Source organism: Lontra canadensis, unplaced genomic scaffold (genome assembly GCF_010015895.1).
Source record: "Lontra canadensis isolate GAN:19392208 unplaced genomic scaffold, GSC_riverotter_1.0 scaffold189, whole genome shotgun sequence".
Lineage (NCBI taxonomy): Eukaryota > Metazoa > Chordata > Mammalia > Carnivora > Mustelidae > Lontra > Lontra canadensis.
In genome coordinates, this window is record NW_022631183.1 from 1,287,227 (window position 1) to 1,539,880 (window position 252,654).

The following is a 252,654-nucleotide window of genomic DNA, read 5'->3' on the forward strand; positions in this document are numbered from 1 at the left end:
AGTGGAAACAAAGTGACCAGTTAGGAGACAATGAAAGTGGTATGAGAGAGATGATGGTGGTGTGGGTGAGGACCATAGCAACGAAGGTAGAAGTTAATGGACTTGGATAGAGATTACTGAACTTGATGAAGGAATAGCTTGGGATGGGGGGGTGGGGGGAGGGGGCAATGAAAGAAAGAAAGGAACCAAAGGTCATTCTTTTTTTTTTTTTTTTAAAGATTTTATTTATTTGACAGACAGAAATCACAAGTAGGCACAGAGGCAGGCAGAGAGAGGAGGAAGCAGGCTCCCCACTGAGCAGAGAGCCCAACATGGGGCTCGATCCCAGGACCCTGGGATCATGACCCGAGCCGAAGGCAGAGGCTTTAACCCACTGAGCCACCCGGGCGCCCCCAAAGATCATTCTTAATCTCCAAATAAGTACGCTGAGTGAAGAAGCCAGACGGAAAAAAAAAAAAAAAAAAAAAAGAGTAACATACTATCTAATTTCATGTATATGGAATTCCAGAAAATGTTAACAAATCCGAAATGGCGGAAAGAAGATCGGTAGTTGCAGAGAGGAGGGGGACTGGAGAGGATTTAGAAGAACAGGATTACAAGAAGAAAAAGGAGGAGGAGAAGGGGAAGAAGGAGAAGAGGAAAAGGGGACGCCTGGGTGGCTCAGTGGGTTAAGCCGCTGCCTTCGGCTCAGGTCATGATCTCAGGGTCCTGGGATTGAGTCCCGCATCGGGCTCTCTGCTCAGCGGGGACCCTGCTTCCCCTTCTCTCTGCCTGCCTCTCTGCCTACTTGTGATCTCTCTCTCTGTCAAATAAAGAAATAAAATCTTAAAAAAAAAAAAAAAGAAGAAGAAGAAGAGGGGAAGGAAGAAAAAGGAGGAGGGAAAGGAGAAGGAAGAGGAGGAAGGTGGTGATGGATATATTTATTTAACATATTCAGTTTACTGCATATCAATCATATCTCAAGAAAGATGTTTTGTTTTGTTTTGTTTTAAAGATTAATTTACTTATTTTAGAGAGAGCTAGACAGAGAGCCCTAGTGAGGGCAGGGCAGAAGGAGACACAGAATCCCAAGCAGGCTCCATGCTGGGCGCGGAGCCCTGATGCCAAGCTTGATCTCATGACCCTGAGGTCATGACCCGAGCGGAAATCACCAGTCGTATGCTTAACCAACTGAGCCACGCAGGCACCCCAAGGCTGTTTTAAAAGGAAAATAAAGCCCTCGAGCTTTTTAGCCTGAGCAACTAGTTGAATGGTAATATCTTTTACTGAGAAGAGAAAATTAATTCTTATGATATAGCCTACATACATTTTCAAAGCATCTGTGTAGGAATAATAAGAAGAATCCTTCCCCCTTGTGAAGAGACTATATTAGAGTATAGGTTTAGGTGTCACAACAGAGATCCAAATTGACTGAAACAAGATAGAAGCTTATTTATCTCTGTCAAAATTGTCCAAACAGATGTAGTATAGGGTAAGTATGTGAATTCCACAAAGCCAGAGTTCCCAGGCTCCTTCTATCTTATCCATATGATCCAAGATGACTCATCACCACCATATCCATGCATAACTAGAGGGAAGGGAAAAGGAAGGAGGAGGCTCTTTCATTCTCTTTAAAGCCATGTCCTAGAAGTGGTGGGTTTGGTTCTGTTCATATCATGTTGACCCAAACAGAACTATATGGCCATTCCTGGCTGTAGGAGAGTCTGGGAACCATAGTTATTATTATGGGCAGCTAGGTGTCTAGTTAAACACCAGGGATTCTATTATTATGAAAAGAAATCAGAAGACAAATATGGGAGGTGGAAATTAGCAGTTTCTGACATTAGAGTTTTTCAGCTTACAAAGCCATACCCTCTTCATCACTTCATTTGATCTCTGCAACTTTGTTTTTTGTTTTGTTTTGTTTTAAAGATCTCATGACACAGAGAGAGAGATCACCAAGTAGGCAGAGCAGCCCGCAGAGAGAGAGAAGAAGGCTCCCTGCTGAGCCAGAGAGCCCAAGGTGGGGCTCGATCCCAGGACCCTGAGATCATGACCTGAGCTGAAGGCAGAGGCTTAACCCACTGAGCCATGCAGCTGAAGACAAAGACTTAACCCACTGAGCCACCCAGGCGCCCCTGATTTCTGCAACTTTGTAAGATAGATAGAGGACCAAGGGTTCATTCAGTTGGAGAAGCACTTTAGCAGTTTCAAAACATTTACTAGCTGTAAGATCGAAGGAAAATTACTTAACTTCTCAGGGTTTCCATCTCTTTAACAATAAAACAGAAATAATAGTACTTATGAGTTATCATGTGAATTACATGAGATAATGAACACAAGTTTTCTGGTATAAAGTTGCTGTTATTAGGTGTCGAGTATTGTAAAACTACAGACAAATAAAGGGTGGTTCATAGTACAGTGGGGTTCACAGATAAACAGATAGTCATAAGAGAACATGAAAATTGTGCTGTAGAGGAAGTGACCCCAAGAGCTGGAAAACACAGAAGAGGGTCTCCTAACCCAGGAGTCTTGCAGGTTGGAGCCTTGGTTGGTTGCCAAGTTGCAGAACAGAGAAGGGCATAAGCCAACTAGGTGAAGGGGATTAAGTGGTACAAACTTGGGCACCTGGGTGGCTAAGTCATTAGGCAGCTGCCTTTGGCTCAGGTCATGATCCCAGAGTCCTGGGATCCAGGCCCATGTTGGGCTCCCTGCTCAGCGAGAAGCCTGCCTCTCCCTCTCCTGCTCCCCCTGCTTGTGTTCCCTCTCTCTCTGTCAAATAAATAAATAAAATCTTTTTAAAAAAGGGGGGGGGTGCAAACTTCCAGTTATAAAAGAAATAATTCACAGAGATGAAAAGTGCAACATCAAATATATCTATATATATCTATATATAGATATATATGCAGGAGTTGCTGGCAAAGAAGGGAGAAAGGATATTGCTGATACTGCTGATATCTCTAGAAGTTTAGAAAAAGACACCAAGGTAAGAGGCTGGCGTCTTCAGGAAAATAATAGTTGTTTGGTGTGGTTGAACTATAGTAGCTTGTTAACCATAAAGAAAGGCCAGAGAGATTAATGAAGGCCAAATGGCAGAGGGCCTTCCAAGTCAAGCTCAAGAGCTTAGGATCTATACTTTAGTCGTTGAGTTCAAAGGAGTGTTATAAGCATGGGAATGACTGGTCACATTTATGCTCCAGAAAATTACCATGGCTACTTCATGTGGAATGATTCCAAGAAGGGACAAGATGAAAAACTAGATCAGAACTGAAGCAGCCATTCACTTCTGGTCAAGGGGCCACAGCTAAGGTAGCAGAAGAAGAGGAGAGTCCCAAAGTTCATCTGCTCTTCAAAATTTCTGTCTTGTCTTGAGCAACTTCTCTCTCAACTCTGTCTTATTGCAGTTGCTTTGGTATCAAATTACAAGAGAAACATCTTCTTTGATAACATTTCTACATAAGGGTGACCAACCATCATGGTTGGCCCAAGACTGTACCAGTTTTAACACTAAAAGTCGTGTTTTCTGGGAAACCCCTCAATCCTGGGCAAGCCAGGGTAGCTGGTAGCTCAACCTTTAGAGATTTATGGAGAGGCAGTGTGGTATAACGGTTAAAAGCAAATTTGGGAAATAGATTGTCTGGATTCAATTCCTTTGTTAGTGGTGGTGGTGGTGAGAACCAATTTGTTTGAATTTGGTCTGCATTTATAAAAACTAAATCCAGAACCTTTGAGGCTCTATGATTTTCCCTTCACTTTTGCTATTGAAACCTAAATTTTTAGAACCTGAGATGCATGTTTTAATCTCAATTCACTCTTCACATATAATTGATACTATGATGTAATTTTACTGTAAATATCAATAGAGAAGTTGCAATGCCAATGGACATGGAGATTGAGCTAGATATCTCAGGGTAATATGTTACTAGAATACATACATATGTCACATTACATACATATGTACAATACATACATTAATGCACGATTTGTTTTGCAAATAAGCCTGGTTCAATTCTTATTTTAATTTTTTTTAAGATTTTTTTTAATTTATCTTTTTTTTTTTTTAAGATTTTATTTCTTTATTTGACAGAGAGAGAGATCACAAGTAGGCAGAGAGGCAGGCAGAGAGAGAGGGGGAAACAGGCTCCCTGCCGAGCAGAGAGCCCGATGCGGGACTCGATCCCAGGACCCTGAGATCATGACCTGAGCAGAGGCTTAACCCACTGAGCCACCCAGGCACCCCTGGATTCAATTCTTAGCTCTATCTGGCATCAAGTACAAGACCTTGAGCAAGTTAATTCACTTCTCTGGAGCCCAGTTTTCCTACAGGAAAAATGGGAGGATACAGTGTAGTAACCACATAATAGGGTCAGTATGAGGATTACATAAACTAATATACCCTGAGTATTTAGAATGGTCCCTAGAGCATTCCATTTGTTATGAGCATTTTAAAATTGTAGCTTTAGGGTATAAGCTATAGGTTATAAACCTACCACCTTCTGGCATATTTCACTTGTCCCACGCATACCTTTGCTCTTGTGATCCTTTCTCGGATGTCTCCAAACCCTTCACTTCAACCTCTCAGTCATCCAACCTACGGGTGGTTAGAAAAGTAGTTCTGTGACCCTGGAGATTTTTTGACCTGTGGGTAATCTCTGAGACTATTAAATTGAATGAAAAAGAGTTGAAGGCTTTTAAGACTCTCTCTTTTAGGTGGGCTACTTCCTGATATCCTCAAGAATGGGTAAATTTGGCCTGTTACCTTTGAAAATGAATTCTGCACAACAGGTCTGCCTAGGAGTAGGATGGGACCAAGTGGCAGGCATTTGTAAGCCTTGTATGGTGAGGGCCTCAGGGACAGGGATGGGAAGTGAGCCTTCCCAAGGGACACATTTGCCAAGAAACTCTAGCTCGTCTAGCTGACAAAGTAAGATTTGGAGCTGGGACTTTTCTAGGAGAAGAAGGGGAACCTTAACTGAGCCGACCAAATGAAGTAGTCATTGGAACCTGCAAGGAGAGGAAGTGACTCGTTGTTGTCGTAAGCAGGAACCAGTGGTGGCTTTTCCCAGGCACCTTGCCACAACTGATTCAATCTGTTTACAAGTCCAAAGAAAGTGAACATTTTCAATTAACTCAATGATTTAAACCTGTGTAAGAGATGTGGCTGGGCAACAGAGCATAACAAAATCTGGGGTGTTTATCCCATAGCTCACCAGAGAAAGTGAAGGTGTGGAGCCTGCCAGAAGGGAAAGCCAAGATCAAGAGACTCTGCCCAAGAATAGAAAAGGAGCAAAAATCAAGGAAATCAAATTTAGTGGAGAATCCATGCTCCATCACCCTGGCTCGCCCCAAGCGGAAAAAGTTCATGGTCCTTTAGAACAGGAAGAGGAACACAATGGGGTTGGGTTGAAATCTGGACAAAACTCTGCATGCATTTTATAAATAGGCACCAAAAAGTACCAGGACAGAGGAATGTTTTTCCACCCTCACAGCTGTACCTGAGATGAGGTGACTAACAGTTTATCCCGAGCACCCACATTTACAAGCTCCAAAAGTTTTAAGTAGGCTCCACACTCAGCCTGGAGCCCAAAGCAGGGCTTGAACTCACAACCCCAAGATCAAGACCTGAGCTGAGATCAAGGGTTAGTCACTTAACTAACTGAGCCACCCAGGAGCCTCTCCAAAAGTTTTTGGGTTTTTTTTTTTCTTTTTTAAAGATTTTATTTATTTGCTAGAGAGAGAGAGCACAAGCATGGGGAGTAGCAGACAAAGGGAGAAGCAGGCTCCCCGCTGAGCAAAGAGCTCAAGTGGGACTCCATCCCAGGACTCTGGATCATGACCTGCGCCAAAGGCAGCTACTTAACCAACTGAGCCACCCAGATGTCCCAACCGTTGTTTTGTTTTGTTTTGTTTTTAAGATGTATTCTTTATTTCAGAGAAAGAGGGAGAGCACGTATGCAAGTGGCGGGGGGCGGGGTGGGGGCAGAGGGAGAGGGAGAGAATCTCAAGCAGACTCCCCACTGAGCATGGAGCCTGACTGGGGCCTTGATCTGATAACCCCGAGGTCACGACATGAGGCGGAATCAAGAGACAGATGCTCAACCAATGAGCCACCTAGTTGCCTCTCCTCCAGAAGTTTTTTGGTTCTTTTTTTTTTTTTAAAGATTTATTTACTTACTTATTTATTTGACAGAGAGAACGTGCGTGGACAAGCAGGGGGAGCGAGAGAAGGAGAAGCAGGCTCCCCGCTGAGTAGGGAGCTCCTTACAGGGCTTCCACCCCAGGACCCTGAGATCATGACCCAAGCCAAAGGCAGACACTTAACTGCCTGAGCCACCTCAGTGCACCCCTCCTCTAAAAGTTTTTAAATAAATACTTATTTTTGTTGTGAGAAGCTAAAATTTTTAATATTTTTCTTTTGTAAATCAGAGGGACATAAGTGAGTATAGCACCTGGTAAGCCAGAAACTTAGTTGAAATAGGAAGCCCCACACCCTCCACCTTGTTACTAATTCTCATCAACATCCACAAGCCGCTCCAGGCTCACCTTCAGGTTAGCTTCCTCAGTAGAGTCAACGCCTTTTTCCTTCATGGCTCCAGAAAGAGTCCCAGGATTGGATTTTCCCGACCAGCTTGGGTAATTATCCATCTTTGAAACAATCATAATAGCCCAAGATATGGAATGCTCTGACTGACCAGGTGCAGGTCATCTATCCATTCCTAGAAGGTTAGGGGTATCACCTTCACCCAAAAAGCACCTGGACTGAAGGTGAGGGGAAAGTATCTTCTTCACAAAAGAGGAAAGTATAACTGCCAGGGGAAAAAGTAGTGGATGTCCCAAGAGAAAAATGAAAACAGACAAACAAAACACAGATGTCCACTATTTTAATCCTCTCTCCTAATGAATAGGTCAATTCCATTTCAATGGGTACATAAGCTTCATGATTGTGAACCGCTACTGTTCCCCAGGTGATGATGGTCAGGGACCTCAAGGAAACAGTCCTGCTTTGCAGTGGAGGCCTTGGATCCACTTGACCTGGAGAGTACCCTCCCAGACTGAATCTAAGACTTAATGTTGCTCAGAGATGGGTAACCCTCTCAGGTTCCTCTCCCCCTTTGGAAGCTTTATACTATCACTCAATAAGCTTTGCTACCCACCCCCCCCCCCCCCAAAAAAATGTTGCTCAGAGACAATCATGACCTACGCGGAAGGCAGCTACTTTAATGAAACTATCTCTCTGTTTCATTAAAGGCAATTTGTAGCCATGGATAGGGATGTGGAAGTTACCACTTCCTTTTGTCCTCTCAGCTAAGGTCAAATGCCTCAGCCTGGGTTTGAGAAGATGGGAAAGTGTGGTTGGCTGTGGGTGAGTAGGCTCTGTGACTTCACAGGTCTTTGTCTTTCTAACCACAGGGATTAGTAGAATACCTAAGAGGTCACTAGCAAAAGAATTTACCCTGGAATACTGGAATCTGAAGGCAGAAGGCCATATAGAAATAGGAAGCAAACTCTCCACGGGACCCTATTAATACATGCATTTGTCACATATCTCCATTGTGCTCTGCCATCTGAAGTGGCTCCTGTGTACAATTTCCTGAAAAGAATCCTAGGCTCAAAGAGCTGGAAGGGATCTTTGAATTCTTCCAGTCTACCACCTCACTTTACAGTTGAGGGAAATGAGGCTCACAAAGGAGAATTCACTTGGCAAAGACACAACAAATTGGTGTCCAAGCTCAGATTAGAGCCCAGGAGACCTAGAGTCCCTTCCAGAGTTCCTTCCACTCTACCCTGTGGCCTTTCTTAGGTGGGTTCCAGCAAGACTATTGAGTTTCAAATAGAAGGCTCCATTTGTCTTGACAATCTCGACCTTCTTTTTGTAGTCATTTACCCTCAAACAGTCTTAAACATTCAGATCTTGAAGAAGGCCCCAATCCCGGAGCACAGAGAAATGAGATGGAAAAATCTCCAGGGCGCTGCACTGGAGAAGCAGGATGAACCTGGTGTCCTTTCAGATGCGGACTAGGCACTGGGAATTTGGGGTACTTCATAAATACACTGAGGTGTCTAGACCATCCTTAAGTGTTGTGCCTGTGAGGTGTTTTTTTCTGGATCAGGATGAGGATAATATCCTCAGCATCTCAAAGGGGCTAATCACCCTCAAAAGGTTAAGAACCACCACACTAAAGTGACTTTTCCTTATGTGGTTTTTCCTCAGAATCACCAAGGAATCTTTAAAAGCACTAATACCTGGGCCTCTCCTCCTGGAGTGGCGGCCTCAACAGATCTGTCCTGCAGTGCAAAAAATCTGCATCTTTCAGAAGCTCACAGGCTTAGCAGCTGTAGCTCTAGAAGAAAATACTAATGGAAAGGCTTTCCCGGAATTCAAAAGAAAAAATTGCCTCAGGGTTTATCACTTTGAAGCCATTCTGATGTAAATACCTTGGGTGTTTATGACAGAGAAAAATGAGAATTCCTGGAAAGAAGGGAGAATTGAAACTCAAGAAGCCATAGAGACAATGGAATTCAGAGAAAGGCCAAAGTTCTGTGGTAACACATTGTGACCACCTCTTGCACCCAGGGAAATCAGCTCTTAGCTCATATTTTGTCTCCCTGACTGCCCTCCAGGGACTGTCAGATATGCGAATCCCCAGGGCTCAGGGCAGTTGAGCATTAGTGCAAATCCACCATTTCTTGGCATTTTTACAGTTCCTGAACAAAATACTGTGCATATTTTGTTCATTTATGTATGAAAGAAATATTTAAATGCTTACAGAGTGATGGGTTCTGTTCTAGCAATGAACGAACCAGACACCCTCTCAGGCCTCAGAATCTTCAGTCTGGCATGGGTGTGGGACTTATTTCATAGACTGAGAACTGCTAGGGTCAAAAAGAAATCTTTCCCCACTTTTTTTTTTTTTTTTAGCAGCTCCATCACACGAGTTTCTCTTCTATTTCTAGAACATACCATACATTTTCTTCCTTCTAGAACTTCTATGTGCCTGTTCTCCAGAACATTCTTATCTGCACTCTGCCTAGTCCTCTGCAATGAAACCTGCAGGCATCAGCTTCAATGGTCTTTTCATGAACACACCTTCCACTCCTTCATTTAAAGTGGTTCCCCTTGCTATCCTCTCTCAGAGCAACTTACACTTTTCCTTCATGGCATTTATCACAGTTTCTAGTAGTGTACTTATTCACATGATTATTTTTAAACTTCACTTAAATAAATAGGAGCACCTGGGCAGTGCCATTGGCCAAGCATCGACTCTTGGTTTCAGCTCAGGTCCTGGTATCAGGGTCATGAGATTGAGCCCCACGTCAGGCTCCACGCTCTGCCAAGAGTCTTCTTGAGATTCTCTCTCCCTCTGTCCATCCCACTCATGCTCTCGGTCTCTCTCCAAAATAAATAAATCTTTAAAAAGAAAAAGTAATTCATACAATAACTACATATTAAATGAAAACATAGGGACACCTGGGTGACTCAGTCATTAAGCATCTGCCTTCGGCTCAGGTTATGATCCCAGGGTCCTGGGATCGAGCCCAGCATCCAGCTCCCTGCTCACCAGGAAGCCTACTTCTCCATCTCCCACTCCCCCTGCTTGTGTTCCTGCTCTCGTCTCTCTCTGTCAAATAGATAAATAAAATTTTTTAAAATAAATAAATGAAAACATAAATCATATATCAGGAAAAGAAACTTAGCTTCCTAAGTTTCTCGGCCCCCAGCTCTCGATTCTTTTTCGTGTAGGTAATTGCTCTTACCTCACATTCTCTATTTTCTGGAGTCTTGTGGGTCCATATCATTACTTACTAACTGGCTAACTCTTGTACCAGGCTGAGGGTAGGTACTGTATCTATTTGTTCATTGCCTTTTCCCTAGTACCTGGCACATAATCAGCACCTTAGGTGTTGGTAGAATGAAGGTAAGGATGTTCAAAGAACAGAGAGAAGGATTCCATATCAAAAAATCCCGCTCATATACATCGTTTATGCCTCCGCTCTGTGCTGAGCACACAGTCAACTCTACGGATGCTGCTGTGCTCCCCTAACTTCTGGTTCATACCTCTGTGAGAGCAAATTCTTACGTGGTGCTGAAACTATAGTTCTCTTGTGGGCTTGTTTCTCCTGGTAGCCTGTCAGCTACTAGAGTCAGAGAGCACATTCAAGCTGTGCCAAGTGACGCAGAAGTTAACGAACACCTTCTAGACTGGTTATCTAATCTGACTCACTGGACTACTGGCTCCTTTGCAATTCTGTTCTCAAACGTCCGCATTGCAGTCTGTCAGAGCGATTAGGTATTGTTATTTTTCTGAGGAAAACTAGTGTCTTCTTCAGAATCTCTAGAGAAATGCACTTCTCTTGGGCTTTATTGCAGATTCTCATTTCTTTAAGGACTCAGTTTCCTCATCTGTAAAAAGGGGATAATCGTGCCAAACCTCTAGGATTGTTGGGAAGCTTAAATGAGGTCTTATGTGAAAATATCAAGCACATCAAGACAGTTGTTCATTTCCCCCACTCACTGCCCACCAAGAAGAGTCCCTGTGCCTATTTTCCTAAAAAGGAGAAGTCTCTGCAGGCAAAGAGGGTCTGGCAGACCGGGATTTTAATTCCAACCTGTCCAAATATTATTGAGACAATGAGATGAGAATCACTAATAAAGTAAAAAAAAAAAAACAAAAACAAAAACAAGAAAAAAAACCTGCTCCCTTTGAGCATTGACTTGAAGTATAACGGTTACAGGTCAAGGAAGCTGCTGAGTCATGTGTCCTCAAAGAATACAGAGACTCAGGAGGTCCCTCAAAGCCCTGTGCAGTCTGGTTCTGAAGGGCCCCTTCTATCTCATCTGGAAGGTAAGACTCCCTCCTTCCCCTCCAGGCTCCAACCGCAGTGAGCCTCCTTTTTTCCTCCCTGAACACTGTTGATGCCAGGCCTTTGCATATGGTCTTCCATCTGTCTGTCCCTCCTTTATTCGATATTCCAAACTTTCTACATTTCTTCCCCAGGAAGACTTCTCTTTGCCTCCTGAACCCAATTAGGTCACTGTGCCATAGGCCACCCTATAGAACCCTGTTCTTCCCCTTTTGTAGCACTCATTGTAGATATGAATTTCCAGAAGGCCTTCATTCAACTAGGTATTTAAGCAACAGTTATATCCAGACTTCCTACTATGTGCTAGGCATTATTTGGGCAACCGGGGATGTAGCAATAGACAAGAAAAAGAAGCCACAGACCCTGTTCATAATGATACTATTCTAGTGAGAGAGACAGACAATAAGCAAACTGACACATTAACATAGGGATTTCTGCCTCACTGTCGCGTTTCCAGAACCGGACATTGTACCCAACACACTCTAGATACTCCATAAAGATTTGTTGAGGTGAAGGAAAAGAGATGAGGGAGAATGGCAGCTAGCCTCTGGAAAGAGTCAGAGTGGCCAGCATCAGAGCCAACATCACTAACAACCCCCGCCCCCCGCAAGGATAATTTCACCCTGAAGATCTGTCCAACTTACAGGGAGGACCAAAATAGGTTGGAGCCTACCCTCCTCTGTTGGTCTCCAAGAACATGAGTCTAGGAAGCGGAAGCAGTGGCTTATCTTCATTTCTGTCTACCCTGTGCCTGTGTAGGCATGTAAAAATGGGAATCAGTGAATGGCGAAAAGCCCCAAACCTGCCAAGTGATCTATCCACTCCTGTGCATTCTTGTGCCAGAGACTAGCTAGCTGATTGCTAAACTCATTTCCTCTTTCTCACGGACACCTAGCTAGATTACATCTGCCCACTCTTCTTGGGAGTTCGGTATGACCACATGGTGAGCTTTTGCCAGTGGAGTGTGGTTGGAAGTAATAGAATCTCCCAGGTATCATCATGCATGCTCTTCTTCCATCACAATGACCTTGGAAACTGTGTATTACAGATGACAGAGACACAAGATGGAAGGATCAGGGTCCCTGAACTTCCACTTAGAAAAGCATCTGCCATGTATTAGGGCCACTCATTCTGGACTTAACCTGAGTGAGAAATAAGCTACTGTGATAGGCCCCCAGGGATAGGAGTTTGCTTGTTAGATAGCTGGCACTCTCATAACTGTACAGTTCCTCCCTCTCTGGGCCAGTGACACCTCTCCAGCCCAGAGTCCATCCCTGGGCTCAAGATTTGGCTCTACGACTGGGAACCGAACATCTCTACTGACAAGGTAGGTCACTACTTTAGACTTAATGTGACCAAACCTGGGCTTGCTATCTTCACCCCCAACCAGCTCCTCCTTGTTCAGAGAGGCCAATCTCAGTTGATGGCACCATTTTCTACTCAGGCATATAAGCCTAAATCTCAGTCGTCTTTAACTCCCCATTCCCTTCCTCTCATCTTCTACTACCTCTTGAATTCATGTACTTCCCTTCTTATCCATTGCTACTACCATCAGACACTACAACCTGGATACTGTCACAGCCACCAACCAGCTGGTCTCCCTACGCTACTGTAGCTACCTCTCTGGTCCACGCTCGACACTGCAGCCTGAGTCATCTACCCAAAAGTAGATCTGATCGTGCCACCTCCTACCTGCGCTCTTGGGAAACCCCTGCACTGGTTCCCTGCCACTCGGAGAAACCAGTCCGAACTCCCTGGCACTGTTTTGAAGGTTCCTGTATAATGGCGCCTGGTCTCCCTCTGCAGCCTCTTCATCTCTTCTACAGACCCCAACCCAGTCTACACTCTGTCTACACTCTCGTCACACCAAACTCATTTCAGTTCCTCATTTGCATCGTCCTCCCTCTCAGTCCTGTTACCTCGGCCTAGAATACTCTTTTTTTAAAAATAAAGATTTTATTTATTTATTTATTTATTTATTTATTTGACAGAGAGAAAGCACAAGCGGGGGAGGAGCAGAGGGAGAGGGAGAAGCAGACTTCCCACTGAACAGGGAGCCTGACAAGGGTCTCAGTCCCTGGACTCCGGGGTCATGACCTGAGCCGAGGGCAGATGCTTAACCGAAGGAGCCACCCAGGCGCCCCAAGAATACTGTTAACAACCTCCCCTCTTCTCTTAGACCCTAGTTGGTCTTCCTGCCTCCCCTTGAATTTTACTTCCTCAAGGAAGTGGCCCCCTTGACCATCAGAGCAGGCTCACTCACCTGGCACCTCTTCCTGCCCATCATAACTGTCTTGACACCTGATTATTATGATCTGCTTAATTGTCAACCTTCCCTGCTAGAGTGCAAGCCCCTGGAGGGCGGGGCCTGGGTTCTGCTCACTCTTGTGTGTTTAGTTTCTAGAACAAAGTAGGAATCACCATATGTCTGTTAGATGAACGCATGTGAGAGCAGTGAACTTGTTCAACTGTTGCCAACTGGAACTTGCAACACAGACCCTCTCAACAGCCTCTTAGGAATATCAGTGCTCTTTGATGATAGCAAACAGTTAATTCTCAGAGTTCTCTGCAGTCTGAGTCAGAATGATTAGCCTGCCTTATTAATGAGGAAACAGAGCCCCAGGGGAGCAGGTGATCTGCCCCAGGGAGGCAGCGAGGTGAGGTAGTCACAGGGCTCTGGCTATGACCACACTACTTCTACCTCCCCCTCCTACTTTTCTCCTTTCTGAGCACCGGAAATGTAATGTTATGACACATTGGGGGATTTCTTTCTTCCAATGCATTTTTCTGATGTGACTCCAGCCGGGGGGGTTGGGGGAGCACAGGCCAAGGGAGGAGGGAGGCGGGAGTGGGGAGGTTATTGCCGCATTCCTCAGCGGCCTCCTCCGTTTGCATAGCTCTGAGAAAGAAGAAAGAAGTTAGCAAGCTTTGGCAGAAGCACTGGGCATTCAGTTCCCGTTCTGGCAGCTGCTGTGGCCGAGCCCGAACACACGCTCTGCCAGGGCCAGGGAGGCCAGCATTCTCTGCCGGCTCCAGCTGCCAAGATGAGGTGGAAGAGGTCAAGGCCTTGGCTGAACATGGGGGATCACAGAAAGAGTCCCCTTCTTTCTGCCCAGCTTGGCAGCCAATTGGCCATGGGCCAGTAAGTGTGTGCATATGGAGTGGGGGGAGCAGTGGAGGTTGGAGAGCTGGTGTGGGCATCAGATAGATAACCCGGGGGCTATCTCATCCCCTCACCCACCCTGGACATACTGGAGGGGCAGCCCCTCTGCAGATGTCCCCACCCAGCTGTTGGGGCCACTGCCACCACATTCCAGAGCAGACCAAGCGCCACAGAGTGTGGCTTGAGAAAGAACGTGAGGCCCCACTCACCATGGAAACTAGGCTTCCTTGAAAAGGTCACATATTTGATGTGGCTGTCATCAGGGTACCTTAAACGCAGCACTGTTCCTGTTTTCCCAACACCCGCCAGCAAAGAAGCTCTGAGACAATGGGGGTGGCAGCTGACCTGTTTGCTGGCTTTAGACAGGTCCCTGTCACAGTTTCCCCTTCTCTGCAAAGCCCAGGGCTGTACTGCTTACCCAGCCTGACTCCAACCTGAACCCACGGGGACAATCCTGCAGGCTGAGCCATGAGTCTGGCAAGGACCCAGATGGGCCAAAAATCTGGAAGAGGAGGTGCCCACAAGACCCACGAGTATAAAAACTAGCAGAGGGCTAGAAGTCAGAGGTTGTTAATATCTATCATGGACTGAGTACTTACTCTACACCAGGCACTGTGACAAATGCTTTATAATACAAAAACCCTCAGAAAAGTGAAGCTTTGCAAGGTTAAATAATTTGCTCAAGATAATTATATGACCGGAAAACGGTGTGGTTAGGATTTGAATTCAGTTTTGTCTGACCCAGAGTCTAAACTTTTGTCAAAATTTGTTATTTAAATTCAATTAATTAGCATATAGTGGATTATCAGTTTCAGATGGAGAGTTCGGTGATTCCTCATTTGCTTGTAACATCCAGTGCTCATCACATCACGTGCCCTCCTTAATGCCCATCACCCTGTTACCCCATCTCCCACCAGCCACCCCTCCAGCAAACCTCAGTTTGTTTCCTATGATTACGAGTCTTGGGGCACCTGGGTGGCTCAGTCAGTTAAACGTCTGCCTTTGGCTCCGGTCATGATCCCAAAGTCCTGGGATGGAAACCCCTGTTGGGCTCCCTGCTCAGCAGGGAGTCTGCTTCTCCCCCTGCATGTGTTCTCTCTCTCTGTGTCAAATAAATAAACAAAATCTTAAAAAAAAAAAAAAAAAAAAGCCTCTTATGTTTTGTATCCCCGGAGTCTAAACTCTTAACCTTTACTCTACCTTCACTCTCTCATTTCTTCATGCATTCATTCATTCATTCCACTGTCTATTCACTCACGCATGCCTCAAACATTTAGTGAGAGCCGCTGATGTACTGGGTGCAGGCACACAGAGCTGCATAAAGACACGCTCTGCGGCTCCAGCAGCTCACAGTGGGTGAAACAGGTGAGCGCACAGTGACAACACATGGGGTGATGAAAGCTGTGGGAGAGGAACCCCGAAGCTGCTTTGGGAAGAGGACTGATTTTCCTTGCATTGTCCAAGGCCCAGTGTGGAAGTGCAGAGGAGGAGTGACTAACACACCGGGACTGAGTGTGGGTGGCAGACTTTCTCCAGAAGTTGCCCAAACACACACCTGGAAGAGGATGTTTGTACCTGCAGGGTTGAACTTGGGTCAGACTTCTCCGGCCTGGAGTCTCAGGGTCCAGAGTTCCAGCCACTGGGAGGAAGCACTTCCTCCCCAGTGAACCTGGTCAGTCCCTCCTTTCCAAGAAGGGCCAATCCACCTGCTCAGTATCACTGAAGAAATAGAAGTCAGGCCTTCCTAGAGAGCCTTGGCTTGAGGTCCTGGTTTACATGCCAGCCTTAGCCCAGACACTAGGAGCATAAAAGAGAACCAACTGGTAGCTTCTTCTTTCTGAGATGGTCCCACTGAAGCTGGCCTTCTGAAAGCTAGGGTCAGCAGAAACAAAACTAGTCCCTCATTAAAAGGAAGCCAATCCAGTGACTTCTAGGTTAGGCAAGAAAATAAGGGTTGGGGAAAAGGGTGACTTAATTCCTCCCGTCTGTCTGGTTCCTACACCCACATCATATGTCTTTGGGGAAGCCTCCCACACAGGCTATGATCCATTAACTACAGCAATCCGGCCCTGAAAGGAGCCCTTTTCCTTAGATGCCCTGTTGGTTAGTAATGGCCAAGATGCCAGGCGGGAAGAATGGAGGGAGGGAGGGAGGGCGGGATGTTCTCTGAAGAGCATGAGGGCAGCTGACTTCCTTCACAGCTGTGTGGGTGGCAGTGAGCTAAGAGGTCCCTGATCTCTTCTCCATCAATCAAGGGGCGATCAAGCAAAAAAAAAGTGCAATTTTAAAAGTTCAAAAAGAGAATCCAAACCACAGCAACCTCCAAATTATATTAATTTGGTGGTGGCCTTACGCTCCGGAAACCAATCACGGACAGGGCAATTCTAACTTCTTCTTCCTACTCTTGGATGAGGTTAGCCTTTTCTTCTTTCTCCAGGGTTGGTCTCCATGAAGCTCCATGACCTGCTTATTCCCTATTGCTCTGTTCCCTGGAGGCCTGGCCTGGTCTGGGCATCCTTATCACAGCAAGGAGGAAAATATAGAGCCTTTTCCTCTCTTCTGTTTTTGGAGAATGGTGTCCAAGGTAGAAGTTCATGGTCAGTGAGGAGTCTGGGCCCTCCTGGGAGGGGTCAGAAACAAAACTGATTTAGCTGGGTGAAGTCCTGTGCCACACTCTCTACTCCTCTGAGCCTCAGGGCCCTTGATCATGAAACTGGGAACAAGAGTATGATCTGGGGCACTATGTAAGTAAGTTTCTAAAATAGGAGTATGTTTTAGAGCTTGAAACATCATATAAATGTCAGGTGTCCTCATTTGTTTCTGTCTTTAGGTCCTTATTTACAGTTTTGCCTCTTCTTTTTTCCCCCTCCTTGCATCCCCCTTCCTCTCTCTCATTGCCCTCTCTGTAGTGCCCTCCTTTACCCCATATGGACTTAGTATGTCCACAGAAGAATGTTTACTTCTATGGTCCCCATGAACTCCTCCCCCATTCCTTCCCATCTGGGTGGCTAGAACCATCGTTTACCCAGTTTCTCAGGTTAAAATACAAGAAGTCATCTTTGATTTCCATAATTCCCACATTCCACCTATCAGTGTGTCTAATGGGTGATTCCCTCCAAACATAGCCTGAATCTGACTATTGCTCACCACCTCTCCTACCACTGTATTCCTGGCCACCAGCATGTCTTCCCTGGATGACTGCCAAGGCCTCCTAACTGGTCTTGCTTCTTCCACTTTTGCCCCCTAAAACCCCTTTCTGTGCATAGCAGAGTCATATTTGCAAAACAGGAATCAAATCCTATCAGTGTCCTACTCAAAACACTCCACTGGCTTCCAAATTGCTCACCATGGTCTACAAGGCCCTACATGATCTGGTCCTTGCCTCCCTCTTCAACCTTCAATGACTATGCTGTGTCGCTCAAGGGATCCTTTTCTTTCCTTCATACAAACAACGCTTTTTTTTTTGTCTCAGGGCCTTCGTATGCCTGATCTCATCTTGTCTCGGTTCAAGTGTTACCTCTGCAGAGGGACCTTCCTTGAGCTACCTATATAAATCAATTCTTCCCCCAATAACTCTTCAGCACATCACTCTTTGTGTGCATGTGTGTGTGTTTATATTACTTATTTCTGAAGTTACCCTATTTCTTTATTTATACATCTATTGTTGGTCCATGTGTCGGTCTCGCCACTGTTCTCCAGTGACAAGAATAGTATGTGGCACATTATAAGTGCTCACTCGGTTTTATGGATGAATGAATGAAAGCCCTTGCTCCAAAGTACTTCTCTTTCTTTTCTTCCCCCACCCTCGCTCCATCAAAATGCCCTCTCCTTCAGAGCGTGGATTTCATCTGGAAGGTGATTGGGAGGCTTCCACAAATATTTGCTGAATGAATGAAGCTAAAATGAATTACACTAACAAAGAATCCCAGCCTCTCGATGCTCAGTTATTCCCAGAAGTATTAGCATTCTCAAACAGGAAGCTTGAATTTCAGGCATTGTTGACAAAGGGAAGAATTTCAGGCCAGCCAAGTTGAAGTGATATATTTGGACAGAGTTGCTGTTCCCGGGCTTCTTAAACCCACAAATATTTGTTAAGACCCTTTAAATCTCCTTTGAAACCACAGTTGACATTAAAATGTAAAACACTGATTGAGAAGCAAGTGTCTAGGGGAAAAAAATGTGGACTAGAATTCGGAAGGCTGGGTTTCAACGCCCAGTGTGCCTCCAATTATTTCCTTGGACAGGTTGCTAAAGATCATCAACATTTACTGAGTGTCTAGCATGTGCCCTGAGCTAGGCACTTTCTTCACAGATATCATTTTTGCAACTCATCGAGGTGGATATATTTAGTATCTCTTTTAAGAGCTGGGAGACAGGTTCAAAGAGGTCAGGTATCAGGCATGAGAGCACCCCCTAATAAACAGAGGCACCTGGACCCAGACCCAAGACCGAGTCCGCCTGCTCTCCTGTTCCTTCCCCTGTCCCCTCATAAGATATCTCACATCTTCTCCCATGAATTTGTAAACAGGGGGCAGGGGAGGAAACTCTTAGGCTCTAAGATCCCTTTCACACGAGCTTCTCACCTTAGTGTTATTTCTGGATGAATACGGGAAGAAGAGAACACAAATCTGGGCCAAAGAACTCATCTGGAAGGTAACTTAGCTGTTAGAGCGAAGGCTTGGATAGTTGAACGCAACCAAGGTGATGCCTGCAGAGTGTGTGGCCCAGGAGACAGGCTTAGGGAGCACTCCATGACTGTCCAATATTTATTTGAGTATTAGCCTAATAATGATTGTGATGAACATTATAAAAGAAAGTATGGCAAAGGTGGCAAAAGGGAAAGCCCATTGGTGAAGGGGTAGGGGCTTCTCGGCATGGGAAGGCCAGATTACTGCTAGCCAGTCTTGACAAGTGGCTGCAAGTTCAGAGGCTCCCAGAGCCACCATATCAGCCAAGGAGATGCCTGGTGTGGGGGTGGGGGAAAGGGGAAAGATGCTCCCCAGCAGCAGCAGTGGCAGGAGAGAGCCCATGAAAGGCAGGAAACCCAGAGGCCGCAGGAAATACTAGTTGGAGAAACAAAGCGTGTTTGAAAAGCTGAGCCTGGTGTAAGACAGGAGCAGGAGAGGGAGCCCCATGAACAGTTCGAAGTGACATCTGTCCTATTTTCTCTGATTACCAAAGTAATATACTGGTACTTTACAGAGCTTTATATAATGTAGATAACAAAAGAATCCCCGATCCGAGTTTCGAAAATCTTTTTGTTGCAGTTTAATCATGACCCGAGCCGAAGGCAGTTGCTTAACCGAGTGAGCCACCCAGGCACCCAACAGAGGCCCTTCTTTAAACCCAACCACACTCCCATGGCAGCACTGGATCACATACATGTCCACTTGCTGGCCTCTGACCAGATTCTAGTCATTTCTTATGTTCATTCATCCATGTGACAAACATCGAATCCCCACAATCTGGGATTGGAGTAATGTACACGCCCTTACCTTCATGAAGCAGGAGGAGACAGACAGTCAACAAAGAGGAATATGTTAGTGATGATAAGGGCTATGGTGGGAAAGAAAGCAATGGAAGGAGAGTAAGAAGAATGGGGTGGGCGAGGAATGTGCTATTGTCTAATAGGTTGGTTAGGAAAAGGCTGCAAGGCAGACAAGAGCTGGGTTACGTTTTACATGATGGCTCTGGCTGTTCTGTTAGAAATGGGCTGCACGGGAGCAAGGTGGAAGACAGCAGACCCAGCCAGAGATGACTGTGAGCGGGACCAGGGTGATGGTAGGAGCAGTGATCAGCTGTGGCTGCATTCAGTATATATTCTAAAGGTAGGTGTGATAAGGTCTATAGACAGATTGGTTGTGGAACATGAGAGGGAAGTCAAAGGGCCCTGTTTCCACCAGGGACAATGCTTCACTGCATAGAGAGCACAGGACCAGGCCCTGGGTCCAGGGTCTATTGACCAAATGGGTGGACGTCTTTCCTGATTACAGCTGGCCAAAATTCCTATGCGAAAGGTTTCTTTTCAGTTGTCTCAGAGGTGGTATAAGATAAATCCTAAGACAAATAATTGCAGTCAGACTGCCCATCCCAGCTCTGTCACTTACCAGCTGTGTATCTTCAGGAAAGTTATATAACCTCTCTGAGCGTCAGCTTTCTCTTCTGGAAAAATGGGACAATGATAGTACCTCCATCACACTGTTGCCTGGGATACCATGAGAGCATACGTAAAAAGGCCTGGCATAGAGCCCAATATCCACTCAGGGTTTAGGAACTACCTCTGTTAAACCAGTTCCCAGATAAAACAAGCAGACAGAAGTCTATGGAGTAAGGGTTATCTTTATTTGAATTGCAAAATAAAAATATGAACCAGGTTTGGAAATACAGGTTGTAACAGTTCAGAAATGGCACCAGAAACTTCCAGAAGGGACCACGACAACATACCTTTTTAGTTTTCGGTGAGGTGGGTGGGTTTACACAAAAGCCCTCCTCACCTCCAAACTCTGTAGTAATTGGTAGGTCATCAGTCAACAAGAACAGTCGGCTCCAATGTTTCCTGCTCCTCCTCAGCCTTTTTTTGTTGCTAAAATCTTCTCTAGATTATCCTCTGCTGCACTGACCCCCACATGGAGTAGCACCAGAAGAATGGCAGGAGTAAGAGAAATGTCTCGACACAGAGGAGAGGGAGTTCCCACTCTGTGGGCCTGGGGCCGTCGGGGTTAAGGAGTCAGGAGAGCTGCGGGCATGGAAGTCCAATCTCTTATGAGATTTGGCAGGGACAGGACACAGGCAAACACCAATATCTGTTGGTATGCTTGGACGTCAGCACCTTGGGCTTTCAAAACACAAACGGTAGACAATATTGCCTAGGCAAGACCGCAGTCCAACTCATAGAGAGGATCTGACAAGGTTAACTCCTTTATCTTGACTCTACTGACCTCCCGCTGTGGTACTGCGATTGTGGAAGATCTTCGGAAACGTGGACAGAGAGCATATTACCCCAGATGGGTCACGGACCCACCTTGGAGTTGTGGCAGAGGGGTGCGACGCTGAGCCAAGTGGTGGGGTATACAAGGTCGAGGGCCAGGAAATCGCCAAAGTAACAGACTAGGCACTTGAAATATTATTGTTAGATTGTTAAAAACTAAATAAATTAACATACATAGAATAAAATAAATATATAATTTAAGAGGCATTTTACAAACAAACGAACAAAAAATAGTTGTTACTTTTCCATCTGGGTAGAAGTCCCAAAATTCAGAGTTCTCGGGCTTGTTGTATTTCACAGTTAGCTCATCAAATCCTGTGCTAGAGGCTCCAAATGGCCGATCCCTTGGTGGCCGCATGAGTTCATGGCTTGTCAATCTTTGTTACTTTCTTCCCATCCACAAAGTTTTCTTTCATCCTCTCCTTCTTCTTTTTTATCAGTCAATGATCCTGGAGCATATGGAATTTAACTGGCATCTGAATCCAGAAGGTAATTGTTTAAATGAACTTATGGGGATACGTGAAGTTTGGAGGAGGGGAATCAGAAGGGCACGAAGGCCTCTCGCTTTTGCTTTCTTCTGACCAAGATCCCATTTTGACATATTCCATTTGGCACTTGAAGGCTCTGGTATTTCGGCAAAGCAATTATGGGAGGCCCAATCTAGACAGCAACCGGGAACGAAGGAGTCTTCCTGACTAGCTGTGACGTACTTTCCCTCTGCAGAGTCTACGATCAGCTGTGCCTTCTCAGAGGTAGCAGTCGTCCCGCAGATTCCTAAAGCACAAAAGGAAGGCATGTAAAGCTGGATCCAGTCTTAAGAGGTCTTAAGAGTCTCTCAAATCCAGTCTTATAAAGTAGGGAGCTCATCTGGGAATGGGCAGAAGAGGGGACAAGGATGGGAGAAGCTGTGGTCTCAGGCATCTCTCTCGGGTATTTCTCTAGCAATTGTCACCCCAAGTGGAGATGACCCACTGGAAACCTTTTTGAAAACCATTCTGCAATGGGACTCTGACTCCATAGTAGCCTGCCCCCCAACCCCTAGGTCAAGAGAAGAATTCAGAATGTCTTGAAGGAAAGATGGTGATGGTGCCATTGGGCAAACAATGGCCCATTACCTTGAGCACAGGTCTCTCTCAGTGGGAAGTAGTCATGCCCAACTTCACTTTCTCTTCACTTTCCACATCATAACCTCCTCTCCTATGGTACCTGGAGGAGACAAGTTTTGTGAGCAAGCTCTGCATGATATGACAGGGTGCAGGTCCCAGGGAAGGTCCTTCTAAAGGACACTGCCATGGTAGTTCCCTCCATTACTTGGAAAAGCCAAGATGGTCTAGCAGGGGGTGCCTGGGTGGCTCAGTGGGTTAAGCCTCTGCCTTCGGCTCAGGTCATGATCTCAGCGTCCTGGGATGGAGCCCCACATCAGGCTCTCTGCTCGGCGGGGAGCCTGTTCCCCTTCCCTCTCTGCCTCCCTCTCTGCCTGCCTCTCTGCCTACTTGTGATCTCTCTCCTCTGTCAAATAAATAAAAATAAAATCTTAAAAAAAAAAAAAAAAGATGGTCTGGCAGCCCAACAGACCTCTGGTCAAAGGCCCAAGTGCCCCAAGGAATGCCTGTCTCTAACAGCAGGCTATAATTTGCTGAGAACTTTGACCTCATTTACATGATCCTCATACTATCCTTATGAGGTAGGTAGACAGATTCAATCACTATGAGATTATAGCCCTCAGAGAGACAAGTAATTTGGTCCAGGTCTTACAACAGATGAATTACACAGCTTGGAAATGGGCAGAGTGTTTGGTAGGTCTCCCCCAGTCTAGAACATAACCTGGACTGGAAGTATGGCCTGAGGTTGAGATGCCTCAGAATTGAAAGGCTATATCACCAGCCATGCTGTGTCTATCAGAGCACACACTAATACCATCAAAACACAGAGCAAAGGGAAAGAACTGTTGTGAAGAGGTAGAGCCATGGGTGGGTCACTAGGCCTGCTATGAAAAGCAGGACCTACCACGACCTGGCAATCTTTGCCCTGGACTCACGGCAGGCCAGAGAAGCTAGGTTCCTAGAGAACCTGTACTCAGGAATGTCAGTCAGAGTCCTAGCCTGGAATTTGGGAGGTTGGAGGGCTCATGTGATGATCACAGACAGAAGACCCAGAGGGTGGAGGAATGGGAGTGATTTGCAGAAAGAGCTTGCAGGGGGCCCCAATACTCACCTAAACATGAGAAGCCCCACGATGACAAGCAGACAAACGGACGACAGCACCACAGCCACCACAGCCAGGATGGTTGTATGGTCATAAGTATATAAGCGATTTTCCACTGGGAGGCTCAGCCCATGGCACCTCTCTCCGTGGTAACCGGGGTGGCAGCTGATTCAAGACAGAACAAAGTGGAGATGAGGTTAGTGGTTTGGCCTCTCTCTACAGGCAATGGGCCTCCTGCCTGGGGCCATTGATAGCTCTCACAGCCTCACAGCCTATCAGTCCCTGACCTTGATCCCCACCCTTCCTCTATCCTTCTAGCAGGAGTCTAGGAAAAGGCCAAAACCCCTCTGAAGGTTCTGTGGCTTTCCTCCCCATCCTTCGCTCCCCCTGTCCATTCCCTCTGCTTCTCTGACTCAAGATTCCTGCTTCAGGCAGGGAAAAAGTGAGGGAGGACTTGAAGGTCCAAGCTACATATATTCCATGTGTGGATTATTTATTACATGTGTATTGGGACATGCTGTTTAAGCCCCTCAGAAGACTTAGGTCTGTGAGCCGGCAGGTTGAGCTGAGGGGACTGAGTATTACTTCCTCTAGTGAGGCCCCTTAACTCTGACCCAGAAATAAACCCAGCCTTCTCCACCACGGCTTCCAGCCCTCAGTTCCTCTCAGCCACGGCCCATCCTATTAATAGGTCCTGTTCCTTTGCCAGGAGTCATTTTTCTCAAGTTCCCTTCATTTAACTCCCAGCTCCCTCTGGGTGCAGGGCCCACTTCGAAAGCTTCACATCAACTTTTGGCCTCTGAACCTTGGGCTATCTGGCCTCCTCCATCATAGGACAAAGCAAACAAAACAAAGGTAACTTCTTCTTGCCCAGCTATCTTGCCAGAGCATGCAAAATGTCATGGAAAACAACCCTCTGGCTTTTCACACCAAGAAATCAATCAGACAGCAAATGCCTCTTGTAACATAAAGCATTTCCTCGAAGCTCTGAGGAAGACTTGGAAGCACTTTCGGTTGAACAAAACATTCATGTCCCTTCCTGCATCCGAGTGCCCAAGAGGCCCTTTGATATAGGTGGCGGCCCCCCATGTTACAGAAGGGCAGAGCTATCCTCCCCATGGTCACTCAGCGGAGCAGAAGTGTGGTCTCGGTTTGTCTGACTCTGAGCTCAGTGTGCTCCCCAATCCCACCCACAACCGCACTGGCACCATCTGCCCGGAGCCTCCAGGCCACTGGCTTGCTAATGGAAGCACCGAGAACCCTATTCTGAGCTGTGCCTCCACTGGGAAGCAGGTCGTGCCATGTGCTACCTCAGAGCAAGGAATCCCTTCTTGGCAAGAGGCACCCCGGAAGTGGACCTTTCCGGACCTGGCAGCAGCAGGGGGACCAGGCCACCCCTGACGAGTGCCAAGCAACTCTCCCTGCCTCAGCTCCTGCTGGGTGCTTTGGGGAACCATCCCCCTGAAGGACAAATGGGGGTCAGTCCCACAGACACACAGCAGGGCAGATGGCTCCATGCCTCGACTCTTCGTGAATCTGTTCCCTTGGCCAAGATGGGCAAAACAACCACCCCCATCCTGACAGGATACGGAGGACGCTCTCAGGAGTCCCCCTGGAAAATCACTTATGCATAACAGTTTACAGTTCATAAGGCCCTATCCCTATCTGCTAGCTCAACTGAGACTCATAACATCGGGTAGGCAGGTACAGCCCCATTTTACAGATTGAAAGATTAAGATTAAGCATCAGAAGATGTGATTTACCAAAAGTAGCACAACTAAGAAGCAACAAGACTAAGACTAGAAACCAGTCCTAGCAGATTCCAAATTCATGATTCTTTCCATTCTGAACAGCGCAGATTACCCCAAGGAAACGTATCTGATGAGGTGAGAGTTTCCTGGGGCTGTCTGACCCTGGTCTTTGACTTATTATTATTAACTTGAATAATAAATAGCAAGCATTAAAAGCTTACTGTGAGCCAAGCACTCTGTGTTAATTGGTTTACAAGAATCATTTCATTTCATTTAATCTTAAAAACATCTCTGTGAAGTAGGAGTTAGTCTCCCCATTTTAAAGATAGAGAGACTGAGGTTTAAATTCTTAGCTAATTTGCCCAAGGTTACGCAGCTAGTGAGAGGTAGAGCCAAGACTCAACCCAGCAATCTAAATGACTCTTTCAGAGACTATGCCTTCCTGGGTTAGGGGTGGGGGGAAGGGAAGTTGAAGCTGAGGCTGATTTTCACTTCCAGCCACCCCACAGGTAGTTACTCAGATGATAGAAATAAAGCTGGTCTCAGAGTCCCACAATTCCGTTACATAATCCGTCCACCCCCCCCCGACCCTGAGTCAAAAGGATAATAATGTAAACATCCTAATATTACCCACCTCCCCCTCCCTTTGCAGATGACTCCTGACTTCCCCAGGGAAGGAGGGGGGTGAGTACGTTCTAAGCATCCCGGGTGGGGACAAGATCATGTGTCTTGCTCAGAGCCAGCAACCCACCAAACTGGAACGTGTCCCTCCTACAGATGTTTGCTACCTATTTCAGAACTTGTATTACAATGGGAGTTAAGAACCCTCTAGGGTCCAGAGACTCTTCCAAGCAGGGTTTCTCTGCCCCTACTTCATGCCTTGCTGCTATTTCTAGCCAGGTGATCTTGAGCAAGTTACTTTTACCTTTTCAAGCTTTGGTTGACTTGTGTAAAACACATTATTAATAAAGACCTGTTTCACCAGAATATTGTGAAGATCAAATGAGATGTTACACTTAACAGCCCTTAACAAAAGGCCAAGTCCCACATATGTGTGAGTTAATATAAAATAGGACTCCAGAGGGTACTCTCCTGAGGAACAGGGCCCCGAAGTCTGATGGAGAGAGAAGGGGGCTCACCATTCCTTCTCAGCATCTGGCCAGGGAGGCCAAGGGAAGGCCCCAGGCCTGTCACTCTTCCAGCTGAGTTCTCCTCAGCCTGACTGCCTCTAAGTTTCCTCCGGCCACAGGAAACTTTGCAGCCGGTTTCTGGGTCAGCAGCCAGTCAGGAGCCCCAGGAAACGGCTCTCTGAGGGCAAATTTGGCTGGTGACACAAAAGGGTTTTCCTGTAAATGGTGGCTGCGGAGGACTGGTTTAGGAAGCCAGCTAGCCTCGAGCTGCTTCTCAGGGCAGCGCGGGCACACCCTGGCTGGCGGTTCCAGGGTCTAGAGGGAGGGAGGAGTAACAAAGGGCCCCAAATGTAGGCGCCCGGCTAGCACACTTCCCCACACCAGGAGCTCTGTGTCTTCTTGTTGCACTCTGCCCTGAGTGCCAAAGGCCAGAGGCAGGAGGTAGCCAAAGCTTAGACACAATCCAGCCCCTAGAAAATCTGCCTAGGAAGCAGAGACCAAGTCTTCAAATCAGATTGCTCTGCTCTTAGGCTGGTAAAAGCCTTAAGAGACCTCGAACATAACAGCTGTCCTCTATGAAATCCTATTCAAACTCTGTAAGGACAGATAAGGAAAAGGGACACAAGCCAACAACACCCAGTACAGCCTGGGGGCATGAAAGGTATGCTGGACTGGAAGTCAGGCACCTGAGTCCTTGTCCTGTTTCCATCCATTTATTTAGCTGTTGATCTCAGGCAAATCACTTCCTACTTCCTGGCTCTGGTTTCCTCACCTTTCAACTAGAGATAGCAAGTCCTGCCAACTCCCCACCTAGGGCTTTTGAGAATCCTAGGACATGACTGTAATTCCTCATTCCCTAGAATAGCTGGTACCAGGTAGATACTGAACATGTACCTGCTGGGCTCAGCTCATAATAAAAGTTAATTGGGAAGTTATGGGGTAAAGGAGAGAGAAGGCATTATCACCGTTAGGACCACCTTGGCCCTGGACAACCTTATCTACTGGCTTTAGCTGGTGGGTCAAGCCCAGCTGTCCAGGATAGCAGCCTTACAAAGGTTCTCAGCCGAGCAGTCCAAGTCCATCCACCAAAGCCCTGGGTCAGTTTGGACCAGACAGAATCCTGGCCTCAATCCACCTTGACTACCCTCAGAGTCACCGCCTCCATCCTGTGCTAATGATGGCGTTTCACAAATTGAAGACAAACATTTCCTACCCTATCCCAAGACCTTGGGAAGAATACTACTATGGGGACTGTCTATGTTACTCCAAAGCAACTCCCTCTAATACCAAGGTCCTGACAAGGATGTTATAGGGGAGGACACACAAGTGATCATGGACATGGTAGAAAGTGACAGGTCTGTCTGCCAATTGCCAAATACAGGGCAGCTTTGCTATCTGAGATCAGATAGGACAAGGAGGGAGCTTTAAAAAGACAAGGGATTGGTACTAATCCCAGTAGAAGAGATGCCAGGCTGCCAACCTTCTTGATGGGTTGAGAGGTGGTACACAGCTAATAGCCTCCTGGCCCTGTCCAGAGCCCAGGTCTCAGAGCCTGTCTCCCTACAGAGGAAGAGAGTGGACATTTGTAGTCGAATGTGGGTGTTGGCCCCAGGCACAGCAGCAACACGATGCCTGCCAGAGAGAATGGCAGTACTGTCATCTCCAAAGGGGTGCCAAGGCAGCCGTTTGCTGGGCTTGGCCTTAACAGAGTAGCTGAGAAACCCAGTGTCCCTCCGCCCAGGGAAAGGGTGGTGCTGCCTGACCAGGGGCTGATGCCTACTGGGTTGGGTTCCATTTCCTGTTAATTTTGCACAGAGGACATGTTCTCCCAATCCCATGGCCAAAAGGCCAATAACCTCTATGTCCCCCGACATCCTGGCCCTTGTGGGGATGAGGAAGAAGAAACAAAGGGGCTTCTCCCTGTTCCCGCGATGACTGCTTTCTGTATAGTCCAGCCATGCCTTCAAATCAACCCACGCATGCTCTCATATGAGTGCACATATGTCCGAGCACACACACATCTGTACGGCGTGAGTCCACATGCACCTCAGGGCTTGGGAAAGGAGGCCGCGGGAGCTCCCCTCCGCCTGGGAAGCCTACTCAGCCGTGTGTTCCACTGGCTTCTCCCATCTGAACTAGGGCCTGAGGTAGGACTGAAGGACCTGCCTTCAGGTATCAGCTCTCCTAGCCACACCCTTGCCTGAACAAGCAGGAAATGTCCCCAAGGATGAAAGAGCGTCATAAACCTACACCACAGGAAATTACATTCCATGCGGGGGAGAGCCCCTTCCGCTGACTAAAAATATTTCCCCTCCTCCCAACTTCCGCCTGAAGATTGAGAAGAAACTGGGTAGAATTATGAATTCAAGGAACAGTAACAACGAGGAACAGCCACGTGACTGACAAAAAGTGTGCTGAGCACAGTCAGCCAGGGAAGGGACACTCACATGCAGGATGGAGCCCGGAGCTCCTTCACATATTTGCATTCACCATGGATGCAGAAGTCCTTGTATTTCCGAAGACAAGGGTCTCTCTTCCTCCCTAACCCCTTGCCTTTCTTCTTTTTTTTCCCACGCTCCTCCTTGCTGGGTGTGGCCAGAGCCTGTGGCTTCGAGGAGAAAGCAGCTGCAGGAGAAAAGGACTCTGTTAAGTCTTTGACTCTTCCTAGGGGAAAGACCCAGAACAGCACCCTGTCTGGAAGGAATACGCACGCTCTGATGCCACCCGAAGTCAGAAGACTGGGGAAGGCCCCCTAGCTCAGTGCCTCCCAGGGGGCTAAAGGAAGACTAGGCAGAACCACCAGAAAGCAATGGAGGAAACAGAGGCTACAGGGGTCCCAGGGAAGGCATTTCTCAGGCTCAGTTTAAGAACTTCATTCGAACAATGCTAGCTTCTGTTAAGTAACTGCCGCTGACTGGGCAGTTCCAGCAAGCTCTCCCCCACCCCACTGTCCATCCCCATTGACTCCCCCACGCCCACTTGGTGCTATTTTGGCCTTAAATCAACCTCATTTCCTGATGTTGCACTCAGTGACCCACTTGCAGGAAGACAGTGTCAGAGATAAAAATTGCTTCTGGAGAAGGTACTTGGAGGGTTTTTGGGGGGCTGGGGGGCTCCTAAAATAACAACAGTGTCCATGTCCAGACAGCCCCCTCTGAGGCACCCATTAGCACCAGGTTACCATAAGCCCAGGCCAGAGCCAGGCTTAGGGACTGCAAGCAGGCTATCCCTGGTCAGAGCCTTGCTTTTTCGACTTCAAGCAGAATATTTACCTGGCTCTGTGTCCTTTGTAGCTCACTACTTCTCTCAAAGGTCTATTACATTTACTCCTAAATGTCCTGTTTATAGCTCTCTAGGATGGATGAGTATAGTGTGTACATGGGGGCAAAAGATGGAAAGTAAGGAACTCCAGAAGGAACTGGAACAATGATGACTCCCCCCATTCTTTCCACACTTCAAAGGGGGGTAAAACAGCCTCACACAGACATCCAGCCGGGACAGACCGTGGGCTACGCCCATCAGCCCATCAGGGGTCTGACGCCAGTCCTCTCTCCCCTGCTCCCAGAAGAAAAAAATGTGCCTGCTGCCCATAACTGTAGCCACGTGTCTGGTGTAAGCACGAACATCATACATAAGACTGGAGACCCAGGGTCCTCAAGCGGGAAGTAACTTGAAAGAATATCATGGTTTTCCATTTTCAGATGAAAAACTTGAGGTCCCAAAAGGCAGTAATTTGGTAAAGGTCATGCAGGGTTGAGATCAGAAATGTGGTCTCCAAACTGTGGAAAGAACCAAGATGCCCTTCAACGGACGAATGGATAAGGAAGATGTGGTCCATATACATTATGCAGTATTATGCCTCCATCAGAAAAGATGAATACCCAACTTTTGTAGCAACATGGACGGGACTGGAAGAGATTATGCTGAATGAAATAAGTCAAGCAGAGAGAGTCAATTATCATATGGTTTCACTTATTTGTGGAGCATAACAAATAGCATGGAGGACAAGGGGAGTTAGAGAGGAGAAGGGAGTTGGGGGAAATTGGAAGGGGAGGTGAACCATGAAAGACTATGGACTCTGAAAAACAATCTGAGGGTTTTGAAGGGGCAGGGAGTGGGAGGTTGGAGGAACCAGGTGGTGGGTATTGGAGAGGGCACGATTGCATGGAGCACTGGGTGTGGTGCAAAAACAAGGAATACTGTTACGCTGAAAAAAAATTAAAAAAAAAAAAGTCAAAAAAAAAAAAAAAAAGAAATGTGGTCTGTGGATTCCATATCCAGTGCTCTTTCCCAATATAACCAAACTGCTCACACACCCCTGTCCCTTCCCCTGGATAAGTCTAGAGCAACCGGGATGTTGAACCAGGAATGAGATAATAAATGGGCTCTGAAGTCAGCAGACCTGTGCTCCAACTTCAGCTGTGTGATTTTGGGCAAGTGGCTTAATCTCTCTGAACCTTGGGGTTCTCAGTAAGTAGTGGCTAGCACAAGTTTAATCTTAGAGGATTGCTATAGGATTAAGCAACCCACAAGAGCACAGTGATTGCCTAGAGCACAGTAGGTACTTAATAATTGGTAATAGTTATTAATTTTAGATGATAGGATCCCCAGACCTGAAAAAAAAAAGAGCTTTCACCAAGCAAAGCCAAGAGAAGGGAAAAAAGGCAGGTGCCAGTAGTGCCCCAGTCCCGTTCCCTCTGGTGTAGACCCAAGTCCCTTCAGAGCTCAGACGGTGAGGCAGATGCTCAGAAAGACCAGAGCTATGGTAAAACTGTGGCAGGAGGGGCAAGCCAACAAGAGAGGAAGAGAGTGACAGGGTGACAGCGACACTCCTGCCAGGGACAGGGAGCAGTGAGTCAGGTTCTGCAGAGGTATGAGGAGCAGCCGTGTGGGTGGAGGGTGAGTCACAGCCCAGCTCTGCCCAGCCTAAGAGGAGAGGGCTTGGAGAATCCAGGTTGTTCCGGCCAGGGGTGACCCAAGGAGGCTACAGGGAGAGGACAAGGGGTGGCAGCTCAGGCTCGGCTTGGGAGCAGACCTTTGATTCATACGAAGCAGAGATAGCACCTAAGAGAAGCTCTGGATAAGGCAGGGCTGGAACAGGTGGGTATCTTTCCAACCAAATTAGTCATTCTGGAGCTCCAGGGCTCAGTCCCTGCTCCACCCTTAAGAATCACTGCAGGTGGCTGGAGGCAGGCAAGTGGGCAATGCTGGAGGCTCTGGGCTCAACCACAGGCACATCTGCTATGGTCCTGCTATGGTCATGACGTCAGCACCTGCACACGAGGGTTGTTTCTGATGAGTCTGGGGAGACCTACAGCTCAAATCTCTCCATCTGTCTCTGTCTCCCTCTCTTTCTGTCCCCCTAGAATATTTTTGGTCAGACAAGGACCTACACCACCCCTGCCCCCCAACACACACATGGTAGGTCTGAGATCTCTGCTCAGAGCCCCAGAACCTAGAGAGATTTAGAGAGTGAGACATAAAGGGAGAGGGAGAGAGAAGTGGAAAGAGAGAGAATTAGATGGAGAGGAAGGGACAGAGGAAGTGTCTTTCTCTAAACTGGGAGAGTAGGAGCCTGGAGATGGGATGCCAAGGCTTGGAGGATCCCACCTGGCCCTTCATCCCTTCTCTCAGGGACTCAGGGTGCTCCGAAGTCTCTAGGCTTTGGGTAGGATGTGTAGATACCCTGCATTTCATTATATCTCCCTAGGGACACTGTGCCCACTGCTCATAGGCTCCCAAGGAGGTGCTGGCCTCACCCCCCTTACCTGGGGGACCAAGAGTTCTTCATTGCCCTCTGTTTCTCCAATCTGGAGACAGGTGGAGAACACTGCACACCCCTACTATGTTCCTAGGCTCTCCACATCTGTCATTTTATACATAATAGTCATTTGATGGAGGAATTAAGACTTGCACCCATTTTTATGTAGAAACTCTACCGAAAGCATCCCAACCATTCCTCCTTGTTCCTTACTCCAGCTTAGCCCAGAGGACTGTACAAGACCCCAGACCCCTTACCTTCTCCCTAAGCTCTAAATTACCCAGAATGGCAGCAACTCGACATGTGAGACTCAACAGCAAGAAATACAGCGGGACCCACATTTCAAGAACCCCGAGTAAGCTGGTCAGGCTCAGCAGCTTTTCCTTGAAGTCCTCCATGAATATCCCCAAACCATAAGCACGCCCAAACAGCGAGAAGCCTCGATCTACGTATTCTTCAATTGCCCAGCGCGGGCTCGAGGATGGGCAGCCCTCACACCCACCTCTTAAAAGGTCCAGGTCTGTCTCTTCTAAGTTCAGGACTTCCCTGCCCCGGCCGCCTTCCGGGGCCAGTAGCTGGTCTGTAGATTCGGTGGGAGAGTCCAGGTTGCCGGTTCCAGCTGCCAGCCCTCTCCGAAGCCGCTCCAGGCTCTCGCCAGTCACCAACGCCGAGAGCACTGCGGGCGAGGGGCGAGGCCGCATCAGAACCCCCTCTCCAGACCCCCGGTCGCCACGCACCAATGCTGGCGCCCGCCTGCCAGGGAGCACGGGCCCCACCAAGTGGCCCGCGCTGGGGTCGCTGCAGCGACCTTCCCCGGTGCCCCCCAGCACAGTGTCCCCCAACCCCCGCCCCTCCCCGACCTCCGGGGGCGTCGGCAGCTCTCTCACCTGAAGCCAGAAAGAGCTTCAGCACCACCGACGGCAGCAGCTTCATGGTCCTAGACCCGGCGGAGGCGGCGAGGCAGCAATCACTTCGGAGGCGGCGGCCACGGGGCGCTGGCACGGGAGCCGGGGCGGGCGGAGCGCAGGAGATTCGGCCGGTTTCGGTGTGCCGGCGGCCTCTGGGTGCAAGCCTAGCAGGGACCTGCGTGGAGCTGGCGGCCGCTGGGCGTCTGTCTGCTCGCTCTGTCCGTCCGCCCGCCCAAGCCCCTGGTGTCTCAGTCAGGCGAGCCACCGGCCGCCCGCAGGTCCCTCAGTCGACTGAAGGCTCCCGGGAGCGCGGCTGGGAATAAGGCTCCGGGAGGCGCCGAAGCTCCGCCCCGCCCCCCTCCCCCCTCCCGCGCTGGGCCGCTCGCCCGGCTCCCGGCGCCGGCAGCGCAGCCCCCGCAGCCCCCAACTCCGCGGGCGCGGCGGGGGGGAAGGGGGCGGGAGTAGGAGGCGGCGCTCACATATTTTGGGACCAGGCCAGGGCCGCCGCTGCCTGACTGTGGGAAGGACTGCTGACCGGCAGGTGGCGGGGACCAGTTCCTACCTTTCCCCAAACGCTTGTCGCGCTGCAGCCTTGTGACTGTCGAGCTGAGCTCTGTCCTTGGACACCCCTCGTTCCTTCCCCCTGTTCCAGGCCTGGTTCCCTCCAGCCATCCCTGCTCCACACCAGGGTTCTGCACCCATGTCACCTTCTGAAGGGTAACACTCGCGTCTTTGCCTAGCAACACAGCAGATAGTAAAAAATTAATTCATGTATCATTTAAAAATTGGACACATGAATGCCAGCAGGTCTCCCGAGCCCAAAGTAACGGGAGTTGCAGTTGCAGGCACTTGGTATCAATCCAGCGAAAGCAAAGGAAGTTAGTATTCTAGCTGCTGGAGTGGCTTCCCTCCACATTTCTCCCAAGGAACACAGTCTCAAAACCATTAAGATTTTTGAACTATGGATTATAATTCCCAGGCTTCTGGGATCAGAGAGACAATGGTTGTGCAACACGCTTCATAGTATTCCGTCTTGGAACACCCTTCTTCCCCAACATCAAAACTGAGACCCTCTCCCATAGGAACCAGCTGGCTAGCCTAGGTTGCTATGTTCAACAAGTGCCAGGAGACTAATGTGTTGCTCCTCCAACCTATGTATTTTTCCAGGGGTCTTCTGCTGTCAATGTTCTGACCCAAAGAAATGACTCTCCCAGTAGATATTTCAGCTCCCAGAGACATGCTGGGGAAGGAGTTGTGTGACACAGGGCTGGGTTGGCATTCAGAGCCCTCAAATTGTGCCAAATAGAGCTGCTTGCCTGATTCAGCCCATGTGTAGAGATAAAAACAGGCCTCCTATTTATACCCAGGCTATCCCCCACTGTCTCTCTCCATCCCCACTTTTGCAGGGGTCTGCCCTCTTGACCTGTTCCTACCAACCCTTCCCAGGCCTAGGTTTCCATAGTACACTGGAATTCCTACATACCTAAGTTGGAATCCAGACCTGGCTGCTTCCTGAACAAACTTGAACAAGATATTTAATTTCATTGAGCCTCAGTTTCCAAATCTCTCAAATGGAAATAACAACAATAATAAGGCCTACTTTGTAGAGAGCTTTTGGAAGATTGAACGAGGAAACTCCTATAAGAAAACAGTTAGTACAATTCCAGGCGTATTATAAGCTCTCAATAAAAGTGACCTATTATCTTATTATCACTAAGCATCCTACCTTGACTGTTCTGTTCCCTTAGAGCCTTTTCATCTCTCCCTTCCCGCCAGGTCTGAGGCTATATGTTGTCGGTTGGACTGGTTTTAGGTGGAAGCTCACCTGTCACCTATTTGGCCAAGTGCCACTGTGGGATTATTCTTTTGGGTGATCACTAGTACCTTAGTGGATGGTCACCACCCAGGCCACACCTTTGTTCTCCCTCAGCAACCGCCTGACCACCTTCTTCCCCCAAACAAAACCACTCTGGGATCAGGGCTCTCCTTGGGGGAGGGTGGAGGGAAACACTTCCTGACACACAGCCAAGTCACCCCTTGCCCCTACCTGCCTCCAGGGTCACACCCTGCTTTCCTGTCCCAGCCTGCCTCTCCCTTTGCACGCTCCGTCTTTCCGCCTTCTCACCTCCACATCAGCCTTAGCCGCCCCATTCATGGGGCAACTCCAAGCTTTCACCACACCTAGGAGCCTCACCCCACCTCGGTTTGTGTGTCAGCTAGGTTTTACGGGAAGGGCCTGGAAAAAGAAGACAAAGACCTGGAATGCCTTTGGGACAGTCATTTCCCCTCTCAGAACCCAGGGTGTCCTCTGATCAAAGAAAATAAATCAAAATTCAGGCTGGGTTCATTCCATTAGCTTATTTATTCCACAAACATGCAATGAATGCTTTCAGGCACAAGGGACACAGCAGTAAACAAGGCAACCAAGAATGTGCTTTCATGATGCTTCCATTCTACAGAAAGGGAAACAGGCAACATATTAAGTAAATTTAAAAAATGAGAAACAGCTATAGTGCAAGTTCAAATGCAATGATACACTATAGGGGGAATGTGTCCCAGTGCTTGGGATGACACTTTAGGTGCAAACTCGTCTCTGAGCAGGTGATGTGTAAGCCGAGGCCTGAATAAAAAGAAGGAAACAGACTTGTGCTCATCCATTGCTAAAGCATTCCAAGCCACATACATAGCGCACCAACTGAAGTGGGAACAAACTTGGAGGATTCAGGGAACAGCAAGAAGGCCAGAAAGCAAGGAGGGTTATAAGATAACCTTGAAGCAAAGGCTAGGGACAGAGAACAGAGGACATTACAGGCTCAAGTAGGTGCTGGAATTTATTTCCTATCACTGTGGGCATCAAATGAGATGGTGATGGGAAAACACAATTATGCAGGATCTTTTTCATGTATCCTAGCGCCCCCCCCCCCACACACACATACGCACCGGCTCTCTGGCTGTCAAGTGCCCGGTATACTCCTAAAGAAGCAGAGTCTAAATGGGCCACTCCAATTTCCCCAACTGTCTATGGACCATAAGCAAACTGAGGCTTGAAGACTCACTGGCCCTGGGCCACCTGTGAGTCACAGAGGGCAAATCCAGAGCAGAAACCCTGGCATCCTGTTCTCCAGCCCTGTCCTGGGTTCCCTAGCCTCTGGAAAGACAGTTTTCATGGGACACTGAGTGTCATTGACTCACTGCCAGGCCATAGGGACCTTGATCTGGGGAGAGAAGCCAGTGGGGAGGAGGTGGGGGAAAGGGGTACTGGTCAGGAGAAGAAAAGGGAGAAAGGGACTTGGAGAGGGAACCCACCGGAATCCCTTCCCTAATGTGGCCAAGATGTCTATGCCAGCAGATTGGTTCGCCCAAAACTGACTCTGCATCAGCTTACCTGAGAATTTATTAAAGATAAAAAGATCCAAGCCCCACCCAGTCCTCCTAATTCAAAACCTCCTGGGGTAGAGCCCAAGCCTTTATACTTTTGTTGGTAATTCTGACATCAACCCGGTTCAGAAGCACTGGTCTACGTAATTAGCTAGAATAACTTATCCAGCATCTGAACAAAAAGTGTGACTCTCTGGGGTAGAGGGGTTTAGGTAATGTCGCTTGTCCTGTGCGCAACACTTCACACACATTATCTTGTACGATCTTTACAATTGCCCTAAGACTAGCTATTCTTCCCCGTTGTAAGGTCTTGCTAAAAACAGGTATGTAGCAGTCCAGGTCACCCAGCTAGTGAGAATCTAAGCCTCGATTTGAATTCCTTCCTTCTTCCTGGGCTTCTGTTCTTGAGCTCAACACTGCCGTTAACAAATGGATGAGACAATGGCTGCCTTCTCCCTCCTTCTACAGTCAGTAACACTGTCAGCTTTGCTGAGGCTCAGGGCTCCATCTGTCCTGCGGAAGGCAATGATAAGAATCAGCCTCGAGGCCGGAGGACTAGGTAAGACAGCAGAGCAGCTAGTGAAATGGGTATACCTTTGTGAGCCAGACAGCCAAGGGTTCAAATTTTGAATATGCTATTTGACTTATTTATTTATTTGTTTGTTTTTGCTTTCTAGCTTAGGACCCATTATTCAACTTCTTTGACATACAGTTTGCTAATCTGCGAGACGGGAATAATAATAGTAGTTTTTACTATAGGGGTTTGTGATGGTTAAATCAGATCATGTGTGTAAAGCAGAATATGATGCCTGGCACATGGTAGGTGCTTCCTTGGTGACAGCTGCTACTAAGAACGAATGCTTCAAAAAAAAAAAAAAAGAAAGAAAAGAAAAAAAAGAAAAAAATGCATGCACGCACACACACACACACACACACGCACACACACACAATCCCCAAATGCTGCTTCCTTCTCTCCTTCCTTCTTCTCTCTCTTTTTTTCTTTCTCTCTTTCTCTCTCCCTCCTTCCCTTCCTTTAAGTGGGAAATTTTATAATGTGACAGCCATCCTCATCTCTCTGCTGAGAGATCATCATGCTTACGATGAGATGGTAGATCTCCAAGGCCTCCTGGAATTTTGAAAACCTTTACCCAAGACAGCAACCCTGGCTCAGAGTTCAGAGAGTAGCAGGTGTCCCCTGGGAGAGGGGATTCCGCCTCTTTCTCCTTCCAGTGTACCAAGAGAAGGAGACCCAAATCTCTGCTGGCTGGGGAAAGGGCACCTCCCTTGAGGGTACTTCTCTCTTAGGGTATGATGAGCCCAGAGTTACCGAAACTTGAAAGCTGAGAGTTACGGAGTCATGGTTCCTTGCCCTAAACTGCTTTCATCCCCACTCTCTATCCCAACTTGAGCCCAGCAATCAAGCAATTTTGGGGTTGCAGCTGGATTTGTACTCAGATCTGCCCTTTGGAACCCCCTTGTACCGCCTATGCTGCCTGGGCTTTCCTGGAGGTCGTGCCAGGTAACATTTCATACGCACCCAGGGATGAGCAGGACCGCCTGTCTGATTGCCCGGGTTTGGGACTCATTTGAATAGGATGAAGACTGGGGTGTGGAGGGGAGTTAGGGGAATCAGGAGTCCCTGTCATTCCCAGATATTGAGGAGGGAATATTTATAATGTGCTTGGCTCAGACCTGGATTCCTAGCCATCCTCCTCCATTTCTGGGCCCATTTCTGTGACTTTGAGGGATTAGCAGGGCTTTACCGCTCTGGCCATCCGCTCGCACAGATGGCTGTCTGTCATCAGGAAGGGGGCGAGTGATTCCTCATTCAGCCACCACACAACCCATCTCCCTCTTTAAGCCTCGGATTCCTCACATGTAAAATAAGAGGCTGAAGCACTATTCTGTGTTCAGGCACTGGCCAGTAAATATCCCTCCCAAACTGTTTGCAGGCCTGCTGTTGTTCAAAGTCCAGCAGAGACAATACCATGACAACCAGCAGTGCCTGATCTATGAGGCATGATAACCTTTCTCTCCGTGCCTCTTCGTCTCTCAGTGTGGAGAATAACAATCTACTTAAGGGGTTCTTGTGGCTAAGGAGATGGCACCTGTGAAAGCTCTTGGCAAAATGGAGAGTCCTACATAAATAGGTCAGTACTATTGTTACTAACTTCTCTAGGGCTCAACCTTGGAATGAGGTCACATCAAATCCTGTACCAGGAATGTGTAAGTTCGGGTTCTCTTAGAAATGCAATCACAAAGCTGCAATTTAAAAATTTAACCTTATCCATCTGCTTTTTTTTAATAACAGAGCATTGATCCAGGACAATGATTCACAAAGTAAGAGATGCTGCCCCCTAGGGGTCATTATGGGAATCTGTGGGGAGTTTTTGGTTGTCCAAAAACTAGGGAGTCTTCAGGCATTTGGAGGAAAAGATGTCAGGCTCACACATTTAAAAATTGCTCCCCCAATTGTCCCATATTCCACATACTTTTGAGTGTCTTTCCAGACATTCATATGGGTGATAAGCTTGATTATAATCACTTGAGCCTAGAATCATCTCTAATTACCATAAAAATATAGAAAGAGTTTTTTTAACACTGACTTTCCCAAGAATTAAATTAGCATGAACTGTTCATTTTGGTGGTATCTGAGTTCTTAAACAACACACTTGTGTCAGTTCTTAAACAACACACTTGTTGAGTTCTTAAACAACACACTTGTAGGTGTCACATTCAAAGTAAGTCTGTGTAGGTGCAAGCAATGGGCTTCTTCATTGAGATTTCTAGAGTCATTCTTGAGCAAGCATTTGCATATTCAAATAATGTTATTTTATTTAAGACAAAAATTTTTTAATTTAAGTAATCTTTGCAACCAGTGTGGCATCTGAATTCATGATGCCAAGATCAAGAGTCACGTGCCCTACCAACTGAGAAAGCCAGGTGCCCCTATTTTTTTTTTTAAGATTCATTTGTTTAAGAGAGAGAGAGTTAGAGGGAGAGAGAGAGCAGGGGAGGGGCAGAGAGAAAGAGAGAATCTGAAGCAGGCTCCATGCCCAGAGCAGAGCCATGTCCACACAGAGCTTGATCTCATGACCCTGAGAACTTGACCTGAGCCAAAACTAAGAACCTGATGCCTAATTGACTGCATGACTCAGGCACCCCAAGGTGCCTCTATTTTATTTTTAATCACTTTCTCTTTTCTATTAATTAGGGCATTGACTTTCTTTAAAGAGTAAATGTGCAATTATGGTGATTATTTTACAATATATACAAATATTAAATCATTATGCTGTATACCTGAAACTAGTATTATAATGTTATATGTTAATTATACCTCAATTTAAAAAAGTGAAATTAGGAGTGCCTGGCTAGCTCAGTTGGTAGACCATGCGACTCTTGATCTGAGGGTCATGTGTTCAAGTCCCACATTGGGTGTGAAGCCTGCTTAAAAAAAAAAAGAAGGCAAGAATAAAGTATATAGAATTGTATCTCTATAATTACTTTATTTTTTTAAATTCACATTTTTGAAAGTTTATTTATTTAAGTAATCTCTGCATCCAACTGGGGCTTGAACTCATGACCCTGTGATTAGGAGTCTCATGCTCTTCTGACTGAGCCAGTGAGGTACTCCTCTCTATAATTATTTTAAAATGCTTTCGAAACCTATGTATGGGGGAAAGAAACTGGAAAAAAATACATCAAAATATTAACATGGATGGATTCCTACAAAAGAGAAGAAAGTAAATGTACAGATAGGCTATTCTCTGTGAACTTTATTTCAGGATAGTAAAGGAATATTAACATATTTGCTATAAAAAGGAAATATTTATTCTGACATGGCTGAGGACCACTAACACCAGAAAAATTCACATGAGAACCCTTTCTGTATCCTTCATAAAAGTGCTATTCTAGATACTATTATATATAAGGTCCCTGGCCAGTGCCTGAATAAGGTATAACAAATTCCTCTTATAGTTAATTCAGTGTTAGAAAGTTTGGTTCTTATAACTATCTAGTACAGCTACCTCCTTTTATTAGATAATGACAAAATGTCAAATTCATAGGTTCTCTTTTTGCCTCCACTGTCAGTAAGATCACAATTAAGTATTGATGCTTGGAGCACCTGGGTGGCTCAGTCGGTTAAGCATCTGCCTTCAGCTCAGGTCATGATCTCCTGGGATCGAGCCCTACATCAGGCTCCCTGCTCTGCGGAGAGCCTGCTCCTCCCTCTCCCTCTGCTGCTCTTCCTGCCTGTACTCACTCACTCTCTCTGTCAAATAAATAAAAATCTTTAAAAAAATAAAAGTTCTGATGCTCAGTTGCAATGATTATCCCTAGTCCAGAATTTTGAGGAAAATTGTTTCTTTCTTCTCCACTTTGGTTTCATTACGAGTGCTCATTTTTTAAATATTTACTTGTATCCATGTCTTTTATTGTCTTTACATCTCTTCTGGAAGTAAACGGAGCATACATAATTAATGTGAAACTCAGAAATCACATCCCTGTAGCTGCCTTGCCAACATTTCCTGAATGTGGAAGGCTCAGTGGCAGGGGCATGGAAAGCCTGAGGCGGAGAAGTTTGTGCCATGTGCTGGTGGTTTTGTGCTGCAGACTCAGGTTCTCTGATACCTCTTCCTTCTCCTCTTCAAATGCCCTGACCCCTGTACTCCAGAAGGAGTGTGGGCGTTGTGAGGAGTAGAAGCGGGCTCCAACACTCAGGGCCCACTCCAAATGTTTCCTGAATCTTGGTGGTCTGGGGTCAAGGTGAATGTCAGGGAAGGGTATTCCAGCTCCAGGGTCAGAGAAGCCCAGGCCCCGAAAGTGGAGAGACCCTCCCTCCACATGCATTCCACTAGCATCTTGTTTGAACCCCTCAGAGCAGAGGCATTGAAGCTCAGGTTCAGGGATGCAAAGGACCCCTTTCTGAACCCTGGGTCCACTAGCCACTAGCTATGACTTTGGCCAAGGTACCAAGGTACCTCTGAGGCTCAGTTTCCTCATTCAGAAATGGGGTTGATACCTACCTCCAAGGGCTGTCATGAAGACTCATGGAGATGACCACGAGGTGCTAGGGCAGTGCTTGGAACCTAGCAAGCACTCAGAAGCCAACAGGTGCTGCTCGTCCCCCGGGATCCATGTTCATCTTGCGTCAGTCTGCCGTCCACAGCTGGGAGCAAGTGTGTCTGTTAAATTGCAGCTCCTTGCTCATAAGCTCAGCAGCTGTGGCAAACTGCTTCACCTTTCTGAATCTCAGTGGTTTTTTGTTTTGTTTTGTTTTAAAGATTTTATTTATTTATTTGACAGAAAGGGAGAGAGATCACAAGTAGGCAGAGAGGAAGGTGGGGGGCGGGGAACAGGCTTCCTGCTGAGCAGAGCCCGATGCAGGGCTCCATCCTAGGACCCTGAGATCCTGAACTGAGCTGAAGGCAGAGGCTTACCCCACTGAGCCACGGAGGCGCCCCCCGAGTCTCAGTGTTTTTATAATAAAGTGGGAATAATGAAATGTGCTTCATATTTGTGGTGTGAGTAAAATGATTACTAGTGAGTAAAATGATTAATTTATTTTATGAAAAGGAGTTATGCAATTATATTTTGTTATTTTTACTCTTATGGGCATTTTCTATTTTTTTCTACAACGACTATGAATTTAAAAAAACAAATATGAATGATTTATGTATTTCAAGCCACTTTTAAAGCCATGATTTTTCTTTTTTTATTAAAAAAAATTTTTTTTAAGATTTTATTTATTCATTTGACAGAGATCACAAGTAGGCAGAGAGATGGCAGAGAGAGAGGAGGAGAGAAAGGAGGAGCAGGCTCCCTGCTGAGCAGAGAGCCTGATGCGGGGCTCGATCCCAGCACCCTGGATCATGACCTGAGCCGAAGGCAGAGGCTTTAACCCACTGAGCCACCCAGGCGCCCCATAAAGCCATGATTTTTCTTAAAAAATACTGGGGCACCTGGGTGGCTGAATCGGTTAAGGGTTGGACTCTTGGTTTTGGCTTAGGTCATAATCTTAGAGTCTTTGGATCCAGCCCTGTGTTGGGCTCCCTGCTGAGTACGGGCTCTGTTTGAGATTCTCTCTCTCTCTCTCCTTCTCCTCCTCTTCTCTCTCTCTGTCTCAAATGAATAAATACACAAAAGTCTTTTTAAAAAATTAAAACATACTTAAATTTATTGAAAGCTCATTACATTTTAGGCATTGCTCCGAGCACTCTATATACATTATCTCATTTCATTCTCATAACAGTCCTCTGAGGAAGATAGCATTTTCACCCCCAGTTTATTGATGAGAAAAACCAATGCTTAAGGAAGTTGAGCAACTTGCCCAGCTTGGATGTGATACACTGTTGTAAAACTGTACACACATGGGCACATACGTAGGCAAATGAGCGCATGCAGAAATAAAGGAAATCTGAATCAGGGCTGTAGCCTAGCTAACAGTATTGTGCCTCTGTCTTTTTCCTGGTTTTGACATTGTGCTATCTTTATGTAACATGTTACCATTGGGGGAAGGTGGATGAAAGGTGCTAGCTGAAGATCTCTTTGTATCTTTTTTGCAACTTCATTTCTTCTTCTATAATTAGACTCTCATAAATGGTCAAAAAATTAAAGAGTTTTTTAAGAAGTAAAAGTTTTGTTTTTAAAGGCTTATTTATTTGAGGTGGGGGAGGGGCAGAAGGAGAGGGAGAGGGTTTTTTTTTTTTTTTTTAAGATTTTATTTCTGTATTTGAGAGAGAGCATGAGTGAGAGAAGAGTGAGTGGCAGTAGGAGGTGGGAAGGGCAGAGGGAGAAGGAGAAGCAGGTTTCCTGCATGTGGGGTTTGAGCCCAGGACCCTGGTAACATGACCTGAGCCCAAGGCAGATGTTTAACATTCTGAGCCACCCAGGTACCCCAACAAAGAGAGAGTCTTAAACAGAGTGCACACTAAGCTCAGAGCCTGACGTGGGGCTCTATCTCGTGACCCCAACATCTCCACCTGAGCCAGTCTCTTAACCAACTGCACCAGCCAGGAACCCCAAGAAGTAAAAGGTTTTTTCTTTTTTTAAGTTGTTGCAAGAATTATGTGAGATAATGTGCCCAGGACAGGGCTGGATATAATTGACATATCAATATATATTTTCTTTCTTTCCTACCCTACGAGTGACTGTTTTCCATTGTCTAGTAATAATAGCCTCCATATTATGTATACTATGTGGTAGGCTTAATTTACATCCATTGTTTCATTTAATAAAGCCTCTGGTGGGTACTTTTATTATTCTCCTTTTGCAGATAAGAAAACTCAGGTTCCGCAAAAACTAATCTCTTCTCCACTTGCTGGGAAGTGACCAAGCCTGGATTTATACCAAGGTAGTCTGTTCATGACGCCACTCCCTTCTACTCCGGGTTGAGCTCAGAGTATTGCGTGAAAGTATGCTTTGAACCTTGGAAATCATCTACCCCAACTGTTTTAATTTATACAAAGAAAACAGGCCCAGAAAGGGGGAAGGACTTTAGTAAGAACGCCTAATAAATCTGTGACTGAGCCAGGATGAGAACCCAGTTTTTAGATTCCTGGGTCAGAGTATTTTCCAGGGCCAACACCCAAGGCTACTCGCCCATTTGGCCTACCTTCACTGAGCCCTGCCTGGGAGATAGCTGGTGCCCACAGACAAAGCTGCAAGTTCTCACTCACATCCCTCACCAACCTGCACAGCTCACGGCACTTAGGACCCAAGAGGCAGCAGTGGACCCTGGGGACAGGGGAGGCATGGTGGCCCTCTACTGCAGGCATTCTTGGGGGGCCAAGTAGTTGGGACCACAGAGAAGGCAAGGTAAGACCCTCTGAACTTTGGCAGTGGGGGTGGGAAGGGAGGCTCTATGTGTGAGGGGGTTACTCATGCCAAGTGCCTGTTCCTGTCTCCCTCAGGCTTTCTTGAGTCACTTGCCCTGAGGTTGGGGCACATTCTTGAAGTGGGTGATCACAGGGATTCCAGGCCCTCCTAGGTCCTAGGCCAGTTTCTATTCCTCCTGGAGCTGAAACCAACTCCCCCCGCCCCCACCTGAGACTCAGCACCTCCTCTCCAAGTGGCAAAATAGTGACTCACTACTTTCATTTCTATCCTGGGACCTCCTTGGACTAGGGCAAATCGCTCGGCTCCAAGTCCACACCTGGGGTTGGAGGGGAGAATCAGCCCAAGTCCCATTTCCCAGGAGGGAGGGGGTCCCATGTATCCAGTGAAGGGTTTGACCCACACTCAAAGAGCATGATTATCCCTCTCTCTCCATCCTTGTTGCGCCCGCCCCCCATTCCATCCCACTGGGCCAATCCAGGGAAAGTTGGAGGATTAAAGACACCACCCCCTCAGCCCTGCTCTCTCGTCATCTCTGCGCCCTGGTGGGTCCACTGGGGAAAAGGGCTGATGAGTGGACCAAGCGATCCTGTCCGCGGGGAGCAGCGCCCTCGTGTGACCTCCAGGAGAAGCGCATTTATTTTCCAGCCCCTCCCTTTCTATGAGCTCATTTAGCAAATATTTATAGAGTGCCACTAGGTGCGCTAGGGGCAGTTGTTGAAGAAGATAGGTAAAATACCTGCTCACTGAAACAGTACATTCGTGTGTGTGTGTGTGTGTGTGTGTGTGTGTGTGTGTGTGTGTGTGTGTGGTGGGGCAGGCAATAAACGGCAAATAAATGAGGCAGATTGTAGTAGTGATAACTGCTGGGACGAAAATAAAACCGAGAACAGTGTTGGAGACACAGGGCTGGGTGGAAAAAACAAGGTCTCCTTGAGTAGGTAATGTCAAAGATGACACTTAAGTTACTGGGACCCAGTCATGTGACGATCTGGGGCAAAAGCTTTCCTTGCAGAGAGAAGAGCTACAGCGAAGACCCCCAGGCAGCTACATGCTTTGCATGACAAAGACCAATGCAGCAGGAAAGGAGTGGGCAAGGGACAGTTGTAGGAGATGTGGACATAGGGATAGGGCCAGACTGTAGATCTTACACGTTATGACAGAGTTTGACTTTTCTTCTAGGAGTAATGGGAATGTCTTGGATGAGTTCTGAGAAGAGGAATGTAGCTTGATTACCTTTTAAAAGGATCTCTATGGCTGCTATGCGGATTAAGAACTTTGGGCAAGGAAGGAAGAGTGGAAGCAGGGAGATGATTCCAAGAGATTAGAAAGCTATTGAAATAATTCAGGTGAGACAGGATGGAGGCTTGGAACAGAGTGGAAGTGTGGGAGGCGGGGGACATGTGGTTGGATGCTGGGTTTACTTTGAAGGTAGAGCCAACAGGACTTGCTAATAGACCACATTCTCCTTTGTTCTTTGGGCTCCAGGAACTCCTTCATACACACACCCTTGCTGGCGCCTCTGTCCTTACTCCCAGGCTGAGTTAGAAGGGCAGACCCCAGGGACACTGCTAAATTGGAAAGTTTCCAGGTGTGGTCAGACAAAGGAATTTAAGCCTCAGGCACTGTGTTCTCCTTGCAATGCCACCTTAGCCCATTTAATGGGCTGGGACTCTGCCTGGTGTCTCCCTTATAGTAGCCTGGCTTCTCTAAGAGAAGCCAGTTACTTATAACTGTTACTTCTGTAACAGACCTAGTTACTTATTAGGTCTCTGTTTATCCAAATGGGTGCCTTTAGGGTGTATTGGTGACACTCAAAACAGTCCTGAGGGTTGGTGTTTGTATTTGATACAGAGTAGGGGGCTGGATAATCTGAGGGTCCCTGTCCTCAGACCTGGGCCAGTGACTTACTCCTGTTAATTTACACAAAACACAGTGCAGTCCAACCTGATCCCATAGAAAACACACACAACATTTTGGCCCCAGGCTGGGTATTTCAGAAGAGCTTGGGAAAGATCAGGTTAGCCTTACAAATGCTCACAGGCAGCCAGGGCTGGGGAGAGCAAGTGGGAAAGGGAATGATCCGGTTGGGTCTGGAGTCAGCAGGCCTTGCTCTGTTTGCGTTGTGCTGCTCGTGTGTGTGTGTGTGTGTGTGTGTGTGTGTGTGTGTGTGTGTGTGTGCATTATAAATGCAGCCAGCTGGAGGGCCTCTGGATTCAAAACCTAGAACTGCACTGCTACGTAAGAGTCTGTGCAGGCCTCTCCAAGATGAAGCTATCAGGCCAGGAGGAGTTTGAGGTCTCCAGTGCTTGTGAAAATGTGCCCACAGGAGAGCTGGACAATGGCACTGGCTCTGGCCCCAGCCCCAACAACCCCTCAGACACAGACAGAGGGGAGCTGGGGGTACCCAAGGACCCTCTGCTCTTCATTCAGCTGAATGAGCTTCTGGGCTGGCCCCAGGCCCTGGAGTGGAGAGAGACGGGCAGGTGAGTCGGACCCAGGGCAGTTTTATGGGTTCTTTCCCTTTCCCCAGCTGGGGACTCCTCCATGACCCGTAGCTCCTCCTGTGTGAGGAGGTGCTCTAACCCCCAATCAGGAGTTCCTCTCTGTGAGTTCAGGCCCTCACCCTCCATGATGCTTGGCTTTCAATGCAGTGTACTTGTGAGTTCCCCAAGACCCCAGGTGAGGGGTGAATACCCAGGAGGAGACATATTTTGCACCACTGGGCCCAGGACTCCCCCATGGCCCTACCTTCCCTGCCTCTCCTGTGTGCTCCCTCCTGCACCTGGGAGAGATGACCCCGATAACAGTCCACTCCTCTCCACTGCAGGTGGGTGCTGTTTGAGGAGAAGCTGGAGGTGGGTGCGGGCCGGTGGAGTGTTCCTCACGTGCCCACACTGGCACTGCCCAGCCTTCGGAAGCTCCGCAGCCTACTGGCCGAGGGCCTTGTGCTGCTGGACTGTCCAGCTCAGAGCTTCCTGGAGCTCGTGGGTACGTGGGGAGCCTTTGCAGGGAGGGCCTGGGCAACTATGCCATTTCGCCAGGACTACCCCTGCAAATCTTACAACTTTCCAGAGCTCACCCCACCCCACCCTAGGGATTAGCCTTCTCTGTCACTGTGGGGGGTAGAGGGTGGGGACGGAAGAATAGAGTAGAGGAGCAAGTTCCCCGAATGGAAAGGGACCTGGGCAGAGGGGAAAGGGGAAGAGTTTTGGGGCAGGGAGCTGTCAGGAAAGGGTTGGAGCTCCTCCTCTGTTCTTCAGAACAGGTGACCAGAGTGGACTCGCTGAGCCCAGAGCTGAGAGGGCAGCTGCAGGCCTTGCTGCTGCAGAGACCCCAGCACCTCATCCAGCCCACAGGCACCAGGCCCTGCCAGGGTGAGAGGCCTGTCTTTGGGCCCAGCAGCAAAAGCCCTAATCCCCCTGCCCCCTTCCTGGACCAAGACCAGCCTAGCCTTGGCTTATACCTCAACTCGGGTCTCATGGGTGAGAAGAAGTGGAGGTAATGGTAAGGGGAGGGAGAATGGAGGGGCCAGAGTTCTGGGAAGGAATGTTGTTGGTAGGCATTGTGCCAGGAGTTTTATGTGTAGTATCTCATTTAATCTTCACAGCCATCATGTGAGGTAGTACCGTAATTAGCCCCATTTTAGTGATAAGAAAGCTGAGGCTCAGAGAAGGGAAGCTCCAGTTTTCATCGTTTGTCAGAGGTAAAGCTTGTCAGGAAGCCCAGCTGCCTCCACCTCCAAAGCCCGTGCTCTTAGTCACTGCCTAATCCTGTTTTGAAGGGTCTGCCCATCCAAGAGAGGCTTCTCACAGTGAGGAAGCCCCACTGAAGGAACAGGTTTGTGGCCCTTCCTTGGGCAGGGCTGGGAGAGGGGTCAGGGATGAACAGAAGTTCACCCTCCACTTGCCTCATTATCAATCAATATTTTGCCAACACCCACCTCCCCAAATGAGCTCTTGTCCTTCGTGTCTCCTTGAACCCCCAACCAGCATCAGAACCCCCTGAGACGGAAGCTGCCTCCAGGGGCTGAGGCTGGGGCTGTGCTGGTAGGGGAGTTGGGCTTCCTGGTGCAGCCCCTGGGGGCCTTTGTGCGACTGCAGGATCCGGTGGTGCTGGGACCCCTCACTGAGGTTCCCCTCCCCAGCAGGTAAGGCTGATGAGAGTGGAAGGTTCTGGAGACCAGAAAAGCGATCTTTACTGGGGAGGGGATTGGGAGGTCTCTGGTCCAGTTCTTTTGGGGGTGAGTGCAAGATGGTGCTCGGGGGTCTGTGGAGGGGGTAGTGGTCAGGGCTGCAAAGTAGGTGTGCACATGAGTGTACATATGGGGGCTGGTATCAAGGGCAGAGATCAGGGCTGCCATATGGGATAGCTGCCTCTGATATTTCTGGGGCCCGGTTCCTTCTTCAGATTTTTCTGCCTCTTCCTTGGTCCTTCTACACTGGGAAAGGGCTACCATGAGATGGGCCGAGCAATGGCCGTCCTCCTCAGTGACCCGGTGAGCTGGGCAGGTGTGTGTGTGTATGTGTGTGTGCACGTGCCCACACAGACTTGTGTCAGTGAGTGTGCACGTGTGAACTCTAGATGTGTGACAGAATACAGCAGTGAGGCAGAGTATGGCCTTGTGTCCATAAGAATGAGGACTGAAGTTTCCTTTGCTACCGCTGGTGTCCCCTTATCTAGCACAGTGCTGGCACACAGTAGGCAGCCAACAGGTACTGACACTGGCATGCATGTGTCAATGAATGAATGCTTGAGACGTGTCCGCCTATCTGACTTGGGTCTAGCTTAGAGACTGTGAAAATGCACGTAAGGGTCCAGATCTCCATTTAGGGCCCCTCTGTGCCCCTATCCCTAGCAATTCCAGTGGTCAGTTCGTCGGGCCAGCAACCTTCACGACCTTCTGGCAGCCTTGGATGCCTTCTTAGAGGAGGTGACAGTGCTCCCTCCAGGTCGGTGGGACCCGACAGCCCGGATTGCCCCACCTAAATGTCTGCCTTCCCAGCACAAAAGGTATGGGGGTGGGGGGACTTCCCACTGTGGAGGAGGGTAGGGGATTCCAGGAAAGGGGTAGAAAGTCATCTTTGGATTCCAAGCCTGCTGGCAGAGACACGAGCAGCCACCAGGGGGCAGGGTGCCCAGTCATGCCGGGTTGGAGATCCTCAGGCAACCTGAGTTCCCATTCTTTCCAGGATCCTCTCACAACTGAGGGAGGTCCAGGGCCCCTCTGCCCGGCATGGGGCCCTGGCTGAGGACAGGTATGACCACGGGCTACAGCTGCGCAGCCCAGAGTTACAGCGGACAGGCAGGTGAGGTGAGCTGGGGTGAAAGCAAGGGTAAGCGTCCTGGGAGGGGTCAGGGGTCACAGGGGCCTAGAGGCATATGCTCACTGTGGAGGGGCTCACCCAATCCCAGGAAAAGTAGCAGGGATGGGGCATGGGATGGGGCCACCCGGGTCACTGACAAACCATGGGTGGGAGGCTGTTTGGGGGCCTTATCCAGGATGTGCGCCGGAAGGCCTCATGGTACCCCAGCGACTTCTTGGACGCGCTACATCCCCAGTGCTTCTCGGCCGTGCTCTACATTTACTTGGCCACTGTCACTAATGCCATCACTTTTGGGGGACTGCTGGGGGAAGCCACCAGTGGTGCTCAGGTGAGTGGGGAGGCGTGAGGGGGCAGGCATAAGTTGTGATATTCTGCCGGCCATGCCCTTTAACCCTCCCTGGGACGATGGGTGGGCTTCCCTGGAAACTTGGGTTGCTGTGCTGAGGACTCCAGTGTTCTGGGCAGACAGGGCTCCCTGCTGGCTTCTAGGGGGTGCTGGAAAGTTTCCTGGGCACTGCAGTGGCTGGAGCTGCCTTTTGCCTGATGGCTGGCCAGCCCCTCACCATCCTCAGCAGCACGGGGCCAGTGCTGGTCTTCGAGCGCCTGCTCTTCTCCTTCAGTAGGTAGGAGAATACCCCAACTGTCACCAGACCCCCACAAGCCACACTCTCAGCCTGGTCCTGGCTGGGTCAGTAGGGGAGGGTGGAAACTGTCTGGCTCCAGGGGCACTTAACCTGGGTTAAGTGGAGAGCAGAGCAGCTCTGCCAATTCCTGTCTGTGTTACCCCTCCCGCCCCCACCAGAGATTACAACCTGGACTACCTACCTTTCCGCCTGTGGGTGGGCATCTGGGTGGCCACATTTTGCCTGGCACTGGTGGCCACAGAGGCCAGCGTGCTGGTACGCTACTTTACCCGCTTCACCGAAGAAGGCTTCTGTGCCCTCATCAGCCTCATCTTCATCTACGATGCTGTGGGCAAAATGCTGAGCTTGACCAGTGCCTATCCCATCCAGAGCCCTGGGTATCCTGCCTATGGCTGCTTTTGCCAGTACGCAGACGTGGGAGGTGGGTGAGGGAAACAGGGAGTTTGGCAAGATGGGGAAGGATGCAGGAGGGGGAGGGGTTGTCCTCTTGCTGTCCCTTCTTGTTAAGTTCAGCTGACTCCTAAATACTTACCCAAAAACCAGCAGCACTTTTCCCCACTCTGGTTTTGAATCAATTGAGAAGTAACAGAGCAGGCCCAATATTGTTTTTTCTTTCTGACAATGCCAATTGAAGAACATGCTTACATCTATGGAGGAATGGGCTTCCCAACAATGAAACCAATATTAGATAGGTTTACGCACTCAGTCATGGCTGCACTGGACAGGGACTGTCTTGCCCCAAAGGAGCAGAGCTAAATGCATGCACAGTGCAGGCAGCTTATTCCCAAGAGTGAGGAGAGGAGGGAACAGAGAGAGACATGCCCGGCTTCTTCTCTCAAACTCACAAGTCAAACAAATTGCTGCTCTTTCCCCAGTCTGAGTGACCAACTCAGGGGGAGAGTGGCCCAGCATATTACTCTGGCACAAATACCTCCATGTGGAAGGAAACAGCAGGGATGGAGACAAGATGTCCTCTCAAGTGTGCCAGACTCTGCTGGGCATGAACAAAACCAGTTCTTGTCCTGGTAGAAACCCATAGATGGTGGACTCATCCATTAAGCAAACATTTGCTAGGCGTCTTCTATGGCCAGTCCTGTGCTGGGTACCAGGGATACAGATAGGTGAGGAATTTGAAAGGACCAGGCAATGTTCTGAGGAGCACAGACTTGGTAGCGATTGGAGTCAGCAGACAGATGAGTCAGAACTAAGAACTTTCTGGTTCATTTGGCCCATGAGATTAGACTTCTGAGGGGTTGGAGAAGGTTCTCAGGGGAGGGGCATATACCCAAATTGTTCTCTGCTTCCCAGGAAATGAGTCTCAGTGGATGAGGACAGAGCCAAAAGACAGAGATGACATCTCAAGTCTGGTGAGGGCCTGTTCCGGGGATGGGGGGGTGCCCAGGAGAGAAAGGCTGGGAGCCAAAAAAGTCAGTGGTTCCTGGCTTTACCCACCCCACAGGCTAGGCAAACCTCAAAGGTCATAGAGGCCCAGACCTGTGCTTTGGCTGGAGACCTCTTATCCTGGGCCCCTGCTGTCTGAGTGAGTGTCTATTTTTATCCCATTACCTATAACCTCATCCCTGACAACACCCTCCATACAGGACCTAGGCTTGGTCAATGCCTCCTTGCTGCCCCCACCTGAGTGTGCCCGGCGGGGAGGCCACCCTCGTGGCCCCAGCTGTCATGCAGTCCCAGACATCGCCTTCTTCTCCCTCCTCCTCTTTCTTACCTCCTTCCTCTTGGCCATGGCCCTCAAGCATGTAAAGACAAGCCGCTTCTTCCCCTCTGTGGTGAGTGTTACCTCTCTTTTTGTGGGTCTTGTATGTGCATGGGAAAGGGTGAAGAAGGAAGGGGGTGGCGGGCCTGAATCTGACTGAGTATTCACTGTGTGGCCAGGTGCGCAAAGTGCTCGGTGACTTCTCCTCAGTCCTGGCCATGCTGCTGGGCTGTGGCCTTGATTCCTTCCTGGGTCTGGCCACACCAAAGCTCACGGTGCCCAGTGAGTTCAAGGTGAGAGCTGGGAGTATAAGACAGAGGGGAGAGCAAGGCCAGCAGACAGGACCTTGGAGGAGGAAATGCATAGATCCCATGCTTCTCTTCCTCTGAGCTTCCATTTCCTTGCTTATAAAATAGAAAGGGTAATGATAATGACCTCACAGAGTTGCTGTGAGGATTAATGAGGCACTGCTGCTGACACAGTGGGACAGAATACATGGCAGCTATTATTATAAATTAAGGGTTAAGAGGGTGGGTTCTCCTCAGCCAGTCCTGGGTTTGAGATCCTGTTCTGCCACTTCCTAGCTGTACAACCTTAGGCAAATTAACTCACATCTCTCATCAATGAGCCTCAATTTATGCATCTATAAAATGGAAATAATAAATAACAATGGCTCCTACTCTATAAGTTGTCTTGAGCTTCACAGAAGATGAATGTAAAGCATTTTACCACAGTGCAGGGACGGGCACATACCAAGACCTTAATAAATGTTACTTATTGTTGTCATAGGTTGGCCCTACCCACTCCACTACTCCCCACTCTCTTCTTTGCCCCCCCCACCCCAACTCCTAGCTGCTGGCTCTGATCTGGTAAAGCTGGAGCTCCCTATCAAGGGCACAGGACAATGCATAGGACAAGGCTTAGCACTGACTTAGCACTTAGACTTTGCCTGTGCATTTGGAGACCTCCTCTCCAGGTTCCCCCAGGATAGGAGAACAGGGGGACTCCACCTGGGGTAGCCTCAGGGGCTCAGAATCTGAGCTGGCAACTGGGGTCCCCTCCCCCACAGAGACGCTTATAATCAGAGCAGACGCAGACACACCCAGCCCTGCCCCTGCCCCAGATCAAGGCAGGTCTGAGCCTGAGTCGCTCCACCCTGGTTGGGGGGCGGGGATAGTTCCTAGGGAGGAGGGTGCTGTACATCAAGTAGTGTGGGCAGGTCTCACCCTCCATCTCCTCCTCTTGCAGGGCAGGAGGGACCCTGAGAACCCAAGTGCAGAGCCCCTGGCTCCAGCCCAACACTTAGGGTGGTCCCGCTCCTGCTGCCCTCTTTTAAGACACTGGGAGGCTTTGAACCAGCTGTGCATACACATACTGCTCCTACCTACCATCTTGGTCTTAGAATGGGGGCTAATGGAAGAATGCCAATGCTGGGGTGTAGAGATGAGGTACTCTTGGGAGACCCTCTCTAACTTGTCTGTGGAACACCCTCTCCCAGCCCACACTCCCCGGGCGTGGCTGGCTGGTATCACCTTTTGGAACCAACCCCTGGTGGCTGAGTGTGGCAGCAGCCTTACCCGCCCTGCTGCTGTCTATCCTCATCTTCATGGACCAGCAAATCACAGCGGTCATCCTTAACCGTGCTGAATATAAGCTGCGGGTAAGGCCTGCCGGGTGATACCCTAGGCCCCTAGCCCAAGGGACAGAAACTCCAGGATGGGGTCCAGGACCTCCCTCTCCCACTCCAGAGGGCAGAGAGCCCAGGTCTGGTTTAGTTTCTCCCTCAATGCTCTACCACTACGTGCAGAAGGGCGCTGGCTTCCACCTGGATCTCTTCTGTGTGGCTGTGCTGATGGTGCTCACGTCAGCGCTGGGACTCCCCTGGTATGTGTCGGCCACGGTCATCTCCCTGGCCCACATGGACAGTCTTCGGAGAGAAAGCAGAGCCTGTGGCCTGGGGGAGCCCCGCAGCTTCCTGGGTATCAGGTGAGGCCAGTATTCAGGAGGCGAGAGTGAGAGGTGGTCAGTAAGGTGGTAACGGTGGGAAATGAAGCAGTTATCCGGACAGCTTAAATTCGAAGCTGGTGACTCCAGAGGGCTCTCACTGCTCGTGAACACTGCAGTGGGGTGAATAGAGGGGTTCTGGGCTGAGACAGGTGTGTCAGATCTTCCCCCATTCTCCTTTGGCCATGGGATAGGAAGGGCCCTTGAGAGGATCCTCGGGGCTGTGAAGGCAGAGGCAGCCAGGGCTGGGTGAGGCCCGCTAATTTCCCCTCCCCTCAGCATTGGAGTACCTCATTAATGTTAAAGAGTTACCATCACAAAAACAATTTGTAACTACTGGAAACACAATGTGTGGAAAGTATGCAAAAATAACTTTGAAACCAGGAAAGAAAAGTTTTTATGGCCTGTAAAAACTGCTAACTTCCAATCAAAATCAAAATAAAAAACCTATGAGCTTGAGTGGATGGAGAGGCCTGGGACACCCGAACTGAAGTGCCCTGCTTGTTCCTCTCCACCAGTTTTGCACACCGTGCCTAGGTGACTGCCCGGGTGGGGGTGGGGGTGGGGTCCCTCCACTTCCCTCCTGCCAGTGCCTCTAGTAGTGTCTGGTCCATGTCTCCGGGCCTGGCACCTTGGGGGCTCCCCCAGACCCCAGCTAACCCTTCCCTCTCCACACAGGGAGCAGAGGCTGACAGGCCTGGTGGTGTTCATCCTCACAGGAACTTCAATCTTCCTGGCACCTGTACTCAAGGTACCTTTGTTAGGCTGGTGTTGAGGGTTGGGGGGGCGGTGCAGGCAGGGCAGCACTAATAATAAATAAAGCAAGAACCGACACTGGCTAAATACTTACGGGGCACCAGGCACTGCGTTGTTTTCTCCACAGTGGGCCTCATCTGGTCCTCACATGGATCCTGAGAGGCATCCGTACTTCACAAATGAGGAAGCTGAAGGTTGAAGAGGTTAAGTAGCTTACAAAAGATCACCAAGGGAGCTAGTTTCTCAGGTCCATCCAAGAACTCAACTTCTTACCCAGGGGCTTTCTACCCAGTGGAGCAGGGTGTGGGCATGCCTCCATCCTCTGTGGCCCAAGTGGGATGGTACCCTGGCTCCAGCCTCCCAACTGACCTTAAACGGAGAGTGTGATCACAACCCAGAAAAACCTTGAGGCAAAACCCCTTCCCTTCTCTCCTACCAGGTATTTGTAGAATACCTGCCATGTGCAAGGCTCTGCTAGACACTTGGGAGAAGGGGGCAGTGCACAGGAAGGGGCAGGAGTATTGAAAAAAGATAATGGAGCCAAGCCCCTATTAGCAACATACACACGTGAACGAAAATTAAGTAACATGTAATCACAGAACTGTTCAACAAGCCAAGGCAGCAAAGCAATCGAGGGCATGGAGAATGGCATACAAGAGTCATTAGTGAGGAGAGGTTTGGGGAGGGAAAGGTCATGGAGCTGGGTGAGAGCGGAGTAGTTGAAAGAGCCAGATGGACCAGATCAACTGCTTACTACCTAGGTGACTCTCATTCAGCAGATATTTACTGAGCATAAACCATATGCCAGGCACTGTTCCAAAGACTGGGGATAACAGTAGTGATCAAAACAGACCATCCACTGCTTGCAGTCTGGTGAGAAGAGACCCATGAAAAAAAAATTAATAAAATAGGATGATTTCTGATAGTGACTACTCCTAAAGAAAAATATAAGAGGGTAAGGTGATTAAGAGTGCAAGGGGTCTACTTTAGATTGAAAGGTCACACCCTCCTGGGGTGTCAAGAGATGAGTAGTGAGCAGCCTGAGTAGCGAGAAGAAAGTCAAGGAAGGGCATTTTAGGTGGAGGGAAATAGCAAAGCAAAGCAAAGGGTTTGCAAGGGGGAGAAACAAACTTGGGCATGAAGAGGGAAGGAAAGGAAGCCATAGAGCAGGAACAGAGAGAGCAGAGAAAAACATGATAGATAAGATCGGAGAAGTAGGCCAGATAGTAGAAAAGTTCGCTTAGACTCTCTGAAATCCAATTCCCCCTTTTGTAAAATGGAGACAGTTACAGAATTTAGCTCCTCTGACTGTCTTGAAGATTCAGTATCAGGCATGCAAAGTCAGAAAAGAACAGAAAGAGCTGGATAGGCTTAGATGTGGATGTTGGAGGCTGGGGTTGGAGCCTAAGTCGGGGTGGGGGGCATCTGGGCAGCTAGCAGAAGTGAAATCCTTTGCCAGCTCTCTGCTTCTTCCTACCAGTTCATCCCAATGCCTGTGCTCTATGGCATCTTCTTGTACATGGGGGTGGCAGCAATTAGCAGCATTCAGGTGAGCCCATTACATGTACCATGCAATCCCACTCTTCCTCTTGTTTCCTGCTGCTACCTCCTGCCTATACTTGCCAAGTCCTCTCCTATCCTCTTTTCTGGACTCTTCTGGGCATAGGACTCTGCTGCCCTGCTCTGAATGGGGAGGGTGCCAAGGGAGTCTTCTGGCTTCCCCCTCATGCTAGGCTTGGATAGCTAATAGTGACACCCCCCAGGCTGAGTATCCGGCTTTCCTCTTCCTCTTGTTCCCCTAGTTCACAAAGAGGATACAGCTATTACTGATGCCAGCAAAACAACAGCCAGACCTCCTGCTCTTGCGGCATGTACCTCTGAGCAGGGTCCACCTCTTCACAGCCATCCAGCTTGCCTGCCTGGGTCTGCTTTGGATAATCAAGTCTACCCCTGCAGCCATCATCTTCCCCCTCATGGTGACTTGGGGCTGGGTTGGGTAGTGTCCCAGGGATCCGGGGAGACTCTGAGTCTGCGAGGGTGGCCAAAGCCTCCACAGGAGGAAGATTCTCCCCTTCTCACTTGCCCTGGCTCTGCCTGGTTGGGAATCTTAGGACAGAGAAAGATAGTTGAGAGATACCCACAGATAGGCTAACCCTGGGACACCATTTCCAACCTCTTTGGGTTCAACCACTGACAGAGACATGAAGTAAAAAAAAAAAAACAAAAACCATCACAAACTGAGTCCCTGGGAGGGGCAATACTGGCACTTCTGTTACTCAGTGAAGAGATGACACTGGTGGTTTCTGGTCTTATCCTTACTCCCCTAGGAAGAACCCTGGGCTTCCTAGTAGGGCCAATCTGATTACCATATCCCAGTTCTGTGGCTTCTGGAAAGGTTTTTTTTTTTTTTTTAATTTTAAAAAGATTTTATTTATTTGACAGCGGGGGAGGGGAATACAAGCAGGGGGAGTGGGAGAGGGAGAAGCAGACTCCTCGCTGAGCAGGGATCCCAAGGTGGGGCTTGATCCTAGGACCCTGGGATCATAACCCAAGCCGAAGGCAAACACCTAACAACTGAGCCACCCAGGCACCCCTTCTGGGAAGTTTCTAAACTCTCAGGGCCTCAGTTTCTTTCTCTATACAATGGGAACAATTATATCTCATAGGAATGTGTCAGCATTAAGTGAAGCAATACACAATGCATAGGAGATAGGAAGTGCTCAATGCATGCTACTGCTGCTCATGTTTCACTGCTTTCACTGACAGCCCTGGGCCTTGTTTCTAACCCTGCAGTTGCTGGGCCTGGTGGGTGTCCGAAAAGCACTGGAGAGGGTCTTCTCACCGCAGGAACTCCTTTGGCTGGATGAACTGATGCCAGAGAAGGAAAGGAGCATCCCTGAGAAGGGGCTGGAGCCAGAATATTCACTCAGTGGTGACAGTGAAGATGTGAGCCTCAGATGGGCCCTCTCAGGAGAAGTGGGCAGGGGTGGGGAGAGCCCTTTTGTCCAGGAGTCATTCCTAAAATCTAATCTTTCTATTAAGCCTGAAGATCTGATCAACACAGTCATTCCCCTTAGGTCCTCACTGACACAGGTACACTGAAAGAGTCAGGGAAATCTTTCTTTAGAGGGAAGGGGCCCTGGTTTATGAGTCCGTGGGGGTGGAAAGATCTGGGGACAGCTCTGGTGGTCTTTTCCAACCATGATCTTTGTCTCAGTGTGGGTATATATCCTTTCACTTTCTGGGTCCCTTTCTCTCTGCTCTGTCTATTCCCAACTCATCTTGGGATCTTTCTTTTGCAGTCAGAGCTGATGTATCAGCCGAGGGCTCCAGAAATTAATATTTCTGTGAATTAGCTGGAGTAGGAGTTTGGCAATAGAGACTCCAGGAACCTGAGCATGAGGTAAGGATATGAAGGAAGTGCCCCTGGGGTTGAGTATGGGAACGTGGGGGTCAGACCTTGGAAACCTCCAGCGTACTGGAGGTTTCTCTTCATGTTGCAGTTCCTCTTAAACTCCAAAGTAAGGGAGGGAAGAATGAAATATGGGAGGGTACCTGGGCTTGGCTACCTGTGGCACTGAAGTCTGGCCAGTAGAGGGAGCTCAAGCTCACGCCAAATTGGATGGAGAGCTGCAGGGCTGGGGAGGAAGGGGTATAATGACCAAAGTAGGGTAGGGAGTGGGGAGGAAACCAAGTAAGGGTACAGCTCCCTGCTGCTTTCCTTTGCCCTGGAGGCCACTCCCTTAGCCTTCTGAGAACCACATTCCAGACAAGTGGAGGGATTCTTTGCCATTCCTTCCATTTTTTTCCCATCCATTTATCAAAACTGTTTATGAGTACTATGCTTAAGGAGTATCTAGATACCAGAGATATAGCCGTGAGTATGATAATCATGGTCCCTGACCTCATCAGTTTAAAATCTACCAGGAAAGACCAACAGGGAGTTGCTGGAGTGGGATGGTGTTGGCTAAGGCAAGCACCAGCTGTGGGAGCAGAGAGGCCTCTAAACCCTTCTTGGAGGTGGTGAGGGTGGGGTGGTCGGAGCTGGAGAAGAGGAAATGGTCCATAACTTGAAATTTGAAGAAAAATGAAGAATGGCCAGAATAAGGTGGAGAGAAATGTTCTAGGCAGAGGGTGCAGCATGTGCAAAAGCCTGCTGTTTTTTTCTCCTTGATAAGCTGAATTCTCTTCTGGGCCACAGAAACCCTTCCATCCATGCCTTTCCAAGTTCAAGGGCCCAAGAAGCCCCATCACTTGCAACGGAAAATTCTAGAGGGCAATTCAGCAGCTATCCCAGAACAAGATCTGCTGGACTTTCCATATCCCCTATAGCTCCTTTGCACTATTCTTTGATCTGCTGTGCCCCTGAGTACTTACTCTGACCCCACTGTCTTCTCTCAGTTCACAGGTGTTACTCGGAAGTCTGGATGTTGTTGGCTTTTGGCTTAACTGCCAGATATTCAGTTGACTGGAACCAGTGGGGCAGGACTGGAGGGCAGCTGGCCAAGATTTCCATTACCCTCCTGAGCAGGGCGTAGAGAGTGGCAGGGATGGGGCACCTGGGTGGCTCAGTAGGTTAAGCAGCTGCCTTTGGCTCAGGTCATGATCCCAGGGTCCTGGGATTGAGCCCCAAATTGGGCTTTCTGCTTAGTGGGGAGTCTGCTTCTCCCTCTCCCTTTGCCTGCCGCTCTGCCTACTTGCACGCGCGCACTCTCTCTCTCTCTCTGTCAAATAAATAAAATCTTTAAAAAAAGGAGAGAGAATGGCAGGGAAAACTCAGGTTTGCTGGTAACCCTGGGGGACTGACCACACCCTATTCATCCTCTACCCCATTAAAGGGACCTGGAAACCCTTCCCAATTTGAACTTTCTGTCCTCACAAATTCTTTTACAGAATCGGGGGTCTCTGGTGAACTCTTTTCGGTTTGCAAAAGGGGGAAAAAATCTTTCCCAGAAAAATTATTCCTCTATTTAAAAGTTTTTTATACAGGGTGCCTGGGTGGCTCAGTTGGTTAAGCAACTGACTTACGCTCAGGTCATGATCCTGAAGTCTCAGGATCAAGTCCCACGTTGGGCTCCCAGCTCTGCGGGGAGTCTGCTTCTTCCTCTGACTTCCCCTCTCATGCTCTCGCTCTCTCTCATTCTTTCTCAAATAAATAAAATCTTAAAAAAAAAGTTTTTTATACATATGAAAACAATCCTTTTTTTTTTTAATTTTAAAAGTAAATGATGGGGCACCTGGGTGGCTTGGTGGGTTAAGCCTCTGCCTTTGGCTCAGGTCATGGTCCCAGGGTCTTGGGATCAAGCCCTGCTTCGGGCTCTCTGCTCAGTGGGGAGCCTACTCCCTCCCCACCACCGCCTGCCTCTCTGCCTACTTGTGGTCTCTGTCTGTCAAATAAATAAATAAAATCTTAAAAAAAAATGAGATTAGTGCAAAATATTAAAACACTACAGAAATAAATAATTTTGAAATGAAAACCATACCAGTGATGATCAGTGTCCAAATTTCAGTGTATATTGTTCAAATTTATTTCAAGGGACATGTTAATATTTTCATTAAAATGAGATTATACATTGAGTTCTACAACATGCTTTTCACTTGATATGCATTGAATATTTTCCCCATGCCAATACATATCTACATTTCTTTCTGTAATCTGCATAGAGTGAACAACCTAATAATCTAAAAAGGTACCGTATGTACAAAAGAGTATATAAAATGTCTTCTGGAGTTACAAGAATTTCTTGAAAGCATACACCTTGGAGTGAAATTAAAGAGTCACTTAAAAGAGAACACTTGTGTATGTCAGTTCATCTATGAATTCTAAAGTTAAAAATTATATTTAATCTAGCATTTTCGTTGTTTTAGTTAGGAAGGTTGTTCAGGAATTTTAACCTATATGATGCCAGAAGTGGAAATTCTTTTTTATTTTATAACAGTTTCTTTTTAGGTAACCTCTACACACAACGTGGGGCTCAAACTCATGACCCTGAGATCAAGTGCTATTTGCTCCACCAATTGAGCCAACCAGGTGCCCCAGAAGTGGAAATTCTGACAGGTCTTTTTAATGTTTTAAAGAAGGATCCTAGGGGTGCCTGGGTGGCTCAGTTGGTTAAGCCTCTGACCCTTGATTTTGGCCCAGGTCATGATCTCAGGGTTGTGAGAGCCTGGAGTCAGTCTCCATGCTCAGCGGGGAGTCTGCTGGAGATTCTTTCTCTCCGTCTGCCCCTCCCCTACCCCTGTTCTCTCTCATAAATAAATAAATCTTTAAAGAAGGCTCTGAAAATTATAGTCTAAGTATCTATTGATTGAGAGAAATATATGCTAGAAGTATAATTTAAACTTAGATAATTATATATTTTACCCATTTCAGCAGCATCTACATATTGTTGAAAACATCTTCATTTACTCTTATTTAAACATTGAACAAATACTTAGTGACTATCACAATGTCCTGTCAGATAAAGTTTCTAACTTCATGGATTTTATCCTAAAGGACAGAAACAACAAAGAAAAGTAAGATTATCTGAGATAATGACAAGTACCCTGAAGAAAATTAAACAGGGTAATGCGACAGGGACTGGGAGAAGATTACTTGAGGTGGATGTTTGGGGGAGGCCTCTCTGAGTAGGTGACTTTTGAGCTGGGACCTGAGTGACAAGAAGTCAATTAAATTATCATCTGTGGGCAGCCAAGACATGATAAACATACACATGAATCTAAGTGCTTTACAGTCCCCACATTGGGAACCACTGTCATAAGGGAAAGACTGAGGTCAGCTCTGGCTTCAAACTTAGTCCTTAGCTTGTTCAGTCCAGGCCATATGAGCCTGAAACATGCCTTTCCTGGTTCTAACTCATAGGCTTCAGTTTTCTGTCAGTAAAATGGGGCCAAGAGTCCAGATTTTAGGGTGCTGTAAGGGTTAATTGATGCCTATAACACTCTTTAAGATGTCTAGATGAAAAACCTAGGGCTGTATAGAGGGTTATTAGAGCCTCCCAAGCCTCAGGGAAAATCTCTCCCTATCAGTAATGTAGGTCTTCTCTTCTCCAGTCTGTAGATGTGGGAAAATGCTTTTCAAACTTTTGTGGGTATTAGAATCAAAGATTGTCATAATGTGGGATGCCTGGGTTGCTCGGTTGGTTGGGCTGCTGCCTTCGGCTCGGGTCATGATCCCAGAATCCTGGGATGGAGTCCCACATTGGGCTCCTTGCTCAGAGGGGAGCCTGCTTCTCTCTTTGCCTCTTCCTGCCACTCTGCCTGCTTGTGCTCTCTCTCTCTTTGACAAATAAATAAATAAATAAATAAAACCTTAAAAAGAAAAAGATTGTCATAATGTGAATTCTCGGATTCTTGGCCTGAGGTTCTCATTTTCTCTGAGGTTCTGGGTTCTTATCTCCTTAGTTCTGTATTCTTCTGTCTCTGTGTCCAGTGCCTCATGCTTCCCAAGATTTTTATCTTTGCAGATGGACCTAAGATGCACTTGTGCATATATACTATGGTCAGAGACAACTTCGGTCATTTTTCCTAAGAGCAACCCAGAGTAAAGGCTGGGGAAGCCAGGAATGCATCTGTATCGGTTTCTCAAATGTAGACAGACATTAGGAAGAGGATTTAGGGGAAAACTTTGAAAAAAAGAAGGGAGGAATTGCTGACTGGAAGAAAATGAGAGAAGAAGGTGAGTACAAGGAAAATAATCCTGGTGTGAGGGTCAGTTCACTGTTTCTCACCACTTTTCCTAGTGCTGAATCCCACTATAGGGGCTGTCCAGGGCTTGACTGATCAATTTGTTAAATTCATTCAATAGATAAATACAACTTAAATGTCTATTACATGCCAGGCAGTGTATATTATATTCCTATGTGTAGGAATTCAATGTGAAATAAGACAAGACCTCTGCTTTCCTGAAGTTTCCACTCTGGCAGGGGGAAACAGAAAATAAATAAATAAATAAATAAATACAATGATATAAATATGACTATTTCAGACAGTGATAAGTGCAATTATACAGCATAATGCAATAAAGACGGAGGTTTTCGTGGGTGACTACCTTAGACTGGGGTTAATAAGGGCCTCTCTGTTGAAGATAACATTTGAGCAGAAACCTGAATGACAAGAATAACTCATCCTTGGGAATAGAGCAGAAGGAGTGGAAGGAAAGCATTTTTGGCCAAGGGAATATCAGTGCAAAGGCCCTCAGGCAGGAAGGACTTCAGAATGTTTGAGAAGGCCCATAGAGCTAGAGTGGAAGAGTGAGGGAAAGAAAACTGCAAGGTGCAGTTGGAAAAGATGAGGATCAATATGGTAGGCTACATAATGAACACCTTGGAAGAGGCAGTGTGGATGAGGCCTTGTCTCCTGGGGTAACAACAGTAGAGGCCAACCTATAATAGCCAAAACAATCCTGAAAATGAAGAACCAAGTCGTAAGACTCACAGTCTCTGATTTCAAAACTTACTTCCAAGCTATTATAATCGAGACAGTGTGGTACTTGCACTCAGAAATACATACAGGATTGACAATCTAGGAACACACACTCACACTTAGGGTCAATAGATTTTTGATGAGAATGCCAAGACAATTCAATGGTGAAGAATAGTCTTTTCAACAAATGATTCTGGGAAAACTGGATATCTTCATGCAAAAGAATGAAGTTGGACTCCTACCTCATATCACATACAAAAATTAACTCAAAATCCATCAAAAACCTAAATGTAAGAGCCAGACCATCTCTTCTTGGAAGAAAATAGGTGTTAATCCTCATGACCCTGGGTTTGGCAATAGTTTCTTTTCTTTTTTTTTAAGATTTTATTTATTTATTTAACAGACAGAGATCACAAGTAGGCAGAGAGGCAGGCAGAGAGTGGGGAGGCAGGCTCCCTGCTGAGGAGAGAGCCTGATGCGGGGCTGGATCTCAGGAACCTGGGATCATGACCTGAGCCGAAAGCAGAGGCTTTACCCACTGAGCCACCCAGGCGCCCCAGCAATAGTTTCTTATATATGATACCACACAAGGAACAAAATAAAAAAATAAATTAGACCTCATCAAAAATTTAAGACTTCTATCCTTCAAATGGCACTATCTACAAAGAGAAAAGACAACCCGCAAAATGGGAGAAAATACATGTAATCATACATCTGATAAGGGGCTTGTATCTAGAATATATTAATAACCATTATAACTCAAAAATAAGAACGCATGCGTGGGTAGCTCATTTGGTTAAGTGTTCAACTCTTGATTTCAGCAGGGGTTATGATTTCAGGGTCATGATTTCAGGGTCATGAGATCAAGTCCTGCATGGAGCCCAGTGCCAAACCCTGTGTGGAGCTCTGCACTCAATGTGGAGTTTGTCTCTCCCTCTCCCTTTGCACTTCCCCACTTGCTTGCACTCTCTCTCTCTAAATAAATAGATCTTAAAGAAAAAAAAAATTTAAAAAGACAGAGGGCCTGGGTGGGGAGCAGAAGGAGAAGGACAAGCAGACTCTGCACTGGCATGGAACCTAACATGGGACTCTATCTCATGATCCTAAGATCACAACCCCAGCCAAAACCAAAAGTTGGCTACTCAACCAACTCAGCCACCTAGGTACCCCCAAATAACTCAGTTTAAAAATAGACAAGAGAAGAGGTGTCCGGCTGGCTCAGGTGGTGGAGCATAGGATTCTTGATCTCAGGGTCGTGAGTTTGAGCCCCTGTTAGGTACAGAGCTAACTGAAAAAAAAAAAAAAAGTGGGGGAATCCAAAAAGACCTTTGTCTAAAGAATATATATCAATGAGAGGCACCTGGCTGGCTTAGTTGGAGGAGCCAGTGACTCTTGATCTTGTGGTCATGAGTTTGAGTCCCATGTTGGATGTAGGGATTACTTAAAAATAAATAAATAAACTTAAAAAAATAAAGAAGATACAGTAAATGGACAAGAAGCACACTAAAAGATACTCAACATCGTTAGCCATCAAGAAAACACAAACCAAAACCACAATGAGATACCGTTCACACTCATTAGCATGGCTATAAATAATAAGTATTGGTAAGGATGCAGAGAAATTGGAACCCTCACACATTACTAGGGGAATGCAAAATGATGCAGCAATCGCGAAAACAGTTTGTGTTCTTCAAAAAGTTAAATACAGACTCATCATATGATCCAGCAATCCCACTCATAGGTATATGCCCCCAAAGAATTTAAAGCAGGGACACAAACAGATGCCTTACACCAATGTTCATGGCAGCATTATTCACAATAGTCAAAAGGTGAAAATAATTCAGATGACTCAACAACCCTAAGTTCTGAATAAACAAGATGTGTTATATACCCAGACAGTGGAATATTATTCAGCAATAAAATGTAATGAAACATGATACATGCTATGACATTGATGAACTTTGAAAACATCATTCTAAGTGAAAGAAGCTAGTCACAAAGGACCACATATTGTATGATTCCATTTTATGAACTATCCAGAATGGACAAATCTATAAAGACAGAAATTAGACTTTTGGTTGCCAAAGGGGGAGGAGGGGTATTGAGAGATAACGGCTAAGGAGTATAGGATTTCTTTTTAGGGCTGATAAAATATTCCAAAATAGATACGATGGTTGTACAACTCTGCGAATATAATAAACACCATTGAATTGTACGCTTTGGGTACATTGTGTGGTCTGTGAATCATATTTCAATAAATCTATTAAAAAAAATAAAAACATTGGTAGGGGCCAGAGCCTGGTATCTAATTAGCAGGGTCACAACATGGAGGTCAAAAACCTCTAGGGCCCCCAAGACCAAAGGAATTATCCCTGCTAGGCAAGAACTGAGGGAATTCTCCAATACCGACTCCAGGAACCTAACAGCTAAGTGAACCCAAGGGAAGAACCACAGTCTTGGGAGGTTTCTCCAGGTTGTTTTCAGAGACCTGTGTTTGTTAATCTCCTGTGAATATATCCATGTCCAAAGGGGATAACGTATAGTGATGCAAACTAGAGCTGTGTTCCCTTTCCAGATCCTCTGCTCTTTTCTTTTCTTCTTCTTCTTTTTTTAAATTTATTTGACAGAGAGAGAGAGCTAGAGTGAGCGCACAATCAGGGGGAGCGGGGGAGGGAGAAGCAGGCTCCCCACTGAGCAGGGAGTCTGATCCCAGGAACCTGGGACCATGACCTGAGCCAAAGGCAGATGTCCAACCAACTGAGGCACCCAGTGCCCCTCCTCTGCTCTTCTCAATGAGAATACATTTATGTCACAGTCCTTAGCTCCAGCCTGACTTATTTTTTGTTTATTAATAACCACAGGATCACAGAGCTGGAAGATCATCTCATCTTAAAGATGCAGAAACTGAGGGTCCAGAGAAGGAGAGTCACCTGCTGGATCACATAGCCAGTAAAGGGCATAGTGGGGACTCAAATCATGGTATGATGCCTTACCCTTAAGTTCCCCCTCCTAGTGATTAAATCTCTAATAACTCAATAGTAGTCTAAAGAAGGACAGGGCTCAGGCCAAGGGGAGGGGATGGATGGTAGGAGGGAAAGGGAAAGATGGAAGTGCATGTGGAGGTGGAATGCAACATACGTGGCAAAGTAGTAGTTGTTACTATGTTGGTTTACATTTTTTTCTCTTTAAGTTTGATTTCTTTCATGTTGGTCTATTCTAATTAACCATTTGAGACTGTGGCCTAGAAGAATTATTGGTTCTTAAAAGTCATTGAAGACTTTAGGCCATTTTAGGAAATGGGCCAGAATGGGAGGAAAGAAATACAAGTATCACTGCTCTAGGAGTCATCTCTGGCTCCTCCCAGTTCCTGATATTGAGCCCAAGTGGACCAGCTGAGGCCCCTTATAGCTTGCCCTTACCACTTAATTTCAGGGTTTCTAAATAAACTCCTTAGTGGCTTCCAAGTTCCCACCCTGCCCTTTCTAGTCTCTCTCTTTACCCTGTGCAACTGCCAAGTCTTGTCTGGAAACTTAGAGAGGGAGAAAGAAGCAAAGGAGTGCCTCTTCCTTTTCATAGATTGACAACAGAGATGCCTAGAGCATAACTCAGAGCTCTTGCTCCCCAGCTTTAACTGCTGGGTTAAAGATGAGAGTTGGCTCAGTGAGGAAAGACTGAAAACCCAGCAGAGTCTTCGTAAGTCATCTCCACCCTTCTGCCTCCCCTGCAACTGCTATATAGCATTGCAGCAGTTTGGAGACTTTCTGGTCTCAGAACCCCTGTATGCGCTTAAAAATTATTAAAGACCCAAAGAGCTCTTGTTTATATACATGGGTTTTATCTATTGGTATTTAGTGTATCAGAAAATAAAACTGAGGAATTTATAAAAATCGGTTTGGTTCATAAATGTGAACACAAGTAACATATTTTTCAGAAAAAAATATTTTTCTAAGCAAAAATAGTAAGAGTGAATTTTTAATGTCTGTCTTAATAAAGGACAAATTCTCCTATCTGCTTCAACATTCAGTCAATTGCAATATAGTATTTTCATTGAAGAATATGAAGAAAATCTGGACTCGTGGATATGTAGTGGGAAAAGGAGGGATATTTTAACTTTTTTCCCCCCAGATAATTGTGGTTATTATCTTTTTAAAAAAAGATGTATTTATTTATTTTAGAGAGAGAGAGAGATTGCAGGGGGAGGGCACAGAGAGAATTTCAAGCAGACTCCCTGCTGAGCACAGAGCGTGGAGCACAGTGCAGGGTTCGATCTCATGACCTGAGTTGAAATCACAAGTCGGACACTTAACTGACTGAGTCACCCAGGTGCCCCTCATTATTATCTTTAATAACACACCAAAATTCAAGAACTGTTAGTTTTCTAAAGGTTGAAACTGTAACTATAAATTTTTCATATTCTGTTACATTAAATTCCACTGGTCCATCTTTCCATGTTCTTTTATTTATGCATGGTTTTATAACATCATGCATTGGTCATCTGGGAAATACAGTTCATTGAGTTCTGCAGCTCATGCAAATACTGACACATTTTATTACAGAATGTCAAAAATACATTTGGCAATATCATTACCTATCTCATCACAAAGTCTTTAAGCTTGGGGCTGCCTGGGTGGCTCAGTGGGTTAAGCCTCTGCCTTCAGCTCAGGTCATGATCTCAGGGTCCTGGGATCGAGTCCCACATCAGGCTCTCTGCTAGGCAGGGAGCCTGCTTCTTCCCCTCTCTCTCTCTCTACTTGTGATCTCTCTCTGTCAAATAAATAAAATCTTAAAAAAAAAAAAAAGTCTTTAAGCTTGGGGAACTAATCACCAATGATAGTGGATGCAATTTTCCAGAAATCCTCATTTTTGCCCCAAAGTTTAAATTTTATATTTGGACACAAATACTATCAGCTGTTTTCCTTCAAGTGGCAGAGTCCAGAAAATGTCTGCCAAATACACACGTCTGAATTACCAAATTTTATGTCAGTCATACCTTCAAGTAAAAATGATGTTCCATGAAAAAAATGGTTAGTTCAATTTACAACAAAAATAGTTGCATGAATGTTTTTCCTTGAGACGACTAATGTTCATACTTCCCATTTCCTCATATAGAATATAAAAATATATGTACTCAAAGGTTGAGATTTGATGAATAAATTTAATCTTTACTGTTTCATTAGAGCAGTTTTGTTTTGTTTTGTTTTTAACTTTTTAAACTTTTTATTTATTTATTTTTGAGAGAGAGCACAAGCAGCACGAGGAGCAGAGGGAGGAGCAGACTCCCCACTGAGCAGGGAGCTGGATGTGGGACTTGATCCCAAGACCCTGGGATCATGTCCTAAGCTGACAGCAGACACTGAACTGACTGAGCCACCCAGGAGCCTATTATCAGGACATTTTTAAAAAAGATCTTACTTATTTATTTCAGGGAGAGAGAGAGAGCAGGATTGGGGGAAGGAGCAAAGGGAAGAGGGACAAGCAGACTCCGTGCTGAGCATGGATTCCTATGTGGGGCTTGATCCCATGACCCTGAGATCATGACCCCAGAAACCAAGAGTCTGACACTCAACTGACTGAGCCACTCAGGCGCCCCCATTAAGGACATTTTTTAAAAAATTAAATAATTATTTATTTTTATTATTTATTTATTTATTTATTTATTTATTTTAGAAAGAGAGAAGAGAAAGAGAGCACATAGGAGCCAAGGGAGGGCAAGAGGGAGAGAGAGAGAACACAGTCCCCTCTGAGACCTGAGTCCTAAGCCAGCTGGATCCCATGACTCTGAGATCATGACCTAAGCCAAAATCAAGAGTTGGAAGCTCAACCAACTGAGCAACCCAGGTGCCCTTTAAGTGAAACTTTTCTATTATTTCTCTTTTGAGACCTTAGCACTTAAATTTTGCAGACCTGGGTGAGAAATCCATCGCCCACTTTTCACATATACAACTGGGTTTTTTTTTGTTTTTTTGTTCTTTAAGCAGGCTCCATGACCAGTGTGGATCCCAATGAGGGGCTTGAACTAAAGATTCTGAGAACAAGATCTGAGTGGAGATCAAGATTCAGATGCTTAATTGACTGAGCCCCCTAGCTGCCCCTATAGGTCCCATTTTTGCAACAGCATTTGCTCACTTTGTGTCTCTTTGTCATATTTGGTAACTCTTGCAATATTTCAAACTTTTTCATTATTATATTTGTTATGGTGATCAGTGATTTTTGATATTGCTATTGTAATTGTTTTGGGGTGCCATGCATGAACTGTGCCCACAAGGGCAAACTTAGTAAATGTTGTGTGTGTTCTGACTGCTTCACCCACCATGTGTTCCCCCACCTCTCTCCCTCTCCTCGAGCCTCCCTAATCCCTGAGACACAACAATATTGACATTAGACTGATTAATAACCCTACAGAGGCCTCTCAGTGTTCAAATAAAAGGAAAAACGGCATGTCTCACTTTAAGTCAAAAGCTAGAAATGATTAAACTTAGTGAGGAAGGCATGTTAAAAATCAAGATAGGCAAAGTAAACTGAAAACCTTCTGTAAAGGATTCACCATTCTAGATGTCATTAAGAATGTTCAGGATTTAAACTACCAACATTAACAGGAGTTTGGAAAAAGTTGATTCTAACCCTCATGGATGACTTTGAGAGGCTCCAGACTTCAGTGGAAGAAGTAACTATAGATGTGATGGCAATAGCAAGAGGAATAGAATTAGAAGTGGAGCCTGAAGGTGTGACTAAATTGCCATTATTTCATGGTAAAACTTGAACAGATGAAAACTTGCTTCTTCTGGATGAGCAAAGAAAGCGCTTCTTAAGATGGAATCTACTCTTGGGGTGCCTGGGTGGCTCAGTTGGTTAAGCGTCTGCCTTTGGCTCAGGTCATGATCCCTGAGTCCAGCTCCCTGCTCAGCAGGGAGTCTGCTTCTCCTTCTGCCCTTCACCCTGCTCGTGCTCTCTCTCTCAGACAAATAAATAAAATCTTAAAAAAACTAAAAAAGATGGAAACTACTCCCAGTGAAGATGTTGTGAAGATTGTTGCAACGACAATGAAGGATTAAGATTATTATATAAACTTAGTTGATAAAGCAGCAGCAGTGTTTGAAAGGATTGACTTTTTTTTTTTTTAAAGATATCATTTTTAAGTAATCTCTCCACCCAACATGGGGCTTGAAATCACAAGTTTCATGCTCTACTGAGCCAGCCAGGCACCCCAGGATTAACTCCCAATTTTGGAAGGCAGCTATGCTCACCACTATACCACCAACGCGTAACTCCCAATTTTGAAAGAAGCTCTACTGTAGGTAAAATGTTGTCAAACAGTATTACATGCTACAGAAAAATCATTCATGAAAAGAAGAGTCCTTTAATGAGGCAAACTTCACTGTTGTCTTATTTTAAGAAATGGCCACTCCAATCTTCAGCAACCACCACCCTGATCAGTCTGAAGACATCAATATTGAGGCAAGACCCTCCACCAGCAAAAAGATGATGACTTGCTAAAAGCTCAGATGATAGTTTGCATTTTACAGTTGTAACACTACTTATTTAACCACTTAATGATGGACAAGCAAGGTTTCAGTGAACACCTTCATACACATATTTTTTTTTAATTTTTTTAAAAGATTTTATTTATTTATTTGACAGGCAGAGATCACAAGTAGGCAGAGAGGCAGGCAGAGAGAGGAAGGGAAGCAGGCTCCCCGCTGTGCAGAGATCCCGATGTGGGGCTCGATCCCAGGACCCTGGGATCATGACCTGAGCCGAAGGCAGCAGCTTAACCCACTGAGCCACCCAGGCGCTCCCATACACATATTTTTGAATTCATGTGTGGAGCCATGACACGAGAGGAGCTCTGTGCCAATTGCCCCAGAACTAGAACTGGATTTTGCTAGATAAAAGGATGAATACATTTTATTTTATTTTTTAAAGATTTTATTTGTTTATTTGACACAGAGAGAGAGAGAGAGAGAGAGATCACAAGCAGGCAGAGAGGCAGGCAGAGAGAGAGAGGGGGAAGCAGGCTCACTGCCGAGCAGAGAGCCCGAAGCGGGGCTCGATCCCAGGACCCTGAGATCATGACCCGAGCCGAAGGCAGAGGCTTAACCCACTGAGCCACCCAGGCGCCCCGGATGAATACAATTTAAAATGTGAAGGTAACTCCAAAACTGATTTCCTTAAAGATTTGATCAATTTACACTCTTGCTAATGGCATATAAAAGTACAACAAAGAACCTGTGAGAATAATTGTGGGGAATGAGATGATCAGGCTCTGAATGGTGGTCTCACCAGTGCTTTTGAGGGTTTTAAAATATTTGAGTCCTTCAGTTACTCTTGAGGAATTCTAATATTTATATGAAGTCTCTAGTACACAGAAGAGTATTGCTGCTTTCTTTGGACACTCTCTTATGGCTCAATCTTGGTTAAAAACTCTGCCAGTTTATGGACAGAGGCACTGGGACAGACTAGGGCTTTAACCAAACCCTAGAGGCCACTGACAGGCTTGCACATTTCTGAGGCTTTTGTCCTTCATAACTCTTGAAATGGTGAAGCAATCCTCTTCAAGTGATAAACATTTTTCATCTACGAGATTTATGCTGGAGAAGTCCAACCCTGGCTGTTTTTTTCTTCCTCATCACCAGTCGTACTAATGCCAGGGTTCAAGAGGTCCCTCTAGGTAAAAAGTTTCGGAGTAGATTCTGGACCACAGTTTTTCTTATAGCTTCTGTGAGCTTATACCAGACTCATGTTTCAACTAGACTGTCTATAGGTGTCCTCTCAGAGCCACAGCAAACACCATGTCACTTCCCTGGGGAAGAACATCTGGGAGGTGGCACTGTTCACCTGCCCTGCAGGTGAACGCCATGCTGCGTCTCTTGGTTTATAGGCCTGCCTTGATGAGCAAGGGGTGTGGTAAACAAAGTTGAGTTCAAACACTCCACAAGAGTCTCTAAGAACAGTCCTCAGAGTGACTCAGTACTCACTTGTAAGCCAAAATTGCTCTTTGAATTGGAATCCTGGGCTTGTTCTCCTCTCACTTTGGTAAGCAATGATGTACTTCTGATTCTTACAGGAAGCATCAGAGGGTGAAGAATGGAAACATCACCCTAAAGATTTTTGCAGGAGGTATTGACCCTAATGCGCAGTCCTCCAGTTTCTTCTTTATTAAAGGGGTAGTAATGAGACCTAGAGGACTACTTAAGGGTCCTTCTGATTCAAAAGTACTCATTCACTATGAGCCAGACCACCTGGAAGATAAGCTGCGTCTTGCTGTGAGGTTTTCTATTAACTATTCTCTCATCAGGAAAGTGCTCAGCAAATGAGATTCTAAACTTTCACCAGTCCTGGGCCCTTCTAGTGTCTGTGGCAGAAAGCCCCAGCTATCAAGGAGAGCTCTAGAGAAGGTAGGTGTGGCTGTCCAAGTTGCAGTGTAGAGGAGGACATAAGGAAACAGGAGGTTTGGAGTATTCAGGTTTCCCACATCTATAGGAGAGGTAGTGGCTTCATTGTGATGCACACAGTAAAGTTCTGGGTTTCTTCAGAGGATCTATTGATTGCAGGCTCTTAGAACCCTGTTCTTGTCAATGAGCTTATACAACTGTGGATGTAGGTATCTGGGCTGACGGCCTATACACTTGCTGATACTTATTCATTAGTGTGATTCTTGGGCTTCCCTTTTAATTACTACTGAACAGTGAAGGACAGCATATTTTCAGTATGCATCTTTCTGGGGAGGCAATACCTAAAATGTATTCACCAAGGACTCACTTGGGGGAAAAATAGCTTAATCTTCATTGGTAATCACATGACCTTTCTGCAGAGAGATGTTTTCTTTTACGAAAACCAAAGCTACAATTTGACATCTTTTAAAAATTTGTTTCCAGGGGTGCCTGGGTCGTTCAGTCAGTTGAGCATCTGCCTTCAAGTCGGGTTGTGATCCTAGGATCCTGGGAGCATTGGGCTCCCTCCTCAGCAGAGAGTCTGTTTCTCCATCCCCCTCTGCCTCTCCCCACTGCTTGTGTTCTCTCTTTCTCTCAAAAATAAATAAAGTCTTCAAAAACAGTTGTTTCCAGTTACAATAAAGATACTTATCTGTGTTTCTGCTGAGTATGTTTCTCTTGGGAGTTACCATATAATGGTGCACATATCTAAGTTCTTCCCATTGCAGGAGCACCTGGTTGGCTCAGTTGTTAATTTTCTGCTTTTGGCTCAGGTCATGATCCCAGGGTCCTGGGACTGAGCCCCGCATCAGGCTCCCTGCTCTCCGGGGAGCCTGTTTCTCCCTCTCCCACTTCCCCTGCTTGTTCCCTCTCTCTTTTTTTTTAAAGATTTTATTTATTTATTTGACAGAGAGAGATTGCAAGTAGGCAGAGAGGCAGGCAGAGAGAGAGAAGAGGAAGCAGGCTCCCCACTGAGCAGAGATCCTGACACGGGGCTCAATCCCAGGATCCTGAGATCATGACCTGAGCGGCAGGCAGAGGCTTAACTCACTGAGCCACCCAGGCGCCCCTTGTTCCCTCTCTTGATGTTTCTCTCTCTGTATAAATAAAATCTTAAAAAAAAAGTTCTTCCCATTGCAGTCTGAAACCAAACAGATAAGGTGAACCCATTATCATCTTCTTTACCTGAAAAAGAAATTGTTCCTGCTTTATTTTCCCAACCCTGACAATAAGTATCCCATTTGATCAATCCTCTGATTTTTCACCTATAGTGATTTTTCTCTCACAACCTTTATTATATTTTTTTCAGATCACCAGAGTAATAGATTGCTTATACAAAAACTGGAAACATAAAAAAATAAATAGATAGATAAATAAGTAAACCCACTATCCCACCATCCATACATAATCTATATCTGTCTGATGTTTCTTATTTTTTTTTTTTTTAAAAGTTAACTGACTGAGCCACCCAGGTAACCCTCAAAGGAATAAGCATTTTAAAAAATAAACTTTCACAGGCGCCTGGGTGGCTCAGTGGGTTAAGCCTCTGCCTTCGGCTCAGGTCATGATCTCAGGGTCCTGGGATCGAGTCCCGCATCGGGCGCTCTGCTCAGCAGAGAGCCTGCTTCCCCCTTTCTCTCTGCCTGCCTCTCTGCCTACTTGTGACTTCTCTCTCTGTGTGTCTAATAAATAAATAAAATCTTAAAAAAAAAAATAAACTTTCACAAGAAAGTAGGATCTTAAAAGTTCCCAGCACAAGAAGACAAATTTGTAACTATGTGAGGTAATGTATGTTAATTAAACTTATTGTGGCAATCACTTTGCAATAGCAAGTTAAACTTAAGGTTGTATACTTTAAATTAATACAGTGTTATAGATAAATTATATATCAACAAAACTGAAAAAAATCAAAATAAAACAATTTAAATTTTAGAAGAGTTTTAGATTTAAACTTTTTTTTGGGGGGGTGGTGGAGGGAGAGAGAATCTTAAGCAGGCTCCCTGTTCAGCACAGAGCCCAACGCAAGGCTCAATATCACCACCCTGAGATCATGACCTGAGCAGAAATCAAGAGTTGGATGCTTAACCAACTGAGCCACCCAGGTGCCCCATAGAATTGTTTTACATTTAAAGAAAAGATGGGAAGTTAGTACAGTTTCCACATAGCCCGTATCCAATTTCCTCTATTACTAATATCTTATATTAGCATGGCACATGTGTCACAATTAATAAAATAACATTGACATATTATTAGCTAACTGACACATAATTACTGAGATCCACACTTTATTCAAATTTACTTCAAGTTTACCTCATGTCCTTTTTCTGTTCCAGTATTCCATCCAGGATAACACATTATATTTTGTCATCATATAATGTCTCTTTGGGCTCCTCTTGACTATGACAGTTTCTCAGACTTTTCCTGCAGGTAATATCAAGGGTATACACTATTAATATGAGTTATCGTTGTTGATGTTAATCCTGATAACCTGGCTGAGGCAGTGTTTGTCGGGTTTCTCCAGTATCAAGTTACTCTATCCCCTCCCTTTTCCATATTTTACTCTTTGGAAGGATATCATTATGCACAGCCCAAACTTAAGGAGAGGGGACTTCACCTCCTTAAGGGCAGAGTTTCTACATAATTTGAAATTCTTCTGCTTGGAAGACTTACCTATTTTCCCCATTTATTTGTTTATTCAAACATTTATTTATGCCCATATGGATTCAAGGGTACTTGTTTTATATTTTGGGCTATATTTCAAGACTATTTATTTGTTCAGATTATTGCAGCTATGGCTGTTGGGGGCTCTTTTAGTTAGCTTCTATTATTTCTCTCAGATGTCCTCATTAGTGTGTCTGTGTGCCTGTATGCATGTATGCATGCACGCATGCATGCATGTGTACTATTTTCTTACTTTATGGCACTATAAGATGCTCCGGGTTCATCTTGTATATTCCCCACCCTAATTCTAGACTCAGCCATTTCTCCAAGGAGCCATGGTTCCTCTTATTGGAGAATGTTATTAAAAACCAAGATGTGGGTTCAAGGTAAGCAAGTCACTACAGGAATGTCATTTCTAGATAGTATCATAAAGCATTTTACCAGTCTGAAAAGTCCCTGTGCTTCCTCCATTCAACCGTTGGCAGCCGTTGATCTGTTTACCATCTCCACAATTTTGCCTTTTCCAGAATGTCACATATAAATAAGATCACATGGTACGCAGCCTTTCAGACTGGCTTCCTTTACTTAGCAATACATTTAAAATTAATCTACGTCTTTGCATGGCTTGGTAGCTCATTCTTTTTTATTACCGAATAGTATTCCATCATGCAGTGAGAACATGTTTGCTTATTTATTTACTTTTCTTTTTTTAAAAAAAGATTTTATTTATTTATTTGACACACACAGAAAGAAATCACAAGTAGGCAGAGAGGCAGGCAGAGAGAGAGGGGGAAGCGGGCTCTCTGCTCAGCAGAGATGCGGGACTCGATCCCAGGACCCTTTGATCCATGACCTGAGCTGAAGGCAGAGGCTTAACCCGCTGAGCCAAACAGGCACCCCATTTATTTACTTTTCAAAGGAGACCTTGATTGTTTCCATGTTTCAGTGATTATGAATAAAGCTGCTATGAACAATCACATGCAGAATTTTATGTGGATATCTTTTTCACTCCGTGGGTAAATACCTAGGAGTACAACTGTGGGTTGTATGGTAAGACAATGTTTAGCTTTGTAAGAAACTTTCAAACTCTCTTCCAAAGTGGCTGTACCATACTAGCAGTGAGTGTTCCTGTTGGTTTGCATCCTCACCAGCAATGGGTATTATCAGTTATTTGGATTTTAGGCATTCTAGTAGATGGAAATGAAAACTTAAAGAAAGGAATTTTTAGTCAACTCTGTGCCCAAGGTGGGGTGCAAACTCACAACCCTGAGATCAAGAATCATATGCTCTACAGAGTGAGCCCACCAGACTCCTGTAAAGAAAGGATCTTGATACATTATGCCACATTGCTCCTCAGAAATTTTGTATCAGTTTTTCTTTTTTTTTTTTTAAGATTTTATTTATTTGATAGAGACACAGCGAGAGAGGGAATACAAGCAGGGGGAGTGGGAGAGGGAGAAGCAGGCCTCCTGCCAAGCAGGGAGCCCATTGTGGGGCTCGATCCCTGACCTGAGCTGAAGGCAGACACTTAATGACTGAGCCACCCAGGCGCCCCTGTATCAGTTTTTCTGAAGTAACTTTTGTTCTTATACTCCTTGTTTCCTACATCTAATCAGATATGAAGTCATACAGATTCTTTATAATTGCTGACAGTAAATTTTACTCCATTTGATAGTCATTCATCTGATCTGGCTTCATTACCTCATACCTGGACTAAGAGCAACAGCAAGACTGCTTATTTTCCAGACTCCAGTATTTCCTTGTTCTAACAAAACTCATGCAATACAGCCAAAACAAAACAACTGTAATTATCCCTTAACAATTTTTATCTTGATAATTTTGCTTTTCAAGAACTATGGTGGGTGGCCTATTGAACCACATTTCAAGCCCCCAGTCCAGTATTTAACATTTCTTTAAACTAAATTTCGCTTGAATTCACGTTTTGATTTCTCTGTATTGACCAAGTTAGTCTTTTTACCATCCTGATATACAATTTGAAGACTTTCAACTTTTTATCAACATTCCTATCATTTCTTTCCATTTGTAATGCTTTACCTCTTCTGTTTCCCTCAGTCATTATCCTAGCTCAAAATGGTCATAATCAACTTTTCCCTAAATAAACTTACTCCATTTTAACTTCTCTTTTATATTCTCTTTACTCAGTGCTGTAAAATATTTTGTCATACAGTCTTGAATTTGTCTGTTTTCTATTATTCCCTGTGCATTTTATCCAACTAATCATCAACCTATAAGTATATATATCAGTATAGTTGAAAGGAAGTACATTAACTCTTCTGTTTCTTTTGTTTTCCCCCAAAGCAGTTGGCACACTGACATGCACATAGCAGGAATTGAGTAAATGTTGGCTGAATGAACATGTGAGAAAATTGCAAAACTTATTTGAAATCAATTTATTTAATTTAAATATTTAATTTTTATTACACAAAATATATGTTAACTATGGAAAAAACTAAAAAAGAAAAGCCTAGAAAATACAAATATTCAAAAAAGAAAAGCAACTTTATAAATCTCTGGATAATTCCATTATCCAGAGATAATCAGTATTTTTTAAGTGTTTTTTTAAAGATTTTATTTATTTATTTGACAGAGAGAGAGATTACAAGTAGGCAGAGAGGCAGAGCAGAGAGAGAGGGGAAGCAGGTTCCCTGCTGAGCAGAAAGCCCTATGCGGGGCTTGATCCCAGGACCCTGAGATCATGACCTGAGCTGAAGGCAGAGGCTTAACCCACTGAGTCACCCAGGCGCCCTTAACTGTTTTTTGTTGTTTTTTTTTTTAAGATTTTTTATTTTAGAGAGAGAGAGTGCACACACTGGTGGGAAGTGGAGCAGAGGGAGATGGAGAGAGAGAATACTTAAGCAGGCTCCCTGTTGAGCATGGAGCCTGACATGGGGCTTAAGCCTAGGACTCTAAGATCATGACCTGACCTGAAACCAAGAGTCAGCTGCTTAACTGAATGAGCCACCCAGGCACCCCTTTTTACTGTTTTTTTTTTTAAGATTTTTTTTTTAAGATTTTATTTATTTATTTGACAGAGAGATCACAAGTAGACAGAGAGGCAGGCGGAGAGAGAGAGGAGGGAGCAGGCTCCCTGCTGAGAAGAGAGCCTGACGCGGGACTCGATTCCAGGACCCTGAGATCATGACCCGAGCCGAAGGCAGCGGCTGAACCCACTGAGCCACCCAGGTGCCCAGATTTTTATTTTTTAAAGTAATCTCTGCATCCAACGTGGGGCTCAAACTCAGAACCCTAAGATCAAGAGTGGCATGCTCTATCAACTGAGCCAGTCAGGCACCCCCCTCCTCCCCGAGATGATTACTATTAATGTCAGTTTTACATTACTTTTTCTTTTTTTTTTCTTTTTAAGATTCTATTTATTTATTTGATAGAGGGAGAGAGCAAGTAGGAGGAGTGACAGGCAGAGGGAGAAGCAGGCTCCCCACTGAGCAGGGAGCCTGATTTAGGGCTCGATCCCAGGACCCTGGGATCATGACCTGAACCAAAGGCAGAGGCTTTACCCACTGAGCCACCCAGGTGCCCCCAATAAATAAAGTCTTAAAAAAAAAAAAGAAATTCTGATAGAGCCCCAAGGAAGTCTCTCTTTTGCTGAGAACCTAAGTGATTCTACCACAAGAGATATTTATATACTCATTAGTTTTAGAAGTTTGGGAAAAAAAAAACCCAAAAAGCTATTTCTGGCATCAAAGGTGTATAATCAAATGGAGTAACATCACTTACTGACCCCACTCTTCTTCTTCTTCTTCTTTTTTTTTTTTTTTGGTGGGGGAGGGGCAGAGGGAGGGAGGGAGGGAGAGAATCTTAAGCAGGCTCCATGCCCAGCACACACTGGATACAGGGCTTGATCTCACAATCCTTAGATCATGACTTAAGATCATGACCCAAGACAAAATCAAGGGTCGGATGCTTAAACGACTGCATCATCTAGGCATCCTGATTGGGCTCATTTTTGTTGGGCAGGCAGTAAGGATAGAACTTTTGGAAGGGAAGCAGATGTCTGTATATATATACATCCCCTTTTTAGGAAGGGTAAGCTCAATAGCAGAAGAAACTCTAGGAAACTTTCTGAATAATTTTCTTAGGTTGTGTGGTGTGGTAATCTAGCTGCAGCCATAACTCCATATTTTTAAAAATATGCCCACTTCCTAGATGTTGCTAGACATCTTACAGTTGGATTCAACTATAGCTCAAATAAATAGTAGCTTTCAGCTTATGATTTCTCAGTTAAATTAATATGTTCCCAGCACTTCCTTGAGGACAGACAGTAGATCAGAAAGCTACCCATTTGTAACAATGTTTGTTAAGGGCAGGGTAAGGAAATAATCTAAATATTCAACACTAAAGACGATAAATCACGTAAACAGAATACTATGAAGTAGTAAACAAGAATGACAGACCTCTTTACATGCTAACATGAAATATGCCTAGAATAAATCAGGTGAAAAAAGCAAGATATAGAAGTGTGTATAGTAGACGCTGCCATTGTGTTTAAAGAGAAAAAACAAATTGACACATATGAAATTGCTTATATATTTAAAAATCTCTAGAGGTCTATTTTCTTTTCTTTTTTTGGAGAGACAGAACATGTGTGCATGTGTGCACAGGAGTGGGAGGCAGGGGCTAAGGAAGAGGGGTGTGGGTGGGTAGGGGGAGAGGGAGAGAGGGAGAGAGAGAATCTTAAGTAGGCTCTATGCCCAGCACAGATCCTGATGTGGGGCTCCATTTTACAACCCTGAGATTATGACCTGAACCAAAATCCAGACTTGGATGCTTAACCAATGGAGCCATCCAGGTGCCCTTCTAGAAGAGTATTTTAAAACCTAATAAGACAGTTGGGCAACTCTTTCTGCTCACAGGTCCTGTCCCCATGCTTTCATAAAACCACCCTAAGTAAGTAAGTAAGTAAGTAAGTAAATAAATAAATAAGACCTAAAAGATGATTTGCTTATGAGAGGGTATCTGAGTGTATAATGGACAAAATAAAATGACTCTTTTTATTATGTTTTTAAAATTCTTTTTGAAATTTGAACCACGTTGATGGTATCAACTATTCAGATTTCTTAATGTGAAATTACATGGTCTAAGAAATTAACAATACAGTTGGAAAAACCAGAAAACGTTTTAAATTAAGTGTTTCCAGTTGTTAAAAAAGAGAAAGATATTAAATTTGGTGGCAGTCAGGGATAACTCCACCTAGAGTGTTAATTAGCAGGTCTATAAGAAAGATATAATGATTGGATTATTATATCAGTTTATGTGATTGATGAAGTTCCTCTTCCTCTGATGGTACCAAGAGATCAATGTGGTATAGTGGAAAAGGCATGGATTTTGAGATCAGGCAGAAGTAAATTCAAATCCTAGCCTTTCCATACATTGCTCTTATAAGCTTGGGGAAGTTACTTAACCTTTTTGGAGTTTCAACTTCCTCATCAGAAAATGGGTGAAATCTTGGTAAGTTTATTATAAAGGTTAAATGACATAATATCCAAGTGCAACATATTTTTTGGTTTGCTTCCTTCCTTAAATAGACAGGCTGAACTGAGATGCACTGACATGCAGAAATTAAATAAATGTCTTGAGAAAATGTAAATTGCGCATGAAAGAACTACAGTTAGTCAAAGTAGCTTAAGTCCCTGTATCTACAATTTCATTTGTCAATCTCACATTTCTTGCAAAAAAAATGAAGATTTTTATTATCCTTAGAAGTTTTAAAAATCCTTGGGATATACAGTTTCTCCTTTTGCCTTTTCCTTCTATGTCTGAAAGATGGTCAAAAGGAAAAGTGCTTTGAAATACACTATAGCTACTCCTTAATCAATACTCCCACTAGTTTTTTGGAAGAAAACATTTTATTCTAATACTCATTTCTAACATATATATGTATTTCCTAAAAGAGGGATTTTGCTCTCTACTGCTTATTTAGCATTTGAAAAATCAGTGTACGTGTACTTTTTTTAGTTAGCAGATACCATCTTAAGATATGATATATCAAAACCAACATTACCCAATAAATCACATAAATTTATTGATATTTTACATTGAATACTTTGAGTGTGATTTGATATATTCACCAAATGTATTACTTGATATAGTGATTGACTGAATGATTTTTCTGTTTTCACTTCTGTAATACCACATGATGTGGTGTATATAGAAATACTAAAATCATGTTTAATACAGTCTCAACAATAGCAGCCACCAATATCTAGAATACTGGGAGTTACTAAATCCTAAAATGATTACTCAATTGTTGTCAAACTCCTGGCAACAAGTGTCTCAGGTAAAGATCCAGGTGAAACAAAGATTATTGCTCAATCATATTTTCCTGGCTATACTCAGGGTTGATTGCTAGGTACTACGTAAAGAGTATATAGCTCTCTCTCAAATATATTGGGTAAAATGCATATTCCCAGATTTCCTTTCTCTCTGTTCCTGAGATTCATTACATTTGTTCAAAGAATTTAATGAGTTTGTTCAGGGAGTTGCATCAGAAATTTATTTTTGTATTAATGGTAGGACTGACAAGCAGTTCCTTTGTAATGCTGCACCAGTCAATACCTGTTTTTGCCTAGGGATGTATCCATACCAATTCTGGATAATCCAGCTTTGAAGTGGGTTGGGCAGAGCTGGGTTTCTTTCGTTGGTGCTATTAGTTTGGCTTGTGAACTCGTCACACATGTCTTCAAAATTTAAACAGCACTGAGGATATAGGCTAAATAAGTTCTGTAGATTCTAACTAAAGACAGTACACAGGACATTTGTATCAAAATAGTTCTGTAGAAAAGGTACAAGAATTTTTTCCATTTCCTACAACTTATTATCTAGAAAGAGCATTCACCTAACATATTCTGCTTATAGAAAAGACTCCTTTTTTTGGTATGTGAAATGCCAGAATTAGAAATTACCACGCCAAAGAAATGTTAACAATCTTCAAAATGTTCTTTAAGCTTGACAGAATCAAATTTTAAAAAATTTATATATATATATTTCATATTTTCTTATTTTAGAGTGGGGGAGGGGCAGAGAAAGTAGGAGAGAGAGAATCTCAAGCAGACTCTAGGCTGAGCTGGAGCCTGACCCCGGCTGGATCTCACCACCAATGAGACAGATTCATGATGTAAACCGAAATCACCGCTTGGTGGTCTAACCGACTGAGCCACCCAGGTGCCCCCAAATTGTTATAGTCTTTACAGAATTTTCAGATTACAGCTCAAGGTAGGTGAAATATTAAAAATTGCACAATCAAGATATACAAAGACTTTTGCTAGAGTTGCAAGAGGAGAAGTGCCAAATCTTTTGCTTTTAACCAACCTAAGTCATATGCACATTCTCTGGGTCAAAGGACATTTGCAATACAAACTTCACCAAACGCCTTTCTGGTGACTTTTTTTTTTTTTTTTTTACAGAGAGAGAGAGAGAGAGAGAGAGAGAGCACGAGTAGCGCTTTAACCCCCTGAGACACCCAGGTGCCCCTCTGGTGATCTTTGATCATAGGATTTGTCGAAGCATGAGTATTTTAAAGCCCCTCTTTATTGACAAAAGAGATAGAGGGATAAAGATAGGGATAATAGAAGCAGAGACAGATCCTTGGAAGGGGGAAGACACCTCCGCACGCCGGACCCCCCGCCCCCAACTCCCGCCACCCGCCTTAGCTAGCTTGTTTTGCATCACCGAAATAAGACAAGAATTAGTTTGGTTGCCCCCGGATCCAGGGGCAGGTGGAAGACTCCTGAAGGAAGAGTAACTAATAAAAATGGGTCTTTAAGTTTGGCACTTTGCTCACCGCCTTATGCTAACGTATTCAAAACAACAACGCAATGAGGGACGTGCTGCTATTGGTCCCATTTTACAGATGAACGAACTGAAAGTCACAGAGATTCAGCACAGAACGCCCGTAGGTCACACAGCAAGTAAGTGGAGGGACCAGAATTCGTAACAGCTCCAGAGCCCGCACTCTAAACACGCCCTGCGGTCTGATTTCCTCGAGCTGTTCGCTACCTTCCCACCTTCCCCGGTGGGACAGTTCCCAGTACTGAGGCAAGGCGCTGTCCAGCCCTCAGGCCCGCCGCCTTCCACGAGCAAGAGAACGCGGCCCCGCGGGGCCATCCCGGCGGCAGGTTGTAGAACTGCCTCACCCAGCCACGTCCCGGCACGCGGGCGGGCGGAATCGCCTCGGGGCGGCCACATCCCAAGCAGTGCCCCCTTGGTCTCCTCAGCTTCGCGCGCCGGGCTCCCCTCTGAAAGGCTGGAGGCGCCAAGCAAGAACAGCCCTGCCTCCTCGCCTGTCCCAGCCCCCTACACCCGCCCAAAGAGCCAAAGGCATAGGTTACACAATCTCACCTGTCCCAGAGGTGGCGACCGCTCCAGTGACTGACGCTCCGCTCCTCCAACCAGGGGCTGTCAGGAAGGTGGAGACGCGCTGAGACGGATTGCTTCTCTCCTCCAATCCCCATGCAGCAACTCTCCGGCCGCAGTCTCCGCGTCCGGCGGGGAGCGACAGGTGGGAGCTTCGTAATCTCCGCGCCTCTTGCATCCTTGACAGATAAGCCCCACCAAACTCCGGGTGAATTCTGCTCCAAATCTTACCAATTCTTGAGGGTCGTCACCTCTGCGGTCATTTTAATCAGAAGTGGAAATTCCCCAGCCCTTTCCCGTCACCTCAGATGGGGGCGGGATGAATGGTACTATTGTGGGCCAATTGTAGCACGCGACGTCCTGTGGCAAAGTGATCGACACTTTGTGGCGCCAATGAAGCTTCCTATTGTCAGGGGTCACTATGACTGACCACAAGGCGAACTAATCCACTTTAAGGTCGTGACGAGGTAGTGAGAGAGGTTGACCAATAGACGTAGAAAAGGACCGGAAGTCGGCGCGTGGGGACTAGGAGGCGGGTGTTCGCAACCGCCTAGGGCTGCGCGGGTCAACGCAGCTTGGAGGCCGCGAGCCAGCAAGCGGCGCGTGACGAAGAGCCTGAGCGACGGGTCACCTTGGCCAATGATCTGCAGCCGCTGGGGAGCTGCAGCCAGTGGCGAGTGTGGGGGGCGGGAGGCAGCAGGTTAGGCAGTGAGAAGTTAGTGGCGCTGCTGGGACGGGGGAAGGAGAAGCTTCTTCCTCCTGCTGTTCCTCTCGTTCCCGGGATCGGCGGCGGCGGTGGCTGCGAGTGACTCGGCAGCGTCTCCGGCTCCGCGTGCGAACCATGCTGACCGATGGCGGAGGCGGCGGCACCTCCTTTGAGGAGGACCTGGACTCGGTGGCTCCGCGATCCGCCCCAGCCGGGGCCTCGGAGCCGCCTCCGCCGGGAGGGGTCGGACTGGGGATTCGCACCGTGAGACTCTTTGGGGAGGCCGGGCCCGCGCCGGGCGTCGGTGGCGGCGGCAGCAGTGCGGCCGGAGGAGATGCGGCGCTGGATTTCAAGTTGGCGGCTGCGGTGCTGAGGACCGGGGGTGGAGGTGGTGCCTCTGGCAGCGACGAGGACGAGGTGTCCGAGGTACGCTTCCAGGACCCCCGCCTTCCATACAGTGTGAGGCATGATTTCTCTTTGGGCCGGCACAGGGCCCGGGCCATCCTCTGGCTCCCCGGGCGGAGCCGTTCTCTGACAGCGATCGGCTCCATGGCGGCAGTGGCAGCGGTGCGGGCCTAGTGCGCCCTCAGCTTACTCTTCAGCCGGCTGCTCGAGCCGGACCGGTTCGCGTCACCATCCGTAGACCCACAATGGGGAGTCCTTTGGTCTCTAAGCTTCGCGCGGGAACAAGGACTCCTCTGGCTACCTCCCGCCCACCCCGCTTTGGAGATGGGGGGCGGGGTCTTGCCAGAGTCCCTGCCCTTGGTACTGAGAGAGCGAGCGAGACAGGAGAGGGAGAGAGAAACTGAGACAGAGACAGAGCTTGCTCGCTGAAAGGGCATTTCCACTATATGTCTGTCCCCAGAGTTGAGTTGTCTGTCATTTATTTGCCCTGTGCCTTACCTACGTATGAAAGAAGTGTTCTTAATCTCCTTTTTTAGTTTGAAGCATGTTAGTATGAAGAAGCTCTCTGCTTTTACCCTGAGAAGGCACGTGAGTCTTGCACCTGGGACCTTTTGTGAAGTTATGCAGGAAAAGGAAATTCCAGTGCATCTTTGAACTTCAGAATAGCTGGATAGCTGAAGTCTGTATTTTTTAGACTTGGAGAAGTTGAAACACTGAACAGCTTTTGCAGAAATTAATGATCAGATCCTTCATTTCTTGTAACTCTTTAACTCTTAACTGTGCCTTTTTAGGTCCGAGCAACCTGGGATGGAAGGCATCATCATCTTTTGGGCCCTAGGGAATAGGGAGATATATTATATATGTACTTTTATCTCTTGACCATGGCTTGGATATAGTACTGTTTCTTGACGGCTATTGTTCTAAGTGCCCAGAGTATTCTATTTTGGTTCTAAGGTGCCTCCTTCATTCCCCTATGACCAATTATTTTAGCCTCTGATCTTGCTGTTAAAGTACAGAGATTTCTCTGTGTACAACTATCCTGGCTGTTGTGTTTGAGAGGAATAAGAAACTATTTGTGGGTTGCAGAATACAGTTAGTGCATTGTCTTACCATTCTACATTGTCTTACCATGTCTGAACAGGGGTTCATTTAGTTTTAAAATGTTAGTACATTTTCACTCCAACATTTCGCTTTGGAAAATATAGTGTGTGGGTTGTAAGGAAGCTAGTCCCTTGAATGTCTGTATCTTTGGATTTCACTTTAAGAGAATTAACTTCTAAGTCAAAGTGGGACAGGATTTTATTTGAGTAGGCAGTTATGGGGAGAGTCTCTGGAGCACCTCCACTCTTGTGCTTATGGAAGACTTTCTTTCATCCATTCAATGAAAGTGGATGAGAGAGGAACCTAAAACACATGTACTTTTTACCTACAAAGCAAAGTGGGAATACCTTTAGATTTTAAAGATAGAGTCTTTTTTTTTCTTCCCTAACTTGTAAGAGAGACGGAAAAGGTTTCCTTTTTTCTGAAAGTAATGTCCTTGATTTTCTGGACCATTTTTACATAATTATCATAGGTAATGTGAAAGATCACTAATGCACTTTTACATAAATAATATGTTTAAATTTTTTCAGAGGTAGAGTGCGAGTGAGCCTCCAAAGTCATAAATTTCTAACTTCTTTGGCTCATGTGTTATATCTGGGAAATGAGTTTTTGAAGTAACCATTTCTATGAGGCTTGTATACACACACACACACACACACACACACACACACACAGCATCTCTCTTTCTCTAGCTTACTGTATTTCATTTGGATTCCCCATACCATGTGATTAAAGCTGTGAGCAGAATCGTACCTTTTTGTTTTTTTGATGGTTTTTTTGGATGTTATTTATTGATGATTCTTGTACCCATTTAGGCTAGTGGTAGAACTCCTTAGTTCCCTGTTACTTAAGTTTTCTGTGCCTAAAAAGGATTTAGGTATTAAGTGTATATCGGTGGGCCTCATTTTTGGAATGAGTGTGTCTGGGATACCTGGAGACTTTATCTTAGTCTAAGATGTTGCTCAGGGTGCATATAGATTCTTTCTTAACCTATAGAAAAAGGAAATTTTGTTTTTATGACTTCTTTCTCCCATATCACATAGAGAAGAAATTCCTGGAGTATCTGGTCTTTACAGTATGTGTGGTAGAGGATAGTCTATGTGTTTGTGAGTGAAATGACATATTTTGCCCAAGCAGATTTCTTCCTTTTTTTTTCTTTTCTCTTTCAAAGTATTAGCCATCTTCTCCCATATCATTGCCTTTGAATTTCCAGTATGAAGAGATCATAATATTGTTCAAAAAATACTCACCCAATTGGCATTTGATGAATAATGCTAAAATCTTTATTTTTGTCTTCCCTAGATGTTCTAGAACCAAGTACTTATACTTTAGACATCCAGAAAGATAATGAGTCATTTTATAGTTTGAGAGTGAAATTTGTCTTGTTTTTCAAATGGGGCAGGACTTGGTGAGAAATAAGTAAGAAGTGTGGAGGCTTAGTTTATTTGCTCTAGAATTAGTTGAAGTCCTATATATTTGGTGTATAGAGGCATAGATACTCTAAGGACCTCTTATTTGTTCATTGTGAGAGCCTATAGCTAAGAAAAAACAAGCTCTTTTCCCTTGCTGGCTAAGTCAAAAGACTGTTCAGCTTAAGGAATGGGCTTGGGTCTTTTTGTAAATTTTTTATTAGAATTATACTAGCTTAGAGAATGCCACCATTTAGGATCTTTGGTTCTTGTTGTTTTAAACATAGGTAAATATTTGTTTTATATTTCTTCAGGCATAGCAAGAATGCTCCTTAGCTCTCCAAGGCCTTGAATAGAAATCAGAACTTGCATTGGATCCTATTGAAATATACTATTGTTTAGAATAGAAATCAGGTTGAAAATTCTTTAAAAAAACAATTTTTAAATGTTGATTTTTAGATTCGTAGTCTTTTTTAAGCAAGTAAAAAAGAAGAAAATAACCTAAAGGAAAGACTTTTGTGAGGTTTGTGAATTGATTTTTCTGTCATAAGAGTGTATGCATATGTATGCATGATATTCTCCTTTTAACTTCTTGTTTTCAAGATTTTATTTACTTATTTGAGAGAGCGAGAGGGTGAGAGAGACAGAGAGAGCACGAGTGGGGGTTGGGGAGAGTGGTGGGGACAGAGAGAGAGGGAGAAGCAGGCTCGCTGAGGAGCAGAGAGCCTGACACAGGTCTCAATCCCAGGACCTCAGGATCATGACCTGAGCAGAAGGCAGATCCTCAGCCAACTTAGCCACCCAGTTATCCCCCACTTTAAAATGATAAAAGTCATATAGTCTCATGTTGAAAAATTCAACAGTGTAGGTGTTAGGTATAAGGTGCAAAGTAGAAGTCCTTTCATTCCCACTGATCCTTCAAATCCCATTCTTCAGTGATAACCAATATTACAGTTGTGTGTTTTTTGTTGTTTTTTTTTGAAATTTTCTAGGCCTATATAAACCTATGTATGTGTGTGTATTTGTTTATATACAGATACTTTAAAGATAGATACCCAATTAGACAGCATAGGTTTTTATCATATTGAGGTTTTTTTTTCTTATCTTGAGGCATGTGCCTTACTTGTAATTAGGTAGAAGCACACAAACACTGTGTACAGTAATTTATAGCAAATTATAGCAAAAGCTTTGTAGGGATTTTTTTTTCCTTGAAAATTATTTTTAGAGGCAAAAGTACAGCCATACTGAATTTCTATTTTGATTTTCTCTAGTTGAGGAGATGTATCATTTGCTTTAGAGTTACTTATAATCTGTAATCTGGAACAAGGTTTCTCAACAGCAACATACTGATGTTTTAGTCTAGATAATTCTTGTTGTTAGAGGCTGTCCTGTGCATTAACAACATCCCTGGCGTTTACCCACTAGATGCCAGTAGAACCCATCCAGTTGTGAGAGCCATAAATGTCCAGACATTGTTAAAATGTCTCCTGGGGACAAACTCACCCCTGGTTGAGAACCACTGGTCTCGAGTCCATTCTTATCAGCAGGGATGGCAATTTTGTCACGAATACTCTGTATTCAAACTTTAGGTAAACAAGGTGAGTCACTGCTTTTAATAGCATTTCAAGGCTTGTGCTTATAATCTAGACAAGAGAGAAATTGAAGGAGGGTACTGAAAAGTTAAATGCTGTAAATTTTCTGCAGTAAGTTTATCATTTTGAGTAACTTTCACTTAAAATACTCTATTGTTTTTGAAAAATTCATTTATTATTCATGAAAATAAACTTCTAAAAAACTTTGATGGGGACTTTGTTCAAGGTAGAAAGTGCTTTATTCCATAAATTATCAATACTGGTGATAAAATAGGAAATATAACTTTGTATACTAGTGAGCAAACTTTGGAGACACTGGAAATGTTTACAGAAGGAAAAGCTACATGTTACTACTGTCACAATTTGTTACATTGCATGAGTATCAACTCATATTGCATGAGTATTAATGCAGGATTGAGCCCTGCATTGGTCTTCGTGCTCAGCGGGAAGCCTGCTTCTCCCTCTCCCACTCCCCCTGTTTGTATTCCCTCTCTTGCTGTCTCTCTGTCAAATATATAAATTTAAAAACCTTTAAAAAAAGAAGACTTTCCATATAAAATGATGTGTTGATAAGTATGGTTATATGAATGGTGGGTCAAGCCAAAGTTGATTAGATTTGGATGGAGGAAAACCTTATTGTGAAACTTGAAGGATGGAAGGTTTTCTTATGGTTGTTATTTAGTACATTTCTTTTTTTTTTTTTTTTTAAGATTTTATTTATTTATTTGACAGACAAGAGATCACAAGTAGGCAGAGAGGCAGGCAGAGAGAGAGGGCAGAGAGGCAGGCAGAAAGAGAGGGGGAAGCAGGCTCCCTGCTGAGCAGAGAGTCTGATATGGGGCTCAATCCCAGAACCCTGGGATCATGACCTGAGCCGAAGGCAGAGGCTTTAACCCACTGAGCCACCCAGGCACCCCTATATATGAGATTTCTAAGCTGTAAATTTGAGAAGGATTTAAACTTTTTCTAATCAGAGTGATAAAACACGTTAAGAATGAAGCATTGGAGATGAGTTTAAGCACATTCCTTCCTGAGTCTATCTGGTAGTAAGGTAAAAATGCACTAGATAACCTCTGAAAACCAATTCTGGCCTGATTCAATGATAGATTAGGTAAATAAAATATTTTGCTTTAAAGAGAAAGCAAAGCAGTTTTTAAAAAGTACTAGTCTTGAGTTGGCAAGTAAAAAGAGTCTACCTTTTTTTTTTTTTAACCAAATCTACCTTCCTATGTAACCAAAAGTATAAGAAATAAAATCAGTTCCTTTTTTTACCCATTATAAAAAAATTCCTTTTTTAACCCATTATAAATTAACTGTTTCTTTCTTTCTTTCTTTTTTTTTTTTTTTGAGATTTTATTTATTTCCTGAGAGAGAGACAGAGTGCGAGAGAGAGAGAGAGAGAGAGAGAGAGGAAACAAGTGGGGAGGGGTGGGCGGGAGGAGGAGCAGAGGGACAAGCTGACTCCCTGCTGAGCGGGGAACCCAGCGTGGGACTCAATCCCAGGACCCTGAGATCACGACCCGAGCTGAAGGCAGACACCCAACCAACTGAGCCACCCAGGCACCCTATTTCTTTTCTTTTCCATTCTTTTCTTTTCTTTAAGGTTATTTATTCATTTGAGAGAGAGAGCAAGAGCGGGGGAGGGGCAGGGGGAGAGAGACAAGCAGACTGCTCCCTGAGCGGGGAACCCAATGTGGGGCTCCATCCTAGGACCTGAGATCATGACCTGAGCTGAAGGCAGATGCTTAAGGACTGAGCCACCCAGGTCCCCCTAACTATTTCAATATATATATCTTCTTGGCCTTTATTATGTATAGTTTTCTGTTGCATGTCTATAAAGTCATAGAATCTTGGTGATAATCCTATCTCATCGCCTTTTTAGGTAACCGCTACCATTTACCGAATGCATATTATGTGCCAGTACCGTATTAGGTACCTTCATTATTTGTTTCAATACCCCTTTGAGGTAGATGTCTGCATTTTTATAATGTAGGCTCAGGGAAATGATGAATCCGTAAAACAAAAACCAAAAAAATTGGTTAAAATGTTACACAGCTAGTAGGTGGTAAAGCTAGGATTTGAATCTAGTACTGAATCCAGAACCCATGCTATTATTTTACTTCTTCAGATTAAGAAATAGAGGCAGTTTGGGTTACAAACTACTGTTTCTCCAATAAATACTTGCTTAGTCCCTGTAGAAGTTTTCATTAAAGTGAGACGAGAAAAGTAAGGAAAATGTAATGAACTTATAAAGCTATTTTTCTGTACTTTTTTTTTCTATTTTGAGATAATGCTCTTCTTACTGTTATGATATGAATTTTTTAAAATACCCATATTTGGCAAAATGTCAAATTAGAAACTTCATGTTGGGACCCTGGGCAAAGCCTTACAAGTCTGGACACAGTTGAGCTAAGTGACTTGCCCAGGATAACACAGCTAATTTGTAGTAGAAAATAGGTCATCTGACTCTCATTCTAGTTATCTTACTTGTCCTGCTGTTTCTTTTTTGGTGCATTGTACCAATGAATTTAATTAGTTGCTTAAGACATGCCTATCTCAAACTAGCACATAATCCATAGTTGACCTTGTTGGAAAAGTTTATTTTATTTATTTGTTTATTTAAATTAACATATAATATATTATTTGCTTCAGGGGTACAGGTCTGTGAACCATCAGTCTCAGACAATTCACAGCACTCACCATAGCACATACCCTCTTCAATGTCCATAACCCAGCCTGAAAAGTTTTATATTATTTAATGAAATTGGTGACTGCTGGGTAGATCAGTATATTAAGAAGGCAGTTAAAAGTATACCATTGAGGGGGCGCCTGGGTGCCTCAGTGCGTTAAAGCCTCTGCCTTCCGCTCGGGTCATGATCCCAGGGTCCTGGTATTGAGCTCGGCATCGGGCTCTCTGCTCAGCAGGGAGCCTGCTTCCTCCTCTCTCTCTGCCTGTTTCTCTGCCTACTTGTCATCTCCATCTGTCAAATAAGTAAAATCTTTAAAAAAAAAAGTATACCATTGAGTACAGGAGGAGCACTATTCTAAGGTAATTTTGTAATCGAACTTACTTGAAAATTTCATTCATCTTAAAAGAATTAAATAAATACTAAAACTCCTGATATAAAAAGGCATAAACCCAATTTTGCACCTTTGCCAATATGGAAAATGTTGGTTTTGTATATTGTTAACACTCTGATTAACTTGTAGAAATTAAAGTCTAGGTGCTGTTCTATTGTTAGTTAACGATGGTGTGTAGTTCCTGTGAATGAAGATCATTTGCCTTGTGATGATTGATTGGCTTGCCTTTTTCTGGCCAACTTTACCTAAACCAGGAAAAAAGTAAACTTGTATATAAAGCTCTGTTTTACTTGCTAGACTGAAACTTAGCAGCTGTTTGTCAAAGAGCACATTTGATCTTCCTCCTTTAAGTACACTTCTGTTCTCATAAAGTTTTTCCCTTAATGGATGTTTTCAGTAGTAGAAAAGGTGTTTGCTTTTGTTCTTTTTTTTTTTTTAAAGTAGATACCCTAGTGTATCCTGGCTGTTTGATTTATCTGCATTAGTGAGCAATTTTGAAAAGAGAAAGGCAAGTATACCCCTAGGGATTAGCCTTAAGAACCAAAGAATTGGTTTTCTTGGCAGTTTATTAAGTTGCCAAGGTAAGTTTGATTTGTTTAACAGTTTGTAATGAGGACAGTTGGATTGAGAACAAATTTTGTTTCTGTTTTTGTGTGTGTAACAAAATATACAGAGACAAAATTGACCATTTTAACCATTTTTTAGTTTTCTTAGAATATACATAACATAAAATTTACCATTTTAACCATTTTAGAGGGTCCAGTTCAGTGGCATTAAGTACATTCACATTGTTGTGCAGCCTTCACTAGCAGCCATCTCCAGAATGTTTTTATCTTCCCAGATTTTGTATTGATCCCCATCTACCCTTCCCCAGCCCCTAGCAACCACATTTCTACTTTCTTTCTTTCTTTTTAATGTTTTATTTATTTATTTATTAGAGAGTTAGAGAACACAAGTAGGCAGAGCAGCAAACAGAGGGAGAGGGAGAAGCAGGCTCTCTGCTGAGCAGGGAGCCCAACGCAGGGCTCCATCCCAGGACCCTGGCATCATGACCTGAGCCGAAGGCAGCTGCTTAACCGACTGAGCCACCCAGGTGCCCCATCTACTTTCTTTCTTTGTAAATTTAACTACTCTGGGTATGTCAAATAAGTGGAATCGTACAGTGTTTCTCTTTTTGTGACTGGCTTGTTTCACTTAGCATTATGTCTTCAAGGTTCATCCATGTTGTAGCATGTGTCAGAATTTCATTCCTTTTGAAGGCTGAATACTATACCGTTGTATGTATACACTACATTTTGTTTATCTATTCATCTGTTGATGGACACTTGAATTGCTTTTACCTTCTGGCAGTTATGAATATGCTTCTATAAACACGGGTGTACAAATACCGATTTAAGTCCCTGCTTTCAGTTCTTCTGAGTATGGTAGTAGGATTGCGGGATCATATAGTAATTCTGTTTTTAATTTTTTGAGGAATTACCATACTGTTTTCCATAGTAGCTATAGTATTTTACATTCTGACCAAAATTGCACAAGGGTTCTAATTGCCACACATTTTAGCTAATACTTGTTTTTTATTTTGTTTTTGCTTTTGACAACAGCCATCCTGATTTGTGTGAAGTGGTATCTCATTGTGGTTTTAATTTGTATTTCCCTAATGATTAGTGATATTGAGCATCTTTAAGTGCCTTTGGCCATTTGTATATCTTCTTTGGAGAAATGTCTATTCAAATCCTATCCCCATTTTTATTTATATTTATTTATTATTATTTTTAAAGATTTATATTTGAGAGTGAGAGTACACAGAGGGAAAGTGAGAGAGAGAAGCAGGTTCCCCACTGAACAGGGAGCCTGTGCAGGGCTTGATCCCAGGACCCTGGGGTTATGACCTGAGCTGAAGACAGACGCTTAACCTACTGAGCCACCCAGGTGCCCTGCTATCCCCATTTTTAGTTGGGTTGCTTTTTTCAATGTTTAAGTATAGATGTTCTTTGGGTATTAATTTCTTATCATATATGTAATTTGCACCTATTTTTTTCCCATTCCGTAGGTTGCCTTCTTACTCTGTTGATAGGTGGCCTTTCATTCCTCCAAGTTTTTAATTTTGATGAAGTCCAATTTACCTATTTTTTCTTTCGTTTATACTTTTGGTGTCATATGCATAAAGTTGTTGCCAAATCCAATGTCATGAAGATTTTTTTTCCAATGTTTTCTTCTAAGAATTTTGTAGTTTTAGCTCTTAATTTAGGTCTTAGATCCATTTTGAGTTAATTTTTGTATACAATATAAGATCAGTGTCCAACTTCATTCTTTTGCATATGGGTATCCATTTTTTTCCAGCATGATTTGTTGAAAACATTATCATCTCCCAATTGACTGGTCTTTACATCCATGTTGAAAATCAGTTTGCCAGGACACCTGGGTGGTTTAGTCGACCCTTCTGCTCTGGTCGTGATTCCAGGGTCCTGGAATCGAGTCCCATATCATGCTCCTTGCTGAGGGGGGAGCCTGCTTCTCCCTCTGCCTGCTGTTCCCCCTGCTTTGTGCTCTCTCTGACAAATAAATCTTAAAAAAAAAAAAAAAGAAAGAAAAGAAAATCAATTTGCCATATGTTGGAGGGTTTCTTTCTGTTCCGTTAGTCTATATGTTGGTCTTATGCCGGTATCACTCTGATTTGATTACTGTAACTTTTCTATTAAGTTTTGAATCAGGCAGTGTTGGTCCTTCAAATTTGTTCTTCTTTTTCAAGATTGTTCAGGGTCCCTTGAAATTCCACGTGAATTTTAGGATGAGTTTTTGTATTTCTGCCAAAATGGCCCTTGGGCTTTTGGTAGGAATTACACTGAATCTGTAGATCACTTTGAGAACAAGTTTTAATGCAAATCTTTTTTTTTTTTTCTAAGATTTTATTTATTTATTTGACAGACTGAGAGAATACACAGCAGAGGGAGAGGAAGAAGCAGAGTCTCCACTGAGTAGGGAGCCCAATGTGTGGCTTGATCCCAGGACTCTGGGATCATGACCTGAGCCAAAAGCAGATACTTAACTGACTGAGCCACCCAGGTGCCCCTGTTTTAATGCAAATCTTAATGTAATTGTGTTGGGGCACCTGGGCGACTCAGTTGGTTAAGTGTCCAGTTTTTAATTTCGGCTTGAGTCATAATCTCAGTGTTGTGGGTTGGATCCCCACATTAGGGTCTTTGCTTGGCATAGAGTCCGCTTGGGTTTCTCTCTCTCCCTCTGCCTCTGTCCCTCCCCTCCCTCTCTCTCTCTTTCAAAATAAAATCTTTAAAGAAATCTTAATTGTATTATTGCATTAGATATTACCAAATCAAAAGGTTTGAATCTGACAAAATAATAAAAGTCATCTGTAATAGGGAGAGGCTGTGTGAGCACTCAGTTGGTGTCTTCCCTAAAGGCATTGAACCCAGTTAACATGGAATAGTGTAGATGAGTCAATGTTTCTGAAATATAATCCCCCTTTTTTCCTGATTCATTCTCATATTGTCTAACTTGTGATTGATCACAATGCTTCGTGTATTGATTAAATGCTAGGAAGAACATGTTTTATCCTTTATATCACTAGTGGTAAATTCAGTTTAAAAAAATTATCTCAGTATAGTATTAAAGCAGGATAAATGAACCTTAATATTTTCTTTAATGATGTAGAATTGAAAAAATTTTCATGTAAGCATTTTATGAAATCTTAGTCAGAAAGTAAAGGTTTGACCTTGTCAGTTGATACCTTGAGTGGTACACTTTGGAAGGACTTTCAGCTCTTACCAGCTTCTAATTGATTTTTTCCTCTGTTTACTTATTCTTCTGCTATATCTCTATATTTTTATTTTTGTCTTTTAAAAATTGTACAGTCGCAAATTCAGTTACATAGGTGAAACAAACTATCATTATCAAAAAAGCGATCCCGAAGGGGTAATATTCCAATTATATTGGTTACATTATCTTCCTTTGTTACTTTTTATTTTGAAATTTGAAACTTACTGGAAAGTTGGAACAGTAGTACAAGGAACTCCCTCCCCTCCATATATCCTTTACCAAGACTCACCAGTTGTGTTCATATTGTCCTATTCTCTTTCTATAAACAAATAAGTGAATAATTTATTTTCTGACTCATTTGAAAATAGGTTGCATACCTCATGCCTCTTTACCCTTAAATTCTTGAGTTTACATTCCCTGAATATTCTCTTACATAACCATAGTGCATTTATCAAAATGGGAAATTGAACAGATTTCCAAAGTACTTTTCAAATTCAAATTCCCAGAGTTTTAAAAATTGAAATATAATTCACATATCATAGGTTCATTCTTTATGTACAATTCAGTGGCTTTTAATGTATTTACAAAGTTGCACAACTACCAGCACTGTCTTTTGAAAACATTTTCATCACCACCCCCTACCCCCAAACAAAACCTTGTACCCACTAGCAGTCATTTTCTATCCATCCTCCTGCCCCCACTCCACATTCTCTGATAACCACTAATAGGCCTTTGTCTTTGGATTTGCTTAGTATGGACATTTCGTATAAATGGAATCATATGATTTGAGGTCTTTTGTACCTTGCTTCTTTCTTAGCATATTGTTGCCAAGGTTTCTACACGTTGTAACTTGTATTAGTACTCCGTTGGGAAAATACTCCCATTTTGTGGATATACCACATTTTGTTCATCAGTTCTTTCTACAATTTGGGGACTATAAATAAAGATGCTGTGAACAATTGTGTATAAGTTTTACATGAAATTTCTTTTCAGGGATGACTGGGTGGCTCAGTGGGTTAAGCCTCTGCCTTTGGCTCAGGTCATAATCTCAGGGTCCTGGGATTGAGCCCCACATCGGGCTCTCTGCTCAGCAGTGAGCCTGCTTCCCCTTCTCTCTCTCTGCCTACTTGTGATCTCTGTCTGTCAAATAAAGAAAAAAATCTTTAAAAAAAAAAAGAAAGAAATTTCTTTTCAGTTCTCTTAGGTGTATACCTAAGGAGTGTAATTGCTAGGCCCTATGATAACTAACTCCCATGTTTGACTTTCTGAAGAACTGACAAACTGTTTTCTGTGCAGCTGCACCATTTTACATTCCCATCAGCAATGTATGAGGGTTCCAACTTCTCTACAACCTTGATAACTTTTTTTTTTTTTTTTAAATATAGGCATCCTAGTGGGTTGGAGTGGTATTGTGGTTTTGATTTGCATTTCCTCAGTAACTAATGAAGTTGAGCATCTTTTTATGTGCTTATTTGTGTATCTTTGGAGAAATGCCTACTCAGATCTTTTTCTCATTTCTTGATTGGGTTGTTTTCTTGTTGAATTGTAAGTGTTCTTTTTATGTATTCTGAGTACTAGTTCCATATTAGGTACATGATCTGCAGATATTTTTTCTCATTCTTTTGATTGTCTCTTCACTCAGTTATGTCCTTAACATTTTAAAATTTTGGGGAAGCTCAACTTTTATATTACCTATTTTTTTCTTTTGTTGCTTTTGCCTTTGGTGTCACGTCTAAGAAACTGTTGTGTAATCCGTGGTCATGAAGATTTATGCCTGCTTCCTTCTAAGAGTTTTGTAGGTTTAACTCTTACATTTATATCTTAGGTGTATTTTGAATTAATTTTTATATAAGGTGTGAGGTAGAGATTCCACCTCATTCTTTTGAATGTTAATAACCAATTGTCCCAACACCATTTGTTGAAAAGACTGTTTTTTCCTCCAATGAATTGCCTTGGCACCCTTGTCAAAAGTCAATTGACTGTAAATGAGAGGGTTTATTTCTGTTAAATTCAATTTTTCTAGATGTCTTATGCTTATTCCATACTGTCTTGGTTACTGTAGCTTTTTGTAGTACATTTTGAAATGGGAAGGTGTAAGTCCTCCAATTTTGTTCTTTTTCAAGATTGTTTTAGCTGTTCTAGGTTATTGGATATGTTCTCCTCTTGATCGGGTCTTCAGAAGAGTTTAATAGGGAGTATGCTACAGAATCTGTGGTCACACATAAAAGTTCCTTCCCCTCTATTAGTAATATTCTAACTGTCGAAATTTCTGCCCCTCTTATTACACTCTTGTTGGACTAAGGGGATAACTCAATGTCTTAAACCTGTGTTTGCCAGCCCATGAGAAGAGCAAGTTGTCACAGTATTAGTATTTGAGTTTTTTTCATGTATCCTCTCCTTGACAAACCATGGGTATATGTTTGAGAGGAGATAAAACGGAGGTGGGAGGAGATGGTTGGTTTCCATAGTTGTAGTCTGAATGCATTTGATGTGGACTATAGTCTGCATGAAGAATGTGGGTGGAATTTCTTTTCTTTTCTTTTTTTTTTTTTTTAGGATAATGGACAAATGAATAAGTGGAATAAAATATAAACCATTAGAGTTTTTGCATTTGGTAGCTTCTAACAACTGCTTAAGAGGTGTGGATCTAATATTTAAGTAACATACAATTTGCTTGACACCCAAGCTAGTGTTATCACCTATGTGATTAAATGGCAAAAACAAATCTTAGATGTCACTGCTCAAATGGTTGCAATTATATTAAATTATTAGTTATTTTCACTCTATGAACAGTAAGAGTATGTACTATAGTACCTGTTTTACTTAGGATTTGATAAAGAAACGTTTATTTCCTTTTAATTAGAAGAGAGCATTAATTAAGGCTATACTTAAATCAGGTGCATGGATTTGATCTATTATTCCTCCCCCTACAAAATTTAGAATAGTATGATAATACAGTATCAAAGGTACTTTCCTCTTGTGTATTATTATCTCCTTGTTGCTTATCTGTTACAATCATTCTCTCATTCTCTAGAAAAGAAAATCAGAGTTTAGTTTAGGATAGGATCTCTTGTTCATGAATTCACATCATACAAAATAAAGTTATGTCTTTCAGAAATTAGAGTCCTTGGCAGTCTGTTTGTTAGGTATTGTAGAGTGAATTTGTTTATTTTACAATAATTTATATAGAGCCCACTATTTGATAAACTATGCTACGCTTCAGAATGACAAAGATGAAAAAATGTGGTCCCTGCCCTTAAAGATATTGGTCTTTTCACAAGCATGAACATTTCAGGGAACTTCTTTAAACAAGGTAAATTATTTATTCAAATTATATTTGTCCTTCCAACTCCTTTCACATATTAACAGATTTTTTTTTTGAGTGTGTTCAAAGCATTGTGTACTTTAATTGCTATACCTCTTTTAATATTTTCATGATCTTGTGACAATCCATGATCCTAAATGCAAATGTATGGATCATTCTCCTGTGTAAGCTGGATGATCACTATAAAGTTTGATGTTTGGATGTCATACTTTAGGAGTTTGATGGGTTTTAAGTGGCAAGTTTAGAGGGCAATGATTAAAAATGAAAGGATACAAAGTTCATTACCATCAGATTGTCTTGTGTTCATATTTAAGCAAAACCACAGCTGCTTCATTATGTTCTGTAAACTCCAGGCATGTCCTGGTTCAGAGCCTTTGGCATTTGCAGTTTGTTCTCGCAGGAGCATTCTTCTCTTAAATATCCATGTGGCTTCCATCTCCTACTATTAGCAGTCTGCCAAGAAGCCTTCCAACTGCCTACTATGTGTATGTTGTATAAATATTGTATAAATACCTCAGGGCACCAATTTTAATTCTGAACTCATCATTTCCCCCTCCACCCCAATTTTTTTTTTTTTTACCTCCACCTTTGTAAATTACATTGCCTAAAAGTTACTTACTGTAGTCAGAAACCTCACATCTCATGTCTGCTGTTTCTTCTCACCATACACATCTAAGCAGGCATTAAATCCTGTAGGTTCTTTCTTAACATCTTATTTGTCCCTTTCTTTGTTGCTTCTGCCATAAATAAAACCATCATCTTTCAATGGCACTTAATTCACTAATCCCTGGCTCTATCTTCAAGGTTATACCCCTCTAATTTTTACTCTACCTTGCTATCAGAGTAAACTGTCTAATGTCAGTCCAGTCATACCACTATTTTGACAAAAAGCCTTCTCATTTCTTAGATAAAGGATAAATCAAACTCCTTAATGTGGCATACAAGACTATTTAGGATTTGGCTTCTGTTTTTAAATTCTATCCTTTTTTACCCTACTTTATTTGCTTTTTGTTTCTAGTCATACCAAATTGTTATAGTTCTCTGAGCATATCAGGCTATTATTGGCCCTGGTTTAATTTGCTTCTGCTGCTTTGGCTTCTAGAATCATAATAGCTACTATATGTTGAGTGCTTATTGTCCACTGGGATACGTACTTACCCATATATTCTCATATATTCTTTACCAGTATCATATGAAGATTTTGATTTTAATCAAAAATTAAAATTGCAAAAAGTGCCTCAGTTGGTTAAGTGTCTACCATTGGCTCAGGTCATGATCCTGGACTCCGGGATGGAGCCCGACATCTGGCTCCCTTCTCAGTGGGGAGTTTGCCTCTCCCTCTGCCCCTCACCCAGCTTGTGCACTTGCTGTCCACCCCCCTCACCATCTCAAATAATTTTTTTTTCAAGTTGCAAAAACAGTTATTCCCAAATTGCAGATGAGGAGACTGAAACTTAGAGACATTTTGTGATGTACACAGAGTCGTATATCTAGTAATGATGGAGTTGGGATTTTATTTTATTTTTTAAAGATTTATTTATTTATTTGAGAGAGAGAGAGATTGGGGGAAAGGGGCAGAGGGAGAGGAAGAGGATCCCAAGCAGACTCCCCACTAAGCATGGAACCCCAGGGTGGGGAAGATCTCACAACCCCGAGATCATGACCTGAGCTGAAATCAAGAGTTGAATGCCTAACCAGCTGAGCCACCCAGGCGCCCCAAAGTTGGTATTATAATTCAGTTGTATTGGACTCTGAAGCTCATGTTTGTAACTACTGCTATACACTGCTGCTGCTGTGTATCCTATTGGATACCTTCTTGTTTCAGAATTGTCATCTCTAACTCATGTCCTTTATTACTACTCCAACTGGAATTGACCATTCCTTTTTCTGTGTTCTCATGTTGTCTGTATATAACTTTTATAACATCTGTAATACTTTTTTTTTTTTAATTTATTTGACAGACAGAGATCACAAGTAGGCAGAGAGAGAGGAGGAAGCAGGCTCCCTGCTGAGCAGAGAGCCCGATGCGGGGCTCGATCCCAGGACCCTGGGATCATGACCTGAGCCGAAGACAGAGGCTTTAACCCACTGAGCCACCCAGGCGCCCCAACATCTGTAATACTTTATTGCATTCATTTGAGTTTCTATCTCAATTAGCAAGAGTCATGTTTTATTTATATTTGTGCTCCCAGTATATAATAGAATGTTTGGCATGTAATAGGTGCCTAATAAATGTTGAATGAATATATCTGTAGTGCTTAATATGCTCATGTTACCTGTTAGCCTAAAATGAGTATGATGGATTCTATATTATTTTTGTGGAGTGGAGAGTAAGAGTATAGGAAGGCAAGACAAACTGACCTTAATGATAGTAATAGTGATAATATTAATAATAATAATAATAACTAATATTTGTTGAGCAATTTCCATGTGTTAAGCACTGTGGTGCAATTTTAGATATAGTATCTTGCTTACTCATCAATAACTCTGTGATATGGTTACTGCTGTCCTTATTTTACAGCTGAGGTAATTGAGGCTAAAGAGTTAAAACAAGTTAGGTGAGATCACACAATGAGAGATGAGCTGGTTTCCTAAGAGTCCGTGCTCTTAGTCATTATGCTTTCCTTTCCTTATTGGAATTAATTGGAGGTTTATGGGTGTTTGAGGCTCTTTTTAACTTATTAAAATCAAGTATTTCTTTGGAGTGTTGAATGCTTATTTTCTATTTGGGATAATGAGTAGAAGCCAGGACTCCTTTCTAACCTCAGCCTTACCCATTTATTATGATAGAGAAAATATAAAGTTTATCCTTTGAACATTAAGATTTTTTTTGGCTTTAATTGCCAGGTACTTCATTCCTTGTGACTTTTCTAATGAGTATGTGAGGAGTCTTCTTTTTAAAAAACCTATTCTGGCACAAATTTTGTTGTATATGTGTAGTAAGTATACATTAGAAATAATGTAGATGTGGGTGCCAGAAATTACTAAATGAAAACATGATTTGTGTGTCTTTTTAAGAACTCTGCCAAAGAGGTGTTAGTGGGTTTGCTAATCTTGATTGCACTTAATTTTATCTAAAGTATTTTCCTGGGACACCTGGGTGGCTCAGTCGATTAAGTGTCTGCCTTTGACTCAGGTCATGATCACAGAGTCCTGGGATTGAGTCCCACATCAGGCTCCTTCTCAGCGGGGAGCTAGCTTCTCCTCCTGCTTGTGCTCTATCTCTCTGACAAATAAATAAATAAAATCTTTTTTAAAAATAAAAAGGTTTTTCCTGACATTGTTACTGTTTTTAAACTGAAGCATTACCGTACTTGTAGTTTTTCTGCTTACCTTGTTGGTTAATATTTGTTTTAGTTATACTCCATTGTTGAGAAGATTCACTTAATACAGTTTGGTGTGGTAAAAAGAGTATGAGCTTTGGAATCCAAAATATATGGCTTCAGATCCTGTATGGTTATGCGATATTGGACAGGTCACATAACTTTTCTGAGTTTCAGTTACTTAAAATTAAAGTCATCTAATAAACTTCATCAAGTAGTTAAGATGACTGAATTGGGGGGCACCTGGGTGGCTCAGTCAGTTACACTTCCAACTCTTGGTTTCTGCTCCGTTCATGATCTCAGGGTTGTGAGATTGAGCCCCAAGTTGGGCTCTGCGCTTAAGATTCTCTTTCTCGGCGCACCTGGGTGTCTCAGTCATTAAGCGACTACCTTGGGCTCATGTCATGATCCCAGGGTCTTAGGATCAAACCCCGCATTGGGCTCCCTGCTTGGCGGGGAAGCCTGCTTCTCCCTCTCCCACTCCCCCTGCTTCTGTTCCCTCTTTCACTGTGTTTCTGTCAAATAAATAAATAAATAAATAATCTTTAGGGGAAAAAAAAATGATCCTCTCTCTCTCTCCCTCTCTAAAATAAATAAATAAATATTTTTAAAAAGATGATTGATTGGAATAATATATAGAAAATGCTGGTAAATGTGAGGCATTTTGTTAATGGTAGCCTGTTTTTTAATGCTCTTAATTCATGGTAGCTTTTTTTTTTTTTTTTTTTTAAACAGCACAGTTTTGGGGACGCCTGGGTGGCTCAGTGGGTTAAAGGCTCTGTCTTCAGTTAGGTCATGATCCCAGGGTCCTGGGATCATGCCTCGCATTGGGCTCTCTGCTCTTAAAATCTTAAAAAAAAAGGAAAATAAACAGCATAGTTTTAATTTTTTTTTTTAATCATTTTGTTAAGAAAACTCTTTGCCCAAGGTGGGACTTGAACTCATGACCCTGAGATTGAGAGTCACATGCTCTACCAACTCAGACAGCCAGGCCCCCCAAGTAGCAATTGCTTTTAAGAAGGCCTTCCTTTTCCCCATCTTTAATTAGAAGAATTAAAAAAATAGATTCTGGGGGCTCCTGGGTGGCTCAGTGGGTTAAAGCCTCTGCCTTCGGCTCAGGTCATAATCCCAGGGTCCTGCATTGGGCTCTCTGCTCAGCAGAGAGCCTGCTTCCCCCTCTTTCTCTCTGCCTCCCTCTCTGCCTACTTGTGATCTCTGTCTGTCAAATAAATAAAATCTTAAAAGAAAAAATTTTTTAAATAAAAAAATAGATTCTGTATTAAAACTATACATTAGAAATTACGTTTCTGTAACTGAGCAAAGTGAAGTTGATTTTCTCTAGTGTTAACTTAGAATTAGGAAAAGCACACTGGCTCTCTCTTAAACTGTATGAAATTAATCAACTTCAGGAAGCCCAAGGTACCATTACTGTTTTTTGAGAAGAGGATTGTGGGTCTGAAATTAGGAATACAACTTTCCTTGTAGAAAGAAACTTGAAAAGTTTTATGTTAAGAAATATAGCCTTTTCATTCCAGTATTCCAAGATGTTTTTGCTGATTTTATTGGGTCTTACGGTATCAGCAAAACTCATTCCTAAATTTATCATTATTTGGTCCTAAATTGCAACTATATTACTTTCTCCCTTTGAGCGCATCTTGGGGCATATTTGTGGTGATACTACCGTCAAAACTTTTGAATGCTGTGTTTTTTGCAAAAAAGAATTGCTCTGTCCTTCAGTAATTATCTTTTGGAACACTGATCCATAATTTTTGCTCTTCCAAGTAGAGATCGATCATAAACCACCTACATTCTAAAATGATATAAATGCTGATTCTGATTAAAGTAGAGGGCTTACTTTGAGTGGGTAAAAAAAGTAAGACATACTGGTCAATCCAAATATAAGCTGTACAAAAGAGAAGAGATACAGCAAATAAATTTTTTAAAATGTTTCCGATGTTTACAATGTTTTATGTAGATTTCCATTTTAAATTATGAAATCTGAATCTGTTTTCTTTTTCAAGAGACTTCTTTAATAAATTTATTTATTTTTTTAGTAATCTCTACACCCAATGTGAAACCTGAACTCACAACCTGAAGATCAAGAGCCACACACTCCTCTGACTGAGTCAGCCAGGAGCTCCTCAAATCTGAGTCTCTTAAGGGAGCTTTATTTTTTTTTTTCCCAAAGATTTTATTTATTTATTTGACTGACAGAGATCACAAGTAGGCAGAGAGGCAGGCAGAGAGAAAGGAAGGGAAGCAGGCTCCCCTCCGAGCAGAGAGCCCGATGCGGGGCTCCATCTCAGGACCATGGGATCATGACCTGAGCTGAAGGCAGAGGCTTAATCCACTGAGCCACGCAGGCACCCCATGGGAGCTTTATTTTTGAAAGTTTGTGAGAGGAGGTAGTATAAAACATTTACCCTTCTCGGGCGCCTGGGTGGCTCTCAGAGTCCTGGGATCGAGCCCTGCATCGGGCTCTCTGCTCAGCAGGGAGCCTGCTTCCTCCTCTCTCTCTGCCTGCCTCTCTGCCTGCTTGTGATCTCTCTGTCAAATAAATAAATAAATAAATAAATAAATAAATAAATCTTTAAAAAAACAAAAACAAAAAAACCCAAAAAAAAACCATTTACCCTTCTCATAGGTCCAGTTGGAATTCATGGGAGTGATGATTATTCTTAAAGTTTGGCAGACACAAAATTTGTGGCTACTAATATTTTAGTCCCCAGCTCAAAATACAAATTTATTTAACATGTTTAAAATTAAAAGTTTCATAATTCATTGTTAGGTTAAAAGGTGTTCTGTATAAATGTATTTTCAACTTATATTTGAGAGCTTGGTAGTTTATTTGCTTGTTGCATGAGATGACAAAATGACTGGAGAATATATAAACAAATATATATAATATACATGTTCCTTTTTTACTAACTTACTAGCAATTGCTATTTCTAGAAATATACCTTATAGAAAGTAGCAGTTGGTTATTGACAAATATATAGTTGAGGTATTATTGTTTTACTTTTTTAAGACTTAAAACATATTAATATTGTTAATGTTTAATTACAACACTGCTTACTTACACTTGATAGAAATTGCGTGGGGTTTTGTTGTTGTTTTTTAGTGAAATTAAGTTTTGGCCAAAGCATAGCTTAGTTAATAAATGATTTTTCTAACTAGATTTTGGCCAGGTATCTGACTTTGTTTTTTAAGATGGCAGTAGTTAAGTCTGTGGTTAGTCTTCCTAGTAACTGTTGTCATTCAGTTGTTCATTTCTGAAATGTAAATGGGATAAAAAATAGGAGAAAATGCTTGTTCCCCTTTTCTGCCTTGCCTCCACTTTGTTTAAATTCTAGTTGAAGCTACTATACTTATTTTTTTTTATTAACATATAATGTATTATGGTGCCTAGGTGGCTCAGTCAGTTGGGTGTCTGCTTTTGGCTCAGGTCTGGATGGATCCAGCCCTGCATCTGGCTCCCCTGCATCTGGCTCCCTGTTCCCTCTCTCACTGTCTCTCTCTCTCTGTCAAATAAATAAATAAAATCTTTAAAAGGATAAAACATATAATGTATTATTTGTTTCAGAGTTACAGGTCTGATTCATCAGTCTTACACAAGTCACAGCACTCACTATAGCATATACCTGCCCCAGTGTCCATTGCCCAGCCACCTCATCCCTCCTAACCCCCTCCACTCTGCAACCCTGTTTGTTGCCTAAGGTTAAGAGTTTCTTATGGTTTGTCTCCCTCTCTGGTTTCCTCCTTTCATTTTTCCCTCCCTTCCCCTATGATCCTCTGTCTTGTTTCTCAAATTCCTCATATCAGTGAGATCAAAATAAGTCAGAGAAAAACAATTATCATATACTCATGTCTTTTTTTTTTTTTTAAGATTTTATTTATGTATTTGACAGGTCAGAAGTGGGCAGAGAGGCAGGGTGGGGGTGCGGGCGTGTTGAAGCAGGCTCCCTGCTGAACAGAGAGATCGATGCTCCATCCCAGGACCCTGAGATCATGCATGACCCAAGCCAAAAGCAGAGGCTCAACCCACTGAGCCATCCAGGTGCCCCTACTCATGTCTTTTTAAAGAAGGAAGGGTGAGGAAAGACTTTTGAGATGGAAGACATTAAGTGTTTTGCCTATAGCATTTAGAAAAGATTACCTATAAAAGAAGAATATTTTGGGGGGGCCAGATTCCCTCTTATCTTTTTTCTTCCACCTTTTGTTTTTGTACCTAATCAGGAGATAGGAAAAAAAAATCTGCAATCTTTAAGACTTAAGATAAACTTTCTTGTCATTGGCAAAAACAGTATGACTATAGGTGGATGTTTTCTGTTTGCTGCTCAGTTGTAGCTGCTTGATCGAGAGTTATGTAATTATCATTGGGCAGTAAGGACATTTCTGTGATCCTTTAGCTTTATGTAAGATACTTCTGGGCTTCTATATTCATTTATATGATAAAGACTAATTTAATTGGATATAACATTATTTCAGACTTACACATTTTCCAGATTTTTTTTTTTTGGACTGTATCACTAAGACTTTTATGTTACATATACAGAATTGGTCTAATTTTAGTATTTCTGTGTTGTTGTAAATGGTTTCCATGTTGGCTGGTTAAGGTAATGCTATTGCAATCTGAATTATAAAAATATGTCTTCTAACAGGTTTACCAGGTAAGATATTTATGAACTGCCATAAGATATTATGAACTGCCAAAATTTATGAACTGCCAAATATTCCCAGGGTAATAGACATAACTGGATATTTTGTCCTTTTGTTGATTCCACATTGAGGCAGGCTTTTAAAATTTTAGAGAGGGTAGGACAAAGGATTTAATTAGAGTTACGTGCTTTTTGGCATATCTAATCGTATTCAGATCATCTGCATGTATAGTTATGTATAATTACAACTCACTCTGGGAAACTTGAGATTTTCCCACAAGTGTTGTAGTTATTTAAAATTTGATCCTTTTATTATTCATTTATTTATTTTTAAGTTTTATTTATTTAAGTAATCTCTGCTTCCCACATGGAGCTTAAACTCACAACCCTGAGATCAAGAGTTGCACATTCCTCTGACTGAGGCAGCTGGGTGCTCCTAAAATTTGATCTTTTGGGTCAGAACTTAAATATAAAATGCCTAAAACTACACTTGAAAATTGAAGTGATCATGACAAGAAAAAAAAATTATAACTATGAAATGGTAGATGTTTTTTTTTTAAGATTTTATTTATTTATTTGATAGAGATCACAAGTAGGCAAAGAGGCAGGGAGAGAGAGTGAGAGGGAAGCAAGCTCCCTGCCGAGCAGAGAGCCCGACGTGGGACTCGATCCCAGGACCCTGGAATCATGACCTGAGCCGAAGGCAGCGGCTTAACCCGCTGAGCCACTCAGGCACCCGAAATGGTAGATTTTAATTAAACTTTCTGTGGTGGTCATTTCACAGCGCATACATATACGAAATCATTATGTTAGTACACCTTAAACTCATGTAATGTTGTATGTCAGTTATATCTTAATGAAACTGGAAAAAATTTTTAAAAAAGAATTTAAGTGAATTCTGATGAAAATGTATCATGTGAGATTCTCAGTAAATATCATTCTTTCAGTTTGAAAGGGCACAGAAGATAAAACACTGTGATGAGGGACAGGACAAAAGAGTTGTAATTACACAGAATTAATATTCTAATATTCTAAGAATTACATTAATATTCATATTTACAATATACAATATTCAAGATTTACATTCATATAGTGTTTTATTATTTTCAAATTATTTTACCTTATTTCATCATCATAGCACTGTAAGATAGGTGGGGCAGGTGTTTTCTTTATTTATTGAGGAAGAAATCGAACATCAGAAAGGCAGAAAGTGACATGCTTAACGTCACACATAGTGCCTGGTGAAACTGACGCTTCAACCTAATTCTCCTGAGCTGTAGTTCAGTTATTCTTTCCATTATGTCATGTTGCCTTACTGAAACTTGAATTTACATGCATTTTAAGATGTAGGAGAATTAAACTGGATAAACTGTCTTATGAATTTTAAATTTTAGAGAGAAGTTACAAGCCATTGGAAGGGACATACCTCTATTTTGTGTTTTTTTCCAAACTTGATTCTTCCCAAACACTTGGGAAGGTGCTGCTTGGGAATATGTGACACTAATATTACTGCTATTATTGTACTTTTTATTTCTCTTTGAAGGCTTTTGTGATAGCCATGTTGCCTTTGACTTACATCTTCTGCCACATTTTCATACTGTTGAGGTGCTTCATATAAAACAGGACTTCAGGGTGCCTGGGTGGCTCAGTAGATTAAGCCTCTGCCTTGGGCTCAGGTAAGGATCCCAGGGTCCTGGAATTGAGCCCTGCATCAGGCTCCCTGCTCAGCAGGGAATTTGTTTCTCCCTGTCTCTCTGCCACTCCCCCCTACTTGCCCCCCTACTCGGGTGTGCATGCCCTCTCTCTCTCTGTAGTGTTCTCTCTTTCAAATAAATAAATAAAATCTTAAAAAAATCAGGACTTAAGAAAATATTTGGAAAGTGAATAAGCGAGAATAGAGAATCCTTAACTTGGATTTTTAAAGCGTTAACACAGTGCAAATCTGTATTTGTCTCCAAAATATGTTTAATACCACATTAAGTGAATGCTTTTTATAAAATAGAAATGTTAACTTTTTTCCCGGAAGATTTTGTTTATTCTCTCTCTGCCTCAAATAAATAAATAAATAAATAAATAAATAAAAGCTTTTAAGAAGGTGGGGGGTGCGCCTGGGTGGCTCACTTGATTAAGTGGCTGCCTTCAGCTGGAGTCATAATCCTGGAGTCCTAGGATTCACCCCCACATCGGGCTCCCTGTTTGACAGGGAGTCTGTTTCTCCCTCTGTCCTTCACTCTGCTCATGCATGTGCTTGCTCACTCTCTCTCTGTCTTTAAAATCTTTTAAAGATTTTACTTATTTATTTGTCAGAGAGAGCGAGAGAGAACAAGCACGGAGAGCGAAAGGGTGAGGGAGAAGCAGACTTCCCGCTGAGCAGGGAGTCCAGTGTGGGACTCTGAAGCCAGGACCCTGGGATCATGACCTGAGCCCAAGGCAGATGCTTAACTGACCGAGCCACCCAGGTGTCCCAGAAATGTTAACTTTGATATACCATCTGTAATAAAAAAAATTCCAGAATTTGGCATGATGGTTTTACCTGTCCTTACAACTGGCAAGTATACTTATTTGCAAACACCTAATAATTTCTTGGACCTGTGAGAAGATTTTTATTACAAGCAGTTATATTTTCATATCATTTAACAACCGATAGGATACATTTATCTTGGAATGGATCTAGAATGGCATCTTTGTAATTACATATTAAAGAAACTGTATTGCAGCATAGTAAAGTGTTTCAGTGTTAGTTGTGAAGTTAAAGCTTTACTTTGTAAAATTTTAGTACTTCACTAGGTAATAAAATGTATCCTAATCATTTTAACTTTACTGTCTTTCTTAGGATGTTTATTTGGTGACCATTATGAAACTGATGACAAACTAACCAGATATGCCAAATAATGTAGTCCAAATACTGTGGCCCTCTGAAATAGCATTGCCTAGTAGTAAAGAGCATAGACTGTGTAGCTTTGTGGTGGGGTTTGAAAATAATCTTTGTCATTTATTAGCTGTGTGGCCTTGGAGAAGTACTTAACCTTTCTGTTCCTTTTTTTCTATCTGTCTCCAAATATAAATGTATTTTTATATTCAAATGTAAATCTATGTATTTACATATTGTAGACCTATCTGGGTACATAAATACATACTCAGGATTATATACATAATAGTCATGTTCATGTTATATACATATATATATATATATATATATACTTTTAGCAAAATAAAGATCATACTATTTTGAATCTTGTGATTTTCATTTCACTTTACGAATACTTTCTCACGTCACCAAATTTGCTTCAGAAACACTGTTTTTAATGACTGCATGGTAGTCCATCCTGTGAATGGACAGAATGTATTTACCAAATTACCAATTGTAGTTTTTTCCCCTCTCATTTTTGGAATTTGAATTAATGTGCAGTGACCATCCTTGCATATTTTTGTCTTGCTTTCAGATACCTTTTTACAATTTTATTTATTTATTTTATTAACATATAATTTATTATTTGCTTCAGGGGTACAGGTCTGTGAATCATCAGTCTTACACAATTCACAGCACTTACCATAGCACATACCTTCCCCAGTGTCCATAACCCAGCCACCCTATCCCTCCCTCCCCCACCCCCAGCAACCCTCCTAAGATTAAGAGTCTCTTATGGTTTTTCGCCTTCCCAATCCCATCTTGTTTCATTTTTTCCTTCCCTAATCCCCCATGACCCCCGGGCCTGCCTCTCAAATCCTCATATCAGAGAGATCATATAATAATTCTTTATCTGACTGAGTTATTTCTCTTAGCATAATACCCTCTAGTTCTATCCTCGTCATTGCAAATGGCAAGATTTCGGCGTGTGGTTTTTTTTTGATGACTGCATAGTATTTCAATTGTATATATATACCACATCTTCTTTATCCATTCATCTGTTGATGGATATTAGGTTCTTTCCATGGTTTGGTTATTGTGGACATTGCTGCTATCAACATTAGGTTGCATGTGCCCCTTTGGATCACTCCATTTGTATCTTTAGGGTGAATACCCAGTAGTGCGATAGCTGGGTCATAGGGTAGCTCTAGGGTAGATTCCTTAAAATGGAATTACTGAATCAAAGGGCATGAGCCTTTTAAAGCATTTTGAAACACATTTCCAAATTGCTTCCCTGAAAAATTGTACATATTTTGTTAAGAAAATTCATTTTAGAATTAAGTTGATTTGAAATTAGAGGGTTACATGTTTATTTTCATAAGTTGCTTTTGCTTATTCTATTCATTCATTTCAACAAATGTGAATTCAATACCTACTGTATATGAGGTATTCTTCAGCCCAGAGGACAAAGCAGTGAACAAACAGGTGTGTTTCTTAACTTCATGGAGCTTTCTTATCTATAGGTTTACAGATATTTGGCAGTGTATTAAATCTTATTTTCTTTTAAGAATCAGAATTTAGTAAATTGATTAAAAGAGGAAAAATGGAGCCTTACTGACCTATCCATGCTATCTAGTCTTTTTACCATTTAGTCCTATTTAGATCTTTCCAGGGACTATGTTCTTGTACTTGTTTCATTAAAAAGAAAAAAACAAAAACTGCTTTTCAAGCTCCATGCTAGGCACAGAAGATACAGTGTTCTTCAGGAAACTGGAATCTGCTGTCTCTGAGTTACACTGTAATCATGTCTGAAGATATGAGGCTCCTTCAAAGTCCCTTCCCACAACCCCGTATTTCTACAGTAATTTATCTGCTTATACTTAAATTCCAAATCAGAAATCATATTATCTTAAATTGCAGTTATTCTACCAATATTGAGATCAGTTTCATGGCTATTACATTTTTAATTCATAAACAGGTCGAATCATTTATTTTGGACCAAGAAGATCTGGATAACCCAGTACTTAAAACAACATCAGAGATATTCTTATCGAGCACTGCAGAAGGAGCAGACTTACGTACTGTGGATCCAGAGACACAGGCACGATTAGAAGCGTTGCTGGAAGCAGCAGGTAATTTATTTCTGGTTTTCTTATTTTCATTTCTTTAAAAGTCTAGATCTCTATACAAAGCTGTATAAAATTACCCCAAAACTATGACATTATATGAAATTTGAACTCTTAAGATATGTTTTGTATTTTCTAAAGAAAATGTTCACGGTTCATATTTCAAAAATTCTTAGTTGAAAGTTTTCAATGGATGATTCTAGGGCTCAGCACTGTATTTAAGGTTTTAGATTATCAGCTGGTTATTAAGGAAAACTTAACCTATTACCAATTACATTATAAATGTGGGAGATAAATTCATCAGATTATGAATCTTTGATCTTAACTGATTTGGGTATTCTGCATGTGCTTATTTACATATTTACTTTCATCTAGGGGTAACTTAATTATAAATTATTGCTATTTTTTTTCTTAGAAGACAGTTAAATAAAAATTGGACACAAAATTAGACTGAAATATACCAAGCTTTATATCAACTTCTTGTTCTATCATAGAACAAGAAAACAGAAAAATCTGTGATAAGCATACTTTCTCAATAATATATACTCATCACTGTTTTGTATTGTACAACATGCATATTATTTGTTGTACCAGGTTTCAGTTCCACTGTAATGAAAGCCTTTTATCAACTAAAATTGTTTTAAGAAGGAAGTTTACTTTTTCTAATTTTTGTATATTGCTTTTCTTTTTTTCTGTATATTGCTTTTGAGATATGTTCATTTTGTATGTTACTCCTTTTAGTTACTTATCTAGCATAAATATGTGTGCATATTAAATACATGTAAGGATTTATTTAAAACAAATTTTTGAAGGCTTATTTATTTATTTGTTTGAGAGCCACAAGCAGGGGGAGGGGTAGTGGGAGGGGAGAGGCAGACTCCCTGCTGAGCAGGGCCCCCCCCCCCCCCCCCGCCCAGGGCTTGATCCCAGGGCCATATGATCATGACCTGAGCCAAAGGCAGCTGCTTAACTCATTGGGCCACCCAGGTGCCCTACATGTAAGAATTTAGTCTAGAAGAATGTGTAGGTTATTTTTGAAAATAGTGCCCAAAAAGTAAAAAATAAAGTAGTGCCTAAAAGCTTGTTAGAGTGCCATATACATAACCTTATCCTATATTAAAGCCATTTAAATGCAGAAAATTCAAAAATAGGGGCACCTGGGTGGCTCAGTGGGTTAAAGCCTCTGCCTTCGGCTCAGGTCATAATCCCAGGGTCCTGGGATCAAGCCCCACATCGGGCTCTCTGCTCAGCGGGGAGCCTGCTTCCTGCTCTCTCTCTCTCTCTCTCTCTCTGCCTGCCTCTCTGCCTACTTGTGATCTCTGTCTGTCAAATAAATAAATAAAATATTTTAAAAAATTCAAAGTAAAATTCAAAATAAAAATTTTTTTTTAAGATTTTCTTTATTCGTTTGAGAGAGTGAGAGAGAGTGTGCACGAATGGGGATAGGCAGAAGGAGAGGGAAGAAAAATCTGAATAGACTCCACACTGAGTGCAGAGCTCAGTCCTGCAACTGCAAGATCATGACCTGAGCCAAAACCAAGAGTCAGACGTTCAACCAACTGATCCACCCAAGTGCCTTACAGAAAGGTTTCACTTACTTATGGAGCATAAGGAATAACATGGAGGACATGTTAGGAGAAGGAAAGAAAAAGTAAAGGAATTGGAGGGGGAGACGAAGCATGAGAGACTGTGGACTCTCAGAAACAAACTGAGGGTTTTGGAAGGGAAGGGTTGGGTTGGGTGATCCTGGTGGTGGGTATTAAGGAGGGCACGTATTGCATGGAATACTGGGTATGGTGCACAAACAGTGAATCTTGGAACACTGAAAAAATTAAATTAAAAAAAAAAAAAAAAGGAAGGTTTTTAAAGTATAGAAAATTTTGGGTCTCCTGGGTGGCTCAGTCTATTAAGCATCTACCTTCAGCTCAGGTCATGATCCCAGGGTCCTGGGATGGTGCCCCACATGAAGCTCCCTGCTCAGCAGGGAGTCTGCTTCTCTCTCTGCCTGGCACTCCCCCTGCTGTGCTCTCTCTCTGACAAATAAATAAAATCCTTTTTTAAAAAGTATAGAAAACTTTGGTTTCTGAGTACTTTTTTTTTAATTAAAAAAAATTTTTTTTAAAGATTTTATTTATTTATTTGACAGACAGATCACAAGCAGGCAGAGAGGCAGGCAGAGAGAGAGGAGGAAGCAGGCTCCCCAAGGAGCAGAGGGCCCGATTCGGGGCTCGATCCCAGGATGCTGGGATCATGATCCGAGCCAAAGGCAGAGGCTTTAACCCACTGAGCCACCCAGGTGCCCCTAATTAAAAAAAATTTTAATGTTTGTTTATTTATTTAAGTAATCTCTACATACAATGTGAGGCTGAAACTCAAAATACAGAGATCAAGAGTCACATACTTTTCTGACTGAGCCAACTGTGTGCCCCCAGTTTCTGAGTACTTTAATAAACATGATATTAAAGATAAGTATGCAGAAAAATCACAGCAGCCTTTTGGCACATTTCATGGTGACTGAAGAAAAACAGTATTGCATTTGACCAGATAATGACTGGGACAAATAAAAGCTAAAATAAATTGAGCATTTTTTATATTACTCTTGGAAAGACATAAATGTTAAGAATGAGCTTACTTGATGTCGTCTTTTGTTATTCCTTCAACTTTGTCCTGTTATGGTAAAGTATAGGTATAATTTGTAGCAGATTGACTTTTAGTCTACCTACTGTGTCATTTTGGAACTGATAGAAACTTAAAATTAGACACAACAGAATAAGACTGTTTAAACTGAAGCAGAACTAGTAATTTTTTAAAGAAAGGTATAAAGATCACATTTGTAATAACATTGAATGTCCCTCCTTTAGAGTCTGGATTTCCAGTGCATCTCCTACTTGTGATATAGGGATATACTGTATAAGATTTCTGAAAGGCAGTGTCATGACCACCCTCTAATTTTGGATTCTTTATTTGTTTTGCTTTGTTTTGTTTTTGCTTTGCTTTGGAACCTTGAATTATTTGGCTTAGAGCAGAGAGAAATGTGGAGAAAAGACATCTCTCTTCTCCTAGTCTTCTCTGCTTTCCTTTTCTTTCCTAAATCAAGCTTTGTTTACAGGTAGTGGTATGTTTTTACTCTCTGGTTTAGGCTCACACTTCACTCACGTTGTGAGTATCACTCCTTAATCCCTAATTAAGGGTTTTAAACTCATTTTTCTTTTTTTCTGGGCACCTCATGATTTCTCATAAAGGGCTCTTCTTTCTTTCAGCATTTAGCAGGGAGGCTGCGTAAGATTCTTTCCCTCTGCCCGTCCCCCAACTCGTGCTCCCTCCTTCTCTCTCCATCTCTGTTTCTCTCTAAAATAAATAAATAAATCTTAAAATTTATCTGACAGTTTCTTTAGACAGAATATTCTATCCAAGTACATATGAGTTTAAATTGTCAAATTTAAATCATTATTCTCCAGGGCTCCTTGATATTCTTAGAGAAAATTAAGAACTAAAATTATTTCAGGGGTGCCTGGCTGTTGTGTTTTTCTAATGTGAATGTAAGGGAGACTTTTCCAAGCATGAGACAGATTCCAAAAGTCAGCTCATCTGGAAGAACATGTGACTCTTGATCTCAGGATTGTGAGTTTGAGCTCCATGTTGGGTATACAGATATTTAAGTAAGTAAACTTTAGGAAAAAAAGATTAAAGCTATTTCAAGAAGAATTTTAAAATTATTTTCTAAGTTACAATTTAATACAATTAGAAATAACTAAGGGAATAGGAAATATATTAAGTAGATAATAAAACCTTCCCACTGTCAAGGTTTACGTATACTTCCAGACTTTTTCCTTTGTAGCTTTAATGTATATGTTTAAATATACATAGGGTCATATTGCACATAATATAACTTCCCTTTTTTTTTTACATTATTATGAGCATCTTTCTATAATCCTCCTTTCTTCCTTTCTTTATTTATATATATATTTTTTTAGAGTGGGGGAGGCAGTGGGCACAGGGAGAGGGAGAGAGAGAATCTCAGGCAGGCTCCACACCCAGCACAGAGCCCGGCATGGGGACCTGGAGATCATGACCCAAGCTGAAACCAAGAGTTGAATGCTCAACTGACTGAGCCACCCAGGCAGCCCAATCTTTCTCTTTCTTTTAAAGGATAAAATAAAATATTTTCTTGCCTAGATTTACCATAATTTATTTTACCAGTTCCTTATTGAGAGATACTTAGATTATTTCCTCTTTTCCAATATCACAAATATTGTTGTAGTTTATATTCATATGTAGCTTTTCTTATTTGTGCATGTGTCTTCATAGGACAAAGTGTTAGAAAGTGGTATCACTGTGTCAAAGGATGTTTACATCTAAAATTTTGATAACTTGTCAAATTTGCCATGACACTTCCAACTTTATACCAATATACATTCCTGTCAATGAGTTTCAGAGGGCCTTATTCCTCAATCAATTTTTTTGTCAGTTTCATAGTTTGTGTTCCTTTAATATCAGTAAGTTGCATCATACTCTTTATAAATGATAATAAGTTTATTGGGTATTGATTATTTTCATTTTTTATTTTGCCTTAATTTTATGTTGTGCTTAATTACATGGAAAATTTTACTGAAATTAGAAATGTTTCATATCACATGTACTAATTTTTATTTCCTAGCTTTTGGAATTTGTCTCATGCTTAGAAAAGTCTCTCCAGTATTCACATTAGAAAAACACTACATAGGGCACCTGGGTGGCTCAGTGGGTTAAAGCCTCTGCCTTCGGCTCAGGTCATGATCTCAGGGTCCTGGGATTGAGCACCGCATCAGACTCTCTGCTCAGCAGGGAGCCTGCTTCCTCCTCTCTCTGCCTACCTCTCTGCCTACTTTTGATCTCTGTCAAATAAATAAATAAAATCTTTACAGAAAAAAAAAATCACTACATAGTATAATAGTATTTTTCAGTGTGTGTTTGTTTTTAATATTTAAACCTTCAGTCTACCTGGTATTTATTTTTGTGAATGCTGTGAATTAGAGATATTACTTAATTTTCAAATGGTAACCAATTTTTGAACAGTGTTTTTGAAATAAGCCCTCCCATCTCCTTTTATTTGAAATTGCACATCTATACATATTGAATTCACAAATGATCTAGGGTCTTTTTTGGTCTCTATTGTATATCCTTGATATTATAATTATCTGTTTCTGTGTAAGTATGATATTTTATAATTTGCCTGGCATCATAATACATTTTATATCTTATTGGGCACATTTTCCCTTCTTGTTTTTCTTGTTGTTTTCCAAAATTTTATTGATTATTTTTCTCTCATTTTCAGCAGTGATCAGGCAGTGATATTATCATTGAAATTTTCCATTACAGTTGTCACCGATTCCTCACTGAATCTAGAGAAAAAGTTTAATTGGCAACTTAGACATGTAATAGTCCTTCTAGCCTGAGCTGTGTAAGGACAGAAACTGTGCCTCATCCCTTTTTGTCTCTCTAGTGCATGTACATCATAACCACATAATGAATATTAGAATGAACTTATTTTAATTTACACTGTTATCCTAGAAGATGGTTCTAGGTGGCTATTAAACCAAAGGGAGAAATTGTTGGATTGTTTGTTGTATTAATGCTGACTACCCACTTCATTATTACTGAAAATAGTATAAATATGATCTTCCACTAGAGTTCTTATAGTATGACTATATATTTTGAAAGAACTTTCATTCATTTACCTCAGTGAGCATCATGTTACGTTATATTTGGAGTTAGGTATGGGACAGATTAATATTATGTGCCTTGTAAAGATGCTGTGGCCTTTTGACATTAATGGCAAAATTATTATCAACCTTATATTCTGATTGTCAGCCTTCTCTATGGAGACTATGCCGTTTTTTTCCCTAAATAATAGTGTTTAGTAATGTAACTACAATTTGCACTTTTTTGTTTTTTCTTCCCCTGCGTTACCTGATTGACGCACACTGAAGGCATTGGCAAATTGTCGACTGCTGATGGTAAAGCTTTTGCAGATCCTGAGGTGTTGCGGAGACTGACGTCCTCAGTAAGCTGTGCATTAGATGAAGCTGCTGCTGCACTGACACGGATGAGAGCAGAAAACAGCCACAGTGCAGGACAAGTAGACACGTATGCGTATGATTTTTTCTGGGTATCAAACATTTTCTTGAGTGGAATTTGGGGAAGTAGCAGCTTTGGGTTAATTCTGTCTTTTGGACGGGATTATAACTTTGCTAAGCGGATATTAGAATGGGTATTATATTTTAAGTAGATGCATAAATGTATATATGTTACATAGAAATAAAAACAGAGACTGTATTTTTATTCTTGTATTCCACTCATATTCATCGAGTATTCTCATGGCATGTACTGTATTAGACTCTGTAAGAAATCCAAAGTGAGTAAGATGGTATTCCTCTTTCTAAGGAAGTTACTTGTTCTAAAGATGATAGTAGTAAACTGGAAGCTGACTGCTTGAGTAAATAATAAATGAAATGGGTTATTAATGCACTAATCCAGATGCAGGTTACAGAGATAATGGTCCATAATCAGCAGCATCAGCATCACTTTAGAGCTTGTCAGAAATGCAGAATCCCAGATCTCACCTCAGAACTACTGAGTCAGATTCTACATTTTAACAGGAAACATGGTGATTTGTATGCACATTAAAGTTTGAGATTTATCAGTTTTGTTAACCATTGTGCAATAGGTCACATCTTCTGTTACCAAATAAAATTTTAAGCCGTGGAGTTATATCCCAGGTATCTTTAGGAATTATTGCATTGATTGAGTTTAAAAACTTGTGCATCTAATAGTTTTTAAGACTTTACTTGAAAATTAATATGATAAAATGTTAGAACATTTTGGAAAATAAAAATGACAGCTGTTTTCATATTCAGTTTATTGCCTTTCTGGCTTGGCTGGCCTCCACAAATAATTAGTATTCCAAACACACAAAATGTTCATACAAGTTTTTTTTCTTACTGTATCAATATTTTTCTGTTTAAGACTCTTTGTATTTAATATAGTTTATTAGCATAGGATTCTGAGTCTTTCTTTGTTGGTTAATTGTTGATGGTTTTGTTTTCAGTCGTAGTCTGGCAGAAGCTTGTTCAGATGGGGATGTGAATGCTGTTCGTAAATTGCTAGATGAAGGCAGAAGTGTAAATGAACATACAGAAGAAGGAGAAAGTCTGCTGTGTTTGGCTTGTTCAGCAGGGTATTATGAATTAGCACAAGTAAGCAGAACTTATCTTCAGTGATTGAAATTATGGGAAGTTTTTGATGTTTTATTTTTATTACTAATCAAAGAAATCGTTAGAGGCCAGATTCCTTCCTTTTGGGCAGTAGGTAAAGTGGAACCTGGTACATAATTAATTTTGTTGCCTACACCTGTAACTGGGAAAGGTGCATTTTCCTGCCATTTACTCAAAACTGTTCCTAATGAATAAAAAACACATAAAAGTAATAGTAATATCTTCAGCTTGTCTTTAGAAATAATATACAGCTATAATGGAAAGTAGTCATTTATTGTCATTTCATCTAGATTATCTCAATTCTTTTAATTTTTTCTGTCTGTTGTAGCAATATTGAGAAATAACCATGTGTTTACCAGTTAGTTTCTGTCTTGGTAGTATAGTTCTGCTGTTCTCTTGCTGAATAATCCCAAGCATAACACATATTCTTTGACAAGAGCAGTTAACATTTTCTGTTGCATTTATGCATTTATTTCTCTAGAAATACTATTAATAGTAAGAACTGACTGTTCTCTCTCTGTGTAATGTGTTTTAAAGGTATTGCTTGCTATGCATGCTAATGTTGAAGATCGAGGGAATAAAGGAGACATAACTCCCCTAATGGCAGCATCTAGTGGAGGTTATTTAGATATTGTGAAATTATTACTTCTTCATGATGCAGATGTCAACTCCCAGTCAGCAACAGGTAAGTAGAAATTATGTGTTAATTTGAGGAAAATAAATTGATATAATTAATTATAACCTAAGATATAAAAATTTGATTTTTACGACTGGAAAAATCAGTTGTAAACCTACAGAAAAATCTTAGCCATTGATTAAAATGAGTAAAATCTAAATTAATTTGGTATCTTCAAAAGACTGAGATTCCGTTTGGCCAAGATTGTCAGTTTTTCTGCTGGAGACAGTTTCTTTTTTGCCATAAGAGGCAAAATTAGGAACTGTATGTCTTAAAATTCTTTATCTCATTTAAATTCAAATTCCTTAACTTTAGATTATAGATTAACCTGAGAGTATTTACCCTGTGGGGTTTTTCATGTCGGGCATACTGAATCCATTTACTACTAAGATACTCTTGTGGCAGAATGAAAGCTATTCTAGTAAGAGGTGTTCTTTTAGTTATTTATACCTCGCAGACACATAGAAGGAGCCTTGGTCATGTGTCTTGAGTTATAGGTATAGTTTTAGTAGTAAGATTACTTGGATTTAGTGAAGCAACAACATGATTTTTAAAAAATTTACATAATGAAAGCTATGTCATTGTTCTACACCTTTAAGTGAATATTAAATGTAAGTGAGCAAGGCTTCCTGGAAGGAACTGTAGACTATTTTGCTGACCATTTTGTCTTACTTGTAATGATAGTAACATGTATAATGTGTAAAATGGTTGAATAGTTGAATTCTAAACACATTGGATTCTGGAATGTTACTTTTCTTGCTGAATCTTTAAAATAATCTTCAGTGCCTTACTGTTAGGTAGTAAACCATCTCCCTTACCTTCCCTAATAAATAAAAATCCTTAAAACAAAATCAGGAAAGAAATAGGTGGCATGCCAATAATGGGATAATGACCTTTTATTTTTTAATTTTATTTTATTTATTTGACAGAGAGAGAGAGCACAAGTAGGCAGAGCAGCAGGCAGAAGGAGAGGGAGAAGCAGGCTGTTCACTGAGCAGGGAGCCTGACATGAGGCCCGATTCTAAGACCATGACCTGAGCCCAAGGCAGCTGCTTAGCTTACTGAGCCACCCAGGCACCCTGGATAATGACCTTTTTAAAGAAATGTTTCTTTTGAAGGAGTTACGCTGAAGGGGATTTATATCTTCCTACTTTATTAGGCTGTCAAAGAAAATGAAGTGTCATCTTGAAAAATCCCTTTCAGTATATTTTTATTTAAAATATTCTAGTGTATCATTCAAAATTTCTCCTTTTTCTTTTGATACTTTACAGTCTAGAAATCCTTAACATTTTCTTTCTATGTATATCCATTTCTTAATTTTCTCTTACCTTTTCTTTATGCAGACTTATTCATAAGACTATTCATTGTTTTAGCTACATTTTCCTTCTGACACATATCTTTAAACTAATGGGAATATAAGTAAATTGGCCTATTTTGTTTATGTTTTTTTTATAAAGATTTTTATTTATTGTTTGACAGAGAGAGAGATCACAAGCAGGCAGAGAGGCAGGCGGAGAGAGGGGGGGAAGCAGGCTCCCCTTCGAGCAGAGAGCCTAGTGTGGGACTCCATTCCAGGACCCAGAGACCATGACTGGAGCCAAAGTCAGAGGCCTAACCCACTGAGCCACCCAGCCGCCCAAGTTGGCCTGTTTATAACAAATCTTTTATTTATTTTTTTTAAAAGATTTTATTTACTTATTTATTTGAGAAAGAGAGAGGGAGAGACTGAGCTGGGGGGAGGGCAAAGGGAAAGAGAGAGAGAAAGAAGCAGATTCCCCGCTGAGCGTGAAGCCCAACATGAGGCTCCGTCCCAGGACCTGGAGATCATGACCTGAGCCAAAGGCAGACATTTAACCAGCTGAGCCACCCAGGCGCCTGTTTAATAAATCTTTTAATTAGTAAGAAAATTAAGATGATGCTCTTAACCAATAGAACCAAAAAAATGTAAGATGATAGTTCTAGTGGTTTATGTAAGGGAATTGAAGAGGTAGAACTAGAGTATAGCATAGTTATAATTTTATCCATTTTATCATAATTCTTTGTATCTTTTTGTTCTTTGTTAGGAAATACTGCACTAACTTATGCCTGTGCTGGAGGATTTGTTGACATTGTGAAAGTGCTACTTAATGAAGGTGCAAATATAGAAGATCATAATGAAAATGGACATACCCCCTTAATGGAAGCTGCCAGTGCAGGTCATGTGGAAGTTGCAAGAGTTCTTCTGGATCATGGGGCAGGCATCAACACTCATTCTAATGAATTCAAAGAAAGTGCTCTTACCCTTGCGTGCTACAAAGGTACTCTCTCTATATGTGAATATTTACAATTTTTTTCATAACAACTTTGAGTATTTAAATATTTGAGTATTTGAATTAATTTTATATTACTTATATTTTCCCTGTGCTGTCAAATTATGTAACTTGTAAGAGATTATATAGAAAGCCCATTTTAGCCTATATTTTGTAAAGTATAAATTTCACAGTGTATGTTTCTTTATTATTTTAATTCAGATTTATTCAGGTAGCTATGAAGTCAACGAAAACTCATAGCACAGATTTAGAGGGTTTTCATTTTTTAATAACTTTCATTTTATATGATTTTTTCCAACCTTTATTTTAAAAATAATATAGACTCAAGTAATAGTAGTAATCACAGTTTAAACAGAAAACCTCAAAAACAAGAAAAGCATAAGGAAAAGAAATTATACAATGACATGTATTATTACTACCTAAAGATTAATGCATGTAAGCAGTATTTTAGTATGTTTCCAGTGTGTTTTTTAAGCATATATAAAACAAACATATATATTTAAACTAAACAACCATACCTAACTGTTTTATAGTCTGCTTATTTTATTTAGCAATATATCATGAACATTTCCCATCTCAATAAATATTTTTATAACACAACTTTTGATGGTCACATAGTATTTCACTATTTCTGCTAGGAGTGGGTATGGCTGCATGTGTCATGAAACCTAAATTAATAATGATTTAAACAAAAGAGAAGACTTTTTTTTTAAATATATAAATCAAGTCCAAGGGTGTAGGCTGTCTAGAACTAGTATAGCTGTTCCACTGCTATCAAGATCTCAGAATTCTGTTTTTCTCTTCTACCTTCCTACTGTGTCATTTCTATCCTCAAAGTTACCTGTAATCCAAGATGGTAGCTAGAGCCCCAACAATCTACATTGTAGGAAGGACAGAGAGGGTAAGGGTAAAATGGGGAATGCCTTCCACATCAGTAAGCTACTTTTAAGAAATCTTCTTAGACGTTCTGCCTTATAGCTCCTGCTTGTATCTCATTGGCTACATATAACAAGGAAAGCTGGGAAATGTACTCTTTTAGTTAGTTGCCACTCAGATAAAAACCAGAGTTCTGTTATTAAGGAAGACTATTCCGTGGTATTGAGTAGGGAACTAGGAGTCTCTGCAAATACATCAAATGGATGTACCATAATTGCCTATTGTTGGACACTTGAATTGTTCCCAGTTTTCACTATTATTAAAAACACTGTAATAACATCCTTGTGCAGACATCTTTGCCTAATCTCTGATTATTTCCTTAGGATAAATTCCTGGAAGTGGAATTGCTGGGTCAAAGGGTATGGACATTTTTAAGGCTTTTGATACATATTGCCAAATTGCCTTCTAGAAAGGTTGAACCAATTTACACTCCCACCAGCAGTGTTTGAGAGTGCCCTTTGTCCCACCCTACACCCTCACCAACACTGGGTATTACCATTCTTTTTAATATTTGCCATTTTGATAGTAAAAAATGGTGTATCATTTTAATTTGCTTTTGTTTAATAGGAAGGTTTAATATTCTTTTTCAGTTTAGTATTCATTTATATTTCTTTTTTAATAACCATTTCATGTCCTTCATCCATTTTTCTACTGGAGTGTTTGTCTTTTTCTTACTGACTATTAAGGCTTTTTATATATTTAATGTATCCAGAGGGTTGAAATTATTTTGAAAGGAGTTTTCTGTGCCTGTTCATTGCCACAGTGAGTTTATGGTCATTATTTTAATGTTGTTTTTATGAAAAATATGATCCAAAAGTATTTTACCTGGCATTCTAATTGATTTCAGTGTTTTGATTTATAGTTTGATAGTTTTTATAGATTAAATCAAAGAATAAGTATTACCGCTTTACTTGTTAGGTGCTTTCTACTAATGCAATCTTTAAAACCTAGATACCTTGGTGAGAGCGTGCTTATTATTTTGGATTGGCTTTGTAAAACTGTCATTCCTTTATTGAATGAAAAATAAGTTCTCATAAATTTTTGTGTAGATACCTGAAAGAAAATGATTCCCTATTTTAATACTTAATGTATTAAATTAATACTCAGTTCTTTAGAAATATAGTTTAAAAATTCATGTTCTTTTTTTTTTTTTTTTTTTTTTTTAAGGCCATTTGGATATGGTTCGCTTTCTGCTTGATGCTGGTGCGGACCAAGAGCACAAAACAGATGAGATGCACACTGCGTTAATGGAGGCTTGCATGGTAATTTTAAATTGCACTCATTTGCGATAACATTGAAAAGCAATGTTTTGTTTCACGTTTGTTCTTATTTTGTTTTAAAGATTTTATTTATTTGTCAAACAGTGGGGGAGAAAGAGAGAGAGAGCACAGGCAGGAGGAGCAGCAGGCAGAGGGAAAACCAAGCTCCCCACTGAGCAGGGAACGGATGTGGGACTCGATGTCAGGACTCTGAGATCATGACCTGAGCCAAAGGCAGATGCTTAATGACTGAGCCACCCAAGCATCCCTGTTTTGTTTTTTTTTTTTTTGAAATAAAACTTTTTATTGCTTTTATGTACAGAGAATTCAACAGCATACATTTAGCCCAGTTTGGCGGCCGGTCCTTTAGCCTTTGTTTTTTCCAACTTGGCAATGTGAATCACTGAGTTTGGACCCAGGACCTTGCCTCCCCAGTGACAGTGGATCTCATCATATCTGTCGTTTTAATTGGTCCTAATAGCTTCTGCCAGCTTAGCCAGAGCTCCTCTGTCTTCTGAGTTAACCTGTGTGAAGGAGACAGTGGTGAAGGTCTTCCTGTGGATCAGACACCTTAGCCTGCCCTTCCCCTTGATGATGAAGTAGGAAATCCCCATCTTATCACTCAGGGCAGGCATGAGGATAACCAACTCAGTGGGATCCACATCATGTGCAGTCACTGCCATCCGAGCCTTCTTATTTTCCCCTAAGGTGGTGACATTATTAAGCCCAGCTTAAAGGATAGGCGGCCTCTTGGTGGGGACATTCCCTTTGCCAACAGCTTTCTTCTCAGCCCGTGTCAACAGTCTCTCCTTGTGTTGCTTGTCTGTGGTGTGTATTTGTGGGCCAGCTTAAGCAGTTGAGTAGCTATTTGGTGGTCCAAGACCTGGGTGAGCTGGTTAATTGTGGTAGGCACTTTCAGGCATTTATAGAAAATAGTCTTTTGCTGCTACAGGCAGATAAAGTGGCACCATTTGACAAAGAAGATGAGGTCCCTTTGGGGCTGGATGTCCTATCTGATGCCAAAATTCTTGGGCCCTTTCTTTCTTTCTTTCTTTCTTTCTTTCTTTCTTTCTTCTTTCTTTCTTTCTTTTTTTTTTTAAAGATTTTATTTATTTGACAGATCAGAAGTAGGCAGAGAGGCAGGCAGAGAGGGAGGCAGGCTCTTGAGGTGGGGCTCGATCCCAGGACCCTGGGACCGTGACCTGAGCTGAAAGCAGAGGCTTTAACCCACTGAGCCACCCAGACGCCCTTCTTGGGCCTTTTCTTAAACAGGATTGACCACCTTCTTGACTTTCTGCTTCTTCACGATAGCAGGAGCCGGGGCCACTTTCTTCCCCTTAGCCTTCTTTCCTTTCAGCATCTTGGATGGCTGGAGGAGGCTGGTTTAACTTTTTTTTTTTTTTTTAATAATTTTTTTTGAAAGATTTTATTTATTTGAGAGAGAGAGGGAGAGAGAGCATGAACAAGGGGAGGGGCAGAGGGAGAGGGAGAATCAGACTCCCTGCTGGACAGGAAGCCTACCTCGGAGCTGGATCCCAGGACCCTGAGATGACCTGAGCCAAAGGCAGATGCTTACCCAACTCAGCCACTTTTAACTTCTGATAGTAAATCTGCCGATGTAGGAAACAGTACAAAAGGCAGGCTTGGCTCCGCCATTTCCAACACACTGAGAGACTTTTCTTCCCAATTTTTTTTATTGTGATAAAAAACACATAAAGTTTGCCATCTTATGCATTTTTCATGTATAGTTCAGTGTATTAAATACATTTGTAATGTTATATAACCGTCATCACCATCCATCTCCGTAACTCATTTCATCTTATAAAACGGAAACCCTGTACCCATTAAATAACAACTTCCCATTCCCTGTTCTCCCCAACCCCTGGCAATCACCATTCTACTTTCTGTCTATGATTTTGACTACTCTATCTCATTTAAGAGCAATACAAAATTAATTAATTAATTAAAAGAAGAGGAATCATAAAGGATTTGTCTTTTTGACTGCCTTATTTCACTTACATAGTGTTCTTAAGATTCATCCATGTTGTAGCATATGTCAGAATTTCCTTACATTTTTAATGATGTGTAATATTTTATTGTATGTATATAACACATTTTTGCTTATTCACTCATCCTTTGTTGGACACTTGGGTTGCTTCCATGCATTAGCTATTGTGAATATCCTACTGTTCAAGTCCCTCTTTTTAATTCTTTCAGGTATATACCCAGAAGTGGTATTGCTTGATCATATGGCATTTCTATTTTTAATTTTTTGAGAAATTGCTACCATACTGTCCTTCCATGGTGGTTTTTCCATTTTTCCATTTTCACAATGTACAAGAGTTCCAATTTCTGTATATTCTCCCCAACACTTGTTATTTTCTGGGGCTTTTTGGTAGTAGCCATCCTAACGGTTGTGAGGTAGTATCTCATTGTAGTTTTGATGTGCATTTCCCTAATGATTAGTGATGTTGAGCATCTTTTCATGTGCTTATTGGCCATTTATATATCTTCTTTGTTGAAATGTCTATTTAGATCCTTTGCCCCTTCTTGAATCAGGTTGGTTGTTTTCGCTTTTGAGTTTTAGGAGTTCTTTATATATTTTGGATATGAATCTCTTGTACCCTTTACAAATATACCCAAATATTTTCTCCCATTCCATGGGTTGCCTTTTTACTCTGTTGGTAGTGTCCTTTTATATATAAAACTGTTTAATTTCATGAAATTCGATTTATTTTTTTCTTTTGTTGCCTGTGCCTTTGGTATCATATCCAAGAAATCATGGATAAATCCAATGTCATGAAGCTTTTGTCCTATGTTTTCTTTCAAGAGTTTTATAGTTTTAGGTTTTTGAGCCCTTTTAAGTTAATTTTTGTATATGGTCTTAGGTAAGGGTCGAACTTCATTTTTTTGCATGTGATGAACAGTTTTCCCAGCATCATTTGTTAAAAAGACTGTTATTTCCTTATTGAATGGTCTTGACATCCTGGTCAAAAATCATTGACCATATATGGAAGGGTTTATTTCCGAGATCTCTCTTCTATTCCTTTTGTCTATGTCTTTCTTTATGCTAGTAGTAAATACTGTGATTACTGTGGCTTTGTATATGTTTTGGAATCAGGAAGTGTGAGTCCTCCTGCTTTACTCTCTTTTTCCAAGATGGTTTTTGGGGTCCCTTTAGAGTCCATATGAATTTTAGGATGGGCCTTTATATTTTCTGCAAAAACCACCATTGGGCTTTTTATGGGAATTGCATTGAATCTGTAGATTGCTTTCGGTAATACTGACATCTTAACGTTATTAAGGCTTCCAGTCCATAAAAATGAAATGTATTTCTACTTTTGTATATCTTCTTTAATTTCTTCTAGCAGTGTTTTGTAGTTTTCCTTGTATAAGTATTTTACTTCCTTGATGAATTCCTAAATATTTTATTCTTTTTGATGCTGTTGTAAATGGAATTGTTTTTCTAATAACTTTTCATATTGTTCATTGTTATGTGTTGAAATGCAACTAATTTCCGTGTTGAAATGCAACTGATTTCCGTGTGTTAACTTTATATCCTGCTGTTTTGCTGAATTCATTTATAAGTTCTAACAGTTTTTTGTGTGAGTAGTCTTTAGGGTTTCCTACATATCATCTGTGAACAGAGAACTGTTAATCAGTGGGTTATTTATTTTTTTTTTTTCTTTTTTCTTTTCCCTGTGAATCAGTGTTTTATTTTTTGAGTATAGGTCTTTCACCTCCTTGGTAAGTTTGTTCCTAGGTTTTTTATTATTTTGGGTGCAGTTGTAAGTAGGATTGCTTTCTTTTCTTTTTTAAAGATTTTATTTATTTATTTAAGAGAGAGAGCATGAGAGAGAGATATCACAAGCAGGGGTGAGAGGTACAGAGGAGAAGCAGATTCCCCACTGAGCAGGGAACTGGATGCAGGACTCCATCCCAGGACCCTGGGATCATGACCTGAGGTGAAGGCAAACACTTAACTGAGCCACCTGGTACCCTAGGATTGTTTTCTTAATTTCTCTTTCTCTTGCTTCATTATTAGTGTATAAAAATTCAGAGGATTTCTGTACATTGATTTTGTATCCTAGAATCTTACTAAATTCATTTATCAGTTCTAGTAGTTTTTTGGTGGTGTCTTTAGGGTTTTGTATAAGTAGTGTCATGTCATCTGCAAATAGTGAAGATTTTACTTCTTCCTTACTAATCTGGATGCCTTTTATTCCTTTCTTTTGTTTGATTGCTGTGGTTAGGACTTCCAGTACTATGTTGAATAAAAGTGGTGAGAATGGGCATCCTTGACTTCTTCCTGATTTTAGGGGAAAGCTTTCAGTTTTTCACCACTGAGTATTATAATTGTGCTCTGTTCTTTATAATTTCCTTCCTTCTCGTCCTTTGGGTGTGTTTTGTACTTCCTTTTCTAAGCTTTTGAAATGTGAGCTTAGATTATTAATTTTTCTCTTTTCTAATTGTATGCACTTAGTTCTATCAGTTTCCCTCTCAGTACTACTTTAGTTGTGTCTTAGAAATTTTATTACGTTGGGGCTCCTGGGTGGCTGAGTTGGGTAAGCATCTGCTTTTGGCTCCGGTTGTGATCTCAGGGTCCTGGGATTGAGCCGCATGTTGGGCTTCCTGCTCAAGAGGGAGGTTTCTTCTCCCTCTCCCTTTCCCCTTCCCCTGCCCATATTTTCTTTCTCTCTCTCAAATAAAATCTTTTTAAAAAATTTTTATGTGTTATATTTCATTTTCATTTAGTTCCATGTATTTTTTTAAATTTCACTTTAGACTTCCTCTTTGACCCATAGGTTATTTTCATGTGTGTTCCTAAACGTTTGAAGATTTTCTTGTGATCTTTCTGTTAATGATATTTAGTTTGGTTCCATTGTGGTCAGAAAATACATTCTACATGATTTCATTTCTTTAAGTTTATTTTATATTCAAGATGTGGACATATATTCCCTATGCATTTGTGGAGAATGTATATCCTGCTGGTTTTGGTAGAGTGTTCTATAAATGTCAGTTAGATCCTGTTGATTGATGGTAGAATTTTTCTACATTATTTCTGATTCTCTGTATAGTTTTTCTAACAATTACTGAGAGAGTTGTGTTAAAATCTTTAGCTGTACTTGTGGATTTGTGTAGTTCTTTTAGTTGCTTTTCATTTTTTTCTCATTTTTTCACATGCTGTATCTCTGTTGTTTGGTACCTATACATTTTTAGAATTGCTATGTCTTCTTCATGATTGACTCTTTTATCATTATGTGATGTGTCTCTTTGGTAATCTTTGTTCTGAAGTCTCCTTTGTTAACATAGTTCCTGATACTAATATAGCTACTTTTGTTTTCCAGTGATTGTTTTCCTGATAAATATTTTTATCCTTTCTTTCAATCTTTGATATATTTGATATGCCTATATTGTTATACTGAAGTGAGTTTTTTGCAGACAGCATATTTTTAGGTCATATTTTGCAACCCACTCTGTCAGTCTTTGTTTTAGACCATTTATATTTAAATATAATTATTGATATGATGTTCTTTTATTCCGATTCTGTGTTGAAATTTATTTTTTCTTTATTTTTCCATTTTCCCCCCTTTATTTTCTTTAATATATTATTAATAGTCCTTTTTTCCATCTCTTGTGTTTGATTTATTTCTAGGTCTGCTTTTTTTCCCCCCACTAGGTCTGCTTTTATTGGTTATTGCATATCTTGACAGTCACCACATGTTCCTGCTTTTTAATATGTGGTATTTTTAGTTGTAAGCTATATGCTATGGTTGATCCCTTTTCAAGTATCTTGATTATCATGTTCTTATAAAACTGTTATGTTTTGTTCTAGCAGGCAGTTAAATTACCAGTGGATCATTGGTCATACTGAGGCTTAATTTCTTATACTCCTTATTCTTATACTCCTACTTCCTTGCTCCTTGATCTTTGGATACTCCTTAGGTATCCTCTCTACCATCTCTCATTTGAAAGCATGGATATTCACCATTGGTCTTTCTATTCTGGCTGAGTCTGAACTCCCAAGGTCTCCAGCCTTTCAGCAGCCATTCTCTGCTAGCCTCCTAGAGTGGTATCTTTGGTGTGTTCAACTCAGGAGTTGCCCCAAGTATCTGAAGATAATTTTATATAGATTTTGAGATTACTCTGTATTTTCTTTTTCTCAGGTATCCTGCCCATACTCCAGCAGTTCTATTTTGGCTGCTTTGTATTCTGATCTTTGTTTTCTTTGTTGAAAGAAATCTTCACTCTTTGTTTAGCCTCGGTTTCCTTAGACCATGGTTTGGAAGATGCCTAAAGAGAGAAAGCTGGAGTGAATGTAGGGTTAATCTTATGTGCTGCCTTTTTTTGGTGCTTAGCCTTAGATTGGTTGCTATTCAGTGCTTCCAGTTGCTTTATCTCTTTTTCCCAAGTTTTACCATTTTTTATTATAGGAGAGTGAATCCAGTACTGGCTACTGGCTAGTCTTAGAATTTTTAAAAAGTCTAATAATTGTATTAGACCTTTAAGATTAGATTATGTTGTTTTTACTTCTTTATTTTTTCCGTTGACAAAATTAAAAATTTTTTATTAAAGCAAAAAGTGCTTAGTATAATTTCTCTCTTAATGTATGTACTCAAGATATAAAAGCAAAATCAGTAAAGAAATTGAAGTAAATTCACACAAAACTATTGGGAGCCTAGAGGAGCTATGCATGGCAGTAGTTCTTTGATCTGTGAATACTTATAAATTCTGTTTTCTTTTCAATTAGAAATGTATTTCAAATACCAAATAACTTAATACAGCAACTTGGTTAAAATATACTTTATTTTACATATATTTGAAGTATTAGTGTTTAATAGTAAAGCTAGAATTTTATTTAAGATTTAGTAAAACTGAAGTTTTAATGCCAAGTCATTTGTTTTTGACATCATGTCAAAAGTGATTAAAGCTAGGCTAGTCATTTAGTTAAATATAATGAAACTTATTTTTTTAAAAGATTTTATTTATTTATTTGAAAGACAGAGATCACAAGTAGGCAGAGAGGCAGACAGAGAGAGAAGAGGAAACAGGCTCCTTGCTAAGCAGAGAGCCTGATGCGGGGCTTGATCCCAGGACCCCAGGATCATGACCCAAGCCGAAGGCAGAGGCTTTAACTCACTGAGCCACCCAGGTGCCCCAAATATAATGAAACTCTTGATGGATATTGAAATCTAACATTTAATTAAGGTTTTTTTAATTAATTCTTTAATAAAAGGATTGAGCAACCTTATAAAACCTTATTTTTATATTCAGTATTTACCTTTCATTAGCAGTATTTTGGTCCTTTTTGAAATATAGACCAACACAGCATTTGATTTTATATGCTGCAACAAGAGTTAAGGTCTATATAAAATTTTGAAGTGAAGAATTTGAAACTAAAGGTGTGCCTGGATGGCTCAGTTGGTTAAGTGGCTGCCTTGGGTTCTGGTCATGATCTCAAGGTCCTGATAATGAGCCCTACAACAGGCTCTCTGCTCAGTGGGGAGTCTGCTTCTCCCTCTCCCTCTGCTGCTTCCCCTGCTTGTGCTTTCCTGCTCACACTCTCACTCTCTCAAATAAATAAATAAATAAATAATTTGACACTAAAGAAAACAAACAAACAAAGAGGAATATTTATGGCGGCAGAGGGATAGGATGAATTACGTTCCATGAGAATGTTTTATTAATTGCCTTACTGTTGGAGCACCTGGGTGGCTCAGTTGTTAAGTGTAAGTGTAAGCTCCGCAGGTAGCCTCTTCTTCCTCTCCCACTCCCCCTGTTTTTGTTCCCTCTCTCGCTGTGTTTCTCCCTGTCAAAAAAATAAATAAAATCTTTAAAAAGAAAATAATTGCCTCTGTCTATACAGATGGACCCATGGTAATATTATTTACAAGAGAATAGATACTTGTTTATACATCTTTGTAAAATTTTTTCTTTCATTGCAACAAGCTAGTGATGAGGAAAAATATAGGGTACTATCAGCCCACTGGGGTTTTCCTTGGTGACATAATCCCAAGTGGTAATGACTTCATAGAATCTGTTGTTACTTTTTGTCAAGTCTTTGTTTCTTAAATAGCTCTAATACAGTTTCCTATGACACCTAGGTTGGAGGGTATAGTTATATTTGACTTGGCAGTAGTATAAATAGTAATTATTTTGAGGTACTCTTGTGTATGGATTTAACAGTTTTTTGAACCTCAAAGAATGTGAAAATTTGAAATTATTTGGAATTGTTAATATATGTTGCAAGTCTGATTCTTGTGGAAAATTTTGGGTTTGCTCAAAGGTAAGGTAAAGTAATCTTAATGGAGTTTTGATAAGACACCTCAGGTTTCTCAGATGGGCATGATAATACGTGTGTATCTAAGGTGCATCTCTGTTTCTTTCTTCCTTTCCATCTTTCCTCAATCTCTTCTTTTCTCCCAATTTAAAAATCTCAAAACAACAAAATTCCTTCCTTCTTGCTTTCCTTCTAAAAATCTGCAGGATGGACACGTAGAGGTAGCACGTTTGCTTTTGGATAGTGGTGCTCAAGTGAACATGCCCGCAGATTCATTCGAGTCTCCGTTAACGCTAGCTGCCTGTGGAGGACATGTTGAATTGGCAGCTCTGCTTATTGAAAGGGGGGCAAATCTAGAAGAAGTTAATGATGAGGGATATACTCCCTTGATGGAAGCTGCTCGGGAAGGACATGAGGAGATGGTGGCCCTACTCTTAGCACAAGGTAAAGTAGTTTTACTTCTTTAATTAAAAAATAAATTTCCTTTGGGTGTTTTGTGTTGAGTATCAGCGAAGTGTACTACAACTAAAATACTTTTTTGCATTGATGGTAAAATAAATTATCAGCACCCTAGAAGGACTCCCAGAAGCAGGGAGAGATGATTAACATAATTTAGAATAATATTTTTATCGTAAGTACTGCAGCTAGTGTATCAATTTTTATGCTTTCCTCTTAGGAGCAAATATAAATGCCCAGACGGAAGAAACCCAAGAAACTGCTCTGACCTTGGCTTGCTGTGGAGGGTTTTCTGAAGTTGCAGACTTCTTGATTAAAGCAGGGGCTGATCTAGAACTCGGCTGCTCCACACCTCTGATGGAGGCTTCACAGGAGGGACACCTTGAGTTGGTTAAATATTTATTGGCTGCTGGTATGTGAATTTAAAAATGCCCTTTAGAAAAAAGATTTTATATTGCTTTCATAACTTTATCAATTAACCTTAACTTTTTCATATCTACAAAAGTCGAAAGCCAGCTCCATAATTTGATTGTTCTACTTAGGCTCCTACATCTCTAAAAATGTCATTTTTAAAACACTTTCTATTGTTAAGGTTTGCTTCATGACCATAGCCTGCACATTGACCTTCTCTCTCCAATAGTTTGTGGCTTCTGGAAGGGAGAAATTAGTTCCTCTTAGTCTCTGTTAGTAAGTGGAGGTGGGGATGATGACATTATAGAGGTCATAGTTTGATACTTTTAAGCCTGTTCATTTCTTGACATTTTTAAGTCTTCTTAAGAGTAAAAAAAGAAAAAAGAACAAGTGGGAATTTAATTTTTGGCAGAAGTACTTAGTTTTAAAATTATTTGTGCTTTATGCATTGATAAGCAGTAAGAAGAAATAAGTAGTTTTGCACAAAATATTTGTAGTTTTATAGCATAAAATAAGAATTACCAGAGGATGCCTGTGTGGCTCAGTCAGTTAAGCATCTGCCTTCGGTTTAGGTCATGATCCCAGGGGCCTAAGATAGAGTCCAAATCTGGCTCCTTGCTCAGCAGGGAGCCTGCTTCTCCCTCTGCCTGCTGCTCCCTCCACATGCTGCTCCCCCTGCTTGTGTTCCTGCTCTTTCTCTCTCTCTGACAAATAAATAAACATCTTAAAGAAAAAAAAAAAAAAAGAATGTACTAGAAAACTAGAAAAAAATATCCAGAAAGATATATACCTTTATAAGTATATTGGAAATAATATGAAATTTTTCTTTTTATCTATGTCTGACATATTGTTTAAAACTTGACATATGAAGAAATTAATATGTTAAGGAAAATATAATATTTAGCAAGGCTTTGTTCAATATTTTTAAGGTTTTGTTGTTAACATTAATTTCATTATAGCCCAGATTCAATTTTTCCTTTGAATTGTTATTGAAATAATTTCTTAGGATTGTTAATGGTGCAGATGATTGTGTAGTTTTTGAACAAAAGCATAGGCCAGTCATACAAGCTGACCTCTCCCCTGACTCAGATATTATTAATCACTGTAGTTAATGTGTGCATTATTCAGTCATTTTAACCTCCATCATTTTCAGCAACTATCTTTGTGCCCTTCAGGAGTCCCCTACCAGTGATTACCTTCCATAGTCTTCCCACATCCCTCTGCGTAAAGTCTTGCTGTTGTAAGAGGCTTTTAAGAGAAGGCATTAATGTTTAATAAGAAATTATTGAATACCAAGACATTCTGCCCAGCTTTTATGTTATTTCTATTAATCACCACTGGTCCCTATATAGTTAGAAATATTAAACATATTCTTATAGATATGGAAACAGTACATAAACATGTTACCCTAAGGCAACCAGGCTAATAAGTGACAGAGCTAATGTTCATACTTAGAGCTCTGGACATCATTTTTCCTGTTGTACTATTATGGAATCTTGTTTAGCTGCTCATGCTAATTTGACGTACAGAGTTTCCAGAACTATTTCAGGGGATTGAGAATCACTTTTTTATATGATCACTATCTATAAAAAATTTTTTTCCAGTTTAGAGTGTGCTTAATTTACATGAAGTTCTTCTTAGAGTGTAGCACTAAAAACAAACACAAAAAGCAAAACAATAAATTTTTTAATATATTGCCTCTACCATTTTCAAGAACCTTTTTGTTATGGCATATTTTCAAACATAGAGAATAGTATAATGAACCCTAAGAAGCCATCACCCAGCTTTCTTTACCAATTTTTAATTTATGGCCCATCTCATTTCTTTTTTTTTTTTTTTAAGATTTTATCTATTTATTTGACAGAATGAGATGGCAAGAGAGGGAATACATGCAGGGGGAGTGGGAGAGGGAGAAGCAGGCATCCCACGGAGCAGGGAGTCCCCCATAGGGCTCAATCCCAGGACCATAGGATTATGATTTGAGCCCAAGGCAGATGCTTAAAAATTGAGCCACCCAGGCGCCTTCACCTATCTCATTTTATGTATATTCCTCCATATCCCCCATTTATTTTCTTCTTTTTCAAGATTTATTTATTGTCCGAGAGAGATAGAGAGAGATATCATGAACAGGGGGAAGGGATAGAGGGAGAAGCACACTCCGCTCTGAGCAGGGAGCCTGATGCGGGACTCAGTCTCAGGACCCCTGGATCACAACCTGAGCCGAAGGCAGACACTTAAGCAACTGAGCTGCCCAGGTGCTTTCCCCCATTTATTTTTATACAGTTGTTTTTTACTGAGATGTAATTGATACAGATAACATGAGTTTCAGGTGTACAACCTAATGATTTGGTATTTGTATATATTGTGAAATGATCACCACACTTAAGTCTAGTTAACATCTGCCACCAAATATATTTATAGAAACATTTTTAAATTTAAAATTCAAATTTTTAATTTAAAAATAAATTATTAAAAATATAAATTTATTTCTCTAAATGATCAATAAATGTTTTAATAGGTATCTCTGAAAGATAATCTTTTTTAAAAAAATATTATATTTGTTTATTTGACAGACAGAGATCACAAGTAGGCAGAGAGGCAGGCAGAGAGAGAGGAGGAAGCAGGCTCCCTGCTGAGGAGAGATCCTGACGCGGGGCTGGATCCCAGGACCCTGGGATCATGACCTGAGCCGAAGGCAGAGGCTTAACCCACTGAGCCACCCAGGCGCCCTTCTGAAAGATAATCTTTAAAAAATAACCACAATATCATTTTCCTACCTACAATTTTTAAAATAATAATTTCTTAGTATTATTAAATGTCTAAGCAGTTTTCATATTTTTCTTAGAAATATGTATGTGTGTGTTTAATGAATTTTTTGAATCAAGATTCAATAAGATTTATACAACTGTTGGTTAAAGTCTCTTAAGTCTCTTTTTTGTCTTTGCGCTCCCCTTCCGTCTATTTCCTTGCAAGCTTTGATTGAAGAAATGGAATGTTTATTCTTTAGGCTTCCCACTGGTGTGGATTTTGCCAGTTGCATCTCCATGATTTTATTTTACTTGTTTTTCTGTCTCTTGGATTTCCTATAAAGTTGTAGTTAAATCTAGAGACTTGATCAGAATTTGGGTATGATGTGGGGTTTTTTGTTTTTTTTTTTACTAGACTGCTTCATAGGTAGTATTTGTATACTTCCTTCCGGAGGTAATAAACATCTAATTATCTTTATTTTTGTGATATTATTAACCATAAATGATCATTAATTCATAAATTATCAGTAGATTCATTAATTCATTAGGAGTAGTCTCGGGGCGCCTGGGTTGCTCAGTGGTTGAAGCCTCTGCCTTCGGCTCAGGTCATGATCCTAGAGTCCTGGAATCGAGTCCCGCATCGGGCTCTCTGCTCGGCAGGGAGCCTGCCTCCTCCTCCTCTCTATCTCTGCCTGCCTCTCTGCCTACTTGTGATCTGTCAAATTAAAAAAAAAAAAAAATCTTTAAAAAGGAGTAGTCTCAATTCTGTTATTCCTTCCTTCTTTATTAGCTGAAATGTGTCTATAAAGAGAAACTACCGGGGTGCCTGGGTGGCTCAGTGGGTTAAGCCTCTGTCTTCGGCTCAGGTCATGATCCCAGACTTCTGGGATCGAGCCCCGCATCGGGCTCTCTGCTCCGCGGGGAGCCTGCTTCTCCGTCTCTTTCCACCTGCCTCTCTGCCTACTTGTGATCTCTCTCTGTCAAATAAATAAATTAAATCTTAAAAAAAAAAAAAAAAAAGAGAAACTACCCTTCGTCAGCTATTTGGTTACCCTTAGATATATATCCTATGAGAATGGCAGTTTGATTTTTTTCCCTTTTATTTACCAGTTAACAAAACAATAAGGTAATCCCCTAACATCCTTCACTGGTGACTAATGAAGTTTTGTTTTTTACTTGAAGCATATGTGATGGCTTTTACTTCATCATAGGTCTCATTCTTTTAGAAGCAAAAACTATTGAAAGATGGGAAGATTTGATTATCTTTGGTCAATAAGGTTATCTCCGAAGTCCTTTTGATGTGACCTCACTATAGTCTTTCATAATTCTGTTGTTTTCTGATATGGCAAGGTATTTCAGGCACATCTTACACACATTCTGCCCCAGTCTTGGAACCAGTTATTTTTCTAAGCCCTTGTTGCATTTGTTAGAAAATAGTATGTAGAAACCATAGTGTAAGCTAGAGACTATTTCTGCTTGGTGTGTCATTGTCTCTAGCACTTATTGGTTTGTCAGAGTTAGGAATTATTTATTTTTCTTATGGATAAAATACATCATGAGTTCATGTCAGTACTTCTAATTCAGAGCCATAGAATTTTCACTTAACTTCAACAGTCTTCTGTGTTTTCTCTGGGTTCTTCTGAAAATTTCACTTTTCACCAAAGATTACTTGTTTACTCATTTGATTTTAAGATATCCATAGAACTATGCCAGAATACAAATCAGCACACTGAAAAAAAATTAAATTAAAAAAAAAGAATACAAATCAGCAGTACCACCAATATGATTTCTGAGAACTCTTTGATATTTTTTGTTTTGCAGCCCCCCTGCCCCCGCTTGGGCTATATAAAGTAATTTGATATGGTTCCTCTTTTTTTTTTTTTTTTAAAGATTCTGTTTATTTGGTAGAGTGAGAGAGAGAACATGAGATGGGGGAAGGTCAGAGGGAGAAGCAGACTCTGTCCTGAGCAGGGAGCCTGATGTGGGATTTGATCCTGGGGTTATGACCTGAGCTAAAGGGAGATGTTTCACCAACTGAGCCACCCAGGCACCTCTAGTTCAGTTCCTTTCTGTGTGCCTAAATGCATAAAAGAAAAATAGGATACTTAAAATACTGTAGTATTTTAATATTTGAATTCATCAATTTCAGGGTGCCTGGATGGCTCAGTGGGTTAAAGCCTCTGCCTTCAGCTTGGGTCATGATCCCTGGGTTCTGGGATCGAGCCCCACATCGGGCTTTCTGCTCAGCGGGGAGCCTACTTCCTCCTCTCTCTCTGCCTGCCTCTCTGCCTACTTGTGATCTCTGTCTGTCAAATAAATAAATAAAATCTTAAAAAAAAAAAAAGATTTCGCTGAATTCATCAATTTCATCAGATTGTAAAATTGGACTGTTTAATACAATTTTACAGTTCACAAGTAAATGTTTGGTTTTTTTGCTTGCCAGGTGCTAATGTTCATGCTACGACAGCAACAGGAGACACAGCCTTAACCTATGCTTGCGAAAATGGACATACGGATGTTGCAGATGTTTTACTTCAAGCAGGGGCTGATTTAGTAAGACATTTTTATTTATTTATTTGTTTACTTATTTATTTGTGAATGTTAATATTCTTTCATTTATTTTTAACATTTAGAAAACACTTGGAAAGGAGATCAATGGTTTGCATATTTTGCATAAAATTACTTTTGAAAAAGTTATTATAATTGTTGCATTCATTAAATATATATGAAAGTACTTAGTTTTTAATAGAGCATACTCTTTCTTTCTTAGGTAAAACTATTTGTTGGTTTCTTCCACTCACGCCAGTCCCGTTTGACATTCCTGAACTTTTTAAACTGCTCTTTTTAGACATATAATTTCAAAGATATGTTTACAGAATAGAATAACCTATCAAATCACTTTGATTTCTTTTGTTTCTTTAATTAGTTTGACTTTTGAAAACAAAACTATCCTCTTCCTAACAACATTATTACAGCATTCTGTTGGTTTTCTTTTAATGTTTTCTATTTTGGCTTTTCAAAATTTCAAATTAGATGGCAAGCTTCATATATGTAATAATCTTTACAACTGTGGGAAATTAAAAATAGTTCTTCACTTTAAAGGTTCATACTTCTTGATGAAATGTGTGCTTTGACTAATTTTTATTTTGGAGGGTATTTTAAATTGCTTTCTAGAGTCTGTCTCCGAATTTTCTTTTATATTTCTTAAAAATCTGTGAGACATGCACAGCTATAAATGTTGTAGAGGACTGATATATTAAAGTTATTTAGAAAGAAAAGTTTTTAATATTGCCTTTTAAACCCTTTCAAGTAGCAGATATTTCCACAGATACCTGAGAACATTGTTAGAAAATAATGATTGTGGTTAACATAAATGTACAGTATGATTTTGCTATTTATCATTATTTCTACTGATTCTAAATATTATAATGATAATAATAGGATTCATTCTCATCAATCAGGATCTGCCTCATCGGTTAGAGTTTCTGAGAGGTGTACTTTTTTTGCTTGAAAATTACGCAGAATGATACATTAAGTGGATCTTAACCTTCTGCCTTCTTTCCTTTTTTAGACTTGCTTTGGGTCATCCATAAAAATTAAGAATTGAAGTATTTCATCATTTGAAATAAAGAAATAAGATGTAGCATAAATGCTATATACAAAGTTAAATATTCCTCTGAATTCTATCTGATTCTCTCCATTTTTCTTTGGCAAAGTCATTTTCTTAATCTGTTTGTTTAAAATTATTCTGAAAATATTAAGTAGTAGAAAGAGGAACTGTTAAATAGAATCTAATATATAGCAAAACCTTACTGATTTTGAGTTAAAAATCTATTATGAAATATTTTTAATTTTTTATTTTTGTTTTATTTTGTAGTCTTCTGGAATTACATAAAGAGTATGATTAGAGTTCCTCAGAAGAATTACGTTAAATGAACAGATAAAAAGATTTAAATTTATCAAACTATTTTACATTCCAAATGTATGACTAAAAACGTGGCTCCAATAAATATATATCTTAATTAAGTAGGGTAATATTATTATCCTAATACAATCGCTTATTCTATTTTACAGTCTTGCCTTCACACTCATATTTATTTGTAATTATAACCATAGTGTAATAAAGTTGTTTTCTATTTTTTCCACTGTGTGTTCTACATATTGCTACATAGTCTCTATATTTATAGCTCTTCCATTAACAAACCATGATTCACTTATCATTGAACTTTTGACTTGCTTTCATTTTTCACAGTATAAATACTGTTAGATTTAATAACTTCATGAGCATAGCTTCTTTTTTGAATAACCACATTATTTTTTAACTTTAAAAATATATTTTTATTTTAACTTTTTTTTAACTTTATTTTAACTTTAAAAATATATTGCTTGTTCCATGCTTTTGCTATCTGTGGAGAGGCTTTTCAATTTTAATATTAGTTCTTTTTCTGATTAATAAAAAGCAGTACTCATTCTTTATAAAAAATATGGCAAGTATGGGAAAGTATAGTAAGTTCAGTATTTAAAACCTACAAATAAACTTTGTGATTTCAGGCGTTACTATGTAAGCCAGTGGGGGAAACAAGACATAATAAAAAATAAGTGAGTTAAACAGGCGGATCAGTCCAAATCCCGAGAAAAAGTGACTGATCATTTTTAATAGCTGGACCTTACAGGCAATAGCATCTTTCTTGTTTGCCATTCTTTGCTGCCACCTCCTAGTATCTATTTTGGGCTATACTAATTTCCTCCTTTCCTTTGTAGATAGAAGACTCTCCACTCCCATTCTATCTCTGGCATCCCACTGGTGTGTTCTATATCTATATTTGTTAGTTGTTTAAGTAAAATGAATTTTCTGTGTGTATGGGCTGGCCGAGAGCCTTCATTTTGGGGAGAACTATTTTTACCTTCAGTTTTAAATAAGGATTTCCAAGTCAACCTTGGAACACAGTCCGAACCAACCCCTATGCTTTATTAAATTTTAGAGTCTAGCTCTGGCAACAGTTCAAGGTTTTGGTATAATAATTTGTGAAAAGGAACTTAAAAGCTATTGTTTCTCATTCTTTAGAATATTTTGTACCAGAATCAGTTAGGATATTAATTATGGTTTGAAAAGCTTCTAATGCAACAATTTGGTTTTCTTGTATTGTTGCCTGAAATGAAACTGAAAACTTTTATGGCTTTTCATTCTAAATGTATAGTAGGTATAATTCAGGACTTAGTTTTATGGGAAATCTAGAATTTTCTTATTGATTGCTTTTAAAAAATTCTCAGCTAGAACAGATGGCATACTTGAGCGTTTTCAGGTAGATCCTCAAAATATGTGCATGTTCTAATTTGAAAGTTATTTAAAATGTCACTTTTTCTAGTTTTAAAAATACTTTAAAATAAAATGATATATAGATATTTCTAGTAAAAAGGACACTGAATATCATATTTAGAGGTTGTGGATTGATATATATAGCTTTTCTAACTTTTTAATAATTGAATAAATTTGAATAATCTATTTAAAACTTTTCGACTTATTAGTGTCCTTAAATAGACCACTTAAAATGTTCTTTTTGAAAATAAAAAATTAAATGAAAAATTGTCCATTAATTCCAGAATTATTTGAAAATTATCCCTGTTTAGCATGCAGAATCATTTTGACTACTCTACGAGTAGAAAACCTTGAGCAGATCTCCTAATTCATATCTTCCTGATGTTTGCATCTCTTATTACAACAGTAATGGGAATTGCATATTGAAATCAAGATTATTCCTTTATGAGTTTTCTTTGTCTACATAGCAACTTTGTTTATTAAGCCCAGGTTTAGTTTTAGTTTTTGATAATGATTATAGGTATATGAGTAAACCCATTTTAAGAAAATTTGTATTAAAATGCATTAGCATTACTTAAAATCTAAAAGAAATATATTTAAAAATTGTCTTTGGAAACTGCTTAATCTTGTTTCTCTGAAAAGGGATTTTCATATTATTTGTGTCCTCACACATTTGTTACTGAACTCTTTGATAGGAAATTACCAGTAACACCATTTCATAACTGAAATCGACCAACTCCTGTAGTCTTTTAGAACCTGCTCTGGTGTTATTACTCTAGGCTATTTTCCCCAGTTACTGGTCTTTAGACCAGAAGGCAAAGTTTTAGTATTTCATACTTGTTCTCGTCTCTGTAGCCAGCTAGCTTTAGTTAAAGCACTTATGGCTTGATTTCTTTTACCACAGTCGTCTTATTATTATTACTTTTTAAGTTCAAGGTGGAGAATTTGCATTAACTATATACAGCAGTTTGATTTGATTGTAAAACTCTGCATTTTTCTCTTGCTTGCTTTTAATTTTGACTTTGTGTTGACTAACATGTCAGAGGTGTTTTGACTTGGTGTTTATGTTTTCCAAACCATTTGTGAAGATTATAGAATCTTAATCTTTTCATCATGACATATTAATTTTGGTATTAAAACTTTGGTACATTTGTTAGGATAGGAGAAATAATGGTGATCTGTAGACTTTCCTTCACCTGTATTTGCCAGCAAAACTGAATTTGAAATGGGAGAAAGAGTGATAATATAAATCAGTTAAATAAGTCTTCAGGGATGCCTGGGTGGCTCAGTTGGTTGGACGACTGCCTTCTGCTCAGGTCATGATCCCGGAGTCCTGGGATCGAGTCCCGCATCAGGCTCCCAGCTCCATGGGGAGTCTGCTTCTCCCTCTGACCTTCTCCTCACTCATGCTCTCTCTCACTGTCTCTCTCTCAAATAAATAAATAAAATCTTAAAAAAAAAATAAGTCTTCAGCTCCTTGGCCTTTCATTTCTAAAAGAGGTACATTGTGGTATAACTCATCAGTAAGTTCCCCACTCAAGGAGTACTTCCTATGATAAACAACTAACATAGATATTAAGGGAATTTAAGTACATTCTAGTTATGTTCATATGGAAAGATTTAGTGACCCACCTTACCATTTTATAGGCCAGCATTGCAATTTGAAAGTAGAACTTACTTACTTTGGCTCTGCTGGGTATCCTTGGGCAAATCACTTAAATTCTCCAGGCTTCTTTGTTTCTCTTCTCTTTTTCCCCACCTCCTCTTCTTCTTCCTTTTCCTTTTCTTGTGTATTTTTTTTTTTTTAAGATTTTATTTATTTGACACAGAGAGAGATCACAAATAGGCAGAGAGGCAGGCAGAGAGAGGGGGGAAGCAGGTCCTTTTCCTTTTCTTGTGAGGGATTTAGACCAGATGATCTTTAACTACCTGGCTTAAGTCTAATTTTGTGATTTCTGAAGAACAAGTGAATTCCCTATTTGGAGGTATTAGATGGATTAGATGATCTTTAATGTTTTGTTAGTCCAAGAATGTGTAAAGTGCTATGAAATCTTAAAGAAGATGAATTTTTAAGATTATAAACCATCATTACTAATAATTGTGTTAAGTATTATATAAATTATTTTCCCTCTTAAGATGTTTGTATGTCTTAGATGCATTTTAATTACCAAAAATTATTTTGGGTGTTAACTATAATTACTAGTTAGCAGGTTTAACTGCTTTAAAATACCTTATAGATTGTCTTAATAGATAGAAGTTATTTATCCCTGGGGTGTCTGGGTGGCTCAGTTGGTTAAACATTTGACTCCTTTTTTTTTAAGCATTCAACTCTTGATCTCAGCTCAGGTCTTGATCTCAGGGTCATTAGTTTGGGCACCATGCTGGGTGTGGAGTCTACTTAAAAAAAAAAGTTATTAATCCCTAAAATACACAATTGACTTAGTAAGGCTACCCCAGTAAAGAATAATCTGACATTATAATGCTAAGTCATTACCTCTTAGTCATCTATTAATATTTTATTCTACTTAAATACTTTTAAAGAAGTAGGAAGAGTTTCTTTGACGTGGATTTTTTTTTAAATGAACTATTTCCTCAAGAATATAAGTCTCTCAGTTATCTGTGGAATTATTCAATTATAAATACATTCCTTTTTTTCTTGCAGCCAAAGTTTATTTCAAGTAGCAATATAAACTTGTGTTCATCTTCTCATCTTACATACCTTAAAACTTTTCAAAATGTCCTTTGTGTAGGATTGTTTTTACAGCTTCAGCTTTCAAGTATACACAGGCAATGTTCAATGAGAGACAAGGAATTTAGAATGCCATTTTACTTTAAGATGTTTACCACCTTGGGGCACCTTTGGCGGCTCAGGCGTTAACCAACTGCCTTTGGCTCAGGTCATGATCTCAGGGTCCTGGGATAGATCCCCACATTGGGCTCCCTGCTCAGTTGGGAGTCTGCTTCTCCCTTTCCCACTGCCCCTGCTTATGTTCCCTCTCTCACTGTCTCTCTGTCAAATAAATAAATAAGATCTTTAAAAAAAAAAAGGTGTTTACCACATTGAAGAAGAGGTGGAAAAGGGATAGGATACCAAAGGCATGAGATAGAGCATATTTTTTTCTTTTGCTCACAGTGAATCTGTTTTAGATGAAATGGGTCAGAGGAAATAAATAAAACCAACCTAAGGAAGTGTGGTAGGTACAGAGCATTGCCAGTTTATGGGGTATTTGCCATATTGAGTAGAAGTTGGTTCCATACCAATACTTAATTTCCTTGTTATTTTGGCTAAATTGTTATTTTTTTAAAAAAGTTTATAAGTGAATTTTTGTCTTAGTTTTTTTTTTTCTTTTTAAGATTTTATTTATTTATTTGACAGAGAGAAAGATCACAAGTAGGCAGAGAGACAGGCAGAGAGAGGGGAAGGCAAGCTCTCTGCTCAGCAGAGAAGGCTCGATCCCAGGACCCTGAGATCACGACCTGAGCTGAAGATAGAGGCTTAACCCACTGAGCCACCCAGGCACTCTGAAAATTTTTTTCTTAGTTTTAAATAGGTGATATCTTTACATGGTTCAAAATTCAAATGTAAAGTGCCCTATGGGCACCTACTTTCCCTGTCCATTGGCCATAATGTTCATTTCCTGTATCTTTCCAGAGATATTTTATGTGTGTATGATGAAAATTTACATATGTTGAAAGAAACAGTTTTCAATGTTCGGTGCTTTGTATAATTCCTTATTGAGATAGAATTTTGGTTTTCACTATACTTTTTCCATAGTGTTGACCATAGCTTTTAAGGACTTTTTTTTTTTTTTAAACATTTTTAGTATTTTATTAAAGTTGAAGCACTCTAATACTGATGAGGAGATTGGGCACTTTGAATATGTCATAATGGTCTTTCACCGATTTTCATCCCTAACCATAAAGTAGGCTCTCTGACTCTTTTTGCTTTCCTTAGATTGAATTCTATCAGCCAAATGAACTTCTTTGGGCACTTTTTAGAAAGTCGAAATTACATGCCTTGGACATGGATGTGTTAACACTCTCTGGTTCTTATTTGTGAAATTTATTTCCTTTGAAATGAGATTTGATGTGGATTTCCCTCAAAAGAAAAAGTTTTGAAAGATTAATTTGTTATCTATATTAAATCTTAATGAAATAGAAATGTGGACCAGTCCCCTTTCATAATTTTTTTAAAATTTCAGCAATATGTTATTTGTCCTTCTAGGCATTTCTGTCCCCAAGCATATATATAGTCCATGTATGTGAGCAATGTCTTTTTTTATATGAATGGATTTGTTATTACATATACTCTTCTGTAACTTTTTTCTTATAATATTTTTCTATGTTCCTATAGATTTCTCATTCTTTTTCACAGGTACCAGGGTTCTATGTAATTTATTGACCATTTATTTATTCATAAATTTCTGGGTTATTATAGTTTTTAAATATTATAGATATGCTACACTATATATTGTTAAACATATTTACATATTTCTGCTACTTTTGTGAATTTATGTATAGGGATAAATTCCTAGAAATGAAATTACTAGTTATCAGAGGATCCAAATCTAAAATTTTGATAGCTGCTGCCAAATTGTTCAAAAATGCTGAACTAGTCTGCATCTCTATTAACAGTTGAGACCTGATTCCCCACATTCTTACTGAATTATATTGAGCGAGTTCCTTCTCTTTCTTTCTTTTCTTGGTTTAATTTTTTTTTTTAAGATTTTATTTATTTATTTGACAGAGATCACAAGTAGGCAGAGAAGCAGGCAGAGAGAGAGAGAGGAGGAAGCAGGATCCCTGCTGAGCAGAGATCCCGATGCGGGGCTCGATCCCAGGACACTGAGATCATGCCCTGAGCCGAAGGCAGAGGCTTTAACCCACTGAGCCACCCAGGTGCCCCATCTTGGTTTAATTTTCTAATCTTTAATCAGAGTCTTCATGTTTGTCTTATCAAAAAATCTTTCTGTGTTCCAAGTAGCTCTGTGAGCTGCTTCTTAATTGCTCCCAAAGCTTTTGTGAACTACATAAGACACAGGTGTAAAATTACTTTCCGAGAGTATTCAGACATCATCTACAAATGCAAATTTTGAAATATTTTTTAATTTCCTTAACATTGATTTTTTTCAAGAAAATCAAGTATTCAGATATTGATTTCATTCTGAAAGAGGAGAATAATGTATCTTCCCCCATAGGATTTGCATGAGCTTTTTTTTTTTTTTTGCATTGTCATTTTTTTATAACATTTATATTTACAGTCTTTTTTTACACTGTTTCTCACATTGTTTAACTTTAACTGTGTATTTAGGGAATTCACTGTTTATCTTACTACTCTTGTAGTAGGTAGCCTTATAATTTCTGAGTTCCTAAACCTGACTCCCTTTTGGCTGGCTGATATTGGCATTTTGATTTAAATTTACTTTCCTCCTCCGAAAAATGAATTCACAGATGCTTGCATTTTTGAGACTGCTCTATGTTGTATTTATGAATGAATGTAACCATATATAGAATTATTGAATTTCTTCTTTTTTCTCCTCAAAATTTAAAACCCTCTATTGTACTGTCTTCTGGTACTGAATATTTCCAAAGCTTGCTGGAATATTCCCTATTATGTGTAAGTTACTTCCTTTTTTTTGCCTGGATTATCATAAGAGTCTTTCATTATACTTTTAAACCTCTGAGAGTTCATCAGACTATGTCTTGGTGTTTATTATTTTATGTAATTTTTCCTGGAAATTAGTGAGAAGATTTTAGGTCATCTTGTTAGGTCTTCTCTTCTCCCCCTCCTTCAGTTTTCTTGTGTTATATCCTTGAATGTTTCTTTTTCTATTCTGTTTTCTTCTGGGATATTTATTATTGGTATATTGGATTTTTCTTGTTTCTTTTATCTTTATGTCTAATTCTTTGCATTTCTTTCTTTTTTCCTCTGCATTTTTTTTCTTAAGCCCATCCTCCAGGTCACTATTTTTTTCTGTACATTTCTGCTTCTATGTGATTTTCATGATTTAGTTTCTTCTCTTCTTCCAACTTATTTTTAGAACTTTTCTTGTTGTTATATCACTTTATTCAGTTATTTAAAGAATTCAGGTTCTCTTTATTTGTAAGTATAGGGGATATTTGACTAAAAATTTATTGTTTCCATTTTTATAGGAATTTCTTAGTATGTTCTCTATTGGATACTCTGTGCTTATTATTTATATTTGAATGAGGCTGGCTACTTATTGAACATCATGTGGGGATGGGGCAGGGAGAGGAATTCTGATAGCTTCTTCAGATTATATAGTTGTCTCAGCATACTTACTCACCAAGTCTCCATCATAGGAGCATACATCCCCCTAAGGTAAGCACATCACCCAAAGAAGAGGTAGGAGTGACTTAAGAGGGAAGTTTTCTCGGAGCACCTGGGTGGCTCAGGTGGTTAAGCGCCAGACTTAATGATTTCACCTCAGGTTGTGGTCTCAAGGGTCATGAGATGAGCCTTGGCCCTGCACCTGAGTCCCTACTCGGGGCAGTCTGCTTGAGATTCTCTCCCTCTCCCTCTGCACATCCCCTTGTGCATGCTGCACATGCTCTCTCTCTCTCTCTCTCTCATATATAAATAAATCCTTTTTTAAAGAGTTAAAGAGTGAAACTTTATCTAGGCCATGTTTCTCTTATTGGAGACTTAGTTCTCTGGTTAGTGACTGAAAAGGTTATTGCTGTTTCTTCTACTGTATCCCTATCTCACCTTCAGGTACTTTCTGTCACAACTTTAGATTGAGGAAAAAATAGATCTATTCCATATCTCAAGTTTTTTGGAAGTTCCTGATTTAGTTGAAAAGCATGAGTGCCAAGGGCATTTCTCAGGGAGAAAACTATATAACTATTTAAATACTTTATAGTATTTCCCTTACTTTTTCTCCCAACTTCTGACATTCCCGGTTCCTTTGATTTAAATATTTTCCTTGGTTAGATATTAAGACACTGCTCTTAATTCTGTGGCTCTAGTTGTATTTCAAGACAAAGGCATGAGTTCAAGTAATTCAGCAGAATTTTTCTGTGTGTGAAAGTTTATAATGAAGTTATATTATAGAGAACCACATTATCAGACCCTTAAAAAAAAAAATCATAGTCTGCTTCTGAGATTATGATCTTTATAGATGAGAATCTCTTTAGTTGAAGATCCTGAGTTTACAAAGCCCAGCACCTGAAATACCAGTCACAAGGTCTTCATGGCCAAATGTGATTTTCATTTTTGGAATAAGATCCGTGAGTTCTTCTTTTTCCTTTCACAGGACAAGCAGGAGGACATGAAGACTATTTTGGAGGGCATAGATCCGGCCAAGCATCAGGTGAGGGAGGCCTTTGATGCTTGTAAGCTACTACATAAGGAATAGATGTTGTAGGTAACCAAAACTCTGGATATCTGAATTACAGGCAAGAAGTTCCAGGACCTTGCTGGGTGACAAAGAAAATTTTCTTCAATTGAAAAAGATTATGAAGTTCCAATAAGAAGAGATTTATGTTACTAGTAGTTTGCTTCCTTAGTATTTTTTTTATGTGGTATTCCTAAGAAATTTCTTAGGTGAAGATAGGTTTTCTTATTCATATATTTTTTTTGCATTCTTCCTTACTGGGAGATTCAACATACTACAGAGAGAAATCCTCAGTTTTAAAATCCTTTGCATTCAGCTTAGTTTATCAAAAATCTGAAACTCAGGCCTAGGGAGTTATTTTGGAATATTTTTTATATAATCCTCAAAGAAAAATAATTAGGTAAAGCATTTACTATATATTATTCATGCCATTAATTTCTATAAACTTAAAATTATTTTTGTAAAATTGCCCCTTGTAATTTTATTTTGAAATTGGTTTTTAAGAAGGTAAATACTTATTCATAAGCAAACATTTCTTTTGAGAAAATGTTTTGAATTTGTGCCTCATGGTTTTAAGAGTCAGGCAAATTTGGTATCCATTTTAATTCAGAGAGATTTGTTTAAACTCAGGAAGCAGTGCTTAATTTTAAAATCAGGAATAAATTGTGATTATATCACAGTTAGCTTAGGCCTTCTAAAATAAATTTTTCAGTATCAAGCCACTCTTAATCAAAATGCTTGTTAAGGATCTTCATTATTGTCTTGTTGAATGAGAAGCTGCTATATTCATTCTATTTTGAACCAAGTAAATAATATATTTCACAAAACATTATGTGAAAATATGAATTTTTACTCAGTTGTATAGTATCTCAGGCTCCTATCAAGAATGTAAAGCTGAGTGTTATTTCAGATAAAGTATTTCTTTCTTCTTAGATTGGTTAAAGGAAACATGATTATAAATCTCTTCTCTAAGCTGTAAGTCTCAAAAACTTGGGGTACTTTTTTTAAAATGAGCTTTGTGGCCCCACTTTTATTAGAGGTTCAGATTTAGTAGATCTGAAATGGGGACTTTGCATTTTAAATGATATCCCAGGAGATGCTGATGGCAAGTTCTCCATATTCCACACTTAAGACATTGCTAGAGTCCGTCAATTACTCTGCATCTGTGTTGAGTTCTCTTCCTTTTCCATCTTTGCTTTATAATCCATCATTCTTTCTCCAACCAAACCGAGTAAGTTTGGTTTTTCTCTTTTACTTGTGATTTTTAGAAACTGAGCTAAACACAAGCCCTAGAGTAGTGCCTCAATCTTTTTTCCATCTCAGTTGTCCTAAGGGATATGAATAAGATCAGTAAGAACAGATCACTAAGGTAATAATTAAAATACAGTGGTGGATTGGAAGAACATACCCCCCCCCCCGGGGGAGAACATTAGTATCCTCTAGTACATATATAGTATAAAACAGTCTCCTCTCCCTCTTCTGTGATTCTCGTCTTTCCCTTGACAATGTCCTCCTCCAACTCGAAGAAGTATTGCCTCTGAAATATAGTCACAATCCTTAGATGTATACCTTGGGTGTGCCTGGCTATGATTTTAAGGGAAATCAACTTACTTTTTAAAAAATAAACTTAATTTTAAATTAAATTTTGTTATCTAAATCCAAATGGGGAAAAAAAAAATGCAGCCTTTTCCTCCTAGTGCTTATTCCTCAGAACCAAAACCTTGCAGTGTATTTTTCATGGATAAGATTTTAGGGGACTTACAAAGTTCTAATTATCCATTTATCAATATAGTTCAACCATTATTAATTAGCTTACCTTAATTAACTTTAAATATGACCTACTTTTTAAATGTTAAGTTTTTATTAAGGAATAACGTACAGATTTTTTAGTTTTACTATTCAAAGCTAGAAAACTTTTATCTATTTTTTTCTTGATCTAAAACTATTTGTGAAGTACACAAAATTCCTAATGCCTTTTCTTTTAAAGGCCACAAAAACAAGTTCTCTCTTTCTAGGTTATTGTATTTTGAATGAGTCCTTTTCAGCTATCTCAAGTTTGTTTAAATATAAGTACAAATGGCATCCAGTCAAGAAGGTAAAGTCAGTGTTAGTATATTTTGAAACCTCTCTGCTCTCTGTTGTTTCAAGTATGTAGATATAATAAATAAAGTATGGGAGAAAAACAAACTAAGACTCTGTAGCTACAGTCAGAAAAAAAGATTAAAGAACACTAGACTAGAAGTGGAGTGTGGATCCACAGCTGAAGCTATACACCCAAGGAGAATTAAAATTTAAAGAAAAGGGGGGCGTGGGTGCTGGGATTTCAGTTTCTGTAGGCAATAAGGACTGAATGCATCACAAATGGAACAGGCGAGTAGATCTAGTCTACTTGACTGAAGCAAGGAACTGGGGACCTTTTTGCCCCACCTGTGAACAAAGATGGGAAAAGCTACAATCAACTTCCTTGTTGCAGTTAGAAATGATCTACTTATTCTTGGTAGAATGAAGATACAAAGACAACCGTGTAACTAAGAACTTGGAAGACACTTTTTTCTTTTTAAGACTTTATTTATTTATTTGACAGACAGAGATCACAAGTAGGCAGAGAGGCAGGCAGGGGGGTGGGGAGCAGGCTCCCCACCGAGCAGAGAGCCCAACGCCGGGCTGGATCCCAGGACCCTGGGATCATGACCTGAGCCGAAGGCAGAGGCTTAACCCACTCAGCCACCCAGGTGCCCCTCTATTTTTTGATTCAGTGAGCAGAACTAAAATAATTCCATGAGACCAGAAGTTTAAGTTGCCAACAAAGATCTCTTGCTGACATGGACTTTTAGGGTCAGATTCAGGCAACTTTCAGATCATCTGATGAGAAGAGATAAGTTCGTAAATAGAAATAAAAGAAAAAACTCTCATGCAAATTGAGCTTTTCAAAAAAATTATGAAGCTCAAGAGCAGATCGACATGAAGAGATAGTCAAGATGTAGCAAACAAACAAAAAGCAGCAAAACAGGAGACTTCAAGCTCAGGCAGTTGAAATAAAAGACTTTAAACATGCTCATTTTAAACTATAACCGGTAGCCACAAAACAACATGAAACAATGAAACAAAAGCCAATAATTATGAATTAAGAACAGATGGGTATGAAATAAAAAATGTTAATTTTGTGAGAGGGAAAGTTGTGGAAATAAAATATATATGGGATAAACAATGTATTGGACTCAGTTGAATAAAAAATTAGTGAATCAGGTAATTAAATGAGAAATAACACAATATAGCATAAAGATAAAGAAATGGAAGATTTTATGAAAGAGAAATTGAGAAAAAGAGGGTAGATTGAGAAGCTCTACCACACATTTGAAATTTCTGAATGAGAGGATAGAAATACACAGTAGAGGCAATGTTTGAAGAGATAGTGATAGAGAATTTTCTGAAATTGGAGCTAGACATGAATACTTGATTGAAAAATTAGTAAGTAAAACAAATGAAACTGTAGAATTTGAAAGATAATATTTTAGAAGCTACTAGAAGGGGAAAAGTGCATTACTTCAAAGGAACAACAATCAAATTTTTGACAGCAGATTCTCATCAACAGTAATAATCACAGAAGACAGTGGGAAGTAATATCCTCCAAATACCAGAAAAAAAATAGAATTCTGTACTCAACTACTCTTCCAGAGAAGGAAAAATAAACTTATTTTCAGATCTACAAAGAATAAAAGAGCTTACCACCTCAGATCCTTGCCAAAAGAACTACTAAAAGATAAATACATCAATAAGGAGACAGATATATCCTGGAGGAAGGCGTGGGATGCAGGAAGCTACGGTAAGCAAAGAAATTAGTAAAACATATTATAAATATAAATTTTTAATACAACACCTAAATTTTTATGCTTAAAACCAAAGTAATACTAAAATTCTAGACAGCAGTAGCATGAAATTCAGAAGAATGTGTTAAAAGGTTGAAAAGCCATGCTAGAGTCCCTCTGTTGTTCAGGAGAGAAGGATCAGGTACTGAATAACTTTAAAGATTTTTTTTTTTTTTTTTTTTGCAAAATATGTCAGTAATCAGAACAAATATAAATCTGTTGAACACAGTTAAAGGGAAAGACTTTTGAATTAGATTAAAAATGAAAATCTAGCAAATTCTGTCTTTGAGGATAAATCTAAAGTGAACTAATAGGGGAAGATTGATGAAGTGATGGAAAAAGTTATGTAAGGCAATATTAATATCCAATGAAATGAGATTTTTTAAAAAGATTTTATTTATTTATGACAGAAATAGCGAGAGAGAGAATGCAAGCACAGGGGAGCTGGAGAGGAAGAAGCAGCCTCCCTGCTTCGCAGGGAACCTGATATGGGGGTTGATCCCAGGACACTGAGATCATGACCTAAGCCAAAGACAGATGCTTAATGACTGAGCTGCACAAGTGCCGCCTGAAATGGAATTTTAAGCCTAAAGCATTTTTAGAGATAAATGTTCCTTCAACTGATATAACAGTTATTAATCAGTAACAATCTACCTTCTAAAGAAAATAGAAAATTACGAAGTTACAAGAAGTATAGGTCTATATTTGTGGTGATAGGATTTTTTTTCCACAGACTTCTGTATGAAACTGATCAAAGAGATAAAGCAATTGTTAAGAATAGAAAAATCAGATCTGCTTGTAAATAGCTAACATTCTATTTCTATTATATATACTATGAATTCTTTTCCAGTACATGGAACATGAATAAAATTGTCTTATGTTTTAGGCTACAAAGTCTTTAAAATAAACTCCTTAGTCACATGGACTAAATTCTTAGATCTTTATTGATTTGAAATTACAAATTAATAATAAAACCTTTTTTTAAAAAAATCCCATTCACCTAGAAAGTGAAGAAAAAATACTTTTATATAATTCATGGGTTAACGAGGCAATCATAGTGAAAATTACAAATTATCACAAAAACTACACATCAAAACTTAGGTGAGAGGATACAGCTAAAGTGGTCCTTAGAAGGAAAAGTTTTTTTAATATATAAAATGAAAGTAAATGGAGCTAATAAAAGAACAACAAAAAGCACCACAAAATAAGGTAATAATAAAGATAAAAGCAAAATTAATAGAATAGAAAACAACAAAAAATAGGAATAAAAAATAGGGAAGAAGACCAAACTTAAAAACTGATTTAATAAAAACAAAACACAACTACTGAAATAGATAAAATAAGGAAGACTATTTGCTAAAAAGGGGAAATGCACAGGTAAATGGTAGAAATTTAAAGGGAGTTATGACTATATGATACAGTAGAGATGAAAATTTATAAGGCAATCATATGAACATCAATAAATTTGAATACTTGCATGAAATGAATGCCGATTTTTTCCATGAATATATAATTTTATCAAAATTGACTCATGAATAGGAAACCTCAGTAGAAGGATAAGTATATTACACATTGAATCAGTAGTTTAAAATCATCCATCCAATGAAAGGAAGAAGTTCAGATGAATATATAGGTGAGTTTTACCAGATGCTCAAAGAATAAATAAACTGTACATTGTTCTAGCTATTTCCAAGAACAGAGAAAGAAGAAATGTTACCATGTGCAATATTTAAGTTTATAAGCTTGGAAAATAATTTTCTTTGGTTATGAAGGAAAAATACCATAATTTAAATCCTAAAATTTGATTGATCTTGAGCAAAAATATTGGCTTAACAAACCCAACGTTCATAAGGAGTATATACAAATTTGATTTATATTTTAGGGATTTATTTAGAATGAGAGAGAGCGCGTGCATGCGCACAAGAGAGCAGGGGTGGGAGCAGAGAGAGAGAGAGGCTCAAGCGGACTCACCGCTGAGTGCAGAGCCCAGTGCGGGGCTCTGTGCCAAAATCAGGAATTGGCCACTCATCTGACTGAGCCACCCAGGCGTCCCTGATTCCTATTTTAAGAAAAGGACTTAGTGGTCAGATATCTTGGGGCAACTTATATATGTTGTAGGGTTTACATTATTGATTATAGGACATGAAATATTATAAATACAATAAAAACTTGGGGCATTCCTTTACCTACCATTTTCTCAAATATAATTATGTTTTTCAAAACCAAAGAATGCATGCATCTATTTTTAGGGAGGAAAATAAAATAGCTTTTCACACCTTTTATTTCAGAAATTTTATTGGTGTGTTGAATTTTGAAATTTGATTTGGGGTGAGGATCTTGGGACTATACTTTCTGACTTTTTATCATTTAAGAGCTATCATAATATTTTATATATGCAGAACTAACAGTTATTTTAAGTTTATTCTAAAGGAGGGCTTTCACAGTCTTTTGTCTTTGCCATTACTCACGGGACCTAGTTATGCTGATGGGTGTCACTGCTAGGCTTAAGAGAGAAGAAAGAAAGAAAAAAGAAGAGAAAAGTGACGTTAATTTTGCCCACCCATGTTCTAGTAACAATGTATTATCAAATGCAGATAATGAATGTCTAATTCTGAGTTTAGCTACTACCCTTAATTTCTTGTTAAATTAACTTTTCTTTCTCTTATTTACCTAGTAGAAAATTAAAACTTCAAACCTCAGTACTAAGAAGGAAGATTTGAGAGGTCAGTTACACTTAGGTTCCTTCTTGGAGCAGTTTATTGTTTTAGATGTTAGGTATGTAATGTAATGGTAAGCAAAAATGACACGATTGGTGTTCTCATGCAGCTTACAGTTTAGTGGCAGAGACATGTTAGCCAAATAGTTATACAAACTAATACATGATTGAAACTTATGAAGGAGTGGTTCATATAGCTATGTACATACAGATGGTCCTCAACTTATGATGGTTCACTTAGAATTTTTCAACTTTATGACAGTGCAAAAGTGATACGCATTTAGTGGAAACCATACTTTGAATTTTGAATTTTGACATTTTCCTGGGCTGGCGATATATGATAAGATACTGTCATGATACTGGGCAGCAGCAGGGAGCAGCAGCTACGGTCAGCCAGACAATCTCAAGGATAAACAACCAATGCACTCAAAACCATCATGAACTCATAGAATCATTGTTATTCACTTTCAGTATAGTGTTCATTCATTACATGAGATTTTAAGTACTTTATTATGGAGGAGACTTTGTGCTTGTTGATTTTGTCCCAACTGTGGGCAAATGCTCTGAGCATGTTTAAGGTAGGCTAAATAAGCTATGATATTCTGTAGGTTAGGTATATTAAATGCACTTTACACTTAAGATATTTTCAGCTTAAAATGGGTTTATCCATACATAACCCCATCATAAGTCGAGGAAGATTTATAATAGAGTAATTGAGTCGGGAAGTTCAAGGAGGTCTACCTTGAGGAAATAACACTTAGCTTGAGATGTGAATGATGAAAAGGAGCTAATAGAGAAGTGTTACAGGGAAGAAAGAACAGCTTGAGCAGAAAGGCCTTGAATCAGGAGTGAAATAACACATTGCCAAAGGAGCAATTTGTTTCCAGTGTGTAGTTGATTGCATTGATAATTCAGAAAAAAAGTGACATGGAGAAACTGAACAACTTTCTAAATGAGGTTTTCTTTCTTTTTTTTTTTTTTTAAGATTTTATTTATTTATTTGACAGACAGATCACAAGTAGGCAGAGAGGCAGGCAGAAAGCGGGGGAGGGAGGCTCCCTGCGGAGCAGAGAGCTGATGCGGGGATCTATCCCAGGACCCTGGGATCATGACCTGAGCTGAAGGCATAGGCTTAACCCACTGAGCCACCCAGGTGCCCCTGAATGAGGTTTTCATAAAGTATATTCCATTTTGTTTTACGTAGATTTCTAGAATGTTAGATTTGCTTACATTTGAATGTAAATTCAAAGTCCATTCCAAAGCATCACCTGTGTTAACCATCTTCTCTATATTTTAAAATTAGTAAAGAGTGTCACATCATCAATATGTATAACAAGAAGTCAAAACATAAATTAATTTTTATAAGAAGTTGAGAGATTCTGTACTATCAAGGTAAAAATTTTTAAATCTCTTTTAGAGTATAATTCATGTCACTGCAGGCCAGTTTAAAGTTTCCATTGGGCAGACAGTCTACTTATTTCTCATTGTTAGTTTGCCTTAATTGTAGATTAGCTGTAGTTATTTAACAGACTGAAAAGTATCCTATTGGCAGAGCACACTATTTTTTTTTCTAAAGATTTTAATTTTTAGGGGCACCTGGGTGACTTAGATGGTTAAGTCTCTGACTCTTGATTTCAGAAAAGGTCATGATCTCAGGGTCATGTGATCAGCCCCTTGTTGGGCTCCACATTCAGCCCGGAGGCTGCTTGGGATTTTCCCTCCCTCTCTCTCTGCCCCTCCTGCTTTTTCACATGCGCTCTCTCTAAAATAAATAAATACATCTTTTAAAAAAAGAGACTTTACTTTTTAAGTCATTTCCACACCCAGTGTGGGACTCGAACTCAATCCTGGAGATCAAGAGTTGCATACACCACTGGCTAAACTAGCCAGGCGCCCTGAGCACACTATTTTTAAGTTGACTGTGGTAGCTAAAGGATTCTCTGAGTTAGCTAGAAAAGAGCTGAAATAAAGCTTGACTTAAGCATTGTTCTCTATCAGGTTTTTCTTTTTTATATATTAATTTACTTGAGAGAGAGAGCACACACACGAATGGGGTGGAGGGGGAGAGGGAGAAGCAGACTCCCCACTGAGGAGGGAGCCCTACGTGGGGGTTGATCCCAGGAGCCTGGGATCATGACCTGAGCCAAATGCAGAGGCTGAGCCACCCAGGCACCCTTTATCAAGTTTTTCTTGGTAACAAAAGACCAGAACAACAGAAATTAATGTTTACATACACAATGAAATGGGATAGGTGAGCAAACTTTTCATAGAAGCAGTGCATCAACTACATTTATATATATATATATATATATATATATGAGAGAGAGAGAGCTGGAGCAGAGGGAAGAGACAGAGGAAGAAGCAGACTCCCGCTGAGTAAGGGAGCCTGATGCAGGACTCGATCCCAGGACCCTGGGATCATGACCTGAGCCGAAGGCAGACGCCCAACCAACTAAGCCACCCAGGCACCCTATTTGTTTATTTTATTTAAAATTCAGTTAACATACAGGGCAAGATTGGTTTCTGGAGTAAAATTCAGTGGTTCATCGCTTACATACAGCACCCAGTGTTTATCAGTCAGCTATATTTTAATACTTAGATGAATGTAATAAGAGTTCAAGTTCTCCCATCAGTATTACTTGGCTTATTAACAAGCTCCTTTTAGGGGCACTTGATACTAGGATGGTAGCATGCAGTTTTGTCATTCACTTCTCTTGCTGGCAAACTTCCTAGAAGGAACAGCAATCTTTCTGCTATTATAAAACTGCTTCTTTTGCCTTTCACTATTCACATATTTAATTTCTAGTCTAAAATAAAGTCTGCTCCTTGGTGTGTTTTTTCCTTTTTTCTTTCCTCTTAACCCTTGAAATACTGTAGTGCTTTTCTTTAGAGACTGGTTTCTGAATAAATAAAATTTAAAAAGAGAGAGAGAGACTGATTTCTGTCCTGTGATAGAGTTCTGATTAGTTTCTGATATAAGATCAGAATCTTCCTAATCATGTGTAAGACTAAGGTTCTTTTTTCACAATTCATATGAATAGTTAGGAAAAACATCTTTTTGATCATGGGATTGGAAAAATGCGGCTATTTCTCTTTGAGGCTCAAACAAAACATAAGTACTATCTTTAAATGCTGTTGTTTGGTATGCAAAAGTGAACTTGCCCTTAAAAGGTTATACCATGTACTATTGACTGAAATTAATCCTACATTTTGGAGGAATTGAGATAGGTAGTATAAGTGGCTACAGTAAGTATTAAATCTTACTTCTCATGTCGTTTGTACTGTTTAAAAATATATGGTTAGTGAATTGGCACTGTTGGATTATTTTTTTGTTTCTTTAATAGGAACATGAATCTGAGGGTGGAAGAACACCTTTGATGAAAGCTGCGAGAGCTGGTCATTTGTGCACTGTGCAGTTTCTTATTAGCAAAGGTAAGGGAAGCACAAGTAAGGATTTGTAAGAGGCTGTAACTTGTGAAGAAAAAATCCTAAACTGGTGCAGTTTGTGTTAGAGCTGTTTTTCCTATAGTACAAGTATTGTATCCTAGTCTTTATTGCTGTATTTTATTTAGTAAGTGTAGAGTTCATGAAGTACTTATTGGGATTTTTCTTTATATATATATATATATATATATATATATATATATATATATATATAAAATTTATTTATTTGACAGAGAGAGAGAGAGATCACAAGCAGGCAGAGAGGCAGGCAGAGAGAGAGGGGAGGAAGCAGGCTCCCCGCTGAGCAGAGAGCCCGACTCGGGGCTCAATCCCAGGACCCTGGGACCAGGACCTGAGCCAAAGGCAGAGGCTTATTAACCCACTGAGCCACCCAGGCACCCCGGGATTTTTCTGTATTAGTTTTGAATTTGTGAAGTTTGGCAACTAAGCTGCCTATTATTCCTGACCAAAATTAGAAAAGCCAAATGTAAAACATCCAGCAATATTTAATAGAGTATTGTTCAGCACTTAATGATAAGGCAGTTCTGCTGGCAGGGGGGCAGGGGTGGAGAGGCAGAAAGTCTGTAACTATTGTTTACTGTTCCGTTGAATTAACCACATAAACAAGGACGTTATGTATTATTTTTATATTCCTCTAGAGGTTCTTTTATTAGAATATATTTAGGGAAAGAAGTTTGCATGATGGGTGAAGAGATAGTTCAGGACTGTTCACTATCAAAGAGTGAAATACTGTTAAACCCATGTTAGGTTGAACCACAAAACTGTCATTTTAAACATCAAAAAGGGAAATACCAATGATTTCATTTGGTTCAGCCTAACTCTGTGTATAGTGTTAGAGGTATTCTAGCATCTGATGAAAGATCCTGGGGTAGGATGGTAAAATGCAAGGAAAGTCTGCTCAGGTCATGTTGTTAAATTAAGAATTTTAAAATGTATATTTTTTAAGATTTTATTTATTCATTTGAGAGAGAGAGACAGCAACAGAGATAGTAAAAGAAGGCATGAGCAAGGAGGAGAGGGAGGAGCAGGCTCCCCAGTGAGCAGGGAGCCTACGCAGGGCTCAATCCCATGACCTGAGCTGAAGACAGGTGTTTAACCGACTGGGGCCCTAAAAATAAGAAATTTATTAAAAAAATAAAAATTTTATACCTAAGTTCCAACCGAACTCAGATATTTTGTGCCACTACGAAACAAGTATAAGATTTTATCCTTTTGAAAATACTTCTTTTCTTCTTTAATTGGGTACAACTAGGTTTATTTTCTTAATAGCACATTTTTGCTACCAAATAAGGCATATCTTTACATAAGGTTACAACATAGTCTGTAAAAGGTATTTACCTCAAGCATACTGAAGTAATAATAAATAGATGGGTAACCTTTGGAATTCTCTCAGGCTCCTTGCTAAGGGGGTTATCTAGTCATATCCAACACCAACCCTACTAAGCATGTAATCAGACTTGTCAGAAAAAGAACACATTGATTATAGCCTTTCTAGGCTGTAGTAACTGCTAAACAATCCTACCATCTAAATTTATTATTAACAACTTTAAAAATAATCACATGTTGCTAATATAAGAAAGTTTATTGGTGTGTCTTGCTTGCCCTTCCAAAAGGTACTTTTATGTGAGTTAGGTTTAGGATCGGCTGGATATTTCTGAAAATTAAATTAATTATAGTGTTTTGTTTTTTTTTAAAGATTTTACTTATTTATTTGACAGACAGAGATCAGAAGTAGGCAGAGAGGCAGGCAGAGAGAGAGGAAGGAAAGCAGGCTCCCTGCTGAGCAGAGAGCCTGATGTGGGGCTCGATCCCAGGACCCTGGGATCATGACCTGAGCCGAAGGCAGAGGCTTTAATCCATTGAGCCACCCAGGCACCCCAATTATAGTGGTTTTGCCCATGGGTTTATTTTTCTTTTCAGAAACTAAGTGTGGAATTAATGAAGAAGGAATATTGCTATAGTCTTAACTATGGAGTTGAGACTTCGGTGCACTATAATTTTTTTAAGGGTCAAAAACAGTTTATCAAATAGGAGGTCAAGAAAGGATTTTGCATTTAGACTTTTGCAGGTCACATCGAACAAAGCTATTGAACAACTTACTAATTAGGCTTTCGGATAACATTTTTGGATATTCTTGTCTTCTGTCCATATCCAGGTCCCTCTGACTCTTAAAATACAAAATCTGTTTTCTCTACTTTGAGACCTGGCTATACTGCCACATTCTAGAAGTAGATAAAAAAAGGTCTTTACAACATTTTGAGAGTTACATACAATGATATTATTTGATGCTTACATTAACCTGTATATATTTATTAATCTTAGTCTTCTAGATTTTCCATTTTAAAAGTGATATTGAATGAACGAACTACAGCTACGCGCAACATTTTGGATGCATCTCACAAATATTATATTGAGCGAAAGAAGCCAGACACAAAAGAGTACACTGTATGATTTCATTCATATAAAGTTCAAAAACTAAGACCAGTTTGGAAGTCAGGATAGTAGTACCATTGGAAGGGTGGGTAGTGACGGAAAGAGGGCACAAGGTGTGGGACTGCTGGTATGTGGATAACGTTCTGTTTCTTGATTTGGGTGCTGGTTACACAGGTGTGTCCACTTTGTGAAAAATTTTCATTTATGATTTGTGTACTTTTTAAAATCTATTTCATACTTCAAAACAAATCTCTAAAGTGATATTTTTTGTGACCTTGCTTCATTCCTTTTTCTAAGATTGCTGTTTATGTTTCTTTGAAGGCGCCAATGTGAATAGGGCTACAGCCAATAACGATCATACAGTAGTGTCACTAGCATGTGCGGGAGGTCATCTGGCAGTTGTTGAGCTACTTTTGGCTCATGGAGCCGACCCTACTCATCGACTCAAGGTATTCTACCTAAAAATAAGTAAATAAATAATATATGCATTGTTACTAAAAGATATTGAAGATATGTTTGCTGGTCTCAGTGCTTCATATTCATTACTGTTTATAAATGAGTTTTGATTCTAGACAGGCTGCTAAGAAACTGAATGTCTAGCAGTTATAAGAAGAAATTTACAAGTAATTGATTAATGTCAATCTTTCTCAGGATGGCTCGACAATGCTCATTGAAGCTGCAAAAGGTGGCCATACTAACGTTGTTTCTTATCTGTTGGATTACCCAAACAATGTTCTGTCAGTTCCTACTACAGATGTATCTCAGCTCACCTCACCTTCTCAAGATCAATCTCAGGTAAAGTAAAACAGCTGATTTATAAATATAAAGCCTCCAAATTGATTGGGAGTTTTTGTTTAAAATTAGTTTTAAGGAAAATGGATTTGTTCCTCTCTTCTATTATGTATTGAGATAAACAAGATACTAAATCCTTTAAGATTTATTTCCTTCAAAAGTACATGAAAATTACCTGTTGCCTTATTTACTGAAAAAAAAGCTCTTTTTAAAAAACACTTAATACCAAATATAAATATAAATTTTCCACATTGTCAAACTACTATAGCTAGGTCTTTAGGGTTATTTATTTTTAATGAATACATTAAACGTAACCTTAAACCAGGGGACAGCTTCTTCCTTAGTACCTCCCAAGACAGTATTAGTTATTCTAGAGATAGTTATTTTTTGTTAACCAGGAAAGTGTAGTTATCCAGGATAAATGTACCAAAAGTTGATTAAAGTAATTTTTAAACCTACCTAAAAATAGGGAGAGAATATAGAGAGTGTACTAAGTATACAAAGTTCAGTGAAATCTTAAGTTCTTTTCTACAAAGTTATCCTGAGAACTGCTAAGTTACCCAGTTAGGGAATATGTTGGATTTTCTTTTTTGACCCATAAAGAATTTGAACAGGGTAAATGGGCCAGTCAATATATGACTTGTACTCCTAGCTATAATCAGAACCACCAACGCCCAATAAGGCTTCCTCTCTAAAAAGAGAGTAATACTAATTCTGTTTAGCTTAAATCGTTCATTGCATATAGATAGCCTGATTTTGTCCAATTCAATATTCTCAGAAATTATTCCTTGGTGAAGGCTTTTTTTGTTGAGTTCTGTTTGTTTTTTTAGAAACAAAAAAGTGAATTTGGTAGTATATGAAGAAAATCTAAATTTCCATTTCATTTATGGGCCCTTGTTTTATTCTTTGGTCTGAGATGATATTTTTTCTGAGTTAACTTTTTAGGTTCCACGTGTACCAATGCATACACTCGCCATGGTTGTACCTCCCCAGGAACCTGACAGAACATCACAGGAGAACCCCCCTGCCCTTCTAGGAGTACAAAAAGGTTGGTTATTGAATTATTTTCCTTAAAGTGGGTATTTTATCACCTAATTAATGAACTCGTAAAAGCACTTTAATGGCATACGGTTAACGTCTACCCAGGATTAATTGTGGTAGGTAATTCTGACAAATGCTAATAGTCTTACAGACTGTTTATAAAAGAAAGAAGATAAATACTAAGAAAAATGACTTCTAATTTTCTTGTTAACGTACTGCTAGGTATAGTTTTCATCTGGCACAGATAAAAATACTTACAAAGCATATCAAGTTACTGATTATATTACAGTAGCAAAAATTTATCAGACATTCATTTTCCATTTGACAGTTCTTTTGTTAAACAGTAGTATAATATGAGGAGTGAAAATGTGCGTTTGCTGTCTAGTTAAGTCTTCATAGCATTGATGCAACTGAAGGAGTTAGAAGTTTAAGAATTACATTTAGTTTCTTTCATGCAATACTGAATATGGTGGGCTAACATCTATCATGTGAACCTAGACAAGGAACTGTCAAAAAGTACATAAATAACATCCAAGTAAACAAGAAGAAGCATATACTCTTTAAAAGACTCAAGTTTATGAACTCTAATATTTTCCTGCTTTTTCATTTGTAGATACAAAGTACCTTCACTTGATAATCATGTATAGTTGTCCTGAGTTCTCTGAAATAAAATAGGTGATGTGTAAGATATTAAAAACTATATGAAAACAAATTTATGAGCATATTTCATTCAGTATATGATAACCAAGCTCTAGATTTTTGAAATCACAGTGAGGTGTATAAGTATATATTAGTTTCTCTTTGACTTAAGGAAAGTTGGATAGAGTTGACTATTATAGCAGCAAGTAGAAGCTTCTTTTAAATTATGTCAATTTGAGTAATTTAGAGTATCAGGGGCCTTGACCAAGGGTTACTTCATTTCTAAACCATTACTTCCAGAGATAAAATATCGGTGATCTCTCTGACTTAAGCTTTATAATGGAGTTTTCCATTGCACACCTAGCTATTCAAACTCTTCAGGAAATGAAGACTGCTGTTTTTAATTTTAACAAATAAAAAGCAGATTAAGCATGTGCTTATTAAGGAATCTAAGCATCCTAACTGACTTTACTCTTAGTAAAATATTTAGACCTAAATGTCTCTGTGTTTGTTTTATGTTTGGCTATATGTTGTAGAGGACTATAGTAACTTTGGCTGGGGAAATTCAGTACTAAATAAGAAATGATTCAAAAAATATATTAATAACAAAGCCACAAAATAATCAAGAAATAATCTAGGGAGGACATGGAGTGTGTGCAGAGAAGAAGTAAACCATTTTAAATTTAGATTTAATACGTAAGTCAGCAGAATCGTTTGGGTAGGGTTTCTTTTAAGTTGATGCTCAAGTGAATAATCAGTCATATTCTTTGAATACTGAAATACCATCTGATACTGGGTACCTACTTAAGTTTCTTCACTTTGGTGTTTTATTACTTATTGAATAACATAGAAATGACTAACCTTTTAAGTAATCTTTCATTTTACTAAATTATAAGAGAAGGAAAAAATTAACACTTGTATTTAGACACTTGGGTGCTTGTTGTTGCCAGATGTCATGTGGCATTGCCAACCTAATATTTCTTTGTGTAGGATCAAACTGCAGTGATGTACTGTATTAAGATGCTATTTTAGGGGCACCTGGGTGGCTCAGTGGGTTAAGCCTCTGCCTTCAGCTCAGGTCCTGGTCTCAGGGTCCTGGGATCGAGTCCCACATAGGGCTCTCTGCTTGGCGGGGAGCCTTCTTCCCCCTCTCTCTCTCTGCCTGCCTCTCTGCCTATTTGTGATCTCTCTCTGTCAAATAAATAAATAAAATCTTTTAAAAAAATGTTAGTAGTATAAATCGTGTGCATCATAGAATGTTTTATCACTATGAATTAGGAAAAATTAGTTGATGATACAGATTTATACAATGAATTACCCAGGTAGATATTTAAATCATAAAAGATTTATTATTACGTTCTCCTGCTTAAAGTGGCTTTTTCTCCTCATCACTTCCTTTGAGTGATGAAATCTCTGTTTGACCCTGTTGTTTTTGTTTCTTCTAAGTCCATAGATTGTATCTGTATTAAAATATGATTAGGGATGAAGGAAGAGTTCTTCCTCTTCCTCCTCTCTAACACCCTCTTCTTTCTTAGCAGTCATCTTTTAAGTTCTTAGAACATTTTACTTCTGCCTGAAGTCTTTTTATTATTTGTATCTGCATCCTTCTAAAATACTTTCATGCCCTTAAAACTTACCTAGGTATTTTACATATGTACTGCCCAGATACTCTTTTCTTTGATGATCCATGTACAACACTTGTTCCATCCCTCTTGACCCATATTCTCCTGATTTAGGAAGCTAATCTCCCTTACCCTTTGTTGGTTTTCAAAGGATTTGACATTCTAGGTGCCATCTGACAAAAGCCTCAAGATCACCCCTATAAACGAAATATGAAACCAACTGATAGTGATATGCTCAGTTTTCTAGTATTATTTAGTTTTATTAACTATAGTTTTGAATGTTCAATTGGGAAAGGATGCATAAGTAATACCAGCTTTATGCCTTTCCAAATCAGTTTACAAATCAAATTTGTTGATCAACTCTTATTTGTTATAACTGGTTCTCCAGCAATTCTAAAAGATAGGACTCATGATTATCCTCTGCAGGTTGTACCACTTAGAACTAAACCCCTACAGAACATTAAAATGATGTCAAGATAAACAAAACACATCTTTTGTGTGTACCTCAAGTCCTCTTGAGGAGTAATTCTTTTCTCTGGAGTACTGTACAGCTCTTTATTGGATCTTTCTTCTGACTCTGGTAACATCTGCCCCTTTCCCTTCCCTTGGACTTCATGTATAGAAGGTTGAGTTAATCCTACTTCCCTGATACAATCATTCTGTTGTTTGATGCGAATTCTTTTGTTTTTGTAAATTCTTATAAAATGTTTACTACCTTATGCGTATTTTTAGTTTACATGAGTGGTATTGTGCTATAGATCATGTTTTCTTTTTTGCTTTTTTCACTAAACACTTTTACAGATCTATCCATGTGTCTGCCTCTAGACTATTTCTGCTAGCAGCATAGTGCTTCATCTTATATATCTTCCACTTTTTACTTGTCTTTTTCCAGTGATGGGTATCCAAATTGCTTCTTATCCCCCACCACCACAGACAGTGCTGTGATGAAAATGCTGGTACAGTCCTCTTAAGGATGTGTGTGAGAATCTCTTTGGGGTAAAATCAGGGAACAGAATTACTGTCATAGGAGGTGCCTGGGTGACTCTTCCTCTTGATTTCAGCTCAGGTCTTAATCTCAGGGTGGTGAGATGGAGCACTGTGACCTCATGCTCCGAGCTCAGTGGGGAGTCTGCTTGAGATTGTCTCTCAACCTCTCCCTCTGCCCCTCCCCTGCCACACATATGTGTACGCACTCTCTCTCTCTCTCTCTCACATAAAATATAAATAAATCTTAAAAAAGAAAGAAAAAGAACCTGTTACAGGACTGCATAATGTTTATCTGACAAAGTGTCACAAATTGCTCTCTAGAATGGCTATGCAGTTTGCATTCCTACTAGCAATACATAAGGGTTCCCATATTACCTGTATTATACACCCATTCCCAAACCTGCCAACCCTTGGCTTTATCTTTGTATTTGGTTTTGTACATCTTTATCTCCCCTGTTAGACTGTAAGCTCCTCAAGGGCAGGGTTTATGTTGTCTTTGTATGGTCCACTATGCCTTGCTTATACTAGATGTTCAGATATTTGTTAAATAAATTCATGAGCACCAGGCTAAGTTTAGATTGTCTGAAGACAAAGAAAATTATTAAGAATTTTTTTTAAGAAGAGAGACATTGTAATTAAAGAGGATGTTTAAAAAATTAATGAAGAAGTAGTATTCTAGAATGGTTAGGAAAAGATCAAAAACAAATTTGAATATAAACTAAGAATTAAATTAATATACTGCTTTATATCCCAGAATTGTTTATTGGAGTAGGCAACATGAAAAGTTCTCATTTTCATATCAAATCAGTAAAATTGTATAGAAATTATATGTACAGTGAATGAAATTGAGTGTTCCTCTGGAAAATTTTACTACTAGTATTCTCTAGTTTAGTAGATTTCCATTATGTAATCATGCTTATGTGAATTTATCAGTGTACAAATTTAAAATCTTTTAATATATGAGATTTATATTAAAAAGCAGGAGGTTCAATTAATCTTTTAGCATGTTACACAGATGTTCACTCTTTGGACATTCTTGGTTACGCTTACTGTGTTGAAGATATATAGGATGCCCTGTTACTTTGGGAAATTTTGAGACAGAAATTTAGGTATAAAGGAAAAATGAGTCATTTCTCAGCCAGTGGCTTTCATTTTTGACTGTGACGATAATAAGAAGTATTTTGTATTGAAACTCACAAAACAATATACATTTATTTATCCAAATACAAATTCCATTAAACAACATATGTGCTACTACACTTACGTACTATGTTATTTTCAACTGTACTTCATTGACCTTTTTTTTCCACTTAAGACCCAGTTGGGAGTGTTGTTTAAAGTTCATTCTTGGCGGGGTGCCTGGGTGGCTTAGTCGGTTAAGCGTCTGCCTTCTGCTCAGGTCATGATCCCAGGGTTCTGGGATCGAGTCCCACATCAGGCTCCCTGCTCAGTGGGGAGCCTGCTTCTTCCTCTGCCTGCTCTGCCTGCTGCACCCACTACTTGTGCTTACTTTCTGACAAATAAATAAATAAAATCTTCAAAAAAAAAATCTTTCTAGGGGTGCCTAGGTGGCTCAGTTGGTTAAACATCTGCTTTTGGCTCAGGTCATGATCCCAGAGTCCTGGAATCAAGCCCTGCATTGGGCTCCCTGCTGAGTGGGGAATCTGCTTCTGTGTGGTAATGTAAGAAAGCAAGGGAATTGTAGAACCATGTTTAAATTTCCTTAGACAAAAACAAGTAAGGAAAAATCTAGATCGATTTGTATGTCAGGTATTTTTCCCTTTGGCCATTATTTTTTTATTGCACCAAGTACTAATTCAGACACAAAAATGATTGATGGAATTAAACTCATTTTAATAGTAAACTTAATTTTTGGCAAGTATATGTCCACCTCATTCCCTCACTGTGCATAAAATAAAGGCTATATTCTAAATTATCTGTATATCATGGTTTCCTGTTATAAACTTTTTTTTTGTTTTATTAATGGAGGAAAAGGGAAAAAGGGAAAAAGAGAAAGTAGGAAAACACCAGACTTAAGAGTGAGATATTGGCTTTACCTATATTCCTAAACAGTGCTTTATGATGTCACTCAATGCTAATAGTGAATAGATTCAAATTACTTGTTTCTGACAGTGACTTGTTTCTGACAGGAGATGTTTTAAAAGTTAGAACTCTTATGTTCTGGATTCTTATACTACCTGGTAAAAATTTTGTTGCTAAGAGGATGCTTGTCACATTTAGTACTTTTCCCAAACACTAAGGTGTTGCTTAAGCTTCTAGGAATAATTAGGTGACATTATTTGTTTTTACCAACTTGTTTTCTTCCAGACTTATATCTTTTATTAATGCTTTAATGTGTATCTGGGCAATCCCACTAACACCATGATTATATAGATACTCAGCCATTAGCTATTTTGGGAAGACCTGGTTTTTGTCCATTATTTTCACCATCCTGTTCTTCCTGCTACATATGTCCTGGCCTTAAAGTTTTTATTTTAAGTTAAATAAGTTAATTTTAGTAAATCTTGTGCTCTAAGCTTATTATATTTTATTTGTTAACAAGATAGGGCTTATTCCTATCCATTACTGTCCTCAAAATTCCAATCTTATTTTGGGTCATACTGTTTATAAGATTTTAGATCTGAGATTGTCCAGGGTCATCGTAATTACCAGTCTGATTGGTGTTGACCTCTAACCTAGTTTTCCTTAATCTTAAATACAAATTAAATAGTAAGTACACTAGTATGTTTGAAAATTAATGAACATTCATTCAGTCTTTGCAGAGCTTGAACTGTCATTGAATTTATTGCATGATTGAAAATTTCTTTGCTGGACTAGCAGATATCTACATTGCTATTTGTGGCAGTAAATCTTTACCCTTTTCTTACCTGTTGATTGTTAGTAGGTACTTGGAACAAATAAATCAAACCTTGGATTCCTGTAAGATCTTAAAGAAGTTATTATTTTATCTCACAAGGGTGCCTGGGTCGCCCAGTCTGTTGAGTGTCTGCCTTTGGCTCAGGTCATGATCCTAGGGTTCTGGGATTGAGCCCTGTGTGGAGCTCCCTGCTCACTGGGAAGTCAGCTCCACCCGGCCACCCCTACCCTTGCTAGGGTGTTCTCTCTTTCTTTCTGTCTCTCCCTCCCTCTCTCAAATAAATAAGTAAAATCTTTAAAAACATTTATCTCACAAATATAATGGATTTTGCTCTGGAAGGATAAGGTCTTGACCTGTCCCTTTGCTCAGATATAAATTTGAAATTGAATGTGGGTAATAAATTTTGCTGAAGTTTGCTTTCAAGGAATAATTAAGTCTCTTAGAATGATTGCAGTGGTTTTGGAACTGTGGTATCCTGAACCTTTAAAGTCAATATCTGAGGGAAAACCGTTGTACTTTTTCATTAATAACATGTTGAAGATGTTTGAGGTACCTGCATTTTTGAGATTTCCTAATCTAGCAAAAACAAAACAAAACAAAAACAGTTGAATCCCTGATTTTTTTTTCCTCTATTGGTTTTATTACCCTCTTGTAACTCAGAGTATTAACATCAAATGGGTGATGACATTTTTCTTTGGACTCGAGAATCATGTTGAATGCATTGGATGATCTTATTTTTAAAAATCTTAAGTTACCTATGTTATTCATATATGTTGATTGCAATTCAGAAGAGTAAACAACTATTTCTTACCCAGATCTTCTTTAAAAGCGAATTTACTGTTGTTTAATTTACATTCCATAAAGTTCCTTCATTTTAAGTGTACAGGGCAGTGAGTTTTAGTAAATTTACCGAATTATGAAACCATCACTACCATCTAGTTTTAAACATCTTTGTTACTCTGAAAATATCTCTCATGGTAGTTCATAATCAATGTTCATTCTCAATACCATTACCCCAGGCAAACTACTTTCCTTTCTGTCTCTATAGATTTGCCTTTCTCTTTAGATTTGATATAAATGGTAGTGCACGGTATGTCATCTTTTGTGTCTGGCCTCTTTAACTTAGCGTAATGTTTTCAAGGTTTGCCCACCTTGTAGAACATATCAGTTGTTCCTTTTCATTGTTGAATAGCCCCGGTTCTTCCTAAACAGGAAGAGTAAGCCTTCAGTTTGCCTCAAAGTAGTTACTGCATAGTTCCCTCCGTTTTATGTCCAGGTGGTAAGATTGTTAATAATGATAATTATTTTGTCATGAGGAGTATCTTACTTTAATTGTGATCTAAAATCTTAAAATAACATACATTTACTTCATTTTTAACATATACCATCAATATGAGAAATCCTGTATGAGAAGTCTGATTTTCTCCTAGGTAACACTCATTGTTTTTCTCATAGACTTTTACATGAAAACTTTATTTAAACTCAGAATAATTGTCCTTTGTGATTTAAGTTTAATGTCATTTTCAGGTAAAGAAATGTTAAAGATTTACTTAATGGAAAATTTTAGAAGGTTAGGTCTGGAAAAAAACTGATTTAATGTTATATTTTAATATAATAAGACATGGGTTTTGGCCATTTAAAAAACAATTTTCATTACGTTGATTTACAAGTTATAGATTCCTGTAGTGACCTTTACTTGCACAGTTAATATTGTGAAGAAACAATTGGGATATCTTTAATGATATCCTCAACACTATTTTGATGCTATTTTAGAGTTAATGTTCTTTAAAAGTCAAACCTAATATGCAGAATTGTGAGATTCTTTCCTCTTTGATCTCCTTTCTCCTTGCCCCATCTTAACTTCCAAAATTCTCCTATCCTAAAATTTCGATTTTTTTAATTTAAAAAAGTCACATTTTTCAAATCGACAACATCCAGAGTGTGCTGTTTTGAAATAGATGAATACAGTTTAATCTACCTTCCACTGGTGTGAATCTTTGAACATTCATTCTACAGCATTAGTTATAAGGGTTTTGGGAGGGAGGTCCGTGTGTGTGGGAGGGGGAGCTGATTTTTTTTTTTTTTTTTTTTTAGCATGGCACTTTTTCAAACATTTTTCATGTGCTTAGGTACATCCAAGCAGAAGTCCAGTTCCCTGCAGGTAGCAGATCAGGACGTACTGCCACCTTTTCACCCATACCAGCCTTTGGAGTGCATAGTAGAGGAGACTGAAGGCAAGCTGAATGAACTGGGACAAAGAATTAGTGCTATTGAAAAAGCACAGCTTAAGTCACTGGAGTTAATTCAAGGTGAACCTCTGAACAAAGATAAGATAGAAGAACTTAAAAAGAACAGAGAAGAGCAAGTCCAGAAGAAGAAGAAAATACTGAAAGAACTACAGAAAGTGGAAAGGCAGTTGCAGATGAAAACACAGCAGCAATTTACCAAAGAATACTTGGAAACCAAAGGTCAGAAAGACACAGTATCTCTACACCAGCAGTGCTCTCATAGAGGAGTCTTCCCAGAAGGGGAAGGAGATGTTAGTCTCCCAGAGGATCACTTTTCAGAGTTACCTCAGGTTGACACAATCTTATTTAAAGATAATGATGTTGATGATGAGCAACAGTCTCCACCATCGGCAGAACAAATTGATTTTGTCCCAGTCCAGCCTTTATCTTCTCCGCAGTGTAACTTTTCCAGTGACTTAGGTTCTAATGGGACAAATTCTCTTGAACTTCAGAAAGTATCAGGTAATCATCAGATTATAGGACAGCCTCAGATTGCTATTACTGGACATGATCAGGGGCTCTTAGTTCAAGAACCAGATGGACTAATGGTTGCAACTCCAGCCCAGACGCTTACCGACACTCTTGATGACCTGATAGCAGGTGGGTTAAGAAATATATCTGTAATAATTTCTCTTTAATCTGTGTGCTCAACTTCTTTACACGACCCTCCAAAAACACCAACTTAGTACTTTTCCATTTTAGAACTATCTTTTTAAAATTATTTATTCCTTAAGGTGTTTTGGAAGTGAATTTAACTAAGCAGTATACCACTAACACATGAAAGTGTGTTTTCCCCTTTTCTTTCTTGTAATAACAAGAAATAATTTTTGCAAAGGCAAAAAATAAAGTTGCCCTGAGCTTTTATTTTAGAACTTTGGTATCCAGACCACCCTGTGGGGTGCCTGGGGTGCTCAGTTGGTAGAGCATGCAACTGTTGCTGTCCAGGTCATGACTTTGAGCCCCACACTTGGTATAGAGATTACTTAAAAAATAAAAACAAACAAACGAAAAAACAAAACATCACCCTGTGTTGTATCTTGGGTAGGACATCTCAAAGTAAGATTTCTTTATAGGCTTTAGAGATATTCACATAAGATTATACATTAAATTTTCCTGCTAGTGATTTTCATATCTGAAAATCATAATTCTAAATTAATTTATAATTTTATTAGATCAACTTAAGTATTTTTAATTAAAAGGGATGTTCAGAGAAAACTATAAGTATTCCATGTTCTTGTATTTGTGGCTAGAAGATTCAGATTACATTGAAATTATCAACTGGATGATGATTTGGAGATCAGGATTTTTTATATTAACTATCTTGATGAAAGCACACAGACAGACACAACACACATACACACAGGAAAAGAAAAAAAGAAAGGCCTGATAACCTTAAAGTATATGTTTCTGTTTATTGTTGTGTGGAAAATTACAACTAGATATGAAATGAGGTGCACAAGTTTACTTTCCCTTTCATTGTCCTTGCAGCAGTGGGAAAACAGTGCAATTAATCATTTACCTTCCTAAAGATGGCTGGTGAATGTATCACCTCCATGAGAGCCCAGTTCAGAAATGCAGCCAGAATGGCTGTTGACAGTGGATGAAGACCAAGAACTAAGATGTAGCTGGAGTGATATTCAAAGGCAGGCCAGTCCTCTGTCTCTTGATTGCAACATTTTTTTTCCTTACTGTTGTCTGTTTCCTCTTGTCATATTCTCCTCCCCTCTTCCCATCCCAATTATGCTATCCCAATTTCCTTTCTTCTTTTGTGAGCTTTTAGCCTTCCTAATCTTTACTGAATCTTTAAAAATGTGGAATAAGCTTACTTAAATCAGGATTTTTATTGAGCATTTGTATGACTTGCAATGGTTATAGAATTGTGATACTGCCTATGAGCCTCCTCTGATATGTAATAAATAGCACTGTCCAGAGGAGGAATACTTAGTTTCCCATACAGAAAATAAAAATGCTGGGAAGTGTTTTAAGGAGTTACATTCTTTATTCTTTAATTTGGGTTTTTATATCTTCAGCCCACAGCCACTTAACTCAAATTAACTTTGTGTCATTGGTGTTGAGAGTTGTTATAAATTATGAATAAACTCTTATAGTTCATTTATATTCCTAATTTCTAATCTGGGTAAAAGCAGGTATTTGAGCATCAAGTATGGTTATGAATAATAATAATGAAACTGATAATACGGGAATAACATTTTTAAGACTTAGATTACATAAGTGACATAATGTTCCTAATTGAATACTCAGTTTGCAGCCACATTACTGCTCAAACTAGTTTTGTTGTAACTTAGAACTTGTCTTTTTTTTTTTTTTAAATAATTTAGAAACCGCTCTAAAGAGAACTTATAGATATTAACTTTATGGTAGTACTTATGGATGATTCTTCTAGGGGAGACGAAATTTATTTCGTCAAACTATTTGTTATGTTGATATGGACTTTATAAAGTTCAAAAAATTTGTTTAGAAACATCATTTAATTATGTATTATATTAATATAAACTAAGAAAATTTAATTTCTATTAGACATTAATATCTAGTGATAGTTGGCCTATCATTTTGTATAATATTCTTTTATTCATAAACTTTTGCTTATAAATCAGCCAATAACTAAACATTATCTTCATATAAAAATTTCCATTTTCGTTATCTGTTTTAAAATATATAGCAATAATTAGATTTTCTTTGTTCAAGATGGTGAACTATCTCACTTAAAGTTAAAAAGCGTTATTCTATTAAGACCCAGTTTCTCTTAATTTTCTTTATTGAAGGTGAAAGAAATTAGACAAGGGTGGAGTAGGTGAATACCCAATTCTATAATTACATGATGTATTAATATATCAGTATGATTATAGATTGCATCAGACATGTATGTGATCAATTTTACCCAAATTTAGTTCTCATCCCTCATATTTAATAAAGGAGAGAATACTGTATATCTTACAGTTTTATTTTAGAGAATATTCATAGATAATAGTAATAAATTTCATTCTCTAAGTATAGGAGTATTTTTTCTTTATTGCTCTTATATCAAAATATTTTCATGTAACTGAGTTAGATAAATAATTTATTAAGGTCATCACTTGATTAGCTGACTGAATATGTTAGTATATAGTCTAATATGTGTTACACTTGATAAATCCCAGACAGAATGTATGTAAACTCTCGATTGGGAGCATGGTTCTTCAGGTCCTTTTCTTGTGAATGTAAGTGCTGGGCTTTTAGAAGGTATCATAATAACAAGTGATTCTCAGTTCAGATGTCTAGAACTAAGGTTTGGAAATCTAAAAAAATACAGAATAGCTTTGACCACTGAGCAGTTCCAGAAACATCTAGTAAAAATTTTATTATTAATATATAAAGAAGATTGATTAAAAATCAACTTAACATCAATATATTCATATTTATCGATTATTTACCATGTACTGAGCTCTGTGCTTAATGTTTTATATACATTATCTCATGAGTTATTTATAATAATCTTAGAAAATAGGTCCTTTTCCCTTTTCCATACTTGAAAAAGTATGGAAAAGTATGGTCCTTTTCCATACTTCTGTATGGAAGTTGTTTCTAGTGTCACCTCAAACTCCATTCAGCCATGTCTAAGAACCTTAAATGTAATATGCATGATCTGATTCATGTTTAAGTTCTGAATTTATCTTAAAGATATTTGTTATTTTCTTAGACTGCTAAAAAAGATTAACAATTTCCTTTAATTTTATGTTAAGATGTAGTATGTATGTAAGGTAATATAATTTTGTGGCTAGCACATTGTACTGTTGTTGGCATCTTAATAGGTTCTCTTAAAACAAATTCCAATTCAAAAGTATCTTGCTTTAAGTAATCCTGTAGCAGTCAATGTAAGCTTAAGAATAAAAAGGTAATTAGGAAACCCTCTTATTTTTGAGGGAATTTGCAATAAAGTATCTTTAAATAATTTCTTCTAATAGATGTTAATATTTTACTTATAGATTTTTATTTATTTGTATTTAATAAAGCTACTATGATATAAAACAGATTATGGTGATTTAATTTCCTAAAATCTCACAGCATAATTTGTGTATACCTAGTATCTGAGATTTTTATATGTAAGGTTTATTATTATCTTCCATATTGCCTATGAAACCATCTTAAATTTCATAAAGAATTAAGTAGAATATTGCAGTTAATTCTTCTATCACCCCATTTTAGGATAGTACATACATTTAATTTGAATTATATAGTGACTTTTGGAGTAGTGATCTCTCATTATCAGAGACATTTCATTCAGAGGTAGGAAACATTTTAAGATTTATGAGAATGTAGTAGTCCCGGTGTAATTTTATATCAATAAAACCTTTATTCCACATGTACCTTTTAAATCTTGCTACTTTCTAGTCTTATCTTTATTACTTTTTGTGTGTAATTAATGCTGTTAAAGTCACTTTTTGGAATGTTTCTGATTGTTATTATTGGAAAGAGGGAAAAATGTTTCTAGGATAATGTACAAAAATATACAATAGTTGATTTAACAACACATTTTTGGTAATAGAGCTGTTAAATGCACAGAATTTTTTTTTAAAGCCATCTCTGTAAAGAAGTTTTATAGTTTCACATCCGGCATAGTACTCTAATCAATTATTTAAAAATTTTTAAGTATCTGTTTTTCATGATAACAAAAAGATAACATAGATAAACAACATTAATAATAATAAAAGTAGTTCTTTAGCAAGGTATTTGTTAATCATTATGAGACCACTGTTAAAAATCTTACTATTACAGAGGAGCTACAAGTTGGTCTTTAGTGTTTTATTTTCTAGAGTTGTTTTCCAAATATACCAGCTGTTTTGAGGAGGTATAACAGAATACTGTCTGTTTTTAATTTGCTGAATGATAAATATTTTTAAAGCTTTGTTTTCATTTTCTGCATGTTCTTGTAGGTGAAACAAATATATAAAATAATAATTCCTATTTGTAACCATGAAAGAAGCTACAGAAATTCCTATAGTCAATATGGTTTTATATATATTAGTGGGGAAGAGGATGGGACAGTTCATGTAGAAACATATCTGAACATATTAAAATTTGTGAAGTTAAACTAAACTTAGTTGTTTACACTTGTGAACAGTATTCTTGATTGGGATCCAGTCATATCGAAATTCTAGAGATTAAACATTCTCTAACTCTCGAAATGCTTACAGTTTCCTTTGAGACCTATGTGTTTTTTATTTACTTTTAGTCTAGATGAGAGGTTATTGCCATCACTGAAGCTTTTTCTTTTTTTATATGAATGATTATAGGTTTTTTTCTGAGTTTTTTCTTGAGTGAGTAATGTTTTTGTTTTTCAATACAGTGAGCAATAGTACTGAAAGTCCTATAAAATATCTGGTAATTACATCTAATGAGCCCTTCACATGTACCAAACACTGTGTATTTTATTTTATTTTTTATTTTATTTTCTTTTTTTAACACTGTGTATTTAAATGCTTTTTGTACCTTACTTACCAGGTAAGTAAGGTACCTCTGAGATCCTATTTCTCCCATTGTGGGACAAACTCTGCCTCTTATGAAACATAAGAAATATGTAGAGACATAAAGATATAACGTCAATTAACTCAGTTTTCTGACAGCAGTCTCAAACACCAGATTGAGATCCCTAATAAAAGTTCCAATGTGGATTTTAAAAATAGTTTTATTTTTAGAGATTAATTCATTTTAGCAAATTTTCAAGATAAATATTGAATTTTAAAAACACACTCTGCTATTTATGTGAGAAATATTTTAACTTGTTCTCCTCTCCCCTATTTTGTGCATTGTCCTCAGGACATTTTTATCTGATTAATTTTTACAAACTAAGATACAAAATTTATTCTTTATTGTAAACTATTTTTTCCCTATTGATAACATAAAGGCCGTTATTCGTTGTGTATGCACTGAACATTAAGCACCATGCTAATAAGTATTTCACCTGCATTATCTCAAGTGGTGTTTCCAACAGTCTTTCAAAGCAGGTACTACTGTTATCATCCCCATCTTACATATGAGGAAAATTGAGGCCCTAAGAGGTTAAATTACTTGCCTGAGATCAGAAAGTGTGGAACTGGGATTCAAACATAGGCCCATCTGATTCCAAAGCTTGTGTTATAACTACCACATCATATTCCTGCTTTAAAATTTTTCTGTGTTTTTATGTATATAAGTGACTTTACTCTTTTAAGTAGAATTCAGCAATATGAATATTGTTTTTCAGCTGTGAGTAGCAGAGTGCCCAGTGGTTCAAACAGTTCCTCTCAGACCACAGAATGTCTTACACCTGAACCCTGTTCACAGTCTCCAAGCAATGTGGCTTCCCAGTCTATTCCCCCTGTGTATCCTTCAGTTGACATTGATGCACATGTAAGTAGATTGCTTGCTTGCTTCCTTGCTTGCTTTATTTATTTATTTAAAGGATTTTACTTATTTACTTTAGAGAGAGATAGAGTGCACAAGTTGGGGGGAGGGGCAGAAGGAGAGAGAGAATCTCAAGCAGACTCTATGCTGAGCACAGAGCCCGATGCAGGGCTTGAGATCATGACCTGAGTAGAAATCAAGAGTTGGACACTTAACTGACTGAGCTACACAGGTGCCCCTTTATTTAACTTCTTTTGCAAATTCTGAGTTTCTTTGTTTGGAAAAGAAAATTATCATCGTATATTCAATGTGAAAATAAGTATTATTTGCTCTTCAAATGATAACACCGTTGTAAACAAAAACTAACTTTTTCTCCCCTCTAGACTGAGAGCAATCATGACACAGCGTTAACATTAGCTTGTGCGGGTGGTCACGAAGAACTTGTGTCCGTACTCATTGCGCGAGATGCTAAAATTGAGCACAGAGACAAAAAAGGTAAGAAATGTCAGTCAGAAGTAAAGCCCGAGAGTAGTTACATGAGAAAACAGTTTTTTCTTTTTTAAGAAAACAGTTATGTTTTTGATTATCGATAAATAGTTCCTAGACTACCTCAGTGAAAAAATGGATACGCATATTTCAGTAAGGAATATCCAGTGAGGTATAGCAAGTTGTTGTTGCCTTTCTCCTTAATCTAAAAGTAGAGCTTACAGAGATACCAGACAGAGTTCATTATGAGTATAAACTTTGGTAGTTTTGTTTGACTTAGCATTTCCTTTTTAGCATGTGTTTTTGGGGTTTTGTCACTAATAAATTAGTGATTAGAGCAGTTTTATGTTAAATGGTTGTAAGAGTCTGTCCTAAAGAGCTTCTTCTTTTGAAGTAATAGAGAATTAAAAGCAATGGCTCAATAAGTAAAAAAACACAAATTTGAGATTTTTATTTTCTGCTTTAGGTTTCACACCACTGATCCTGGCAGCAACAGCAGGGCATGTTGGAGTTGTTGAAATCCTTTTGGATAAAGGTGGAGATATAGAAGCACAATCAGAACGTACTAAGGATACTCCACTTTCATTAGCATGTTCTGGTGGACGTCAGGAGGTGTGTTAATGTTAATTTTCATTTTGTAGACATTATGCTCATATATTAAATATGCATATGCTTAGTAATTTAGCTACATGAATAAAACTTACATGTGGTGTGACATGTTCCATATACTAAATTTGATGGGAGTACTAAATCGGCTTTTATGGAATCTGTTTCTTGTGCTTTAGCCAAAAAAAAAAAACAAAAACAAAAACAAAACTCTGTTTATCCTTACATTTATTGAGGCTGAATAAGCCACAGTCCTAACACATATGAAATGCAGGTTCATCACTCAACAGTTAATGAGTAGAATGAGTAATATTTTGTTATTTCAATATAATTGGGATTTCAAAGCTCCAAATTCCTTGATATGAAATTGAATCCATTTCTCTAGTACTGATGTTTGAATATTTAGGGCATAATTAAAATGTCAGATATTCAGACGAGTAATGTATAGATTCCGTTTCTTTGTGCTTCCTTCATTATAAGTTGAACCCTTGGTTTAAACTGGATTTCTCTGTATTTTACTTCATAGGTGGTAGACTTGCTTCTGGCTCGAGGTGCAAATAAAGAACATAGGAATGTGTCTGATTATACACCATTGAGTCTAGCTGCATCTGGAGGATATGTTAATATCATTAAGATTCTGCTTAATGCTGGGGCAGAGATTAATTCAAGGTATCTATCTTCATTTTATTCATGATTAGTAAATTACTACCTTGGGGTTAAGCGTCTTCCTCTAAATATTTGTACGGATATCAATTTTAATTAAGATAATACTAAAGTCAACTATACTTGTAACTAAAAATTAGAAACTTTTTTAGAGATAGTTCTAAAGTACAAGACCAGCAGTTTTTCCTATGATGTGCTTATAAGTAATCATAGATTATTTCAGCTAAAATAGCGATTTTTAAAGATACCTCATTTCAGGAAGCACTTCATTGTGTATGGTTGGAAATTTTTAACCTCTAAATAGGGATTATGTTTTAAATTGTGAGATTTTCCTATTCCTAGTTAGTAGTCTACACAAATAAAATTTATTCATTGGTGTTAGAGACCTTTCTTTTTACTCTGAATCATTTCATTGTTTAAAAAACAATAGGCAACATATTATCTTAATTTTCTAAGCAAATTTCTCCCCTTAGGACTGGGAGTAAACTAGGTATTTCTCCCTTGATGTTGGCTGCCATGAATGGACATGTTCCTGCAGTGAAACTGCTGCTTGATATGGGTTCAGACATTAATGCCCAAATCGAGACCAATCGGAACACAGCTCTCACTTTGGCCTGTTTCCAAGGCCGAGCAGAAGTCGTGAGTTTGCTTCTGGATCGAAAAGCCAATGTTGAACATAGGGCAAAGGTAAGCATTTTACAACTTTTCAACTACTTGGGGTGTATTTCTAGTATAAAGAGCATGGTGTTTCAGATGCCTGCCTGGATCAGTCAGTAAAGCATCCAGCTCTTAATCTTGGGGTTGTGAGTTTAAGCCCCACATCAGGAGTAGAGTTTACTTAAATATATATAGTTATGAAAGGGCATCTGACTCAATCAGTAGAGTGTGTGTCTCTTGATTTTAGAGCTGTGATTTTGAGCCCCACGTTGGATATAGAAATTACTTAAAAATAAAATCTTAAAAAAAAAAAATTAGCATGGCATTTCAACTCAAATTGAATGTGCTGTTTTAAACTGTCTTAAGTTAAAAATGACATCCCAAGACAAGATCTGGGAATTGTGGCCAATGACACACTATCATCATTCACGTCTTTTATTAAGAACAATGAAGAAGGTAGAATCTGTATGTTTTCCAACCTTAGCCTTGAGTAGCTATTAAACCTCCAGTTTGCAGTCTTTGAATATAATAAGCTATCTTTGTAGTAAGATTGTCGAGGTTTCTGTTTGGGTTTTTTTTTTGTTTTTTATGTAAGCTCTATGCCCAACATGGGGCTTGAATTTAAAACCGTGAGATCAAGAATCACATGTTCTACGGACTAAGCCAAGTGTCCTATAGGGTCCTTTAATGTAGATTTTTAAAGAACTCCTTCAAAGAAGCATGTGCTTTTTATTGGTTAAAAAATCCAATCAGAAAAATTATTGCATAGATTATAAAATTAAGAGAGCTAAAATTTAGTCTGATTGTAACAGATTCTGACAAATTCATGACTTTTGGCATTTAGAAGGAAGTTAGTATATCAGTGTTTTGAATTTCTGTGCTTAGAACTATTAGGTACTTACAACCCGAGAAATGTAGCTTATGTGGAATTCTTTATAGTCAGACAGCAGCCAATCTGGTAGTCATTTCAGATTTGAAAGGGTTTTTTTGGTGTTCTTTTTTAATGAGAGGATGATCTTTCTAGTTCTCTTTTCTTTTTTTTTTTTTAAAGATTTTATTTATTTATTTATTTGACAGACAGAGATCACAAGTAGGCAGAGAGGCAGGCAGAGAGAGAGGGAAGCAGTCTCCCCACTGAGCAGAGAGCCCGTTGTGGGGCTCAATCCCAGGACCCTGGGATCATGACCTGAGCTGGAGGCAGAGGCTTTAACCCACTGAGCCACCCAGGCACCCTAGATTTGAAAGGTTTGAATCATATTTTCTCCTTGAACTGCTTTAGTTATATTTCTTAAAAAAAAATTTTTTTTAAAGATTTTATTTATTTATTTGACAGACAGAGATCACAAGTAGGCAGAAAGGCAGGCAGAGAGAGAGGAGGAAGCAGAGAGCCCGATGCGGGGCTCGATGCGGGGCTCGATCCCAGGACCCTGGGATCATGACCCAAGCCGAAGGCAGAGGCTTTAACCCACTGAGCACCCAGGTGCCCCTATTTCTTAAAATTTAATGCAATATTTACATTTTTGTAATCTACAAAATTAGGAAGTATAGTTTTCCTCAAATTTTTCATAGCACACAGACAAAATTTTTTTTTTCATAGCACAAAGAAAAATGAATCTTTCCTGCTATCCAGGAAATGGATTACACATATTCAGTGTTAGAAGTCCTATAAAAATCTATATTTCTTTAGAAATGATACCAGTATGAAATATCTCTTGGCAAAAGTTTTAGAGATTAATGAGCAAAAGACACACATGTATAAAATTTATAAAATGATATTTTAACATATTTTTCCCAAGTGTGAACAGGATGGAAGGAATTTATTCTGAGTTATTTAGCAAACTACATTCTCAGATAAAAATTTTAAGTAGGGTGGCAGTGGGAGGGTTATGGACATCGGGGAAGGTATGTGGTGTGGTATGGTGAGCACTGTGAATTGTGTAAGACTGATGATTCACAGACCTGTACCCCTGAAGCAAATAATACATTGTATGTTAATAAAAATTTTTTTTTTATTTTTTAAACAAAGTTTTTCCATTGAACAATATACTTTATTTAATTTTCTTTTTATCTTTCATATCTGCTCATTGGGTAGACAAGTCATTGTCTCGTGTGTAAAGTTATAACAGTATAGAAGTTGTGAAATTGGTTTTTTTGATACGAGACAGTATGTTATGATAAATTAATTCATTCTAGCATGTCTGATTCAATCTAACAATTTTCATTTGTTGTTTTATAAAATTGAAGATTAAATATTGCTTAGCTCTTTTATGAGAGAAAATCGGAAATAGAATCCATTTGTAAGTCAAATGTTTTAGACTGTTAACAAAATTTTATTAATGTACTTGCATAAATTTTTTGTTTAAACAGACTGGTCTTACCCCCTTGATGGAAGCTGCTTCTGGAGGATATGCAGAGGTTGGAAGAGTTCTCCTTGATAAAGGAGCAGATGTCAATGCCCCCCCTGTGCCTTCCTCAAGAGATACTGCTTTAACAATAGCAGCTGACAAAGGTCACTACAAATTCTGTGAGCTCCTGATTAATAGGTGGGTAAATTTTTTATTTATATGTAGAAGTTCTTGTCCTCCTTTTCACTTTTCAGCACCTTTACAGCTACTCAGATTGTTTTACTTTATTGACATTTTAAAGAGCAGATTATTGAAAAAAATGAAGAACATATTATTTGCATGCTATTTAATAGAAGATAAAAGACAAAGAGAGGAAATAGAAAGTCAGCCCCTTGTAGGAGACTAACTATAGTAACGTTCTTTGATTTTTTATTCATTTATTTATTTATTTATTTATTTATTTTTACATTCTTTGATTTTTATAGGGGAGCCCATATTGATGTTCGGAACAAGAAGGGAAACACGCCACTCTGGTTGGCATCCAGTGGTGGTCATTTTGACGTGGTGCAGTTGCTAGTGCAAGCGGGTGCTGATGTGGATGCAGCGGATAACCGGAAAATCACACCTCTTATGTCAGCATTTCGCAAGGTAATTTGATGTGGAGGGAAGAACGTAAAATGTAACCATTTTTAACTAATTCTAAGTTGAAACCATGTGGGAAAAATGAATTGCTCCTGGGGAATAGACTTAATTTCCATACATAAATCACTGCTATCCTTCCACCCTCTTTTGTGGCCAAATCTAAGAGTTACACTGTATGTAGTTCATTATAAGCAACTGCATTGTTAAGTCAGTTGTGTCCCAACTAGCTTTGTTATGTTGAACATAAAACACGAGATTTGTGTGTGGATGATGTCTTCTCTACCTAAGAAGGAACAAAAAGGAGTGGACTCTTTCATAAAAATGCATTATACCTCCTATATATATATTGCTTGTCTGCTGTATTTTTAAAAGCCTTCCCGTTACAATTACAATCAACTATAAACTACTTAACATGGCTTACAAAGCCCTACATGATATGGCTTATGCCAGCCTCCCCACAGCAAGTAATTTTTGCTACCCTCACCCTTGCTCACTACACTTCTGCTGCTGGTCTAGAATGCACTAAATTTTTAACTTCCAGAGGGACTTTGCACACTGGTTTTCTTTCCCTTGCTCTTCATGGGCTCCCTGCTGTTCATCCTTTAGCTCCCATTTTAAATTAGGGAGTCCTTCCCTAATACGCATCTGAAAAGGTCCTCTTGTTCTTTTTATAGTACCCTATTATTTTCTTTATCCCAATTTGTAATTATACATTCAAACATGTATTTACTTATTTAATGCTTATCTCCCCAAGTAGACTGGAGGATCCAGGAAGACCAAGCACGAATATCCTTACTTATACACATTGTTTAGCATGGTGCCCAACACATACTAGGTAGTCCGTAATAGTTATTGAAAGAGAATAATGTAAGCTTTGTATCTTAAAAAAAGAACTTAAAATTTTTTCTGGACTTAATTCTTTTTCTAATTTTTCCTTTCCTTTTAATTGAAGGATCATTTACATATAGGAAATATACAAACCTAAGGTGCATAGTTTAATGAGTTTTGATAAATACATATACCTATGCAACCCACACCCCTTACATATATAAAATGCTTCTGTAATCATAGAAAATTTCGTCATGCCTATTCTCAGTTCCCTGCCCTGGAGGCAATGACTTTTTGATGTCTCTGAACTTGTCACCATCAGACTAATTCTTGAAGATGTTTTAAAACTTGATAGGAGGAAAACTATGTAAATTTGGTCATGTTAAAATACATGGTACTTAGAATTAATTATATCATCCGCCTCTGATCATTTAGAAAGCATTTTACCTAGATTCAAGTCATGAGCCCCAAATAAATGTGAGAGTCTACCTTGTTTCGTAAGATGGACCCAAAATAATGCTTTGAAATCTCGAACATCTTTCTGTTTTAGTACCAATTTCCCTTTTATATAAAGGTTCATTTCATACCACCAGTTTTTATTAATAGCTTTACTCTGGGAAACACTTGTTTTCTACAAAAGTTTTTCTGTTTTCAGTGGGGAAATGCTAGATTAAATTTAGGAAAGATAAGTGAGTGTGTTGTTTTATTTTCACAATTTCAGTTTTCAGCTTAGTGAACTATCTGGAAGTATCACCATACCTTTTACTTTTAAGTTATTAAGCATATGGGCAAATTTTCAAGGAGTTCTTTTGTGCATTTTTTTGTTGTTGTTCTTACAGGGTCATGTAAAAGTTGTTCAATATTTGGTGAAGGAAGTCAATCAGTTCCCTTCTGATATAGAATGCATGAGATACATAGCAACAATTACAGATAAGGTAGGTTTAATAAACTGTTGAAGCACATTTTTGTTCTTTGTGGAATTATATGCCAAAGTGTGCAATTAGCAACCTTCCTTTTGTCTTCTGTGAAATTGATCCACCTAATCCATCTGTGTTTTAGTTTCTCCATGGAGAATGGATATTGTAATATTAACAGATTATTTTGAGATTTCCTTCCTGTTATGAGCTATAATCACAGTGAGTGTGGCTAAAAGTTATTGCTAGACTATTAGCCTGATTAGAAAGTTGCCTAAGAACATAAACTTTTTAGGAAATAATGCCCTTTTTTGGTGAGAATTAATTTATGACTAGGCTCAAAGGATAGCTTATATTTGGCTTAGTGAATTTTCATTTGTTTGGGCTTTAAGTCCTGGACTTCACTGTGCTTATCAGCTCAAGTTTTATTTGGCCTGTTGATGTTATGTGTTCCTATATTTATATAATTCCATTTTCCACTGTAGGAACTCTTGAAAAAATGTCACCAATGTGTTGAGACAATTGTGAAGGCTAAAGACCAGCAGGCTGCAGAAGCAAATAAGAATGCAAGTATTCTTTTGAAGGAACTTGATCTGGAAAAGGTAAGAAAAATAGTTTTTCTTTTTAGAAATTGTTGAAAATTGGGGCACCTGGCTGACTCAGTTGGAAAGCATGTGACTCTTCATCTCATGGTGGTTAGTTTGAGTCCCACATGGGTTGTAGTAGAAATTACTTACTTATTAAATAAATTTCAAAAGTTTTTAAAAAGAATTGTTGAAAATTTACGGGAATAAGTTTACCATCCTTATGACCAACAACTTTAACAAAATCTCTTTCCAAGGAAATGATTAATGGATTGTCAAATCACCATCAACTTTTTGATTGTGACCTCTTATTCTTAAAAATATTTTGACTCTTATAAGTATGAGACTAGTTTTCAAGCAGATCATAGTTTACCAAATGACATTACTACCTAAGTGGTTTTTTTTTTAAGATTATTTATTTATTTATTGGAGAGAGGGAGAGAGAATAAGGGGGGGAGGGGGAGAGGGAGAAGCATACTCCCTGCTGAGCAGAGAGCCCCACATGGGGCTCCATCCCAGGACCCCAAAATCATGACCTAAGCCAAAGGCAGACGCTTAGCCAACTGAGCCACCCAGGTGCCTCTACCTAAGTGGTTTTAACATTACTTTGAGAAAAAATTTTTTAAACATTGGAAATCTTTTGTTAATTATAAGATGTGTGCTGTTAGTGGTTTATTAGATCCTCACTTAAAGAGTAAGTGTCTTATATCCTAGGTTGTGTGGTATAATGGAAAACGTTTAAAAAAAAATTGCTTTTCTGAGGGTCAGTCTGGTTACCTGGAAAATGCGGGTGTTGCTGTTCAATCCACAAATTGTATTAAAAGAACAAAGACTAAGATCAAGTAGAGTTCTTTTAGGAATGCAAGAGATAGCTTAACATGAAGATTATCTTGTTGATGATTAAAAGAAGAAAAAAATTGATTATTTTGAGAGATACTAAAATCTTGAATCTCTTACTTAGAAAAGAAAAAGAATAAAACATGGGGTGCCTTGGGGCACCTGGGTGGCTCAGTTGTTATGTGTCTGCCTTTGGCTCAGGTCATCATCCCAGGATCCTGGGATCGAGCCCCACATCAGGCTCCCACTCTGCAGGAAACCTGCTTCTCCCTCTCTCATTCCCCTTGCTTCTCCCTCTCCCACTCCTCCTGCTTGTGTTCCCTCTCTTGCGGTCTCTCTCTCTGTCAAATAAATAAATAAAATCTTTAAAAAAAAAAATGGAGTACCTGGTGGCCCAGTCAGTTAAATGTCTAACTCTTGATTTTGGCTCAGGTCATGATCTCAGGGTTGTGAGATCAAGCCCTGCATTGGACGTACCGGGCATGGAGTCTATTTAAGATTCTCTTTCTCCGGGGCGCCTGGGTGGCTCAGTGGGTTAAACCTCTGCCTTCGGCTCAGGTCATGATCCCAGGGTCCTGGGATTGAGCCCTGCATCAGGCTCCCTGCTCAGCGGGGAGCCTGCTTCCTCCTCTCTCTCTGCTGCCTGCCTCCTTTGCCTACTTGTGATCTCTGTCTGTCAAATAAAATCTTTAAAAAAAAAAAAAAAGATTCTATTTCTCCCTCTCCCTCTGCCCTTCCCTGCACCTCTCTCTAAAAACAAACAAAAAATCCAAAAAGCATATAAGCTAAGAACAGAAGAAAAGGTTGCCTACAAATCAGTGAGAAAAACATAACTTGCCCAGAATAAAAAATGATCCAACATGAATGGGCAGTTCACAGAAAAAGAAATACAAATGTTCAATGATTTTTTTTTTTTTTTTACCACATTGGCAAAGTTAAAATTTAAAGATTATTAGATAAGGGACGCCTGGGTGGCTCAGTGGGTTAAACCTCTGCCTTCGGCTCAGGTCATGATCTCAGGGTCCTGGGATCGAGCCCCGAATCGGGCTCTCTGCTCAGCAGGGTGCCTGCTTCCTCCTCTCTCTCTCTCTCCCTGCCTCTCTGCCTACTTGTGATCTCTGTCAAATAAATAAATAAAATCTTAAAAAAAAAAAAGATTAGATAATAGCCATTGATGGCAAGGATGAGGAAGGATTAGCACTCTAGTGAATGATTTTTGATATATGGTGTAAATCACTATAGCTATTAATGGAAGTGCTTTCCCAAATAAAAGGGTGGATACCCATACTCCCACCAATCATTCCACTTATAGAAACTTAGCCTAAGGTGAATAATTAGACAAATGCTCAAAAGATGTGAACATAAAAGGACATTCATTGCTTATATTAGGGGGAAAAGTATAAACCTTAAGATTACAGTTAAAAGTCAGAAGGCAAAAAAGTTATATTCATTTTAAAATAAAGCAGAGTTCATAGTTAGATGACTATTAAGGTACCTTTCATGTCTATAATTTTGTTTTTTGTGTAACTACCCAGGGATATGGTCAGCAATTCCCTAAATGGCTAGCCAATTTGTTCTTATTCCAACAGAGTGATGAAATTCAGTTTTTAGCTAAATATGCAATCTCTTCTGTCAGTCCTTTCTCATTTACATAGTGAATTACCAACTTTTTCTATAAAATTCTAAATAGTAAATATTTTCAGCTTTGTAGGCCATATGGTGTCTGTCATGAGTCTTCAGCTCTGTTGTTGTAGCACAAAAACAACTATAGGCAATAGCTAAGTGAATGAGCATTACAGTGTTCCAATAGAACTTTATTTTTGAACACTGGAATTTGAATTTCTTATAATTTTCAAGTGTCACAAAATACTCATTTTATTTCTTTCAACCATTTAAAAATGTCAAAGCCAGTCTTAGCTTTCAGGTCATATAAACACAAATGGTAGACTGGACTTGGCATTCAGGTCACAGTTTGTGACTTCTGATTCGGATAAATAAAAGTTTCAAAGAATAATCAGTTTATGCCTCAAAATGATAAATTTTAATTCTGAGGAAAATGCTTTACTTAATTATCCTAGAAGGATAAATCACTTGATGTGTTTTCTACTTGTTTCAAACTTTCATCATGATGCTAGCAACTTATTACATTCCCCTTTCTAAAAAATAAATAAATAAATAAAATGACATTTTCTGATACTAGCCACAGCAAAACCCAAAAGTGATCAGAATTATGTGTGTGGCTTTAAAAAATTCTATAAAGTAGGAAAACAATTTTTATAATAGCCTCTGTTCAGTATTTTTACAGTGAAATTTTTTATAGTTTATAAGATCATGATAGTTGCATTTTAGTCAGCTATCATATAGCTGACTATATAGCAATAAACAGATGCTACCTAAATGTATTTTTTAACAGCATTATTAAGATTTAATTCACATATCATACAGTTCACCCATTTAAAGTCTACAATTCAGGGGTGACTGGCTGGCTCAGTCAGTTAAGCATCTGACTTCAGTTAGGGTTGTGATCTCAGGGTGGAGCCCTGCGTGAGGTGGAGCCCTGGGGTGGAGCCCTGCGTGAGGCCCCCGGCTCAGCAGAGAGTCCGCTTGTGTCTCTCCTTCTTCCCCTCCCCCTGCTTGTGCTCTGTTTCTTTCTCAAGTAAATACACTCTTAAAATATGCATATATTTTCAAACAAATAAAGCATATAATTCAGTGGCTTTCAATACATTCATAGAGTTCTGCATTTATCACCACAGTCAATTTTTGAATATTTTCACAATCCTAAAAAATCCCTACACCCTTTAAGCGTCACCCCCTTTAGTCCCTCCATCCTACATAACCACTAAACTGTATTTTGTCTTTATGGATTTGCCTATTCTGGACATTTCCTATAAATGGAATCCTATAATACTGTTCCTCTGTGACTAGCTTCTTTCACTTCATACTGTGTTCAGGGTTCAGTCATGTTGTCACATATATCAATACTTAATTTCTTTTTATTGCTAAATAATATCCCATTATATACACACATATTTATTTATCCTTATCCATTCATTAGTTGATGGACATTCAGGTTATTTCTACTTCATACATATACAATATATATATATTTTTTAATATGGAATGCTTTATGAATTTGCCTCTTATCCTTGTGGAGGTACCATGCTGATCTTCTGTATTGTTAGAGATTTTTTAGTATATGTGCTGCCAGAGTGACCACCAGGTACAAGTTTTTGTATGAATGTGTTTTCATTTCTCTGGGTGTGTGTATATACCATATATATACCATCTGTATATAGATGTAGATATGCCTATACATATATACATATATATGTATATATATATAATATGTCTAAGAAGGGAATTGCTAGATCATATGGTAATTCTTTGTTTAACCATTTGAGGAACGTCAGATTGTTTTCCAAAGCAGCTATACCATTTTACATTCCTACCAGCAGTGTTTGAAGGTTTTAGTTTTTCCTCATCCTCACCAGTATTTGCTATTGTCTGTCTTTCTTATAGCTATCTAGCGGATAGGGAGTGGTTATCTTGTAATTTTGATTTGCTTTTCCTTGATGTCTAGTAGTTACTGAGCATCTGTCTTCATATGTTTTGGCTATTCATATATCATCTTTGAGGAAATGCCTGTTCAGGTCCTTTGTGTATTTTTAAATTGAGTTATTTGTCTCTTTATTATTGAGTCATGGGACTTCTTTATATATTCTTGATACAAATCCCTTACCAGATGTAGGATTTGCAAAAATTTTTTTCCCATTTTATGTGTTGTCTTTTTACTTTGTTGATGGTTCCATTGAAATACAAAAACAATTTTAATGATGTCCAGTTTAGCTTTTTTTTTTTTTTTTGGTGCTTTTATAAACATGTTTTGAGACTAGCATCCCTGGGAAGCCCCACCTATCATAAACAAAAATATTCATTATTTATTTTAAATGATTGCATTATTGGCTAAATGATATGCCTTCTTAATTTGCAGTCAAGAGAGGAGAGCAGAAAGCAGGCTCTTGCAGCTAAAAGAGAGAAAAGAAAAGAAAAGAGAAAAAAGAAAAAGGAGGAGCAGAAAAGGAAGCAGGAAGAAGATGAGGAAAACAAACCTAAGGAGAATTCAGAACTACCGGAGGATGAAGATGAAGAGGAGAACGATGAAGATGGTAAGAAATGACCCTTCCAAATTAGTGATAAAATTGTGTTTGTCAACTTCATTTTGAGTACTTCTTACTCTAATTCTGGATAGATATTCAATACTTTAATCTGAAATTGACAGTTGGCTTTTATAGTAGATATTTTTTAATACTTTACATTGTAAAGTGATACAGAGAAACAGAAAGTGGAAGGAAGGCAAGCATGTAATTTGAAGTTCAGTTTTAATTTAAGTCACCCTGTAAAACATCATGTATGTCCTAAATGTGATACAGTAAAGAGATTTGCCAGCTTCTCTTCAGGTTCTGTCCTACCCTTTCCTCCTCCATTTGGAAACTGGGGAGAGGTCCAGTGCCTCAATAAGTTTTGAGCTAAGGTTCAGGCTCCAAGCTATAGAGTGCTGGGGTTTATTATTTGCAGATTGTTTTTTGTACATTCTAGCAATGCTTGTAGTAGTCAAGTAATTGTTCTCTATTTGAATTCTAATTCTAAAATACTATCTGAGGGGTGCTTGGGTGGCTCAGTGGTTTAAAGCCTCTGCCTTCAGCTCAGGTTATGATCCCAGGATCCTGGGATCGAGTCCCACATCGGGCTCTCTGCTCAGCGGGAAGCCTGCTTCCTCCTCTCTCTCTCTCTCTCTGCCTGCTTCTCTGCCTACTTGTGATCTCTGTCTGTCAAATAAATAAATAAATCTTTAAAAAATACATAAATAAAATCTAAAAAAAAAAAAATCTGAGAATTTCCTGGAATTTTTTAAAAAAAATTATTTAAATTCCAGTTCATTAACATAGTGTATTATTAGTTTTAGGTGTGTAATTTAGTGACTCAGCACTTGCATACAACACCCAGTGCTCATCACAAGTGCAGTCCTTAATCCTCATCACCCATTTCACCCATCCCCCCACCCACCTCCATTCTGGTAACTATCAGTTTATTCTCTACAGTTAAGGGTGTTCCTTGGTTTGTCATTCTCTCTCCTTTTCCCCTTTGCTCATTTGTTTCATTTCTTAAATTCCACATACGAATGAAATCATATGGTATTTGTATTTCTCTGACTGACCTGTTTTGCTTAGTGCCTAATAACTTCCTAGCTACTAAATCAAAGGGGAACATGCACCCCAAAATTTATATCTTATCAACAATAGCCAAATTACGAAAATTTCCCAGAATTTAAACTATATTGTGATTTTTGGTTAGTTCATAAAACTAGCACCTCAGATCTTAAGAGTGTTATGCTGTGAATGTTTTTATACTGAGTTAGACATCAAAATTGGATATAGTACATTTGTTCTAACAATGAAGATTTCTTTATTTGCTAGTGAATACTGGTGAAAGGAAAAGATGACTTGAAGGCCAGAATTATTATGTATATCTTGTTGTAGTTTGTTTTGAGCTCTGTGGCTGTCAGTGTGATTTTTATCCTTTTGATAATTTCAGTGGAGCAAGAAGTTCCCATAGAACCTCCTAGTGCAACAACCACCACCACAATTGGAATTTCTGCAACATCTGCAACATTCACAAATGTGTTTGGGAAAAAAAGGGCCAACGTGGTGACAACTCCTAGCACCAATCGGAAAAATAAGAAGAATAAAACAAAGGAGACCCCTCCCACTGCACATTTAATATTACCAGAACAACATATATCCTTAGCACAGCAAAAAGCTGATAAAAATAAAATAAATGGAGAACCCAGAGGTGGTGGTACAGGTGGGAATAGTGACTCGGATAACTTGGACAGCACAGACTGCAACAGTGAGAGTAGCAGTGGTGGTAAAAGCCAAGAGTTAAATTTCACTATGGATGTGAATTCCTCTAATGATAGGAAATACCCGTCACTGCTACTCCATTCCCAAGAAGAAAAGACAAGTACTGCTACTTCCAAAACTCAAACACGGTAAATTTTTCTGATTTGTTAACTCTGCATCCACCTTCCTTTTTCATGACTGGCACAAAAATTTGAGTACATTTTTTAGCACAAATTGTATTAAACAATTTAGGTCTACCACATTATCTGTCTTCAGTATTCAGAACCAAAATTCACTAATGTCCTAATCGTGTGCCATTTTTTTAAGTGAGATTATTAGAAATTTTTATGATTAAATTTTGAAGTTGAAAATACTAGCATATTTTGATTTTTATTTTCACTGTGTCATTTTTATTGATTATAGTCCAGCTTCTGGCTTCTGAGTCTGTTTTCATACTGATGTAGATGATGAACTTTTTGCCCTGTTTTTCTGCTTTTCTGAACTGATGTGCCAAATTTTAATTCAAACATTTCAGCATAACTTTGACAATAAATGGTCTCTTGAGTTTCTATATTAAAATTTGTTTTATTGGACTTGATTAATTCTTTCTTCTCAGACTTGAAGGTGAAACGAATTCTAATTCCTTATCAACAAGCTTTAAGTCAGTGCCATTGCCATTAAGTTCTCCAAACATAAAGCTGAATCTAACTAGCCCCAAAAGGGGACAGAAAAGAGAAGAAGGGTGGAAAGAAGTTGTACGAAGGTAAGTAGAATTAGTCTTATCTTTTTAAATGTCATAGACCATGCATAAATTCTTGTCTAATGAGGTAGTGACCAGTAATTAATGGATAATTTGAATGTGGTTATTATTTGTGCCATACACCCAGAGTTGGCTTAAGTAAAATGAGAAGCAATATGTAAATTTTACAGCATGTTTTATATGACATGACATATGTTGGCTTTACAATAACAAAATAATTGCAGACATTTCCAGAAAAACCATACAGCATGGTCACAAACTTCTTTTAAAAGTGAAGATTTTATACTGACTGTTCTGCAGCAAAGTCACAGTGTTATTAGTGAGGGCTGTGATGTTTGTTTAATGATCCCATTGGCAAAAACAATCAACTTGGTCCATTTACAGTGTTTAAATTAAGTTGGGCTTTGCTGGAGAGTATGTTCTAAAGAACTGGTTAGCTGCTATTAACCAAAGCAATTGCTACAAGGGTGAAGGGCACCCATAAAATTAAAATAAAACTACCTTCACCCTCAAAAAAGAAAGAGAAAGAAGAGGACCTTTAATCACAGTGTTTTATTTATTTATTTATTAAGATTTTATTTATTTGACAGAGAGAGAGACAGCCAGAGAAGGAACACAAGCAGGGAGAGTGGGAGAGGGAGAAGCAGCCTTCCCACAGAGCAGGGAGTTACCTAACACAGGGCTCGATCCAGTGACCCTGGGATCATGACCTGAGCCGACGGCAGATACCCAACTACTGAGCCACCCAGACACCCCATCACAGTGCTTTATACTTAAACCATGATCAGGGAAATGAATAAAAGCAGAAGGGCTACTGCTTTCAAATGTTTTTTACAGTCCAAATGATACTTTTAGCCTCTGTTCATGCTTTGCAACAGGGAAACAGGACAAGACAGTTTTGCTAATGTGCATTAAATCGCCAAAGGACTGAGATGTCTGAGCTTTTATTCAGTACTGTTCCTGAAGATCGTGTCCATTAAACGGAAACAAAAAGAGGCCTTGGCAGGATAGAAGTGATGTACGCTTGATGATCAGATCGATTTAAGTATTGCTCATGGCCTATAGCCTAGTCTGTGCTTTAGCTCTCAAAATATCTGAATATATCCTTCCCAGAATTAAGGTGTGATAAATTTTGATCATGAAAAGTACCTCAAGTGCTGCCATTGATATTCTTCTAGACAGAATAATTCAGGTTTGTAAAGGTCCCTCCCTCTCTGACATGGGGAATCCTGGGGCCCAACACTGAGAACTTGAAAATAGTAGGTGTTGCTCTCATCTGGTTCTGCTTTAATGCTTAAGAACTGCTTCTGCCTGCAAACACTGGGTTTCTTTAATAGTCCTTAGGGACAGCCAGGCCATCTTATCAGATCCTAAGATCTGGTCTTCTCTCCAGCTCTGCTCAGCTCACATATAAGTGCAAGTCCCAGGTTCTACGTGTGACTTCCTTTTTATGTAGTTCAAATCTGAGGCTTTAGTTTTTTATTGCTAAGTATAAATCACTGATATTGATAAGCTAGCCTCTATTATTCAGTATGAAGTTTAACAGTATGTTACGCATTATTTACTTTTTTTTAAGATTTTAGTTATTTATTGGACACACACAGAGAGAAATCACAAGTAGGCAGAGAGGCCTCTCTAGAGAGGGGGAAGCAGGCTCCCCACTGTGCAGAGAGCCCAATGAAGGACTCGATCCCAGGACCCTGAGATCATGACCTGAGCCAAAGGCAGAGGCTTAACCCACTAAGCCACCCAGGCACCCTGCATTATTTAAATTTAGGAAGGGTATGTACCTAGGGTCATTGCAGTTTAGTTGACGTGCGATGTTAGAGGTAGACTTAAATGCTTAGATCACAGGTTATTTAAAATATAATTTTGTTTGAAATGACAAAGGAATTTTTACTTTCACTAAATTAAGTTCAGTATGAGAAGAGGTCAGTTCCTAAAACAAAACCTTGTAATACTTGCCCCTTTAAGATTTAAGAAATACTATTCTACAGGTGTCTGTGAACATTCTCATCAAATCATCTTTTTAAATAAAGACATTTGCTTGGGGCGCCTGGTTGGCTCAGTGGGTTAAGCCTCTGCCTTTGGCTCAGGTCATGATCTCAGGGTCCGGGGATCCAGCCCTGCATCGGTCTCTCTGCTCAGCAGGGAGCCTGCTTCCCCCTCTTTCTCTGCCTGCTGCTCTGCCTATTTGTGATCTCTGTCAAATAAATAAAAATCTTAAAAAAAAAAAAAAGATATTTGCTTTCATAAGTTCATGTGTGGTCTTCATTTTCTAGGTCAAAGAAATTGTCTGTTCCAGCTTCCGTGGTTTCCAGGATAATGGGAAGGGGAGGGTGCAACATCACTGCTATACAAGACGTTACGGGCGCACATATTGATGTGGATAAACAAAAAGACAAGAACGGCGAGAGAATGATCACAATAAGGTAATTGTGAAAAATGTCTATTACTCGTTCTGTGTAGAAATTAAATGTTTTTTAGAAGCTAACTTTTGTTAGGTTATGGTACCATCAAGAATTTTATTTAATGTTAAGATGACCTGTTTTTAGGTCTTTGATCATATTTTCATGTTTTGTTTGTTTTCTCCCCAGGGGCGGTACCGAATCAACAAGATATGCAGTTCAACTTATCAATGCACTTATTCAAGATCCTGCTAAGGAACTGGAAGACTTGATTCCTAAAAATCATATCAGAACACCTGCCAGCACCAAATCCATCCATGCAAACTTCTCATCTGGAGTAGGCACCACAGCAGCTTCCAGTAAAAATGCATTTCCTTTGGGTGCTCCAGCTCTCGTAACATCACAGGCGACAACATTATCAACGTTCCAGCCAACTAATAAACTTAACAAGAACGTTCCAGCAAATGTACGTTCTTCCTTCCCAGTTTCTCTACCCTTGGCTTACCCCCACCCTCATTTTGCCCTGCTGGCTGCTCAGACTATGCAACAGATTCGGCATCCTCGCTTGCCCATGGCCCAGTTTGGAGGAACCTTTTCACCCTCTCCTAACACTTGGGGACCATTCCCAGTGAGACCTGTGAATCCTGGCAACACAAGTAGCTCTCCAAAGCATAATAATGCAGGCCGTCTACCTAACCAGAACGGGACTGTCTTACCCTCCGAGTCTGCTGGACTAGCTACTGCCAATTGTCCTATCACTGTCTCTTCTGTAGTTGCTGCCAGTCAGCAGCTGTGTGTGACTAACACCCGGACTCCATCAGTCAGAAAGCAGTTATTTGCCTGTGTGCCTAAGACGAGTCCTCCAGTGACAGTGATTTCTTCTGTGACAAGCACTTGTAGTTCCCTGCCTTCCGTTTCCTCTGCACCTCTCCCTAGCGGGCAAGTTCCCACCACGTTTCTGCCCGCGAGTACTCCTCAAGCACAGCTTTCTTCACAAAAGATGGAATCTTTCTCTGCCATGCCACCCCCCAAAGAGAAAGTGTCCACACAGGAGCAGGCCCTGGCGAACCTGTGCACCCCTTCTTCAACGGCCAATAGCTGCAGTAGCTCTGCCAGCAACACCCCGGGAGCTCCAGAAGCGCACCCGGCCGGTAGTCCTGCTCCTCCCTCCAGCAGCACGCAAGACGAGACGCAGCCGTCCAGTGTCTCTGATTTAAGTCCCATGGCAATGCCTTTTGCATCTAATGCAGAACCCGCTCCATTGACTCTGGCATCACCCAGATTGGTTGCTGCCGATAATCAGGACACCAGTAATTTACCTCAGTTAGCTGTACCAGCACCTCGAGTTTCTCATCGAATGCAGCCCAGAGGTTCTTTTTACTCAGTGGTACCAAATGCAACTATACACCAGGATCCCCAGTCTATTTTTGTTACAAATCCAGTTCCTCTAACACCACCTCAAGGCCCACCAGCTGCAGTGCAGCTTTCTTCAGCCATGAACATTATGAATGGTTCTCAGATGCACATTAACCCGGCAAATAAATCTTTGCCACCTACATTCGGCCCGGCCACACTTTTCAATCACTTCAGTAGTCTTTTTGATAGCGGTCAGGTGCCAGCTAACCAGGGTTGGGGAGATGGTCCACTGTCCTCACGAGTTGCTGCAGATGCCTCTTTCACTGTTCAGTCAGCGTTCCTGGGTAACTCTGTACTTGGACACTTGGAAAATGTGCACCCTGACAACTCCAAGGCACCTGGCTTCAGACCACCTTCCCAGCGAGTTTCTACTAGTCCCGTTGGTAAGTTATGATGACTATTACTGCAGCTTAGTGTGGGGCTCTATCGGCATAACCGAATCCTCTAAGATAATAAGAAAGCCGCTCTTTTATACATAATAGTCTGTAATCTTAAAGAAATGAGAGTGTGTCATAAACACCCATTAATGATTGCTGATGGAATGGGCAGAAATCTACCTGCAGGTAAATCACTTACATACATTGAGCTGCTTTCTGTTGTCTTGATGATGTTTCTGTCCCTCACGGCAAGGAGGTTTTTTACCTTGTGTCAGTCCATTTTCTAAGAACTGGTGTGTTGGTATTACTAAAAAGGGACTCGGGATGTTTCAAGGATTCCACATTTATAGACTTTTTTTTTTTAAGTGAGTTTTCTTTTTATTTTTTATTTATTTATTTGACAGAGAGAGATCACAAGTAGGCAGAGAGGGAGGGGGAAGCAGGCTCCCCGCTGAGCAGAGAGCCCAATGCAGGGTTGGTCCAAGGACCCTGAGATCATGACCTGAGCCAAAGGCAGAGGCTTAACCCACTGAACCACCTAGGTGCCCCATGTAGACATTTTTAAAATCATAGTTAGTATTTGCATTTCTCATATTTAAAAAGTTTGTGTTACAAAGGTGTTAGGGACCAGTCCCTAATCTGCGTTATTCTATGTTCTCAGTCTTGGGTCCTCAGACTGAATGTTAAGGGTTGTTTGATAGTGTTCTTTATTACTGACATTAGATGGGGTTGACCAAAGAGATCCAATCATTCATGGGCTCTTACTCTAAAAAAACCAATTTAGATTCAGCACTTCGGTTTCTCGAAATTACGAATTAGCTGCTGAGGCATTATAAAGAAGATATAGGTAGATAGGAGTCTAATGTTGGCTTGAAGGTATTTAGAAGACCAGAGTCTGTTTTCTAGAATCTAGGAGCCAAATTTCAGTCTATTCTACACTATTGTGAAAAACAAATGAGAAATCGCAGCAGACGTGGAGTGGGGGTAAGAAGCTCTTTTCTTCCCCTTGGAAACCTGTCTTGTAGCCCATCCTTCCATTTTGCTAATTATAAACTGATCTGTGTGTTGAAAATTTGGGAGTTCATGGATATGGTATAGCCTTAGCTTTCATTTCAGATGTTTTTATTCACTTGTCTTTTTAGGAAAATATAGCTGTTTCATCATATTCAAGGAAATATATAAGCTTGCATAAGAGCATCTATGGTCCAAAATATTCTCTGGGATTTTTTTTCTTCCATTTTTTATTTTTTTTCTATAAATCAGTATCTATTTTAACTTTTCATTTTGGGGAAACTGTAATAGAGGTTTTCAGAGGCCACAGGATGAAAGAAGAATGTATTGCCAGTGCTCAGGCAATCTGTGTAGAAGGCATTAATCTTTGACTTGACTGGCACTAACGTGTGACTTCCCAGTACCTTAGCCAGTTTGACCTCAGATCTCTCATATTCCAGTATTAAACTCTTTGCACTCCACATACTGCATCCCAGAAGATGTACAGATTATGAATTTCTAGAAAAAAGGAAAGGAAATCATCCATCTGGTTTGGTAGAAAATGAGGTTTGGGGACCTTAAGTACTCAGATCTATAGCATCAAAATTATCTACTGCTAGTCAAAAATAATCATTTTTTAGAAAGCAAGCATTAATCCTGGACCTTCCCTCTGAGGTCCAGGATTGGTAGGCTTGGCCTTTTACCTTAACTTCCTGTCTGGTTTCTTTTGTTGATCCTCTTCTTTCATGGATATAGTTTAATTCTCCTGATTCACAGGTAAGAAATAGTAATATGGAAGACAATAGAGAAGGATGTGGAGAAACTGGAAACCTCAAATGCTGTCGGTGGAAATTCAAAGTGGAAATTCAAAGCAACTTGAGAAGAACTGTTTTTAACAGTTCTTCAGAAAGTTACACGTAGTTACCATATGATCCAGTAATTCCACTTGTAGGTGGAAGAGAAACATGTCTACACAAAAAATGAGTACACAGATGTTCATGGCAGCATAATAACCCAAAAGTGGAAACAACCCACCGTCCCTCAACTGATAAATGCATAAATAAAATGTGGTGTATTGCTATAATGGGATTACTACTCAAGAGTAAAAAGGAGAGAAGTACTGATGCACACGACAGGATGGCGGAATCTTGAAAACACCACGCCAAGTGAAAGAACCAGTGGCAAAAAGATCACATACTATATAATTGCATTTATAGAAAATTTCCAGAATAGACCAATCTATAGAGACAGAAAGTTTATAATTGGTTGTTTGGAGGATGGGGAGTTATAGGTAATGGGTACAGAGTTTCTTTTAGGAAAGATAAAAATGTTCTAAGATTGTTTGTGGTGATGGTTGCACAGCTCTGTGAATATGCTAAAAGCCTTTGAATTACATACTTTAAATGGATGAAGACCTGCTTGAGAGAAGTTTGACAGTTTTTTTATGTTGATATTAATTATCTTTTCCTGAGACAAGTACCTATAATCCTTTTCCAGACACTTGTTCCCTTTCTCTAATGCATTCTCCAAAGAAAGCAATGGCATTTGAAAAGACTGCTAAATTCAGATTTACACAAACTAGATAAAAACTTTCATATGCAACTGTTGATTTTTTTTATCAGATGGAATACTGAAATTATCTTTAATAGGGTACTCTTCCTCATTAGGAAGGAAACATTGGTAGATCATGTTATTCATCTTGCATAGGAAATAACTATTTTATATTGATGAACAGCTGTACTTTGAGATTTTCTCCACAAGAGGAAGCAGAAGTGATTAATTGGTATCACTTAGTCACAACATGCTCACATTTCATGTCCCCTCCAATGAAAGCTTTGAGATTTATCCAGAACATCATTCCAGGTGACTGCCATTCTTAAACATTGGGCTCACTCCTCTATATCTAGTGCTGTTTGGTGATGATTCATCAGGACTGCAAGAGTAAAATTGGTTTGGGCCATAATACAGGGCCACATACATGGTTTATTTTTGCTGTGATCTACAAAAATAAACTGCATGCTTTCTTCTCTTTTAAAAAGGAATTAAGTAAACTTTGGACTTTCAGTTTTAAAACCTTGGCTAATTGGATGTCTTGGACCTGTTTTCTTTCAGGCTTACCATCCATTGATCCATCAGGCAGCTCCCCATCTTCCTCTTCTGCTCCTCTGACAAGTTTTTCCGGCATCCCAGGAACACGGGTTTTCCTGCAAGGGCCAGCTCCTGTTGGGACTCCGAGTTTCAACAGGCAACACTTTTCCCCCCATCCTTGGACAAGCGCCTCAAACTCATGTAGGAATTCTGGAGGAACTCTTCCCAAAGAGTCTTGAATAAGCTATTAAACCATTTGTTTCAGGAAACACTGCATAGTAACTCTAGTAAAAGTTTAGTAAACTAATGTTAATGGTGTGATGGTATTCAGATACCTAAGGTTTGAATTGCAGGCCTGTCAAAAATTGTCATTTGTAGGATAGAAAACTTGAGAGGTCAAGCTGTCCTTCCAAGCCAGAAATGTTTAGTTTACACAGGGAGTTGGATCAAGAAAATAGGTACTACACCTAGTTTTATAAAAAGGACCCTTTGAGGATAGTACTGCAAAATAATTTCTTAAGTCCAAAAAGTAGATTTATGTATCTAGTCAATTTGGTATGATTCTTAGCTTATTTTTACATTTTAGGAAACCAAAGTATTACCACTTATAAGTGAACATATGCCTTTGTTCTTCTTATTTTTCTCAATATTTAGAACAGGTGAAGTACTCACAGTACTTGAACAGGATTTGATTTTTTAAAATGAGCTTCGTGAGGCAGTCAATGAATATTGGCCCTTTTGACAGGGAATACTACCAACATTACCTGAGAATCCTGTTAGGAAACAAAGCCATGAATTGAATCCAAGATATTTGCTAACATATAACCTTTCTTCGTTGTGGAAAAAAAGGGCCATAGAAAGAGAACAAAAGAGAACAGCTAAATAGAGAAGGCCACCAACTCTTTTCCACACAATATGCTAGTTATTTTACAAACAAATTATTTAAATAATTTAAAATCTGACAGGTTATGTTTTGAGAAGACTATTTAGAACTAGAATAAAAATTAATATGGCTTTCATCCTTTTTAGCTTTGTTCAGCAATCTGGAAAACAATTTTTAGAGTATTTGCTTATACTTCGTATGTACGGAAGTAGTGTAGGATAATATTTGTAGAACTTATGTGCTTTCACTTGAAAGATTTTATAAAATGAAATTTTTCTTACAGAACCTGTGTTGTGAAATAGGTCTTTCCAACAAGGTTTCTCATATTCTTATAATTAGTTTTTAATGTAATAAAACAATAGAGAAATATTTTGCCACCAGGTGACTCTCCTATTCCATCTGTTTCTTCGGGATCATCTTCACCTCTTTCAGCCACCTCTGCCCCACCAACTTTGGGCCAACCAAAAGGAGGCAGTGCCAGTCAGGATCGAAAGATACCTCCCCCCATTGGAACAGAGAGGCTAGCCCGGATTCGGCAAGGAGGGTCTGTCGCACAAGCCCCTGTGGGGACCAGTTTTGTTGCTCCTGTTGGACACAGTGGAATCTGGTCATTTGGTGTCAACGCTATGTCAGGTATAGTTGCCTTAGCTTCTTTCTGGAAGGATATCTCCAGTAAGTTGTGGGATTTTGCCATTAAAACTTAGTTCCTTGGGCGCCTGGGTGGCTCAGTGGGTTAAAGCCTCTTCCTTCGGCTCAGGTCATGATCCCAGGGTCCTGGGATCGAGCCCCAGGACCTCTTCTTCTCTGCTTGGCAGGGAGCCTGCTTCCCTTCCCTTCTCTGTCTGCCTCTCTGCCTACTTGTGATCTCTGTCTGTCAAATAAACAAATAAAATGTTTTAAAAATAATAATGATAAATAAATAAATAAATAAACAAAACTTCGTTCCTTAAAACAAAATGGCTTAGTTCCTACACTTAACAGTCAGTATGGGTGTTTATACCTTCGAAGAATTCAGTCCAGTCTCAGAGTTTGGAATGTTGGTTTGGTTTATACATAATAATATCTGTAATATATGTAATAAAAATAAGTATAGATTAAAAGTAAAAGATTCAAAGTGTACTTCCTTTCCCTTTTAAGCTTTCCAGTAATGGGATAATCATTTATGTTCTTTCAGAGAGCATAAGTGCTCTCTTTCAAAGGACTAGGTAGAATATTTGGGGTATTCAAAGGACTTCACTCAGTTTTCCAGGAACTGGTTTGTTTTGGTTTGCAAAGATTGTCATCAACATGCACTGAGCTTCTCAGAGGAATGAGTGTGATAAAATTCAGTATGAAAAAAGTTCAAGTAGTAATATTTTGTTATTTTACTCCAATAAATATCAAACCCTGTCCTCAATTCTTCTTTCCAGAAGGCTTATCAGGTTGGTCACAGTCTGTGATAGGGAACCATCCAATGCATCAACAATTATCAGACCCAAGCACATTCTCCCAGCATCAACCAATGGAGAGAGATGATTCTGGAATGGTAGCCCCCTCTAACATTTTTCATCAACCTATGGCAAGCAGTTTTCTGGATTTTTCTAAAGTGAGTCAACAAACATCACTGTAACTTGTTTAACACTTTGCCAGCCAATGTTAAGGAATAGTTTATATTGAAATAATTCTCCCTTTTGGTGTAACAAGCTTGTTTCCATGACTTGGTCAGGTCTTTTCATAGAGTTTCCCTTTTCTTCTTAGCACAAACTTACTGATGAAACTAAAATACGGAAAAGTTGAGGGTATTCTGTGTGTGTTCATCAAAGTTGAGAAATTTCCTGATGATTTGATACTGGATTTAGTTGGGGGGATTTTCTTCTTGTTGAAAAGTGTTGCTAATGCAGGTAACCACTTTTGGTTTTTCAACACTGCATGATTCTGTATTTTTAAAGGCTCCACAGGAGTTTTGTGGATGAAAGGAAATTGGAGAGAGCTAAGCTGGTATTATAGAAACATCATTTACCTTCAGGATTAAGCTTTTTGCTTTCTCTCATAGGGTCTGCCAATTTCCATGTATGGAGGCACCATAATACCCTCTCATCCTCAGCTTGCTGATGTTCCAGGTGGACCTCTGTTTAATGGACTTCACAACCCAGATCCTGCTTGGAACCCTATGATAAAAGTTATTCAAAATTCTACTGAATGCACTGATGCCCAGCAGGTAAAATAGACTTAGTGCTCTCTTATTTTGTCGTGTCACTCTTTTAATTCTTCGGGTAATGCAAATTCTAAATATCAAGTCATGACATCTGACCACCTTCATCTGAACTAAGTTTTTCAGTAACAGTGTGATGCTTCTAAACATTTTATCTCATGTATGTGCATTCTTCCTAGGCAGAAACAGTGAATTGCCATTGCATTTATATATTCATTTTGTAACTGTCTAAAGATTCCTAATTAGAAATTCCAATTTTTCCTCCCCCTTTTCAGATTTGGCCTGGCACGTGGGCTCCTCATATTGGAAACATGCATCTCAAATATGTCAACTAAGTTAGAAGGTCTTATTCTTTAGCCTTGTTTGAGAAACCTATGACCTTGGAAGAACCCTGGGGATTTTTTTTTTTTTTTTTTTAATGTGCCTAACTAAGAAAATTTCTCTGAGGCGTTAGCAATGGAGATTTGATTGCCCATTGTATAAGAACGAAGTGATTTCCTATCCACCTGATTATGTTCTCTGGTTAGTTTAGCCATTTTGAACTTAGTGCTTTTGGCTAAACATACTGAATGCTACTTGTATGCAGAAGAGAATTAGATGATTACATGTTTCAACCTTTTAGGGTGGTAAATACATGTACAATTGTTTACATACTTAAAAGGAAAAAGTTGAGTAAGTTTCTTGTCATATAGTGGCTCTACTTAATGTAGCCTGTATTAATGTGAAATATTTACCAGAATATTCAATAAAAAGATGAACAGTGTTTAGAAGTGGGGTGTGATCCTTTCAGTGGTCATGCAGGTATTACCCAATCCACAGTCCTATTGAATCAAGTTGTTACTACTGTATTTCTAACAGGCGTCTCACATGTTACACCTTAGAGATCTTTTTTAGACTGCCTTGAAAAAGCATTTTGAAGACTAGTTATCTACCTATTTTGTGTTAAACAGTCCTTATTTCCTTGTTCTCTTCCATATCATTTTATAAGTAGGACTAAGTTTCAAGCCCCTGCAATGTGTCTTATGTGACTTTAGTAGATAGGCCTTTGCTGGGGTTAGCTCCTTATAGATCATAAGTATCAATAAGGACCATAGGATTGCAATCAGATGACACTGAACAAACCTAGGGACACCCAAATTCTCAACTTCACATTCTTTTGTGCTTCCTGGCTTTTATCTAAAGACTTATTTGGTTACAGTGTTTTATGTTTTTATTTGGGTTGGGACACAGGAGTGGGTGGGAGTGCCTCCCGTAATACTGTGGTATCGTTGAATCAGCAAAGTAATCATTATAAATGTGTGACTAATTCTGGGCTTCGTTCCACAGTCCTAAGTATGAAGAGCCAATGTGTTTAACAAGCTAAACAGAGGAACACTAGAGCGGATTGCCTTGGCCAAACTATAGGCTATGCCAAGAATCTGATGCAATAGAGAAGGAAAAACAACCCTCTGAAAAAAACAGTCATTAAACTTTTCATGTTTAATACAGTGGAACTTCCTGGTTTTATGTATAGGCACTCTAGAAGAGAAAACAAGAAAATGCTTCAGGCTGATAGAGAAGTCAAAACACATATCAAGGCAAAGAAGAACATAAAAAAAAAAAACCAGTAACTGGCGGCAGAGCCATACCAGCAAGCACTTTTCAATTCTCATGCCACCAAAAGTTCTTAAGCTTCTCTGCCTGGCTCCTAAAGCCACCCCTAAATGAGCCACCCCAAGTTCTGTGTTAGACATGCCTGGGTCTTTTGTCTTCCATATCACCTTACCTATGAGAGCTTCTTTAACATCATTTCTTATTTCCTATTTTGAATGGATTTGAATGGATTCACAGGTATTGAAGTTACTGCTTTTTTTAGTACTTGATAACCACATCAAGTATTCTCAAGAGACCCCTGGGATCCCCTATATATCTTGCTGTTTCTGTTTACCACTAACAACAACAACAACAACAACAACAATAATCACCTAATATTAGTGAAATGAATGAAACTACTCTTGATGAAACATAACACTAGTGAGAGATAATATTAATTATTCAGTGGGACAAAAATGATTTTCCTGTCTTAAGAGTCTACAATACATTTGAATTATCTGGGAGAGCTCTTAACCCTATCTTCTGCACCTTGAGGATAACAGAAGGAGAAATTTTTATCTCAGGTCAAGAACTAGAATCCATGAGAAGAGGGGACAATTAGAAGAACCCCTAGGAGGATTAGGAAGAAACAGGAGCTGTATAGTCAGTAATAGTTACTCAGGATACCCTCCTCCTTACTCTCTTACTGGCACTGCCTTCTTTTCTTTCTGTTTGGATCCTTCCTCCCCAACCCATTTTGTTTGCTATAATCTCTTCTTCCTCTGTCTTGCCTCTTCCTGGCATTACTTTACTGCTCTTTTACCAACCTGAACCTTGGATTAAACCTAGCTCAGGTAAGAACTTAATTACTTTAAAAATATATGAGGGATCTGGGGGGAGGTAGCATGGGTATAGTGAAATAAGCCTAAATTCTGTTTTTGTTTCTGTCACTTGAAGCTCTATGACCTTAGGCAAATCATTTTTCATTTCTGGGCTTCACTTTCCTCATCTGAAAATAAAATTGAATGTAAATGAACTCAAAAGAGTCACCTAGTGCTAAACACAGATTTTCTCCTTTTTCTTGTGAATGAGAATATATGGGATGGGAATACTGGAAGCCATTAGAATGTTTACATTTCTGAGATTTGAGAGTCCCTACCATTGGTTCTCACCTGGAATCAGAAGCCTGCTCTTGTGTGGGAGAGTACTGATTTTGAAATTTTAATAGAGGCAGAAGAAAACCTTGCACATTCATAGTAAGACCTCAGATCATTAAGAAACATCCTGTTGAGGCATAGATCAAACCGCATGAGAATAACAGCTCTTTCAAGGAATAAAAATATATCATCGAGTTTTCTGGACCCACTTATTTCTAGTAGTAGTGTAATAAAATTCCACCACCAATAAAATTATTGATGTTTTAAGACCCTTTAAACCTATTGTGGCTACAGTGTGCTGACTTGCCCTTTTATAGGCCAGTCTGCTTCCTTCAGTCCCTGCTCTCAAAGGGGAAATCCCATCACCTCAGCTAACCAGACCGAAGAAGAGAGTTGGACAGCCAATGGTGGCCTCTCCTAACCAGAGGTAAGAAATCTCAGGACTTGGAGCTACAATTTTCATCTCTTCTTGTAGGTTCCGGCCAGCCAAATCCTCCTCCCATCCTCAGAATTAGCCCAGGAGGGAACCATCCTCAGTTTGAGGTGTCTTGTAGAAGGGGAAAGGCTAGTCATATTATAGTTTCAAGCCAAACAAAAAGGAGTGGTTAGTATACTTGGTTCTGGCCCACCGTTTGAGAACTTTGGACCCCATTGTAAACCCAGAAAGTGGCAAATAAGCCTGTAGCAAAACAGCTTCTGAACATCTTGTTCTCCAACCCTAGATCTCTTCTACCAAGAAGTGTTGCTGGTTATGACGTCTTCCCAGTGGACCCTGTCCTGGGGTGAGGGGCTCTGATAACACTCTATTTTCTATTTGTCCTTAAAGATTTGTCACCATTTGCCATCAGGCAGATTCTTTATCTCTTCTTTATTCTGTAGCAAATGAGGGAGAGAAAGATGGTTTTAAGTATCCAGAACTTAATGTTTATTAAGACCACTTCCAATCTAAGACCTAATATGAACAACAGGATCATGAATCTCGCCTCCAGACTGCCAGCCTGTTTTATCTTTTACCTGTTTTATCTTCATGGTATTGGTATAAGTCCAAAGTAGTTTTTCTGGTAGCAAAGATCTAATATTCCTTTATAGGCTTAATCAGATCTCTACGGTTGGAGCCTGGGCATAGGTCTTTTTCTTTTCTTCCTTTTTTTTTTTTTCTTTCTTGTGCACTTGTCTGTTTTAAGCTCCCTAATGGGTAATCAGTGTTGAGCCTCTGATTTAAACTCTCAGTCCTTCATACAGATTGCATGCATGATGTATCTGGCTTTCTCCCTAAGGCTAATGACCTTTCTCTAGTTCCCCAGCCCTTACAGCACACAGCACCTCAAAAGTAAGCATCTAGCAACAGTATTATAGTTGTAGTAACTGCTGCTGTCAGTTTTAACAGAAGGGTGAAATTAACAGAAGGGTGACCTCACTTCAACAGTGATCCTTCTTGAAAACTTTTGACACTTTTCTGTCTCTTGTGGTGAATCCTCTTCCACTACCTCTTAAATAAATGTTGATGTGCTCTTCTTAAGCTATATCTTCTGTCCAGGTGATCTCATCCCATACTCTTGGATTGTACTCCACCTAGATCCGAATCACTAGCCCAGATTTCTCCCCCTGAGCTTCAGACCCATATATCTAGCTGCTGTGCAGTTCCATCTCAGCATTCCACACATACTGTACATTCCCCAATGTAAGATAATGCTTCTTTTGTTTTCTCTGTTATATTAGGGGGTACTATTACTACCAAGACTTTCTTTTTTTTTTTTTCCCTACCAAGACTTTCAAGTCAGAAGACTGGAAATTATCCTAGCTTAGCTCCCTCTCTCTCACCCCACCCTTAATCAATCACCTTCTCTTTCCCCTTCTGTGTATGGGAATCCTGACCACTTCTCTCCATCCTCATAGGCACTGCCCTTTGGTCCACCCTGTTTCACTAGGCTAGAATCTTCACCTTCATTCTCACCGTCCCTCCATCCTATTCCTCACTGCTCCAACCAGACTTACCTCAAAAACTGAGCTGTAATAGATGGCCCCCCACAATCTGCTCCCAAGCCTTACCTTCCAGCACTGTCAAGACCCTTCTTCTAGGTATACGCCACTTTGTAAGAGGCTCAGAAACATTTTGGAACAATAAAATATAAATAACCTTGCTCCCTGAAGTGCTACTCTAAGGACCTGCAGACCTAAGGGACTGCATCATCTGGGATCTTACTAAAAACTTGGACTCTCAGGTCCCACCCTCAACTTACCATATCAAAATCCTTATTTACAAGCTCTCCAGGTGATTTATGTGCACATTAAAGTTTGAGAAGCACTGAGTTATAAAATAGTTTTTGTTTTTTTTTTAATGAGTGGAGAAATCAGAGCTACAGGAAAATCTGATGAAGTCAGAACTGAAGTAACATTAATACTGTTAAATGCAAGATATCTGGTGGTCTGCACTTAATGGGGGAGGGGTGGTAATACTGATTTTGAGGAAATTGGAAGACTACTTGATCAAATCAAGATTTTTAGTATATGTATGTACTAGGCTTAATACTTTCTCTTCCACCACCCCTCACCTACCTCCTTTCATATCACAGTGTCTACATCAAAAAGTCCCCAAAGGCCAGACTCTCTGATCTTCCTTCCCAGGGGACTAAAGACCAAGTCCTCCTCACCAGCCCTCTGCCCTTCCTTAGTTTCCCGAGGTTAGCTGTGGCAGCAAGATCAAAGAACAAGCCTCTGTCCCACAACATCTATTCATTATTCTGTCCAGGTATCACTTCTTCCAAAGAGGCCACCCCCTCTCCCTGACCTTCCCCTTCCTGCTGTGCACCAGACCATCCGCCACTTTTTTACCCTGTCCTGTAATTAATTAATGGGAGGCAGTCCCCAGCTGTGCTGAAGAGCACAGGCTTTGGAATCAGATACATTCAGGTCTGAATCCCAGTTCCCCCTCCTGCAAGATATGACTTTGAACCAGTGTTTTAACCTCTCTTTCCTTTCCTCACCTGTACAATGTGGCTAATAATAGTACTTTACTGTCCAAAACTGTTAAGAGAAATGGGTGAATTAACACATGACAGTAACGTGTTAATACCTCCCTGGTCCCCGGCGCCCTGTTCAAACAGTAAATAGTAAATAGCTGAGTGGCTGCAGCTCTCAGAGTCTGACTGGCCTATATTGAGCCTGGAGGAAAGGGAAGGCCCGTGTGGGACTGCTTTCAACTCTCGCCTACTCGGGCTTGCCCCCTCGCGTGTAAGGCGGGACCGTCGGATTGAGTGACGGCTCGTGGCCCGCCCCGGGCGTGACGTCGTCCTGGTGTTGTTGCTGCGGTCGCACGTGGTCTACCGAGTCTGCTTCAGAGTTAGCTGCGCTCCGCGTCTTCGGCGCCAGCCGATTGCCTTCCTGCTCGTCCCGTTCGCTATGTCCACCTCCACGAGCTGCCCAATTCCCGGGGGCAGGGACGGGCTGCCCGACTGCTACAGCACCACGCCGGGGGGCACGCTATACGCCACTACCCCGGGAGGTCAGCGGGCCGGGCTGGGGGTCCGCGGGCATTGGGCAGGCCGGCGCGTGCGTCCTGTCGCGGGGCGGGAGTGGGGAGGTGCCGGCCTTGGATTCTGTCCGCAGGCCCTTTTGCAGGTTGTAGCTTTTGCCGGGGATGGGTGTGGAATGTTTGGAACCGAAGCCCAGTTCCCTGAAACCTCATAGTAATGCACCATGGCTTAAAGCCTAGCTTCCGGGTGACTGTGGACTGAAATCCTCACTATGGCCTGGGTTCTGGGGGCCTTGCTTACCCGCCCCTCTCGATTTTGCCGCCTGGAATTGGGAGCCGAAACCCCAGCCGAGCGTGGCCTCGGCAGAAAGCACCAGGTTTTACAAAGCGGCTCGAGCAGAACTCAGGCAGTTGGGGCCAGGAGCTTTGGGTATCTGCGGCTGCCTGGCGGCTGTTTGGTTGGGTTGATTACCTGGGATCTCTAGCTGCTGGGCTCCCGACCCAGGGTTTCCTGCCACGTGGAGGCAGAGGGGAGAGGCAAGAACAGGGTAGGGCCCTTTGAGGACAGAACTGGGGCCAAGTTTATGTAGGCTGGCGCTGAGCCTAATAGGACGTGGGAGGGGTCAGGATGAGAACAGGCTGTCCCTGTGTTTCATGAGAGAAGCAGCTGTCCGGAGGAACACAGCTCTTTCCTGCAGGGTCTCAGAATCCAGGTGGCAGAAGGAGTGAAACTCCTTAAATCTGCTGTTTGGCTTCCTGAGGTAACTGCCTGAAGAACTAACGTCCCCAACCCCCAACCAAAGTAGGGAAGGCTCAGAGCCAGCAGAGCCAGACAGGAACAGTCGAAGTTCCTGAGTTCTCCAAGTTTTGTGCTCCTCCTAGAACTGAGACTGCAAGCTTCCCTAAACCAAAAGCCCTTGCCTGGATCAGCTGGGATGCCCCACTTGCTTCATGGCACGTAGCCACATCTTGGTTAGACATGGAAGTTTTTTAATTTTAAGAGCTCGGAAGGCTAATCAGCTGAGATCCCAGCTTGCAGCCCTTTAATACATGGGGAAATGAGTCCCAAGTCCCTAAAAGGCCTGTTTGTGACAACCCCATAGAGCTCTGTGCCCAAGCTCCAGCCTCTTAACTAGTCCCTACCCCTTGACAGGCACGAGGATCATCTACGACCGAAAGTTCCTGCTGGAGTGCAAGAACTCACCCATTGCTCGGACGCCCCCCTGCTGCCTCCCCCAGATTCCCGGGGTCACAACACCTCCAACAACAGCCCCACCCTCCAAGCTGGAGTTGCTGAAGGAGCAGAAGGAGACAGAGGAAGAGATACCCGGTAAGGAAAGCAGGGCCTAAAATTAAATACTTTAGGTCCAAATGCCCCTGTTAAGTACAGTGGGGGTTTAATGCTGAGAGGGGTTTCTTCACTGATGCTAAGCTGGCTGAGCTTGTAGCCCAGCCCAGCAACCAGTCCTCCTCCCTTCTCTTTCTCCAGATGACGCACAATTTGAAATGGACATCTAATCCAGTGCAGATGATCCTGTGTGGAATTAGAGGAATCCCTCATACCGCTGCTGCCATCACCTCTTCCTGGTGTATTCCAAACACCAGGTGGCCTCATATAATCTGGAAGGGAGGGACTTGTTGGTTTTGGGCCTCCCTTAGTTCTGAGGCAGCTAGACCAGGGATAGGAGTGGGCAACTCGCCAAGCCCTTAGCTCTACTTTCCCTTCGGTCTGTAGGTACTCCTCCCAACCCCCAGCCCTCCATCAGGGGCTGAGGCTGGGACTGAGGGATGGAGTATGTCACTGATTGCTTAGTAAAAGTTCAAAGAAATGCTTTGACTCCGGTGTTCTCCTCAACACTGCCTTTCCTATCTCAGCCACACAGCCAAGGACCCCAGGAGACCTAGTTAGGATCACAGGTCCCAGGTCCCTTCCAAGCTGTCATTGGGCCCACCTCCAATGGCAATTAGAGCCTAAGGCAGGCTATGGGGGCAGGCTACAGCAGCTGCCAAACCATAAACAGCAATACCCTGACCCCTGCCAAGGGCTGTTCCAGCCTTTCCAGGAAGCAGCCTTCCTGGAATTGGGCCTCTCCAGCAGTCCCTCCCTGTCTATTCCAAAGCAGGAAAAAAGAGGCACTGCCCTAGAGTTTAACCTTCTCCAGTCTCTCCCCATGCCTTTTCTGCATCCCACCTGTAAATATTGTCCCCTATTTCAACACTGAAAGCCTGTTTTCTCCCTTCTCAGCATGATTTGAACCTCTGGTCCCTTCCATCTGGCTCTCATGTCCTCAGAGGGTTAGAAGAGACGTTAGGGCCCAAAATGAGGTAGCTCATTTGGTGAGTCAGAGTCATGCCCCTACCCCTGACCATCCCCCAACCCCCCCAAAAGTCACAATCCCGTATGTCAGCAATCTAGTCTTTTTCTCCTTCAATTTATACCACTATGTTCTAATCTCTGTAGCACTGTATATCTCAAAGGTGACAGTGCAAACAGGACAGTCTCCTTTCCTGGAGGGAAAAATCTCCCCTGCTATTTGAGCCTCTGTTCTTATGCTGAAATGAAATTATCCAAAAATAGAGATACTCAGCCCAGCAAGTAATGTGTGTTTCTGTCTATTTGAGGGGGGAGGTGGCAGACAGTAACTGGTCATACTTCTTAGCAAAGCCATTCATGCTGAATGGAAGGAGAGAGGTTTTTAGGGTAAACAGGGAGCAAGGCAGTCAAGGACATCACAAGCAACTTGTTTGGCACAAGAAGGGCTTCTCTCTCCTACCCAGGGCCCACTATTAAGATGTTTTTATTGAAATGCATATGTTATGGGTAACAGGTGACTTCCCTGTGGCCCAGGTGGCTGACACCTCTTCCCCCAGAGGTGGGTGGATAAGGCCAAGGATCCAAAGGAGGCAGACAGTCTCCCAAATGGTAAGAGGGAGCCAGGTGAGAGAAGGCCTCTGTGCCAAGGCATAGGAAATGGTGTGAGGTGGGTCAGGATCCAGGATTATGGAGCCTCTTGGACACCTGGTATTGTCTGGTTCTCCTCAGCTGTGGCTATAGATTTCTCTTCATTGGCCTCTTCCTCTGAAGACAGATTCCTCTTCTCTGCAATTAATCTTTTAACTCCCACCATCCACTGGCTGACCTCAGTTACATGGTCAACCATGAGTGAGCGGTGAATGTCATCTGCTGCATCCCACTGGTGACTTGAAAGCTCTGAGGAAAGAGAGGAGGTAAACAAACAGCTTGGGGCAAGAGACCTAGCTCTCAGTCCTCTCATCCCAACCAGTCAGAATCTGAGCATCTCTTCCAGGTCAGCCATCCACGACAAGGTGAGGGAGCTAGGCTATATGGAAAGACCTACCCATACCTTGCACCAGCAGAGCCATCCTCTTCTTCACAGGCACTGACAGCTTCCCTCCAACCCACTGTTCCCGCAGCAGAGCCAGGCGTCGGCTGATGTCATCACATACTTGCTTCTAAGAGACAGAAGCCCCTCCAAGTCAGCCCTGCTAGCCCAACGGGGGAGGGGAAAGGCAGCACCAAACAGGAAGTGGACCCACCTTCTCTGGCCCAGAGAAACACATTAAGAATTCTGGTTAGAGGCCCCACTGAGAAAACTTACAGATCTCCTCCCAAGAAAAGCGCATATATGGCTAGAATTTTAAAATCTCCACAGTTTGTCAGATCCTCAGAAATTCATTTTGTAGTGCTACTTTACAAGAAAACAAAGGACCACAGTCCTTTTATCCCCCACTGGCATGCCAAGGTGGATTACCTTTGTGTGGCCACGGCAGTCCTCCAGTGCCTCTTCCAAAGGTTTGAGCACATCTTCCAGCAAAGTTTCAGCTTCGATGACTGCGAAATTTGCTGGCTCCACAATGGAGGCAGGACAGTTCCCGGCGGGTGGAGGCCCGAAAGCCTTAATGGAAGGAGGTGGAGGCCCCATTGGAGGAGGCCCAGGAGAAGTCTGTGAGGTGGGGACTGAAAAGGTAAAGCAGAATCAAGCAAATATGGCTGAAACAGGTAAAAAGCTCAACTCTAACTTCATCCCTTCTAGAGCACTATTCTCTGGGACAACTCATTCACTCAAAAATACATATTTTTGAAGTCTCTACCGTGTGCCAGACAATGTGCAAGGCAGCAGAGACAGAGTAGTAAACCAGATGGATTAGGTTCCTGACCTTGGAACAGAAATTCTAGGGAAAGAAAACAACACACACACATGAAAATTACCAAATTATGTTGCATGCTACAAAGAAAACATGATGTAATAAAGAGAAATAGTAAGGCACCTGGGTGGCTCAGTCAGTTAAGCTGTGGAATCTTGATTTTGGCTTAGGTCACGATCTCACCATTGTGAGAGGGAGCCCCGAACGAGGCTCCGCACTCAGCATGGAGTCAGCTTGCTTGGGATTCTCTCTTCCTCTCCCTCTGTCCCTCCACGACTCATGCAACTCTAGCACACACACTCTCTCAAAATAAATAAAATTTTTGAGAAAGGGGTATAGTACAGGGAACCACCAAACTGTGTGTTCAAGGAAGGCCTTCTGAGGTTGACTTCTGCATTTATCCTTGCTCACCCACTATGTGGCATTTGGCAGGTTAACCTCTGGGCTTGGGTTCCTTTTCTATAAAATGGGGATCTCATGGAAGGAGCACTTACGTCACAAGACTTCAGTGATGACTAAGAATATAGGTGCAACTGCCAGATTACTGTATAGCAAAATGTTCAGTTCACAAAGTTTATAGCTAGTGGATGAGGCAGATGCAGCCACAAAGAATCATGTACTGGGCAGAGGTAAGAGCAGTGCCTAAGAGCCAGGGTAAGTCCTGACTTGTTCAAGTTACACAGACCAGCCCTGTCTGGCTGGAAATTATTAACACTGCAGAAAGCAGTATTAGTTATCTCTGGAGAAGCAAGCAGGAGTCAGGCCATATAGGGCTTTGGAGGCGTTAGGTCTTGAGTTTAATGGTAATGGGAAGCCACTGTAGGTTTACAAAAGCAGGGGGTGATGTGACTAGACGTGTTTTTTAAGACATTCACTCTGTACGGTCTGTGAAAAATAGATGAGAACAGATCAAGAATGGTAGGCATGGACAATAGTTGGGAAGGTAATGGAGTAGTCCGGGAAAGAGAACCCCGGAATGGACTAGAGAGAGAGCAGATGAGGTGAAACAGAGTGCTCTGAGATTTATTTAGGAGGAAGAAGCAACAGGACTTTACGGATTGGGAGTGAGGGAGAGAGGAGTCAAGGACGACTCTTGGTTTTTGCCTATAGTAATGGGATGGTGGAAAGCATTATGAAAAAAGAGAAAAGTCATTTGATTCTAGGCATCAACATTCACACGGATGATTATTTCATCTTCTCGTCTGGCCTCTCAGTTTAAGCTCCTCACCTCCAATGATGATTTTTCCCACCTTTCCTCAACCTCTCACTCCTCCCTGCCTTGTTCTTAACACTGTGCCATCTCCAAAACCTCTGTCTTTCCAGCCCAATCAATCCGTTTTTCATGCATTAAAATCACTCCCTTATAGACACTCTTACCTCACTTTATCCCCTCCCATGGTCCCACTTTCCTGGTAAACCCAACTTGCCCACACTTGTTAGAAGGAAAAACAGAACCATGCTGTTGAGTTACACTTTAAATTCTTGGGTACAGATATTAAAAGGTATCCACCACTGCCTGGAATTCTCATCCTTTGCCTCATTTTTCCATTCTTCAGAACTCTTCTCACATTTTCTCTCTGAATTTTTGTCTTCTCCCCCTACTTTTCCTTTCCCTGGATTCTACATCCAACACTGCCTCATATTTCACTGAGAAAAGGGAGGTAATTAAACAGGAACTCTCATCTCCTCACCACCAGTTCTACTAATCTGCTTGTACCTGGGGCCATGTTCCTTCCTCTAATGGATGAAAGTTTATTGCTCCTATCAGAGGCCATCTTTCCAGCTATACTAATACCAGCCTCTTGTCTTCTCTAGGCTTCTCTCCTGCAGCTACCCTGTTTTCCTGTCCCACCAATTCTCCCACTAGAGAATCATCCCATCAGCATACAGACATGCTCTAGTGTTTACCATCTTAAAAACAAAAATCCTCCCTTACCTCCCATTCCATCCTTAGGCATAGCCTCATTTCTGTCTCACAGCAGGATTTCTTCAATGAGCTATATAGTGTATAGTCTCTCTACTTCTTTTTACATTCTCTTTTCCGCCCATCCAGCTGCATTTCTACTCTCATTACTCCGTGGACTGCTTCTGTGGTAACCACATTATCACAATTTAGTTCGGCAAAGCCAAGGTCCCTTTTCTCTCTCTGTCCTGACCTCTCAGCATCATCCATCATGGTTGGTTGAGTCAAAATTTTACTGAGTAAATTGCACTTTTCTTCTTGCAACTTTAGCTATTTCTCAAGCCCCTTTAGTAATTCCTTTTCTACTCAACCTTGAAATGCTAGGGAGCCTTAGGGCTCCATCTTGAACCTCCTTTAGTCCTCTTTCCACACATTCTTAAGTAACCTTATTCAAGCCCACAACATCAAACACGATCCATACAATTAAGACTCATTTCTGTAATTCTGGCCTAGACCTCTCCTCCCCGCAGTAGCAGCCCAAATTTTAACATGTCCAAGACAAAGCTTGCTTTTCCCCTCCCCTCAAACTTATATTGCCCCCCCATTCCCTGGTTTCCCATACCTATGAACAATACCAGCCAGTTCCTCAAGCGAAAAGTCTGTTACATTCATTCTTTCTCTCACCTATCTGTTCCTACTGACTGCTTCAGTAACATATGCTACATCCATCCAATTTCTATTACCTCTATACTCCCCCTCTTGTTCAAATCATTGTTAAATCTTGCTCCTGTTACTGAAATAGCCTCTTAACTTGCCTTTTCACATCTTCACTAAAATCTGTTTTTTCATATAGCAGGCACAGTGATCTTTTTTAAGATGTACATCAGTCACTGTTTCTCAGGCTGGGGAGATTTTGCCCCCAGGGGCAAATGTCTAGAGGTGCTTTTGGCTGCCATAACTGGGTGAATGCTACTGGCATCTAGTGGGTAGAAACCAGGAGTGCTATAAATATCCTACAAGGTACAGGACAGTTCCTCACCACAAAGAATTATCTGGCCCAAAATGTCAGTCGTGCCAAGATTATGAGACCCTGGTTTGTGGGGCATCTGTGTGGCTCAGTTAGCATCCAAATCTTGATTTCGGTTCAGGTCATGATCTCTCAGGGTCATAAGATTGAGCCCCCACATCAGGCTCTGTGCTAGGCATGCAGCCTGCTTGGGAATCTCACTCCCTCTACCCCTCCCCAACTTGTTCGTTCTTTTAAAAAAAAAAAAAAAAAAAAATTTTAAAACCCTGGTTTGTGTCATTCCTCTGCAGTGTGAGTACTGATAACATAGGGGTGCTGAAAGAGCTAAATCCGAGCCCCTTTTGGGGGGCCATAGCTTCAGTTGTTCACGCAGGACATGCTCGGAAGTAAAGGTATCTCTCTACTTTAAACTTTTCAATGGCTTCCAACTTTACCCAGATTAAAATACAAACTTCCTTATCATGCTTTATAAAATCTGCTATGATCTGGCCCCTGCCTACTCCTCAGATTGTAATTTCTCTACCTAACCCACTGTCCTCTGGCCATTAGGTATTCCTTCAGTCTCTGAATTTGCCAAACTTGTTCTCAGGGCCTTTGCACTAACTGTTTACTGCATATGGGATGCTCTTGCACCTGATCTTTGCTGGGCTAGGTTTTAACCATTTAGCTTAAATGTCAGCTCCTCAGCCACCTTAGTTACAGAGTCACTCTTGCATTACCTTGTTTTCTCTGCAGAGCCCTTACCACTACTTAATCTATTTCCAAAGCTAGAGTATAGCCTAGCTTTGGAGACAGACATGAAAATAGAAACCTTTTTGTCTTGTTCACTGCTGTCTAGTTTGCCCTCAAGCAGTGCCTGGCTCAGAGATGCTCAGTGGATAACACTGACTGGATGAATGAATGAACACATTAAGTCTGGATCTTACCAGACAACCAAATGAAGAGGTAGCACAAGACAAATGAATATATAGCTATGGTATTCAGGTTGGAAATAAAATGTGGAAACATTTTGGGAATAAAAACTATTAAAAAATCATAGGTCTGGATGAGCTCACCTACATATAAAGCAAAGAGAGATTCTACTGAAACTTACCATTTATTGACATAGGCAGCAGAGAAGGAGCCGGGAAAAGGGCCTGCCCTGTACCCCTTTATGGAGCTCCTTTCAGAGAGCCCTCAGAGGAGCAAAAAGGGCCCTCGGGGCAAGTTTATCCCCGGCACCGCCCTCTCGGCGGGTCTCCGCACACAGGGGCCCCACGCACCTCTGGGGGAGCCATCCTGGGGAGCGGCGACCCTCTTGGTGAGCGGCGTGCGCTTGGGTCCACCAGCCAGGGTCTGCAGCCCGTAGGAGAACTGCGGAGGATCATTCCAGCCACGCTCCTTGTTGCCTGCGGGAGTGAGGGGACATGTGAAGCGAGCCCCGGAGAGACGAAGGCTCCACCCCCCATGCAATAATTGCCTTCAGCATGGGTAGGGGGACGACCCAGCGACCCCACGCCGCTGGCCACGCTCACCCGGCTTCACATACAGCTCCGCCATCTCCACTTCCGCAAGGCCAGCGGCACAGCGCGTCACTTCCGGGGCGGCCGTTCACCAGAGCGGGTGCCACCCCGGGGCCGGCTGGTTGACAGGAGCCCGTTACGTCGTATCGCTGTTCAGAAATCCCGGGAGGAGCCGCTGTGGGAACGCCGCCGCAGCTCCCTAAAGTACTCGAAATCTCCAGCTAATGAGGCATCGGGGCCCTGATCACAAGGCACCGAAGGGGGCTGTTTTCCAAAAGGCGGCGGTCTAGGAGTCCTAATCCCCTGTAGGTTCAAACTGTCACAGTTGTTCTCAGGAGTAAATGTTAACCACCAGAAACTCCTGCCCCACAAATTTCCCTGTGTGATCTAGCGAGGTGGAACTCTAGAACCTCACCTCTGTCTACGGCCCTGCACATTTATACTCTCTAGGCTCAGTAACTAGTGTTGATTTCCTTTCAGTACTTAGGTTAAGAATCTCACTGGAGCCTCCACAACCCTGAGATTTCCTAGTTGTACTACCTATTACCTTCTACCTCATGTAATGCTTGTTCATCTCCCCTTCTGAAGGTGCAACCCATATTTTATATCCACACTGTCTAGCACACAGACCTCAGAAAATACATTTGTTGAACGAATGAAATCAGATTTCCACCACACCAAGTCCTCATGTGACTACAGGCAGCCACCAACACCAAGCAGAGACACAGACACTCACCTCACACAGGCGTTAACCCCCAACCCTGTCCCAGGCCCAATATACTCACACCCAGTGAGGTCACTGAGGGATTTTTATTTGTACTGATTTTGCTATAAAGTGTTGCTGAGGTAGAGCCAACTGTCCAGGGCCAGACAGGGGCAAGGAACACGGGGACCCAGGGAAAGGACAGCCAGGGGCCTGGGTTGTGGTGCAGGGCCTCTCAGTCATCCCTATCAACATTTAATAAACTGGGCAATAAACAGAGGGTAGGCAAGAGCCAGAGGAGCAGGCAGAGAAGGCTTCAAGGAGTGAGAGGCTACAGGCCCCTGGAGAATGAACGGGTACAGAGTTGGGTATGGACCTAGAGCCTCCTTACCCAGTCCTGGATTAATTTAGGGCATATGGAGCAGAGAGGGCTTCAGGCGAAAGGCATCAAGAAAAGAGAAGACACCCCGCTTTCGAGGGGCTGCGCCTGCACCCCCAACCCCTCCTTTGAGCAGGGGGAGCGGCAGGGGACCTCCTGGGGAATCCACGGAGCTGGTCCGCTTGAGCCGCAGGCGGGCACGGGCCTGGGCACCCCAGGCCTTGCCTCGAGCTGCAGAGGCCACAAGACACTTCTGGTACTGAACCTAGGGAAAAGGGGAATGTGAGGATCCAGCTCCTTTCTGCCCCTGGACTCCCTGAAAGCTTCTGCAGAAGAGGCAACTGGCCATGGCTTCAGTCTGGTAGTCGAATAAAGCTGGTAGTCGGCCCCAACTGGAGCCCCTACAGCATTCCCAGGGAGCTCAATAACAGAAACAGAAAATTTGACATTTACTGAGCATTTAAGGAGGGCTAGACACTGTGCTACATGCTTCACATAACCTAACTTAATCCAAAGTTATTTATGAGGTGTTATCACCATTTTGCAAATGGGGAAATTTTGGTTCAGAGAGATTATACATGACTTGCCCAAGGTCACCTAGGCAAAAAAATGATAGAACTGGAATTCAAACTTACGTATAATATACCTTAAGCTGTCTTCCTGATCCACAAACTTAAATTCACTGCTCAAAACCTTTCAATGGCTCAAAGTGACTTGGGACAAGTAAACTCATGACCACAATCTCTAAGTTCTTCTATGACTCGCTGTTTTTTTCTGCCCCCTTCTCTCACTTCATCTGTCGCTCCAGATACACTAGATTCTTTTAGATACCATAATCCACTCATATTGCTCTCATCTTCACAACTGGGCGTCCTTGTATTTGGCACACCTTCTGTCCCAATCCCCTTTACCTAACTTCTTCCTCGGACCTTCAACTCTCAGCTTTCTATCAACTCTTCCAGGTGGCCTTCAGGAATGGGCGGTCTCCTCCATCTTCCTGTGGTGTACAACTGCCTTCTGGTCTGTCTCTGATCTAACCTGAGTGTTCTGTGAGGGATCAAGTATGGTGCCTGGTACCCTGCAGGCACTCATGTTTGTTAAGGAAAGAGTAAAATGAATTCAGACTGCAAGCATCCCACATTCCAGTGCCCACAGATGTCAGAAAATAACCTGAGACAAACAGGAGAAATAGTGCCCACCCTACTGCGAACAACCCCTACACAATTCAGCTGAATGTTAAAATTTGTATGTGTGGACCCAGTGTCAGAGGTTCTGCTATTTTAAGAGAAACAGGAATAGCAGTTAATACGTGAGATGTCCTAGCTCTAAATATTAGCAACTAACTCAAACTTACTAAAAACAGCATGAGGGCCAAATAAAAGAGCAGTTTACTACAATCAGCCCTGGGATTACTTGTTTGTGATTTCTGGAGGTTGCCAATCCCGAGCCCCAGTCACCAGTACAGAGCAGCTGCAGGGTAACCCCACCTACCCATTCCCACCCAAAACTCACCATGCAAGCCGCCTGCACAGCTTCAGAGAGTCCCCCTGCATGGGGCTGGCACCAGAAGGCTGCACACTGGAAGCTCTGACGGCCCAGGTCAGCAATGAGGCCAAAGGTGTGAGGGTCACGACCAACGCCAATGAAGGTCATGAGGCGCACAGGGCACTGCCATAGTGGTTCCTCCTCTGCACCAGCTTCTGCCTGCCCACACCAGGCCTGGTCACTAGAGGACCGGCCACTGGCTGGACCCAGTGAGTTCTTCCAATAGCATGCAATGAGCCCCTCAGCATCCCTCCCACCCCCTGCATAGCCCCCAACTTCACCTTCTTCTGGTACCTGAATGGGATGTGCAGTCATTAGAGAGTCAGACACACTGAGCATGGCAGGGACCCAGGAATCCTGGTCCCCCCGGGTGGTGAGGGTACCAATGGCCTCATTCAGCACGTCCATGCCTGGGGGGGGACATGCCCACCATAATGTCTCCCAGACATAAAGAAAGAAGGGATCTACAGGGAGTGTCTAGGCCCCTCTCTGACTTGGGATTCAGAGAGATGGCAATGGAAGGGCTGGGGCTGGGTTTAGAATCCTGAGTTGGGAAGGATCGCCCATTCTAGACCAGACAGGGCCATGGGAGCACTCTGAGAAATGATGGTAGATCTTACCATACCCACCTTCCCCGACCTCATGTAGCCCACCTCCTCAGCCAGCTCAGTCCTCACCCATGGCTTTGTTGACTGGCAAGGTCCCCATGTACAGTGCCTCATACTTCTGAGCAGCCTGACTCACTGCATCCAGCAGCTCCACTGAAACGCACACACAGCAAGTTGGCCTGGGCACTCTCTCAATGACCCCCTCACCCACCCTTCTAAGAACTGGAGACAGAATAAGGAAGGCCATGGATGCTCCTTCAATTCAGAGTTTGGGATCCCTGGAACCAGTACACATCAGAAGTCCCGCATCTCCAGGGAAGGACTAAACTACAACAGCTAAGCAACCCAGACTTTCACGGAAGTATCCCCTTACTGTAATGCAGGACCTTCCTCTCCATACCTTGCCGTGGTAGGTCTTCAGGGGAAATGGGGTCTAGGGAGGAGCAAGGGGAATCACCATTGACACCCACTCGCTCTGACAAGATCTGAAACACAATGCAACCAGCAGGAGATTAAGGGACAGGGGAACTGAGGTTAAGGCAGCCAATACTTCCCTGACCGAACCACCTTGGAAGCTTCACACCAGCTCCATACCCACATTCCCTGCCCCACTCTTGGCTCTTACCTGGGCACAGAGCCCATGCAGGGCACTGGCGATGGCTTTGGCAGGGACATCACAGTGAAACACGTGGCACTTGAGCATACAGCTGTCTTTGTCACCCGCCACAAAAGCGAAGTCCCTGGCAGGGTCAGAGATGGGGCTGGGGCAGGGACAGAAACTGGGGTAGGGTAGAGGCTGGGTAGGAAAAGGGACCTGTAGTGTCTGCATGAAACTGGAAAGTCAGGCAAGGAACATGGTGGGGATAGAATCGGGAGGTCAGGGCTGGGGTTCAAGGCACTAGGCTGTCGCTCACCTGTCACTGTTCCGGAAGCATGTGGGAGCACAGGAGAGAATCAGCCCAGCCTCTCAGGCTCTCCCCCATCCGTCCCTGCTGAGCTGGGCCCACCCTCCCCAACCAGAGCTGGACCAGGCAGGGGAGGCAGAGCTTGGGTCCATGTCAGAGGATCTGTGTCCAGGGGTTCAAGTACAGAGGATCAGCATCAGTGGGGATCACAGCCTGCAGGAGGGAGGGAGGAGCAACTCTCACTTGGGGGGATGTAGGGGTCCTCACCGGCCCTTGGAGCTGCCCACACCCCACACACGGATGTGCACCAGAGGTTGGCAGTGGATCAGACTATGGTCCAGAGGATTCACCAGGCTCATGGCATCCTTCTTTAGGATCATCAGCATGTTCTGGCCCTGCAAAGGAAAGGTCAGTGCAGAACTCAGATGAAGGCGGCTGCCACCAAGAACAGGCAATTCAGCAACGACTCTCTCCGCTAGGCCCTGGGCTGAATCCCTTGAAGGGCCAGCCAGCTCACCTCGCCCCAGACACCATCTGGGGGCTGGCTGCGGCTACGGCTGCGAGTCTGGGCCAGTTGCTGGATGCAGTTATTGACTGCAATACTGCTCTTTCCTGGTACCAGATCCTCTTCGGGTACCTCTACCCAACCCAGGGAGTGGACTGCAAAGCACTGACGGGTTAGGGGAAAGGACAGGAGGGCCATGAGTGAGTGGAGGCAGATGTGGAAGTGGAACAGGAGGTAGAGTAGGATGGCAGATGTCGTGGGTTCCACACACATAAACCTTCTGGTACCCACTCCTTTCACCCTTCATCACCTCTTCTCAGCCCAGTCCCACCCCTAACCTTTCCCTTGGAACAATCCAGAACAATCCGCCACCTCCAAAACCATTTCTTGGGCCCTCAGGCCCAAGACACTACCTTAGCCCCTGACTCCATGCTCTGGATGTAGGATTCCTCACCATACCAGGACAGAGAGTTCCTGGAAGAGAGCAGAGCTTGTAAAGTGACCACACTTCCTACACAAGGGACAGTGGGGAAGCCCTGGATAAGCAATGGGCATGAAATGTGGGATAAGACCCAGAACACAGTACCCCAAATACAAAACCAGAGTGGGAGAGGGCCCAGGATATATTAAATAAATGTAACATGGAGTGTGGTTTAAATTCAAACAAAAATTCAAAACTTAGAACATAGAATAAAAGTTGCAACCGGGGAACAGGATCCAAAACATGGACCAGAACCCCAAATTGAGACAAGACTCTCTAAAACACAGGACAGGCACTCCCATGGAAAGAGCTCAGTACAGTGGCCAAGATCTAGAACATGATTTACCAGTACCCAGAATAGGGAAGAACACGTAGCAAAACACACAGCAACACAGAGTCTTAACTCAAGAAATGGGACAGAGCTAAGAACCTGGGCTTAAAGTCAGAAGGAGAGTCCAGTTGCATCCCTGAACGCCATGGAACCCCAAGTCTTTCATTTGGCCTGGCCTATCCCTGGTACCTGCGGTCCAATGAGCTCTCCAGGCTAGAGAAGGATCTCCCCTTGGGGGGCCGAAGTCCCCAAATCCTCTCCGTCCTCTGTAAAGAGGGAACTAAGTCAGTGTGGCGGCAGTAGGCCTAGATCCACATGAGGGCTCAGCCTCCCTCCTCACACTCCACCTACCGTGCCTGGGTCCTCTCCATCTCCTGTTTCCCAGGTTGGGCGCTGCCACTGGGTGCTGCCACTGGGTACATGCCAATAGTAAGTACCTGCAGCATCGCGTATCTTCCTCCAGCCAGGGGGCAGTCCTGGCTCCCCCTCAAGACTCTGGTCCCCCCACAAGTCATCTACAGGAACACGGGATGGGGAGAGGAATCACGAGATTGGAGAGGAAAGGCATATTGGTGGGTTCAGAATAACCCTGACAGAAGCCTCCCTCGGGGGCTCCCAGATGGCTCAATCCGTTAAGCTGCAGCCTTAGGCTCAGGTCATGATCTCAGGGTCCTGGAATCAGCCCCATGTGGGACTTCCTGCTTAGCAGGGAGCCTGCTTTTCCCTTTCCTCTCTACTTGTGTTTTCTCTCTCAAATTAATAAATTAAAATTTAAAAATAAAAGAACCCTCCCTCCATCCCAAACGGGACAATCCTTAGGATGGAGGGCCAGGAGGTCCTTTAGAGTGCGAAGATCCAGGGTTCATTTGTCCCCTGGTCCTCACCCTGAGATATACCCCGTCAACTCCCTCATTCCACCTCAGCACCCATCCTCCCATCGGGCCCCTCCGTGCACACCATCGCAGTTGACCAGAATGATGGCCAGCATGTAATCCTTGCCCAGCATAGCCCCGACCGCGTCCCCGCCGGCTTTTGCCGGCCCGCAATCTCAGCCCAGCTCGACCTCCGGAGCTGCTGTGCTCACAAGCCCAGCCTCTCTGCGCTGGCCAGGCCAAAACGCGCCGCACAAATACGAGCTTGGGTAAGAGCCGGATCTCAGGGGAGGGAGAGGACAAGCCTGAGGAGCACCGCCCGCCAAGGGGTGGCGCGTGTAAACAGGCCTCTGGATCGCCAACTGGGTCGGTGTTTCCGAGAGTGGCTCTGGAAAAGACGCACCGACGCCAACGCCCCCGCTGACATCACGGCGCAACTGTGAGCTCATCAAGGGGCGGACGACCAGAAAGACGAACGTGCGCAGGGCGCCCATGCGCACCAATGAGCTCATCGCGCCCGGGACGTGTGAGCGCGGACACACAAATTGTGTCGCGCCGGACGGGTCACATGAGAGTACGTGAAAGAATGAGACCACAGGGGCTCCGGCGAGGGGAGAGCACCGGCACCCTTTCCAAAAGTGCCCCGGAAGTGCCTCCGCCCTCAGTAAAGATGGCCGTAGCACTTGGCAAGTGGGAGGCGGGGCTGCGCCTGCGCCACAAGTTCGGCGGGGAAGATGGCGGATGACAAGGTGAGTGAATGTGGGGGTTATCTGCAATGTGGGGTCGTTTTCACACCGTTCTGGTCCTTGGGAGAGGCGACACTGGAGCCTCTCGCGTAGAGGTGCCCTTTATGGGGTTTTTACTCTTGTCGGGTTTACACTCTTGCTACTGGCTCAACACCGGGGAGTGGAGTAGCGGAGCACTACACGAGGCAAGCAGAGCCGGACATCTCCCAGGTGTCCTCTCCTGGGACCCTCACAATCCTTAATTACTGGCACACACTAAGACACACTTCACCCTGACACATCCTCACCCTTTTGCATTCCCCAGCCCCCCCGAAATTTCATGTCTAGAAACACGATGTTTCCAAGCCACAAGGATACGCACATTCTCATTCAAACTCTCTTGCGCTTACACTGAACTTCATACTTCGAGATGATCAGAGCCACTCAATTCATTTACCCGCACTTCTGCAGACAGCCACCCCACCCGCACCCCAGCTAGCGCATCCAGTCACACATTCAGTTTGGGAAGTCGGCGCAGAAATCAGATTTACCCCAAGGGCGTCCAGGAAACTGCCTCACGCCATTATTCACTCTCAGTCTGAAGTTCAGCACCATCCGCATATTTACTAAGTACTTACCAGTCTTTGTGTTAGGCTTGGGGATCCAGTAGGCAAGACGAGCTGGTTGCCACTTTCAGGCAGCCTATAATCGAGGCAGTCAGCCTGATAAATCTAATTGAAAGGGTCATAGCTGTTCCTCTTGCCTCCCTACACACTTCTTGCTCTATAAAATTCTGTAATGGTTTTCACAGATGCAGATCCCAGCTATCACGCCCTCTGTGGCCCCGTGGGAATTCACTTTTGAATGTCTTTTCTTCATTACCACTATCATCTCAGGAAATTTTTACTTTTTATTTTTTAAGATTTTATTCATTTGACAGAGATCACAAGTAGGCAGGGGGGGGTGGGAGGCAGGCTTCCTGCTGAGCAGAGAGCCCGATGCAGGGCTCAATCCCAGGACACTGAGATCATGACCTGAGCGGAAGGCAGAGGCCCAACCCACTGAGCCACCCAGGAGCCCCTCAGGAAGTTTTTATAAGCTGAGATTTCTCATGCTCACAGCCCCATCCACCCAGCCTCTGATAGACCTGAGCAGGGAATGGGGCTGCGTTAATCTGCTGGAGTCCACTTCTTTTTTTGTTCTAGGATTCTCTGCCCAAGCTTAAGGACCTGGCATTTCTAAAGAACCAGCTGGAACGCCTGCAGCAGCGTGTAGAAGACGAAGTCAGCAGTGGTGTGAGCCAGGTAAAGTTGCATGCACCTGCCTACCACTCCCCCACCCCCCCCCCACCTGACTCCCCATCCCACCACCCTTGGGATGTATTGCCCTATATGCTTTTGAATGGGTACTAAAGATTTATTCAGCAAATGGTTATTGAGGTGGGTTCTCTGTGACCCCAAGGAAAATTTCCCTAAGAAAATGACGAAAAAAAAAAAAAAAACCAGAAAATGACACTTGAACTGGCATCCTAAGTAGAAGTTAACTAGGTAAAGAGGAGAGGAGAGAACATTTCAGGCAGATGAAACAATATATGCAAAGCTCTCATGGTTGGAGGTAGCATGATGAACATGGGGAGTATGAACATGGGCAGTAATGCAGAGCATGATAGGAAGTGAGGCTGGAGAAGCAGACAGGTCCGATTCCTCTGTAGGTTTGTGGGGGTAGGATTCTGTCCTTGGAGTCTTCTAACCACCGTGTTCTGAGATTGTGTGATGAGGACTTCTAGGTTCTTTTTCTGCCTCCAGAACCTTGAGAAAATCATTGGAGACAATACTGCAGCTTTTTAGAGTAAGGAGGAGCTAGTGGTGGGATGCTCGAGGGCCAGCTTGAGTAGATCTAGGGCCAGCTTGAGAAGGGAGACCCTGGCTGAGTTTCTTCCTTCATTTTACTCCACAGGATGGCTCGCTCATGTCCTCCCCATTCCTCAAGGGCTTCTTAGCCGGCTATGTGGTGGCCAAACTGAGGGCATCCGCAGTATTGGGCTTTGCTGTGGGTACCTGCACTGGCATCTACGCAGCTCAAGCATATGCCGTGCCCAATGTGGAGAAGACATTGAGGGACTATCTTCGGTCATTGCGAAAGGGGCCTGACTAGCTCTGGATCCCATGGGGGAGGAAGGATGAGCACCTCAGGCCTGCAGGTAGAGGTCTTTCAACCACAGATGCCATATTTGGCTTCCCCACTTGTCACCCTTTTGCCATCTCCAACTTGCCCACAGCCTTCGTCCTTGCTTTCCTTCCTGCAGAGGGTAAAGAGTGGCTTATCAGCCAGCAGTTTGGACGCCCCTCCTTAACCCCATGGGACTGGCCCCAAGATTGTGGCTTTTAGGGCCACCAGCCCCTTCCTCTTCCAGCCCTGACTGTGGAGTTTGCAGCTGACTCTGATTCTCAGTATTCTGTCTAGCGATGTCCCACAACTCCTCCCTCCTAGGCGCTGGCTCCATACTGATTTTACCCAAATGTGTTCCAATTCCTGCTGCCCCCTTGCTAGCTACCCAGGCCAGCCAGGGTCTGGTTTGGGCATGAGTGTAGAGGACGGGGGTACACCAGGCCTGGGCCGTCCCAGGCAGGCCCGCTGGACCCTGATGCTACTCCTGTCCACTGCCATGTATGGTGCTCATGCCCCATTACTGGCACTGTGCCATGTGAATGGCAGAGTGCCCTTTCGGCCCTCCTCAGCTGTGCTGCTGACCGAGCTGACGAAGCTACTGTTGTGCGCCTTCTCCCTCTTGGTGGGCTGGCAAGCATGGCCCCAGGGGGCCCCTCCATGGCGCCAGGCTGCCCCCTTTGCACTATCAGCCCTACTCTACGGCGCTAACAACAACCTGGTGATTTATCTTCAACGTTACATGGACCCCAGCACCTACCAGGTGCTGAGCAATCTCAAGATCGGAAGCACGGCCCTGTTCTACTGCCTATGTCTCCGGCACCGCCTCTCTGCCCGCCAGGGCTTAGCACTACTGCTGCTGATGGCAGCGGGGGCCTGCTATGCAGCTGGTGGCCTCCAGGACCCTGGGAACACACTTCCTGGACCGCCTTCAGCAGCTGCTGCTGGCCCCATGCCCCTGCATGTCACTCCACTGGGACTGCTGCTTCTCATCTTGTACTGCCTCATCTCAGGCCTGTCGTCCGTGTACACAGAACTGCTTATGAAGCGACAGCGGCTGCCCCTCGCCCTTCAGAACCTCTTCCTCTACACTTTCGGTGTGCTCCTGAACCTAGGTCTGCATGCAGGTGGTGGCCCCGGCCCGGGCCTCCTGGAGGGCTTCTCCGGATGGGCAGCGCTGGTGGTGCTGAGCCAGGCACTGAATGGACTGCTCATGTCAGCTGTCATGAAGCACGGCAGCAGCATCACACGCCTGTTCGTTGTGTCCTGCTCACTGGTGGTCAATGCCGTGCTCTCAGCAGCCCTATTGCGGCTGCAGCTCACGGCTGCCTTCTTCCTGGCCACGCTGCTCATTGGTCTGGCTGTGCGCCTCTATTATGGCAGTCACTAGCCCCTGACCCCCTCCACCCAGACTCCTGACTCTGTAGATAGGGCATCACCGTCAGAGCCACCTCCCAGGCCTCCCGACCCTTCCTCAGAAGCCAGCCCTGTAACAAGTGCCTTGTGACAAAAGCTGGGGAGGTGAGAGCAGCCAGGTTAGTCTCTGGAGGTGGGTGAACAAAGGGTTACTTCAGGAGACTTAAAGACTGGGTTTGAGTAAAGAAACGTCTCAGAAGTTCATCCACACTAAGGATTGGGGGAGCATCAATACCTAGGCCTTAGAAATGACTCCACCCCCAATGGAGGAGGCTCCCTGCCTCATCTTGCATGCAATTTTTTGAATGGGGGGCATGGGCAACAGTTGGCTTTCCTCGCCACCAGCGGTCACCACAGCAGACCCATTGCTCCCAGGCCTGGTACGGGGTACTTCAGCCCAGCTTTGGTACATGACTCCCTCATTAGAGACATTCATCCCTCACTGTAATGCAGGAAAGCCCAATTGCCACCCCTTTTATTCCAATCACCGAGGCCACCCTTCCAATTTCCCAGCTCCAGCAACACCTGGAGACAATACCCCATGCTCCCTCCAAAGTGCTGCTCTCCACACCCACCCAGCCTTTGTTCTGGAAACCCCAGAGAGGACTGGAGCTTGACTCATCTCAGGGAATGTTGCCCCTGGGCCCTGGCTTAAGGCTACACTCCTGACCTCTCTGCTCACCCCAAGGGCCCTTTCAAAGCCCACTGCCCCTTCTACAGCTCCTAGGAGGTACCATTCTTCTCACTCTGGGTCCTGCCTCTGCCTGGCAGTGTCCCAGCTCTCAACAGTTTAGGGAAGCTCTACACAGAGTGACCTGGAACCAGGCACAGGGAAATTTGGTGTCGCTCAATCAGTGTCTCTTAACTGTGTAAGCAATAAAGTCTTAATAAAGTGTTCTGGGGTGCAGGTGGTTCCTGCAGTTGGCTATGATAGTCCTGCGCCTTCTGTGCCATGTAGCTTCACTCAAACATAATTTTGTTCATCTTGGACCTTGAATGTCTTAATGCTGGAGTAACTTACTAGGAGAAAATACAGGAGCATTATTTCCTTCAGGGCTCCATGGAGTAGAGACTGTTCTCTGTCATAGAGCTTTACAAATTTCTCTGAAGCATAAAACTAGGGTGCTGGGGAATTTGGAGGGATTCTTGGGAATAGAAGGTACTGGTCCTGGCAAGACAAACTAGATTTTAGGATAGAGAACTCATGGGTTCAGTGTGGTTTTGATTCTCATTTCCTCTGGTTCTGTCATTGATACTCCTTTGTGTCATCTCTCCTCATGGCCAGAGGAACATTATCCCTGCTCCTGTGGGAGAATACCTACTAAACTTAAATTAAAAAAAAAAAAAGAGGGAAAAAGACCTATTGGAGAATCTTAGGAAGTAGGGTAGGGTCTGGGAATCTTTTTTTTTTTTTTTCTTGTTCTTTAATAAACTTTCTAAATGATTCCAGTACACACTGCATCTTGTGAACCACTGTCTGCAGTGTAGAACTATGGTCAGCCTGGCTTGAATTCGAATTCTGGCTCTGTCACTTATTAGCTGACTGTCCTTGGGCAATTACTTAACCTCTCCAAGCCTTAGTTGCCTTAGCTTTACCTCTGAAATGGGGGTCAAATGGTATCTACCACTATATAGGGTAGCAGGAAAGGATAAAATGAAGTCATGGGTATTAGGTGCCTAACAGGGACTGGCACAGTGAGACCTGGTTAGTGGTATTGTTAATTATCCATAATGAAGGTTAGCTTGGTGGTTGTGTCCTCCCTCCCTCTCCCTTCTAAGCCCCTTAAGAATGAAGAGAAAGGAAGCTGCTGTTGCAGGATTACTGATCATCAGATCCCTCCCCAGGGCATCAATCTGCCAACGATTGGCCTCAGCCTAATCTACTCCCTGCTGAAGCTGCTGGTTCTGGGCTTGGAGCTCCTGGTTCTGCGTGGCCAGGTTGATGTTGTAGGACACCAGCCAGTAGGCTGCGGTGGTGATGCTCTGTGGTCATGGCCTGCTCCTCCCACAGCCTTCGCCAGGCTCGGAATACCTGTGCCCAGATTGAGAGATGCTTGTCAGCCAGTCAGCCTTGGAACCATTTCAAGGCCTGCCTTCTGACCTCACTGACCTGCAGCATGTGGCGTGTCTGAGCTCGGGCAGCCTGCACGTGCAGGTCATAGAGGGCTGTGAGGTCCTGCTCCGAAGTGTCCTGCTCTGCTTGAAGGGCCTCCAGCCGCAGTCTCAGCATCGTCTGCTCCCGGAGCCATCTCTGCCTCTCCTTGGAGGCCTTCAGTGATAATACATATTCTTTGTTCAGTGCTACCTGTGTGCCAGGCTCTCTTCTAAACACTTCATGTGTATTATTTCACTTTCTCCAGTGAAAAAACCATATGGGGTAGTTGCCATTTTAGTTTTCCAAATCGGGTACATAGATTTGGAAACCGTGGATCAGAGAAGTGACCTAACCTGCACAAATTCACATGGCTAGCGAGGGACAGAACTGAGATGACAAATGCCTTTCAGTGGTTTGCTGTCACTCTTAGGGTAAAGTCCAAATTCAGAGGCATGGCACACACTGGTCTCTTTAGTCTCATCTCTGACCCTGCACCTGCCAGGACCCGCCAGATGGACAATTTGTTCTACCCAGACTGTACTTTGCCACTGCTTCCCTCTGGACTTTTGCTCATACAGTATTGTCCTCAGAACATATCTGCACCACCTCCATGGACACAAGTTTTGTTTCTGAATTTGCTCAAACAAGTTATATTTACTCAGTGCCTCTATGTGATGGTACAGACTGCCCAAGCGGAGCTCAGTCTAGTAAATTCCTCTGGCTGATCTGTTTTTTTGTCTCCGGTAAATGCCATCTTTTATGATCCACTCCAGCCTGGGTCAGGCACACCTCTTTGTTCCCATAAGCCCTTAGCTCCCTGCATCACAGTACTTAGCACTGAAAATCACTTCATCTGTCCCCCACAAAGCTGTGAAGACCATGAGAGAGGGTATGGCCCAGTCTATTGTGATTGAGGCTGGATTCCACCCCCAGCATAGTGCCTGGACCAATTAGAAGCCTCAAGTCCCTTACCTGACCCTCCTTACCTCCTTTCCAACCACCAGGGCTTTGACCTGGTCACCTGCCACCACCTCCTCCTGTCCCAAACGCTTCAGTTCCTCTTGGATCCATATTTGGTGCTGTTCGTGCAGTCTCTTCCTCCGGGCCTGGGCCAAGAAGAACTGCAAGGCCACATCTGGGACCTGCCAGGCCTAGGTGGCATCAGTCTAGGCTTAGAAGCCATGTTTGTTCGCAGCCTTGGGACTCAGGGTCCAGCTTTTCAACAGAACCCCACTACCAGGGCTGCTCCCAGAACTACATCCAGGACCTACTGTCCTATAAGGGCCTGGAACCTGGACAGAGACTTGGAGGTCAGAGGGAGAAAGGAGAGTTACTGGCTCTGCCAATAGGTACCATGGAGGCCTGAAAGATTCTATACCCTTAATGTGACCCAGTAGGAAAATAGCCTTCCTATGCCCCCTCCCCCTTAGGAATCACATAGGGCCTTCTTTTTGCCAGAAGCTCTCTATTCCTTCCTGATGCTGGGACAGAGAAGCAGTAGCTACATTAACTGGGCTCTGCAACTCTACTCTCCCAACAACTTCCAGCTGTTCTGGGGCACATGAGGTATATTACCTGTTCCTCAGAGTCCCTAAGAGGATGATTTTGGTGGAGTCCAAGTCCTAGAGATGCTGTTATTCCTACCACTGGAAGAAAATGCAGTTAAGCCCAGTAAAGGTGGAGGAGATACCCAGCTTCACCCCAAACTCCAAACCCACCTTTGGGCTCTCCCTGGAATCCTGGGCTTTGGCTTGCTGTTAAATCTCTGACCTGCTGAGAATAAAGTAGGAGTGAGAATTCCATACTCTTCCTCCCAGGATAGTGTGAATTAAGCTCAGGGCTTTAAAATCAGACAGATTGCTGTGCCAGCCCCTCCACCTCTCAGGTGTGTGACCTCAGGCAGATGACTAGTGTTTTGAATCCATGTAAAATAGAGCTGACAAAATTTGTAGAGAGCATGAAATAAGATAATGCACCCAAAGCACAAGTGGCAGGCACTGCTCAATAAATGGGAGCTTCCCTGCCTAATTCCCAGAGCTCAGGGCTAGAAAAACAAGTTGTAAGGAAATAGGAAAAGGGAAGGACCAGGAGGTGGACAGGAGCAGCCGTCCAGGCACACAGTGTCAAATCCTGGAGGACAGTGCCCCCTGCTGCACAGGAGAGGCCATGCACTCTAAACTGATGCAAAAGTACCATATTGAGTCTAAAGACTTGGGCATGTTTGCCCTTCTGCTACCTTTGATTGTATCAGTGACCCCGAGATGCTCAGATCCCTTCTCTGAGCCGCCGTTTGCTCACCTGAAAAATGTAAGCAGTGTTGTCTTCTCTGCTTAAAAAAAATTCTATGTTTTCCCCGTTGACCTTCAAGATGAAGTCCAAATATCTCAATAAATTCACAAAGCCCTTTATAAACTGACCCCCACTTCACCCCTTTTTTCCCAACTTCACTACTTAATCCTTCTCTCTTGACTCTTCCTCAAACTATTCTCCAGCAAAATGAGCCACTTGCAGTCTCCCAAAGAGATCAAGCTCTCCCTTAATTTTTCAAGACTTTGCCTATTATATTCTGTGCCTAGAATGTTCTTCACCTCCTTCGGGAATCAACTTCCTCCATGAAATGTTCCTTCCTTCTCTTGCCAAGACTAACTTAGATGCCTCATAGAACCCTGTGTTGATAGGGCCTTCACAGTACTGATGATGGTGTTAAAAATTGTTTCTTTCCAGAAATTATAAACTCCATGAGGACAGGGATTTCCCAGGGTCTGCATAGCACTATGCCTGACACATAGTGAGAAGTCAATAAATGTCTGGGAATCAGTAAATAGTGAACGAAGGAAGGGCCACCTCATAGTGCTCTGTAAAGGCAGACATCAATGGGGCTCCTAAGAGGTGGAACAAGAAGACCTACCTGTAGTTCTGGGAGCCTCACAGCCTCAGCTTTTACCCTTTTGAGCATCTGGCTCCCTGGGCGCCGGCTCCAGGCTTTTACTACCTATGGAGAGGGGGTTTAGGGTAGGCTCTAGCCATTGCTCTCTGGGGCACCTCCAGGCCTCACTTTGCTTACCTGCAATTCTCGCAATGCCCTGCTCAACTGGCTGAGCCCACTATCTGTCAGGTTGTCTCCGAGGAGGCCTGAACGCAGGCTCTTCAGGCCAGCCCGGCGGGCCCGGGCCTCTTCTACTGCATCCCACAGGGTGGGCCTCACCTGTTTCGCCTGCATCCTCCTTCCCTCGGCCCCCGACAGAGCAGCCCAGAGCAAGCTTGGGGAGCCACCTAGTGAGGGGACATTCAAAGTGAATCACTCCTTCTGGATTCCAAAGCACACTACCTGTAATACTTTTAATTTTTACTAATAGCATTATTTATAAAAAGAGCTAATACCTATCAGGCGTTTATGTGTATTTGGTGGCACTGTGCTAAGGCTTTTCATGGATTCCCTTTTTTTATCCACATAACGCTTCAATGCAACTCTCATTTGTCTTACTCCCACATTTTCCAGATGAAGCAAATGAAGCTCAGAGAAGTTAAGGAATTTCCTGATAGTAGCAGAGCTGAAATTTAAGTCCAGTTCTGTCTGGCCTTAAGGCCTGGGCCCTTAATCATGATACCAAACTGGCTAGTGGATAAACACACTTTTGTCCTTCACTGCTTTATCTTTGAAGGCATGAACTGCCCTAATTTATCCTCCTCACTCCACAGGGCCTGGCACAGTGCAAGGTCTGGGAGTATATTAATCAAATTAATTTGTGTTTGTTAGTTTGGGAGACAGAGAGCCAGGCTGCTGCTGCTGCTGCTGCTGCTGCTGCTTCTTCTTCTTCTTCTTCTTCTTCTTCTTCTTCTTCTTTTTTTACCTTTGTTATAGAAAATTTCAAACATATACAAAGTACAGGAAACCCATCTATTTACCACCCAGCTTCAATAATTATCAAATCTTAATCATTCTTGTTTGATCTGTACCCTCCAGTTGGCCTCCCCCACATCTCTGACATCATATCATTTCACAGAGGCCTGATTTTTAATAAGTCTGTGAAAACAGGCAAGTTCTTTCCCTTCTCTGATCTTTCATTTCCTTGTTTATAAATTACGCTTCCCTTTCTTTTTTTTTTTTTTTAAGATTTATTTATTTATTTGACAGAGAAAGATCACAAGTAGGCAGAGAGGCAAGCAGAGAGAAAGAGGAGGAAGCAGGCTCCCTGCTAAGCAAAGAGCCCGATGCGGGACTCACTCCCTGGACTCTGGGATCATGACCTGAGCCGAAGGCAGAGGCTTTAACCCACTGAGCCACCCAGGTGCCCCATACACTTCCCTTTCTTTCCTCATCTAAGTTATATGTGTCTCATGGAGTTGTGGTAAGAATAAAAGGCATTAGTGTAAAAATGCTTGGTAAACTGTTGAAAGTCTCTGAAGGATGGGGGGTTGCTTTTCTATTGGCCCTGCCTCTCCAGCCTTTGAAGCAACCTAGCCATCCGGGAACCTTTCTGAATCCTGGCCCTCCCAGAGGGTCAGGCTCTCTCTGCACTGCAGTTGGGACTGCAGCTGATTGGGTAAGAGGGTGGATCGGGCATAAGTTAGATCCCAGAGCTTCCCCAAGAACCCCACACCCTCCCCTCAGGCCACCTTGAGGGTCCAGGCGAAGAAGAATGCCACTGTAGTTGTTTCCTTCCAGGAGCCGCGAGACAATCCAGGGCAACGAGCCCTCCACCTCCTCACCAATAACCTTACCAGCCAATACCTGCAGCAGGGGGCAATCTCTGCCCAAGGGAGGGAGGAAGAAAAGAGATGTCCTCTGATGGATAGGGAAAGAAACTGGCCCAAATCACATTCTGATGGAAAGATTGACTATTTCCAGTAACTTCTGTGCACCACCAGGCAGATTTGCAGCCTTGCATAGATCTTTATTTTATTATTTTTAAAATTACACAATATATTCTCATAGTTCAAAATTTATTTTGTCTATTGGATAAGGGAATTGTATTCAGAATATTTAAAGAACTCTTACAACTCAGTAATAAAAGACTAATCACCTAATTAAAAATGGCAAAGCAAGGTGACATCCACAAAAATGGCAGAGTGGGGAACTCTGGGAGTCTGTCCTTCATCAGAAAGGTCTGGCAAAAATGGTCAGAGTCAACCTTCCTAGAATTTGGGGGAACAATCCAAGTCCAAGGCTTAGAGCAACCAAGGGATTGCTTCACTGAGAGAAAGCCAACCTAAATATGTTGAGTTCTCCGTGGTGTTAATCACTTACCCCACCCCCAACCTCCTCCCCAGCACAGAGGTGGTCTTGAAGACAACAGTCCGCATTTCTGGTGGGGGTACTTGGCTCTGGAGAGAGCTGAGTAGATCTTGTTCCCAAGGAATTGTGTTTGATGTTTTGGCTATTTAGGTTTTCCCCAAAAGGGCTTTGTATCACTTCTAATGCTCTCAGGGCAGAACAGCTATGCTAGAGGACAGTCCCTCAAAACATTGAAAGATGAAAGAATGAGCAAAAATAGCAGTTGGAGCAAACAACAGATGCATGGAAAGACTGGGAGGCAAGAAAAGTTGAGGAGTGAGATTTTAGGGGAATAAGAAAAATCCCCACACATTAGGGAACCTAGAAAGCCACACACATTCTGGGGCTGCCTTGGGTCTCTGCATCCATATTTCAGCCTCCCCACAAACCGCCACTCCCCAAAGTAGTCAGAAGATTCCATGAGACTTACAGGGCTCTGGGGAGCTGCAGGATCCTCAAGGCCCCTCGCCACATGCCCTGGATCCCAGGCCCCTCAGGAGGATCAGGCCCCGGGCAGGAAATGGTGACAGTGAGCAGAGAACAGGCCCTGTGGAGGAGAGGGTAGGATCAAGCCAAACACCTAAGGGACGGGGGTGGGAGGTGACAGGTGCCCTCTGTCCTCACCTGCCTTCATCGCCCGCAGCCTGCAAGTACAGCCCCGAGGCCACTCTTGAGTCAGACACCTCCACCTCACTGGCATTTTCCACTACCCTGGAGGAAGGGAGGCTGAGCTCAATTCCCAAGCACCAGAGTCCTGTCCAGCCCCCAGAACCTCTGTGTGGGAAGCTAGATGGGATCCCAAGAGCCTGTGAGAATCATCCCTAAGGTTCCAAGCTCAGTATATCCCCTAAAAGTCTCTCATCTGTACAATCTCCTTTTTCCTCCAGTTATCTGACCAGTGAGGGAAACAGGCTAGTTGGAATTTCTCCCATTTTGCAGATGGAGAAACTGAAGTTCTGCTCAGTAAGATGCTCAACTGTCCAAGGATAAGGACCGAGATGAAGAGGCATAGAAGGATAGGGTAAGAAGAATGAGAGGGTTAGGGATATGGGATGCAGGGAAGAGGAGGAGGAGGTGTGATAAGCATGACCCCAAGTTTATGGCAGTGGGGAGAAACCTCCAAGGGCTGGGTTTGGGGGTGTCAGCCCTGCTTTAAGACAAGCACCCTCAGATCCCCTTGGGCCCTAGATACTCACAAGCCCAGGGGGGACACATCTAGCACTGACAAGTTCTCTGTCCCTGGAGATAGCAGGTCCCGAGTCTTCCCGCAGGGGCTGAGCTGGAATCACGCAAGCACAACACTGGTTACACATAGAGCCTTTCCCAGGCTTCAGCTCACACGATCCTCCCGCTGGGGCCCTATGGGCCAATCAGGGCCCCCAAATTCAGTCATTTCAGGCAGGAAAAAGGAGACCTCAGGAGAGCCAAGCCCACACTGATGAGCAGCAGAATGAGGCTGGGCTCGAGCTCTTCTGCCTGCTGCCAAGCCCCGGGCACTTTCTGCCGCACAGCAGGGGCCTTGGTTCCCAGGCCCCCCTCCCTGCAGGGTCTCACCTGCACCAGGCTAAGGGTAGTAAGCACAGGATCAGGGCCCCCGGGGCGGCAGAGCTTCCTCAAACAGCATCTGCAACAGCTAAAGTGGAGAAAGGGGTTCAGTAGGGATGCAGAAAGGTTGAATCCATAATTCAGCACTTCCTGAGGGTGAAATCTGCACCTGGTTCTCCACTAGGTGCTACAGACACAGTCTCCAGGACAGAAAGAGCCCCAGCCCTTGCGGTTCTCAGCCGGTCACATGAGTAGACATTTTCAGTGAGACCTGCTGTTTCCTATGGCAGGGGCCTATGACAAGTTTCTGAAGTAGCTATTTTGATTTCGGGGGCATTTTCATGAAGCCCTAAAAACAAAACTGTCAAGTTTATTATCAGTATTAAGAAAACCTGTGAAGATTAGACCTCCCTGGATCTTTGATCTTTGCAAACCACCCCTCCCTGACCCTCACTCCATGGGGCCCAGCTTCCCACCTTCCCTGACCTACCTCTCAGTCGCTGCCTAGATTGGACCCTGGCAATCTAGGACCTGTACGGACCGCAGTGTACTATAGGAACCCCAAGGAGGGGAATCTAATCCAGCTAAGAAGGGGAAGGGAAGTTTCTCAAAGGTATCGGGGAGGAAGGAACACCTGAGCCTCATGAGACTTATGCCCGGTGGCTCCTCTGGGACTCACCTGAGGTACAAGCCGGGGTGTCTCTGCTTCCCGACCCTGAAGCAGTAGGGCCACACTGTACCCTCGGGCCACCAAGCCTAGTGTGGGCTGGACTCGTGCTAGCAGCTCCTGCTCAGCCTCCTACAGGGGACACAGACACATCCCCTGATCTCAGGTGCCCTGACCCAGTCTGTCCGAGCAAAGGGCTTGGGAAGCACTCAGCACTCCAGGATCTAGGAGCCTAAGGGCTCCCATGCTCCTCCCAGCTCCCTAAAACCCCCCTACCTGAGTGGCATCAGAGCCCAGGACTCTGTCAAAGGTGAGGCATTGTTCCTGTGGGGAGGGCTAGGCTCAGCATTGTCAGTTCTGTCTTCCCCAGCCCTCACCCTCACCCTATTCCATCTTTACCTGAGCATCTGGAGTACCCGGCTGAAGCAAGCGGATGCTCTTGGGCCCCTCCAGAAGGACTGTAGGGCCTGAGAAAGACGGACTAGATATCAACTCTCAGAGGGAAAACTGCCAGCACTCCTAGGTCCTGCTCTCAACCTTGGCTTCAGTTTCCTAACCGGGGTACCATGCACAGGATCAGAGGCCCTGCGAGGCAGAGCTCCCTCAAAGAGCATCTCAGGGCAGCAGCAGCAGCTGAAGCAGTAAAATGACCTCATCCTTCCCCTCTCCCAAGAGGCTCCCCTAGGCTGCACTCCCTCTAAGAATGAATGTGTAAGAATTTCTTACCTGATCCTCTTCGCCCTCCCTCTACTTCCACCACCACCATCAGCCTTGCCGGGGGGTTGACCATGAGGGCTGGGGGCACTGAGCTGTCCTGGCCCAAAGCAGCCCCTGCGCTAGCTGCCTCTCCACACTCCATGGCTTCTGTGCCTCTCCGATTCCCCTCAATAATTCATCTCCCTGACCTGAGGGCTCTGGGGAGGGCCTCTAAACAACAACTTATCAAAGGAGGTGGCAGTCCCCTCCTTCCTTCCTTCTTTCATTCCTTCCTTCCTTTCTTTCCTTTCTAAAATTTTATTTCTTTATGCATTCATTTATTCATTTATTCATTCATTCATCTTAGTGAATATAAGCGATAGAAGTTTATTCAGCAAGGAGGCAGGAAAAAGCTCTCAGGAGTGAGAGGGGTCCTGACAGGGTTGCCCTCTTTCTTTTTCTTAAAAGATCTTATTTATTTATTTGAGAGAGAAAGAGAGCATAGGAACACAAACACCGGTCAGGGAGGGGCAGAAGGAGAGGGACAAACAGACCCCCTGCTGAGCAGGGAGCCCAGCAGGACCATGAGGATCATGACCTGAGGCCAAGTCAGACACCCAGGTATCCCAACAGTCCCCTCTTTTCTGAGTCAGAACATTGCATCAGATTCTTCTTTTTTTCCCTCACATATACAGCTGTAGAGAGAATAATATGATGATCCTCCAAGCACTCAGCTTCAGCAATTATCAACCAATGGTCAGTATTATCTCTTCTGGTCCCCTCCCCATGCCCTATGGATTTTTTTTGAAGCAAATCCCAGACATTTTATGTGTCATCTATAGCTATTTCAGCTCATATTTACAGAAGATAACCACCCTTTAAAAAACAAAACAAAACAAGACAATGGCTTAATTTGGTGATGATGAAGAGAAAGAGAACACCCTTACACTGTTGGTCGGAATGCAAACTGGTGCAGCCACTCTGGAAAACAGTATGAAGTTTCCCCAAAAAGTTAAAAATAGAACTACCCTATAATCCAGCATTTGCACTACTAGGTATTTATCCAAACGTTAGAAACATAGGGATTCAAGGGGACATGTGCACTCCAATGTTTATGGCAGCAATGTCCACAATAGCCAAACTATGGAAAGAGCCCAGATGCCTACTGACAGATGAATGGATGGGTATATATGACATCTTCTTTATCCATTCATCTGTCAGTAGACATCTGGGCGCGCTTTCTCTCTCTCTCTCTACACACACACACACACACACACACACACACACACACACACAGGAACATTTCTCAGCTCTCAAAAAGAATGAAATTTTGTCATTTGCAATGACATGAATAGAACTAGAAGACATTATGCTAAGTGGAATAAGTCAGTCAGAGAAAGACAAATATGATTTCTCTCGCATGGAATTTGAGAAACTGTTTAAAACAGATGAACACAGGGGAAGGAAAGGAAAAATAAGATAAAAACAGAGAGGCAGGCAAACCATAAGAGACTTAACTATAGGAAACAAACTGAGGGCTGCTCAAGGGGAGGTGGCTGGGGGCCTAGGGTAAGTGGGTGATGGGCATTAAGGAGGACACTTGGTGTAATGAGCACTGGGTGTTATATGCAACTGATGAATCCTAAATTCTACCCCTGAAACTAATAATACACTATATGTTAATTAAATTGAATTGAAATTTAAACAGATTTTTTCTTTTTTTTTAAGATTTTATTTATTTGTTTGACAGAAAGTGAGATCACAAGTAGGCAGAGAGGCAGATAGAGAGAGAGGAGGAAGCAGGCTGCCTGCTGAGCAGAGAGCCTGATGCAGGGCTCAATCCCAGGACCCTCAGATCATGACCTGAGTCGAAGGCAGAGGCTTTAACCCACCGAGCCACCCAGGCACCCCAAAATTTAAACAGATTTAATGATGCCTTATGGAGATATAATTCATACATCATACATTTTACCCACTCAAAGTGAGTATTTCAATGGGTTTTACTATCACCATTTTAGAACATTCCCATCACTTTATAAAGAAACTTGGTTTCCTCTATTATCACCTCTCTAACCCCACCCTACTACAATCACTAAACAACCATTAATCTATTTTCTCTCTCTATAGATTTGGATATTCTGGACATTCATATAAAACAAATGACATGGTCTGTGTTCTTTTTGTGACAGGCTTCTTTCACTCAGAATAATGTTTTCAAGGTTCATCCATACAGTAGCATGCATCAGTATTTCTTTCCTTTCTATGACTGAATGATTTTCCAGATAGAGGTGAAAAGACTTCTGTCTCCTACTATACAGAGTTTGGCCAAACTTCACAGCAAAGAGTATGTCTCCACAAGATTGCCTTTACTTCAGATACTAGTCTCAAGCTTGGGGTCCCCAGTCCTTCCTCATTCTGACCAGCTAGCAACATCAGGTGACCTGTAAGGACCTATTTAGCTAGAGCGATTTCATCTCAGTTGAACAGCCATTTTGTTGTTTATGCAGTAAAACTTAAACTGACCCTGTCCCCCCCACCCAGGGGACTGACTTAACAGCAAGTCCAGGAAATAAGTCCCAGGTAACAGAGCCCAAATACAAGGGCGGGTCAGGCCAGGTGGAGACATCCAATCAGTGGGGCGCACATACTGTCTCCCTAGCTACCAAGGAGTGTGGGCCCCGCCTTTTGGGCGCCTTTTGGGCACCAATCCTGACCAAGGTAATAGGCTAGTTCAAATAGCTACTATGGGGTGAATTGTAATTCAATTGGCCACCCGTGTGTGACCTAACATGACTGTGCAGCTTTCTCTGTGTGTTACAGTCTCATTGGCCACCTGTGTGTGGCCAGGCTCAACCACATGGCTTTGCTCTATAAAAGTTAGTCTGTAAGGCTGGGAGGGTCGTCCTCTCTGTAAGAGGCTGCCTGGAACGGTTGGTTTGATTCTCGATGCCTGGCGTGAAATAAAGCTTTGCTTGACCTTCGCTTTGTATTAGTTTCATTCCTGGGCGCCTGGGTGGCTCAGTGGGTTAATCCACTGCCTTCGGCTCAGGTCATGATCCCAGAGTCCTGGGATCGAGTCCCGCATCGGGCTCTCTGCTTCAGCGGGGAGCCTGCTTCCCTCTCTCTCTCTCTGTATTAGTCTCGTTCCTTTGATTACGGATCCATCAACCCCACTATTCTGCAGGCTCCATAATTTGCTAGAATGACTTACATAACTCAGGAAGGCACATTATACTTACTGTATCTTACACCAATTCTCTGACACCGACTGGGTGTTCTATAGTTGATTCCAATTCTGACACTAACACCCAGAGTTAGCACCAGTTCCCACAAGGTCCTCAACAAAACTGCCTGTATTTCTGATGACAGCCACAACTAGGAACCCCAAGCTGTTTGCACTACTGTCTGACTTGGCTACAGATTTGGGGGTTCTGATTGCTACCTTTCAGCTTCAATAATTCAGTAGAATGACTCCAGAACTAAAAGGTGCTCTACTTATGAGAACCTTTTTATTATAAATGAACAATCAGATGAAGAGGTACATAGGGCAAGGTCTGGAAGGGGCCTGAGCACAGGAATTTCTGTCCCTGTGGAGTCAGGGTGTGCCACAAAAGTTATTTTTAATTGAGATTTCATTATGTAGGCATATGTTTCATAAAATCATAGGCTATGTGACTAAACTCAACTCCAGGCTATGTCATGGCTGTTTCTTCTGATGAGCAGCCTTCTCAGGGGAAGCTATCTGGGGGTCCTGCCAGAAGTCACCTCATTAACATAGCATAGAGACTCCTATCATCCAAGAAATCCCAAAGGTTTTTGAAGCTCTGCTCCTTCAACTCGAGACAAAGACCAGATATATTCTTTATTATATCACAAGCCACTTGATGGTTTTTCACCAAGGATCCCTTAATAGCAAAAGGGTCATACCTGTTTGATTATCTACATTTCATAAAGTATTTATATAAGAGAACAATAATGAAAACATGAATATGGTAGTCCCCACCTTATTTATGGAGGGTATATTTCAAGACACCCAATAAGATGCCTGAAACCACAGATTGTTCCAAACCCCATATATACTATGCTTTTTCTTATGCATATCTATGGTAAAGTTTAATTTATAAATCAGCCACGGTAAGAGATTAACAACAATAATAATGAAATAGAACAGTTATAACAATATACTGTAATAAAAATTATGTGGATATGTTCTCTCTTTCAAGATATCTTATTGCTGGGGCATCTCGGTGGCTCAGTCAGTTGAGCATCCAACTCTTAGTTTTGGCTCAGGTCATGATCTCGGGGTCATGAGATCCAATCCCACATCAGACTCCATGATGGACACGGTGTCTGCTTAACATCCTCTTTCACCCTCTCCCTCTGCCCCTCCCCCTGCTTGCTCATGCTTGCGTGATCTCTCTCTCAAAAGAAAAGAGAAAGGAGGTGTGCCTGGGTGGCTCAGTGGGTTCAAGCCTCTGCCTTCTGTTCAGGTCATGATCTCAGGGTTCTGGGATTGATCCCTGCATCAGGCTCTCTGCTCAGCAGGGAGCCTGCTTCCCCCTCTCTCTCTGCCTGCCTCTCTGCCTACTTGTAATCGCCATCTGTCAAATAAATAAATAAAATCTTTAAAAGAATAGAAAGGAAAAAAGGAAAAGAAAAGAATCTTATCTAATCTTACTGGGCTCATCCTTCCTCTTCTTGTGAGGATGTGAGATGATCAAATGCCTACGTGAGGAAATGAAGAGTAGTGAATGATGTAGGCATTGTGACACAGGCTTGAGGAACTGAAACTGCAGAGTTAAACTGTAGATAAGGGGGTAACAAATTTATGTATGACTAACATTTGAAGGAGTCAGTGTGGGGTAGACACAGGAGGCCTTAACTAAATTTCCCATGCCTATCAATAATATAATCTTATCAACAATGCCAGTGGCATATTATATCTCATTGTGTAGATATGGTACAAAAAAATAAGAGTTATTAGTCCAGTCTATCACTCTATTTTGATTAAAATGTCCCCCAGGGCAAGGCTACCCAGGTTTGCAGTCTTCCATTTTAATCTAGTCATATAGTTGAGTTGAATAGCACTGCTATGAATGTTTTGGTACAAATTTTGTTTTACATATCCCTTTTCAATCCTTTTGCATATATATCTAGAAGTAGTATTGCTGGATGATATGGTAATTATACATTTAACTTTTTGAGGAACAGCCAAACTGTTTTTCACAGTGGCTGCCCCATATTACATTCCCACCAGCAACATGTGAGGTTTCCTATCTGTCCACATTCTCACCAACAGTTCTTTCTCTTCTTCTTTTTTAAAATTTCACTTATTTGACAGAAAGAGAAAGAGGGAGCACACACAGGGGGAGCAGCAGAGGGAGAGGGAGAAACAGGCTTCCTGCAGAGCAAGAAGCCTGTTGTGGGACCCTGGGACTATGACCCCACCCAAAGGCAGATGCTTAACCAGCTGAGCCACCCAGACACCGTTCTTCTTTCTTTCTGTTTTTTTTTTTTCAAGTTTATTTATTTGTCAGATAGAGAGTGAGAGGGAGTTAGTACACAAACAGGGTGAAAGGCAGGCAGAGGGAGAAGCAGGCTCCCCACTGAGCAAGGAGCCTTTTGTGGGACTCAATCCCAGAACCCTGGGATCATGACCAAAGGCAAAGGCAGACACTTAACTGAATGAGCCATCCAGGAGTCCCCTCTTCTTTCTTTTTATTAGAGCCAGACTAGTGGGTGTGAAGTGGTGCCTCATTATGGCTTTGATTTACCTTTCCTCAATGACCAATGATTTTAAGAATCTTTTCACATGCCTGTTTGACCGTCTGTTTAGCTTCTTTGAAGAAATATCGATTTAAGGCTTTGCCGAGGTTTTAATTATTGTTTGTCCTGTGCAGTTTATTAATGAAGAATGATGTTAAGCATCTTTTCATGTGCTTTTCAGGCATGTGTATAGTTTCTTTGGAGAAATGGCTATTTAAGCCTTTGCCCCAGTTTTTACTTGAATCGTCTTTTTTGTTGATGAGTTATAGGAGCTGTGTAGATATCCTGGATACTAGACCATTATCAGATATATAATTTGCAAATATTTTCTCCCATTTTGTAGGTTGTTTTTTCATCTTTTTTTGATAATGCTTTTTGATGCAGGAAAGTTTTAAATTTTGATGAAATTCAGTTTATTGGTTTTGTCTTTTGTTGTTCTTGCTTTTGGTGTCATATCTCTGAATTCATTGCCAGATCAGAGGTCATGAGGATTAATTTCTGTGTTTTCTTCCAAGAGCTTTATAGTTTTAATTCTTATATTTGTGTAATTGATCCATTTTGAGTTAATTTTTGTATACAGTCTAAGTTAAGGATACAAATTAATTCATCTGTATCTGGATATCTAGGTGTCCCAGTGCCATTTGTTTGAAAGATTTCTTCATTCAATGTTCTCAACATCTTGTCAAAATCAGCTGTCTGTAGAAACATGGGTTTATTTCTGGACTCTCACTTCTCTTTCACTGATCTCATGTTTGTCCCTGTGCCGGTTTCACAGTGTCTTCATTACTATTGCTTCACAAAAAGTTTTGAAATCAGGAATTTTAAGTCCTCCAATTTTGTTCTTGTTTTTTAAGATTGTTTGTCTATAGCATCTTTGGAAATTCCATAGGAACTCTAGAATCACCTTTTGTATAAACAAAAAGCTTAGATTCTTATAAGACATTAGTTGAATCTGTTGATCAATTGGGGGAATTGACATCTTAACAATATTAAGATCCATGTATATGGGATTATTCCATTTATTTAGATCTTATTTAATTTCTTTCAATAGCATTTTTTAGGAGTTTAAGTTTGTTCTTCTTTGGTTATATTTACTCCTAATCATTGTATTTCTTTTGATGCTATTGTAAATGACTTTTTATTTTGAAATTTCATTTTCGCTATGTTTGTTGCAAGTGTATAGATATAAAATTGATTTTTGTATGTTGAGCTTGTATCTTACAACTTTACTGAACTTGATTAGTTTTAATATATTTTAGTGAATCCACAGGATTTTTAAAAATTTTTATTTATTTATTTGAGAGCGAGAGAAAGAGAGAGAGAGAGAGCATGAGAAGGGGGAGGGTCAGAGGGAGAAGTAGACTCCCTGATGAACAGGGAGCCCAATGGGGGACTTGATCTTGGGACTCCAGGATCATGACCTGAGCCGAAGGCAGTTGTTAAACCAACTGAGCCACCCAGGCGCCCCTCCACAGGATTTTTAAAATATACATGATCATAAAATCTATGAATTTAGATAGTTGTACTTCTTGCTTTCCCACCTGGATGTCATTTATTTATTTTTCTTGAGTAATTGCCATGGCCAGAATCTCTAGAACAATGTCAAATGAAGGTGGTAAGGACATATATCCTTATTTTGTTGCTCATCTCAGGGCAAAAGCACCTAGTGTTTGATTATTAGCTATGATATCGACTGACTTTTTTTGTAGATGCCCTTGATCATGTTGAGGATACTCTTCCTAATTTGTTGGGTTTTTTTTTTTTTCATGACAGGTGTTGGATTTTATCAAATGCTTCTGTGTTTATTTAGATGATCATGTTCTTATGTTTTATTCTGATATGATATGGTGTATTACACTGACTGATTTTCAGCTGTTAAACCAACTTTGCATTCCTGGGATAAATCTAAATTGGTCATGGTATATAATTCTTTTTATACATTCTTCTTATAAATTGCTGGAGTCAATTTCTAGTATTTTATTGGGGGTTCTTTCATTCATACTCATAAGGAATATTAGACTGTAGTTTTCTTTTCTTATGATTTGTCAAGCACTCTTTCTTAAACATTGCCATGATATTGGGTGCCTGGGTGGCTCAGCTGGTTAAACAATTGCTTTTGGCTCAGGTCATGATCCCAGAGTTCCCAAATTGAGTCCTGCATCAGGCTCCCAGCTCCACGTGGAGTCTGCTTCTCCCTCTGACCTTCTCCCTTCTCATGCTTTCTCTTATTCTCTCTCTCTCTCAGATGGATAAATAAAATCTAAAAAAAGAAAAAAAAACATTATCACAATATCATACCTATCATATATAATACCATAGTTAAAAAAAAACCACTGGTAATTTTTTTATATCCTCAAAGATACAGGTCAGTATTCAAATTTCTTCCATTGTAGGTAATTTGAGGTGGCTCATAAAGAGCCTCTCCTGATCTAGAGAATAAGGGAGTTCTGATTATGGTAAGAGGCAGGGGAGGGGGGTGTTGGGGAAAAGAAGACTGTGTGGGAAAGAGCAGAAACTCTTGACTCAGGATACAAGGACTTCTGAGGAAAAGAATTGACATCCATTTGGCTCCAGATGACAGCACAGGAACAGAAGAGGGGGGAGACTTTTTGGCTCAGAAATGGAAGTTCTATGACCCCAGTCCTATGAATATACAATTCGTCGCACCACAACAGATATCCAAATTCATTGTACATGTGGAAGTAGAACTGTTGCTTCTCCTAATCCATTTCTCACTCCTTGTTACTTCCTTCCCTGTCTAGGGCACATTTTTCAGCCCCGCCTTATCAACAAAACTTGCTCAGTCCTTGGGTCTCAGTTGGACTGCCCTGTATACCCACCCTCAACTTTGCTCTGCCAGTTTCTAGGTTGGGTTTTTTTTTTTTTTTTCCCGCAGAAGAAACTGTATGATGCATAGCTATAGATTCAGTGTATCAGTGGGAGAAGTTGAGTTCAAAATCTTCCTGCATCACCCTTTTGAACAGAAATTTTACCCACCCCCAATTTTGAATGTTTGAATCCTACTCCTATGCTCCTATATGCTGTCAGATCAGAAAATGCTACATGCCTTGTGACTGGAACTGTGACACATGCTTTATGGCCTCCAACCTCAGAAAAATATTTTTATTTGACCTTAATGAAGCAAAACACTAATCGTTTTTTTTCTCACTTAACTCACGGCTGCAATAAAGCCTCAGCCCACTCTTTCCATTCATTCAATCAGTTTTTCAGTAAAGATTTATGGAGCACCTACCTTGTGCCAGGCACTGTCTTTGGGACTAGAGATTCAGAAGTAAACAACACTGACACCAGTGCTGCTCTCAGTAGTTGTCATGGTACTTCAAACACAATACTCAACAAACAAAAAAAGTATGAATACAGAAGATGATTTCCAACTGAGATTAATGCTGTGAAGAAAATAACATATGATGTTGTAATCAGGATGATGAGGCAGGAGGGGCTCCTTCAGATGAGGTAATATTTGAATTGAATCCTGAACAATGAGGTGCCTGCCATAAGAAGATCAGTATGTAGAGCTTAATTTGGTAGAAGTTCCACGGTCTCCTGTTATCGCAGGAGCATCTTTACCCAAATACTCTGCCTTCCAGCCAGGTGACTATAAGTTGACTGTATGTGTGCTTATCTGAAGGCCAACCCCCCCCTTTTTTAAGATTGTATTTCTTTATTTGACAAAACAAGAAAAGGAACACAAGCAGGTTGGGTGGGAGAGGAAGAAGCAGGCTTCCTGCCTAGCAGGGAGACTGATGCCCGGCTCTATCCCAGGACCCTGGGATCATGACCCTAAGCCAAAGGCAGACGCTTAACGCCTGAGCCACCCAGGTGCCCCAGACCAACCCCTTTACTGGTGAATTAGGTACCAGTCCTTTTTTTACCTGTTCAAGGACATTTCTCCAGACTCCCTTCTTTCTCCTATATCATCAAGTTTTCCCTCTCTACTGCATACAACCTTATTATTCCCATCTGCATACAACCATATTATTTCTCTTATCTTAAAAACCAATTAACCTGGGTGGCTCAGTCATTAAGCATCTGCCCTTGGCTCAAGTCATGATCCCAGGGTCCTGGGATTGAGCCTCACATGGGGCCTCCCTGCTCAACCAAAGACTGCTTCTCTCCTCCCACTCCCACTTGTATTCCCTCTCTCTCTCTGTCAAATAAGTAAATAAAATCTTTTAAAAATAATTTAAAAATAATTAAAAAAAACAATTAATGTGGGGCACTTGGGTGGCTCAGTCAGCTAAGGACCGACTCTTCATCTCTGCTCAGACCATGGTCTCATGGTTGTGGGATGGAGCCCCGAGTTAGGCTCTGCATTCAGTGGGGAGTCTGCCTGAGATTTTTTTCTCCCTCTCCCTCTGCCTCTCCCCTCAATTGTATGTGGGTGATCTCTCTTTCTGTCTAAAATAAATAAATCTTAAAAAAAAATTAACAGGGGCATCTGGGTGGCTCCATCGGTTAAGCGTCTGCCTTTGGTTCAGGTCATGATTCCAGGGTCCTGGGATTGGGCCCCATATGGTGCTCGCTCCCCAGTGGGGAGTCTGCTTCTCCCTCTGTCTCTCCCTCTGCCTCTCCCCCTGCTCATGCCCTTGCTCTCTCTCTCTCTCAAATGAATAAATAAAAAATCTTTAAAAATGTATAAAAAACAATTAACACCACCATACTCAATAGTGAAAGACTGACAACTTAGCCTCTAAAATCAGGATCAAGACAAGGATGCCCACTTTTGCCACTTCTATTTAACATAGTGGAATTTGGGGCACCCGGGTGGCTCAGTGTGTTAAAGCCTCTGCTTTCAGCTCAGGTCATGATCCCAGGGTCCTGGGATCAAGCCCCGAATGGGGCTTTCTACTCAGCAGAGAGCCTGCTTCCCTCCCTCTCTCTCTGCCTGTTTCTCTGCCTGCTTGTGATCTCTGTCTGTCAAATAAATAAATAAAAAATCTTTAATATAGTGGAATTCTAGCTAAATAAATTAGGCAAGAAAAAGAAATAAAAGGCATCCAAAGTGAAAAAGAAGTAAAATTATCTCTATTCACAAATGACATAATCTTATATGTAGAAAATTGTAAAGAGGGGCATCTGGGTGGCTCAGTCAGTGAGGCATCAAACTCTTGGTTTCAGCTCAGGTCATTATCTCGTGCATTCCAGATTTGAGCCCCTCAGTGGGCTCCATGCTCAGCGGGGAATCTGCTTGAAGATTCTCTCCCTCTGTTTCTCCCCCTACTCGCTCATGTGTGTTCACACTCTCTCTCTCTAATAAATAAATGAATCTTTTTTTTAAAGAAAATCATAAAAATTACACACACACACACACACACACACACACACACACACACACACACACAAACTGTTAGAAAAAATAAATTCAGGGATGCCCGGGTGGCTCAATTGTTAGGCATTTGCCTTCAGCTTGGGTCATGATCTCAGGGTCCTTGGATAGAGTCCCACATCGGGCTCCTTCCTCAGTGGGGAGCCTGCTTCTCCTTCTCCCTCTCCCACTCCCCCTGCTTGTGATCCTTCTCTGGCTGTGTCTCCTCTCTCTGTCAAATAAATAAAATCTTAAAAAAAAAAGAAAAAATGAATTCAGGAAAGTTTCAAGATACAAAATTAACATATAAAATCCAGTGAGTTTTGGTACCCTGGGTGGCTTGTGAGTTAAGCCTCTGCCTTCAGCTCAGGTCCTGATCCCAGGGTCCTGGGATTGATCGAGCCCCATATCTGGCTCCCTGCTCAGCAGAGAGCCTGCTTCTCCCTCTCTCTCTGCTGCTCCCCCTGTTTGTGCTCTCTCTGTCCCTCTCTCTCAAATAAATAAAATCTTTAAAAAATAAAAAAATTTGAAAAAAAATTGCAATTTTAACACATACTTCTAACTCAGTACTCCTGATTGTTTTGCCTTTGCTGTTTTTTTTTTTTTTCCATAGTACTTATCTTCTAATGCGCTATAGACTTTACTCTTCCCACTGCAATGTAAGCAAAAAAACAGGGACTTTTGCTGTTCTGTTCACTAATGTATCCTCAGCACTTCCAAGTGCTTGTTGTGTAGTAGGAACTCACCAAATGTTGCACAAACAGCAAAGGGGAAGGGAGGGAAAAATAAAACAAGAGGAAATCAGAGAGGGAGACAAACCATAGAGACTCTTAATCATAGGAAACTGAGGGTTGCTGGAGGGGGGTGGGAGATGGGGGGTTGGGGTAAATGGGTGATGGCCATTAAGGAGGGCACGTGATATAATGAGCACTGGGTATTACACAAGACTATGAATCCCTGAGCTCTACCTCTGAAACTAATAATATACTACACGTTAATTAATTGAATTTAAATAAAAATACATGCAAGTTTAAAAATTGTTGAACAAACAAACAAATGACCAGAGCATTCCCAGGAGAGTGAAGAGCCAGTGTGAAAGGAAGTAATGCCAGAGTGGAGCAGCTAGAATATGCTGAGGAGGAGACAGAGACAAAGATAGGGAAGGAAGCATAGGAAACTGCTGACCACTCTGTCCCTGTGTGCCCCACCTGAAACGTTCTCAATTCTCCTTGTCTCTGTGTCCTTTAAGGACCCTGTTTCCCACATCCTTAAATGCTGACTGATGCTTTCCAGGTTCCCTTTTTAGCAATCTCCTTGCTCTATCCCTGGAGCTTCCCCATCTACATGACTTCACAACCACTTCTACACTGAGGGCTCCTCAGTTCTGGAATGAAGCCCAAACTTGTCTTGTCAGATCTAAACTCCAAAGACCAGCTAGCTACTGGATTTGAAGCACTTCAAGCTCATAAGCGCCCTTCTCCTAATCTTTTTTTTTTTTTCTTTTCCATTTCCATCCCTCTGAGTGAGACTGGCATCCTCTAAACCAGAAACATGAGGCATCTTGTCTTTCCCCACATTCAGGCATCCTGGGACCCATCGTGTTCTACCTCTTTCAGAGCTCTTGGAGCCATTCTTCTTCCACATTTCCATGGCAACTGCTGTTCTGGTCAGGTCCTCACCCTTTCTCACCTAGACTCATTCAATAACCTCTTCAGTGCTCCTTTAGGATCTGCTAATCCATTCTCCACGTGGCCACCTGTGGGCTTTTTCGAACACACACTTGCTTCCAGTAACTGTCCACTTCAAACTCATTAATCACTCCTCACACCCTGCGAGATTATCTCTTAAGGCCCTTCACGACATGCTCTTAGTTAAATCTCTCTTCTGCCCAGAGGAGAAAGATGGCTCTTAAGTTTGTGCTCTCTCTCTGTCAAATAAATAAATAAAATCTTAAAAAATAATAAAATATGATATTTTATTTATTTGACAGAGAGCTCGTGCACAAGCAGGGGGAGCAGAAGAGGGAGAAGAGGCTCCCCGCTGAGCAGGAAGCCCTACTCAGGGCTCCAACCCAGGACCCTGGAATCATGACCTGGTCTGAAGGCAGCCACTTAACCAACTGAGCCATTGAGCCACCCAGCCGCTGCTAAATTATATATATATATATATATATATATATTTTTTTTTTTTAAGATTTTATTTATTTATTTGACAGAGAGAGAGATCACAAGTAGGCAGAGAGTCAGGCAGAGAGAGAGAGGAAGCAGGCTCCCCGGTGAGCAAAGAGCCCGTTGTGGGGCTCGATCCCAGGACACTGAGATCATGACCTGAGCCAAAGGCAGTGGCTTAATCCACTGAGCCACCCAGGCTAAATAAAATATATTTTTTATTTTATAAAATAAAATATATTAAATAAATAATAAAATAATATTTTAAAATAAAATATATTTTTAAAATAAAATATTTTAAAATAAAATATATTTTTTAAAATTTT

General features: G+C 41.4%; 9 protein-coding genes, 2 long non-coding RNA genes and 1 pseudogene across 39 annotated transcripts; 5 read left to right on the top strand and 7 right to left on the bottom strand.

The window, feature by feature from the left end:
* Positions 1-20,324: 20,324 nt before the first annotated feature.
* Positions 20,325-33,023, bottom strand: HBEGF (heparin binding EGF like growth factor). Of its 4 annotated transcripts, none has more exons than XM_032847503.1 (6): positions 32,728-33,023; positions 32,343-32,516; positions 28,527-28,701; positions 23,208-23,363; positions 22,109-22,199; positions 20,325-21,767 (listed from the first exon to the last, which is right to left on the bottom strand). In XM_032847503.1, the coding sequence occupies exons 1-5, from the start codon at positions 32,771-32,773 to the stop codon at positions 22,127-22,129; spliced, it is 624 nt and encodes a 207-aa protein (XP_032703394.1). In that variant the 5' UTR covers positions 32,774-33,023; the 3' UTR covers positions 20,325-21,767; positions 22,109-22,126. The 4 variants fall into 4 exon arrangements, with proteins under 4 accessions (XP_032703394.1, XP_032703393.1, XP_032703392.1 ...); XM_032847502.1 differs by having other exon boundaries at positions 20,325-21,772; positions 22,110-22,199; positions 28,527-28,704; positions 32,728-33,021; XM_032847501.1 differs by having other exon boundaries at positions 28,527-28,704; positions 32,728-33,019.
* On the bottom strand, positions 32,980-41,191 carry LOC116861047 (voltage-dependent calcium channel gamma-8 subunit-like). The gene is made up of 2 exons (XM_032847506.1): positions 41,154-41,191; positions 32,980-33,484 (listed from the first exon to the last, which is right to left on the bottom strand). Exons 1-2 carry the CDS (start codon positions 41,167-41,169, stop codon positions 32,997-32,999), a joined length of 504 nt encoding a protein of 167 aa, XP_032703397.1. The 5' UTR covers positions 41,170-41,191; the 3' UTR covers positions 32,980-32,996.
* A 4,996-nt stretch (positions 41,192-46,187) lies between these two features.
* On the top strand, positions 46,188-58,990 carry SLC4A9 (solute carrier family 4 member 9). 6 transcript variants are annotated; one of them, XM_032847484.1, is made up of 23 exons: positions 46,189-46,448; positions 46,793-46,953; positions 47,226-47,339; positions 47,747-47,802; positions 47,955-48,112; positions 48,373-48,460; positions 48,821-48,975; positions 49,155-49,271; positions 49,443-49,617; positions 49,779-49,912; positions 50,092-50,354; positions 51,242-51,300; positions 51,535-51,723; positions 51,830-51,943; positions 53,149-53,310; positions 53,458-53,636; positions 54,333-54,405; positions 55,891-55,959; positions 56,213-56,386; positions 57,204-57,356; positions 57,453-57,503; positions 57,713-57,813; positions 58,812-58,990. In XM_032847484.1, the coding sequence occupies exons 1-22, from the start codon at positions 46,231-46,233 to the stop codon at positions 57,764-57,766; spliced, it is 2,916 nt and encodes a 971-aa protein (XP_032703375.1). In that variant the 5' UTR covers positions 46,189-46,230; the 3' UTR covers positions 57,767-57,813; positions 58,812-58,990. The 6 variants fall into 6 exon arrangements, with proteins under 6 accessions (XP_032703377.1, XP_032703380.1, XP_032703379.1 ...); XM_032847485.1 differs by lacking the exon at positions 57,453-57,503; XM_032847486.1 differs by lacking the exons at positions 55,891-55,959; positions 56,213-56,386 and having other exon boundaries at positions 46,188-46,448.
* Positions 58,991-84,033: 25,043 nt separating this feature from the next.
* On the top strand, positions 84,034-212,149 carry LOC116861037 (ankyrin repeat and KH domain-containing protein 1). Of its 14 annotated transcripts, none has more exons than XM_032847479.1 (37): positions 84,034-84,449; positions 111,518-111,671; positions 117,635-117,791; positions 118,753-118,900; positions 119,456-119,603; positions 121,658-121,891; positions 124,007-124,101; positions 132,586-132,823; positions 133,056-133,247; positions 138,437-138,546; positions 148,588-148,644; positions 158,595-158,682; positions 161,470-161,597; positions 161,800-161,943; positions 162,886-162,988; positions 171,237-171,995; positions 177,637-177,782; positions 178,160-178,271; positions 178,729-178,874; positions 179,395-179,537; positions 180,005-180,218; positions 182,556-182,731; positions 183,019-183,181; positions 184,843-184,938; positions 185,403-185,519; positions 190,333-190,507; positions 191,934-192,390; positions 192,858-193,004; positions 195,284-195,433; positions 195,599-197,208; positions 200,305-200,481; positions 201,545-201,796; positions 202,573-202,748; positions 203,196-203,360; positions 206,401-206,510; positions 210,709-210,885; positions 211,045-212,149. In XM_032847479.1, exons 1-37 carry the CDS (start codon positions 84,159-84,161, stop codon positions 211,046-211,048), a joined length of 7,959 nt encoding a protein of 2,652 aa, XP_032703370.1. In that variant the 5' UTR covers positions 84,034-84,158; the 3' UTR covers positions 211,049-212,149. The 14 variants fall into 14 exon arrangements, with proteins under 14 accessions (XP_032703370.1, XP_032703374.1, XP_032703367.1 ...); XM_032847470.1 differs by having other exon boundaries at positions 84,049-84,449; positions 202,576-202,748; XM_032847472.1 differs by having other exon boundaries at positions 84,049-84,449; positions 201,596-201,796.
* On the bottom strand, positions 124,440-125,480 carry LOC116861043 (annotated as a pseudogene).
* A 177-nt stretch (positions 212,150-212,326) lies between the features above and the next one.
* On the bottom strand, positions 212,327-218,284 carry SRA1 (steroid receptor RNA activator 1). The gene is made up of 5 exons (XM_032847500.1): positions 218,167-218,284; positions 217,915-218,040; positions 213,329-213,534; positions 212,921-213,029; positions 212,327-212,766 (listed from the first exon to the last, which is right to left on the bottom strand). The coding sequence occupies exons 1-5, from the start codon at positions 218,189-218,191 to the stop codon at positions 212,555-212,557; spliced, it is 678 nt and encodes a 225-aa protein (XP_032703391.1). The 5' UTR covers positions 218,192-218,284; the 3' UTR covers positions 212,327-212,554.
* Positions 218,262-225,062, bottom strand: APBB3 (amyloid beta precursor protein binding family B member 3). Of its 8 annotated transcripts, none has more exons than XM_032847495.1 (13): positions 224,887-225,062; positions 223,963-224,126; positions 223,801-223,877; positions 223,213-223,273; positions 222,812-222,964; positions 222,562-222,689; positions 222,304-222,309; positions 222,015-222,150; positions 221,790-221,874; positions 221,459-221,542; positions 221,076-221,191; positions 220,749-220,940; positions 218,262-218,457 (listed from the first exon to the last, which is right to left on the bottom strand). In XM_032847495.1, exons 1-13 carry the CDS (start codon positions 224,993-224,995, stop codon positions 218,308-218,310), a joined length of 1,461 nt encoding a protein of 486 aa, XP_032703386.1. In that variant the 5' UTR covers positions 224,996-225,062; the 3' UTR covers positions 218,262-218,307. The 8 variants fall into 8 exon arrangements, with proteins under 8 accessions (XP_032703386.1, XP_032703387.1, XP_032703382.1 ...); XM_032847496.1 differs by having other exon boundaries at positions 218,340-218,470; positions 224,887-225,060; XM_032847491.1 differs by lacking the exon at positions 218,262-218,457 and adding an exon at positions 218,946-219,501 and having other exon boundaries at positions 222,015-222,129; positions 224,887-225,010.
* A 26-nt stretch (positions 225,063-225,088) lies between these two features.
* LOC116861048 (SLC35A4 upstream open reading frame protein) lies at positions 225,089-227,432 on the top strand. Its single transcript, XM_032847507.1, has 3 exons — positions 225,089-225,232; positions 226,414-226,512; positions 227,165-227,432. Exons 1-3 carry the CDS (start codon positions 225,218-225,220, stop codon positions 227,360-227,362), a joined length of 312 nt encoding a protein of 103 aa, XP_032703398.1. The 5' UTR covers positions 225,089-225,217; the 3' UTR covers positions 227,363-227,432.
* A 269-nt stretch (positions 227,433-227,701) lies between these two features.
* On the top strand, positions 227,702-229,082 carry SLC35A4 (solute carrier family 35 member A4). Its single transcript, XM_032847499.1, has one exon. It carries the CDS (start codon positions 227,727-227,729, stop codon positions 228,762-228,764), a length of 1,038 nt encoding a protein of 345 aa, XP_032703390.1. The 5' UTR covers positions 227,702-227,726; the 3' UTR covers positions 228,765-229,082.
* A 1,550-nt stretch (positions 229,083-230,632) lies between these two features.
* On the bottom strand, positions 230,633-234,111 carry LOC116861057. Its single transcript, XM_032847524.1, is given in 8 exon segments — positions 230,633-230,735; positions 230,737-230,822; positions 230,901-231,059; positions 231,872-232,027; positions 232,461-232,531; positions 232,604-232,655; positions 233,794-233,877; positions 233,950-234,111. Coding segments are annotated over 8 exon segments (834 nt in total). The 5' UTR covers positions 234,106-234,111; the 3' UTR covers positions 230,633-230,665.
* LOC116861060 lies at positions 234,112-236,864 on the bottom strand. Its single transcript, XR_004381403.1, has 3 exons — positions 236,591-236,864; positions 235,503-235,636; positions 234,112-234,158 (listed from the first exon to the last, which is right to left on the bottom strand). It is a non-coding gene; the product is annotated as an uncharacterized LOC116861060 (long non-coding RNA).
* Positions 236,865-237,153: 289 nt separating this feature from the next.
* On the top strand, positions 237,154-239,947 carry LOC116861061. The gene is made up of 3 exons (XR_004381404.1): positions 237,154-237,181; positions 239,764-239,824; positions 239,920-239,947. It is a non-coding gene; the product is annotated as an uncharacterized LOC116861061 (long non-coding RNA).
* The last annotated feature ends 12,707 nt before the right edge of the window (positions 239,948-252,654 follow it).

What these genes read in the sequence shown, in the direction of transcription:
- HBEGF (XM_032847502.1), bottom strand. Translation starts at nt 32,773, where the DNA reads ATGAAGCTGCTGCCGTCGGTGGTGCTGAAGCTCTTTCTGGCTTCAG. An exon ending in AGACCTGGACCTTTTAAGAG is followed by an intron (nt 28,705 to 32,342) that starts GTGGGTGTGAGG and finishes TTTCTCCTGCAG; the next exon opens with CTGCTTTCTCCTCGAAGCCA. An exon ending in CTCCGGGCTCCATCCTGCAT is followed by an intron (nt 23,364 to 28,526) that starts GTGAGTGTCCCT and finishes GTCTTGAATCAG; the next exon opens with CTGCCACCCCGGTTACCACG.
- SLC35A4 (XM_032847499.1), top strand. Translation starts at nt 227,727, where the DNA reads ATGTGTTCCAATTCCTGCTGCCCCCTTGCTAGCTACCCAGGCCAGCCA.
- APBB3 (XM_032847490.1), bottom strand. Translation starts at nt 224,995, where the DNA reads ATGAGCTCATTGGTGCGCATGGGCGCCCTGCGCACGTTCGTCTTTCTG. An exon ending in ATGGAGAGGACCCAGGCACG is followed by an intron (nt 223,878 to 223,962) that starts GTAGGTGGAGTG and finishes CCCTCTTTACAG; the next exon opens with AGGACGGAGAGGATTTGGGG. An exon ending in CAGATGGTGTCTGGGGCGAG is followed by an intron (nt 222,690 to 222,811) that starts GTGAGCTGGCTG and finishes TTTCCTTTGCAG; the next exon opens with GGCCAGAACATGCTGATGAT.
- SRA1 (XM_032847500.1), bottom strand. Translation starts at nt 218,191, where the DNA reads ATGGCGGAGCTGTATGTGAAGCCGG. An exon ending in GGAGCTGTATGTGAAGCCGG is followed by an intron (nt 218,041 to 218,166) that starts GTGAGCGTGGCC and finishes TCACTCCCGCAG; the next exon opens with GCAACAAGGAGCGTGGCTGG. An exon ending in ACTGCCGTGGCCACACAAAG is followed by an intron (nt 213,030 to 213,328) that starts GTAATCCACCTT and finishes TCTGTCTCTTAG; the next exon opens with AAGCAAGTATGTGATGACAT.
- SLC4A9 (XM_032847484.1), top strand. Translation starts at nt 46,231, where the DNA reads ATGAAGCTATCAGGCCAGGAGGAGTTTGAGGTCTCCAGTGCTTGTGAA. An exon ending in CCGTCCTCCTCAGTGACCCG is followed by an intron (nt 48,461 to 48,820) that starts GTGAGCTGGGCA and finishes CCCTATCCCTAG; the next exon opens with CAATTCCAGTGGTCAGTTCG. An exon ending in CCATCATCTTCCCCCTCATG is followed by an intron (nt 56,387 to 57,203) that starts GTGACTTGGGGC and finishes CTAACCCTGCAG; the next exon opens with TTGCTGGGCCTGGTGGGTGT.
- LOC116861048 (XM_032847507.1), top strand. An exon ending in TCAGCAGTGGTGTGAGCCAG is followed by an intron (nt 226,513 to 227,164) that starts GTAAAGTTGCAT and finishes TTTACTCCACAG; the next exon opens with GATGGCTCGCTCATGTCCTC.
- LOC116861037 (XM_032847479.1), top strand. Translation starts at nt 84,159, where the DNA reads ATGCTGACCGATGGCGGAGGCGGCGGCACCTCCTTTGAGGAGGACCTG. An exon ending in GTTCTGGTGGACGTCAGGAG is followed by an intron (nt 178,875 to 179,394) that starts GTGTGTTAATGT and finishes TTTACTTCATAG; the next exon opens with GTGGTAGACTTGCTTCTGGC. An exon ending in TGGTGTCAACGCTATGTCAG is followed by an intron (nt 201,797 to 202,572) that starts GTATAGTTGCCT and finishes TCTTCTTTCCAG; the next exon opens with AAGGCTTATCAGGTTGGTCA.